Source organism: Musca domestica, unplaced genomic scaffold (genome assembly GCF_030504385.1).
Source record: "Musca domestica strain aabys unplaced genomic scaffold, Musca_domestica.polishedcontigs.V.1.1 11, whole genome shotgun sequence".
NCBI classification, from domain to species: Eukaryota; Metazoa; Arthropoda; class Insecta; order Diptera; family Muscidae; genus Musca; species Musca domestica.
The window spans coordinates 7,522,630-7,794,333 of record NW_026712133.1 but is presented as its reverse complement, the minus strand read 5'-3'; the positions used below and the strand labels follow the sequence as shown (position 1 = coordinate 7,794,333).

The 271,704-nt window shown below is 33.9% G+C and overlaps 2 protein-coding genes and 1 long non-coding RNA gene across 5 annotated transcripts; all 3 read right to left on the bottom strand.

The window, feature by feature from the left end:
• Positions 1-7,518: 7,518 nt before the first annotated feature.
• Positions 7,519-8,691, bottom strand: LOC101892462 (uncharacterized). The gene is made up of 2 exons (XR_225707.4): positions 7,794-8,691; positions 7,519-7,720 (listed from the first exon to the last, which is right to left on the bottom strand). It is a non-coding gene; the product is annotated as an uncharacterized LOC101892462 (long non-coding RNA).
• A 56,688-nt stretch (positions 8,692-65,379) lies between these two features.
• LOC101896658 (conserved oligomeric Golgi complex subunit 4) lies at positions 65,380-231,878 on the bottom strand. Of its 3 annotated transcripts, XM_059130431.1 has the most exons (7): positions 231,671-231,870; positions 151,075-152,109; positions 118,422-118,555; positions 81,110-81,713; positions 72,216-72,401; positions 65,568-65,794; positions 65,380-65,504 (listed from the first exon to the last, which is right to left on the bottom strand). In XM_059130431.1, exons 1-7 carry the CDS (start codon positions 231,746-231,748, stop codon positions 65,459-65,461), a joined length of 2,310 nt encoding a protein of 769 aa, XP_058986414.1. In that variant the 5' UTR covers positions 231,749-231,870; the 3' UTR covers positions 65,380-65,458. The 3 variants fall into 3 exon arrangements, with proteins under 3 accessions (XP_058986414.1, XP_058986427.1, XP_058986424.1); XM_059130444.1 differs by lacking the exon at positions 65,380-65,504 and having other exon boundaries at positions 65,647-65,790; positions 231,671-231,873; XM_059130441.1 differs by lacking the exons at positions 65,380-65,504; positions 65,568-65,794; positions 72,216-72,401 and adding an exon at positions 80,146-80,504 and having other exon boundaries at positions 231,671-231,878.
• A 7,382-nt stretch (positions 231,879-239,260) lies between these two features.
• Positions 239,261-251,123, bottom strand: LOC131807099 (uncharacterized). Its single transcript, XM_059132109.1, has 3 exons — positions 250,239-251,123; positions 247,688-250,165; positions 239,261-239,267 (listed from the first exon to the last, which is right to left on the bottom strand). Exons 2-3 carry the CDS (start codon positions 248,788-248,790, stop codon positions 239,261-239,263), a joined length of 1,110 nt encoding a protein of 369 aa, XP_058988092.1. The 5' UTR covers positions 248,791-250,165; positions 250,239-251,123.
• Positions 251,124-271,704: the final 20,581 nt, after the last annotated feature.

The window sequence follows — 271,704 nt, the reverse complement described above, 5'->3', positions numbered from 1 at the left end:
ACATTTTGGCAGTTCCGGATGGTTCTTTTCGAACTTCCGTACTACCTTTAGGTTCCTCTTAATCAGGGCCATATCCCTCTCTGTAATCTGTTGGGGATCACGACCGATGAAGCTTTTACAATACCTCACCGATCGTTTGTATCCCCTCCTTATTTTTCCCTCCTTCGATCCGGAGTCATCGTGGTTAACAGGAACAACAGTGTCCCCTTCCACGACGCCCTCCTCGACCCGGAGATTGGCCGCACCGGTAGGAAAAGTAACTAGACACACCTGAAATGTCAAAATTTGTTAACACTTTGTTGGCTATTAATGTATCTTCTTTTTTGTGATTTGAATCACAAAAATTCACGAAACTAAGTCAGCGTTTACACTTAAGGTTGAACAAAAATTGTCTTTCCATATTTGACTGAATAAAGTTTAAGTTTAATGATGTTCACATTACAATCAAATATTTGACAAATTTTGTTTGCTCAAACAGTATCAAATACTGCTTTGGGAAAACATGTTTGACATATGTAAAATATCTTTCCCCGTGAAATTTTTTGTTAAAACTGTGGAGAAACATATGTTTCTTTGACCGAGAGTGAAAGAAAGACGATCGAGTTTCGAGTATAATTTATTTTGGAGAAGAAAAACAAAAAACAACCTGTTGACGAATAAGTGCATAGCTAGAATATATTTTGTTTTCAATTTTGTATGTATGCTCATATAAATCATGGTACAATAAAATCAGGCATATAAGTGTGTTTGCGAGTGAATTGTTTTCAAATATAGACCATAATTCCATTTTATTCAGTTTCAAAAATAAAAAGATTGTTTTGAGGATAAGAGGAAAATTATTTATCTTAAGTGTTCACATTATGAGCAGCTTTTTTTTGTATTTGCCGTCAAATAATATTTGGTGGTCAGATTGTGACAAATAAATATTTGACATTTTTCTTCAAATATTTGCCCAGAGAAAAAAACTGGTTCCGATTTGAACACAAATTTTTTTTATGGAATTATGAATGAAAAAGTCCATGAAATAAACAAATGTTGTCCGATAATGAATTCTCATACCCCAGATATTAATTCCATACATAACATCACAAATCAGTTTTTGGACGAACAAAATTTTCAAATACTGATATTCCACTGGTGGTCAGGACGGAAATTTGACCCTGGAAGCCTCAAAAGTGGAAGCCCTTACGAGTATTTTTGCATATAAAATGTTCTCTAAATAAAATTTTCCAATTTTCTGATATTCCACTGGTGGTCAGGACGGAAATCTGGCTCTGGAAGCCTCAATACGAAAGCGTCCAAAAACTGAATGCCAAATTAAAGTGGGTTATGATTTGATTTGATTATTTTTACATTAGTTATTTTATTTGATGTTTTCATTATTTTTCATCAGCAACGTTGAATGTTGAAGAGTGATATGAACTCCCAAAATAATACTTTGCTATATGAAATATTGGAACATCAATATACCTTTGTATTCTATGTTGTTTGTTTAAAAAATAAAATTACTTACTTCCGTTGAAACCTTTAATACAATAATAGGTTATGGGCCTCCCCTTCCGCGTATAATTTGTTTTCTTGTGTGATTTCGCGTATAGAAAAAAGGATTAAACAATGTCGACCAATATGCAGATGGAAAAGCTTCGTGGAAGCGAGAATTTTGAAGATTGGAAATTTGCAGTTGAGGCATATTTTCAAATGAAAGGCCTTTGGAGTTCCATCCAGGGAACAGAAGAAAAGGAAGACAAGCAAATTCAAGCCAAAGCTGAACTGATATTGTTGGTGGACAAAGCGGTGTATCCCCACATACGTGAGTGCAAAAGTGCGAAAGAAATATGGACAACATTACAGGGCATATACGAAGATAGCGGTCTTGTAAGGAGAGTTGGGCTCATCCAAAAGTTTTGCTCAACCAAATTAAAAGATTGTTCCAGCGTTGAAGAGTACGTGAATGAAATAATCAATTCAGCACAGAAGCTAAGATCGGCCGGGCTAAATGTGGACGAAGAATGGATTGGTTCCACGCTTCTGGCTGGATTACCCGAGGAATATAAGCCAATGATTATGGGAATACAAAGTTCCGGTATTAAAATCACGGGTGATTCAATCAAATTGAAATTGCTTCAAGACATAAAAACGGAATCAACGGATGTGGCCTTTGCTAGCAATAAGAATGTGAAGAAAAATAAAGGACCTAAATGCTAAAGCTGTAATCAGTATGGGCACATAGCTGCAAAATGCCCATACAAAAATTCAAAAGGCGATTCTAAGAAGAAAGACAAAGGCAATTCAGCGATGGGAGCTATTGCTCTGGGAACGTTAAAAAATAGCGATTGGTACTTCGATTCTGGTGCAATCGCCCATATGTGTTCCAAATTAGAATTTTTCAACGACGACTTTCAAGAAAAGAAATCTGAGGTAAATAACACAAAGATGCTTGTGAATGGCGTTGGAAATGTGGATATGGTCTCTAAAGTTGGAAAGTTCAAGAAAGAAAACGTAACTTTTCGGGAAGTCCTGCATGTTCCCAATTTGTGTATTAATCTGCTATCAGTCTCAAAAATCGTAGAAAGCGAATACGAAGTTGTATTCAACAGAAAGGGATGTAAAGTTCTGAACAAAGCTGGAGATGTCATATTTACAGGCGAATTGATAGATGGTATGTTTCGCATGAATATCTCTAATAACAAATCTCTCATTTGTCAAGAAAAAACCAAGCTGGGTGAGTTATGGCATAAGCGAACTGGTCATACCAATAAAGAAACGTTAAGGAAAATGTCTTCAGGTGCTGTTCTAGGCGTGGACTGCGAAATAAGTGATCAAGATTGTGTTTCATGTTTGAAGGGTAAAATATCAAGAGTGCCTTTTAAAGATGCTGGAACGAGAGCTCATGATGTTTTAGGTTTGGTGCACACAGATCTCTGTGGCCCATTCGAGGTTCCTTCAATAAGTGGATCGAAATATATGCTCACATTTATTGACGATTTTACAAGAAAAGTTTTTGTATACTTCTTAAAAAGAAAATCGGAAGTGACAAATAAGTTCCTGGAGTTCAAGGAATTTGTGGAAAATCAATCCAAAAAAAAAAATCAAATCCCTAAGAAGTGACAACTGAATGGAATTCTGTAATAGGCGAATGAGAACAATAATGATTCAAAATGGAATTGATCATCAAACCACCGTGTCCTATACTCCAGAACAAAATGGGATGGCTGAAAAAATGAACAGGACAATAATAGAAAAAACGAGATGCCTTTTAATTGAATCGAAGCTGGATAAGAAGTTTTGGGCCGAAGCAGCTAATACTGCAGTACACCTTATCAATCGAACCCCTTGCAAATCCATCAAGAATATTACCCCTGAAGAAGTGTGGTCGGGCAAAAAGCCGTGTTTGAAATACCTTAAAGTTTTTGGATGCAAAGCCGTCATCTACATCCCAAAACAAAAGAGAAGAAAGCTTGACAATAAAGGCAAAGAAGTCATATTTGTTGGATACTCAAATCACTCCAAGATGTACAGATTTTACGACCCAATTCGAAATCAGGTCGAGTTGAGTAGAGACTTAAAATTTTTGGAGAGTGAATTTAGTAACAAGATGATTCCAGAAAATGCAAAATTTTACATTTTAAGCGGATGTGATTCAGTGGGGAAAATAGATTGCACAGACGCTGAAGTAAACCTGCCGGAATCAGATAGCGACATTACCATAAGCAACACAAGCTCCGAAGTTGTACATGAGGAAGAAGATTCTGAGTATTACTCTGATGAAACGGATTGCTCGCCATTTGTTGGTTTTGACAATGGATCCGATAGTAATTCCGCTGGTCTACCTGAAACTGGAATCACATCGTCACAACAGCTAAGACGGTCATCAAGGATTTCGAAGCCTGCAAAAAGATATGATTACGTGTACAATGCTATAGATACAAATGAAGAACCCAAGACTGTGAAAGAGGCATTAGAAGGAATCTATAAAGGGCAGTGGGAAAAGGCAATGAACGATGAATTGAAAGCTCTGAGAGAAAACAATACCTGGACTCTCACCAATTTACCAGAAGGAAAGAAGCCAATTGACAGCAAATGGTGTTTTAAGATTAAACGAGACTCAAAAGGCGATATCGAGAGATTCAAGGCCAGGCTTGTAGTGAAAGGATACTCTCAGAAATACGGTATCGATTATAAGGAAACCTTTTCACCTGTTGTCCGATATTCCTCCATTCGATTGTTATTAAGCTTAGCAGTTCAGCACGATTTGGATATTGACCAAATGGACGTAGTGACTGCTTTCCTTCAAAGTGATCTAAGTGAGGAAATATACATGAAAATTCCTGAAGGACTTCAAAACTCCAACGGTATGGTATGCAAGTTAAATAAATCATTATACGGTCTGAAGCAAGCCAGTAAAGTTTGGAACAAGAAACTAGATGGTACATTGAAAAGAATTGGTCTGAAACAATCGAAAACAGAGCCGTGTGTTTACTTCAAGATAAATGAGGAAGAAATTGCATACGTTGCAATATACGTAGACGACATCTTGATATTCACAAACAATGAAGAAACCAAACTTTTTATTAAGAAAAGCCTATCAACTAATTTCAAGATGAAGGATATAGGTCAAGCTCATTATATCTTGGGAATGAGAGTAACTCGAGATCGCAAAAAAGGGATGTTATGGCTGGATCAAGAACTCTACATTCGTAACATTCTGCAGAAATTCAACATGCTAGACTGCAACCCTATTTCGACGCCGTTAGATGTTAACCAGAAATTGTCAAAGGAGATGTGCCCATCTACAGAAGAAGAAGTAGAGGAAATGAGAAAAGTTCCTTACCAAGAAGCCATTTGAAACTTACACTATGCAGCACAAGTCAGTCGACCGGATATTTCTTATGCAGTGGGGGTTTTGTCCAGATACAACAATACACCAGGAAAAGCACATTGGCAAGCTGTCAAAAGAACTATGAGGTATCTCAAAGGCACCATTGATTTTAAGCTTCAATTTGAAAAATCTGATAAAGAATACCTGGAGGGATTTTCTGACGCTGATTGGGCTGGTGATCTAGATGAAAGAAAATCGACCTCAGGATATGTCTTCAAGTATCAATGTGGATGCATTTCCTGGAATTCAAAAAAACAAGAGACTACAGCCTTGTCAACGACAGAAGCAGAATATATGGCTTTGTCTGCATGTGGACAAGAAGCCTTATGGTTAAGGTCTTTGATTCATGAACTTGGAAATACATCACCGGTCAAAATTAAATGTGACAACAAAAGTGCTATTAATTTAATCGTAAACAGCGCCTACCATGCCAGATCAAAACATATCGACGTTAGACATCATTTTATAAGAGAACTTGTGGAGAATGGAAAGATTAACGTTGAATATATGTGTACAGAGGATATGGTAGCAGATGTACTTACCAAACCCTTGACAAGATTGAAACATGCTCATTGTTGTGAACTTATGACATTAGGAGTACAATCTAGTGGGGGTGTTGAAGAGTGATATGAACTCCCAAAATAATATTTTGCTATATGAAATATTGGAACATCAATATACCTTTGTATTCTATGTTGTTTGTTGAAAAAATAAAATTACTTACTTCCGTTGAAACCTTTAATACAATAACATTGAAAAAGGTACAAAATTTCAAATTGGGGTGTTCTGTGTCACCCTGTGAGTTTCGATAATTCTTTAATATGAATAGAAGAAATTATTGTTTTCCCATGGTAAAATTAAGAAGGTAAAGTTATTTCAAAAAATGATTCCCATCTCTGATTTGTGTATGTACAATGGATTTATAAATATGAATCTTGACAGTGAAATGTTGCCAAATGAATAATATTGAAACAAATTGGAAACATATGAAACTTGTTAATCTATTTTTTGTCGATGCAAATTTTTTGAAAGTAGTGTCACCTTTGTTTCCAACATTCTGCAAATATACAAATTCTTGGACAAAAGGCGTACCACGAATGAACGCTACTCAACATTATATTTTTCAATCAAAATTGTCAGTCTTACTGAAAATTTTTAAGATTTCATAAGATTTTTCTATTTTAAATTTTTAAATGTCATAATATATTTTCTCCTTTGTTAGGAATGAATGGATTTATGTGGGGAATTAAGAAGATATTTAATAATAAACGGTCGAAAATCGAAAAGAGAGCGAATCGAGTGACAGTGCTGCTACATCATGTGTAATTACAAACCATGGTAGAAGAATACAGATAGTCGCATCGATGCAGCTACTGGGACAATGAACTGTCAAACCAATTTTGAAATTGAAAATTTTGAATGAAAAATTATTCAATTTTGTAAACATTGTTGAATAGTCTGTATCATATCAATGGCGTCGTATAAGTTAATATATAAAAATATACATATTTTTGAAAAACATTTTGACATATCAATGTTCCCAAGCGTTGAGCCGTCTACCTGTATTCTTCTACTATGTTACAGATGCTGATCTCTATCTACAACTTACAACTTTAATTGAAGGTAAAACAGATTGAAGATACAAATTGTTTTTTAAAAGAAATGTTCAGAAATGTTTTATGTACAGTATGTCACATATTACTTACACACCCAAAAAAAAAATCATATATTTAAATTTAAAATTTTATGGCGTAAAAATGTCTGTTTTTTACATTATCTTAGTTCTACACTTTATTAGCTGCGATATAATGTAGAATAAAACTTTAATAGTTTTACAATACAATTGCTTTAAAAGTTTTACAGAAACATATATCGTAAATTGCCATTGTATGTGTGAATATATTTTTAATATATTATAATTTGGAGGAGTTCACAGAATGCAGCAACCATGGTTGAATTAATCATATGTTCAAAGTTTTTTTTTTTTTTTTCAAAATTATTCACTTGACAACATCTAATTGTCAAAATGTATATTAATGAATTCATTGTACATATACAAATCAGAAATTGGAACCTGATTTCTATGCAGTGAAATTTGGCAAGATAAATTACAGAAAATGCAGTAATGGTTATGCTTATTTGAAATGACTTTACCTTCTTAATTTTACTATGGCAGAAACCTAGGCAGAAAACTTGAAAAAATATCGAAAAGCGTGTCCGTAGCAAAAAAGAGTATCTACATTGTAATTTGTAAAAAAAAAAAATATGAACGACATACTGAAATAAAACCTTATTAATAAAACTAACATAAGTTAACTACTAGATAACACGTCTAATTGCGAGTTTTAACGACTTCAACTTTATTTGTAACGAAAACCTTGGCAATCCTATATGGTGAACATAAATAAAAAAAAGATATTCGATATTATAGATGTGTTCCAGTACTTTTTTAATAGTAAAACTAGCAGAGAAGAGAACAGTACGAAATGTCATTCTCATTTAGGTGTGCTCAAAATAAGGGAACGGAAAATTAGCAGAAATGCGATAAAATGTCAACATTCAAAATTCCAAAGAAAACAGTCTAAATCGGACTGGTGAAACCTTACTGAAATGGACGCCAAAATTTAAAAAAATGAGTATTGAAAATAAGTTGAAATTAATATTTATTTTTGCATGCTCTTTATTTAGAAAGTTTTGTTTTCAGAATGTGTTGACGAGTATTTAGAGGTGGAGTTTTGTCAAATCCCAACCCCGGAGAAGCTGACATGGTTGGAGGCGCCGGTTAAATTTATGTTAGGTCTGCTAGATGACTTAATGCCGAAAGTTGGTAAGACAGCCAACCTAAAAAATAAAAAGAACATGTTCGCAGTAATAAGCGAACGACTTTAATTTTAAGCTTAATTTTTCAATTTACCTTTCACTAATTTTGCACTGTTTTCAAATACGTTTTCTTCGTCTGATTCCTCATTCAGCCAGTCCTCTTCACTCCTGGAATCATCCAAAAGTGAATACATCAGTTGCTCCCATGGTACAATAAGGAGGTAGAACAGCTTCGTAAAACTACAGAAATACAGCCCTGAGGCTATGCCCGCTTCCAGTCAAATTTGCATGCAAACAAGTTATTTTCATTTATTCAATATTTTCCTCTTTTTTAAATCAGTTAAATAGCGCGAGAAATGAAAGAAATGCCTGGATTTTCTTTCAAAAATGTTATCTAAATAGTTCTATCTTTCAATTACATGGTAAAACTTGTGACAGCCACCTTTGGGCTGGGTATGAATGCCCACACATAATTATGCATTGGCCACATTTGAATATTATCGCACAGTCGATTATATATTTTTGGGTCACAAACAAATTACAATTAATTTTATTTATTTTGTTGAATTTATAGTTTCCATCAAGAAGTTGTAAAAAGGTAAAAGCAAAACAAAATAAAAACATCTGTTCGTGTCTATCGGTGTTGTAAAGGGATTCAATTTCATGTTGCGTAGTTACACCACGGTGTAAAAAAAAACTTCAAACTGTGCCTGATCATAAATTGTACGATCAATCCTCAAACCAAATATGTACAATTTATCGAATGAATCAAGTTTTGATTTTTTTATTAAATAATAAAAATAATAATGAATACAATTTATAATGTAGTAAACTACTTGAATACTATTTTGGTATACACCAAATATATACGTGTTTACTACTGAAAACATTCTTACAAGTGATGTAATTTAGCGCCATCTGGAGATTAAACCCAGAACAAAGGATGAAAAATATCGAGATCCACCATGGTTGATATTCGAATGACAGTATATCACTATATTTCCACCATGTGCATTCTGACCTTCATTGAAAGTGACATTGAAGTTACGATTTAGAAAGTCATAGACTGTCAGAGTGAAGGTGATATACTAAAAACCACCACGAAGTAGATAATAGCCGTTAAATAAATACAAAAAGCCTGTAAAATGGTGAACCAGTGAAATTATATACTGATTTTAATCAAAATCAATTAAAAATATCATTCAAGAATAGTCATAGCTGACGTTGACGTTAATAAAATATTATTGATATTAAAAAAATTTTACACTCGGGATATTGTGGTAAAACCAGGATATATATATATATATATATATATATATATATATATATATACATATGTTGCAAACCAACTTCACCTGTGGATGGTGAAACCACTTTATCCCGGGATTCACAATAAATGAGAAAGCTTCACTTATCTATCTCAAAAACCAAAGAAAACCGGATTGAAAGACTACATTTTTTTTGATAAAAAAATTGATACGAGTGAGTACGACAGTCAAAAAAATATAAAATTATGAAAGATCATTCTGTATAAAAAAATATATATATTAAATGCGAAAAAACTAATATTTGTATACAAATTGATATGTTAAAAAAATATAATCAAATTCGACACACCTCACGTGTTCAAAAAAAATAACTGTACAAACAAGAAAAATTGTTCGTAAAACTATTTAAAATAAATTGTCTAAAATCTAAAGCGGAGTTTTAGGCGCTTATGATTTTCAATAAAAATTATCCCTGTATAAAAGGTTTTCTTCACAAAATATGTAGCATGACACAAAATTTTACTTTCATTTTAAATCAATATAAATATAAATCATATAATGTCCTAAAAAAACTCATTAATTTGCCAAAACAATTTTTTTTATGAATAATAATTTTTATGAGTAAAATTAGTGAAAAAAAATATAAAACTGAAAGAAATTATATACATAAATTTATACAAATCAAAAAAAAAATAGAACTAGTTTTAATTATTAAAAATAATATAAAAAAGAATGTAAAAATAATATATATTATATAATAAAATTAAAAAAAAAATTATAAATATTAAAATTATTAAATAAATTAAATATTAAATAAATTAAGGTAAAATTACTATGATTAAAATATTATTATAAATAATGTGTAGCATATTAGCTAAAGATTAATAATATACGAACAAATTAAATAATTAGAAAATGGAAATGTAAACTTTTATTTAAAATGGGTTGAGTAATTTATCAGGGTAGTGATAGTCGTTTTTGGGGTGTTTCTACAGAATTTTTGGCGACAGAAACACCAATGTATACTGAAAAATGTATATGAGGGGTGGGCAAAGCCAAAGAGGTGTAACATCAGAACCTCATTCAAACTGGAATTCTACCTTGTGTTTATTTTAAATTGAAAGGCTAAGGCAGATATATGTATACATCCGTTTCCTCTTAAATTCTTTTTATTGTTTTCCCTTTTTTTCTTAATACAAACTATGATGACAGTTACGAAATAATCAAAGGTACACAAATTTAAGTGTGCTGTCAATTGGATAAAGAACTCCCCTATCCGGCGAGCTAAGCCGCAGCCTACCAACATGTACCTACTCCACTTAACCCAGGCAGTCACAAACTCGCTAATAGCTGCAATGCGCGTCCCGCAATGTGCGCATCTTCCAATATTTGATTTTGAAAATATTTTGTTTTTATTTTTCAAAACAATAAATACATATACAAAATTGGCAGAAGTCGGGCACACTTAGAAAAAAATTGTACTCAGCTGGTAGCTCTACCTTACCTTTTAATTGTACCATGGTTGCTCCATATTTTCTCTTTTTGTTTTTTGCACGACAAATATTAGTTTTTAAGTTTAACTTTTTTCTTTACATTTGTTGTGACGTGCGAACATTGAAATGTATCAATACATTTTTCAACCTTGTTAGCCCTATAAATTAAAATGTCAAATTAACAATTTGCACATTTCTGCTCGGCCAAATTCATGTAGCTATAACAAGCAGAAATGTGCACCACTCAGCGCAATTTTTTTCTCGAGAGAGCTGCAAGTTTTGCTAGTTTTTGGAGTACGGGAACGCGTTGTAGTAGAATTAGCACTAATTAGTACTAATTTGTAGGTTCTGGAACACTACTTATGTGTAGCGCAGGTGTTGCGCAGCGTTTTCCCTTGAAAACAGAGTATAGATGAATTATGACATTAATTACAGGCGTTAAAAAGTAATATTGACCAAGTAGAATTCAATGCAAATCCTTTATATTTATCCTAATGCAATACATCCACATCTGTCGACTGATATTGAACAATCCATGTAAACTGTGAAAAACCATATTTGAATTGAAACTTTTGAATGAAAAATTATTAACATTTATAAAAAAAGGAAAAATTGTAACAATCTCAGGCTTTTGTTTTGCGAAATTCATACAGAGTTGATTTGATGTTCACATTACAGTCAAATATTTATATATATATATATATATATATATATATATATATATATATATATATCAATTGTTTATAAGAGTCCCATGTAAGATGGTTCTCTACCAAAGTAGCCTAAACACACATTTTAAGCTAAAACGATTCGAAAATGTAACCAAAACCCTCGAAATAGGTAAAACCAGGAGGAACCTTTATATGAGCGCTACTCCAAAAATTGACATTGACAAAACATTGAGGTGACCTAGAATGTGACCAAGACCCTGGAAATAGTTGAAATTAGTGGATGTCTTCATATAAGGGTTATACCAAAGCTTGGTCCCATACTTATAATTATGAAAGAATATTTTGTTCTTTCTAAAATCTCAAATAACCAACATTTAAGGAACTATAAAAGGGCTATATCACAATGCAGACCAACCTGAAACATATTTTGTACAAATGATTCTCTATGTAACCCATAGGACTGCATCAAAATTAAAACTCTATCTCAAATTTTTGCGGAGTATAGAGGAAAATATTTGTTTAAGCTATATAAAATGGACCCTAAAAAGTTTGACCCGGGGAACCCCCCTTTTTGGTGTTTTTAGCTACCAACCAAAAAATTTCCCAACCTCATGATTGTCTAGGGCGCAGTGTAACTACTGACGATAGCACATAGTTTCGGGTTTGGTTAAGGGTCCGGAAGAATTTTCAGATGATATGAATCTTTTTCTTACTAAATTTTCAATTCGCTCCACTATTTTGTACAGTACGCATATTACATTGCCTCTTCATATTCGGTAGTTTACTGATTGCAGTCCCAATGAATTTTGCATTGGATGGATTATTTCCATATCTAGTCAATTTTTTTGGAGTTTCCGACCTCAGTAATTTCTAAATAGAAATCCTGGAAATATGACTTTAATTTAATTATCATAAATAAGGTGTCATCGGTTTATAAAAGTTAGGGACCCCATAAACTATGTTAAAATGTTATTATGTAAAAAGTAGAAATCTTTGTCGATTAAATTATGGCATGTTTTTGTTACAATTTCTACCGAATGAAATGTAATTTGACATTTAATGTTTTGAGTATTGTGAAATCAACAACGGCAATAACAGTTTAAAAGCACGTTGAGCTTAAAATATTGTGATGCTTCGAGAATTATTTTTTTTTTTTATGAAAATTTAACCTTTGGTATGACAACCAATTTCTCGTGTTTTTTCAATAAGAATTTTCTATTCCAAAACGCATTCTGAAACAATTCTACACAAAATTCCATATCAAAATAGAACAGTTAATACAATTCTGCAATTTTTCTAGAGACTTTTCTCAAAATTTTCTTTCTTGAAAACGTTTTCAGTGTAATTACAAATAAATAATAAGCGATCCTCAACTGAAGTTTTACTATGCTTTTTTAAAATTTTTACATATAGATCTAAAAAAGTGGGTGTGGGCAGCTCCTTTGACCCTAGATACCTAGGCTTAGACGGAGAGTCAAGATTACGTTGAATACTAACTGTGGAGCAGATATCTTCATTATTTTGGCAAATAAGATTTTAGGTAAATCGAAAAATGGACGTAAAATTGGGCGTGGTCACTTTTTCTCTGCATAAAAACCTAACTCGTGGTAGGACGAACATTAAAAAAATATCCCAATCGTTCTAGCCGTTCCCAACTGATTCAATTACCAACGAACAACAATTGTTTATTATATATATATAGATTAGAAGTATGCATGGTCAATTCCTCAGCCCCCAAATAAATCGCTAGGGTTATAGGGAACGTCAATAGTATGTCGTGTAATAATTTTCAAATCGATATCTGCATTATCTGGCAAATATAAAGATTTTAGATAAATGAAAATAGTGAGCGTAAAATTAGGCGTGGTCAATATTTTTTTTCTTTAAAAACCTAACTCGGGGTATGACGAACGTTTGTACAAAAAATTATGCAAATCGGTTCAGCCGTTCTCAACTGATTCCATTACCAACGAACAACAATTGATATATATATATATATATATATATATATATATATATATATATATATATATATATATATATATATATATATATATATATATATATATATATATTAATTATTAATTAATATTTGGTGGTCAGATTGTGACAAAGAAATGTTTGACAAATATTTGCCTTTAGTAATTTTTCCTCTTTATTTTTCGCGACAACCTGCATTATTGTATGCAATGTTATTAGCGGTCCCCGGTACGTATACATCATGTTTATGAAAATAAAACAATATTATGAAAATAAAAGCTGAATTTTTTTTATTGCATGTATGTTTAGATTGGTTGCAAAAATGAAGAAAGTAGAAAAATATGGGAATAGGTAGAAAGAATAAAAAAGGACCAAATCTTTAATTTGAATTTAACCATTGAAAATTGAAATTTTCCGCGAAAAAGGGTATTTTATTTCCCGCAAGCAGTGCCCCCTCTGAGAGAGTATTTTCAAAGGCACGTAATTTAATAACTGATAAGAGCTCCCAAATCGGAGTAAAAACTTTTAATCATATTATGTTTATTAATATAAATATAAAAAAACTCACTAACATATTCTGAATAACTTTATTATTATGTTTATGAAATTATGTACTTATATTTTTAGTTAGGCTTAGCCATGACCGCATATGAATGCTACCAAAATACATATGTACCTAAAAGATCTTTACTTGAAATTGTTTTATTAATTTAATTAGAAACATGATTTTATTATGTTTATGTTTTTTTTTTTAATAAATGTAATATGTATAATATTGATATTTAATAGTGTATTATCTTTATTGCTTATTTCGCTCTTTATTCTATATGTTTGCAGCATCAGCACAGGTAACAAGAATACCGATATATTTTTGTTTGTTATGTATATGATCATACAAGTATTTTTGATACTTGATACGATCACACTTTCATACCTATTCCATCGTTACCTGAAAGAGAAATATTCCATACGCACTCAATCCAAAGAGAGCGAAACAGGTACAAGCAGATCTAAGACAAATATATATATATATATATATATATATATATATATATATATATATATATATATATATATATATATATATATATATATATATATATATATATATATATATATATATATTAATTATTAATTAATATTTGGTGGTCAGATTGTGACAAGGAAATGTTTGACAAATATTTGCCTTTAGTAATTTTTCCTCTTTATTTTTCGCGACAACCTGCATTATTGTATGCAATGTTATTAGCGGTCCCCGGTACGTATACATCATGTTTATGAAAATAAAACAATATTATCAAAATAAAAGCTGAATTTTTTTTATTGCCATGTATGTTTAGATTGGTTGCAAAAATGAAGAAAGTAGAAAAATATGGGAATAGGTAGAAAGAATAAAAAAGGACCAAATCTTTCATTTGAATTTAACCATTGAAAATTGAAATTTTCCGCGAAAAAGGGTATTTTAGTGGTTGCATTGTAATGGGTTATTATGCAAATAATTTACCTGCTATTTTGTGGTACTGAAAAATGAATGAGTGTTGGTGTAAAAAACTAAATATTTTACAGTGTATGGCTGAGTGTTTAAAATCAGTTTTATGATTTCGATTTTTTTAATATGGTTTATGTGCTACACTACGATTTTTTAATGCTCCGATTGCGGAACACTACGTTTTATAGTGCTCCGACTCCTGTACACTACGATTTTTTAGTGTTCCGACTGCGGTACTAAAATATTTTTTAGTGGTAGAGTACCGGAACACTACCGCTAAAAATTTATTTAGTGATACTGTACCGGTACAGTACACTATGTTAGTGTACTGTTTATTTTCGAACGCTGACCAATACACGCCACGCGAGCGCTCTGAAATTTACATTCAACAGAAGAAGTCAATTGTGAAAACTCAACGTGCTTTTAAAACATTAAAAAATGTGAGAAGTGCGCCTTCTAAGAACACCATTAAGCGTTTATACGAAAAAATTTCGACTGGTAAGGCTCTTTCTAATCGACCAAGGCGATCGGCCGAGAATATCGCTTCCGTACGAGCCAGTGTTGAGAGGTCGCCAAGAACATCCCAAAAACGCCGTTCTCAGAAGTTGGGCATGGTTCGGTCCACTTTACAATGGATTATTCGCATTGATTTGCATTTGTTCCCTCGTCGATTGGAATGGGCCCAAAGGTCCGTCGAATATGGGCAACCCTATATAATGATCTACTTAAAATAGTAACCAAAAGTATTTGTTGATAATGGTTCTTAACATATGAACAATATACAAATTCATATTCATACTGTAAGCGTTAGCTACAGTATTTTATATTATGTTCAATAGTATGTAAATAAGCGATTGGCAAGCATTCGTCAGCTGGAATGACAACTGATTACAATCCATTCCCAAACGAATTCAGTACAATTAACTCAAAAATCTATTCAAATACATTACATACTTGGAAATAACAATAAATAATCATTAACAGTAATAATAAACAAAAGCAAAGTGTTTGCGTTATTTTTATTGTATTGTATTGTCGTACATATATACGATTATGGAATTTGACTTTCAATTACAGAAATTGTTAATACACGTTTAAGATCGATTTCCACTGTTAAAGAGTACATATAAAAATCTACTTAATTTTGAAAAAAAAAAAAAAAAAAACATTTTCAAAATTATCAATGTTCCCAAGTGTTGAATCTACCTGTATTCTTCTACCATGATTTCTTTATAGCCGCCGAAATGTAAACAAAATAAAAGAAAGAAATCGGGTTGGGAAATCCACGATCTATTTTATCGATATTTTCAAACGAAGAAATCGAATGGGGCCGATATCGATAGATTGCCAGCTCTAAATGGCGGAAATGAATGAGTTATGTGGCGTTTGCACTGCACTTGATTCGCTCTCTATTCGTTGTTTGACCCTTAACTATGAAAAACTACCTATTTCTTAACACAAAATTTCCTGAGAGAACACTCATATTTGTACATTTCTCAAATCAAATCACTCTCAGAACAATGAAAAAATATGTCCCATCCCTAACAAATGAGAACATTTATCGAAAAAATAAATTATGACATTTAAAAATGGAAAAAAAAAAATATAATGAAATTTTAAAACATTTTGGGAATACTGAAAATTATGAATGAAAAGTACAATGTTGAATGGCGTATGTACATTTAAACGAAAGTAAATTTTGTTTTCTCCCACATTCGAGGTACGCATTCTGTTCACGAGTTGGAATTTCCACAGAAAACTGCAATAAAAAGAGGCAATATTTTCAAAATGTTTGCATCGACAGAAAAAATGTTTGACAAGTGTCTCTCCAGCAGAATTTAAAAATAAAAAATACAAAAGTATGTTCAAAATGTCAACATTTGCACAAAACGTTGAAAACGTGAATAAAAATTGTAAAATAAATGATATAATTTTTCTTTCGAAGAAACACAATAATTTCTTCTATTCATATTAGTGAGAATTTCATGTATTGTTGTTTAAATTCCCATCAAAATCAACGAACAAAATTTTGGAAAGAGGAAATATTTTACTATGAATTAGGAATTGTGCCGTATGAACGGGTTAATTCGTGTACCTTATTCTGAGAGCGGACAACATGATTGAAAGTGCAATGAGAACATAGCATTGATGCAATAACTTTAGGTACGTCCACATCAGGAAGGGTGTGAGGCATCTCTATTGCAATTGAATGTAAATCTGATGCCTACAGTCGGATAAAAAATACTTTGAATACCAAAAATTAAAAAAAAAAATAATTTACAGCTTAAACCAGTAGGTCTGGTTGTTGTAGGATTCACAAGGTTTTCACGATCACACCAAAAGTTCACGCCTAATCACGGGTTTTAATAATGGAAACCTACAAACAAGGTAGATCTGCCTTGCATACAAATATCTATATGTATACCATGTATATCTATATGTAAAGTAACTGTTCTTTCTCTTTTTGAAATGTATGTATCAGTTTTATATGAATATTCCAGATCGTACGCTTTGCGTTGATGCGGTTTTTTACGTATTCAATTCTTTTTGCAAAGAGTGATGGAGTAACAGTTATATGTGACAAATTAAAAAAAAGCAAAATTCTGAGGTAAGTAAACAAAGAATATAAAACATAAAATATAATAGTATATTGTAAAATAATTTATTGTGGTTTCCAATAATCTTTTTTAAACTATAAAACGAAAATGCAAGTTGTTCAAACAATATTGAAAGCAGTGAGCAAGTGAAAAGGAAAATAGAAAATGGAGAGTACAAAACTACAAATACAAAAGGACGTAGTGAAGCACACATACATAAAGTATTCTACATTTTGCAATTTTAGGATACATGAAATATACGAATATATTATCTAATGTGGTGTCGCTGTTCCTTAACCGCAAAAAAAGTTTCCGAACTAAACGCCTGCAGAGAACCATCCAAACACACTTTTTCTGTGTTATTCATTTGTCTTAGATCTGCTTGTACCTGTTTCGCTCTCTTTGGATTGAGTGCGTATGGAATATTTCTCTTTCAGGTAACGATGGAATAGGTATGAAAGTGTGATCGTATCAAGTATCAAAAATACTTGTATGATCATATACATAACAAACAAAAATATATCGGTATTCTTGTTACCTGTGCTGATGCTGCAAACATATAGAATAAAGAGCGAAATAAGCAATAAAGATAATACACTATTAAATATCAATATTATACATATTACATTTATTTAAAAAAAAAACATAAACATAATAAAATCATGTTTCTAATTAAATTAATAAAACAATTTCAAGTAAAGATCTTTTAGGTACATATGTATTTTGGTAGCATTCATATGCGGTCATGGCTAAGCCTAACTAAAAATATAAGTACATAATTTCATAAACATAATAATAAAGTTATTCAGAATATGTTAGTGAGTTTTTTTTACATTTATATTAATAAACATAATATGATTAAAAGTTTTTACTCCGATTTGGGAGCTCTTATCAGTTATTAAATTACGTGCCTTTGAAAATACTCTCTCAGAGGGGGCACTGCTTGCGGGAACTGCTAGTATATGACAACATAGCTTAAATAACAGTGGGAACTCATTTCGACGATTATACCACCAATTTAAAACATTAAAATAGTTATGGAGAGGCACAGAAGTATTTTTTTATTTTGTAATTTCATTTTCAATCATATTTCCTTCCTTTTCAATCATATTTCCTTCTCGGTTTTCCACCTAGTAGGGCAACACTTTTTAATGTAGTCACCAAGCGAAAATTTTCTCCAGATTTTTTAAAATATTTCACTAATTTTGAGCATGAACTTATGAACTCTTTAATTTGTGGTGAGTTGCCAATAGATTTGTCAATTATATTGTTAATCAAATGATTAACTCAAAATATGTTTTGGTATTGCACAAGCGCAGCTTTCATGTTTCCTCCAGTCACAACTATAGTTTTATCCTTTAGTGAACAGTCATATTCATTCAGCAAACACTCGATTTTATTTAATATATTTAAGCCTATGTAGATGAAAAAAATATCACTTACAATTACTTAAATGTAAAATAATAATTACTTGTATTTGACAGCCCTTTAGTGACTTTAATCCTAACATTTTGCTCTTCAACCCTCCATTTATTATGTAGTGGATGGTTAGAGAAACATATGAAATCTTTACGAAGTTGTCCGTCCATATATCTGAAGTTAATCCATAACCAACATCCTTAATTTCTTTTATTTCCTTCTTCAGTTTATGGAAATGGATACTATACATTTGTTCAACATTTCGAGACAAAGTCGTAGGATTGGGTAGTAAAGATCCAATGTAAGATGGTTCTCTACCAAAGTAGCCTAAACACACATTTTAAGCCAAATCTATTCGAAAATGCAATCAAAACCCTCGAAGTAGGTAAAATCAGGAGGAACCTTTATATGAGCGCTACTCCAAAAATTGACATTGACAAAACATTGACGTGACCTAGAATGTGACCAAGACCCTGGAAATAGGTGAAATTAGCGGATGACGTCATATAAGGGTTATACCAAAGCTTGGTCCCATACTTATAATTATGAAAGAATATTTTGTTCTTTCTAAAATCTCAAATAACCAACATTTAAGGAAGTAAAAAAGGGCTATATCACAATGCAGACCAACCTGAAACATATTTTGTACAAATGATTCTGTATGTAATCCATAGGACTGCATCAAATTTAAAACTTTATCTTAAATTTTGCGGAGTATAGAGGAAAATATTTGAGGCCCTTTGTGTATGTTTAAGCTATATAAAATGGACCCTAAAAAGTTTGACCCGGGAACCCCCCTTTTTGGTATTTTTAGCTACCAACCAAAAAATTTCCCAACCTCATGTATTCCAAATGTTTTGAGTATTGTGAAATCAATAACGGCAATAACTGTTTAAAAGCACGTTGAGCTTTAAATGTTGTGATGCTTCGAGAAGTATTTTTTTTTATCAAAATTGAACATTTGGTATGACAACCATACAACGGCATGTACACAAAATATGCAAAATTTCTCGTGTTTTTTCAATAAGAATTTTCTATTCCAAAACGCATTCTGAAACAATTCTACACAAAATTCCATATCAAAATAGAACAGTTAATACAATTTTTCTACAGACTTTTCTCAAAATTTTCTTTCTTGAAAACGTTTTCAGTGTAATTACAAATAAATAATAAGCGATCCTCAAGTGAAGATTTACTATGCTTTTTTAAAATTTTTACATATAGATCTAAAAAAGTGGGTGTGGGCAGCTCCTTTGACCCTAGATACCTAGGCTTAGACGGAGAGTAAAGATTACGTTGAATACTAACTGTGGAGCAGATATCTTCATTATTTTGGCAAATAGGATTTTAGGTAAATCGAAAAATGGACGTAAAATTGGGCGTGGTCACTTTTTCTCTGCATAAAAACCTAATTCGTGGTAGGACGAACATTAAAAAAATATCCCAATCGTTCTAGCCGTTCTCAACTGATTCAATAACCAATGAGCAACAATTGTTTATTATATATATATAGACTAGAAGTATGCGTGGTCAATTCCTCAGCCCCCAAATAAATCGCTAGGGTTATAGGGAACGTTAATAGAATGTCGTGTAATAATTTTCAAATCGATATCTGCATTATCTGGCAAATATAAAGATTTTAGATAAATCAAAATAGTGAGCGTAAAAGTAGGCGTGGTCAATATTTTTTTCTTTAAAAACCTAACTCGGGGTATGACGAACGTTTGTACAAAAAATTATGCAAATCGGTTCAGTCGTCCTCAACTGATTCCATTACCAACGAACAACAATTGATTTATATATATATATATATATATATATATATATATATATATATATATATATATATATATACACCTAAGTCTGTTTTTACACGGTAGATTGGTTCCAGAAGAAGCCGTGTAAAAAAAAAACGTGTAAAAAAAGATCTTATACTAAAATGGGTGATTTGTTCCTAATCTCTAAAACCTATTGAAATTAGTGAAAAACAAGAATTTTTAAGAACAAGAATTCATGTTTATTTTATTAAATCAAATATATAATGCTTATTTTCACAAGCATAGTAATTAATGATAAAAAGATATGCACTCTGTAATATAAGTTAAATGTATGGCAAGTTCAGGAACTAAAAAACTATGTTGTGAACGAAAAGAATAGGTTATTCAATTTTTAAGGTAAAAAATAAAATAGAATAACTATCGATGGTTTAAGACTTTTTTCTTTCATAAATACTTTTTTGTGATATGAACATACTTCGCAAAAATTAAATTTGACAAAAAAATTTAAGTACATAAAATTTAAAATCGTGCTAAATGGAATAAAATCGTGTAAAAAATTAAAAATATTTAATTTTCAAATCGTGTTATATCAAAATCGTGTACAAAAAGACCGTGTAAAAACAGACTTAGGTGTATTCTGTTTTATACTGATATTATTTCTTGTTTGACCTTACAAAACATTTGCACCGTCAAATAAATAAGGAATAATTGATCACATGTGTTCACATTATGGACACAATGGTCAACATTTTGTTTTCCCTAAATCACCTGTTTTTATATTTACCGCCAATTAATATTTGGTGGTCAGATTGTGACAAAGAAATGTTTGACATTTTTCGTCAAATATTTGCCTTTAGTAATTTTTCCTCTTTATTTTTCGCGACAACCTGCATTATTGTATGCAATGTTATTAGCGGTCCCTGGTACGTATACATCATGGTGGAAAATATAGGTATATGCATCAACTCTTGGGAACATTGATATGTCAAATTTTTTTAAGTGTTTTGCCAAAAATAAGTCGATTGTTATACGTTTTCTTATACGACGCAAATCGGAGGTTGTAATGATGTGTATTTTTCAACTATTTTTACAAATTTCGATAATTTTTCATTCATGATTTTCAATATCAAAATCGGTTTGACAGTTCATTGTCCCAGCAGCTGTGTCGATGGGACTACATTTATTCTTCTACCATGGTATACATATAGATATTTGTATGCAAGGCAGATCTACCTTGTTTGTAGGTTTCCATTATTAAAATCCGTGATTAGGCGTGAACTTTTGGTGTGATCGTGAAAACCTTGTGAATCCTACAACAATCAGATTTACATTCAATTGCAATAGAGATGCCTCACACCCTTCCTGATGTGGACGTACCCAAAGTTATTGCATCAATGCTATGTTCTCATTGCACTTTCAATCATGTTGTCCGCTCTCAGAATAAGGTACACGAATTAACCCGTTCATACGGCACAATTCGTAAAATATAACATAGTAAAATATTTCCTCTTTCCAAAATTTTGTTCGTTGATTTTGATTGGAATTTAAACAACAATACATGAAATTCTCACTAATATGAATAGAAGAAATTATTGTGTTTCTTCCAAAGAAAAATTATATCATTTATTTTACAATTTTTATTCACGTTTTCAACGTTTTGTGCAAATGTTGACATTTTGAACATATTTTTGTATTTTTTATTTTTAAATTCTGCTGGAGAGACACTTGTCAAACATTTTTTCTGTCGATGCAAACATTTTGAAAATATTGCCTCTTTTTATTGCAGTTTTCTGTGGAAATTCCAACTCGTGAACAGAATGCGTACCTCGAATGTGGGAGAAAACAAAATTTACTTTCGTTTAAGTGTACATACGCCATTCAACATTGTACTTTTCATTCATAATTTTCAGTATTTCCAAAATGTTTTAAAATTTCATAAAATTTTTCTTTTTTCAATTTTTAAATGTCATAATTTATTTTTTCGATAAATGTTCTCATTTGTTAGGGATGGGACATATCTTTTCGTTGTTCTGAGAGTGATTTGATTTGAACAATGTACAAATATGAGTGTTCTCTCAGGAAATTTTGTGTTAAGAAATAGGTAGTTTTTCATAGTTAAGGGTCAAACAACGAATAGAGAGCAAATCAAGTGCAGTGCAAACGCCACATAACTCATTCATTTCCACCATTTAGAGCTGGCAATCTATCGATATCGGCCCCATTCGATTTCTTCGTTTGAAAATATCGATAAAATAGATCGTGGACTTCCCAATGCGATTTCTTTCTTTTTTTTTGTTTACATTTCGGCGGCTATAAAGAAATTATGGTAGAAGAATACAGGTAGATTCAACACTTGGGAACATTGATAATTTTGAAAATGTTTTTTTTTTTTTTTTCAAAATTAAGTAGATTTTTATATGTACTCTTTAACAGTGGAAATCGATCTAAAACGTGTATTAAAAATTTCTGTAATTGAAAGTCAAATTCCATAATCGTATATATGTACGACAATACAATACAATAAAAATAACGCAAATACTTTTTCTTTTGTTTATTATTTACTGTTATTTCCAAGTATGTAATGTATTTGAATAGATTTTTGAGTTAATTGTACTGAATTCGTTTGGGAATGGATTGTAATCAGTTGTCATTCCAGCTGACGAATGCTTGCCAATCGCTTACTTACATACTATTGAACATAATATAAAATACTGTAGCTAACGCTTACAGTATGAATATTAATTTGTATATTGTTCATATGTTAAGAACCATTATCAACAAATACTTTTGGTTACTATTTTAAGTAGATCATTATATAGGGTTGCCCATATTCGACGGACCTTTGGGCCCATTCCAACCGACGAGGTTTGTCCGCAGGCAACATTCTTTGCGTCAATTGAATTTTGTACGGGAACAAATGCAAATCAATGCGAATAATCCATTGTAAAGTGGACCGAGCCATGCCCAACTGCTTACAACGGCGTTTTTGGGATGTTCTTGGGGACGTCTCAACACTGGCTCGTACGGAAGCGGTATTCTCGGCCGATCGCCTTGGTCGATTAGAAAGAGCCTTACCAGTCGAAAATTTTTCGTATAAACGCTTAATGGTGTTCTTAGAACGCGCACTTCTCACATTTTTAATGTTTTAATAGCACGTTGAGTTTTCACAATTGACTTCTTCTGTTGAATGTAAATTTCAGAGCGCTCGCGTGGCGTGTATTGGTCAGCGTTCGAAAATAAACAGTACACTAACATAGTGTACTGTACCGGTACAGTATCACTAAAAAAAATTTTTGCGGTAGTGTTCCGGTACTCTACCACTAAAAAATATTTTAGTGATGCTGTACCGGAACATAACGTAAAAAATCGTAGTGTACCGCAGTCGGAACACTAAAAAATCGTAGTGTACCGGAGTCGGAGCACTAAAAAAACGTAGTGTTCCGCAATCGGAGCATTAAAAAATCGTAGTGTAGCACATGTACCACATTAAAAATCGAAATCATAAAAATGATTTTAAACACTCAGCCATACACAGTAAAATATTTAGTTTTTTACACCAACACTCATTCATTTTTCGGTACCACAAAATAGCGGGTAAATTATTTGCATAATAACCCATTACAATGCAACCACTAAAATACCCTTTTTCGCGGAAAATTTCAATTTTAAATGATTACATTCAAATTATTATGACTTCAGAGTTGGTCCTTTTTTATTCTTTCTACCTATTCCCATATTTTTCTACTTTCTTCATTCTTGCAACCAATCTAAACGTACATGACAAATAAAATAAATCCAGCTTTTATTTTCATAATATTGAATTATGCTAGTAATTTTTGCATTATCAAAAACATAAAATATCTAATTTTTCTCACAAATCGTAAACAACACATATGTGGTACACTACCGATACATTATTTGTTTAATGTTCCGCCCCGCGGTACACTACGATTTTGTAGTGCTCCGACTGCGGAACACTACGATTCTTGTTGTGCTCCAGTGCAGTATCACTAAAATATTTTTTAATGGTTGTGCTCCGGTACGGTACATTATCTTAGTGTACCACTCCACCTCGGAACGGTACAGAACACTACGGTACAGTACCATACTGTTTATTTTCGAACGCTGGTATTGGTTCATGGTAAAAATCTGCTTGGACTAACGCTTCAAACGCGGTATGTCATTAAGCGATGTGACATCTCTGTCAAAAGTTATGGCGTTGCCAGATGGGTCCGTCGAATATGGGCAACCCTGTATGATCAAAATAAAAATAACTATATCCTAATAATATTGACTTGGATGTGAGATCATTATTGGTTACTGTATAAGTACAACTGCACAATTCATGCCTGTTGACCATGGTAGAAAAATACAGGTAACAGCAAGTGTTGTTGTACAACAATCGTAACAACAACCACATACAAATTTGTTTTTGTACGTAATACAAGTGTCAGAGTTATGTGTCCAAAAATGTAAACAAAATAATTAATTTTCAACAAATTTTAATTTCAAAATATACAATTAATAATTTAGATTATTAAGTCGAAAATGCAGAAGAATAGTTCTAAAAATATTTAATTTTAATGCTTTTACCTCATTCCCCTGAATGTATAGTTGTAAGCTTTTGTTCCTAATATCTCCACACTGCAAGCATTCGCTAGAAAATCGTGAAGAAGGCAACATCCCTTTCAAGTCGAAACTAAAGGCCTGCAACGTTTCATTCATTTTACCTAAACGAACAGATATAACAAGCACCTGATGTTGTCGATACAAATACAACAAATAGTAGAACAAAACATGTCCTCATGTGTTTTGGATTGAGTATAGAGCGTATCATCTCCTTCTCTTTCACTCGTTGTAGTGGAAATCATTTTTCTCTTTACCTGTTCCACTCAGTAAAGTAACTGTTCTTTCTCTTTTTGAAATGTATGTATCAATTTTATATGAATATTCCAGATCGTACGCTTTGCGTTGATGCGGTTTTTACGTATTCTATTCTTTTTGCAAAGAGTGATGGTGTAACAGTTATATGTGACAAATTAAAAAAAGTAAAATTCTGAGGTAAGTAAACAAAGAATATAAAACATAAAATATAATAGTATATTGTAAAATAATTTATTGTGGTTTCCAATAATCTTTTTTAAACTATAAAACGAAAATGCAAGTTGTTCAAACAATATTGAAAGCAGTGAGCAAGTGAAAAGGAAAATAGAAAATGGAGAGTACAAAACTACAAATACAAAAGGACGTAGTGAAGCACACATACATAAAGTATTCTACATTTTGCAATTTTAGGATACATGAAATATACGAATATATTATCTAATGTGGTGTCGCTGTTCCTTAACCGCAAAAAAAGTTTCCGAACTAAACGCCTGCAGAGAACCATCCAAACACACTTTTTCTGTGTTATTCATTTGTCTTAGATCTGCTTGTACCTGTTTCGCTCTCTTTGGATTGAGTGCGTATGGAATATTTCTCTTTCAGGTAACGATGGAATAGGTATGAAAGTGTGATCGTATCAAGTATCAAAAATACTTGTATGATCATATACATAACAAACAAAAATATATCGGTATTCTCGTTACCTGTGCTGATGCTGCAAACATATAGAATAAAGAGCGAAATAAGCAATAAAGATAATACACTATTAAATATCAATATTGTTACGAATATAACTTTAGATTTAAGTTAATTTAGATGAATTCAGTTAATTTAAGAATTTGAATTGTAACGTAAATTTCTACTACGCAGTTTATTTGAATAACTTCACAACAACAACTACTGTACAGATTTTTCTACATCCTTCCATTTCCTCTTTCATTTTCTATTTTGTTGCTGACGTACAATTCTTGTTAAACATCATCATTGATGATCGCTTAATTCCTCTTTCTTTGTTACCCCCTCGCCTGTGTATGTGTTGTTGTTATTGTTCACTCAATGTAAGTTTGTATGTGTTCGTTGCATTGGTAGATTGTTCGTAATCTAGGCGTTACCAGATCGTCTAGAAACTTCTGTAGCGACAGGCGAGGCTCATATAAATAGGGGAAATGGAAAGGCAGTTAGTCAGTTGTGAATGAGATCGCGAATTGAAACCGTCGAGTAAAGTAAAGTACAAAGTAAAGTTGTGTGAATAAAATCATTGTAATAATCGTAATCCGAAAGAACCCGCATTTTATTTGGTACGAGCTGTATTGGGAAATAAAACAACGTCTACACGGGATTAAGTAAAATCCAACAACGTAACAATTGGTGTCGGAAGTGAGATTACGATAATACTACGATGAAGTTTAAGGATCTACGAGTGGAAGACTTGAAGAAGGAACTTAATAAATTGGAATTGTCCTCTACTGGCAACAAGGCTGAACTACAAAAACGTCTTTTGGATGAGTTCGAGCGCCGTGGTATGAACATCGATACATATGAGTTTGACAGTAAGGATGAAGTGGATTTATCGGAAATGGGCGAATCCAACGGTGGGGAAGTCTCGTCAGTAGCTGCCAGGGGTGACGATTTCAGAGAAATGCTAGCCAAAATGTTTGAGGAAAATTTCAGAAGGTTCGAAGAAAATTCAAGAATAACGAACGAGAAACTCGAGTACATTGCAGAAGTTATTGGAAGGAGAGTGGAAACCGTGGAGGTCCAAATTAAAGAGTTGGATAAGAAAGTGCAGTCGGTTGACGAGAAATTTCTGTCCCACGACCATAGGGTTACAAATCTGGAGAAGAAAATTTCGGAACTGGAAATCAACCCTCCATTTATTATGTAGTGGATGGTTAGAGAAACATATGAAATCTTTACGAAGTTGTCCGTCCATATATCTGAAGTTAATCCATAACCAACATCCTTAATTTCTTTTATTTCCTTCTTCAGTTTATGGAAATGGATACTATACATTTGTTCAACATTTCGAGACAAAGTCGTAGGATTGGGTAGTAAAGATCCAATGTAAGATGGTTCTCTACCAAAGTAGCCTAAACACACATTTTAAGCCAAATCTATTCGAAAATGCAATCAAAACCGTCGAAGTAGGTAAAATCAGGAGGAACCTTTATATGAGCGCTACTCCAAAAATTGACATTGACAAAACATTGACGTGACCTAGAATGTGACCAAGACCCTGGAAATAGTTGAAATTAGCGGATGACGTCATATAAGGGTTATACCAAAGCTTGGTCCCATACTTATAATTATGAAAGAATATTTTGTTCTTTCTAAAATCTCAAATAACCAACATTTAAGGAAGTAAAAAAGGGCTATATCACAATGCAGACCAACCTGAAACATATTTTGTACAAATGATTCTGTATGTAATCCATAGGACTGCATCAAATTTAAAACTTTATCTTAAATTTTGCGGAGTATAGAGGAAAATATTTGAGGCCCTTTGTGTATGTTTAAGCTATATAAAATGGACCCTAAAAAGTTTGACCCGGGAACCCCCCTTTTTGGTATTTTTAGCTACCAACCAAAAAATTTCCCAACCTCATGTATTCCAAATGTTTTGAGTATTGTGAAATCAATAACGGCAATAACTGTTTAAAAGCACGTTGAGCTTTAAATGTTGTGATGCTTCGAGAAGTATTTTTTTTTTATCAAAATTGAACATTTGGTATGACAACCATACAACGGCATGTACACAAAATATGCAAAATTTCTCGTGTTTTTTCAATAAGAATTTTCTATTCCAAAACGCATTCTGAAACAATTCTACACAAAATTCCATATCAAAATAGAACAGTTAATACAATTCTGCAATTTTTCTACAGACTTTTCTCAAAATTTTCTTTCTTGAAAACGTTTTCAGTGTAATTACAAATAAATAATAAGCGATCCTCAACTGAAGATTTACTATGCTTTTTTAAAATTTTTACATATAGATCTAAAAAAGTGGGTGTGGGCAGCTCCTTTGACCCTAGATACCTAGGCTTAGACGGAGAGTCAAGATTACGTTGAATACTAACTGTGGAGCAGATATCTTCATTATTTTGGCAAATAGGATTTTAGGTAAATCGAAAAATGGACGTAAAATTGGGCGTGGTCACTTTTTCTCTGCATAAAAACCTAATTCGTGGTAGGACGAACATTAAAAAAATATCCCAATCGTTCTAGCCGTTCTCAACTGATTCAATAACCAATGAGCAACAATTGTTTATTATATATATATAGACTAGAAGTATGCGTGGTCAATTCCTCAGCCCCCAAATAAATCGCTAGGGTTATAGGGAACGTTAATAGAATGTCGTGTAATAATTTTCAAATCGATATCTGCATTATCTGGCAAATATAAAGATTTTAGATAAATCAAAATAGTGAGCGTAAAAGTAGGCGTGGTCAATATTTTTTTCTTTAAAAACCTAACTCGGGGTATGACGAACGTTTGTACAAAAAATTATGCAAATCGGTTCAGTCGTCCTCAACTGATTCCATTACCAACGAACAACAATTGATTTATATATATATATATATATATATACACCTAAGTCTGTTTTTACACGGTAGATTGGTTCCAGAAGAAGCCGTGTAAAAAAAAAACGTGTAAAAAAAGATCTTATACTAAAATGGGTGATTTGTTCCTAATCTCTAAAACCTATTAAAATTAGTGAAAAACAAGAATTTTTAAGAACAAGAATTCATGTTTATTTTATTAAATCAAATATATAATGCTTATTTTCACAAGCATAGTAATTAATGATAAAAAGATATGCACTCTGTAATATAAGTTAAATGTATGGCAAGTTCAGGAACTAAAAAACTATGTTGTGAACGAAAAGAATAGGTTATTCAATTTTTAAGGTAAAAAATAAAATAGAATAACTATCGATGGTTTAAGACTTTTTTCTTTCATAAATACTTTTTTGTGATATGAACATACTTCACAAAAATTAAATTTGACAAAAAAATTTAAGTACATAAAATTTAAAATCGTGCTAAATGGAATAAAATCGTGTAAAAAATTAAAAATATTTAATTTTCAAATCGTGTTATATCAAAATCGTGTACAAAAAGACCGTGTAAAAACAGACTTAGGTGTATTCTGTTTTATACTGATATTATTTCTTGTTTGACCTTACAAAACATTTGCACCGTCAAATAAATAAGGAATAATTGATCACATGTGTTCACATTATGGACACAATGGTCAACATTTTGTTTTCCCTAAATCACCTGTTTTTATATTTACCGCCAATTAATATTTGGTGGTCAGATTGTGACAAAGAAATGTTTGACATTTTTCGTCAAATATTTGCCTTTAGTAATTTTTCCTCTTTATTTTTCGCGACAACCTGCATTATTGTATGCAATGTTATTAGCGGTCCCTGGTACGTATACATCATGGTGGAAAATATAGGTATATGCATCAACTCTTGGGAACATTGATATGTCAAATTTTTTTAAGTGTTTTGCCAAAAATAAGTCGATTGTTATACGTTTTCTTATACGACGCAAATCGGAGGTTGTAATGATGTGTATTTTTCAACTATTTTTACAAATTTCGATAATTTTTCATTCATGATTTTCAATATCAAAATCGGTTTGACAGTTCATTGTCCCAGCAGCTGTGTCGATGGGACTACATTTATTCTTCTACCATGGTATACATATAGATATTTGTATGCAAGGCAGATCTACCTTGTTTGTAGGTTTCCATTATTAAAATCCGTGATTAGGCGTGAACTTTTGGTGTGATCGTGAAAACCTTGTGAATCCTACAACAATCAGATTTACATTCAATTGCAATAGAGATGCCTCACACCCTTCCTGATGTGGACGTACCCAAAGTTATTGCATCAATGCTATGTTCTCATTGCACTTTCAATCATGTTGTCCGCTCTCAGAATAAGGTACACGAATTAACCCGTTCATACGGCACAATTCGTAAAATATAACATAGTAAAATATTTCCTCTTTCCAAAATTTTGTTCGTTGATTTTGATTGGAATTTAAACAACAATACATGAAATTCTCACTAATATGAATAGAAGAAATTATTGTGTTTCTTCCAAAGAAAAATTATATCATTTATTTTACAATTTTTATTCACGTTTTCAACGTTTTGTGCAAATGTTGACATTTTGAACATATTTTTGTATTTTTTATTTTTAAATTCTGCTGGAGAGACACTTGTCAAACATTTTTTCTGTCGATGCAAACATTTTGAAAATATTGCCTCTTTTTATTGCAGTTTTCTGTGGAAATTCCAACTCGTGAACAGAATGCGTACCTCGAATGTGGGAGAAAACAAAATTTACTTTCGTTTAAATGTACATACGCCATTCAACATTGTACTTTTCATTCATAATTTTCAGTATTCCCAAAATGTTTTAAAATTTCATTAAATTCTTCTTTTTTCAATTTTTAAATGTCATAATTTATTTTTTCGATAAATGTTCTCATTTGTTAGGGATGGGACATATTTTTTCGTTGTTCTGAGAGTGATTTGATTTGAACAATGTACAAATATGAGTGTTCTCTCAGGAAATTTTGTGTTAAGAAATAGGTAGTTTTTCATAGTTAAGGGTCAAACAACGAATAGAGAGCAAATCAAGTGCAGTGCAAACGCCACATAACTCATTCATTTCCACCATTTAGAGCTGGCAATCTATCGATATCGGCCCCATTCGATTTCTTCGTTTGAAAATATCGATAAAATAGATCGTGGACTTCCCAATGCGATTTCTTTCTTTTTTTTTGTTTACATTTCGGCGGCTATAAAGAAATTATGGTAGAAGAATACAGGTAGATTCAACACTTGGGAACATTGATAATTTTGAAAATGTTTTTTTTTTTTTTTTTCAAAATTAAGTAGATTTTTATATGTACTCTTTAACAGTGGAAATCGATCTAAAACGTGTATTAAAAATTTCTGTAATTGAAAGTCAAATTCCATAATCGTATATATGTACGACAATACAATACAATAAAAATAACGCAAATACTTTTTCTTTTGTTTATTATTTACTGTTATTTCCAAGTATGTAATGTATTTGAATAGATTTTTGAGTTAATTGTACTGAATTCGTTTGGGAATGGATTGTAATCAGTTGTCATTCCAGCTGACGAATGCTTGCCAATCGCTTACTTACATACTATTGAACATAATATAAAATACTGTAGCTAACGCTTACAGTATGAATATTAATTTGTATATTGTTCATATGTTAAGAACCATTATCAACAAATACTTTTGGTTACTATTTTAAGTAGATCATTATATAGGGTTGCCCATATTCGACGGACCTTTGGGCCCATTCCAACCGACGAGGTTTGTCCGCAGGCAACATTCTTTGCGTCAATTGAATTTTGTACGGGAACAAATGCAAATCAATGCGAATAATCCATTGTAAAGTGGACCGAGCCATGCCCAACTGCTTACAACGGCGTTTTTGGGATGTTCTTGGGGACGTCTCAACACTGGCTCGTACGGAAGCGGTATTCTCGGCCGATCGCCTTGGTCGATTAGAAAGAGCCTTACCAGTCGAAAATTTTTCGTATAAACGCTTAATGGTGTTCTTAGAACGCGCACTTCTCACATTTTTAATGTTTTAATAGCACGTTGAGTTTTCACAATTGACTTCTTCTGTTGAATGTAAATTTCAGAGCGCTCGCGTGGCGTGTATTGGTCAGCGTTCGAAAATAAACAGTACACTAACATAGTGTACTGTACCGGTACAGTATCACTAAAAAAAATTTTTGCGGTAGTGTTCCGGTACTCTACCACTAAAAAATATTTTAGTGATGCTGTACCGGAACATAACGTAAAAAATCGTAGTGTACCGCAGTCGGAACACTAAAAAATCGTAGTGTACCGGAGTCGGAGCACTAAAAAAACGTAGTGTTCCGCAATCGGAGCATTAAAAAATCGTAGTGTAGCACATGTACCACATTAAAAATCGAAATCATAAAAATGATTTTAAACACTCAGCCATACACAGTAAAATATTTAGTTTTTTACACCAACACTCATTCATTTTTCGGTACCACAAAATAGCGGGTAAATTATTTGCATAATAACCCATTACAATGCAACCACTAAAATACCCTTTTTCGCGGAAAATTTCAATTTTAAATGATTACATTCAAATTATTATGACTTCAGAGTTGGTCCTTTTTTATTCTTTCTACCTATTCCCATATTTTTCTACTTTCTTCATTCTTGCAACCAATCTAAACGTACATGACAAATAAAATAAATCCAGCTTTTATTTTCATAATATTGAATTATGCTAGTAATTTTTGCATTATCAAAAACATAAAATATCTAATTTTTCTCACAAATCGTAAACAACACATATGTGGTACACTACCGATACATTATTTGTTTAATGTTCCGCCCCGCGGTACACTACGATTTTGTAGTGCTCCGACTGCGGAACACTACGATTCTTGTTGTGCTCCAGTGCAGTATCACTAAAATATTTTTTAATGGTTGTGCTCCGGTACGGTACATTATCTTAGTGTACCACTCCACCTCGGAACGGTACAGAACACTACGGTACAGTACCATACTGTTTATTTTCGAACGCTGGTATTGGTTCATGGTAAAAATCTGCTTGGACTAACGCTTCAAACGCGGTATGTCATTAAGCGATGTGACATCTCTGTCAAAAGTTATGGCGTTGCCAGATGGGTCCGTCGAATATGGGCAACCCTGTAAAAATAACTATATCCTAATAATATTGACTTGGATGTGAGATCATTATTGGTTACTGTATAAGTACAACTGCACAATTCATGCCTGTTGACCATGGTAGAAAAATACAGGTAACAGCAAGTGTTGTTGTACAACAATCGTAACAACAACCACATACAAATTTGTTTTTGTACGTAATACAAGTGTCAGAGTTATGTGTCCAAAAATGTAAACAAAATAATTAATTTTCAACAAATTTTAATTTCAAAATATACAATTAATAATTTAGATTATTAAGTCGAAAATGCAGAAGAATAGTTCTAAAAATATTTAATTTTAATGCTTTTACCTCATTCCCCTGAATGTATAGTTGTAAGCTTTTGTTCCTAATATCTCCACACTGCAAGCATTCGCTAGAAAATCGTGAAGAAGGCAACATCCCTTTCAAGTCGAAACTAAAGGCCTGCAACGTTTCATTCATTTTACCTAAACGAACAGATATAACAAGCACCTGATGTTGTCGATACAAATACAACAAATAGTAGAACAAAACATGTCCTCATGTGTTTTGGATTGAGTATAGAGCGTATCATCTCCTTCTCTTTCACTCGTTGTAGTGGAAATCATTTTTCTCTTTACCTGTTCCACTCAGTAAAGTAACTGTTCTTTCTCTTTTTGAAATGTATGTATCAATTTTATATGAATATTCCAGATCGTACGCTTTGCGTTGATGCGGTTTTTACGTATTCTATTCTTTTTGCAAAGAGTGATGGTGTAACAGTTATATGTGACAAATTAAAAAAAGTAAAATTCTGAGGTAAGTAAACAAAGAATATAAAACATAAAATATAATAGTATATTGTAAAATAATTTATTGTGGTTTCCAATAATCTTTTTTAAACTATAAAACGAAAATGCAAGTTGTTCAAACAATATTGAAAGCAGTGAGCAAGTGAAAAGGAAAATAGAAAATGGAGAGTACAAAACTACAAATACAAAAGGACGTAGTGAAGCACACATACATAAAGTATTCTACATTTTGCAATTTTAGGATACATGAAATATACGAATATATTATCTAATGTGGTGTCGCTGTTCCTTAACCGCAAAAAAAGTTTCCGAACTAAACGCCTGCAGAGAACCATCCAAACACACTTTTTCTGTGTTATTCATTTGTCTTAGATCTGCTTGTACCTGTTTCGCTCTCTTTGGATTGAGTGCGTATGGAATATTTCTCTTTCAGGTAACGATGGAATAGGTATGAAAGTGTGATCGTATCAAGTATCAAAAATACTTGTATGATCATATACATAACAAACAAAAATATATCGGTATTCTCGTTACCTGTGCTGATGCTGCAAACATATAGAATAAAGAGCGAAATAAGCAATAAAGATAATACACTATTAAATATCAATATTGTTACGAATATAACTTTAGATTTAAGTTAATTTAGATGAATTCAGTTAATTTAAGAATTTGAATTGTAACGTAAATTTCTACTACGCAGTTTATTTGAATAACTTCACAACAACAACTACTGTACAGATTTTTCTACATCCTTCCATTTCCTCTTTCATTTTCTATTTTGTTGCTGACGTACAATTCTTGTTAAACATCATCATTGATGATCGCTTAATTCCTCTTTCTTTGTTACCCCCTCGCCTGTGTATGTGTTGTTGTTATTGTTCACTCAATGTAAGTTTGTATGTGTTCGTTGCATTGGTAGATTGTTCGTAATCTAGGCGTTACCAGATCGTCTAGAAACTTCTGTAGCGACAGGCGAGGCTCATATAAATAGGGGAAATGGAAAGGCAGTTAGTCAGTTGTGAATGAGATCGCGAATTGAAACCGTCGAGTAAAGTAAAGTACAAAGTAAAGTTGTGTGAATAAAATCATTGTAATAATCGTAATCCGAAAGAACCCGCATTTTATTTGGTACGAGCTGTATTGGGAAATAAAACAACGTCTACACGGGATTAAGTAAAATCCAACAACGTAACAATTGGTGTCGGAAGTGAGATTACGATAATACTACGATGAAGTTTAAGGATCTACGAGTGGAAGACTTGAAGAAGGAACTTAATAAATTGGAATTGTCCTCTACTGGCAACAAGGCTGAACTACAAAAACGTCTTTTGGATGAGTTCGAGCGCCGTGGTATGAACATCGATACATATGAGTTTGACAGTAAGGATGAAGTGGATTTATCGGAAATGGGCGAATCCAACGGTGGGGAAGTCTCGTCAGTAGCTGCCAGGGGTGACGATTTCAGAGAAATGCTAGCCAAAATGTTTGAGGAAAATTTCAGAAGGTTCGAAGAAAATTCAAGAATAACGAACGAGAAACTCGAGTACATTGCAGAAGTTATTGGAAGGAGAGTGGAAACCGTGGAGGTCCAAATTAAAGAGTTGGATAAGAAAGTACAGTCGGTTGACGAGAAATTTCTGTCCCACGACCATAGGGTTACAAATCTGGAGAAGAAAATTTCGGAACTGGAAATCAAAGGTGGTCCGGTGCGAGTTCCTGATAACACACTAAAAATCAAACCTCCTGTATTCCACGGCTCTACGTCATTCAATGTTTTCAAGTTACAGTTCGAGACAGTGGCTTCTAGAAATTCGTGGAACGACAGCGACAGGAATACTCTGTATAACATCAGTAGCACTGCCCTTCAATGCCAGAAGTAGTGCAACCGCTTTGTCGCTGTCGTTCCACGAACAGCGACAGGAATACTCTGTATAACATCAGTAGCACTGCCCTTCAATGCCAGAAGTAGTGCAACCGCTTTGTCGCTGTCGTTCCACGAATTTCTAGAAGCCACTGTCTCGAAAAATGGACGTAAAATTGGGCGTGGTCACTTTTTCTCTGCATAAAAACCTTATTCGTGAGCGTAAAAGTAGGCGTGGTCAATATTTTTTTCTTTAAAAACCTAACTCGGGGTATGACGAACGTTTGTACAACAAATTATGCAAATCGGTTCAGCCGTTCTCAACTGATTCCATTACCAACGAACAACAATTGATTTATATATATATATATATATATATTATTAGTGAAAAACAAGAATTTTTAAGAACAAGAATTCATGTTTATTTTATTAAATCAAATATATAATGCTTATTTTCACAAGCACAGTAATTAATGATAAAAAGATATGCACTCTGTAATATAAGTTAAATGTATGGCAAGTTCAGGAACTAAAAAACTATGTTGTGAACGAAAAGAATAGGTTATTCAATTTTTAAGGTAAAAAATAAAATAGAATAACTATCGATGGTTTAAGACTTTTTTCTTTCATAAATACTTTTTTGTGATATGAACATACTTCGCAAAAATTAAATTTGACAAAAAAATTTAAGTACATAAAATTTAAAATCGTGCTAAATGGAATAAAATCGTGTAAAAAATTAAAAATATTTAATTTTCAAATCGTGTTATATCAAAATCGTGTACAAAAAGACCGTGTAAAAACAGACTTAGGTGTATTCTGTTTTATACTGATATTATTTCTTGTTTGACCTTACAAAACATTTGCACCGTCAAATAAATAAGGAATAATTGATCACATGTGTTCACATTATGGACACAATGGTCAAAATTTTGTTTTCCCTAAATCACCTGTTTTTATATTTACCGCCAATTAATATTTGGTGGTCAGATTATGACAAAGAAATGTTTGACATTTTTCGTCAAATATTTGCCTTTAGTAATTTTTCCTCTTTATTTTTCGCGACAACCTGCATTATTGTATGCAATGTTATTAGCGGTCCCTGGTACGTATACATCATGGTAGAAGAATATAGGTATATGCATCAACTCTTGGGAACATTGATATGTCAATTTTTTTAAAGTGTTTTGCCAAAAATAAGTCTATTGTTATACGTTTTCTTATACGACGCAAATCGGAGGTTGTAATGATGTGTATTTTTCAACTATTTTTACAAATTTCGATAATTTTTCATTCATGATTTTCAATATCAAAATCGGTTTGACAGTTCATTGTCCCAGCAGCTGTGTCGATGGGACTACATTTATTCTTCTACCATGGTATACATATAGATATTTGTATGCAAGGCAGATCTACCTTGTTTGTAGGTTTCCATTATTAAAATCCGTGATTAGGCGTGAACTTTTGGTGTGATCGTGAAAACCTTGTGAATCCTACAACAACCAGACCTACTGGTTTAAGCTGTAAATAATTTTTTTTTTTAATTTTTGGTATTCAAAGTATTTTTTATCCGACTGTAGGCATCAGATTTACATTCAATTGCAATAGAGATGCCTCACACCCTTCCTGATGTGGACGTACCCAAAGTTATTGCATCAATGCTATGTTCTCATTGCACTTTCAATCATGTTGTCCGCTCTCAGAATAAGGTACACGAATTAACCCGTTCATACGGCACAATTCGTAACTCATAGTAAAATATTTCCTCTTTCCAAAATTTTGTTCGTTGATTTTGATTGGAATTTAAACAACAATACATGAAATTCTCACTAATATGAATAGAAGAAATTATTGTGTTTCTTCCAAAGAAAAATTATATCATTTATTTTACAATTTTTATTCACGTTTTCAACGTTTTGTGCAAATGTTGACATTTTGAACATATTTTTGTATTTTTTATTTTTAAATTCTGCTGGAGAGACACTTGTCAAACATTTTTTCTGTCGATGCAAACATTTTGAAAATATTGCCTCTTTTTATTGCAGTTTTCTGTGGAAATTCCAACTCGTGAACAGAATGCGTACCTCGAATGTGGGAGAAAACAAAATTTACTTTCGTTTAAGTGTACATACGCCATTCAACATTGTACTTTTCATTCATAATTTTCAGTATTTCCAAAATGTTTTAAAATTTCATAAAATTTTTCTTTTTTCAATTTTTAAATGTCATAATTTATTTTTTCGATAAATGTTCTCATTTGTTAGGGATGGGACATATCTTTTCGTTGTTCTGAGAGTGATTTGATTTGAACAATGTACAAATATGAGTGTTCTCTCAGGAAATTTTGTGTTAAGAAATAGGTAGTTTTTCATAGTTAAGGGTCAAACAACGAATAGAGAGCGAATCAAGTGCAGTGCAAACGCCACATAACTCATGCTATGTTCTCATTACACTTTCAATCACGTTGTTCGCTCTCAGAGTTAGGCACACGAATTAACCCGTTCATACGGCACGATTCGTAATTCATAGTAAAATAATTCCTTTTTTCGCAAATTTTGTTTGTTGATTTAAATGGGAATTTATAAAAAATACATAAAATTCTCACTAATATGAATAGAAGAAATTATTGTTTTTCTTCCAAAGAATAATTATATCATTAATTTTACAATTTTCATTCATGTTTTCAACTTTTTGTGTAAATATTGACATTTTGAACATATTTTTGTATTTTTCTATTTTTAAATTCTGCTGGAGAGACACTTGTCAAAAATGTTTCCTGCCGATACAAACATTTTGAAAATATTGCCTCTTTTGTTTGCAGTTTTTTTTGGAAATTTCAACTAGTGGACAAAATGCGTACCTCGAATGAAAGAGAAAACAAAATGTACTTTCGTTTGAATGTACATACGCCATTCAACATTGAAGTTTTCATTCATAATTTTCAGTCTTCCCAAAAATTTTTAAAATGTCATAATTTATATTTTCGATAAATGCTCTCATTTGTTAGGGATGTGACATATTTTTTCGTTGTTCTGAGAGTGATTTGATTTGAACAATGTACAAACATGAGTGTTCGCTCAGGAAATTTTGTGTGAAGAATTAAGTAGTTTTTTCATAGTTAAGGGTCAAACAACGAATAGAGAGCGAATCAAGTGTAGTGGAAACGCCGCATCATTCATTTCCGCCATTTAGACCTGGCAATCTATCGATATCGGCCCCATTCGATTTCTTCGTTTGAAAATGTCGATAAAATAGATCGTGGATTTCCCAACCCGTTTTCTTTCTTTTTTTTTTTGTTTACATTTCGGCGGCTATAAAGAAATTATGGTAGAAGAATACAGGTAGATTCAACACTTGGGAACATTGATAATTTTGAAAATGTTTTTTTTTTTCAAAATTAAGTAGATTTTTATATGTACTCTTTAACAGTGGAAATCGATCTTAAACGTGTATTAACAATTTCTGTAATTGAAAGTCAAATTCCATAATCGTATATATGTACGACAATACAATACAATAAAAATAACGCAAATACTTTTTCTTTTGTTTATTATTTACTGTTAATGATTATTTATTGTTATTTCCAAGTATGTAATGTATTTGAATAGATTTTTGAGTCAATTGTACTGAATTCGTTTGGGAATGGATTGTAATTCCAGCTGACGAATGCTTGCCAATCGCTTATTTACATACTATTGAACATAATATAAAATACTGTAGCTAACGCTTACAGTATGAATATGAATTTGTATATTGTTCATATGTTAAGAACCATTATCAACAAATACTTTTGGTTACTATTTTAAGTAGATCATTATATAGGGTTGCCCATATTCGACGGACCTTTGGGCCCATTCCAATCGACGAGGTTTGTCCGCAGGCAACATTCTTTGCGTCAATTGAATTTTGTACGGGAACAAATGAAAATCAATGCGAATAATCCATTGTAAAGTGGACCGAGCCATGCCCAACTGCTGAGAACGGCGTTTTTGGGATGTTCTTGGGGACCTCTCAACACTGGCTCGTACGGAAGCGATATTCTCGGCCGATCGCCTTGGTCGATTAGAAAGAGCCTTACCAGTCGAAAATTTTTCGTATAAACGCTTAATGGTGTTCTTAGAAGGCGCACTTCTCACATTTTTTAATGTTTTAAAAGCACGTTGAGTTTTCACAATTGACTTCTTCTGTTGAATGTAAATTTCAGAGCGCTCGCGTGGCGTGTATTGGTCAGCGTTCGAAAATAAACAGTACACTAACATAGTGTACAGTACCGGTACAGTATCACTAAAAAAATTTTTAGCGGTAGTGTACTGTACCGGAACACAACGTAAAAAATCGTAGTGTACCGCAGTCGGAACACTAAAAAATCGTAGTGTACCGGAATCGGAGCACTAAAAAAGCGTAGTGTTCCGCAATCGGAGCATTAAAAAATCGTAGTGTAGCACATGTACCATATTAAAAAAATCGAAATCATAAAACTGATTTTAAACACTCAGCCATACACTGTAAAATATTTAGTTTTTTACACCAACACTCATTCATTTTTCGGTACCACAAAATAGCAGGTAAATTATTTGCATAATAACCCATTACAATGCAACCACTAAAATACCCTTTTTCGCGGAAAATTTCAATTTTCAATGGTTAAATTCAAATTATTATGATTTCAGATTTGGTCCTTTTTTATTCTTTTACCTATTCCCATATTTTTCTACTTTCTTCATTCTTGCAACCAATCTAAACATACATGACAAATAAAATAAATTCAGCTTTTATTTTCATAATATTGAATTATGTTAGTAATTTTTGCATTATCAAAAACATAAAACATCTAATTTTTCTCACAAATCGTAAACAACACATATGTGGTACACTACCGATACATTATTTGTTTAATGTTCCGCCCCGCGGTACACTACGATTTTGTAGTGCTCCGACTGTGGAACACTACGATTTCGTAGTGCTCCGACTGCGGAACACTACGTTTTTTAGTGCTCCGACTGCGCTACAGTACGATTCTTGTTGTGCTCCGGTACAGTATCACTAAAATATTTTTTAATGGTTGTGCTCCGGTACGGTACATTATCTTAGTGTACCACTCCACCTCGGAACGGTACAGAACACTACGGTACAGTACCATACTGTTTATTCTCGAATGCTGGTATTGGTTCATGGTAAAAATCTGCTTGGACTAACGCTTCAAACGCGGTATGTCATTAAGCGATGTGACATCTCTGTCAAAAGTTATGGCGTTGCCAGATGGGTCCGTCGAATATGGGCAACCCTGTATGATCAAAATAAAAATAACTATATCCTAATAATATTGACTTGGATGTGAGATCATTATTGGTTACTGTATAAGTACAACTGCACAATTCATGCCTGTTGACCATGGTAGAAAAATACAGGTAACAGCAAGTGTTGTTGTACAACAATCGTAACAACAACCACATACAAATTTGTTTTTGTACGTAATACAAGTGTCAGAGTTATGTGTCCAAAAATGTAAACAAAATAATTAATTTTCAACAAATTTTAATTTCAAAAATATACAATTAATAATTTAGATTATTAAGTCGAAAATGCAGAAGAATAGTTCTAAAAATATTTAATTTTAATGCTTTTACCTCATTCCCTCATTGTAAGCTTTTGTTCCTAATATCTCCACACTGCAAGCATTCGCTAGAAAATCGTGAAGAAGGCAACATCCCTTTCAAGTCGAAACTAAAGGCCTGCAACGTTCCACGTTCCAACGTTCATTTTACATAAACGAACAGATAAAACAAGTAAGCACCTGATATTGTCGATACAAATACAACAAATAGTAGAACAAAACATGTACTCATGTGTTTTGGATTAAGTATAGAGCGTATCATCTCCTTCTCTTTCACTCGTAGTGGAAATCATTTTTCTCTTTACCTGTTCCACTCAGTAAAGTAACTGTTCTTTCTCTTTTTCAAATGTATGTATCAATTTTATATGAATATTCCAGATCGTACGCTTTGCGTTGATGCGGTTTTTTACGTATTCTAATCCTTTTGCAAAGAGTGATGGTGTAACAGTTATATGTGACAAATTAAAAAAAAAACAAAATTCTGAGGTAAGTAAACAAAGAATATAAAACATAAAATATAATAGTATATTGTAAAATAATTTATTGTGGTTTCCAATAATCTTTTTTTAAACTATAAAACGAAAATGCAAGTTGTTCAAACAATATTGAAAGCAGTGAGCAAGTGAAAAGGAAAATAGAAAATGGAGAGTACAAAACTACAAATACAAAAGGACGTAGTGAAGCACACATACATAAAGTATTCTACATTTTGCAATTTTCGGATACATGAAATATACGAATATATTATCTAATGTGGTGTCGCTGTTCCTTAACCGCAAAATAAGTTTCGGAACTAAACGCCTGCAGAGAACCATCCAAACACACTTTTTCTGTGTTATTCATTTGGCTTAGATCTGCTTGTATTCTTGTTATCTGTGCTGATGCTGCAAACATATAGAATAAAGAGCGAAATAAGCAATAAAGATAAAACACTATTAAATATCAATATTATACATATTACATTTATTAAAAAAAAAAAAAAAAACAACATAATAAAATCATGCTTCTAATTAAATTAATAAAACAATTTAAAGTAAAGATCTTTTAGGTACATATGTATTTTGGTAGCATTCATATGCGGTCATGGCTAAGCCTAACTAAAAATATAAGTACATAATTTCATAAACATAATAATAAAGTTATTCAGAATGTGTTAGTGAGTTTTTTTACATTTATATTAATAAACATAATATGATTAAAAGTTTTTACTCCGATTTGGGAGCTCTTATCTTATTAAATTCGGTGCCTTTGAAAATAATAGAGGGGGCACTGCTTGCGGGAACTGCCAGTATATGACAACATAGCTTAAATAACAGTGGGAACTCATTTTGACGATTATACCACCAATTTAAAACATTAAAATAGTTATGGAGAGGCATAGAAGTATATTTTTTGTAATTTCATTTTCCATCATATTTCCTTCCTTTCAATCATATTTCCTTCTCGGTTTTCCACCTAGTAGGGCAACACTTTTTAATGTAGTCATGTTGAACACTTTGATTTTGTAGGTTTTTTTTTCACTCAATTAAATATTAATTTTAAATAGTAGCATGCGTTGTAAATTATTTTGTAATATTGTCAATGTAATGAAAATTTATATTCATTCGAAATAAAACTTTCAATTCATAAACATCAAATAAAAATAATAAAATCAAGAGGTTATGGGCGACCAAAGAAAGGAAGTTCCTCATGGAATAGTCCAATTTAATGGAACAAATTATGAAAACTGGAGTTTTCGTGTAAAAATGTATTTGGATGCGGTTAATGTGTTGGAAGTAATTGAATCAGCCCTGGAAGACGATGCTTCAAATGAGAAAAAAATTAAGTATCGTGAGATGGATACGAAAGCTAAATGCATTATAGTCAGTTGTATTCATGATGACTATTTGGACTATGTAAGAGATAAATCTTCTGCAATTCAAATGTGGAATGCTTTAAAGAACGTTTTTACGGTGAGATCATCTACAAATCAGACAATATTGAGGAAACAGCTGGCAAAATTGAAATTATCAGGAGATACAAAAATGATGGATCATTTTTTAGAATTTGATGGACTTGTACGCCAATTAAAGTCAGCTGGAGCAAAATTAGACGAGCGCGACTTGGTGTCGCAACTGTTTGTAAGTCTGCCTGAAAGTTATGACCCTCTAATAACAGCTTTGGAAAATATAAAAGAAGATGAATTGACATTATCAGTGGTAAAACAACGTTTACTAGCTGAAGAGGCAAAAAGGGGTGATAGAATTGAGGACCATGGTGTTGGAAAATCAGGAACTGTTTTTGTTGCTCGCAAAAATAATAAATTCAAATTCAATGGAAAATGCCATAACTGCGGAAAAATGGGACATATGAAAATGAATTGCAGGTTTAGAAAAGAAGCAAATTTCTCAACGAATCACCACGAATCCACTGTTCCTTATTCTGATAATGAAAGTGAAGATGAATTTGTGTGTTTTATGGTAAATGCAAATATGAGTGAGGCAACCAACATGAGCTTTATTTTGGATTCAGGATCAAGTGACCATATTTCAAATGATCGGAGTTTTTTTCATGATCTGAGAACGATGAAGATGCCTTTAACAATAAGTATTGCCAAAGATGGGGAACTGCTGACTGCAAATGAAATGGGTGATATACATGGACACGTATCTACTGGTCAACGTATTATTCTTAAAAATGTTCTTTATGTACCAAATTTGAGAGAAAATTTGATATCTGTTAGCAAGATGTCAAAAGCAGGGTTAGAGGTAGTTTTCAAGAAAAATACTGCAACAATTTTAAACAAAGGTAAAGAATTAGCCATAGCTGAACCAAGAGGTAATGTTTTTGAACTTAAATTTATTAAATGTATAAACTGTTCATATTTGTGTTCTAACGATGAGGGAAGGCTTTGGCATTGTAGATTGGGCCATATAAATCAAAAGGTCCTTGAGTCAATGAATCGAAAGGAAATGGTGACGGGTATGGGAAATGTAAAATGTTTCGGCTTGTGTGACGTATGTTTAAAGGGGAAGCAGTGTCGGGAACCCTTCAAGGGTGTGCATATCCATAGTTCTCGTGTCTTGGAAAGAATTCACAGCGATGTATGTGGTCCTATATCTCCAAAAACTCATGATGGTTACAAATATTATGTTTCATTCATTGATGATTTCACCCATTTTGGAGTTATCTATTTGATGAAAAGCAAATCAGAAGTATTCGACAAATTTAAACAATACGAAGCTTTTGCAAGTGCAAAATTTTTAACAAAAATATCCATTTTACGTTGCGATCAGGGCACAGAGTATCGTTCAAAAGAACAATTGCAGTACTATAAAATGAAAGGAATACAACTTGAGGAAACTATTGCATATACTCCGCAACAAAATGGTGTAGCTGAACGGTTCAACAGAACTTTAGTTGAAAAGGTTCGAACAATGTTGATAGGATCAAATTCTCCAAAAGAAATGATGGTGGACTTAACAAAGATAACGTACAACTACAAACTACTAGCGATGATAGCCAAGATATGTTGAACACACAGGAAGATGATCCAACAACTTTAAGGAGAAGTGCTAGGGGTCTTATACCAAAAGTTTTCAAAGAGTACTTTACAGGCTACAATGCAGATATTGTTGACAATGTAATCAGTGAAAATCCAGAAACCTATGCAGATGTTTTAACAAGAAAAGACAAAAATGAATGGCTTAAAGCAATAGAGGAGGAAGTAAAATCAATGGACTACAACAATGTTTGGACCATAGTTGAAAAACCTGAAAATGTAAAACCTTTGAAGTCAAAGTGGGTATTTCGCATTAAGAAGGATGAATATGGAAATGTTTCAAGATACAAGGCGAGATTGGTGGCTAAAGGATATTTACAAAAACATGGCATAGATTATGAAGAAACCTTTGCACCAGTAGCTAAACTTACAACAATGAGAATAATCTTAGCAGTTGGAGTTCAACGCGGATATTTTTTCCACCAAATGGATGTCAAAACTGCATTCCTACATGGGGAATTAAAGGAACAAATATTCATGGAAGCGCCTGAGGGAATTGTCCTTGACAACAAAAAGATTTTCCGGATTAATAAAGCTATATATGGTTTAAAACAAAGTCCACGTTGCTGGAATGAAAAAATTAATGATTTCTTTTTAAAAATTGGATTTGTAAGATCGAAGCGTGATTACTGTCTTTACGTCAAATATACAAATTCTACTACAACATACATACTGCTATATGTTGACGACTTATTAATCGCATGTAGCGACAAAAATGAGATTGATATTTTGAAAAATTACCTATGCAAGGAATTCAGCATGTCAGATATTGGAAATCTGAAATATTTTTTGGGAATTAAAATAGACTACAATAAAAAGGATGGAGTTATGAAATTATCACAGGAAAGCAATATATCCAGAATCTTAGAAAAGTTTCAAATGATTGATTGTAATCCGGTTGCAACACCAATGGAAAAATTGGCAGAGTTATCAAATTCAGGGCCAACAAAACAACCATACAGACAACTTTTGGGAAGCCTTATGTATATTATGTTATGTACAAGACCTGATATTTGCTTCCACATTGGATATATGGCGCGTTTTCAAGAAACTCCAACAGAAACGCATTGGAAAATGTTAAAGAGAATTTTAAGATATATTAAGGGTACAAAGCAATTGAAATTGGTTATAAAACGAAATGAAAGTTGTGAATCATTAATCGGATATGCAGATGCTGATTGGGCTTCCGATCTTATTGACAGAAAATCAGTAAGTGGGTTCGTCTTCCAAATTTATGGAAGTACAATTTCATGGTCAAGCAAAAAGCAAGCTACAGTGGCTACTTCTTCTTCCGAAGCAGAGTATATAGCGTTAAGTGCAGCCACATCAGAGGCAATATGGATAAAAGGAGTCCTAGAGGATATGCATATTGTTGAAAATACATATACTGTACCTCTGTATGAGGACAACCAAGGGTGCATATTTATGGCAAAGAACTCAGAATGTAAAAGATCGAAACATATCGACATCAGGCACCATTTCATTCGAGATCATTTGGCTCAAGGAAATATTGATGTTAGATATATAAAAACAACTGATCAAATTGCTGACATTTGTACCAAAATATTAGGAAGTATAAATTTTCAAATGTTTAGATCTAAATTAAATTTGATAGAGTGAGAGAGGGTGTTGAACACTTTGATTTTGTAGGTTTTTTTTTCACTCAATTAAATATTAATTTTAAATAGTAGCATGCGTTGTAAATTATTTTGTAATATTGTCAATGTAATGAAAATTTATATTCATTCGAAATAAAACTTTCAATTCATAAACATCAAATAAAAATAATAAAATCAAGAAGTCACCAAGCGAAAATTTTCTCCAGATTTTTTAAAATATTTCACTAATTTTGAGCATGAACTTACTTATGAACTCTTTAATTTGTGGTGAGTTGCCAATAGATTTGTCAATTATATTGTTAATCAAATGATTAACGCAAAATATGTTTTGGTATTGAACAAGCGCAGCTTTCATGTTTCCTCCAGTCACAACTACAGTTTTATCCTTTAGTGAACAGTCATATTCATTCGGCAAATACTCGATTTTATTTCATATATTTAAGCCTATGTAGATGAAAAAATATCACTTACAATTACTTAAATGTAAAATAACAATAATTAGTTGTATTTGACAGCCCTTTAGTGACTTTAATCCTAACAATTTGCTCTTCAACCCTCCATTTATTATGTAGTTGATGGTTAGAGAAACATATGAAATCTTTACGAAGTTGTCCGTCCATATATCTGAAATTAATCCATAACCAACATTTTCCTTTTTCAGTTTATGGAAATGGATACTATACTTTTGTTCAACATTTCGAGACAAAGTCGTAGGATTGGGTAGTAAAGATCCAATATTTATATGTCCGCCGCTCTTCTATAATATGAATTCAGTATATTTTTGTATGCCATGGTCTTGTACCATAGAATATGGGCGACAGCCTGTAGTAACCCATTCCGTGATGATTTCAGTGCAAACTTTCTTTTGTTCTTGGCTAACTTCAATATATTTAGGGTTAATTTCTTTTTTTGCCATTACAAAGCTTGGTCAAATTCGATGTTCCGTTATTTGAATATTTATATACATTGTTGCATATTTTGCATCCAACTAAATGTTTTAGTATCTCCTCACCTTTATCATTACAAACGGTCCAAAAATATCCCAAACTTCACTACGTCCTTTTTTATTGGTAATTTTGTACTCTGCATTTTCTATTTTCCTTTTCACTTGTTCACTGCTTTCAATATTGCTTGAACAACTTGTACTCTGCATTTTCTATTTTCCTTTTGACTTGCTCACTGCTTTCAATATTGCTTGAACAACTTGCATTTTCTTTTTATAGTTAAAAAAAGATTATTGGAAACCACAATAAATTATTTTACAATATACTATTATATTTTATGTTTTATATTCTTTGTTTACTAACCTCAGACATTTTTTTTGCTTTTTTTTTAATTTGTCACATATAACTGTTACACCCTCACTCTTTGCAAAAAGAATAGAATACGTAGAAAACCCATATAAAATTGACACATACATTTGAAAAAGAGAAAGAACAGTTACTTTACTGAGTGGAATAGGTAAAGATAAAATGGATTACACTACAACGAGTGAAAGAGAACGAGATGATACGCTCTTTACTCAATCCAAAACACATGAGTACATGTTTTGTTCTACTATTTGTTGTATTTGTATCAACAATATCAGGTGCTTACCTGTTTTATCTGTTCGTTTAGAGTATTTGAGACTGAAGTATCCAAACTGACATGTTTAGTTCTCCCAATACCCGCTATTTCATTTTCTATGCCTTTAGTTGCTTGGTCTGCTTTGTAATTAGATCGGAATCTTTCCTTTTTGAATCTGCGATATAATATTGTTCCCAATCTGGAAGATGTACTTTCTTCATGCAAAAATAAACGCTTTTTTACCTCGCTCAATCAAAAACGAACATGCTTCTAAGCCGACCTAGGTATGTTTCTAGAGTTTTAAATAAAGCCACTCTCAAGGAGATTTTAAGAGATACTGTTACTGAAGTATTTAATATCGTTTGTACTGTGGCGTGCTCAAATGGTGTATGTCCATGAGGTCCTTTAAAATGCCGACTTAATCTGCTGTTAAAGGGGACGGGGCCTTTGATGTTGCTAAGATAACCGAAGATATATTTTCGTTTGTAGTCAAAATTCTCTCAATCATCTTATAAGCACTATTCCAACGAGTTCACACTTTTTGTATAAGACTTAACAGTTTTTCTCTACCTTGGGCTATTTTAATTTTTTCGTACGATATGGTGCTGGATTTAAAATGCCCTTGCATTTTGAAAGAATAGTTTTTATGTTTGGTTGAGCTAAACATTTATGAACGACCAAATTGAGCAAGGGAGAAGTTTTTTGAAGCAAATCGCACACTATAACCATTGTGCTATCATTGTCAGTTACAATATCCAATTCCCCATTCTTCGAACACCTCTCGCAATGATGCCGCAACATTTTCAGCTGTATGGTTAATGGCCACAAGTAGCTTTTTGTTGATTAGACAGCAGATCGCAATATTAATTTTTTGGCAACAAAGTGACATGTTACTGTTTTATAGCCTTCGATGGCCCTGAAAGTCCAACCATCTGTCGTGATTTCACAATAATCAACATCATTCAGGATGATTTTTAATTTGTTTTTTTTTGCTGCTCTATACATTTTGGTCATATGGATATTCTTTAGTGTATTCCTAAATGGTAGAACATAGCGAGGGTCCAAACAATGGTTCAATCATCGATATTAAAGCCGATTATATTGTTTTTTCCGCTCAGATGTGCAATCGTATTCAGAGAATTTCCTAAAAAATGTATCAATGGTGTTACCAGGTTTGGGATTTTAACGATATGTCGGATGAGCCCTTTTTAGGTGGTAAAACAGATTGGATGTGTTTCCGCCTGTCTTATATACTCTGGAACATATGAGACATTTGTCATAATTGACATCTTTGGCTTTTACGAAAAAACTCCAAACTTCTGAACCTTTTCTTAACGTTCCTTTATCGAGTAAATTCGAAGCTTCAAAACTGCTATCACTATTTAAAACTTCAATGCTTTCCTTGCCGGAATCTTTCTTTCTTTCCATCTTCACGAACTTGTCCATGGCGTTTGAAGATTAATTATGTACATAAAATGTATGCTGTAGACAGGTTATGTTTTGATTTGGTAACACAAATTATTATCCAGTTGACGAATAACTTTATGTTGTTTTACATATTTCAAAGATTTCAGAGAAATTTTACTTACTTTCAACTTTTTGTTCTTTTTATTCAATACCAAGAAATTCAAGAAATGAGAAATTTGGTTTATGGCGTACGTATTCGCTCTTCGTTTTTTGGTTCGTTCGTCGTTCGTCGCTTATGCTATGTACTCTTTTTATAAAATCTACAGCTGTATTTATTTTTATTCGTCTTTGGTATTTTGATTAATAATTAATAAGTCGTCCTGAAGCTGTCGGTTTTTGATACAAATCAAGAATCAGTTCATTGCATTGTCTGATTATAAGGGCGTCCAAGTATGCTAGCTTTCCTTGTTCTTTGATTTCGTGGGTAAACTGCACATGTCTATCAAAGGAGTTTAAAACATTTAAAGTATTGTCAATTTCTTTTTTCTTTACAATGAAAATAAAAGGTCGTCAACATATTTAATCTATATTTTTGGTTTTGTAATCAATTTCCCCATTGTAGCGTCCAATAACTCCTCCATTACGATATCCGCAATTTGTGTATATGGTTTAATAATGTCGCATTTCTGTTATTGTCCTCAAAGCTAAATGTATGGGTATGCTGGGAAATAGCGATGCAGCGTCAAATGATAATAATATTTCGTCCTCTTCAGTTTTTACATATTTAATTCTGTCTTTAAGATTCTTCGATATTATAACCACAATCCTTCGTCAAATGTTTTCAAATGTCCACGATGTATTTGGAAAGCTCATATGTTGGGGAGTTTATTGATGAACATATCGGTCTAAGTGGGTTTCCTTCTTTATGGATTTTGGGTAGTCCGTACTTTCTTGGCGCAATTGCTGTGTTACTACTCAATTTGTATTTTTCGAAAACATTTATTACATCAATTTTTAGTAATTGTTCCGTCAATTTGTTGTTTTTATTTTGTAGGTTATAAGTTGGATCCCGTTTTAGTCGTCTATATATGCTGAGCACATGTCCCGTAGTATATTCTCCATTTTGGTATCATATTCATTATTATACATAGCAACAGTCTTTCCCCCTTTATCGGCATTTAAAATTAAGATATATTTGTTTTGGTTATTTGATTTTTAGATATTTAATTCGACCTTTATTATATATTGTTACAAATGTAAATTTAATAAAAAACGAGCTCGAGGTCTTTGTTGTTGTTTAATTATTTATTATTTTCGATATTTCGTCCTCCAACGGAGGACATCATCAGGAACAATACTGTTTAAACATATAACAAAATTTTACAAAATATCGCCAAGCTTCGACGCCGACCTTGTGTTGTTGCCATCTGTTTTGTCACTGCAGCATTCTCTTATTGTATTTTGTTTATTTTTCTGATCAGATGTCTGTAACTGTGTGCTAGATTTTCTGTGTCTGTTTTGTAGTTTATTCGTTGTGATGTTGGAGTATTCATTATGTGTAGAGTTTCCAACATAAGTCGCTTTTGGTAGTTGTTCTCTCACTGTAGCACTCTCACTCTCTCTAATTCTGGATGATGTTGTTCGGTGGCACAGTGGGTAGAAAGTGCTGTTTTCTGTGTTGTTATTGATGATCTGTTTTTTATGTCTGATTTGTGTCCGGATAACCGTGTTTTTAATTTGTTTTTTGTTGTCCCGATGCAATATTTTTGGCATTTTTCATTTTCATTGCCGTTGCATTTTATTTTGTATATTAAATTCGATTTGTCCATAGTGTCTATTTTTGGTTTTAATTGAGTAAATAGTTTTTGTAACGTATTGTAGGTTTTTGGCGCAATTGTGTAATTGTTGTCTTCATAACATTTGGAGTCACTTATATACCCGGACTTTCCGAACGCTTTAAAAACGGTTTTTATTGACGTGTCTTGTTTTGTTATTGTTGTTGTGATTTTTGTGTAAATGATGTTCGCTGTCCATGAGAAGGGAAAAGACGTTCTCGTCCATTACTTGTTGAAGAGTTTCCTTTGTTTTTGTAATTGTGATTTTGTTTTGCAGTTCTTAGGCCCGTTCTTATATCTTCCCTTTATAATCCACTTTTGTTATCCCTTACTTTAGAAAAAGTGAAGGATAAAGTTCTCATTATCGGGTTCTCATTATTACATCTTTCCTTTAAACTATAAGCATTTTTTACAGAGATATGGCAATCTTTTTGTGAAAGTAACTGGTAGTCACAGCATTTTTCACAATGGCATCTTCATTTTAGGTTGAAAATAATAAACAAAACGAATTTGTAATTAATTTCGTGAACTAAAATTATAATTCAGTTCTTCAATATAAAATAAACGATTTGCGTTATCCATTTCTTTATTTTAATTAATTTTGCTGTTATTGTCATATTATCAATATAAAATATGGCAACATGAATTCAGTAAACTTTACTTTAAAAGATAAAGGGAAGATGGTCTGAGACTGAGACTTCTAATAACGAAAAACGATTTATGTTTTTTATCTATCGGAAAGATGTAATAACCGGCCTTAATGTTTGTAATGTTTTTATGTTTTTTATCTATCGGAAAGATGTAATAACCGGCCTTAATGTTTGTGCTGTATTAGAAGTTTGAGTAGTTTTAGGTGAAAGTTGTTGTTGTTTGTTTTTATAGAAGCTAATAAATTTGGCGGTATTTTGTCGTTTGTTTTGAACATATTGTAAGTGTTTTTGTTTGTATTGTGTATAAAGTTTGGTATAATACTAATGTTTCTGTATTTTATTAAAAATGTAACTGATGCGAACTACGATGCTGTTTGCCTGTAACATTTTGAATATTGTTTTATTTTGTTAATTGTGATTGTGTGGTATATTTTTTCTTTATATCTTTGTATAAATGCATTTTTATGTATTATGTGTAGATCTTACTCTTGTGCGGGTGCCTTCCGTGATTTAATGTTGTTGTTTTTTTTATTATTGACCTGTTGTACATTAGTTCTTAAAAACTTTATTTTGGCTTAAGGTCAATTAAAACATAAGTGTTTTATTTTTATGATTTCGATTTTCCGATATTTCGACTGTCATCTTCAGGGAAAAACTACAGAGATACAAAATATTTAATAAATAGGATAACAATAATAACATACAAGTAAATTGAGAAAAGCAACAGTCTTGTTACACCGTCTATGCTAAACTAAATTTTTGTCTGTCTATGCTTTGAACTAAGTTCTTATAAATGTGTGCACAGTGATCAGTATCAGTTTTATAGTTCATTCTAACATCGGTTGGTATGTTCATAATATTTAACATTTCTAGGGTAAAACGCTTTTATAATTATTTTCCTGTGTCAGTATTTCAACGTCTTTGAAATTTGGTTTATGGCCAGTCATCGTGCAATGTGCCGCAAGCGCCGTCTTTTGTTTGTCAGTTCCATTGATCTGACTTATGTCCAGATAGTCTAGTCTTAAGTTTGCTTTTAGTTGTACCAACATATAACTTCTGGCATATGTTAGTTTCGTCCCCTGCACATTTTATCTTATATACAACATTGCACTTATCTTCTTTTTTATTTTCCATTTTGTTTTGCTAAAAGCCAGCACCTATTGAAATTAGCCTTAGCCTTTCAGTGCACCTGCTATTAAATATTGACAGCCACGGCACGTGATTAGCTATTTTGCTCATCGCATAGCTATTTAGCTCGTTTTTGATAGGCGAGCTATTTTTGTTTAGCCCTAACCGACAATAAAGATAAAAATTCAGCACACAAAATAAACAATAGCTCGGATTTCGGCTGCTGCTATTTTCGATTTAGCCGAATGGGCAGCAGAAAACATATTTTTAAGATTGTAAATTAATAAAACACGTACATATGTTTTCGAGCTCGTCAGCTAATTTAAGTTTATATTTGAATTGTAATTTATCAATATTTTTCCTTACTTTATTGAATAATATTTCACAAAATTAAAATACTTTTATATTTATTGGATTCAATAACATTTGCACATTGTCTTCATATGAAAATAACATATGGATAAAAATGCTATTTTTATCGCATTTCATACGATGTGAAATTTTTATAAGCAACACTGAACTCAATAATGAATATTTGTTTTCTTTTTTTTGGCTAAAAACCAAGCTAAGCAGCAGCAGTCATGTTGCTTTTTTGATGCTGAGCTATTTTAATGCTTCAGCCGCTCACTGCTATTTTGTCTTTGCTGACGATTTCAATTAGCATTAGCTCTGGCGCTAAATTTTTTGTAATGCGTTGCTATTTATTGGCGTAATAGTACGTTTATATATATGAGGGTTAACCCACTGGATTTGGATTTAAATTGTCATATCTATTACTTTTACTTCAAATAAATCCTCTCAAAGTAGGTTAACCCTACAAAAAGTTCTAACGTAAACATGGCATAAGTCATGATGGGCTGCACTTTTGAAGTTTTTTAGCAGGCATGGCTGAAAATTTTCGGTGCTATTGCTAATTTGGGGTTAGCATTTTAAACCCTGGTTTTGCTAAATAAAGAGTTGACGTTATTCTTAGATTTAAAGGCTAATTGATACTTGTCTTTATTATAAATATTAGAGTTGCAGAATCGCTCCGAAAGTCCAGGTATGAATGTAATTGGCTTGTATAACTTTCCCATTGTATCCCTCGTTTTGATTTTTTATTGTTTTTTGTGCCTTTTATTAGATCGTCAATAGTGTTTTTCGGGAAGTCGTTGTTTTGAAGGATATTACCTATTCGATCTTCGTTTTTTTTTTTTGTGAAATCGTTCGTTGCTTATGATATGTACTCTTTTTGTAAAATTTACGACTGTATTTTTCTTTTATTCGTCTTGGGTGTTTTGAGTAATAATTAAAGTCGAATCAGTTCATTGCCTTATCTGATTATAAGGGTGTGCTAGTATGCTAGCTTTCCTTGTTTTTCGGTATCGTAGGTAAACTGCACATGTCTATCAAAGAAGTTTAAAATTTTTTGACCAATATTATGGAATATTTTCAATTGATTTAAATTATCTTTTGGTATTTGATAAACTTTTGAACAAATTTGCCGGGTTTTTCCACAATTTCTGTAGATAAGATAATTTTATACTCTCCAACATACTTGGAGGGTTTATTAATTTTGTCATTCCGTTTGTAACTCCTCCAAATACTCATGTCAGACCCAACAAAGTATATATATTCTTGATCAGCGTAAAATACTAAGTCGATTTAGCGATGTCCGTATGTCTGTCTGTTGTAATCACGCTATCGAATTGAGATAGAAGGCTAAAATTTTGCACACATGTTTATTTTGTCAGCAGGCAGGTTAAGTTCGTAAATGGGCCATGTAGGTCAACATTTTCATATAGCCCCCATATAACGGTACCTCCCAATATTCGGTATTTTGATGATTTTAGCGTCAATATTCACCGGAGTAGTTTCAAATTACGTATTTAGAGTTCGTAATGGAAACTACACCCTAAGATAAAAAATTGTTTGTGCCGGTCCACATCTTCGTATAGCCCCCATATAACGGTACCTTCCTATATTCGGTATTATAGGGTTTTAGCGACATTATTCACCGGAATTGTTTCAAATTTGGTATTTGAGGTTCGTAATGGATGCTACAGTCTATGACAAAATATTGTCTGTGCAGGTCCACGTACATCCCAATATTCGTTATTTTGATGATTTTAGCGTCATTGTAAACCGGAGTAGTTTCAAATTACGTTAATTAATGGGAACTACAGTCGTTAACAGGATATTGTCTATGCAGGTCCAGGTCTTCGTATTGGCCCCATATATCAGTTCCTCCCTCTATTCGGTATTTTGACGATTTTAGGTACAATACCCACCAAAACAGTTTGAGTTGTCGTATTTGAAGTTCGTAATGGATACTACAGCCTGTGACAGAAAATTGTCTATGCAGGCCCATGTCTTCGTATAGCTCCGATATAATGGTACCTCCCTTTATACGGTATTGTGATATTCAACATTTATTTCAAGTTTCGAATTTGAATATGGCAATGGCTTATCACAAACAATGCGTATGTAAGTAAATGTTGAATAGACCCCAGTATAACGGCTATATTATTCAGTATTTTTAACGAATTTTATATTTTGAAAATTACCAAATTCGTTCCAAATGGTGGAGGGTATTAAAAGTTCGGCTCGGAACTTACTGCTTTTTATCTTGTTTATACCCTCCACCACACTATGTAGGGTACGTTAACTTTGTAATAACGTTTGTAACTCCTCGAAATACTCATATCAGACCCAACAAAGTATATATATTCTTGATCAGCGTAAAATTCTAAGTCGATTTAGCGATGTCTGTCTGATTGTCTGTTGTAATCACGCTCTCTTTAGAGCGAATTGCGATAGAAGGCTAAATTTTTGCCCTAAACGGTGAATAATGTAGCTAAAATCATCAAAGTACCGTATAGGGAGGTACCGTTATATCGGAGCTATACGAAAGCATATACAATTTTCTTTCACAGGCTGTAGTTCCCATTACGAACTCTAAATATGTAATTTAAAACTACTCCGGAGAATAATGACGCTAAAATCATCAACATACTGAATATTGGGAGGTACCGTTATAGGGGGGATATAAGAAGACGTGGACCTGCACAGACAATTTTCTGTCATAAGCTGTAGTATCCATTTCGAACTTCAAATTCCAAATTTGAAACAATTCCGGTTAATATTGTCGCTAAAATCATCAAAATACTGAATATCGGGAGGTACCGTTATATGGGGATTATACAAAAACGTGAACCTATACATACATTGTATCCCATCGGAGCTAAAACCCATTATGATCAACAAATACCAATTTTTACACAAATCCATAAAAAAATATGGAAAAATTATCAAAATACCGAATATCGGAAATCATCAAGATACTGGATATCGGGAAGTACCGTTATATGGGGGCTATACAAAAACGTAGACCTATATATACTATGTTTCGCCACCGGAGCTAGAATTCATTATGACCTACAAATACCAACTTTTAGACAAATCCGTGGAAAAATTTGGCAAAAATCTTGAAAATACCGAATATTGGGAGGTACCGTTATATGGCGGCTACATCAAAACGTGAACCGATATATCTCATTTTCAATACCAACCACTCTAGATACAATACAAATTGTTCTGCCAACAGACAGACGGACATCGTTAAATCGACATAGAATTTTATGCTGATCATGAGTATCAGGCATGTCACAAGAATAAATTCGGTAAGAGAGTGTTTTAATTTCATATTTAGCTTCTTCAGAAAATGTAAATCGCAGGCTAAAATTGAGATAGAAGGCTAAAATTACATGCATACATGCATAGTTTACCAGTAGGCAGGTTAAGTTCGTAAATGGACCATGTTGGTCCACGTTTTTGTATAGTCCCCATATAACGGTACCTCTCGACATTCGGTATTTTCATGATTTTACCGAAATTATTTACCGGAATTATTTCAAAACCGTATGCAGGTCCACACCTTCGTATAGTCCCCATATAACGGTTTTCATTTAAGTGGTAGTCTTCGGAATTTTTTTGAATTTTTTTTTACAGAGATATGGCAATCTTTTTGTGAAAGTAACTGGTAGTCACAGCATTTTTCACAATGGCATCTTCATTTTAGGTTGAAAATAATAAACAAAACGAATTTGTAATTAATTTCGTGAACTAAAATTATAATTCAGTTCTTCAATATAAAATAAACAATTTGCGTTATCCATTTCTTTATTTTAATTAATTTTGCTGTTATTGTCATATTATCAATATAAAATATGGCAACATGAATTCAGTAAACTTTACTTTAAAAGATAAAGGGAAGATGGTCTGTCCTCTTGCTTATCAGACAGTTTTTTTAAATGAGACTTCTAATAACGAAAAACGATTTATGTTTTTTATCTATCGGAAAGATGTAATAACCGTCCTTAATGTTTGTAATGTTTTTATGTTTTTTATTTATCGGAATGATGTAATAACCGGCCTTAATGTTTGTGCTGTATTAGAAGTTTGAGTAGTTTTAGGTGAAAGTTGTTGTTGTTTGTTTTTATAGAAGCTAATAAATTTGGCGGTATTTTGTCGTTTGTTTTGAACATATTGTGTTTCTGTTTGTATTGTGTATAAAGTTTGGTGTAATGCCAATGTTTCTGTATTTTATTAAAAATGTAACTGATGCGAACTACGATGCAGTTTGCCTGTAGCATTTTGAATATTGTTTTATTTTGTTAATTGTGGTTGTGTGGTATATTTTTTCTTTATATCTTTGTATAAATGCATTTTTATGTATTATGTCTAGATCTTACTCTTGTGCGGGTGCCTTCCGTGATTTAATGTTGTTGTTTTTTTATTGTTGACCTGTTGTACATTAGTTCTTAAAAACTTTATTTTGGCTTAAGTTCAATTAAAACATAAGTGTTTTATTTTTATGATTTTGATTTTCCGATATTTCGACTGTCATCTTCAGGGAAAAACTACAGAGATACAAAATATTTAACAAATAGGATAACAATAATAACACACAAGTAAATTGAGAAAAGCAACAGTCTTGTTACACCGTCTATGCTAAACTAAATTTTTGTCTGTCTATGCTTTTGAACTAAGTTCTTATAAATGTGTGCACAGTGATCAGTATCAGTTTTATAGTTCATTCTAACATCGGTTGGTATGTTCATAATATTTAACATTTCTAGGGTAAAACGCCTTTTATAATTATTTTCCTGTGTCAGTATTTCAACGTCTTTGAAATTTGGTTTATGGCCAGTCATCGTGCAATGTGCCGCAAGCGCCGTCTTTTGTTTGTCAGTTCCATTGATCTGACTTATGTCCAGATAGTCTAGTCTTAAGTTTGCTTTTAGTTGTACCAACATATAACTTCTGGCATATGTTAGTTTCGTCCCCTGCACATTTTATCTTATATACAACATTGCACTTATCTTCTTTTTTATTTTCCATTTTGTTTTGCTAAAAGCCAGCACCTATTGAAATTAGCCTTAGCCTTTCAGTGCAACTGCTATTAAATATTGACAGCCACGGCACGTGATTAGCTATTTTGCTCATCGCATAGCTATTTAGCTCGTTTTTGATAGTCGAGCTATTTTTGTTTAGCCCTAACCGACAATAAAGATAAAAATTCAGCACACAAAATAAACAATAGCTCGGATTTCGGCTGCTGCTATTTTCGTTTTAGCCGAATGGGCAGCCGAAAACATATTTTTAAGATTGTAAATTAATAAAACACGTACATATGTTTTCGAGCTCGTCAGCTAATTTAAGTTTATATTTGAATTGTAATTTATCAATATTTTTCCTTACTTTATTGAATAATATTTCACAAAATTAAAATACTTTTATATTTATTGGATTCAATAACATTTGCACATTGTCTTCATATGAAAATAACATATGGATAAAAATGCTATTTTTATCGCATTTCATACGATGTGAAATTTTTATAAGCAACACTGAACTCAATAATGAATATTTGTTTTCTTTTTTTTGGCTAAAAACCAAGCTAAGCAGCAGCAGTCATGTTGCTTTTTTGATGCTGAGCTATTTTAATGCTTCAGCCGCTCACTGCTATTTTGTCTTTGCTGACGATTTCAATTAGCATTAGCTCTGGCGCTAAATTCTTTGTAATGCGTTGCTATTTATTGGCGTAAGTCATGATGGGCTGCACTTTTGAAGTTTTTTAGCAGGCATGGCTGAAAATTTTCGGTGCTATTGCTAATTTGGGGTTAGCATTTTAAACCCTGGTTTTGCTAAATAAACAGTTGACGTTATTCTTAGATTTAAAGGCTAATTGATACTTGTCTTTATTATAAATATTAGAGTTGCAGAATCGCTCCGAAAGTCCAGGTATGAATGTAATTGGCTTGTATAACTTTCCCATTGTATCCCTCGTTTTGATTTTTTATTGTTTTTTGTGCCTTTTATTAGATCGTCAATAGTGTTTTTCGGGAAGTCGTTGTTTTGAAGGATATTACCTGTTCGATCTTCGTTTTTTTGTGAAATCGTTCGTTGCTTATGATATGTACTCTTTTTGTAAAATTTACGACTGTATTTTTCTTTTATTCGTCTTGGGTGTTTTGAGTAATAATTAAAGTCGAATCAGTTCATTGCCTTATCTGATTATAAGGGTGTGCTAGTATGCTAGCTTTCCTTGTTTTTCGGTATCGTGGGTAAACTGCACATGTCTATCAAAGAAGTTTAAAATTTTTTGACCAATATTATGGAATATTTTCAATTGATTTAAATTATCTTTGGGTATTTGATAAACTTTTGAACAAATTTTCCGGGTTTTTCCACAATTTCTGTAGATAAGATAATTTTATACTCTCCAACATACTTGGAGGGTTTATTAATTTTGTCATTCCGTTTGTAACTCCTCCAAATACTCATGTCAGACCCAACAAAGTATATATATTCTTGATCAGCGTAAAATACTAAGTCGATTTAGCGATGTCCGTATGTCTGTCTGTTGTAATCACGCTATCGAATTGAGATAGAAGGCTAAAATTTTGCACACATGTTTATTTTGTCAGCAGGCAGGTTAAGTTCGTAAATGGGCCATGTAGGTCAACATTTTCATATAGCCCCCATATAACGGTACCTCCCAATATTCGGTATTTTGATGATTTTAGCGTCAATATTCACCGGAGTAGTTTCAAATTACGTATTTAGAGTTCGTAATGGAAACTACACCTTAAGATAAAAAATTGTTTGTGCCGGTCCACATCTTCGTATAGCCCCCATATAACGGTACCTTCCTATATTCGGTATTATAGGGTTTTAGCGACATTATTCACCGGAATTGTTTCAAATTTGGTATTTGAGGTTCATAATGGATGCTACAGTCTATGACAAAATATTGCCTGTGCAGGTCCACGTACATCCCAATATTCCTTATTTTGAACCGGAGTAGTTTCAAATTACGTTAATTAATGGGAACTACAGTCGTTAACAGGGTATTGTCTATGCAGGTCCAGGTCTTCGTATTGGCCCCATATATCAGTTCCTCCCTCTATTCGGTATTTTGACGATTTTAGGTACAATACCCACCAAAACAGTTTGAGTTGTCGTATTTGAAGTTCGTAATATATACTACAGCCTGTGACAGAAAATTGTCTATGCAGGCCCATGTCTTCGTATAGCTCCGATATAATGGTACCTACCTTTATACGGTACTAGCTGAACCCGGTGCGCTTCGCTACCCCTTTTGATTTTATATGCATTCAAAATTTTATTTACGAATATTTGTTGGTTAAAAAAAAACAAATTTTATAATTAAAAAAAAAATTATTGCACTACTTTAATGCGTAAATATACAAAACCATTAGAAAAACAGTAACATGACATATATACACGAAGGGTTTGTCCTTCGGATTTATTTATTTCATAGCAAATACCAAGCGTGCAGTAAACTGCAATCTTTTGAAGTTGAGTGGCATTTCTGTTGCAATTAATGAATTCGAGATAGCAACATACTTCGCCGTAATAAGCGTATTTCAAATTAATTGTTGTGTTGTTTTTTAGTGTTAGCCTAAGGCGTTGTGGGTCAATGGTTCTTATTAAAATCATATCCCAATCTGATCCGATTTAAATATAATTTTAAAAAAAATTACTTTTACACCAAATTCCGCCACACCTTTCATATTTCATTGAAATTGGTGCGTCAAATACGTGAAATCGGCCGAGAATATATATATGGGAGCTATATCCAAATCTTAACTAATTTCCAATTAATTTGTCACATTTATTATTGTAACCACACATATGTTAGCTATACCCAAACCTCAACTGATTTCAATAAAATTTGGCAATTTTTTTTGGTGCCAGATTTCGTCTTTCTCGCTTTGGGTGCATCAAATATGTGAAATCGGCTGAGTATATATATGGGAGCTAAAATTAAATCTGAGCGTATTTGAATATAATTTGCCAAATTTATTTTTGTACCAAATTTAGCCACTCATGCCGAATTTCATTGGAATCGGAAATACGTATCGTGTTTTGTGCATCAAATATGTGAAATCGGCGGAAAATATATATGGGAGCTATATCCAAATCTGAACCGATTTTAATATAATTTGACTAATTTATTTTCTAATCAAAATCCCGTTACATATTCCAAATTTCTTTGGAATCGAACATACATATCGTGCATGGTGCATAAAATACATGAAATCGGTCGAAAATATATATGAGAGCTATATCCAAATCTGACCGATTTTACTATAATTTGACAAATGTATATTCGTTTTAATTTCCCCTACAGATTCCAAATTTCATTGAAATTAGAGATACATAGCGTGTTTGGTGCATCAAATACATGAAATCGGTCGAAAATATATATGGGAGCTATATCCAAATCTGAACCGATTTCAATATAATTTGAAAAATTCATTTTTGCTCCCGATTCCGTTACTTATTTTAAATTTCATTAAATTTGGACATACATATCTTATTTGGTCCACCAAATACATGAAATCGGCCGAAAATATATATGGGAGCTATATCCAAATCTGAACCGATTTCAATATAATTTGACAAATTTATTTTCGGATCAAATCCCGTCACATATTCCAAATTTCATTGGAAGCGAACATTCATATTGTGTTTGAGGCATCAAATGAACGAAATCGGTCGAAAATATATATGGGAGCTATATCCAAATCTGAACCGATTACAATATAATTTAGCAAACTTATTTTTGTTCCAAATTCCGTTACACATTCCAAATTTGTATACTGTATCTTTAACCGATCAATAGATATGTGCATATAAAATCTAAATTTTTGGGAGGTACCTCCGATTCTGATGCTATATCTCCAGTTCCAAGTGGAAATTCAAAAATGTATATAGCCTATGTTACTTTCAGGCGATGTTGCAGTATATATGGAAATTTTCAGAAAAATCTATTCAGCAGTTTTCGAGTCCATAAATTACAAACAAACAAACAAACAAACAAACAAACAAACAAACAAACGTACAAACATTTTCCTCTTTTATAGATATAGAAGAAGAAGAAGAAAGAAGAAGAAGAAGATTGTGATATTCAACATTTATTTCAAGTTTCGAATTTGAATATGGCAATGGCTTATCACAAACAATGCGTATGTAAGTAAATGTTGAATAGACCCCAGTATAAGGGCTATATTATTCAGTATTTTTAACGAATTTTATATTTTGAAAATTACCAAATTCGTTCCAAATGGTGGAGGGTATTAAAAGTTCGGCTCGGAACTTACTGCTTTTTATCTTGTTTATACCCTCCACCACACTATGTAGGGTACGTTAACTTTGTAATTACGTTTGTAACTCCTCGAAATACTCATATCAGACCCAACAAAGTATATATATTCTTGATCAGCGTAAAATTCTAAGTCGATTTAGCGATGTCTGTCTGATTGTCTCTTGTAATCACGCTCTCTTTAGAGCGAATTGAGATAGAAGGCTAAATTTTTGCCCTAAACGGTGAATAATGTAGCTAAAATCATCAAAGTACCGTATAGGCAGGTACCGTTATATCGGAGCTATACGAAAGCCTGGCCCTGCATATACAATTTTCTTTCACAGGCTGTAGTTCCCATTACGAACTCTAAATATGTAATTTAAAACTACTCCGGAGAATAATGACGCTAAAATCATCAACATACTGAATATTGGGAGGTACCGTTATAGGGGGGATATAAGAAGACGTGGACCTGCACAGACAATTTTCTGTCATAAGCTGTAGTATCCATTTCGAACTTCAAATTCCAAATTTGAAACAATTCCGGTTAATATTGTCGCTAAAATCATCAAAATACTGAATATCGGGAGGTACCGTTATATGGGGATTATACAAAAACGTGAACCTATACATACATTGTATCCCATCGGAGCTAAAACCCATTATGATCAACAAATACCAATTTTTACACAAATCCATAAAAAAATATGGAAAAATTATCAAAATACCGAATATCGGAAATCATCAAGATACTGGATATCGGGAAGTACCGTTATATGGGGGCTATACAAAAACGTAGACCTATATATACTATGTTTCGCCACCGGAGCTAGAATTCATTATGACCTACAAATACCAACTTTTAGACAAATCCGTGGAAAAATTTGGCAAAAATCTTGAAAATACCGAATATTGGGAGGTACCGTTATATGGCGGCTACATCAAAACGTGAACCGATATATCTCATTTTCAATACCAACCACTCTAGATACAATACAAATTGTTCTGCCAACAGACAGACGGACATCGTTAAATCGACATAGAATTTTATGCTGATCATGAGTATCAGGCATGTCACAAAAATAAATTCGGTAAGAGAGTGTTTTAATTTCATATTTAGCTTCTTCAGAAAATGTAAATCGCAGGCTAAAATTGAGATAGAAGGCTAAAATTACATGCATACATGCATAGTTTACCAGTAGGCAGGTTAAGTTCGTAAATGGACCATGTTGGTCCACGTTTTTGTATAGTCCCCATATAACGGTACCTCTCGATATTCGGTATTTTCATGATTTTAGCGAAATTATTTACCGGAATTATTTCAAAACCGTATGCAGGTCCACACCTTCGTAAAGTCCCCATATAACGGTTTTCATTTAAGTGGTAGTCTTCGGATTTTTTTGAAATTTTTAAATTTCCTTCGAAATGGTGGAGGGTATTAAAAGTTCAGCCCGGCCGAAATTAGCTGCTTTTTTACTTGTTCAATATTGTGTTCATTACTTTGCGCCTCAATTACAGAAAAAATCGAAGCTCCCGGCATTGCATTAAAAATAATGAAATGAACTTTCTTTTTGCACAAAAAGCTCTCATTAACAGAATATTTTTCGCAAGTTACACTTCTACAATGTTTTCTAATCATGTGTTTTGTTTTGATACCTCATTCATTTGTTCTTTCACTCCCCTAATGTTACCATATTGATTATATAATGTTGCCATATTTACACTGCTCACCAAATCGTACGAAATCTGAAGAAGCTAGAACAAAAACGTACGATTTTGAATTGCGAAATTCAAACCATTTCGATGCATTTTGTTACAAGCCTGTATATATATACTTTATGGTGTCACGACGAATATTTATGGATGTTACAAACGGAATGACAAAGTTAATATAACTTATGTATTTGTATTTTATCTTAATTCAATCATTCGTTCTTTTATCCCCCTAATATTACCATATTGAATATATAATGTTGCCACATTTACACTGAATTCGTGGTTCACCAAATCGTACGAAATCAGAATTCAAAACATTTCGATACGATTTTGTGACACACCTGTATGTTTCAAATTACTTAAAATTAACAACATAAGTTGAAAAGTATTATATTACGTTTGTGCTCGAGAAAATGAACGGTTCTACTTTCGACGCGTAGTATGCATAACATACACATTATTTCAAATAGTAATAAACTACCACGATTTTACCCCATGTGTTCCATATATTCGTTTGATTACATTTCTATTTAACTGATATGTGAACGAAAGATTGAGCCAAATTTCGTCTACAAAGAGATGTGGACACCGGAACTATTTGCAAAGGGATCATAGATAATTATATGAAAAGAAACGAGAGACGAATAAACTTGTTGCATGTGCCGATGCAAATAAAAATATACTTATTCCGAGTCTTTCGACTAGATTGTTTAACACACAGTTACACCCCGCCGTGATACAAGTGATAAAATCGACCTAAATGCATTCAAATGCTAAGTTAAAACATACAAAAAATAAATTTTTAATAAAAAGTAAAAAATGATCTTATGATTGAAGAAAAGTAAATATTCGCCTGTGAATAGAATAGAACATATTTACCTGTAAAAACTGAAAACGTTTACGCACCTTTGCAAACCGAATACTTACCTACCAAAAAAAAAAAATGTTTATTAAAGCGTATATAATTATGTATAAATACTCAAATTAATAAAATGTATATATATATGAAGATGTCTGTTTATAAATCATTGCAACCGGATTCGTTTTATGTCCTCCATTCGAAAATCAATTCTATAATATTAAAAGTAGCGCTTATTAAAAACATCACCTGTAATATAAACACATCTTAATTACCTCAGTGTAAGAATTGTTCGTACTTCATTTTGAGATAAGCGCCACGATGTCAGCTCCGAAGAGTGCTGCGGATTCCAGTATTCATTGATCTCCGAAACCTTTTCTAAATTTAAAATTGTAGCTATTTGCGTCAAACGGGTCATCTTATCGCGCACAGACCATGATGTCGCACTAGCAAGATACGCACCCAAAGCGCGAACTTCCTGATCCAGCACTAATCCACCTAGCTTTAAATAAACAAGATGCAATGGTGTTATTTATATTAAGTAAAAAACAAACAAAAAATATCAGTCGGTTTTGCCGACAGATATATACCCTTAGCCAATGTTCGATTATTTAAATATATATTGACTTCTGTTATGATTGTTCAAATTTTTGAGCCTCTATGGAGTACTTTCCTAAGGAATGGGTAAATATTGTCCATTTCGTATCGGACCTAAATAAATATGATATAAACATTTTACAATGTGCGTGAGGTAGCAGATATAGTCGTATACTTCATCTAATACAGATAAAATATTGGTATGGGCAAAATTACAAGCAAATCGAACATTTATATCTAATTAAACGGTTTTATTTAGTTCACCCCGTTTGTTTTATTCTTTGGTCAAATTTATTAATTCAAATTACACCCTCTTCCTGTCAACCGTTTAATCTTAAGTTTTGTATACACTTTGCATATTGGTGACTATAAAATTATGTTTATTCATTATCATTATAAATCCAAGATGTCGGCCGCTTTGTTTGTAGTTGTATTTTTATACCCTCCACCATACATAGTAGGGAGGGTATATTAAGTTCGTCATTCCGTTTGTAACTCATCGAAAACGATTTAGCCCTGTCCGTCCGTCTGTTGTAATCACGCTACAGTCTAAACGAATTAAGATAGGAAGCTAAAATTTTGCACAGATCTCTCTTTTGTCTGCAGGTAGGTCAAGTTCGAAGATGGGCTATATCGGCACACGATATCGTATAGCCCCCATGTAACGGTACCCCCCGATATTCGGTATTTTGATAATTTTAGCCACATTTTCCAATGGTATTGTCTGAAAATGCACACAAGGAGTTCCTTGTGAGTATTTCATCCATTGAAAGATAATTATCTATATAGGTCCACGATTTCGTATAGCCCCCATATAACGGCCTGCCGAAATTCGGTATTTTGATGATTTTAGCCACATTTTTCAACGGAATTGTCTGAAATTCTACATGAGGAGTTCTTTGTGAGTACTTTACCCCCAGACATTGATTTGTTTATATAGGTCCACAATATCGCATATCCCACCATATATCGGCACCTTCCTATATTAGGTATTTTTAAGATTTTAACATAACTTTTAATGGATTTTATTTTTTTGAACATTTTGTAATTCGTTCCAAATGGTGGAGGGTATTCAAAGTTCGGCCCTGCCGAACTTACGCTTTTTTACTTTTTTATTTTTTGTTCCCACGAGTAATGGACATTTAAACGGTCGACCCCAGAGGTCCAATAAAGGGACAAGGCTATGTACAAAAAGATGCGCCTGTGTCTTGAGGGGGAAACCCCAACGAAATATTATTTCTATCCACCCTGATGTCATACAGTTCTCGGCGCGTTTTAACCTTTCACCTTAACTTGGATGTTGTACCGCTAACAACGTATCGTTTTTAGTCACCCTAACGCCACACAGTCCTCATCACGATACAAAATCTTGACTTGGGTGGTGGATTCAGGCTGGATTAATCAGATACCTAAATTACAGATGCAATTTCTAAATTTAAATCTTATTATTATGCGCCATTTAGTGGCTGCCCCTATCTTAAATATTGAGGTTGTATGGTGCACTGTATTCTACTTGTCAAGACTTTTCATTTGATACCCATGTTAATGGGATTGATAAAACCTACGTTATCCGCAATTTTGTAGTGGCTGCCATCTTGGATTTAAATTTTTTATAGTATATTGTATTCCGCTTGTTGAGCCCTTTCATTTGATACCCATATTCATGGATTGATAAAACCTGCGTTATCCGCCATTTTGCAGCGGCCGCCATCTTGGATTTATAATGATAATAAATAAACATAATTGTATTGTCACCAAAATGCAAAGTGTATACAAAATTTCAGATTAATCGGTTGATAGGAAGAGGGTGAAATTTGAATTACTAAATTTGACCCAAGAATAAAACAAACGGGGTGAGCCAAATGAAACCGTTTAAAAATACTGAGAATTGGGAGGTACCAACATATGGGCGCTATAGGAAGACGAGGACCTGCATACAAAAATGTTTGTCATAGGCTGTAGCAACCATTACGAACTTCAAATACGAAATTTTAAATAATTCCGGTAAATAATGTCGCTAAAATCATCAAATACTGAATATCGGGAGGTACCGTTATATGGGGGCTATACGAAGAAGTAGACCTGCATACGATTTTTTTCTATAGGTTTTAGTAACCATTAAGATCTCCCAATGCGAAATTTGAAACGATTCCGATGAATAATGTTGCTGAAATCATCAAAATACCGAATATCGGGAGCTACCGTTATATGGGGGCTATACGAAGCAGTGGACCTACATACAAAAATGTTTGTCATAGGCTGTAGTACACATTATGAACTTCAAATACGAAATTTTAAATAATTCCGGTAAATAATGTCACTGAAATCTTACAAAAACGTGGACTTGCATATACAATTGAAATAATTCCGGTAAATACTGTCGCTAAAATCATGAAAATACCGAATATCGGGAGGTCCGTTATATGGACGCTATACGAAAACGTGGACCGACATACGAACTTAACCTTCCATTTTAGTCTTCTATCTCAATTCGTTCAAAAGATAGCGTGATTACAACAGGCAGACAGACGGACATCGCTATATCGTCTTAGAATTTTACGCTGATCCAGAATATATATACTTGATAGGGTCTATTATAAATATTTCGAGGAGTTACAAGCGGAATGACAAAGTTAATATGCCCTCCACAGAATGGTGGTGGGTATATATTTTCAATTGATAATATCGGCTGATAAGTGGGATAATAGAATTCAAATATTTTCCAAAATTCATTTTTGACACTGAGATGCTGAAAAGTGAAATCACTAATTTAGTTGGTTCATGCTTTTTAAACTTTAGCAAAGCACATACCTAACGGCGTAAATGTCAAATTTGTTATTCGTAATGGAATTCAAGCGTGATAGTGTGATTTCTTTATATTTGGCTGGAAACCCACAATTGGCTATCGTAGGAGCACTCCAGCATTTCAATGTGAATAAATCTTTTGTGTCTCGTACCATTGCTAGTTACCGTGATGCTGGTAACGTAGCCCGACGTCAAGGAAGTGGACGGAAGAAAACAGCAACATCAGCAGAAATGGTTCCAAAAGTAAAGAAGCGACTTGATCAAAACCCGCGTCGCAGTGGCCGAAAAATGGCTAGTGAGCTGAACATATCGCAATACTGCATTCGGCAAATATTGAAAAATGAGCTCGGGGTAAAGTCATTGAAATTCCAAAAAGTGCAGGAACTTACACCGCAACAGAAAGAAAATAGACTCAAAAAAACTAAATAGTTGCTTCGCTTGACCGAAAGTGGTGAATTGCGGAATTTGGTTTTCTCCGATGAGAAAACATTCGTTGTCCAGCAGCAACAAACAAAATGTTCGTGTTTACTTGCCAAATAGGTCAGCTGAAAATGTGCACCTTCCATGGTGATGGTGTGGGCCGCCATAACAGTCGATGGTCGCTCTCTGCTCGTATTAATCGACCGTGGCATCAGAATAAATGCCAAACATTATCGCGAAAATATTATGGAGGGTGTATTAAAGCCTTGGGCTCGTAAACATTCTAAAAGGACAGAGCCCCATCGCACTCAGCACGCGCCACCAAAGAATAGTTACACAATGAGGTTCCTTGCTTCATTTCCAGGGCACAATGGTCTGTAGTATTTTGGAAAGCAAGGTTGGCACTAACAAATACCACAGTGTCGATCACCTCAAGCAAGCGCTTCGCCGGGAATGGGCCAAAACACCGCAGAGCATCGTGTGACGATTCATTGGTCGTTTTAAGGCCATAATTCGTGTCAAAGGTAGCCAATTCGAAACAAATCTATTCATTGTGAACAAATCTTGATACTATTACCGACATTTTTTGCTTTCATTCAAGACATTTTTTTTTTTAAAAAATGTAAAAGTTAAGGCATTTGACTTTGTTGTAGTTTTTTATCTCACCCTGTATTATTGCTTTAGAGGGCATGCTATTAGAAAATGCTTTAATATAAAATGGAATTCTTTAATATAAATTCTAAAATTTGATGCTATTACCGACATTTTTTGCTTTCATTCAAGAAAATTAAAAAAAATCTAACAATTATGGCTTTTGGCTTTGTTGCAGTTTTTTATCTCACCCTGTATTATTGCTTTAGAGGGCATGCTATTACTTAGAGAATTATTTAATATAAAATGGGATGAAGCATATCTCATGGAGCAATAGCTATATCTGAATCGATCTGGTCCAAGTTTGACAGAATTTAGTCGGATCTTGACAATATGGTCCAAAACTTAAACAAAAATAGACAAACATATTACGATTGATGTATCATTTTTATAAAATTAGGAAGAAGGTATGGGAGCTTTATCTATGTCTGAATCGATTTCGAAAAAATAATGTATCTGATATCTTGGATATAGTTTCATTGTTATATAGTACGTACTTAAATGCCAAATGGGACTAAGCCTACATTTATTCTTTTTGCTGATTCGACACACAACAAACTCCTAAAAGCGAAATATGGAAAGTTGTCCTGGTCCCTTGACATTTGTCCTCAAAAAATTATCATTGGCTCACTGTAAAATTATATTTCGTAAATATAATGAGAACTTGTATAGTCGAGTGTTGAGTGCCTATGACAAAAAATTGAGTATGCAGGTGCTCGTCTTCGTATAGCTCTCATATAACGTTTTTCACTTAAACGGTACGTTTCTACTAAATTTTTTGATGAGGCAATTCGGAGCTATTTTTGCAAAATTATTTCAATTATGATTCATTTTAAAAGAAAAAAGATGATATAAATGTCCTTTAAAAATATATAAGTTGGGCTTTTCAGAAATTTTATATAACATTGATGAAATTTGTATTTAATAATTTCGGACATAAGATGCTTACCATCTAATTTGACCTTTTAAAAAGTAATACCTAATACCATAGTAATACCCATACCAAACATACAAAAATAGTCGTAGAATTTTACGCATATTAAAAAACTTACATCCTTTTTGGCCCCTAAAAGATTATTTCTATGAATTACAAACAGAATTATAAACATCACGTCTTGCTATTATTGAATAAGAACGTAAATGTCATTTCATAGAAATCGGGGGATATAAAAATGTCTACTAATTTAGAAGGACAATTAATTTGTCGGTCAATATGAAATGAATTCCTACTACTAACATGTGGATTCTTATACAAATTCTGTCAAACAGAATTCAATCAAAAAAATAAATCTTAATAGGTGTAATTTTTACAATTTCGGAAATATTTGTTTCAAATATGTAGTTATATTTACCCCTGGTCTACGACAAAAAATTTTGTATGCAGGTCCACGTATTAGTATAGTACCCTTGTAACCGTACTTCAATTTATTCGGTACTTTTATTATATTTGCGACATTATTCACCGAAATGAACTCAAATTTCGTATTTTAAGATCTTAATGGGTAATGGGTACTAAAACCCATGACAGAAAAGGTATTAAGAGTTTTTAATCGGTGGGTGAGCATATTATGTATAGATCCACGTGTTATAAAGGTACCTTCGAATAGTCGGTGGTTTGACTCTTTATCCACATTTTCTATCGAATTTGTCTAAAATGTAGTATTTGTAGTTGTATGTATTCTTGCTCAAGTGGCCGAACAATGTATATGTAGGACAAAGTTTTCCTTTAGCACCTATATAACAGTACCTCCCGATATTCGGTGTTTTTCACGTTTCACTCGCATTTTGTTTTTAATTTGGTATTTACAGTTGGCATTAAGTTTTACCTCCTGTGGCATATCATTGTCTATATATTTACACGTTTTTCTTTAACTATCATGTCACGATACCTGTATATATTCGGTATTTTTTACGATTTAGTCCAAATTTTCTGTTGAATTTCTTTCAAATTTTATAGTTTTATGCTCATAGCCATACGTTTTTTTAGTTAGGTATTTAAGACAGGCCATAGACAACGATCACTGTATAAAAAATTGTTACCGTTTTGGTATGGCCCCCATATATTGTATTATATTTTAAAACCTTAACTGAATTCTTCAACCGATCTCACTAGTATTTGCAGATTAAAGTGGAACACGTTTGAATCTAAATACTTTTATTTACAAATGTTTTCATTACGACGGAGCGCAACACGCTAGTAACGTTGCATCCGCTGGGAAATTTGTTTGTTCTATGTGGTATGCGAGTAGCCACTCCTCCCGATACTACCGAGTTGACCGTAATTTTTTACTTCTTATATATTGTTTTCGATTCGGTCTATATGGCTGGGATCCATTTGAGATCCCTTTATATCACAATATTTTACATGTAAGAATAATACTATGATGGCAAAATCTTTATGATGTGAATATATTCCGAGAATGCTGGGATATTTACGAAAATATACATACTCTGTTAAAAACGCATTTTTTGATCGCTTTTTCTAGCCTAGTTGTAAGTTCGGATGCTACAATACTTATAAGGGCATCATAGTTCCGTAGCGTTAAGCATGGTTTAAATGTGTTAAGAAATCCATCAATTTGAACAATTAGAAATTGTACAAAAGTTTCACCAGCCTCGTACGCTGCCAGTTCCTCCTACAATAGAAAAATGGGATATTATTTTTTTAAATGTGATTTTTTTAATTTTTATTATCAATTATTTTACATCTTATGATTAAGTAGTATATTGAAATATAAATCTTTTTAATGTTTTTTTTTCTTTTTAATCTCAATCGAATGTATGTATTGAACATTTTATATCACGCTCAGGATGGGTCAATTAACTGCCTAATTCGTGCGATTTAAGGGCTTTAGACCATTTTGTGCAGGTGCATGTCTATATTGACTCATTGGAAGACCAGAATGAAGCATTTTTTGTGAACTATCTGTCAAAATGTTGGAAAGATTATGCCAGATTAAGCATATGGACAATTTGAGGCGCAGTCCTGTCAACATTTGTATGAAATAATCTTCCAAAACTAAATTAAAAACTACTATTAGCTTAAGATTAGTTTTTTAACGTTCCTATTGCTCTTAAAAACCCCCCTTTATTTACAAAATACGGTTAGGCTAGCTTTTTTTACAAATTGTTTTTTATTAAAAATATATAACGTTTATTTCTATTTAGAAGAAATATATGCTCAGAATGTTTGAAGATTAAATTTGATAAACTCATTTTAGTGCGGGATTATGTTATCGATAGAAAATTGATGCAAAAGGAAAACATAAATATTTTTTGTTTTCAATTTTTTAAATAGAATAAAATTTTTAAAATCATCTGGAGTTTGTGTTTTTCTTTCGCATACTTTTTTTGATGTGCTTAAACTTTTGTCAAGAAGAGTAGTCTAAGGACTGAATTCGCCTCCTGTGTGGCCTTTTTAAATTAGCCTTGGTTTTATCTAACTAAATAGTGTATTAAATGTTATCTTAATTCATATTTTAAGATAACTTTATGGAAATTTTAAAATAAAGCACAAGAAAGATTTATAGCACAATTTCTAAATATGACAAAAATGTTTTCACTTAATTTTGATGGATGCAGAATGTGTGCCGTCTTCAGATATATAACCATCCAAGAAAATTAGAAATATTTAGTATTAATAATTCTTGCCTCACGTTAGTTGACAAGTATAAAATATATCAATTTTAAAGTTAATGTGTTTAAAATCAATAAATAATATATAAACGCCGATTTGTTGATTTTTTAAAAGATCTGAGAGAAATTGGACTATCATGATAACAATATGAATAAACACACATATTCGAATAATTTTCAATAATTGTCTCCATTAATTATTTTTGGCTCGTTTCTATTAGGTTTTAGTTTGAAAATTCAATACAAGAAAGTTATTTTTATATTCTCTTAAGAATATCTCTTTCGTTGATTTGTTTATGGATGGTTTAATTCAGGGCCGAGAAAAATCTTCAAACGAGATTAGTTAAGAAAAAAATAAAATGATAGGTTTCAATATATTTTACAAACTATTTCATCTTTTTTACCATTCACATAGATTTGTTGTAGGTTTAATAAAAACTAAGAATAATTGGACTGGTTCCCTAGAACACATATCAGCTATAGTTTAAATCAGAATCGATAATATGGTAATGCTCCCCCCTTACATGATTTTTGTTTGTGGGCAGGTTAAAGCACTGTTCAGCAACAAGGGTTGATTTTTTTCATTAAAGTCGGTGCAGTTTATTTTGATTTTTATAATGTTTGAAATGGAAGAAAATTTTGAAAGTGCAACCAAAAGTTTTGCTATTGGAAAATACACACTGTCTGGTAAACGAAGAGGTTGATGTATTGCGCGGAACATGACCTAAATTGTAGAATCAAAAAAAATATATATATATTTAAATTTTTTTTTGTTTAATGAAAAGTATTAAATTTTAATTGCACTGTATCTAGAGAAGCTATTAGTTTTAAATTTTCCAATATCGGAAAGAAATCGGCTATTGTAGTTACATTTAAACATTTCTGCAATTTCTGTGTAAAAATTGCAAAACTCTGCAACTCTGCTCGATTGAGTGTTTATTCTTTTGTGTTCGTCTAACGAAATAAAAATCAATTTTTTGTGTGTTTAAAGCGTCAATAAAAGTGTTAAATTGTGATATTTAAATTAACACTATTTATCTTTTTTTCCAAAAGTGTGAAGTTTTTGTGAATAAAGTGACTTTTCTTGCTTAATAAGTTTATTAAATATTTTCCGCGTCGTGGTTTTGTTTGTTTTGTCGTTTGTAGCTGATTACCCTTTAGCAGTTCTGTACGTAAAAATTGATTTTTAGCATAATTTTAGGTACTAATAGTATATTGATTATTACACCGTGTTCACATTACACAGTTTACCTTCTTATTTATATAAAAAATTATTAACTGGTATTTTCATCTAACATGTTATTTTACAAAAATGGCTTGCTCTTTCAAAGACTGTTCAGTTAGAGACGTCAATGAGCATCTTATATCTTGTTTTATTTGCGATAATTTTATGCATCTTAAATGTGCTGGTTTTAATGGTAGACAGTATGATTTTATTACTGACAAGACAAAAGGTCTACGTTGGTCTTATTTTGATTGTAGAGATCTTCAAGTTGTGTTTTTGTTTGTTTTGTCGTTTGTAGCTGATTACCCTTTAGCAGTTCTGTACGTAAAAATTGATTTTTAGCATAATTTTAGGTACTAATAGTATATTGATTATTACACCGTGTTCACATTACACAGTTTACCTTCTTATTTATATAAAAAATTATTAAATGGTATTTTCATCTAATATGTTATTTTACAAAAATGGCTTGCTCTTTCAAAGACTGTTCAGTTAGAGACGTCAATGAGCATCTTATATCATCTTAAATGTGCTGGTTTTAATGGTAGACAGTATGATTTTATTACTGACAAGACAAAAGGTCTACGTTGGTCTTATTTTGATTGTAGAGATCTTCAAGTTGATTGTCATAGTCTTTTTAAAGAAACTAAGGCTGAAATCGATAAGTTAAAAAAGGTTTTAATTTAACTTTTAAAAAATTTGTTTTTCTATCAATGAATTAGAATTAAATATTTTAAAATGTAAACGCATGAACATTTTTTGATGGCGAAAAGTTGATACACATTACTATTTTAATTAACGCCAGGTGAAATTTGTTGCCTCTTTTCATGATCCAGGTATCCTTTTAGATAGTTTAAACTTAGCGACTAGCAAAGCTTATAAAAAGCCTCGACTTTATAAAAAGGTGGAGCAAAGAATTTTTTAGGTATGTAACTAAACATCTTAACATTCACTTTGTGCATTCTTACTTATAATATGCTTCAGTAATATGAAACCCAGCATATACTATTCATTCAAATGTAATAGAATAAGTACGAAAACAATTAATATTATTCTGTTCAAAAGATCCTTATTGGGATATATATTGCGTCTGATTAAGTTGCCCTGTTTAACACACTCTATCTCTATATAATTTAATATTTATTACAGACTTACTATTTTCACCTCATATTTCATAAAATGTAATGATTTTGTTGAAATCATTTTTTGTGAAATTTAGGTTCACCTTAAATCTTTAGATATGATCCAAAAGCTCGTGTTAAGCTCTTTACTCCAAAATGTATTCAAAATCTTTCATTTTGAAGTTTACCGAGGAAGATATAGCAAGTTGTAAAGAATCGCTGACTTGTTTCGTAAGTTAAGACAGATAAAAGTATTGAAAATTATGACCCTTTGTAAGTGAGGTACCAGAAGGGCTTATTTCGAATGCTTATTTCGCTTTCGTTGAGCGTCTTGTTTTTCAAAATCTTGAACCCTATGTGGGGCAGCAGGTAGCAACAGAAATGGTCCGATCTCCACCATCTTTTTAACAGATCTTGTGTTGATAGAAATATTGAGATATACAAAGTCATGAATGGAATCGGATGTTAATTTCGCGTTTTATGAGCTTAAAGTTATTCAAAATTTCGACCTTTTGTGGGGGGGGGGGGGTTGGTTGGTACCAGAAGGAGTGGATCGATATATTTCATTTTAACGCCAGACCTTGGGTTAATAAAAATATTGGGATGTATGCCATTTGAAGATAATCAGGCTCTTACATCACATTTAAAAAGATTTATAATTATTCAAATTTTTGGCCCTTTGTGGGGGAGGTACCTGATGGAGTGGACCGATACTGTCTATTTTCGCACCTTACCTAGCACTGATGAAAATATTAGGACTCGCAAAGTTGGTGCAAAATCGGATTATTACTTTCCCTTTCTGTGCAATGAATTATTTTCTTTGAAAATTTTGACATTTTGTGGACTGATATTGTCCATCTCCGAACTCGATCTAAGTTTGACAATAATATTACGATATACCAACTTTGTATCAAATCTGATACCCCCTTCGAGAGTTATCGTAGCCATATGGCTGAAGGTATAAAAACATTGGTTGACGCACGACTAATGCGCATTTGACATTTGCTGCAAGATCATCTCAAAGCGATGGACAACGTACTCAACGAACGGCATAATCGGTCATTTGTTTTTTTTTGGATTTGCGCCAACGTGTGTGTAGGATCCTGAATCCTTTTGCTTCAATTATGATAAGACTACTGAAATTTGCTTCCGGCTGTTTTAATTAGAATGATAAATAACGTTTGCCAACATTGCAATGTACTTAATTTCAAGGCGGAAAACCCAAGTTTATGTTGTGCAAGTAGTCAAAATCGATTACCACCAGAACCGTTACGAACGTTTGTATCCGGAGCAACATTAGAATGAAAGCATTTTCTTGAAAATATGCAGTCATATTATTTCCGTTTTCAAATTATCACAAAGACGACAATTCCATGTCAAAATTTAAGGTAATTTATAATTTCAGTGAAATTAGCAATTGTTGTGATTAACATTTTGGCTTATTTGATTATTTGAGCGCACAACCTTCGGGCAAAAAGATAGACAAAGAGTCCGAAGAACTTCGGGGAAACGTACGCAGAAGTGAGCTACAGCTTGACGAAGCTCACAACAAAAACGAAAAGGCTGTCTGGGGCTCAACGGCGAAAGCTCAGGAAGCAACCGACGAGCAAAAATGCAAAGCCTCAGGATGCTCCAGGGGAAGTGGTTCAGGAGAGGAACAGAACACTGCAAAGCCAGCAAAAAAGAAAACGAGCTTCCCACCAATAGATGCTCTGGGGAAACACAGTCAAGGACCTCGCAATGGAAACTGTCAGAAGAATCCTTTGACTGAGGGCGGTGAGGAAGAGCGAAGTTTCTCCCCGACGTTATACGTCAGAGGATTTGGCAGCAAGTTCAAGACGGGACGTACGCTCGAAGTCTTTGGAAGACGAAACAAGACTTTGGACGTGAAGATATGGAAAGTCTTCCACAGAGAGAAGAAGGAGGATTGTTATTGGAGTTGACCATCTTTCCATTGGCAGTCTGACAAAGTCTAAGGGAATTGCTTTTTATGTCTCGAACGCGGTCAGATTCAAAAATAATGTGAGAATCGGCCTATACGAGGAAGCCCAAAGTGACAGCAAGGAGAAGAAATAGGAGCCCATTTTAACCACCAACTACTAACAATATAGGGTCTCGACCGATAACTTGTATAATATGTCACAAAAATTTATGTTTTCTTTTCTCCCCACAGTTATCAACATCGGACGCAACAGTATTGAAGCAGGGGAATGGCAACATATAACTAGCGTCAGTATATCTACCAATCGACTCACCGACACTACCGCCTACGTCGGAACTGAATCTAAGAATCCTGTCCCATTCGAGACAGGAAATCTGCCTACAAAATACCATAGATGACAGTGAAAATTCGTAACAAAGGAAAAAAATCCGAGGGCTTTAAATTAGAGTTTGTAGTAAAAAAAAACTAGCAGTATTTTGGAATAGCTAACGTAATAAACTTAAAGAATACAACGAAATATTAAGAACTGCTAAACGAAACTCCTGGAAGCTTTTCTGCGAACAGGTTGACAGGTTAAATGATGTATCAAAAATTAAAAAGTTTCTTTCAAAAACCCATACACAAGCCGAGACTATGGTGGATGATATGGGTAATAAGAAGTAAACAATAGAAAAACACTAAGGTCTTTGGTGGACACACGCTTCCCGATGAGCCTCACCACACACGTAGTAGATTAATCGGATGTTGTTGAATGATACTGATGAAGCACCAAAAATTGATGAATCGGTGGTAAAGGATGCTATCAAAGGCTTCAAACCGTTTAAGACAGCGGGGCCAGGTACGGTCTTCCCGGCTCTGCTCAAAAAAGAAGTCGACTATATTTCGTCCAACTTAGTCGAAATTTTCAACGCGTGACTAAAGTTTGCGTGTACTCCAAAAATCTTGCAAGACCCAAAACTGGTAAGGCAAGCTACGAAATACCTAAGTCTTATCGACCGATAAGTCCAACATCGTTCTTACTATGATATGGTTAAATATGAACAACATGCATACGTTACAGGGAATTCAGTGTAAACATGAGGTTGTACGGACCCTACCATACCATTACTACCATAGCTGTGGGTTATAGCAAAATTTCTTTCCGCTATAAAATCTATAAGATCCAAAACAGTAAGTTCAAAAACAGGAATTAGAGGAGATAACGAACTCTCTCGCCAAAACAGGCAGGGAATTAGCAACAGTAAACTTAGACAATCCAGTGCCGCTAAATGCGTCACGTCTAGAGATAAAGACATGGGCAAAAAACGCACACATACAGGGTTGCCCATATTCGACGGACCCATGACTCTTTGGGCCCATTCCAATCGACGAGGCTTGTCCGCAGGCAACATTCTTTGCGTCAATTGAATTTTGTACGGGAACAAATGCAAGTCAATGTGAATAATCCGTTGTAAAGTGGACCGAGCCATGCCCAACTGCTGAGAACGGCGTTTTTGGGATGTTCTTGGGGACCTGTCAACACTGGCTCGTACGGCAGCGATATTCTCGACCGATCGCCTTGGTCGACTTTTATATGGCCTCTTCGGATTAGAAAGAGCCTTACCAGTCGAAAATTTTTCGTATAAACGCTTAATGGTGTTCTTAGAAGGCGCACTTCTCACATTTTTTAATGTTTTAAAAGCACGTTGAGTTTTCACAATTGACTTCTTGTAAATTTCAACTATTTCAGAGAGCTCGCGTGGCGTGTATTGGTTCATGGTAAAAATTTGCTTGGACTGACGCTTCAAACGCGGTATGTCATTAAGCGATGTGACATCTCTGTCAAAAGTTATGGCGTTGCCAGATGGGTCCGTCGAATATGGGCAATCCTGTATACCTAAGAAACAAAGACGGCGTAGGGAAAACCACAAAAATCCTATCCATACCAAACCTTAATCAGATCATGGTAAATTAAATTAAACAGTTGAGGAATTTTGTTAAGGTAACTGAATATTAAACATAATAGACTGTTCAGCGCACAACAGGCCTATGCTGACGTAAGTGTATGGCCACCAGGACATGTGACGATTGTTTTTTTCAACCTAACCTATCTAAGAGATTTGATTGTTTAAAATGTTAGGGACAATGATGGGTATACTTATATAGACGACGACCAACCGATGATTATTGTAAATCGACTACTGAGCGAATTCTGAATCAGGAAATTTAAGTTAACAATCGATGGATCGTTTCATATCCACATTGCTATTGAAGACATTTAAAGCTCATATATCAACATTTAACCTTTAACTTCTAAGTATTACAGAAAAAAACTTTGTTAAAAATTTTATTTGATAATAATTTGTTTTTTAAAAGTAAGCTTGTATATTTTAAATTACAATAAGTAAAAAAAAAAACATTTTTTTTATGTAAACAAAATGTTTATTCATTGTAATAGAATAGAGAATTTCAAGAAAATGTGAAGGGAAGTTAAAGGTTAATTTTGTAATTTAGTTAAGTCCGAAAAGTTTTCCAAAAGCGTAAACAAGGAACACTAGTTGAGAGTCATCGAAATGTTTTTCAATCATTTGCATTTATTCAATCAAATATGCAAAAGTTAAATGCACAGCAAAGACATATTTAAGATACATTGATGCATGCAGTGACAAATAATGACAGAGGTTTTTATTTTGTAGATGCACCTGACGGAACAGGGAAGCATTAGACATTTCAATCCTCTTGGCCGCCATTTGTACACAGAATAAGATAGTATTGGATCTCGCTTCATCTGGGATAGACACCACATTGTTATGGGAATAGCGCACCAGCAAGACATCTGCAATGGTAAAAGTTTTGCAAAAGTGTGTATTTGTCGTATGGGATGGATGCCCAATGGCTCAAAAAATCATTGAAAGCTTTTGACAGACCATAAGAGATATAACGAATCAACAATTTTTATTGATTGGTATTGTTAGCATCAGACGGCGCACAAATATAAAGACTTTAGATGTGTCCATCGCAACATATAAAGCACATTACCTGAGTTGAATATTACAAGTTCTGCATAATATCTTAGAGTGCATCTAACAAAAGATCATATTTTCTGTAATCCTCTAAAAAATAGCAAAATTAAAGACTTTGTAGAATAAACATTCAAAATGCTAACATATTCCGAGACTTAAGAGTTTGAAAATTAAAAACTTTTTATAAGACAATGTGCTTCGCTTATTTCAACAAGAACATTATGGTATGGAGCCATGCTTATTTTCGAACACACGTATACACAAAGTGAGCAACAATGTTTATATTAGCCTATGTTTATATCAAACAAGTAGAATATGGGTGATTGCTTTTAAAAAAACTCGTGTATTAGAAAACAATCTTGCGTCGGATTTGTTAACTGATTTTTTTAATCTGTATTTAATCAATTTAATTACTTACCTCCGTCAGTTGATGCTTATGGGTAAGATATTGATCAACCCATGGATGTAGTCGAGGGTTAATTGCGCTAGACTTCAGTTGTTGCATTCCAAAATCAACACATGCCTTCAAAGTATCACGAACAGATTTCAACTCGGAAAGACAACTCTCGATCAATTGTTTTTCAACCATTGTCATCGAAGGGTATGCTCCAGCAATTTCTTGTTCCATAGTTCTCCACAATGTATCAATGTATTCCGTTGAAATATCAGCATTATTCAAATATACTAGAAAATTTACACGTGCCTTTTCGTTGTCACTGGAATGTATTTTACCTTGCTGTAATGAATTTTGTATAGCACTATATGCCTGAGCCAAATCTATATATCCAGATGGATAACCTTGTTGTAGGTGGCTTTTTAATGCGTTAACAAAATCGTGGTCTAGACATGCTGCTGCATTATTTATAACGGCACAGGTGCCGTTGACAGACATACTTGTAAGTGATCGTCTTATTGATTTTCGTAATATGAAAAAAACATCATCTACCATTGAAGATGATAATTGACCGCTGTCATGGACATCCAACCCAATTGCTTTTAAAACACTCTCCTCCATGAAATACCTAAAAAATGAGTATCATTAAAATGCTGAATTAAAAAAAAAAAAATAAATAAAATAAATAAATAATAATATTCCTATTCAAATACTATATATAAATAATTAATAAAAATAAGCTACAAAGAAGTAACAAGTAAAAAAGCAGCCACCATTTGGAAGGAACTTGAAAATTTTCAAAAAAAATTCCGGAAACTAACACATACATGAAAACGGTTACATGGAGACTATACGAAGACGTGGACCTGCTTTAAATGCCAAATTTGAAACATTTTCGTTGAATAATGTCGCTAAAATCATAAAAATACCGAATATCGGGATGTACCGTTATATGGGAGATATACGAAAACGTGAACCTACATACGTTTTTTTTTGTCATAGGCTGTAGTACTCATTATGAACTTTACGAAATTTGTTACAATTCGCACAAATCATAAAAATACCGAATATCAGGAGATACCGTTATATGGGGGCTCCATTGAATGGTGGAGGGTATAAAAAGCGTTAAGTTCGACCCAGCCGATCTTTTTCCACACCGACTTTGTGCACTCAATCATGTATTTGATCAGCATCAACACAAAACAACATCATGTGATTCATGTTTGTGATTGGTTAAAGTTCGATTGTGACATGATCGACTCAAAATCGTTCATGGTGTTTTCCAAAAATGCAGTATGTCGTCGATGACGGCGAACCACGTGTGCTTAAATTGAGTACGTACATTGGTGGCCAAAACTAAAGCAACTGAAGTTACAAGGAGAATGAATGCCCTGTAACTTTTTTAAAAATTAAGGAAATGAGAAAGTTTTTCTAGTTTTAAATTAGACACTTTATTCACTTTTTAAAAACTTAAAACAAAAACCAAAATTCATTTTCATATAAAAAATAATGTATGGTAAAGTCAATTGACCCGATTTTGGCTTGGACAAAACAAAAGCAACTCTGTTGTACATTCATATGATTGCCACAATTTCAGTTGTTTTTGCTGTTATATTTATCGCTTTTTGCCTCCTTCAACAATTTCGGTTGTCATAAATCAATTTTAAGAAGTTTTTTACAACAGCACGCGTTTTTTAAGAACTTCCCAAAAAAGCCATTTGAAAAAATCGAAAACCAGAATGGCTTTCGGAAACGATAATGTTAATTGGAATCCAGCTCAATGGAAAAACATTTTATTCTGGGATGAGTCTACGTTTAATATTAAAGACTCAGACATGAAAAAATTTATGGTGAGAATACCACAAAACGAAAGACTTAAGCCGCAGTGTTGCAAGGGTACAGTGAAGCATGAGGGAGGGTCAAAAATGGTGTGGCGCTGTTTTTCTTTCTATGGACTTGAGTCTATGGATCGATTTGTTTACAAACATGTGTTGGACATCATGTTGTTCCCTTTTACTGAGGAAAATATTCGGCTTATTTGGCTGTTTCAGCATGACAATGATCCGAAGCATGCATCAACACTTCTCAAAGATGGTTGCGGAAGTCGAAATCGGTGTTTTGTCATGGCCGGCACAATCATCTGACCTAAACCCCATAGAAAACCTTTGGAGTATGGTAGACAGAAAGATCAAGCGAGATTCGAAAACAAATAAACACAACATTTTCCAAAGAATTTAGGGTGCTTGGGAAAGCATACCCAAGGTTCAAATTGATCGTGTTATGCATTCAATGCCTCGTAGGTGTGCAGCTGCTATCAAAAATAATGGTTATGCTATCTACTACTAGCCAAAATTTAATTATTTTAAAATAAAAATCAAAAAGTTGCTTTAGTTTTGACCAAACAAAAATTGGGTCAATTTAGTTTCCTATATTTTATTTTTCATTCAAAATTACTTTTGTATTTTTATTTTTAGTTTTTTAAAAAGTGAATAAAGTGCCTCATTCAAAACTGGAAAAATAATTAGGATGTGTTTATTTTTGTAAAAGTTACAGGGCATTTATTGTCTTTGTGATTTTAGTTGCTTTAGTTTGGCCACCAGTGTATGACTTCTTTTAATCAGTTGAAAAATCGTTAGTTATAAATACATTTTTCTACAATTAACTACAAATTGGTTGAAGAGACATCTGGATATCAAAAAGCTAAGTAAATACAATTGATTTATCTCCAGATGACTTTTCAACCAATTTGTAGTTAGTTGAAGAATAATGCATTTATGAACTAACTTCCCTGAGAGACTTTACTCAACCAGTTGAGAAACTCGTTAGTTATAAATGCATTTTTCTACAACTAACTACAAATTGGTTGAAAAGTCATCTGAAGATCAACCAGTTAAGAAACCACAAGTGGTTGATTTTCAAATGACTTTTCAATCAATGTGTAGTGAGTTGTACTACTCGAATTTTACTCAAATTTATATTGTATCTGCAGGACTTTTTGGTATTGACAATGGGCCATGTAGGTCCACGTTTTGGTATAGCCCCCATATAATGGTACCTTTTCGGTATTTTGGCGATTTAAGCGACATTATTCAGCGAAATTGTTTTAAAATTGGTATTTGAAGTTCGTAATGGATATTACAGCCTATGACAAAAATTGTCTGTACAGGTCCACGTCTTCGTATAGCCCTTATATAATGGTACCTCTCTATATTCGGTATTTTGATGATTTTAGCGACATTATTCAAATTTCAAATTTTGTATCGGAATCGTTACTACAGCCTGTGACAAAAAATTTACCACGTCTTTGTATAGCTTCCATATAAAGGTCTCATTTCAGCGGTATTTTTCGGCGGATATTTTTTGTTAAAACAAACAAAACATATATGTATTTTAATGTTTCATTCATGTCGTAAAAACAGACAGTGATTGTATCTTGCCTGCATTATGCCTATGTCCTTTTCGTTTCATTATTATTGTTATTTTTTGCAGAATATATATGCGTGACACAGTATTCAATATCCACATTTTGTTCATTGCTTGTTATGAAGATGGGTTTGAGTCTGACCGACATGCGACATCGAGCATGTGGTTGGATGTCTCGTATTGTTGTGTGTTTGATCAAACTGGGTATAACAGGACGAACGTTTTCCTTAAATGACATAAATAGAGAAGTATGTCACATTTTCAGCCCTTTAATATAAATAATAAAAATAAATAAACTACAAATGATATAGAAATTTTGACCTTGACCAAGTTGCAACAGCTTGTTATTTATTAATTCTGTTAAGGAAAAATAGTTTATTTCTTATGTCTTCCAGCATAGTATGTAGGACATATTAAGTTTGTCATTCTTATAACTCCTCCTCCATTTGAGATCCCACATAGTTCATATAATCTTAAAAAGCTTAAAATTATGTGTCAATTAGCAATGTTCTGTGGAATTCACCCTAAATTTAAAACAAAATAATTGAAATGCATTTAAGAATTTTGGATATTAAATATAGTGGTGCACGTTTATTATAAACCCCATATAACCTCCCCATATTCGGAATTTCGAACATGTTTGCTACATTTTTATGGAATAGTTTTAAAGTAGGTACTTGCAGCTCATAATATGTATCATACATACACAGAACTATGTTGGGGTAGCACCCAATATTCGTTAATTTGATAATTTTAACGTAATTTTTCAACAGATTTTGTTAATTTGGTATTGCAAATTAAGAATAGAGTGTCCATAGCTCACCGACTCTCAAAGCATTCAAAATATCAATAAAAGTCTGGTCACCTTGCTGATGCATATTTTCAGTTAATTCACACAGCGTGAATAAACGCCAGAGATGTGTTGCTGGTTGGAGATGTTATGGCTGTTTGAAAACAGGTGTTCCTGATCGTTTTATAGGAGGCAGTTGTAAAAGATCACCGAAAAGTAATACGTTTACTCCTCCCAAAAACTCATTTTCACAGTTCTTAATTTCCTTTATCGAGCGTCCATCATGCATACCAATTGATAAGACACCATAGACATATGCAATTTCTAAATTAAAATCTTATTATACGCCATTTAGTGGATGCGCCCATCTTAAATATAGAAGTTATATAGTACAGTTTATGCTGTATTTGTGTTCTACTGGTTGATCACTTTCATTTGATACCCATATTGATGGGATTGATAAAACCTACTTTTTTGTACGGCCGCCATCTTGGATTTCAATTTTTTATGGTACATATATTGTATTCTGCTTGTTGAGCCCTTTCATTTATACCCATATTGATGGGATTGATAAAACCTACGTTATCCGCCATTTTGTAGCGGCCGCCATCTTGGATTTATAATGATAATAAATGAACATAATTGTGTTGTCACCAAAATCCAAAGTGTATACAAAATTTCTGATTAATCGGTTGAGAGGAAGAGGGTGAAATACTAAATTGGACCCAAGAATAAAACAAACGGGGTGAGCTTAATAAAACTGTTGAAAAAGGATGAAATCGACAACACACTCGGGGCATTGAACGCTTATTATAATCAATTGCGGTTTACAATGGAAAGTGGATCGAATTATCATCTCCCGTGCCTTGATTCGAATGTCATTAGAAAAAACAACACAATTATGTTAGATTGGTATCATTTATTCAAAATTTTCTCGAAGCGAATTTCGTATGAAAAGTCTTCAATATCAATGACAGCAATTTCCATTTCAGTAATTCAAAAGACACCTGAAGATGAACGATTCTCCCAAATAAGACTATCACTGAACTTTGAAATTATGTAAAGTCCAATAAAGTAAAAAGCATCGAACCGAGAGCGGAAAAAGCACTCAAAAGATTCACATATGTTCCTGGGTTCTCCGAGCGGGTTTCAAAATCAAATCTTTCAATTAGCTCTAAAGAGCACTAATACCAACAATGTCTCCTTCAGGAGAACAAAATCCAAGACTCAACTTGAAGAAAAATCAAATGTCGTGTACAAGATAAGTTGCAATGGTGATAAGCGAAAGCAAACTCAAAACTAGGATAAGTGAAAATAAATCCTACCAAAAGACAACAAATAAACCTATTAAACAAAAAACAGCGAAAAGGTAGATATTCTTACGCAAAAAAATGACTATAAACGAAGGTACAAGTTAGAAATATTACATATAATAAACATCCCCGGAGAAAAACGCATGAATTACAAAACAGATACGGAACACTGTGCAATATATAGGGACATTATTGAAAAACACGGGAAAGTTAGTTGAAAATCAAACTCAAAGGAGAACAGAACACAGGATGTGATGGTCAGCGAGAAAAATAAATGTAATTTTTGTAAAATTTGCTAATGTTTTGGTAATATTCTCGTATTTTTTTCTTTTAAGTCAGTTTCTTGATGATTATCATAGGTTATGGTCGAAATATCGGAAAAATAAAAATTCCAAAATTAAAAACAAAATAATTTAAATTAAACAGAACAGAACATACAAAAGCATTTACTACAATTTGACGACACGATATGATATACATAATTATAAAGAAAGTTAATATTTGACCGAAAATATTGTGTAAACAAGTAAGCAAATGCTATAATGGACTTGCGGGGCCGACCATGTGATACCCTACAACACCATAATATGTTGAAAGCCCCCTTAGATAGAAATACATTTTGGTAGATTTTGTTTTTGAAATAGTGCCATACAACCATGCAGAAATGTTGTCTTTGGTTTTTGACCGTGGTCATTTGCCCTATATTTACACTATCTGTCGGGCTCATAGAATTTAAAACAATTTCACAATAACTTGTAGTCCATTTTAACCGCTAAATAGGATTCAGTGTTCATTCAAAATGCTAGATATCTCTAACCTCATGCAAAATTCCGCTTCGATTGGTTTTTAATTGTGACCTGTAGAGCGACTATAAAGTCAGGGTTTATTTGAATCCCTAAATATACATCTTTAAAAACAATAGGCTTTAATTATGTCCTGACACTACCCCCGTGCAAGATTTCTTCAGCATAATGGTGCAAGGTGAAAAACAATATTACAAAATTAACAATTAAATATCTCATACGATACAAAATATGACAACAATAAAAAAATATAAAATATAAAATATGTAACATCATACATTTTTACGTGATTTTCTTAGATTTGTTCCTTTTCTGATAAGAGACCATTTTGAGTTGTTGAGAATTGTTGAAATCAGTCCAACGGTTCTTGAGTTATAAATGGTCTAACTTCTATGATATACGATATTGTATATATTTTTCTATATATGCGCTATCTTGGATATCAGCATCAATGTAATGGTCATCAGCATTAATATAAATTACGTATTTTTAATATAAAAGTTAAATGTTATTCCATGACCATCACAATTGGTTGTCTTCAGTCTAGTCCTAAACTGTAACGTCATACTAAATTCCGCGTTGATTGCTTTGTAATTGAGGTGTGTAAATTAGAAAATGACGATTTTTTTCTTTTTTGGTATTATATTTTGTATGAACATAACCCCACCTTCATGCGAAATTTCACGATGATCGGGCTATAAATGCGACATGTAGCGTAATTACAAATTAACAAGGACAGACGGGTATACATAGCTAGATTGACTCAGCTCGGCGAGATACGAAGTCCATATACAGTTTCCTATGCGCAGGACCAATATTCCGAGATGTTACATAGGTGTTCAAACTTATAATACCCCCAACATGTAGTGGGTATAAGAAAATAAACTTAAACCAAAATATTTCGAAGCTTGCGCCAGGTTACAGCACACAAGAATTCTTGGGATGAGAAGTAACGTAACATTTTTTGCAAATAAAGTTAACGATACCTCGACAAAAAGCGCAACGAGCTTGAGTTTGCTTATAATCTATCCAGTGATTTTTTCTATCAAATGACTTCCTGAATTAGAAATATTCTTACGCAAAAAGTAATATAACTACAAGGACATTTATTTACAAAGGATGCACTCAATTTTAGAGCCTTATCCATATGCTCATAACCTTAATTTACTGTTTTTCCATTTTCATTTATGCTAACTCCAAAATTTTTTTTTTATTATTAGTTATCCCGCTCTTTTCAATGAGCAATATGATGACCTTTTTGAAGACTATTTCAATAAGCCGTATAGTTGCTGTTTAAAATGGTTTAAATTTCCGCCATTACAACAATGCAGCAAGCAACTATTTTGTGCAGATATGTCTATACAATGACTTAACAAAGTAAAATAATAAAAAAAAAACAATCAAATAATTACTTGACTTCGAAATCGTTGTGAATTTTGCCACTGTTCTTCTAAAAGGACAGTTAGCTGTCACAGAGTAATAGAGTTTTTCCACTTCCTAATATTATTTTTAGAATATTTTCATTTTTCAATTGCAAACGACTTCGCTGCTCAAATGTCATTTTATTGATTGGGCCAACAATTATGTAACACCTCGAAGTATTGGTTTCCCACATAGGAAAGTATATATGGATCTTCCTATCTCACCGAGCTGAGTCAATCTAGCTATGTATGTCCGTCCGTCTGTCCATGTTAATTTGTAATCAAGGTACAGGTCGCAATTATGGCCCGATCTCCACGAAATTGAAAATGGAGGTGGGGATAGGGTCAGAATAGAAGGTTATTGTTTTAGAAGATGATCGTAAAATATTTAGGATTAGTTGCTCTACAGCCCACAATTATAAACCAATCAGCGCGGAATTTTGGATGGAGTTAGAGTTTTGGGGCTGGACAGAAGCCTACCAATTTGGACGTTCATCGAACAATATTTAACGGGTAAAATAACTTTTATGTCAAAAAATACGACAATTTCCACAAAACCGCGAATCACAAATTTACTGACCATTGCAGTGATGCTGATAGCCAACATATCAGATATGTAGCGAAATAGGAAAAAACTATATGTAAATGAAATTGATGTTAGTTATTCCGCTTATAAGTTTTGACAATTTTCACTAATTTTCAATGGGTTCTTGCCAGAAAAGGGTAAAATCTATGAAAATCGCGTAAAAATCTGCCAACAAAAAGTTAAAATTTTTGTTACATTTTTTCATTTATTGTCATATTTTTTTTATCGCATGCGATATTTTCAATTTGACTTACAATTATGAATTGTACGTTTTCAAAATTTTTTGCATATATACAGGTCACAATTATCGTCTGATCCTAACGAAATTTGGCATAGGGGTAGGGTTGGGTTCAGAATTAAAGCCTATTGTTTTTGAAGATGTACATTTGGACAATTTAAAACCAATCGATACAGAATTTTGCATGCGGAGAGGTTAAGGACAGGGAAGATGTCGAGCATTTTGGATGATCATTGGGTTATGTTTAATTGCAAAATGGAATTGTACATAAGGGGGCTTCTAACTTATTGTAGTGTTGTAGGGTATCACATGGTCGGCCCCGCACGACTATAGCCTTTGCTTACTTGTTTATCTTTTTTTTTTGTGCACATTATGGATCGGAAAATACAATAAAAAGGGACAAACAATAAGTAAATTGCAAAAATCAATCAATCAACAATAAAACTCGTGTTTAATGATTTTTTTTTATTTTTCAAATTTTTCACTGTCTTTTAAAAGGGCAGAGGGTTAAGGTAGATTCAAATGATCGAATTCAGGTGAGTTTTGATCGGAGCTAACTCAGCAGCTATATATGCAAACACCTACCATCCTGATGAATTCCAAGAATTTATATATAAAAATAGTAAAGTCAGACAGTAATTAACCCGAATTGCATTTCCGGTAGAAAAATTCCATATTTTCAAATAACTAAATAATACAAATCAGACCAAAAATTATTCCAAATAATCAACTCATAAAATTTTCTCACGGACTTTAGGAAAACTGTAAGGTTTTTACATTTTGCTAAGCAAGGAGGCCGTATCAGAACATTTACCTCAATTTTAGGAGTCATGTAAAAAAGTACCGATGGAAGGCATTTAATTCAATTGTAGGAGTCATGCAAAAAAGTACCGATGGAAGGCATCAATTCAGAGACCGTTATGAGAAGAGATGTTGTATAACAATGGAGAGAATTCCGATAAAAACCTGTTAACACTGAACGACGGATAAATGGTCGCTGGCGCTACTAGTATTTGTAGTGGTACTTGCAATTAGCCTATATTAGAAAAGTATTACTCATTGAACAATTTACGAATTGTAGAAGTACGATATTTAGAACGATTTTATTACTTTTGTTGTTACAATAAATTCACTGAATTTTAATCGATATTCGGCACTCCAAAATATTAATGTTTGCTGACGATGTTAAACTTTTCTGCCCTCTTAATACTCACAGCGATTCACTTAATCTGCAACAGGACTTGTATTCTCTTGCAAATTTTATTCTCTTGCAAATTTTATTCTCTTGCAATATGTCATTAAATTTAAAAAAAATTAAAAAATGTTCCTTGTATAGATCTCACCATATGAACTACAACTATTTCATAGGTTCTTACAAATTGGATAATGTAGACTCGTTTCTTGATCTTGGTGTCATATTAGACAATAAATTACGTTTTAATTTACATATAGATTCCTGTGATAATAAAGCTAAGTCGTTACTAGGATTTATAAAACGTTGGTCAAAGGAATTCGACGATTCTTATGTGACCAAACGCTTATTTATCAGCCTTGTTCGACCTATTTTAGAATATGATACAGATAGAATCTGTACAGGTTCAATTTCTTTTGTTTGCTCTGAGAGGTTTAGAATGGAATTCAAATGAACTTCTCCCACCTTATGAGATCCGGCTTAAACTTACCAATCTTCCTACACTAGAGAAAAGGCGATTAATGCTTAGATGTATTTTTATCATCAAACTTTTGCGTGGTCAAATTGATTCTGAGTTTTTAACTGGTGAAATTAAATTCACTGTCCCCTCGCGAATTACACGTAAGTACATACCACTTAAACTAACATTAGCAAAATCGAACTACGAATTAAATAATCCTCTCCGGAGTTTATGTGCTGATTATAATAAATTATATGACACGATTTCTTTGTGTGAACCCTTGCATATCATAAATCTATCTATCTTACGTTCTTAGTTTGTAAAATAGTTAGTTTCTGTGATTTAGTATTTGTATTGTTTAGCTTTACTATAGTTTAGCTTAGATACTTCAATTCTTTTTAATTGTTAAACCGGCTGATGCTCTAATGTAGCCGGTTTCCCAAGTCTACTAACCCCCTATAATCCGGACTATGGGGTGTACGTGCTCCCTGCGAGTGGCCCTCTCGGTCTGCAGGGGCGGGAAAGTGTAACAACTTCTTCTATTTATGCTTCTACTTATTTTATTTATTATTTAGTAATGACTTTGATTGGTAGCCATTTTAACTTTGTGAACATTTTTAAATTGTTAATCCTAATACTAAACAAGTTATTAAAAGTGTTTTTTCCTTGTTGTAAATATTTGTTATTTTTCTCAATATTCAATCAGTATTACATTTAATGATTTAATTATTTGTTAAACTATTTAGGTGGACTATTCCATATCTAGCTGGAACTACATTATCTTGTATTTTTCCATATTGCTTTTAAACAATAGGATTTCTGTAAGTTGTAATTCATGCAGTTATAGTTCTTGATTTTACATTTTCTTTATGACCTAAAGAGTACTTACAGTTTATTCTCCATGGTTTTTTATTCTTTAGCTAAATTTATTTATTCATTTAATGTTTCGTCATTTTATAATTTTCTTTGCTCCCAAATATTTACGAAATAAGATAGGGTCCAAATGGCATTTATAAGTCATACATTATGTCTTGTCTTTGCCATCAATTTATTTCTTGTATCGAAGTTTTCTGTATCAAACTTAATTTTTAATTACATTTATTTGCGAACCATCATCTCTCATTTCATTAATAATGTTTGATATTAATTTAGCATCTACTTCGTGTAGAATTATGTCATTGCCCATAACTATTTTTGGTATTTTATTTGTAAGTCATTAAATCTTTTTTAGCCAACTAATTCTGATCTGCGATTATAGAAAGATAATTCAATAGGTTTGTCATTGGAATACATTTCAATCTGTGAAAAAGTTTGATCTGTGCTTTTTTAAAATGTTGTTCAGATATTTCAGAAAAAATATATAATTTTCCTTTTGTGTTTTTATACCATCCACCATACTATGGAGGGTATATTAACATTTTCATTCCGTGTGTCATTTGTCATTCAGACCCAACAAGGTATATATATATATATCGCGTCAAATTCGAAGTCGATTTAGCGATGGTCGTCTGTTTGTGTTTCGGTCTAATGTAATCACGCTATCTTCCGAACGAATTGAGATAACATTTTGCACACATGTGTATTTTGCCAGTAGGCAGGTTAAGTTCGTAAATGGGGCATGACGGTCCACGTCTTCGTATAGCCCCCCGTGTAGCGGTACTTCCCAATACTCGATATTTTGTTGCTATTATGGACATCAACTTAAAATTATAAGCTAATCATGAATATATATACTTTATGGTGTCTGCGACGAATATTTAGGGATGTTACAGAGAGAATGACAAAGTTAATATAACGAACTTTTTTTTTGGCTTCTCACTCATTTAAAACGAAAATAATAGTAGCAGAAATAAGAGATGTTGCTATTTATGTGTGCTGAATGTGTCGCTTCATTGTAGGTTAGGCCTAAACAAAAATAGATAGCATGTCAAAAACTTCCAAAATAGGTATATTTTGAGCTATATAACTGATCATGTGAAACATAAGCCGTAGCTGCAAATTTAATAGCAGTTGCACTGAAATGTTGTACGGTCGCTATTCGAAGACGTGGACCTGTATATTTTGTTATTTTCTCATAGGCTGTAGTACTCATTACGAATTTCAAGTACGAAATTTCAAAGAATGTCGGTCTATAATGTCTCTAAAATCATCATAATACCAAATATTTAGAGGTAGTGTCATATGGGGTCTATACGAAAACGTGGACCGACATGACCCATTTTCGAACTTACTGGCAAAACACACATGTGTTGACTTCTATCTCAATTCGTTCGAAAGATAGCATGATTACAAGAGTCGGACAGAAATCGCTGAATCAACTTAGAATTTTACGCAAATATATAGCCCATATCTATCAAAATAAAATTTTTTAGCGGTTGGAAAATTGTGGTGCATTATTGAACTAAACGGCATCCTTATAAAATTATATATACGGTGAGGTGAAACAACTGCACAACTATTAATGAATATTTCGTGTTGTTGTTGAGTTGTGGTTCTTATTTAATGTTGAATTTCAGTAGTATTAGTTACTTGTTCTCCTTTTTAATTAAAAAAATTTTGAAATCGTTTCAATAGTGTTGGAACTTCCCTATATTCATCCACATTTTTGTGATCAAGCCTCATTATGTACAAATTCAAATCAGTTGCTTCTAAGGAATACATTTTTTAAGTCTGGCAAAACACACATGTGTTGACTTCTATCTCAATTCGTTCGAAAGATAGCATGATTACAAGAGTCGGACAGAAATCGCTGAATCAACTTAGAATTTTACGCAAATATATAGCCCATATCTATCAAAATAAAATTTTTTAGCGGTTGGAAAATTGTGGTGCATTATTGAACTAAACGGCATCCTTATAAAATTATATATACCGTGAGGTGAAACAACTGCACAACTATTAATGAATATTTCGTGTTGTTGTTGAGTTGTGGTTCTTATTTAATGTTGAATTTCAGTAGTATTAGTTACTTGTTCTCCTTTTTAATTAAAAAAATTTTGAAATCGTTTCAATAGTGTTGGAACTTCCCTATATTCATCCACATTTTTGTGATCAAGCCTCATTATGTACAAATTCAAATCAGTTGCTTCTAAGGAATACATTTTTTAGGTCGTATATATTTTCTAGTATTTTATAATATTTATAATTATTTTTCATTTAAAAATATTTAAATGTCCATGTCAATTATAACATCATATGATCTCCATGAAAGTAGTGCTACTTACCCTCTCACTTTAGCGTTATTTGATAAATAAATTCATAGTTTATTGAATCTTCATTTGTGATTGTACTAAATAATATTGGGTTTGTATGAGAAAAAATTTCGTATGTAACGATACCTCCCGATATTCAGTATTTTAATGTTTTTAGCGACATTATTAATTATTTCAAATTTCGTAATGGGTACTACAAGTTATGACAAAAAATTGTCAATGCAGGTCCTTGTCTAGCCCACATATAACGGTGCATCCCTTTATTCGGTATTTTGATGATATTAGCAACATTATTCTTACCTTTAATTACTGCATTTATCTTATTTAATATTAGGCGGATTCGTAAAAATATTCTTTACTTCTTCTTGTCTTTCATTAATTATTTAAGTTTCTTTCAGACTTTTCCTATCTAAATTAAGCGATATTGGCTAATTTGATAAGAGTGTCCTGTCAATTCGAGGTGTTTCATTCTCAATTTCCATGGGCTTGATCGGACCTAATATAAATTGATTTAGGCTGTATTGACTTATATATTTATAATTATAAATTGTCTATACTATTCGGATTTGCTTGCCTTCGCTTTGGAATCTAGAATAATTATTAATTTTTTTCTTTTTTTGTAATTTGTTCTAATCTCTATCTATTTCCATTTTCGGATTTCCTACATTCTGATCCAATGCAACTATTTTCAAATGGTTTACTTGTAATTGTATGAAAAATGTTATGTTTCTAACATAACTCCTCAGGTCGATATAGTGGCTCGGGTTTTTAGTTGCTAATCTCATCTTGCCAGCTCCTCTACCAGAGCCTCTTGTTAGTGAGCCTGTCCTTTAGTCATTCTACTCCTATCGAAAATCTCTTGCCAACTTTGTTTTTTGCAAACAATGTTTGGTGCTGATTCTCTTGAGTCAGTCTATTTCACGTTTAGAATTTTTAGTGGTGATGTACTTGACCCATTTTTAAATGTTCACTTCAATTTTTTAATCGTTTTGAAGTTTTTATAGCGTTTTTTTTTTTTTAAACTCCATGCTCATTCTATGTTAATTTAGAATTTAATTAAATATTACTATTTATTGACCCCTGTTTTGGATTTGACGAGTAATTAATTGTCATACTCCTTTAGACATCAGTAAGAGTTTCGCTGTCTTTCTGACATACAACACCAGCAATCTCGTTGCTAACACATATCGTTGTGCATAAATAGGCATTTTGTTGCCCAATGTAATATCGTTATCCTTCAACCAAACTAGCAATATATATTTGATTACATATTAAGAAAACTTGTGGATTTATTTATATTTTCATATACAACCTACAGTCCACTGCTAGACGCATTTGGCGTTTGAATCCAGATTTGAATCATCGTTTGTCTATAGATACTTGGATTCTCATTAAATAAAATATACAGTCCATTACTCCTGCAAGGTACGTACAGTGCAGTGTTTTCAAAGTTCGGGTTAGTAATTTGCCGCGACAGTAACAAAACGGTTCCCTTTTTTGCTTCCCGCTAATCATCGGCTTCGAATTTGGATGTTTGCAATCGGCAGCATCATAATCAGAACCAACATCAAAAATAAATTTGTTGCAAAAATCATTTGCAATTTTCTTTATGGTTTGTTTTATTTAAAACAACAAGACATGAAAAATTTTATTTCTTTGATACCAACATTTACTTACTCTCTAAGCAAAGATCGCAATATTATTATTTTTCTTTGTGTTTGTTGCAAACAATAACAACACCCCTGTTTGAACTCCAACCGCTGTTTGCTTTCTTTGTCCTTGTTTTATTATCAGCACTTTATGTTTGGGCTTTGCTGGATCAGTGAACCAACATAACAAACGAAGGAAGATTATTTCCGTTTATTCCTCTTTCTATATTGTCCGTTTCCATTGAGGGCTATACTTATTTATTTTTGTATTTTCCGCCCTAGCTCCTCTACAAACCTTCATAAGAGCTTTGTTAGAAAAACTTTGACAATCGGAAATGTTGCCAAAGAATATCTGAATTCGGCAGAAAGTAAATATAAAAGTTCTATTAACATCTATACAAGAGTAAGAACAGCAATCGATAGAAAAAAATTCAAAATATCTATATATATCTTCTTCTATATATATAAAAATCATTTGTTGTTCGTTGGTAATGGAATCAATTGAGAACGGCTGGACCGATTTGCATAATTTTTTATACAAACGTTCGTGATACCCCGAGTTAGGTTTTTAAAGAAAAAAGTATTGACCAGGCCTAATTTTACGCCCACTATTTCGATTTATTTAAAATCCTTACATTTGCCAAATTAATGAAGATATCGGTTTAAAGATGATTACACGAGATGCTGTTGACTTCCCATCCAACCCTAAGTACTTATTTGGCGGCTGAAGAACTAACCACGCCTACTTTTAATCTAAATATATCTATCTCTATATATAAAAGAAAGTTGTGTTAGTTACTACGCTTATAACTTAAGAACCGCTGAACTGATTTTACGGAACATACAAATTCGGAATTGTCTCTTGACAGAAAAGGATAACATCCAAAAAAAATCGCATACAAATTTGAAATTTGAACATTTTCATTTTGACTTTTGAAATGTACAATCATAATGTTTTATTTAGCATGATTTTTTTCCATTTGACTTACTTTTTTCGAATGTACATTTGCAGTGTTTTTTATATTTTATTTCTGAATTCGAATATTAATACCAATTTGACGTGATTTCTTGAGAGCCGAAATTAAATGACAGTTACATTGAAGTATAGTACCGAATTATGTGGTGGTGAAACGGAATAGATGATATCGAAATAATTTAACGCGATAACACAAAGATAAAAGATAATTACTTTTTCAAAATCGCTAAAAAATCACGAAAAAAGAGACCTCATTGCAAAAATTATAAAATCGGGAAAAAAAGAAGAAAAATTGAAAAAAAAAAAATTCAATGAAATCGAATTTTAAATTAATAGTACATTCTATTGAAAGACCTTTAAACTTTTGCTGTAAAAACTCTTCGAACAAGTTGAATGACTTAGCGGATTTTGACAATTCATACAATTAAAATATGCCAATAAAAATGTAAATGAAAAAATCTTTTTGGTGTGATTTTTTTTTTTTCAATTTGACATACTATATCTTTTATATTTTGAATTCTGAATGAATAATATTAAAAATATGATGAGTGACCTACTTGGACCTACTTCTTTCATATGACAATAATCCGTCCAATGAGAACTCAAAATGCAAGATACCTTAAATCGCTTTTGCAGGTCATGATATATGACAGCCGGATAAGGGTACAATCCGATTTCAAGTATAGTTTACATTTTAAGCATATTTTGCATACTCATTTTAGAAAAAGTTGGTAATTTGAGAAGAAACCAGCCTCGCAAAAAATGATCACGTTTTGGTGACCATCACATGATTTGAACTATTTTCGTGGTCTTCGACATTTAATTTTTAGGCCTTTATTTGGCATCTTTGTTTCTAAGGGTGTAGAAAACCTCTTCTCATAAAATTTTCAATTTTCGGAGTTGATTTGGCTAAAAAATTGTATTTTGGCTATTCTGGGGTAGGGAATCTTCTTACAGATAATTGTCCGTATAGGCATTTATTTGAGAATAGATCCCACATTAGTGTACCTCCAAGTCTACTTTCCCAACCAATGTGTGGCCAAATAGAAAATTTTGTATTATATTGATCTATTGAATTTGTAACCCCCAAGAGAATATTGGTTGGGAACGTAGATGGGATGTACGTCTATATGACATAAACTCCGAAATGGGACTCATTCTGTCGGAAATTTTGGCAGAAACATGAAAAAATCACAAATATTAACTTCTTTGATCGTCATTGAATTATACTATGATGAAAAATATGGACTTTATGGGGTCTCTAACGCACAATTTAAATGACAAAAATAAATAAATTACATTCTTACGGTAATGGGTGTAGAAGAGTAGTTATCTTTGACTATTCTGAAATCATTATGCCCCTAATTATGAGGTGGACAAAACTAAATACCACACAGCACGGTATTCTAAATACAAATCCCAAGTTACAGCTCATTTGAATGGAAAATGTTGCTAAGCTCTTTATAATACCAAAAATTGAGCTGAGTTTTCACACGGGGCTATTATAGATGTTCTATATCATATAGGTTTTTTATACTCAATTAAAGCCTATGACTGAAAAATTAAGATCAGCCTATTCATAATATCTAAAACCGACGGTGTGTGGTTATCTATTATAATTTTTGCCATGACTGTTTAGCTGACCCGGTCCGCTTACATAATTCAGATCTGTGTTCTATAATGTTTACCACACACTGACTTCGATCAAAACATTTGTTCTCTCTCCTTTTTTGAATAAAAAACGCTTTGGCAGCAAGTATATATCTAAATGATGGAGTCAACAGGACCCTTTTTCAAAATAAAGGATTCACTGATACGCAGCTCCTAAACCTCGTTATTTTAAAAATATCGTGCAGTGAAACGAACATGAAAAGAAAATAAAAAGCCCAAATAATAAAAAATTTAAGTAAAATACATTTTTTGCAGGGAGTTTATAGAAAAAAATGGACATTTCAAAAAAAAAAAAAAAACTTCAAACTAAAGTCCCAACAACAACACATTGTGCATGACTTTTGATAAAGAAGGACAAAAAAATAAAAACTTCAGAAGGAAGGATAACAATAAAACATAGAAAGAAAATACGTTACGTGCAGTAAAATTTAAAAAGGGCACCACAAAATAAACAACTAAACTGAAGTCCCATCAATAGCACATTAAAAGAAAAACACATTGTTTATTTCAGAGTAAATCATGGGAGTAAATCGCCGAATGCGTCGAGCAGTGGACGGTAGGGTGGTGGTAAATGAAAATCAATCTATTCAATTCAATCAATCTAAAATCAAATATTTATTGCTAGTTTAATTGGAAGGTAATGATATAACCTGGGAGAAAATGTGCCTATCTATGCATATTGCGGGTATTGTCTTTTCAAAAGACGGCGAATTTTTTAATGATGTATAAAGGAGGAGGAGGACAACTAATTACTCGTTAAAATATCAAAGGCCCTAGCACAGGGTTGCAATAAACCGTAGCGCGTAGATTTTAACGAATAACTAAGGCCTAAAACAGAGATCAAAAAAAGTAATATATAATTTAGTTCTAAAAAAATCAACACAATAACTTAACGTAAATGAGTTCCGATGGTATGTATAGTGCAGTGTGATGTTTTATTCAAGCACAATTTGGGAATTAGTCTGCAGTAACACATTCGGGATCCATCTTCGCTACAACGAGCCGCAGATGAACCTGCAGTAATAAATGTGGACTTCAATCGAGTTACGTGTTTCACGAAACAATATTTGAGGGTTATGCCAATGGAGACCTTTTGTCAAGGTCAGTAAAGATCCCAGAAGCTGTCGCGAGACCGATATCATGCGAAGGTCGTCTTATAAAACTGGTTACAAATTTTAGTTTGCTTTTATGACTTTTGTATAGTGATTTCAAACGACAATTTTTTTTTTGATTTTAGACTAATACCGATGTGGATGATATACATTTCGAGGGGCGGAAAACTGGTTGAAGCTGTCAATAACGATTTTGACGAGCATGCCGAAGCCTTTGGGGTCAGAACCCTTTATAAACAATTTAAACAATGGTCCTGGTCCTGAACACAAATAAAGTCGATGAATTTTCTCATATATATATATATATATATATATATATATATATATATATATATATATATATATATATATATATATCATAATATTTGCGGCAATCTTTTCCTGCGATTCAGGACACAAAAGACATTGAGCCGATTGATCCTTGGTTTTATCCTTTTTAAGGAATATGTTTTTATACAACAACTAGCTAACCCGGACCGCGTTTCTGGCCAATAGTTTTAGCGTGCAATGCATATTTTTAAGAACCTAATATAAGTTGTAAATGGTTAGCTTTTCTCTTTAAAAAGCCTAAACTATGATAAACAATGTTGGCTTGCAATTATATTCAATCTACAAATTTGGCGGTGTTCATGCGTATTGCTGTTTTCCTTGTTTTGTGGTTTATTATTGTATTCGTTTCAACTTATTTAAAGTGCACAATACATATTTATGATGAATGAAGAACATGTTGCATATACACATGTATACATGTTTTCAGTTTGTTGGAGTTTTCCTCGTCAGAACCGATAATAATTTCTTAATTAAATTTAACTAAACTTAATAAGTTGCCATCGGTTTATAAAAGTTATGTACCCTATAAAGTATGTTAAAGACTACAAATCGATTAAATTATGTCCGTGAGCCTCTCCGTTCTCCATTTGCAATTATGATAGAGCTCACCAAATTAAATATGCGTCTTTCAGACTTTTCACATATTATTCTTAGGATTATTGATGTTACAAAAGGTATATATTTGTTCTCATTTAGATATAGCCCTTATATAATATTATCTCCTAATATTCGTCGACTAAATGTGCTCCAATGTGGCATTTTATGATTTCAGTACACTTAAGTCTAGTCTTTTAATACTGATTTCCCATATAAACTGCCGATTTGAGGTATTTTGAAGGCCTCAAAAGCATTTTCGAGTTATTATTTTCCAAATCAAAAGTAAGTTTGAATTCGTAACTTTTAGGAGACCATGTTTGTGCAAAATCCTATGTCAGTTAATCTATATCCGTCTGTGTAAGTTGCCGTTCGTTAAAATCAGGCGAAATATTTAGCTTAATCTTTGAACATTTATACGATATTCCTAGGAAGTTAGAATATGTACGTTTCATTTTGGTGTAATAATACCGCTAAACATTCATCCTTTTGCATGTTTTTGTTATAATTTCTACCAAATTAACTGTAATTTGACATTTAAAGTTTTCAGTATTGTGAAAACAATACCGGCAATAACTGTTTACTATTTCATTTACAATTGTTCCCCAATATGCACAACCTCAATTTAAAAGTACGTTGGGTTTTTTTGGCAAATATTAGGATTTTAGGTAATTTTAAAAAATATTCAAATCCGTCCAGCCGTTTTTAGCTGATTCGATTACCAACGGACAACAATTGATTTTTACATATATAGATTAAAAAGTAGTCGTGGTCAGTTCCTCTGCCCCAAATAAATATTTAGGGTTGGATGGAAAGTCAACAGTATCTTGTGTAATAATTTTCAAACCGCTGTCTTCATTATTTTGGCAAATATAAGGATTTTAGATAAATCGAAGTAGTGGGCGTCAAAGGAGGCGTGGTCAATATTTTTTTCTTTATAAACCTAACTCGGGGTATGACGAACGTTTGTACCAAAAAATAATGCAAATCGGTCCGGCCGTTCTCAACTGTTTCCATTACCAACGAACAAAAATTGATTTATATATATATATATATATATATATATATATATATATATAAATCAATTTTTGTTCGTTGGTAATGGAAACAGTTGAGAACGGCCGGACCGATTTGCATTATTTTTTGGTACAAACGTTCGTCATACCCCGAGTTAGGTTTATAAAGAAAAAAATATTGACCACGCCTCCTTTGACGCCCACTACTTCGATTTATCTAAAATCCTTATATTTGCCAAAATAATGAAGACAGCGGTTTGAAAATTATTACACAAGATACTGTTGACTTTCCATCCAACCCTAAATATTTATTTGGGGCAGAGGAACTGACCACGACTACTTTTTAATCTATATATGTAAAAATCAATTGTTGTCCGTTGGTAATCGAATCAGCTAAAAACGGCTGGACGGATTTGAATATTTTTTAAAATTACCTAAAATCCTAATATTTGCCAAAAAAACCCAACGTACTTTTAAATTGAGGTTGTGCATATTGGGGAACAATTGTAAATGAAATAGTAAACAGTTATTGCCGGTATTGTTTTCACAATACTGAAAACTTTAAATGTCAAATTACAGTTAATTTGGTAGAAATTATAACAAAAACATGCAAAAGGATGAATGTTTAGCGGTATTATTACACCAAAATGAAACGTACATATTCTAACTTCCTAGGAATATCGTATAAATGTTCAAAGATTAAGCTAAATATTTCGCCTGATTTTAACGAACGGCAACTTACACAGACGGATATAGATTAACTGACATAGGATTTTGCACAAACATGGTCTCCTAAAAGTTACGAATTCAAACTTACTTTTGATTTGGAAAATAATAACTCGAAAATGCTTTTGAGGCCTTCAAAATACCTCAAATCGGCAGTTTATATGGGAAATCAGTATTAAAAGACTAGACTTAAGTGTACTGAAATCATAAAATGCCACATTGGAGCACATTTAGTCGACGAATATTAGGAGATAATATTATATAAGGGCTATATCTAAATGAGAACAAATATATACCTTTTGTAACATCAATAATCCTAAGAATAATATGTGAAAAGTCTGAAAGACGCATATTTAATTTGGTGAGCTCTATCATAATTGCAAATGGAGAACGGAGAGGCTCACGGACATAATTTAATCGATTTGTAGTCTTTAACATACTTTATAGGGTACATAACTTTTATAAACCGATGGCAACTTATTAAGTTTAGTTAAATTTAATTAAGAAATTATTATCGGTTCTGACGAGGAAAACTCCAACAAACTGAAAACATATATACATGTGTATATGCAACATGTTCTTCATTCATCATAAATATGTATTGTGCACTTTAAATAAGTTGAAACGAATACAATAATAAACCACAAAACAAGGAAAACAGCAATACGCATGAACACCGCCAAATTTGTAGATTGAATATAATTGCAAGCCAACATTGTTTATCATAGTTTAGGCTTTTTAAAGAGAAAAGCTAACCATTTACAACTTATATTAGGTTCTTAAAAATATGCATTGCACGCTAAAACTATTGGCCAGAAACGCGGTCCGGGTTAGCTAGTTGTTGTATAAAAACATATTCCTTAAAAAGGATAAAACCAAGGATCAATCGGCTCAATGTCTTTTGTGTCCTGAATCGCAGGAAAAGATTGCCGCAAATATTATGATATATATATATATATATATATATATATATATATATATATATATATATATATATATATATATATATATATATGAGAAAATTCATCGACTTTATTTGTGTTCAGGACCAGGACCATTGTTTAAATTGTTTATAAAGGGTTCTGACCCCAAAGGCTTCGGCATGCTCGTCAAAATCGTTATTGACAGCTTCAACCAGTTTTCCGCCCCTCGAAATGTATATCATCCACATCGGTATTAGTCTAAAATCAAAAAAAAAATTGTCGTTTGAAATCACTATACAAAAGTCATAAAAGCAAACTAAAATTTGTAACCAGTTTTATAAGACGACCTTCGCATGATATCGGTCTCGCGACAGCTTCTGGGATCTTTACTGACCTTGACAAAAGGTCTCCATTGGCATAACCCTCGAATATTGTTTCGTGAAACACGTAACTCGATTGAAGTCCACATTTATTACTGCAGGTTCATCTGCGGCTCGTTGTAGCGGAGATGGATCCCGAATGTGTTACTGCAGACTAATTCCCAAATTGTGCTTGAATAAAACATCACACTGCACTATACATACCATCGGAACTCATTTACGTTAAGTTATTGTGTTGATTTTTTTAGAACTAAATTATATATTACTTTTTTTGATCTCTGTTTTAGGCCTTAGTTATTCGTTAAAATCTACGCGCTACGGTTTATTGCAACCCTGTGCTAGGGCCTTTGATATTTTAACGAGTAATTAGTTGTCCTCCTCCTCCTTTATACATCATTAAAAAATTCGCCGTCTTTTGAAAAGACAATACCCGCAATATGCATAGATAGGCACATTTTCTCCCAGGTTATATCATTACCCTCCAATTAAACTAGCAATAAATATTTGATTTTAGATTGATTGAATTGAATAGATTGATTTTCATTTACCACCACCCTACCGTCCACTGCTCGACGCATTCGGCGATTTACTCCCATGATTTACTTCCTCTGAAATAAACAATGTGTTTTTCTTTTAATGTGCTATTGATGGGACTTCAGTTTAGTTGTTTATTTTGTGGTGCCCTTTTTAAATTTTACTGCACGTAACGTATTTTCTTTCTATGTTTTATTGTTATCCTTCCTTCTGAAGTTTTTATTTTTTTGTCCTTCTTTATCAAAAGTCATGCACAATGTGTTGTTGTTGGGACTTTAGTTTGAAGTTTTTTTTTTTTTTTTGAAATGTCCATTTTTTTCTATAAACTCCCTGCAAAAAATGTATTTTACTTAAATTTTTTATTATTTGGGCTTTTTATTTTCTTTTCATGTTCGTTTCACTGCACGATATTTTTAAAATAACGAGGTTTAGGAGCTGCGTATCAGTGAATCCTTTATTTTGAAAAAGGGTCCTGTTGACTCCATCATTTAGATATATACTTGCTGCCAAAGCGTTTTTTATTCAAAAAAGGAGAGAGAACAAATGTTTTGATCGAAGTCAGTGTGTGGTAAATTTTTCTCTGAATAAATAATGGGGTCAACCAAAGGCCCTTGAGAACATGGTTGTGTAGTAAATATTAAATAATGGAGTATTAACCAAAAGCCCTTTAGAACTGGGATTAGAGGGTGGGATACCATTCGACCCCGAAGTTCCTTTAATTTAATTCTAATGTTTGTTTTTGTTTTATTTAGACCCAAAATCTGATTCAACAGGACTGCAGAGTTGAAATGTTAGTCCACTACCAATCTAATTTCCATATCTTAATTCGGAAGTACAAAATATTTGTTCATTTTTAGGTAGACCTATATTGAGTCCAATAAAGACACGAATCTGTCTACCCAGCTGTTTGCTAGCAGTATCAATGTCTTTTTTGGTCATTTCGGTCGCAATACAAATACTATTTTCCAACATAATGGAACGCGAGTTAACACTAGACGTTATTTTTTAAGAAGAAATAAAACACAGTCCTTTTAATATATATTATATGACTTTATATTGTAGCCTGTTCTGTTTTGAATGATTTTGTAATAAAGCAGGAGGTATATTTATTCGCCAGTGCTTTCCGTTTCTGTTGACAGCCAGCAGTAGCAAAGCTTTTGCTTTTATTGATCTCCAAAACTCCATTTAAATTGAATTGCATTTTAAATATTTTTGTACAAGTATTAGGATGGTGAAATGTAACTCGCGCCCGCTTTTAAATATCATTCTCCCGATGAACACTTTATTTAAAACTATTGCATCACCGACTGCTCAATATATATATATATATATATATATATATATATATATATATATATATATATATATATATATATATATATATATATATATATATATATATTTATATATATATATATCTATATATATATACATACATATATATATATATATATATATATATATATATTTATATATATATATATCTATATATATATACATACATATATATATATATATATATATATATATATATATATATATATATATATATATATATATATATATATGATTGTTCTATAATATATGAAAATAAATTCAAGTGGTGCCCCAATACAGAAAGACACTATTTCTCTGATTAAATTGAACAAATTAGTCAATCTGATCTGATATTCGGAAAGAAAATAGAATAAAACCAACAAAATGGTGTAAAAATATGTAAAGAAAAATATTTTTGTGATGTATAAGGTTTTGTTTTTTGTATTTTTGTTTTATTTTATGTTTTTTTTAGTTTTGATTGATAGTGATAGTATGTTGGGTAAAAATTTTTCAATAACCAAATAGCTTAAATTTCACATTAGGACTCATAGTTTATTCAACATAGAACTTCAATCTGAACAACAATACATAATGTATAGCCTCCCTAATAAGAATATGACGTGGACAAAACTAGATCCATTATGACGGCGTTTTACAGTCAAATTACATCCCATTTTATTGGAAAGTGTTGCTAAACCCTTTGCAATACTAATAATTGAACTAAGCTGTTATTTGAGCGGTGAAAATCGGTATATAATAATTGGTAGTATCTACTATATTTAAACGGGACATTAATTCTAATAGATGAGATTAGGAAATCTGAAGGTATATTTAATATTTTTAGTACAAACATGGAGTTCCACATAATACGTCTCCTTTTAAGTGTAGGCAATCTAATTAATTTTAGCCTGCTAGCATAAGAAGACAAAACCAAATTACTATTCTATGTAAACCTCGTAAGGCAAATAGCAGAAATTGTTTTTGCGTCGATTCTATTTTATGTGCGTATATTGCATATTGAGGATTCCATACAACAGAACCGTATTCTAATATAGGTTTAACAAGATACGAAAATAACTGTTTTGTTATATATGGATCAGAAAATTCTTTGGCCCACCGTTTAACAAAACCAAGAACACCACCTTTTTATACCATTGTAATTACATGGCTATTAAAATTTAATTTTGGATCCATCAAGAGGCCAAGATCGACAAATTAATCTACAGTTGATAATGAATGGCCGTCAATATTATATTGCAATATCAGAGAGGAATATCTGGAGAAGCACATATGCTTACATTTGCTTAAATTTAAATCCATACAATTTAACCTGCACCATTGAAAAAGGCTATCTAAATCGTTTTGAAGTAAACTAGCTTGTTTATCACAGTTATGGGAAATTAATAATTTAACATCATGTGCGTAATTTTTCGAGTAATTTATGGAATTAGGTAAATCGTTGATAAATAAAAGAAAGGGGACCGGTCCAAGATGACTTCCTTGCGGAACACTCGATAGAGCGTCAATCGATTCGGATAGATACCCTTCAAACAAAACTAGTTGTGATCTATCTTGTAAGTAAGATGATATCCATTTAATTTGAAGGATGTACTGGAATAGGTTGTTGCAAAAAAATCTGTGCCAGTGACAAATTCCTTATTGTTTTACTCAATACTGAGGGCTCTGAAGAAACCTTTCGTATTAGATTAACGAAATCATAAAGATTTCTTAAAGATTATACAATCTACGAGACTCTAAAGTATATTTAGACGTAGCAACAGAGTAATTAGTGTTGTTTTTTGTTAAGCCTGTGTTTTATATTTACGAGAAAGGTAATTTTTAACATTTTTAACTTGATAACTCAGGGGTTATCCATGTATGTATATTTATTGCAATTTTCAACTCTAACAGTTTAAATCTATTTAAAATATCATAAAATGTATTAATTACATATTCCAGATCTTTATGGCTATTACACAGCACACAGAGACCCAATTTTCGGAGAAAATGAGGGTATTAAGTTTTCGAAAATTATTTTTTTTGTAATTAAGGTCAGTTTTAAATGAATCAAACTGACTTTCTTCAGTTACATAACTGTGAGTCATGGAGATATACAAAGTTGGATGGTACATATCTTCAGGAGTCCATATTAAAGGAATTCTGAGTATACCAAAATGCTGTGTTATATTTACAAACGCCAAATCAAGAATTTGCCGTGGGATTTTTCACACTGTTTATTTGATGAAGATTTAAGTCACAAAGACGATTTATAACTTCAAATGTGTACTGGGTACTGTTCATTTCGGATTGTAAAGGAATCAAAGCTTCAGAATCTGGCATTGGAAGCCATCTAATGGAAGGCATATTAAAATCACCAAGAATCAAATTAATCACCGATAATAATTTTCCTGCCGATAAATGTTGATTATAAATGTCAAGTGAAGATATAAACTGGTTCATTTTTTATTAAGCCCGCATACATTCTAATAGCAAATAGAAAATGAGTCATTTAGTTTTTTGGCACTGAAGTCGGTCTTAGAGGCAAATGAGCTAAATATCGGATCTCTCCAAACATTTTTTAATGAATGTTCAGAAGGCCAAAATACTTTTAAAATCAACTGTACAAAAATATTTTCAGGCACAAAGATTTTGAAAGAAGATCTACTTTCGGAAAATACAGATGGGCGCTTATAACATTTCAAAAAGTAATCTCCCTCACTTTTTGATGTTCTATTATAACATATGTCGGGAGCCATAGATAATTATCTTTGGACAGTTTGAGTTTTGCCAGTAACAGTCTCGGGACGATCACTAGATATGGGAAGTGATAATTCCTGAATGTCAGGAGGAAATTGTGAAGTTTTCTTAGAAACCTCACTATTAACACTCATAACCTCAGGATTGTTTTCCCCTTTACTTATACCGCTGTTAATTACCGGACCTGGATGTGCAACAACACTGTCATACGACTGTCCAAAATAGAGAAATTCTCAAATCGGAGTGATAGTGACAAAAATATTACACAATTCAGAAGGGCATATTTTATTTATTTACTTTTATTTGATTATTATTTATTTATTAATTATAATTATTTCTTCTTTGATTTTACAAGTTACAACTATATTTTTTAAGATCAGAACTGCCTTTTTATTTATTTTATTTTCTTTTTAGAAATGGTACGAGATAAAAAACCGAAAAATGCTGGCAACTCTTTTGAGATGACAAACTAAACAAGAAGATATGTTACAACAACTAATTAGCTAATGTAACAAAAGAAACAGGATAAAGAGGAGAATGTGAAACTACACAATTTGTAAATTGATATTAGTTTAAACACAAACAAGCTTTAAAAAATACGCCACTATGAATTGCAAAATCAATATTAAACACTTTTAGACATTTTTTTTAAATGATTAATTCATTTAATAAAAGAAACAATTAATAATTTTTCCAAAAGCACGGAGCACCACAATTCTTGCAGTAATCACAACAGGGTTTCCAACTTATTTCATCGATAAAATAATAATGCTGGCTTTTAATACACATTTTATTAAAAATCGTGCGGACTTTTAATACCCCCCACCATGGCAAACTCCAAATACCTATTTGAAATATTTCGAAAAATAAAGAAGCGACTTCATCGATACCCGCGTCGCACTGGTCGAAAAATGGCTCGTGAGCTGAATATAACGCAATATTCCATTCGGCAAAATTTTGAAAAATTAGTTCGGGTTAAAGTCATTGAAATTCCAAGAAGTGCAAGAACTTACACCGCAACAGAAAAAAAATAGACTCAAAAGAGCTAAGGGGTTGCTTCGCTTAGCCGAAAGTGGTGAACTGCCATAACAGCCGATGGTCACTCTCCGCTCTGTAGTACATTTGCTTCTTTAAGGGCAAAATAACCCTTCAATGATTTCGCAATTCCCTTCTTGAAATATTTTATTTCAACTGGGCCTGCATAATTAATTCTACAGTGTTGAAATGATTGTTTCAATGAACTCGATACGCTACCTGATAAACTGATTGTTGATTTCTGCTCGAAAACGTGTACATTTTGTACAACAACTATTGCACAGCTTTATACTATTTCTTGTTCCAACGACTCTCTTCAAAGGATGTTTTCCATCTCGATTACCTCCATGTAAAGTTTTTGAGAGAGTACCCATTTCTGATTATATTTACTTCTAGTTGTTGACATTGTTTGATTAGTATTAATTTTCGACCTTTCCACCACAATTCGTTTTTCATTAAATCTTCCGGCAAGACGCCTCTTGAGCCCACATCCGATGGGTATTTCCCATTTTGCTTAGATCTATCCCATGTAGTCATAGAATCACTCCAAACATAAAGCGCAGACGATGATGTTGTTGCTCGCCTTATTTATTGTATCAACGGGTGCGCTTCGCTACCCCTTTTAATTGCATATGCATTCAAAATTTTATATTCGAATCGTTTATATATACTCCATAGATATTCAATTCATTTATAAAAAAGAATTAGAAAAAGATATTCAGTCTTATTGTTAAGTGGCCAAAACATATGCAACTAATTAAATCGAGCTCAGTAAAGTGCAAATAAAGTTAATATTTTGTTGCAAATCCGTTGTTGTCGATTACAGCCTGACATCTTCGAGGCATTGACGCTATAAGATTGTCAATGACGCTTTTTGGGATTGATTTCCAGGCATCTTCAGCCGGCAAAATAAAACATCTAAACTTGTGCAATTTTCTCGATCAATTTTTTTGTTTACGATTTCCCAGAGATTCTCTTTTGGATTTAAATCTGGGGATTGGGGTGGTCATTCCATTACCGTAACTCTATTATCGGCAAACCACGATTTGACCACCTTCGAAGCGTGTTTGGGGTCCTTGTCCTGTTGAAAGACCCACCGCAATGGCATATTATATTCTGCGTATGGGAGCATTACCCTTTGCAATATGTCTTTATACATAAATCTATCCATAATACCAACAATTCTATGCAGTGGGCCAGAAAAACAGCCCCACACCATTATATTGCCCCCTCCATGCTTGACCGTTTTTTTTACAGTAACGTGCTTCGAGTCGTTTTCCTTCTGGTCGCCTTACATAGCACATGCCATCGCTACCAATGATGTTAAATTTGGACTCATCACTAAATAATATAGTTCTCCATTTACTCTCTGTCCAATTTATATGAGCTTTAGCAAATTCCAAACGCTTTTTCTGGTTTCGCTTTGATATCAGTGATATTTTGCAGGACGTCTTGCGCAGAGGGAGGCTTGTAAAAGTCTTCTACGAATGGTGTGAGCAGAAACTGGCAACTGAAATCTTTCCACTATCTTAGAGGAAGATATAAATGGTTCTTTTTTCACGTGTCTGATCGCTTGTTTTTCGACTTCGACCACCTCGGTGTATAACAGAGACTTGTGAATTTTTTGTAATTATTAATGATGCGCGATATGGAGCTTTTATGAACGTTATATTTCTCGGCAATACATTTCTGTGATAATCCAGAAGTATACGCAGTCACAATTCGTTGTCTGAGCTCAAATCCAAATTTATCGCGTGCCATTTTTGAACAAACTCTATTTTAGCTTCGAGAAAAAACAACGCAATAAAAATGTGAAGGTAGCTTTAAATATCTTTACGCAGTGTCTCTAGTTAATAATAAGAAGAACAATAGAACAAAAGAAATTGTAAAAAAGCCGTTATTTAAACCAAATATATAAAGTTGCATATGTTTGGACCACACCAAATTTCATATTTGTCAACAAAACACCTGTGAACATGGAGATATAAACAAAAGCTGCACATTTTGATAATAATTTGAAATCGTAGGAACGTACTGACTATAATAAACCCATCTTTATATATATATATATATATATATATATATATATATATATATATATATATATATATATATATATATATATATATATATACTAGCAGAACCCGGTGCGCTTCGCTACCCCTTTTGATTTTATATGCATTCAAAATTTTATTTACGAATATATGTTGGATAAAGAAATTTAAAAATTAAAAAAAAAATATTGCACTAATTTAATGCGTTAATAAACAAAATCATTATAAATGCAGTAACATGACATGCATACACGAAGGGTTTGTCCTTTGGATTTATTTATTTCATAGCAAATACCAAGCGTTCAGGAAACTGCAATTTTTTTAAGTAGAGTGGCATTTCTATTGCAATTAGTGAATTCGAGATAGTAACATACTTCGCCGTAATAAGCGTATTTCAAATAAATTGTTGTGTTGTTTTTTAGTGTTAGCCTAAGGCGTTGTGGGTCGATGGTTCTTATTAAAATCATATCCCAATCTGATCCGATTTAAATATAATTTTAAAAAAAATTACTTTTACACCAAACTCCGCCACACCTTTCATATTTCATTGAAATTGGTGCGTCAAATATGTGAAATCGGCCGAGAATATATATATGGGAGCTATATCCAAATCTTAACTAATTTCCAATTAATTTATCACATTTATTATTATAACCAAATTCCGCCACACATTCTGAATTTCATTGGAATCGGTCATATATATCGTGTTTGGTGCATAATATGTATGAAATCGGCCGAAATATATATGTTAGCTATATCCAAACCTCAACTGATTTCAATATAATTTGGCAATTTTTGATGGTGCCAGATTTTGTCTCTCTCGCTTTGGGTGCATCAAATATGTGAAATCGGCTAAGTATATATATAGGAGCTATAATCACATCTGAGCGTATTTGAATATAATTTGTCAAATTTATTTTTGTACCAAATTTAGCCACTCATGCCGAATTTCGTTGGAATCGGAAATACGTATCGTGTTTTGTGCATCAAATATTTGAAATCGGCGGAAAATATATATGGGAGCTATATCCAAATCTGAACCGATTTTAATATAATTTGACTAATTTATTTTCTAATCAAAATCCCGTTATATATTCCAAATTTCTTTGGAATCGAACATACATATCGTGTATGGTGCATAAAATACATGAAATCGGTCGAAAATATATTAAGAGCTATATCCAAATCTGAACCGATTTTAATATAATTTGACAAATGTATATTTGTTTTGATTTCCGCTACACATTCCAAATTTCATTGAAATTAGAGATACATAGCGTGTTTGGTGCATCAAATACATGAAATCGGTCGAAAATATATATGGGAGCTATATCCAAATCTGAACCGATTTCAATTTAATTTAACAAATTCATTTTGGCTCCCAATTCCGTTACTTATTTTAAATTTCATTACAATTGGAAATACATGTCGTGTTTGGTCCACCAAATACATGAAATCGGCCGAAAATGTATATGGGAGCTATATCCAAACCTGAACCGATTTCAATATAATTTGGGAAATCAATTTTTTAGATAAAATTTATCACACGTTTCAAATTTCATTGAAATTGGGGATACATAGCGTGTTTGGTGCATCAAATGCTTGAAATCGGCCGAAAATATATATGGGAGCTATATCCAAATCTGAACCGATTTCAATATAATTTGACAAATTTATTTTCGGATTAAATCCCGTCACACATTCCAAATTTCATTGGAATCGAACATTCATATTGTGTTTGAGGCATCAAATGAACGAAATCGGTCGAAAATATATATGGGAGCTATATCCAAATCTGAACCGATTACAATATAATTTGGCAAACTTATTTTTGTTCCAAATTCCGTTACGTATTCCAAATTTGGAGACTGTGTCTTCAACCAATCAATAGATATGTGCATATAAAATCTAAATTTTTGGGAGGTACCTCCGATTCTGATGCAATATCTCCAGTTCCAAGCGGAAATTAAAAAATGTATATAGCCTATGTTACTTTCAGGCGGTGTTGCAGTATATATGGAAATTTTCAAGAAAATCTATTCAGCGGTTTTCGAGTCCATAAATTACAAACAAACAAACAAAAATACAAACATTTTCCTCTTTTATATATATATATATATATATATATATATATATATATATATATATATATATATAAATCTAGCGATATATACCGCCAAATTGTTGGATAAAATTTTTTTGGATGCCATAAAGAATAACTAAAAATTAGCTTTCAAGAGAAGGCGAAAGAATTAAATGGTGCTTTATCCCGCCGGATGCTCCTCACATTAAAGGAAAATGGGAAGCGGCAGTAAAATCTAGGGGATACCATCCAAAAAGAATTGTGAAGCAGACATACGAAGAATTAAGTTCAACACTAGCGCAAAGCGGTTCTAAATTCGAGACCATTGCACGGTTTACCAAACAGTTAAGTCAATATTAATACATTCACATCAAGACACATTTTAATTGAACTCCCATTACTAAAAACTCCAGAAAAGATTAAAGAAAAAAAAGTAGGATTGTATACACAGGTGGAACGTGTAAACGTAAAAACGTGGAAATTGGACAAGTTGTAATATTGAGAAACGATGAAACTCATCCAGCAAAGTTATAGGAGTTTATCCAGCGAAAATGTAAATAAAGGGGTAGTGTCACGGGAAACACAGAATGGTATGTTGAAAACGCCGGTAAATAAAACATGTCTCTCCGTTGAGGAACTAAACAAAAATACGGCTATATAAATGGAACCGATATTAAGAATTCATATGGCATCATCAGCATGGAATCTGGTTATTTATTTTGAAATTAAACAATATTTCCAAACATGACGAATAGATTGAGAATATCATGAAAAAAATGTTTTGCCAAGCAGCATGATTTGCAACTTATTAAAAAGAATGTCAGAAAAAGTCATTTTGCACTATTTTGAATTTATTCGTTCCTTATACATCCCTAGTCATCGCAGCGCAGACAACATGAACTCTTCAAAAAGACAATGCAACATGGATAGAAAAGGTAAACTTTAAATCGACTGTGATTTATGCTTAATAAATATTTTATGTGTTTTTGTATAAAGAAGACATAGCATGTACATTATCGAAATATTATGAATTATGAAATTGTGTTATGTATAGAATAAGTAGTCCAGAATGACTTTGTAGAGAAGTATGTAAGAATAGAATTGAATAAATTAGATCAATGTCTCACCAATATTTGAACAACACAGACACTATGTTGCCGCTTTTTGACAAGTTGCAAACATCCTGATGCATGTAAATAAATTTGTAACCCAGTCTGCCGAGCACTACCTTTTCTACAATTTTAAAATGGATGCATCTGAAATAATGAATTATGCCGATCTGATTCCGTGAATTGAAGCTAATAACCATTCCTGCGAGATATATTATCTTAAAAAATAAATGTCAATGTCATCCAACTAAGAATCCAGAATAATAACAAAAGATATATCAGACGTAAGTCGAATGTGTAATTTTTCAATCATGCCCTTAGGATCTATGGTGGTAAATCACTCAGCGAGATTTGTTGGTACTGACTTTTAATTAAAAACAGTCGATTCGTCTCATTTCAAATTAACGACAAACAACGGCGAATTATCAATGGTAATCGATTATATCTCCTGCGTTCCTGGCGGAACATTGTCTATATTATATATATTTTCCCTTCTTCCTAGACTTTTCATTTTACAACGAAAGTTTTTCAATTTGTATTTGATGTTGGCTATAGATGCCAATATAGCAGACAGCTATCTACATATGTTCTTATTTTTCTATAGCCCCCGAAATTCCGTATTGATCATCTTAGTCAATTTCCCAACTGTTTGTAATGGGTTCTACCTCATGCGACATGATATTGTATTCATAGGGTTTAAGTTAAAAACCTCTATTAGTGTTTTCCCTACAAATCTCCAGAGAGCCTTTGTTCACTTGGCTCGGATCAGAGAGATATTCTTTCCTTGTATATTCCTTACAAATCCTCCTTCGCTAAATGCAAATCGTAGGGTGATATCTTTTATTACCATACAAACCTTCTCGGAGACTAAGTTCGCTCAGCTCGGATCGTAGGGAGTACTCTCATGGTCGTGGGATTTCTCTGTAAACTCTCCCAGGAACTATGTTCCCTCAGTTCGAATCGTAGGGAGAATTTTTCCAATAAGCAATGACTGCCTCAGCCTTGAATAACTTCCAGCAGCTCACCATGTTTTATTGGTCGTTACAATCGCAACCTGTAAGCACGCGTCTCATCCATACAAGGTAAACTTCTTATGGACATTTTCCCCTCAATAAATCACACTTGTATTTATCTATATATATAAAAATCAATTGTTGTTCGTTGGTAATGGAATCAGTTGAGAACGGCTGGACCGATTTGCATAATTTTTTATACAAACGTTCGTGATACCCCGAGTTAGGTTTTTAAAGAAAAAAGTATTGACCACGCCTAATATTACGCCCACTATTTCGATTTATTTAATATCGGTTTAAAGATGATTACACGAGATGCTGTTGACTTCCCATCCAATCCTAAGTACTTATTTGGCGGCTGAAGAACTAACCACGCCTTCTTTTAATATATATATATATAAAAGAAAGTTGTGTTAGTTACTACTTTATAACTTAAGAACCGCTGGACTGATTTTAACGATACATACAAATTCGGAATTGTCTCTTGGCAGAAAAGGATAACATCCAAAAAAATCGCATACAAATTTGAAATTTGAACATTTTCATTTTAACGTTTGATATGTACAATCGTAATGTTTTATTTAGCATGATTTTTTTTCCATTTGACTTACTTTTTTCGAATGTACATTTGCAGTGTTTTTTATATTTTATTTCTGAATTCAAATATTAATACCAATCTGACGTGATTTCTTGAGAGCCGAAATTAAAGGAAAGTTACATTGAAGTATAGTACCGAATTATGTGGTGGTGAAATGGAATAGATGATATCGAAATAATTTAACGCGGTAAAACAAAGATAAAAGATAATTACTTTTTCAAAATCGCTAAAAAAAAATCACGAAAAAAGAGATCTTTTTGCAAAAATTATAAAATCGGGAAAAAATAGAGAAAAATCGAAAAAAAAAAAAATCAATGGAATCGAATTTTAAATTAATAGTGCATTCTATTCAAAGACCTTTAAACTTTTGCTGTAAAAACCCTTCGAACAAGTTGAATGACTTGGCGGATTTTGACAATTCATACAATTAAAATATGCCAATAAAAATGTAAATGAAAAAATCTTTTTGGTGTGATTTCTTTTTTTTCAATTTGACATACTATATATTTTCTATTTTGAATTCTGAATGAATTATATTAAAAATATAATGAGTGACCTACTTGGACCTACTTCTTTCATATGACAATAATCCGTCCAATGAGAACTCAAAATGCAAGATACCTTAAATCGCTTTTGCAGGTCATGATATATGACAGCCGGATAAGGGTACAATCCGATTTCAAGTATAGTTTACATTTTAAGCATATTTTGCATACTCATTTTGGCAAAACTTGGTAATTTGAGAAGAAACCAGCCTCGCAAAAAATGATCACGTTTTGGTATAATCATCACATGATTTAAACTAAATTTTCGTGGTCCTTGACATTTAATTTTTAGGCCTTTATTTGGCATCTTTGTTTCTAAGGGTGTAGAAAACCTCTTCTCATAAAATTGTCAATTTTCGGAGTATAGTCCATCTTGGTCTTGACCACATTCATCAATTGATTTGGCTAAAAAATTGTATTTTGGCTATTCTGGGGTAGGGAATCTTCTTACAGATAATTGTCCATATAGGCATTTATTTGAGAATAGATCCCACATTAGTGTACCTCCAAGTCTACTTTCCCAACCAATGTGTGGTCAAAAAGAAAATTTTGTATTCTATTGATCTAATGAATTTGTAACCCCCAAGAGAATATTGGTTGGGAACGTAGATGGGATGTACGTTTATATGACATAAGCTCCGAAATGAGACTCATTCTGTCGGAAATTTTGGCAGAAACATGGAAAAATCACAAAAATTAATTTCTTTGATCGTCATTGAATTATGCTATGATGAAAAATATGGACTTTATGGGGTCTCTAACGCACAATTTAAATAACAAAAATAAATAAATTACATTCTTACGGTAATGGGTGTAGAAGAGTAATTATCTTTGACTATTCTGAAATCATTATGCCCCTAATTGTGAGGTGGACAAAACTAAATACCACACAGCACGGTATTCTAAATACAAATCCCAAGTTACAGCTCATTTGAATGGAAAATGTTGCTAAGCTCTTTATAATACCAAAAATTGAGCTGAGTTTTCACACGGGGCTATTATAGATGTTCTATATCATATAGGTTTTTAATACTCAATTAAAGCCTATGGCTGAAAAATTAAGATCAGCCTTTTCATAATATTTAAAACCGATATAATTTTTGCCATGACTGTTTAGCTGACCCGGTCCGCCAGGTCAGTTAGTATTATTATAAAATCTTACACTCCGATGTTTTTCTTAATTTAATTCTTTATCGGTACCAAAAACGGTTTGTATCACCAAACACAACAACAACCCATTCGGTCTCATCTCATCATTACTGAGCTATCACACCAACACAAAAGGTCACGTTTTCCGAATACCCACATAAAATGATGCCGCCTTCAAATACTCGGTATTTTGACGATTTTAGCCAAAATTCGGAATTTCTATTTATCTGCGATGGGAGAACATTGTCTATAAAGGTCCATGTTTTTCTATACCCCCATATAAAGGTACATTCGACTACTCGTTATGTTGATGTTATTTGTTATTACCTTTCAAATAGTAAATATGTTCCCAATAGTTCCTGCGCATGACGTCTCAAATCCGAATTTTGTAACAAGTTGTTCAAGTTTTGAAGTTTGTCATTAATAGTATTGCAATCATCGGAACATTCTTCAATATCCATCTACAAATATAAAAAAAAATTGATCAATAGTATCTTTATATTACAATAAAAGATAAGAATGGTGGAAAATAAATAAGTAAACATAAGTCAGTAGTTTTAACCAACATACATATATGAACACTTAGATTATAATCAATTTTGGTTTAAAAAATATATATATTATTTTTGTTGAGCATTTATCTGTGATTACTAATTTAGCATAATCTTAATCGTAGTCCCTTATTATTTCACATTAATATGTCATTTGTTTTTGTTTTTAGGATGAGACATGGATCGAAAAAAGTTGATACATTATATTTCAAATTTAATTTAGTTAACACCTTAATTTCGATAAACTGATTTTTTGACCGAAAACCTTCTTTAGTCATAAGTCAATATTGATAGAAGGTATCGGACGAAGTGAGCAGATCCTGTTCTTCATTGAACCGGACTTTACATCAACAAATTCTAATACCTCCTTCGTCTCATTACGGGAAGATACCAGAGGTAGGTGCATAAACTACTACGAATATTCGGTCAGACCGTACTTTTAATAATAGAAAAATTGGATATAACTATTGAGAATAACAGAACCGAGATTCAGTAATTGTGCGAGTAAAAAACAGGGTTATGAAGTCGGAACCAAAGTCGTACAAATTGCAAAAAAACTGGTCTTCGCGCAACAATATTTGTTCTTTATTAGTTTTCCCGAAGTAAGGGTTTCCTTATCAACATGCACGGTTTCTTGTTGATTTATCATCTTAAGAGATAAAGGAGAAGTATAAATAATAACTAAAATATCCATATTAATATGTCCTAAAAGTCGGTTCAGGATCTTACAATTTAGATTTAAAAATAGCAATTCAGAGCGCTTTAAGTTCAACTTTGGAGTCGGAATCGGAATTGTACACTTGCTTGCAGAAAAAATAATTATAGAGAATATATAAAAAAATAAGTATAGAGAATATACATATCGCAAAGTGGACCAGATCAACCCATCTTCTTTAAAAATTTCTTTCGATTTCAAAGGATTTCTTTACTTTAAAAATTAAATGTTTATAACTAATTATTAAAACGTCAATACTATGTGTTGAGTCAATTATAAGAAATATTGGTACCCACCATGTAGTATAACGGTCATATCTCGACTAGCAAAGCTTACATAGCTAGCTAACGATTTTAAATTTGAATTGTTTAGCTACCTGTGAATTTTTTAGCTAGTTGCACATTTGCTACATTTTCAAGAATGGGAAAATGCCAAAAACATTAACCCAGTGCCGGCAGCAATTGTTGATGTTTTCACATGCCACGTGCCGTCGTATCCAGCAATTGCGTTCAAACAACCGCTGCCTCGCTTCTGCTACAAATAATACTCCTCAATATGAAGACCAGGATATTCAAACGGCTAACGCTTCCCAAAAAAGAGCTGAAGGAAGAACAAACGCGGTATGCCAGTGACATGCAAGGATGTACTGGACGTACACATTGTGGAAATCCTCGACCACATGGATGAGATCATACCAAGTGGTTCCATAGGGCTGATCGCAACACAGGTAAAGCAAAGCTGGAAACTCATCATAGGAAACCGACTTCGTCTACATCTAAGGAGTTAGGTTGCTACATATTAGAAAGTCTGCATCTAATTCAGCACCTAAGGGAAAGCAACAGTTAGCTGAACAGAGCAGCAATTCTCCACGCTACATACTTGGTAAAATGGAGCTGCTGGTTAAAAGATCATCGTTCTCAAGTGCTCGCTCTTATGTACGGAGACCGTCTGTAAAGAGAGTTTTATCGAAGGAGGAGACGCACCCCCTCTCCCAAGCTAATTTAAATAAGTATAGAGGAGAGATTAAATGCGCCAAGAATAATTCGTGGGTGAATTTCTGACAGACGATAGAGATATTTAACGCAGCAACCAGATTTCGCAAGGTACTGCCAAAGGATCCAAAGCCAATTGGCTGCATCAAGAAAAAATGGCATACTGATGGATTCAATCCAGTCTTGATGTTACGACACAAGCAAAATCAAAATGATGTAAGTAAATCAAAAATAACTACCGTTTTGTTTCACATTTTCAAACATCCGTTCTGAAAGACAAATTTCTAAATAATTTATTCTTCATTTTGCTTCTATTCAAAAATTATTATTGTAAAAATAAAATTCACAATAATTCAATTAATCACATCCGTTCGGAAAGACAAATTTCTAAATAATTTATTCTTCATTTTGCTTCTATTCAAAAATTATTATTGCAAAAATAAAATTCACAATAATTCAATTAATCACACTCCCATTTAAAAAATTTCCAGATAAATTTGCTAGTTACAAATTTCTTTGCAATAACTAAAATAATTTTTGCTCCAAAATTAACGACATACTTTTTCCAAGTTCCACATTAAAATTTCAAATTCAACCCAAACTTTTAAATTGCTATCATTGCACTCTGTTAACTTATTGATTTCTACTATATGTCGATTTTGCTAACTTATAATAAAATGTAAATTAAAGAATAAAGCGGTAAAGAAATCAGCAAATAAACTTATACGAAACCATACCAGCGATGTTACAAAATTGATCATCGCTTGTATGGAAGCGATATATAAAGTAAAGGGCTGCAAATGTGACAATTTTCTCTCTTTATGCTATGGAGAGAAAACGCTCGTCATGTTGTGTTCTGTTTGATCAAACGCATAACAGTACGTGGCATCCAACCAAATGCTCGGTGCCTCGTCATGTCGGTCACACTCAAACCCATCGTCATAACATGTAATGACCAATAAAAGGGTGTGTTGAATAGTGTGTCATACAAAAATGTTCTATCAAAAAACAACAACAATTATGAAACAATTGCCAACGAAAAAGACACACACGTGATGAAGGCAAAGCGCAATCGCTACCTGCTTTTCCGATATGTGAAAAAATAAATTTTTTGTAGTAAAGAATTTCTTGGCGAATACTAAAATATTAAAGGTACTTCTAATTGGTCCACACAAAATTTTCACATTTCGAGGTCATTGACGAAAAAATCTAAAATGTTTATCCTTATTAAAAAGCAATAATCTGATAATCCCTGAAAATGTTTCTCATTTTGATTATAATTTCATAAATGTTTGCCTCCGGTAGTGAGGTGTAAAAGAGAATGAGTGCGACTGTAATTCACGTAACAACACTATATACTTCCATTGTTCAATTCTGTGCAACTTATGTTATTGAATGAGAGTCAAATCTCTGCCCACAAACTTTAATTTTAAAAGAACACTATGTGTAGATAGAAAATAGACAAACAATATTTTCCCCTTTTTTATAATCAAAATTTTATGATAATCACCAATAAATTGGGATTATTCAGTATATATTTCATTTTTTCTATTCATTTGTTGATGTCTATGCACATTTTGTTATTGAACTCAATTTTATATGTACGCGGTGTTTGGTTACTTCAAAATTACAGCACACACAAAAACACACCCTCTCCGTCGAAAGTAACACACACACATTCTCTCAATTTAAGCACACGTACACAAATGACACACAATTTGACGACAACACGGTTCGATGTCATCGTTGACACCCTGCATTTATGGAGAATACCATGCAAATATTCGAATCAACCATGCCACGATCGAACCTTAGACAATGGCACACATGAATCAAAATGGGGGATGTTGTTGGTTGTCATTGCCTATCAAATACATAGCGCATGATTGAGTAAACAAAGTCAGTGTGTCGAAAAAAGCATAATTCATACAATTCGTCTTGTGCAGGCCTTTAATATAAAGCTTGTTTGTATCACTCATGTATGCCACGTCCATAGAGAGAGGTTACAGGTCACATTGCACCGAAAAACTATTGGTCTATAGTTTGTCCCACTATCTTAAACATGTCATGTAGACATGTTTACAGAATGAAAATGTAATTAAAATTAATATATATATATATCATACGAATGGTTGATAGGTAGTTAAAAAAGAGCGATGTTTTAAGAGCTATAGGAAAGTAAAAAAAGCTTAAATTTTAGAAAAATTAATTTTTGGTATGGTCCATAACTTGGCATACCCTTTCCAACATGCATAAAAGGGTTAAATCGCACGATCTGGTCCAATTGACCGGTCCCGAACGAGATTTCAAATCTTAGTCTTGTTCAAATTACATGTCATGCAAGTCAAGCTTTTGTATTTTCAGCAAAATAATTTGATATCATCTCACGCAGCACCAATGATGCCACCAACCAGCCACCAAACTGCGACTTTTTCTGGAAGCATTGGTATCTTTTAAAATGCTTCTGGCTTATCTTTACTACAAAATCTACAACTTAGCTTATTTCCGTACCATTACGTACTGATTATAAAATGGAAAAAGCGCGCGATAAACTTTCTTAACAGAGCACGCGTTTTGATAATGAAATTCAATGATTTGCGAGCGTTATTCGTTTGTAAGACTACTCATGGTGAGATGTTGATAACACTGGTACCAAAAATATAATAGATAAAAATCCAACCTTTGGACATGAAATTTCCCATAAAGCTGATTTTTGTTATGGAATATGAAAAGTTCATATTAATCACAAAACAAATAACAGAGTTAAATGTCGAATTTTCGATTTTTTTCATAAAAAAATATTGTAACAATTGTTATAGATCTAAAAATTCACTACAAAAATTACTATAACGATTTTCTTCCCATATACACTATACACAGTAATACGCATTTCCTCGCCAACTGGGAGGTAGTGTATTTGCGTGTTTTTTAATAGGATTTCCCCTATAGGCATACTCCATCAATTGTTTTGAAATTAAAAAAAAATAGTGAAACAAATTTTTTATTTATTTATTTGCTTGCTTGTTTTCTATACAACAAGATGAATATCTTATAATTACAGTGTAAATGTATATGTTATATTTGTTCCCAACGTATTTTAATCAGATTCATACTCGGGTCGGGTTCAACAGTCGGAACTTTCGTTGGAAGTTTATGAGTGAGTCCTTATTAAGATCACATGCATCTTTTTCTATGTCTTGAACTGGACATTTGAGCATGACTGTTCTCGGCAAACTATGCAAAGTAATCCGATTTTTATAGAGCCTTGAACTAGACATTTGAGTATGACTATCATCGGCAAACTATGCAAAGTAATCCGATTTTAATAGAGCCGCAATTTACAATTGCCCAAAATTTATTGGGGAGATTTCCTCAAATCAGAAACCGAATTTTGATTTTAACTTTTTATTTTTTTTTTAATTAAATACCTTAGCCGCCTTCAAAGTTTCATTTCTTATTTTTTGTTAAAATAAAATTTAAGAACAAAAAAATTAAAAAATTTCATTTTTTAACAAGTTATACATTTTTGTTTCGAGTGCCTGAATTGTGTAACTGACTATTAAAGGGTTAGTCGATATTGTTTTGAGTTTCAAAACAAAAAAATGATATTCTATTCATTGACATGTTGTTTGTTTGACTTAAATATTTAAACATTAATGATCGCTGTTGTGTGATTGCTGAGTAACTTATTTTTATACATGAAATTATTAAAAAAAAGAAATAAATATATATTTTAAACTTAATAAAAAATCATATCATTATCTTCAATAATAACACGGTTAAAATATAATTTTTTAAAATGCCAAAAATTTTTCGATATCGGAAATTGATTTGGAATATTCTGGGAGCCCTTGGGGAGACCTTAAATTGGGTCGTATTAGCGTATCCCCAAGTGTCGTAGTTTCCGCGAAGTGGCTCTCACTGCTATAATGTATATCGGAAATTGAATTTGAATATGGACTTATTTTATTCCGGTAGTATTACCTTATACAAATGAAAAATAATGTTAGCATATACTTAGTGTGGGTAGTTGAAGGCAATTTGAATATGTTATTGGATTGGTCTTATAATGTATTACATTTTTCGCGAATAGCATTTACCTTTGTTACTTTTGTTAAAAAGATTAGTCCAAAAATTTTAATAACATGTTTTCAATAATGTCTCCTTATAAAGAGAGTTCTGTTAATAACATTACAATTTAAATAAAAAAAACATACAGTTTATCTTTAGTTTTGATTTCATCTTTGTCATAGATATTTACGGTATCCCGAACAAAACTACCAACACTGTTCCTCTGTCGTCTACATATGTCGTCTATACATGCTCATAGTTCATTCAAACCCCTTTGAAATGATCTTGGAGCTAGATTTTATACCTGAGGTTAGAGATTGAACTTATACAAAACTCTATATGTATTGATGGTAAGAAACTCTTTACTTTCGTCATCGACCTCGAATTGTGTGGCAATCTGAAAGGATTTTTCCGGTGTTGTAATGGATACTGGTTGATTCTATTAAATTTAGTTCTGTTAACTAGTCTGCACATATTCAAATTGTTCCCTTACGTTTACTGAGGAATGTTGGTGCTGAGTACTTGATGAATTTTCGGGTGTTATAACGTCTGTGTTTTCTAACCTGTGAAGTTCGTTTCGATATCTGTTCTTGCTGCGGAAGGATGGATACAGATTTGTCAATTCTGCTATGCCGACATCGAATATTATTTGATGACACCAGGAAGTTATTGGTTTCTAAATGATTGAATCCAATCGATTCCCATGATATTGGGTTTTCCATACATGGCAGGCTTAGCATTTTTATACCCTCCACAATACATAGTATGGAGAGTATATTAATTTTAGACTCAACAGAGTATATATATTCTTGATCAGCGTAAAATTCTAATAGGAGTTAGCTTTGTCCGGCCGTCTGTCTGTTTTAATCACGCTACAGTCAAAACGAATTAAGATAGGAAGCTAAAATTTTGCACAGATCTGTCTTTCTCTTTGCAGGTCAAGTTCGAAGATGGGCTATATCGGTCCACGATATCGTATAGCCCCCATATAACAGTACCATCCGATATTCGGTATTTTGATGATTTTAGCCACATTTTTCAATGAAATTGTCTGTAATTCTGCACAAGGAGTTCTTTGTGAGCTGTAAAACCACAAGTAACTATCGTTAGAGCATTTCAGCATTTAAATGTGAATAAATATTTTGTATCTCGTACTATAGCTCGTTACCGTGATACTGGTAGCGTAGCCCGACGTCAAGGAAGTGGACGGAAGAAAACAGCAACATAAACAGAAATGGTTCGAAAAGTAAAGAAGTGACTTGATCGGAACCCACGTCCCAGTGGCCGAAAAATGGTTCGTGAGCTGAACATATCGCAATATTCCATTCGGCAAATTTTGAAAAATGAGCTCGAGGTAAAGCCATTGAAATTCCAAAAAGTGCAAAAACGTACACCACAACATATTAAAATAGACTCAAAAGAGCTACAGTGTTGCTTCGCTTGGCCGAAAGTGGTGAATTGCCGATTTTTGTTTTGTCCAGCAGCAACAAACAAAATGATCGTGTTTATTTGCCAAAGAGGTCAGCTGAAAATGTGCACCTTCGGTTGGCCACAAGAACTCAAGCACCGGTCATGGTGGGCCGCCATAACAGCCGATGGTCGCTTTCCGCTCGTATTAATCGACCGTGGCATCCGAATAAATGTCGAATATTATCGCGAAAATATTCTGGAGGGTGTATTAAAGCCTTGGACACGTAAACATTTTGGCCACAGACTTTGGCCATTTCAACAGGACTCAGCACGCGCCACCCAAGAATGGTTACAAAATCAGGCGTACAAAAAACTGCGATCTTTTTAAATTGAACGGCATGCTATTAGAGGGATACGTCCATGCATATATGTGAGCTATATCCAAATCTGAACCGATTTTAATGTAATTTGACAAACTGATTTTTGATCCGAATTCTGTCACGCATTCCAAAATCTAAATATGTTGGAGGCATCTCGAATTCTAATAATATATATACTCTTCCAAGTGGAATTCAACAAGCAAAAAGCAGTTAAGTTCGGTTGGGGCGAACTTATAATATCATCCATTTGGAATTTAAAAAAAAATCCGTCGGAAAATTCCGCTTTAGTTAAGCTTGTTATATGGGCGTTAAGAACATAATAATAAAATAATGACAATGATCAGGAAATTCATTGTTGTAGTGACAAAAACAATCGTGTTTTAATTGTTATTTGACGGGTTGTGCTTCATGTGCTTGTAAGAAAAATAATCTGGATTTTAAGTGCCAAATCAAATTTACGTGTTTGAATGGTTTCCCACTAAATGCCACTTATATTAAAATTTGTTGGTGACTCCAACCCCGACATTTGGTGACGTGATCCTTGGTGGTATCTTTCATTCGGTATTCATCCTCGGACGTGATACAACACTCGTTTTTTTAAATTCACCTTAAATTTGGTCACGTGATCGGAAAGTTCCATCAGTGATAAAGCACTTGGATTGCAGCAGCCAAATTCACCAGGCAGGTGGTTAAATTCTCATGTGGTTTCAACAAAACTACATACATATCAAGGGCAACTCTTCGGAGAACGGAAGATTTTTACAAGAGCAAGTGAACTTAGCTAGTGGCACAGTGGCAGACGTTTGAAAAGGAAGAAAACAAAATCCGCGATGATCCATCTTTACCATAAGACAATCTGTATATTGCTGAGAATCTTCACAGAACAATTGGAGAGAAAATCAGTTCAACAATGGATTATATCGAATAAAAATGAAAAGGTTGGCGTCTGCCAAAATCAAGCCAATCGAAATTGGTTGCGAAGATCAATAATTTGCCCATATTGAAGTACTTGCCACCATATGGATAAGTACTCGAATGGCTGCCTTTAGTCGGCATTTACAGGGCTTGGGCACAATCGAAACGGAACAGTCAAACCAGTTTTATAGGATCAAGGAAGAAACTATAAAAAGGTTATGGAATAAAATTACAGAGCAGCATATGGAAAATAGAATGCATCAAGATAGTTTAATAGACTGGAGGATTCCGTACAGCACAATTTAACAAAAAGATAAATGTAGTGACGGTGTAACAAGTGCACCTCTACATAGAAACTGCTGCAACTTCTTATTTTTCTTACAAAATTATCTTATTCAAACAAAATGCAACTGATGTCACATCAGCAGTGTTAACATGTGCAATCTTTGATAGTGAAACGTCCCTAGAACGAGCTATTGAGAAACTTTGGATACTCGAGGAATATAATAGAAAACATAGATGGATAGAAAATTTCCAACAGCATTGGGAAAATCGCATGCAATGGCGTATAACCGATTTATGATCCTAAACTTCGACGTCTACAAAAGGAAGATATCCGAAATCAATACATCAAGTTAATGCAAGAATATGAACAGTTTGGGCACTTGCACCAATCAGTGGAAAAGCTAAGATGTTTATGCAGCAGCTATGGCAACTCACATTAGATTGGGATCAACCACTACGCGGAAAGCTGTACTACTTGGAAAACATTTCGTAGTGAATTGAAAGAACTCAACAACGACATGTATTCCGTGGGGAGATTCCAACAAAAACACAGTTGCATGTATTTGTCGATCCATACATTCGTTTCATTACAAAGGATGGGTGCATAGCTGTGCACCTGATCGGTGCAAAATCCAGGGTAGCTCCTTTGAAACTGCAAACATTGCCTTGTCTTGCCACTTTGGTGCAGCTCAACTGGGTAACAGGGTAATAATTTCTTTAAAGCTCCAAAACCATCCTTTATTCATATGGACTGATTCCGAAATAAAATAAATAAAAAATTTCCAGTTTTTCTCATGGAAAAGAGGAACTATGTCCTAAAAATTATCCTGTCCCGTGCGGATGTAAAAGAAGCACCAGGCTGAAAATATAGCTCTTAACACTCTTAACAAATTTCGGAATTTCCACTTAAAAAAAAAAATTAAAGTTAACAAGTAACTTTGCAAACAACGCTCTTTAGGCAGTCTATCACCGTTCTTGTATGATGAAGGCATCCTTCGCGTTGGAGGACGATTGCAACATTCCATATTACAATCATATTGCAAAACACACAACAATATTGCCGTAAAACGATCCTCTAGTAAAAATACTATTTAGGACGACACATGGAGAGAATACACATTGTGGGCCTCAAGCAATTAGACAACGATTTTGGCCAATCGGAGGCAAAATATCAGCAAGATCAACCATTCAAAAATGCATAAGGTATACTAGGGCGCGACCGCAACTATATCAACAAATAGTGGATCATCAGCCAGCAACAAAGGTAGCTCCTGCTCGACAAGAATATATATACTTTGTGTGGTCGAAAATGTATATTTCGAGGTGTTACAAACGAAATGACAAACTTAGTATACCCTCCATGCTTCATATCAAGGAAGACACCCTTCCCTCGATGTAATGGACATAAGGGACAATCCTTAATTTATTTACCGATTATGACGGAGCTGTTAGAGTTGCTCGACCACTAGAAGATGAAAGGGATAAAGGGAAGATGAAAGGGATACGACAACAGAACGATCACTAGAAGGCGTAAGAGCCACCATTCCGATAAAAAGTAGAAAATGCAACTAACTCAATAATACTATCAGTATTAAAATATTATTAAAATCATTCCTAATACCTTTTGACATTGAATGTGGCGGAATGGAAGATGTTAGTGTATTATGATTTTACGCCAGTTATATCAGAAATGAAATCATTGTCATCTGACTTATAAACGTTGCAGCAACTTTCTTCCATAATGCGTTGTGCAACATTGTCGTTAACAACCTATTCAAAACTGAAAATGAATTACTACAAGAAAAGGAGTTATTCACCTACAGATTTTTTAAGAGATCCCCATTTAACTTAATCGGCAAAATAACGAGTGCACTTATTGGGGTTCTTGATTCAGACTATGCAGAAGAAGTGTCAAGGGCTATCAACTAGACTAAATTGAAACACGATCATATGACATATCAAAATTCAATTATTGATTCAACAATTAACGTCATGATTGATGAAATTAACATTTTTAAGAAATTAAGATTTTAGATATGGTTGAGAAAACTAAAATAGATGTAGCTAAGGAATCTTACCAAAAAAGCAACTCAGAAGAGCTATAGGCTCTAAATGGGGTTTCAATCCTAACATGATACACTGGCTATACAAAAGCGTGATTAGACCTGTTCTAACTTACGCGTCAGTAGTCTGGTGGACAGCCATGGATAAAAAGTGTAATATTAAAATACTACAGAAAGTCCAACGAATGTGCTGCTTAAGCATCTGCGGGGCAACACCAACTAGGGCACTAGAGACATTACTATTTCTTCACCCGATAGACATTCAGATTCGGTATGAAGCAACAGTCGCGCCTTAAGGCTTAGGCCGACGGACGAGTGGTTAATCAAATGCCACGCTACATACCATCAAAGAATCTAACAGGTAACAGCGGGAGAATCAATAGAAAACTTTGTATCGGACCGGATATCTGAATCTATTGTAGCTGCCTCTTGTGAAACATTAATCCCAAACAGAGACTCGTGGATCGATGGATTGCCATCACAGACGCCGACTGGTAACTGTTGTTACACAGATGGTTCAGTGTTGGGGGAGAGAGTAGGACTGGGTCTTTTTATCGAAGAAACGAATACCAAAATCTCTTTCCGCCTGACCGATCACAATACGATCCTACAAGCGGAGGTCCGGGCGATTACAGAGTGTCTGAACTGGTTAAATGCTAACACGAGACCGGCTATCGTAAACGTCCTAACGGACAGTAAGATAGCCATTAACGCTATAACATCCAAAACAGTAACTTCAAGAACTGTATTATAATGTATAAACTCAATCAACAACTACTCTCAACACGGCTTAGTTCGCATTATATGAGTACCAGGCCATAACGGAGTTAGAGGTAACGAGATAGCAAACTCTCTCTCTAGAACAGGCAGGGAATTAGCAGCAGTAAACTTAGACAATCCACTGCCGCTAAAAGCGTCACGTCTAATGTTAAAGACATGGGCAAAAAACGCCCATATATCCTTATGGAAGGAAGAGGGCGTAGGGAAAACCATCAAAATCCTGTGGGGTGACCCAAATGAGATAAAAACGAACAATCTTTCATTGCTAGGCAAGAAGGAGATCAGTGAGGTGACAGGCATCCTTACGGGGCACCGGGGCCTACAAGCTCAGTTGTTGCACAGATAACAGCATATGCAGGGCGTGCAGGGAAGACGACGAAACTTTGGAACATTTTCTCTGTATATGCCCAGCGTTTGCTAATATCAGAGCCCAATTCTTAGGGAGCGACACTATACCAGACCTTAGTCGGATCATGGTAAATGATATAAAACAGCTAAAGAATTTCATAAAGGCAACAGAATTTCAAATATAACAGACTGTTAACTGCACGTCTTCCTCGGTAAAACCCCTCTGACTAGAGCGCACAACAGGCATATACTGGCTTAAGTGCATGCCCAAAAGGGCTTGAGGCGAAATTATTTTTCCCCTCTTTTTCAACTTAACCTAACCTAACTCAGAACTTATTCGATTGACACGGAAATTATTAACATACTTACTGATACTTATAATGGAAAATAATCCCTCTATTATTGTCTCCTTACCAAAAGAAGAAAGAAAATAATGTGATCGAAGCCAAGCTTCCAACTTCACATGCTCTAGCAACAACAGGTGAGAACTTGATTAGAACTTAGAAACTTATGACCGTCAAAGGGAGTAGTTACAAAATATTAAGCAATTTTCGAACTAAAGATACCCATAGTTAATCAACACTTTTCTAAGCTATTTGAAATAGTTCCTATTCCAACAATAAAAAAATAAAAAAATTGATGATTTTAGCGGCATTATTTACCGGAATTGTTTCAAACTTGGTATTTGAAGTTCGTAATGAATACTACAGCCTTTGACAGAAAAGTGTCTGTGCAGGTCCACGTCTTTGTATAGCCCCATGGTACCTTCCTATATTCGATATTTGATGATTTTAGCTACATTATTCACAGATTTTTTTTTTCAAGTTTCGCATGAGTAATTAACAAGTATATAAATCGGTTTGTTATAGTGTTAACAACAAGTGCATGTCACTCTCCCATATGGAAGAGGGAAATGTAAGTGTAAGGGCAAAACGTATACCTTAAGTTGACGTCGACAGAATTCAGCTCAACCGAGCCAAAACGCCACGAAAGCTGGTATCTTACAGTTAAACCCCAAAGCCGTTCTAAATCGGAATCGCCGAGAGTTTCTCACGACAACAATTTGCCAGGTGAGACTACTCCTAACGAAACAAGAGAAATGTCATATAAACAAAATAATGTAAACACGCCCAAAATAAATTCTATAAAGGTGCTATCACACGATGCGATTGCATATCAAGAAACTATCGCTTCAAGTAAGCATACGTCTCTTGAAAAAACAACAAGGAAAACAAAGTTCCTCCAGGCATGTACCGATATGCCTTAGTAACGAAGCGAAAGGCTAGTTCTAGAACCCAACCAAGGAACCAAACGCTAAAACCCAAAAGTCTACAGAGGCTGATGAAATAATACAACCGGTTAGATCCCAAAAAGCTACCCCACTATATCTTCCGAAGAAACTACAAACAATCTCGTGAACAAACTCTCAAAAATTTTGGATTTCACGTGGTATCTATTAAGAGAGGAAATCTCCAAAAGACGAAATACAAACTTATACTGAGTCGCGTTATACGCACCTAGTTCGTGCTCTGGATTCTGAAAAGAAAAATTATTACACCTATCAGCTCAAGAGCTCAAAAGGCCTAGACGTTGTAATTAAAGGGCTTCATAGTTCTACACCCATAGAGGACATAAAAGATGCTCTCGCAGCAGATGGATTCGAAACTAAGTCTATCATCAACATTTTCAATAAAGATAAAGTTCCGCAATCTATGTTTAAAGTAGAAGTAACATACGAATCTTCGCAACTAAAGAAGAAGGGACAAATTCACCCAATTTATAGCCTTAATCGCGGCGTAAAAAAATAAGAATATCAAAAAGAAAAGGCCAACCTCAATGTACAAACTGCCAAGAGTACGGGCATACCAAAACGTTTTGCAAATTGCTATCGGTATGTGTTACTTGTGGTGACCTCCACAAATCATCGGAATGCCCACATCCCAAAACTGACCCAAGCGTCAAAAAGTGCAGCAATTGCGGTGGAAATCATACTGCAAACTACAGAGAATGTCCTGTATATATCCACTTAACAAAATCTAGCTTAACCACAAACTACGGTACGGGAAAATTCACAAGGCTCCAAACTACGGTACGGGAAATTCACAATTTAATATCAAAACAGCTGATTTCCCTGAGCTAAACAAGATGAATGAAACCACCGCTCCTAATTACAATCTCCCTTCACAAAATATGCAATACCTATATTCTGATACTTTGAGAAATGACTCACCCAACTATAAAAATTCAAATATAGAATCATCTATCGAAAAACTAATCGTCACCACGAATTCTTTCATGAAAAGCATGATGCAAGAAATTGTGAGAAATCAATCTATGATAATGCAAATAGTTTTAAAACAAAAATATATAAAATTCGAATCTTTTTTTGGAACGCAAACGGCTTAAGCCAACATAAACACGAGGTCGAAAACTTTATTCACTCACTCAAAATACACATTTTACTGGTATCTGAAACTCAACATTTTACTGGTATCTGAAACAACTTCTAGAAACTGTTTTATAGTAAACGGTTACAATACATATGACACTAGACACCCTACTGGAAGAGCTTGCGGTGGCACCGCGGTGATAATTTCTAATAAAATTCAGCATTACCCTATGTCAGAATATAAGTTTGACTACCTACAAGCTGCAACAGTTGTACTATCTTCAACGAATACAGCTATATCTGCAATATATTGTCCTCCAAGACATAGTATAAGCAAAGACGAATTCACACACTTCTTCTAATCTCTTGGTAACAGATTCATTGCAGCTGGAGATTATAATGCCAAACACACCTTCTGGGGATCTAGACTTATTACACCCAGAGGTAGACAGCTTTTAAACTCCATTTCGTCCGCTAAATTGGACGTGTTATCTACTGGCCAGACTACTTACTGGCTTTCAGACCCTCAAAAACGTCCTGACTTAATTGACTTTGCGGTAACAAAGAATATTAAGGGGGAACAAATGTCAGTGGTACCCTCATTTGACTTGTCGTCACACCATTCCCCAACTATAATAACATTAAATGATGTTTAACTCGCAACTGCCCCGTATTATCTGCCAAATAAATATACAAACTGGATGAAGTACAAAAATATTTCAGTACACATGTGAATCCTAACACTTCCCTAAAGTCCGGAGAAGAAATTGACAATGCAGTTAAAATATTTACTTTGATAGTCAGCACCGCTGTCAATGTTGCCACTCCCACTAAATTTTCTAAACCAGAAACTAATTCCTACAATCCATCGACCATTCGAAAACTCGTGTCTGATAAAAGGAAGAACAGAATGGCAGAAGCACCACTCACCTAGATTTCGGGAAAAACTAAAAGAATGTAAAATACTCTTAAAACAAGCACTCAGATTAAACGAAGAGCGAAAAAAAAAATCCTAAATAACGTGGATCCCACAGAGAGAACTGAATACAGTTTATGGAAAACCACTAAAAACTTGAATAGACCTATCGACCACGAATCTCCAATTCGCCTAGAAAATGGGACTTGGACATGAACTACGGAAGAAAAATTAAACGCATTTGTCAAACACCTTCAATTTGTATTTACCCCAAATCCCGGACCATCGACAGTTCTTCAACCTCTAATTGACGACATTGTTCCGAATCCAATACGATTTTCTCTAAAAGAAATCGAAAGTTTTATAGCCTCGACGAAACTAAAAAAAAATCCCCGGGTAAAGATAGAATTACTCCAAACATGCTCAAGAAATTACCAACACTGGCCGTTAAACTATTGGTATTTATATTTTTTTTTTTTTTTTTGGATTTTGGTTGATTGTTGGATAGGTACCCGTAGTACCTATGTACCAAGGCTGGTTATTTTGGTTATGTGAGTATTACAAAATGAGTAATCATGTTGGTTCACTTTGTGAATATATTGATTGATGATTTGAGAAGAGTGATGACGTATTGGTTTGTTTACAATTCTAAATGTGCTGAGTGGATAAAGTTGCAAAGTTCGTTGATAATATTTTTGGTGAGGTTTTTCAGAAGATCAGGTAAGTTGTTGTAATTGTTGAAAAAATTGAATTCACTTCTCAGGTGGTCATATTTCTTGCATATAAATATTGAATGATTTTCCGTTTCAGGAACACTGCAAACTGGACAGAGATTTGTGTCTGCTGCTTTTATTTGGTGAAGGTATACTTTTGAGTATGTGTGACCAGCAAGTAAGCGATTAATTAGTTTTATTTCTCCAGGTTCTAAGTGCCAATCAGAATGCCAGTACCTTTTGGGAGGCGATGGAAAAAATTGCGCAAAGTAAGTGCCTTTTGAAATTGATAGTAATCTGTATTTGTTAACCCATTCATTCCATAGGGCATCGTAAATTGTCGAACAGGCGTCTTTGATAGCTAGACTGGATGGAATAACACATCCAACATCAGCGGCTTGCTTAGCAAAGTAATCAGCACGCTCATTTGAGGAGATTCCAACGTGTGATGGGACCCACACCAGGGTAAGATGATTTAAGTTTGAGGAGTTAACTTTTTTGTTGATTATGTTGACTAAGTAATTGTGTGATGTGTTGTTCTTTAGTAGCAAACAGGCATTTTTACTGTCGGTGAAGATTACTGCTTTTTGTATGCCGTCTTCAATCATGAGGTCAACGGCTTTGTTAATGGCGTTAAGCTCACCCATCAGGGAGGAACATTTAGAGTTTATTTTGAAAAGAAAGTTTTCATTCGATGAAATGTTGCAAACTCCGCAGCCAGTTTTGTTGCCAATGACCGAGGCATCGGTTGCCCAAACTGATGTTCCATTTGATTTGAATTGGCTGAGATGTTGAAGATATATGCTATTGAAGAACTCTTTAGCTTGTGATTGTTTTGGGGCATTAAACATGTTCATAACAAATGAAACTTTCTCCCCTGGGGATTCGGACGGACATATCATAGTATTGTCAAACACGTTTTTGAATTTGTTGTATATCATACCAAGACTAGATTTATTCGATGGGTTTGACGTGAATTTTTGATATGTTTCCTGTTGAAATATTTTGAATTTTAGAAGCTCTTTGGCGGCAAGGTATTGCGAGCGAAATTCTGGAGGCAGAACAATTGCCAAGGCGTATATTACATGAATAGGTGTTGAAGGCGTTAATCCTAGGCTTTTCCTTAAAATTTGGTTTTGACATGTTTTCAGTTTTTTATTGACATGATTAGGCATGTGTGCCATAGATGAAATAGAGTATTCCAATTTAGAGAAGAGGAGTGATTTTGCCAGATTTATTGATATTTTGGGATGAATTCCACCTTTGAGAGAATTTATCATTTTTAGAGCATTTAAAGTTGTGTTGCAAGACTTGATTACTTCATCGTAATGATTTTTAATAGTCAGACTATTTTTGATGTGTCTTCCTAAAAATTTTATCTTTTCCACTGCGTTTATTAAAGTCCCTTGAAGTATAATTTTTGGTATTTTTCTAGCACCCTTAGCAATATACATTACCGCTGTTTTATCGATGTTGACTGAAAGATTTAACTTGTTAAGAATACCACAAAATTCATCCATTTTTATCTGAAGGTTATCATTGGCGATATTAAAATCTTTATGTGTTGACAGAATTATAAAGTCATCTGCAAACTGAAATGTTTTCGTATGTTGATTGTTTATGCCATGTAAACCGAGTGTGTATATATTAAAGAGTGTGGGACTTAGACAGCTGCCTTGAGGGAGACCATTGTAAATTTCCAGACTTTCTTTGCCCATGACTAGAGTCCTTTGTTTTAGAAAATTTATGATCCACATAGAAATTTCTTTAGGACAGGAGAGCTCATTTAAAATTCGGAAAAGTAATTCTATTTTGACACACTCATACGCCTTGTTGATGTCTAATGATACAATGATGACTTTATCACCTTGCTCTTTTTGACAGTTAATTGTATGTAACAAATCGTTTATGCACATAGAGGCAGATAGGTTTTTTCTATATGCATATGTGTTTTGTGGATAAATTCTGTTTTGGTCTAGAAAATCCTGAAGTCTTTCCTTCACCATCAGGTTAATAATTTTGGCGAAAACCGATATCAATGCAATTGGCCTGTAGTTTGTAAAGATTTCCAAGTCTTTACCTCTTTTTGGGATAGGAACAATTTTGATTTTCCTCCATTCCATCATAAAATTGCACTTTTTCCACGCATCGTTCATGGCTTTTAGCAAATTTTTTTTGGCCATTTCTGACAAATGGTTGATCATTTCATATGTTACCCCGTCTGTGCCTGCTGCAGATGGTTTCTTCTTTTTGTTTAGAACATTGTTAAATTCATCATAGGAAAAAGAGTCCGGTGTATTGGAACTGGTAAGCGGGAGCAGTATAGGGGAATTATTTGGGACTTGGTCCCTTAGATGTATTAAGAATTGTTTATCATTATCGGAGGACCATTTGGTTTGATAGATTGTTGTTGAAGAGTTTTTGCATCCTCTAACAAATTTAAAGAGTGATTTTGAATTTGGTTCCCTGTTGAGATCATGAATTCTCGTTTTGAATGCTTTGTTTTTGGCAAATTTAACAGCATTTTGGAAGGCTTTTTTAGCGTTAATGAGATTTGAGGCGTTGATGTTATTGTTGAACATGTCATACGTCTTTTGTGCTGCAACTTGAAGTCTGTGTGTTTTTTCCACAATGGGATCCCACCACACTTTGGGTGATTTATTGGGATTTATGATGTACGTAGATTTCTTAATTTCATCATTGAAAGTTGCGTGTATTTCATCAAATGAGTCGGTAAAAGTGGTGTTATTGAGCGATTTTAACAGTTTCTTTTTAGCTAGAAACTTTTGATTTTTGACCTTACTGTTGCCAATACTTATGACTATGGGGTAATGGTGGCTACCCCCAATAGTGTACGGTTGTACTTTCCAAGTGGTATCTAAAGCCGTGTTTGTAAAGGACAGGTCCAGCACAGAACCAGTGTTATCATTGAGACGTTTTTTAAAAGTAAAATGTCCATTATTGAGATGATAGAAGTTAGATGGATCAAAGAAACTTTTTACGATGTTACCTCGATATGAGTCAAAAGAATCGCCATAAAATGTGTGTCTTGCATTAAAATCGCCGCAAATTAGTACATCGGATCGTGATTCAAGAAATGATAGCAGTTTTTCAAGTTCATGTTTTATTTCGCTGGCTTTAATGGAATGAGGGAAATATACAGACGCTATTGTCAAATTGTTTGAGATATTTGTTGTTTGGCAGATAATTATATCCAATGGTGTTTGAAATTTTATTTTTTTGAACTTGATGTTCTTTTTAAAAAGGATGGCAACTCCACCGTAGTTGTCTGTTCTCTTTTTTGACACTATATTATAATTATATATATTTGTGTTGTTTTGAGATTCATCTATGTTGAAAATTTCACTTAAGACACAGATATCTATATTGAATTTATTTAAGTAAAATTCAAGGTAATGCTTGTTCTTATTAAGGCTCTGTATATTATATTGTAAGATATTCATGAATGCTTTTTATAGTTTTAGTTTTGTAAGGAAGAGCTTGATATTGGGATTTCACTGTTTTCATGATCATTGTTTATCTTTTTTATATTTTTTTCAGTACGAGATAAGACTGTTTTTCTGAAGGTTTCTAGGATGTCTAAACCTTCCGCGCAGTTTAAGGAGGTGAGTAGTTGAGACATTTGGTTTGTAAATGCTGACATAGCTTTTTCCAGCTCAGACACTTTAGAGAAGGATGGCTGTTCATACACTGGAACTGAAGGCGTAATAGTAATGGGACTAGCAACCGGATGATTAGATTTGATCCGAGGAGCAGCTACTTTACTGTATTTAATTTTAGTGATTCTTTTGTTTATTTCATCATTAAAATTTATTTTTGATTGATTAGCAGCTTTTTTTAATGGAGGAAAATCTGAATTATACTTCTTATCTGCCAAAATTGCGTAAAAGTTTTGGGTTTCGGGATACTTTTGTATAACTTCTTTCCTACTCAAATTAGAAAGAGTCATAATTGATTTAATACTCCTTTCGGTTTTCCATCTTGGACATATTTTGTCATCCATAGCGTTGTGATCAACACTATTGCATAAAATGCATTTGGTTGAGTCACATACTTCTTTGCATTTAATCGTAGAAAGGCATTCCTTACATTTTTGCTCCTTGCATTGATTTGGGCAAATAATTAACTTGCCACAGTCAAGGCAACGTTTGGTAGACTTGCAACGCACAGCAATATGACCAAGACGACCACAATTTTTGCACAGACGTACGGGGGGAACATATAGATCGGGTATGACTCTAGTACCACACATAAAAATGTACTGAGGAACACCATCGCATATGATTCCTACTTTTATGGTTTCAGTTTCTTCGATTGAATCATTTTCGTTTTTTCTGGTAAAACGGTAGACCGATATCACATCTATATCATTATTCTCTTCAATAGAATTTTTAATGGTTATACCATCAATTGACTTAGGAACATTTTTGATTACGTAAAATTTTTGGATAAATCTCTCAGGAATTTCGGCTTTCAGGCCAACTTCTTGCAGTCTTTTGTTTTGTGCAAATGAATTTGCCAAATTGCAGTTGTTGAAGGTAAGACGGAAAGTATTGTAGCCAACGTTTTTGCAAACATATGTAGTTGGCATATTAATTTTTTGCAAAAGGACATATAAATGTAGTTCACAGTTTTTCCTCCTGGAACTTATAGGAGTCTCTGACGTGACCATAACGTAAAAAGGCCCTGGGTGGTGTTGTGGGTAAAAAGTGTTTGCCTTCATGGCATTATAGTTTGATTCAAACTTTTGGGAAGATTCCGACTCATTGGATGAAGCCTGAGACATATTTGTACTAATAGGTTCACCATCATTGTTTATAAATTTTTTGTTTAAATTTGCAATTATATTTGCACGGCGTTTGTTGGGGTCCCAAAGTGGTTTTGGTTGGGGTGGCGGATCCCCATCCGCATCCATTTTTGAAGCACTATATTTAAATGGCTTTTAAATTAGTTTTCAATGAGAAAAAAAAAATGATTTTAAAATGTCGTATATTCAGCAAAACAAAAGTGTGTTTGTGTTCGTTTTGTTGATATGTTTTTGTGTATATGTTGTTTTTGCAACGCAAAGCGAAACGAAAGTAAAAGCGCAGTCTAGCATCAACAGTTGTTGAGTAGCGACTGGGTATTTATATTTAACAGCATTCTTCGAGTAGGGTACTTCCCTACTATTTGTCAAATCGTACATTTGTACATTGTTAAATCGAAAGACGTACTTTCAGATTCAAAAAAAATATTGGCTGGCGTCCCACAGCGTAGTATCTTAGGCCCAATTCTGTATGTGTTATTTACTGCCGATATGCCCACAACCAATGAAACTATCACCTCAACGTTTGCTGATGATACTGCTTTCATTAGCATACACAAAGATCCTATGATAGCGTCGGAAAAAATACAGAACCATGTAGATCTTCTCGAAAATTGGCAGACAAAATAGAGAATATCGGTAAATGCAAGCAAGTGCATACACGTTACTTTTGCTCTAAGACGTAAACTTTGCCCCACAATGAAAATCTTTAATGCTCAAGTTCCACAGAAAGATACCGTAAAATATCTCGGAATGCACCTGGACCGAAGACTTATATGTAAACAACACATCGATGCAAAAATCACGCAAATTAAACTAAAAAGGCCAATCTTGAGTGGTTAATTGGTAAATTAATTAAATTAGAATACAAAGTCCTATTATATAAGGCTGTAATAAAGCCAATTTGGCATACAGCTATGCGGCACGTAACTCTAACGCATGGTACAATGAAGAGAAGGTAGGTCAACTTTGAAAAAATTGCAAGTATAGAGGTCTACCTGTTTGGCTTGTAATGTCAGAATTAGTATCAAAACAACAAAAAATCAAACAACTTGTTGCATTTATTTTGAATAAATAATTGAAAACCGCGATAATTGAATGAAAGGTCAACACTTCTTTTCAAAATCACTTGCTATATATCTCAAAGGGATTATTTCGCTACAAAAACTCTAGATTTTGTCGATGCATACGTTGAAATAAACATTTTGAAAACAACCCAATTTGAATGTTTTCTGAACAATTTTTTTGTTATTGCAAAGAAAACACATACATAAACAAATAAAGATGACATATTAAGCCAAGAAAATAAAAAAAAAAAATTAAAATCATATGGTAGTTCTGCCCTACCTTGATATCATTGTACCATGCTCTAACGTAAGTAAGCTACAAGGAAGACAATCGAATATCCTTCGATCTATTACGGGTACATAAGGAACGCAAACATCCACAAGGACCCAAATAGCTTGGCCCGCCAACTCCTATTATTCGGAGGACACGATAGACTGCATAGACGTGACACTCTTTCTATCACCTAGTTTATGTTTGTCTTACTCTATCATTATCGGTAAGACTATTACTGCAGTCCGCGGGATGATTAGTGAAGAAATCTATAAGACTATTACTGTAGTCCGCGGGATGATTAGATGTAACTGTATCTAAACAAAGCAACATTATATCCGTAAGACTATTCCTGTAATCCGCGACTCACTTAGATATAACTGTATCTAAATTAATCTGAATTATCTACCCAATTAATTCACGGATATAACTGTATCCATAAGCCCACAAAAAAATACACTTCTACATCTTAAAAAAAATAATAATAATAAAATGAATAATAATTAATAATTAAAGCATGAAAAAATATAGGCTGATTGTATTGACAACCTCCCTATAAAATATATTAGTATGTAAGATATGAAACCTTATTTTTATTTTCATTAAAATATATGAAAGATTCAATAAATTAAAAAAAAAGTATTGCATTTCAATATTGTAATTGCTTATGCCAAAAGTTGCCTATGCATGTCCACTTCGTCGTATAGACCCTAATATAACAGCTACATTCGGTATTTTTAAGATTTTAACGGAATTTTTAATGGATTATATTTTTTTACCAAATTCGGCCGAACTTACAGCTTTTATACCCTCCACCATTCTATGAAGGGTATATTAAATTTGTCATTCCGTTTGTAATTTCTCGAAATAATCACAATAGACCCTACCAAGTATATATTCTGGATCAGCGTAAAATTCTAAGACGATCTATTGATGTCCGTCTGTCTGTCTTTTCGTCCGCCTGTCTGTTGTAATCACGTTATCTTTCGAACGAATTGAGATAGAAGGCTAAAATTTTGCACACATGCATAGTTTACCAGTAGGCAGGTTACGTTCGTAAATGGGCCATGTCGGTCCACCTTTTCTTATAGCCCCCATGCAGCGGAAACTCCCGATATTCGGTATTTTCATGATTTTAGCGACATTATTTACCGTAATTATTTTAAATTTCGTACTTGAAGTTCGTAATGGGTACTACAGTCTATGACAAAAATTTGTGTAGGCATCCACGTCTTCGCATAGTCCCCATATAACGGTACCTCGCGATAGTCGGTATTTTGATGATTTCAGCAACATTATTCACCAGAATCGTTTCAAATTTCGTATTTGAAGTGCGTAATGGGTACTACAGCTTATGACAAAAATTTTTGAATGCAGGTCCAAGACTTCGTATAGCAACCATATAACGGTAACTCCCGATATTTGGTATATTGATGATTTCAGCATCATTATTCACCGGAATCGTTCCAAATTTCGTACTAGAAGATCCTAATGGGTACTACAACCTATGGCAAACAATTTGTTATGCAGGTCCACGTCTTCGTATAGCCCCCATATAACGGTACCTCCCGATATTCGGTATTTTCATGATTTTAGCGACATTATTTACCGGAATTACTTAAATTTCGTACTTTATGTTCATAATGGGTACTACAGCCTATGACAAAAATGTTTATATGCAGGTCCACGTCTTCGTATAGCCCCAATTATCGGTACCTCCCTATAGCCGGTATTTTGACGATTTCAGCAACATTATTCACCGGAATCGGTTCAAATTTCATATTTGAAGTTCGTAATGGGCACTACAGCCTATGAGAAAAAATTTCGGCTTTCATTTAAGTGGTAGTTTTCGTTTTTTTCTTTCTTTTTTCTCTGAAATTTTTTAAGATCCTTCGAAATGGTAGAGGGTATTAAAAGTTAGACTTTTTACTTGTTTTATTTTTTTTTACTAAGAATTCATAGCAATTGTAAAAGAGGTAGCGTTGGTTTCGCTCCTCATTATGTAAATGCCAGTTTCCATTGATTAGGTCGTTCTCGAATGTTATTTCAACTGGCCGTGTACGATCTCTCTCATCCAAAGCGCTTGGTGCTGACGGGAAATGTACAGTGATTCATACAAGCCGATATCACTTTTGTCGTCAGTAGCAAAGACGCTTGAGGCATTACTCCACCCATAATAAGAAGGTATTTCGCAGTAGGTAATTATCAACACGGTTTCCGGAAATTGCGTAGCACAACAACTGCTTTACACGCCATTTCCACACATGTCAGCAGAGGATTCGATAGAGAGATACAGAGGTATAAGAGAGAGCCTCTAGATCAACAGGCCTATCAAACAGCATTGAATGATATTCACCCCTTCTTGAGGTTGGACTTAGAAGCAGAACCCGATTGAGATGAGCTTCGTCAGAGTGTTTTAGAGTTCAAAGTTCCAAAAAAAATACAATTTCACTTGCACAATCAAGAGCGGTTTCAAACAAAAACAAATATTTTTTCTTTTTCCGAAGAAGCTAAATACGGAATTAAAAAGCCCATAAGTGATGTTAGTTACTGCTCCTATGACTTAACGACGGCTGAAAAGGATATACATTAAAACCCGCATAAAAATAAGTCAATAAAATGTAAATTAAAAAATGTTTGTGATGTGCATATTTTATTAAACTTATCATGGGATATGATATTAAACTTGACTTACAATCCGTATTGTACATTTTGTATTCTGATTGAAAGAATGTAGAAAATCAAATTAGGGCACAATATGAATGTTTTTTTCGAACGTTCCCACGCCTACCGACCGAGGGGGCGACCTCCCTTTACGGAGGGATCGCGTACACATCATGATCCGCATCATAATGGGAATTCAGTAGGAAATTGAAAACCAGCTACAGAATCTAATTCATCAGCTAGTTTGTCAAATAATAAAACATGTATGTTAATTGTTTAAAAATAAAATTATTCTAGATTTAATAACTTCTAAACTCATACAAAAATCTACATTACAATACAAAGAATTAAAGTCAACACACATTTTATTAAGAGGTTCGCCCATTGAATAATTCGTGCGGTGAAAATCAGTATATAATAATTGGTAGTATCTACTAGATTTAAAAGGAACATTAATTCTAATAGATGAGATTAGGAAATCTGAAGGTATATAACCATTTAATATTTTTAGTACAAACATGGAGTTCAACATAATACGTCTGCTTTTAAGTGTAGGCAATCTAATTAATTTTAGCCTGCTAGCATAAGAAGGCAAAACAAAATCACTATTCCAATGTAAACCTCGTAAGGCAAATAGCAGAAATTGTTTTTGCACGGATTCTATTTTATCTGAATATATTGCATATTGAGGATCCCATACAACAGAACCATATTCCAATATAGGACTAACAAGAGACGTAAATAATTGTTTTGTTATATATGGATCAGAAAATTCTTTGGCCCACCGTTTAACAAAACCTAAAACACCATTTGCTTTATTTACCATTGTTATTACATGGCTATTAAAATTTAATTTTGGATCCATCAAGAGGCCTAGATCGACAAATGAATCTACAGTTGATAATGAATGACCGTCAATATTATATTGTAATATCAGAGAAGAAGATCTGGAGAAGCACATATGCTTACATTTGCTTAAATTTAACTCCATACAATTTAACTTGCACCATTTAAAAAGGCTATCTAAATCGTTTTGAAGTAAACTGGCTCGTTTATCACAATTATGGGAAATGAATAATTTAACATCATCTGCGTACATTAACAATTTCGAGTAATTTATGGAATTAGGTAAATCGTTGATAAATAAAAGAAAGAGGACCGGTCCAAGGTGACTTCCTTGCGGAACACCCGATGGAACGTTAATCGTTTTGGATAGATACCCTTCAAACAAAACTAGTTGTGATCTATCTTTTAAGTAAGATGATATCCATTTGACTAAGTTTGTGTTGAAACCCATATAATTTAATTTATATATTAGGAGTTCATGGTTAATCCTATCAAAAGCTTTACTAAAATCAGTATAAATTGTATCAGTTTGTTTACGCTGAACAAATCCTTTTATTACTGTTGACGTAAATTGTATAAGATTTGTTGTAGTTGAAAGACCACTACGAAAACCATGCTGATATGGACTCAATATAGATTGAATTTTCTGTGAAATTACTGCAGTAATTAATTTTTTATTTTTAGGTATGGCACTTAATTTTGCAATTCCTCTATAATTTGACACATTAGTAAGACTACCAGACTTATGTAAAGGTATAATATAAGATTTTTTCCAGAAAGTAGGAAAGTGACCAAATTTCTGTGAATAATTAAACAATATAGTTAACGGAAGTGCTAATGTTTCTGAACAATATTTAAGAATTATATTGGGTATGCCATCCGGTCCTGGACATTTAATCGATTTTAAACTACGCAGACTATTGTACACATCCTGACGTTGTACAAAAGGCATACAAATTTGATCAGCCTGTGACAACTTATAAGGATACGAATCTTTAAGTTGGCAAGATGTACTGGAATAGGTTGTGGCAAAAAAATCTGCGAAACATTCAGCAATATCTGTGCCTGTGACAAATTCTTTATTGTTATATTTCAATACTGAGGGCTTTGAGGAAACTTTCCGTTTTAGATTAACAAAATCATGAAAAGATTTAGGATTGGATTTAAAATTATTTTTAATCTTGTCTAGGTAAAGATTATACAATCTACGAGACTCTAAAGTATATTTAGATCTAGCAACAGAGTAATTAGTGTAGTCTATTGTTAAGCTTGATTTTTTATATTTACGAAAAAGCTTATTTTTAGAGTTTTTTAAACTTGATAACTCAGAGGTTATCCATGGATATTTATTTGAATTTTTAACTCTAGTGGTTGGAACACATTCCAGTTTAAATCTATTTAAAATATCATAAAATTTATCAATTACATATTCTAAATCTTTATGGCTGTTACACAGGCACACAGAAGTGTAAGTCTGACTTTTATCCCAAATAGTGTCCTTTCCTTTATTGTAACTAAAATGGCGATCTACCATTCCAGCACCTAAGAATCTGGGTTTGTAGTCAATTAATTTGTAAGAAACGACTAAGATATTCAATGAACTAAAATTGGCTATACAGCTATATACTGAAAGCCCTAAATGTCAAATTTAGGCTCATTTAGTCAAGGACCTATATATACTATTTAAACTAGGACCGATGCATGCTATTTCTGATATCAATAATATTTGCGCTATAAAAAAAATGTGGACGCTCAATATTTTTCCACTGGAGCTAGAACCCATTATCAACAATTCGGAACCTTAAAAACCGCATAAAAAACATGACAATAAAAATGTGATTATTTTTGAATTTTTGTCATTTTTTATATCAATTCAATTTGACTTACTATATTAAAATGTATATTTAAAATTAATTCTCATTGAAAGAGTGTAGAAAATCAAATTAGTGGACAATATCAAGGTATTTGTGACTTTGCTCCCACTTCTGTCAGAATGTGGACATACTATTTTTGTATGGCAAACATCCGCAGAATCTGAAACCAAAATGTTAAATTACGGTTGGAAATTGTGACCAAAAAACTGAAGTAACAAATAATAGGTGGTGCTGCTATGAGGGAACCATATAAAACAAAAATGAATGACAAAATAATATAACCTATTTTATGGTAGTGGGTAAAAAAGAGGAATTAAGTTTGTCTGTCCTTAAATCTTTATGACATCAACCATAAGATGGACTTTCGTCTAGGCAGATTTCCCCTCTCAAAGTGGACAATCTTCAAATGTCTTTACTTCCCTATCCTTCATGCGTTCGTTATTGTCTTGTCTAAGCCTTTCTTTTAATAATCTTCCGTATTTTATCCAATTAGTTTTAGTTTTTATTACTTATTGTGGTTGGCAGCGCTATGTTAAACACAATAAATCTGTGGTCAGAGAACAAGTACACTAGGGACCGACTTGCGTCGTTTTAGCAGAAAATCCGAGCGCAATGAAAAGTATTAACAAAAAATATCTCCAGGCACACTGCCGTTCTAATGCTGAATGACCCCAACCTTGTTTAGAGATTGGTTAGAAACTTGCCCTTGCCCAGATTGGACATTGAGAAGTTTAAGTTTCGTATTTATTCATTAGTTTCGTTCATACAATCATGTGATAGAATATATTTCCTCAATCTTTAGCATCGACCATATTTGAGCAAATGTGGCTGCGATGACATAACTGTAGGGAAAAACTTATATTAATTTGTCCTGTATGTCTTGTGGAAACATAGATTGGATGTTGCGTCTTGGCATATAATTTGTTCTAGTAACGGCTCCATTAATAATTCGCAAGAGTTCCTGCGTTTTCATGAAAATTTTGGAGTTTATCTTGTATCTGTATTTTCTGTATTTCCAGACTGAACGAATCCAATTTGGGTCCCTTCAAGTTTAGTACAGATTTTTTTCTCTATCTGAAATGCGGTAAGATCCTTCATACCGGCAGATTCATTCATCATGTTATTTTCATCCTTTAATCTATTCAATACTTCTTCATAGCGTTGGAAGTGGCTGTTGTGGATTAATTTGAAATGTCCCTAGATATCCCAGCCAGAGTAGTCCCGAATTGTTAAATATCTTAAATACAACATATCCTTGTACAGCCACACAAAGGCACAACATAATTTTAATTTATGAGACAAAAACATTGAGCCAAAAGATTAACGAATAATTGTTCTATTGAAATTTGGAACAGAATTTAAAGCCACTAGAATAAGTTAATATTCAATTTATTTTTTTCTTTACTTTGGACAGTTTTATCATTACAATATTTTAATTACTGAATATTTTACGTTTTTGACTGTAACAAAGTTGTAAACGTATGAAATGTATTTAACGTCTGGAAATGTTGTGTTATAATCATAATTTTTGCTCAATTTCCCAAGATTTTGCTGTTAGATAGATTCAGTAAGTTTTTACTTTGTTTAAAAATACTTTTTTTCAAAATAATACTGTTAGTACCAACAACCTATGATACTATATAAGATTAAGTTATATAATATGATCATATATAGACTATTATTAGACTTTTATAAAATCAAGGTTTTGAGATTTTGAAGTTATTAAATAAAAGAGTTATATTTAATTAGATGAACCAAAAATAGACAAAATACTTAGCATGCCATCTACAAAAAGTCTCGTATATTGCTTGATTTTTGTTTTATTGCATTTGTGGATATTAATAAATTGAATTGACAGATGTCAAGCAAGAATTGCGTACAAAACAAACAAGTTTGAGCGCGAGATAAAACTATTTTTCAACAATTGGAAAAATAATATAAGTTTTTTAAAAATGTTAAAAAGTCCAACAAGTGCACATCAGCCAGAGGGGTTTGGTCAGAGTTCTGGTGCAACCGGATAAAGAAAAATAAGTGAACGAGGAAAAACCACTGCCCAGTGCAAAAGGTGCAAGCAATTAATTTGCAACACGGCTATTAACAGGATGAAGTCACTTCGAAAAGTACTCAATATTAATAAACTATAAGATTATTTATAAATGTGTTTTTTTGATTTCCAGGAAAAAATGCAATATTGAACAGATTGACGAAGGCAACGAAAGTGATTTACTTGAATCCCAACAAAATGTAAGCATGCACTCTTTTTCAATTTAAATGTACTAAAAGGTAATGAAAAGTAATGTTATACACACAGACTTCAAATACTCGCACTACCATTAAAGATTTCTTTCATAAAATCAACTAGGAAGATAAAGACCAACTCGACATTCGTACTGCCAGGTTTTTTCGTACCTGTCGTTGCGTAATCAATTTTTCAAAGATTTTTGCAAAACAATGAAACCATCATACAAACCAATAAGCAGAAAAATGATAATTGAATCACTATTGGATGTTGTACATAAGGAGCAGATCGATTTGAATGCCAAATTTTTGAAAGAAGGTACATATTCCGTGCTTCCCATTGACGGATGGAAAAATTCAACATCAAACACAACAAATGTAGCAGCATTATTGCACATCTATGACCACAGAATTTTTTGGAATCTTATGACTTTTCATACATGGGGGGAAACTTCAGAAAATCTCTCTGAAATTGTGAAGAAAGCTGCAAGTTTAGCCAAAGATCGATACAAAGTTCAAGTTTTCGCTGTAGTAAGAGATAATGCTGCCAATATGGTATCCATGGGCCGGAATGTTAGACTGATTCATACAACGTGTAATGCCCACTTTGGCAATTTGCTATCCAAAGATATAATCAAGATTTTTGGTATTCGTCTCGAGTTTAATTACCTTTGTGCGACTGGGAATAGTCAGAAGTATTCGGTATGTTAGAGGAGGAAGTTACTGAAAACTCCTCAATACTTGCAGTAGTACATAAAATCCTTAATGAATTTAAAAAAGTAAATCTTGAAAGAAAGTTGTCATTGCTTGGAGGTACCAAAGCGACGTAACCATGTTCAACAAGATGGTGCAGTGAACGTATTGCACTTTTTTGGTTGATAAATAAAATTTCCAAAATGAAGCACATTCGTGCAGAAACTAAAACTCATGGAAAACCTTTAGTCAAATCCCATGTAAGTGAGCTGCTCTATAAGGAGGATTTTATTAGATCCGTTATACTTATAAAAAACTATCAAAAGTCTGAATATTCTATATCGAATCCAACAGAAGAATGGATAAAATTGCTAACGGCAGCAACACCAGAATTATATGAAGTGGCTACAGAAAGATGTAGAATGAGTAATGTCTTTAATAAATATAACCTCGCAGGAAATGTTTTGCATCCGCTATCTAAGGGTGAAAGGCTGGAGCCAGAGCAAAAGCAAAAAGTTGAAGACTTTTTACTAGAAAATCTTGATGAAGATGGTTTGCAGTCATATTCAAAATACAAAAATGCAGGATTTTTTGCCTTACTTTTGGAAAAAACGTCTAAATTTAGGCTATTCTCGGAATTAGCAAATCATTAGTGATATTTGCAAAAAAAAAACTAATGAATTATTTAAGTTTTTGAAATTAAAGAATAACGCGTTTTCGTTTCGTTTCTATTTTTGTCGAAAACCTAGCTTTATACGGTAGGTTTACGAAGTGAAATTAACAATTAACATACGTCGGGAACGTATGTCAGATACGTCATAATTTCTGACGGGCTATCTCTGCCATAGACGTTATATTAACATTGTCATTCCGTTTGTAACTCTTCAAAATACTCATTTCGGACCCAACAAAGCGCATATATTCTTGATCAGCATAAAATTCGAAGTCGATTTAGCGATGTCCCTCTTTCGATGTCCCGCTATCTTTCGACCGAATATTGTCAGTAGGCAGTTTAAGTTCGAAATCGGTACTACAGCCAATGACAAAAAATTACTTATGCAGGTTCTCTGGGGGCTGTAGCCTATATAATGGTATTCGTTTCATTAATTTCCGCGAATTTTTTTATAAGGCCGAAGTAATGTTCTTTTTTAATTATTTTTTATAAATATTTATTTTTTTATTTTTTCTCTTTATTTTTTGTGGGTAATATTTTATAGTTTTGAGCCATTGTTTGGTGTTTCTTTTTTAAAAAGTTAAGTTATAGCCTACTCATGGTATAAGTAGGTGGAGTTGAACCACTTCGAAAACCACCTGTCAAACCACCCAGTTAACTGGAATTGATCCATACAAATATTGAACAATTTGCGCCCGAAGCATCTGGGCTAGATATCTATGCACGAGCCATCTTACGTCTTAACCATAAACGCTTCCTTTAAAACATTTTTAATTTCCTTTTCCAGTTTCCTTTTTATCTAAAGGTTTTTCTTTGCTTTCAAATTATTTTTTAAAAAAGGAACAATTCACCTCCATTGGTGAAATTATTCAATTTTTTATACCTTTTTGATTAAGGCAATGCATTTTCCCTTTCTTTTATCTTTAATCATTTTGAGGTCACTAAATTTACTCCAAAGTATTGTATCCTTTTAATATTTTAAACAGCATTTAATCACTAAAGCCACTCAAAGTTTTTTTCATTAAATTTACTCCAAAAATTTTAATCGCTTTTTACAAGTTAAAATTCTCAATTACAATTCACTCAAAAAATAAAACCTCCAAACTATGACGGCAAGGAAACTAAAGGATTTTAAAGTTTAAGCTTAATTATAAACATATTTTGAAAATTATTACGTTGTATTCGTTTAATAAAGTTATATGTCTTCGACATTACACAACTTTTGGAAAGTTGAAACCCTAAAAAAGTCCTAACGGGCATCTCTGTCTACAATAGTTACTATTGCAAACAGTAGTACTCACCGCAACACGCCTTTTCATAAATCGAAAGTATAACTCAACTCTAGAGTGCATTATTGTAATTTCAACAATTGTGGCATCTATGTCCTTTGGACTTAGCTTCTCAATTGCTCCTCCAGAATTCATACGATAGTGGCCAAGATTTGAAGTCGCCGAACATGAATTGGAATTACGGGAAAAAATCTCATTAACCAGTTTTTTCCTCCGATCGATTTGACGATTTTTTACAAACTCGTTTATTAAGTTTTTTACATCGACGTCGCATTGCCGCTGTAAAATCGTTAACATATCCAATAAGTATCCATGACCATAGTATGCTTCAACGATTGGTTGGTTGACTTCAATAACACGTGCTGAGTTTTCAAGCAAAGATGTCATTGCATCAGCGTAAGCTAAATGAACTCTTTTATCTGCTTTCGCGATATCCATTGCATTACGAAGTTCCTTTTGATTTTTCGCAGCCAATTTAGTGCAAATGTACTTCGAGAATTTTTCAATCCCTTCCATGTGATGACCCAATAATGGAAATATTTTAAAAAATCTTTCAACAGATGCCAAATCATCTTTTTTCACGGCTTCCTCAAATCGGCGAACAGTTATTTCTCGCATTTCAATTGCTCCCGATTCTAAGATTCGTACGGATTCTGTAATAGAACTTTCTGATCCTTGAACATCATCTGCCGTTCGCTTCAATAGTTGTAAATCCATAGCCAAAAAACGATTGATGTGGCCAGCAGCAACTTCGTAATCTTCTTCGACTATTGCTGTTGTGACGCCTTGTCCACATAACTGCAAATCTATTAAGTCATGTACACGTTGCTGACTGTCAGAAGCACGACTACGAGCTAAGTCTAACCGCCGCACTTTTGCGCTTACTGACGTGACTAAGTTAGCAGTATGAGCTATTTGGCAGTCAAGCTTTTTGGTATCATTTATAATGCGGTTCATCCTGGCAATACCTTTGTTAATTCCCGCCATATACGCTTCAATTTTACATTGCTTTGCCAGAAGATCATTAAGGTTGTGATTGAGATTTTCCTAAATAAAATGTATAAATATAAAAATATGAAATTTATTATTCAAGAACATTATTTTCGACGAAATAACATGTTTATGAAAGAGACATCACAAATCAAATAATTTGAAAATAAAAGTGTTTTACTGTTGCCTGATGTCCATGTAGTAATATTTTCTGGTAGCAATAACTTCTGATACACTTGCTGTCATCAATCTTTGAAAAAATGTTTTTAAGTCTCACATATATATCAGTAATTAGTATTTTATGATGGACGCTAAGTCTTAAAATAGAGCCTCGTGTCATTATTATTTAGTTATTATTTGAAAAAACTTCAATTTTGTAATCTTACAAATAACAAGGTAATGTCATCATTAGGACTACGAAGTAAGAATTGAGCATTTTTGCTCGAGCGGAAAACAAGTACTCTCCTGTATTAATATTTGTATACCCTGCACCATAGTATAGAGGGTATATTCAGTTTGTCATTCCGTTTGTAAAGCCTTCATAAAATTCTATGTCAATTTAGCGATGTCCATCCGTCGCACAGAGGGGTGAAATCGCACAGAGGGGGGATTAATTAAAAAATAAAATTCGTCTCTTGGAATAGATGTTTTTAAACTATATGGAACACTAAAATCTACATCAGTATCGAAAATTGTATACCTTGTTTAGTTTTCTAATTACACAGTGGCAAAGTTAAGAAATATTTCCGTTTTTCGCAAGAAGAAGGAAAAAATTATCCTTGGTCTTTTGAAGTTTTTTTCTCATCAAAAGTGATCATATTAAAATTGAAACATCGAATACAGGTTGTTATCAGTGTTTTTGAATGAAAAAGTTTTAAAAGTAAAGATGTCAAAATATTTTAAAAATTATTTTAATTCTTTATTAAATAAGTCTCTCTTGCGTTTTTATCCTGTTATTAACTGGAATTCTAAACTATATATAAAAATATTCCAGTCTCTTTAAAAAATAATTGGTGAGGTTACTTGCCTCACTCTCAATGGTGACTGATGATCCAATTGAAGGCAATGAGAGAGATTTAAGGAAGGATGATTTTTTAAATGTCAGTCACATATTTTTTTTTTTAAATATATTAATAAGGTTTTAGTCTATTTCAGATAGGAAGGCTTAATTGCCGGTCAATTTTGTATACCTATTTTTTATAATTATTCTTTTTTCATAAAAATATGTAGTATTTTTGTCTTCAGATTTTAGAAGGTTTTACAAAGGATAAATTATTTTTTCTGGCTTTACACAAATTTTGAATTTATATAGGCAATTTTTTTTTCATCCATCCATTGGGAAACAAAATACCAAATAATAAGTTTGTAAAAAACTCTGACTGAAACCCTCAAAATACCGAATATTAGGAAGAATATTTTGCAGGGAGAAATTTTCAAAATACCTAAAATTTGGAATTGCCGTTATATATGGTTAATACAGATAGTGGATTTATCTTCACAAAATTTAGCAGGAAGTGATTTGCCCGCTCAGAACTCTAAATGTCAAGATACTCATGATTGGGTTTGAAATTGTGGCCGAAACCTTCAAAATACCAAAATCAGGAAGTAACGCTATATGTGGGCCTTACCGAAACGTGAACCGTTACGTCCCATTTTTAATGCCAAATATACTACAGGTAATATTAATGTCTGAGCAAAATTTCAGAGCGATAGAATGCTTCCCGGATTAATCTCCGTTTTTGGGAATCTCTCCCCACTGTACGTCGGTGGACATCACTGTAGCTTCCGAATGGAATGAAGTGGGTGGACAAAAATTTTATTCAAATGTATGTAGGTCCACGTTTGTAGGTGCACGTTTTGCTATAGCATCCACATAACTGTACCGTCAGATTAATGTGTTTTGATATAAATGGTACATTGAGTTCCCAGTATGTAGTAAACGTTCTTGCAGAGGACTGTATCGATTTTCGGTGTTTTGCCGACATAAGTCACATTTTTAAACGAAATTATTTCAAATGTTGACATCGCCCATTCCGGCATATAATTAGCAATACAAATAAACGTTGCCCTATATCCTTCATATTATTATACCACTCAATATTCCGCATTTTAATAATTTTAGTGAAATTTATTTTATTTTGGATATTTTTTCTTAAAATTCGTTTCAAATAGGGGAAGGTATTAAAAGTAAGTTGCTTTTTTACTTGTTATTCCCAAACTTTTTATAACCTCCACACCATGAGGTCAAGAAAACATTTGAAAATCAATGCATCGGGACTCAATCTTTGAATGAATTTCATAACCTTCAAATGCAAGAAAATCGGTAGGTGAATGCAATTAAAGCCTTAAAAACACTATGTACTGCCATTGCCACAGGAGGTAGCAGTTACATAGAATAGCGAATATTAATCAAATTCAATCGAAAATCTGATTAAAATCTATAAAATAGCGAATATCCGAAGCTACCGTGTTATGGAGGTTAAAGATAAACGTGGACCCATGTTGACTATGTTATTCCACATGAGTTAGAGGCTATTACAAACTATAAATACAAATTTTTAAAAAATTCGATTGAAAATTATGGCTAATATCATCAGAATATAGGATGTCGGGATGTTCCTCTATATTGTGCCTACAGGAAAACAAAGACATTTTTAAACAATGTTATGCTCCCACAAGTTGTAAATACGAATGTTAACAAAAATGTGGTTAAAACCTCAATATATGAAATATCGGGAGGTATCTTTACATGACGGCTATATTAAACTATTCAGTAAGGACCCGAAGCATCAACTACTGACGATTTGGTTGGAAATTATGATCACCACTTATAAAATTACGAATATTGTTCGTTATATGTAGGCTATACCTAAACGATGTAGATGTAACGCATTTTCTATACCAAACACTTTTGGAGCCTGTGACAATTTTTTTTCGTTTTGCGACCTCCATTTTTTATATACTAGCTGACCCGGTCTGCGTTGTACTCTTCACCTAGGAAACGAGGGTATATTAAATTTGTCCTTTTCGTTTGTAACACCTCTAAAGGTTCGTCGTCGACCCTTAACAGTTTATATAATTATGATTATAATTATAATCGCCTTTATACGTCGATTTAAAGATGTCTTCTGTCTGTCTATATGTCTGTCCGTTTGCCTGTCTGCTGAAATCACGATGCAGTCTACATTTTTCGATATAGAACTTTGAAATTTGGCACAACAGTTTGTATTGTTTCTAGGATGGTTGGTATTGAAAATTATTGAAATGAAATATCGGTTTTCTATAGTACACCCCGAAATTCAGTATTTTGTAACACATTTTCCTATAGCGCCTATATTAGTCATTTTAGCTACATTTTCTTGACTATTTTTTTTTTTTTTTTGTATTTAGTATTCACAGTTTATTATGGGGCTAACCTTCTGTGGCATATAATTGTCTATATAGGTCCAGATTTTTCCATAGCTCTCATATAAACGTGCCGCCTATACCTTATATTCGCAGTTCTACGGTTTCAAATTCACTATACAAACCAATCGCAAACTCCTACAGATTATACGGCGAATCGTTTACAACACTTATATTACTATCTTTCATTAAAAACTTCGAAATCAAATACAATAATGTTTTATAAATTAGTCAAACGAAAAATCACCAGATGACTTCATAGTGGCTTCAATATCCTTCGAAGAACACATACAAAACGGGGTAAATAAAACTAAGTCAGTTCTACTAGTATCATTTAAAATGATCGTCGATGCAACAACTAAGTCGCAGATTTACGAACGGCTACAAAATACATACCAACAGGATGCCAGAAAGCAATAAAACCGTTAACCCTCAATTATTCAAGTGTACAACCGTAAAGAAAATCTTTCAACAATCCATGGTTGTATACTTTTCAAAAATCATCTTTGCCTAATCCATTAACTAACTAGTTCAAAAAAGATAAATATAATCTTCTTGTCATCGACTCATATTCAAAATAAAAAATAAGAATATCAAGAACAACCACGACACTCTAATCTACGTCGAATATAGAAAAATTCTAGTACGAGCTAATACTGGACTCTTTTGAAGATCAAAACAGTCAATAACAATTAAATCTACCATTGGACTACTTGATGAATTCGAAATCGCTATACCAACACAACAAGAACACTGCAACTTATAAATTAGTAGCTGTGAGCGCTCATCATTCGATAAATCCTTATACCTTTAATAGTATCATTGCCTTTTATTCAACAAACGATGAAAGCACAATAAAAATTACTGTCAAAAAATTTAAAAAATGTTTACCCAAAAAGATTGAGAAAAATATCGTAGATGTATTGTTCATAAAATTGAATTATCTCAGAATGATGCAGTATCTTTTCAGCCTTTTTCATGTTTCAACAACATCTAAGTTGCATTTATGGCAATGAATTTTCATTATGAACAGATATAACTCTAAAACTTAAGAATACGATGAAAATACTTGTTTATTTTAACAACAACAACAATATTTGGGGAAATATATCAAATGCAGCTCAGAAATACCTTTGCTAAATTTTATCGAGATCGGTTCAAATTTGGATATAGCTCCCATATATAACTTTGTCCGATTTAACTTTTATTGTGCACCAAATGTCTAATTTTTGCCCAAATAGGATGGAATTTGGCACACACGACCGAATTGAGTCTAGAAGCTAGTATGCCAAATTTGGTGAAGATCGGTTCAGATATAGCTATAGCTCCCATCTATATTGTTCATCCGATTTGTTGTATTTGTTACCCACAGCCATTATATGCACTATGTAACAACGATATTCAGGAAGATATGTCAAATACAGCTCAGAAATATCTTTGCCAAATTTTATTGAGATCGGTTCAGATTTGGATATAGCTCCCATATATATCTTTGTATGATTTCAAAGTAATTTGCCCCAAATGGGCAATAAAAGTCCGAATTTAAAAGATACAAGTGCTTCGGCACATTTAGTCCTTTGAACTTTAAATGATAATTATAATAGTGGCGCGTATGATTGAATTCTCCCATAAAAACTTTTAATTGTTATGTGGAGCTCTACTAAATAAGCAAAGTGGTGTGGGGTATCATAACATCGGTCCCGCTCGTCTTTAGGACTTTCTTTACTGTTTTCTCTTATCTCTTATTTTTTCTATAAACATATTAAAGTCGTAAAAATTGTTTAAAAATTAAGACTATTGCTTTCCTTAACAAATGTTACCATGAAGATGACTGTCGAAATATTGGAAAAAAGCAAACAATGGTAAGTGATAAAGATTAAAAATAGCGATAAGTATGGCAATTACTCAATAAAAAATACCGAAATTTAATGCCACCACTGTTTATAAATAGACTAGGTACGGTTTTTGTTATAACAGACAACACCAATTTACATGGTTCTGTTGATTTCGTTTAGGTAAACGAATGGATAACAAGTGGATGGAGATGAAAATATTTATAAGTGCGGTTGTAGCTTTAGAAGAACTTTCAAAAGAAATTACGTTTATTTAAATTCTTTAGTTCCTTTTCTTTTGAGCTTACATTTTAGTCACTTTGGCAAAAAATGTTTTAGTTTTAGAATATCCGAAACTTGGTATACACATAGTGTCAACACATAAGAAGATGGTGAACGAAATGGACGGGATCCTCCAACTTTGAAACAAGTGAACGGAATTATAGAACTAGAAAAGTCGAAAAAAAATAATAAAAATAAGTTTTTTTTTAATATAAAAAATCAGGCTTATTTATAGACTACTAGCTGAACCCGGTGCGCTTCGCTACCCCTTTTGATTTTATATGCATTCAAAATTTTATTTACGAATATATGTTGGATAAAGAAAAACAAATTTAAAAATTAAAAAAAATATATTGCACTAATTTAATGCGTTAATAAACAAAATCATTACAAAAGCAGTAACATGACATGCATACACGAAGGGTTTGTCCTTTGAATTTATTTATTTCATAGCAAATACCAAGCGTGCAGGAAACTGCAATTTTTTAAGTAGAGTGGTTTTTCTATTGCAATTAGTGAATTCGAGATAGCAACATACTTCGCCGTAATAAGCGTATTTCAAATAAATTGTTGTGTTGTTTTTTAGTGTTAGCTAAGGCGTTGTGGGTCAATGGTTCTTATTAAAATCATATCCCAATCTGATCCGATTTAAATATAATTTAAAAAAAATTACTTTTACACCAAACTCCGCCACACCTTTCACAATTCATTGAAATCGGTGCGTCAAATATGTGAAATCGGCCGAGAATATATATGGGAGCTATATCCAAATCTTAACTAATTTCCAATTAATTTATCACATTTATTATTATAACCAAATTCCACCACACATTCTGAATTTCATTGGAATCGGTCATATATATCGTGTTTGGTGCATAATATGTATGAAATCGGCCGAAATATATATGTTAGCTATATCCAAACCTCAACTGGGAGCTATAATCACATCTGAGCGTATTTGAATATAATTTGTCAAATTTATTTTTGTACCAAATTTAGCCACTCATCAAAATCCCGTTACATATTCCAAATTTCTTTGGAATCGAACATACATATCGTGTATGGTGCATAAAATACATGAAATCGGTCGAAAATATATATGAGAGCTATATCCAAATCTGAACCGATTTTAATATAATTTGACAAATGTATATTTGTTTTGATTTCCGCTACACATTCCAAATTTCATTGAAATTAGAGATACATAGCGTGTTTGGTGCATCAAATACATGAAATCGGTCGAAAATATATATGGGAGCTATATCCAAATCTGAACCGATTTCAATTTAATTTGACAAATTCATTTTGGCTCCCAATTCCGTTACTTATTTTAAATTTCATTACAATTGGAAATACATGTCGTGTTTGGTCCACCAAATACATGAAATCGGCCGAAAATGTATATGGGAGCTATATCCAAATCTGAACCGATTTCAATATAATTTGGGAAATCAATTTTTTAGATAAAATCTATCACACGTTTCAAATTTCATTGAAATTGGGGATACATAGCGTGTTTGGTGCATCAAATGCTTGAAATCGGCCGAAAATATATATGGGAGCTATATCCAAATCTGAACCGATTTCAATATAATTTGACAAATTTATTTTCGGATTAAATCCCGTCACACATTCCAAATTTCATTGGAATCGAACATTCATATTGTGTTTGAGGCATCAAATGAACGAAATCGGTCGAAAATATATATGGGAGCTATATCCAAATCTGAACCGATTACAATAAATTTTGGCAAACTTATTTTTGTTCCAAATTCCGTTACGTATTCCAAATTTGGAGACTGTATCTTCAACCAATCAATAGATATGTGCATATAAAATCTAAATTATATCTCTATAATTTATATCTCCAGTTCCAAGTGGGAATTGAAAAATGTATGTAGCCTATGTTACTTAATTTTTTATTGTTTTGAATTCTGAATGAATAATATCAAAAATGAAATGAGTGCGAAATACGATTTTAAATGGCGATCTTTGATGTCTAAAATTGACATTTAACTTTCAACTCCAGGGCCTACCATCGTGCTTCAGCTGGAAGATGCGAACACATTTTAAGAAACAAAAATGACCGACAAAGCGTTATGGGGCTCATTTCAAAACGTGGACCTACTTGTTTTGTATGACAATAATCCATCCAATGAGAACTTAAAATGCAAAATTCATTAAGGTTGCAATCAGTGAAATATTAAAGGTGCAAAATAGTAGAACGAATTGGACATTTAGTAAACTTTAAGATAACTTAAATTGCTTTTGCAGGTCATGTGAGTACCACCCGATTTCAAGTATATTTCAAGTATATTTACATTTTAACCATATTTCCATATATTTCGGCAAATGTTGCTAATTTGCCAAGAAACCATCCTATGATTTAAATTTTTTTCGGAGTCTTGGCCACTTTTTGTTTTTTTTTTTTTTTGCCTTTATTTGGCATCTTTGTTTCTAAGGGGTAAAAAATATTATCGCATAAAGTTTTCAATATTCGGAGTGGGCCATCTTTATGTTGATCATTTTCATCAATTGATTTGGTTAAAAAATTGTATTTGGGCTATTCTGGGGTATGGAACGATCTTAGAGCTAATTGTCCACATAGGCATTTTTAATTGTATTCGCCACGTTAGTGTACCCCCAAGTCTACTTTCCCATCCAATGTGTAGTCACAAAATAATATTTTGTATTGTATTGAATTTGTACGAGACACAAAAGATTTATTCACATTTAAATGCTGGAGTGCTCTAACGATAGCTACTTGTGGTTTTCCAGCACTATCACGCTTGAATTCCGGCCAAAAATCCGCCGAGCAACATTGGACGGTTTCATTGCCCAAAGGTGACGAACTCGAACAAATCTAAACTTATTCTAAAATATTCACCCTACATATATATATATATATATATATATATATATATATATATATATATATATATATATATATATATTACAAAATAAAAGCGCAGGATCAGCTAGCACACGCCACACGAAATGCAGACAATGTGGATTTAGTTACTGTAATTCCGGCTGATATCAACAAAACTGGGGGTTTACCAGCGGAACTGGAAATATTTGTGGGGGCAAAAGCCATTCTTCGGTCCAATATTGACCTTTCGAATGGATTAGTAAATGGCGCTATAGGCTATCTTCCGTCCGAATTGATTTCGCAAGAGACGGAGTACATCTTATACACCCGAAAGCCATACAGTTTCCAGCTAAGTACAATTGCGGGACGGCTAAAAGAAAAATGTTGCCTTTAATACTATCATGGGCTTGTACAATACATCAAATGCAGGGCGGCACTGTGGATCACAAAGTCGTATACTTAGGTGCGAAACTGTTTGAAGAAGGTCAAGCCTACGTGGCTCTTAGTAGAGTAAGATCTTTGCAGAGACTACGTATAGTGGTGTTGGACTTGAATAAACTAATGGGCAAGAAACCTTACAAGCCATTGCCTTGTATCCAATTCTAGCCCTACTTATCAAACGTCCATCGTTGTCGGTTGAACAACTGCACAATTATAGTGTAACATTACAAAACAAACATTATAATCAAACAAACGATTGTAGACAATTGACGTGCCCCACGGTTTTCTTTTAGTCTAGTCCATCCATATTTTTATAATTCTCACGACTGTATCCACTTTATTATTTATACACTACAACACTATGTATTGGGCGTATTATAAGTTTGATTGGGCCAAAAATTATGTAACATCTTGAAATATTGGTCCCCGATATAGGAAACTATATATGAACTGAGTCGACGGATGTCTGTCCGTCTGTCCATGTTAATTTGTAATCAAGCTACAGGTCGCAATTATGAACCGATCCTCACGAAATTGAAAATGGAGGTGGGGTTATGGTCAGAATAGAACCCTATTTTTTGGAGATGATCGCACGATAATTAGAGGTTGAAATGGACCAAAAACAGAAAAATTTTCTGATTTTGCAGTGACTCTATGGGCCTCAATTATGAACCAATCGGCGCGAAAATTTACATGGAGTTAGAGTTTAGGACCAATTTGGGCGACCATCGGTCAATAATTAGCGGGTAAAATAGACCCTAACTTTTATGTAAGAAAATAGGAAAATTTCCACTAAACCGCGAATATTTTCAACCTCAGCCAAATCACAATTATTTTAAAAGATCACTTTTGACCATTACAGTGATGCTAATAGCCAAGAAATCGGATATATAGCAAATAGGTACAATATATATGTAAAAGAATTGATCTTATTTATTCTGCTTATAAATCAAGAACCGCTGGGCCGATTTTCACAATTCCCATCAATTCGGAATGGTCTCTTGCCAGAAAACGATAAAATCTAAGAAAATCGGGGAAAATTATACCAATAAAAAAGTGAATATCTTTTGTCGATTCTTTTTCAATTTTTGTCATATTTTTTATCGCATGCGATTTTTTCAATTTGACTTACAATTTTGAATTGTACATTTTCTAAATTTTTACACCCCCCAACACTACGTTTTTATGGTATTATATGCATATCGCAATTATCGTCCGATCTTTACGAAAAATTGCATGGGGGTAGGGTTAGGGTCAGAATTAATGCCTATTATTCTTAAGATGTACATTAAGAGATGCAAATGGACTAAAAATTATTTTTTTTTTCTAATTTTTTAGTCGCTCTATTGGCCACAATTGAAACTAATCGACACGGAATTTCGCATCAGAAGAGAGTTAAAGTGAGGGAAGAAGTCTATAATTTATGATGACTGTAAAATGGACCACAATTTTCGTGTGAAATTGTTTTGATTACTTAACAACACTACGGAGTACGTAAATATTGTAGTGTTGTAGGGTATCACATAGTCGGCTCCGCATTATAGAACACAGATCTGAATTAAGTAAGCGGACCGGGTCCGGAACCTAAACAGTCATGGCAACAATTATAATAGATAATCACACACCGTCGATTTTAGATATTATGAATAGGCTGATCTTAATTTTTCAGCCATAGGGTTTAATTGAGTGTTAAAAACCTATATGATATAGAACATCTATAATAGCCCCGTGTGAAAACTCAGCTCAATTTTTGGTATTTTAAAGAGCTTAGCAACATTTTCCATTCAAATGAGCTGTAACTTGGGATTTGTATTTAGAATACCGTGCTGTGTGGTATTTAGTTTTGTCCACCTCATAATTAGGGGCATAATGATTTCAGAATAGTCAAAGATAATTACTCTTCTACACCCATTACCGTAAGAATGTAATTTATTTATTTTTGTCATTTAAATTGTGCGTTAGAGACCCCATAAAGTCCATATTTTTCATCATAGTATAATTCAATGACGATCAAAGAAATTAATATTTGTGATTTTTTCATGTTTCTGCCAAAATTTCCGACATAATGAGTCCCATTTCGGAGTTTATGTCATATAGACGTACATCCCATCTACGTTCCCAACCAATATTCTCTTGGGGGTTACAAATTCAATAGATCAATAGAATACAAAATTTTCTTTTTGACCACACATTGGTTGGGAAAGTAGACTTGAAGGTACACTAATGTGGGATAAAATGAGTATGCAAAATATGCTTAAAATGTAAACTATACTTGAAATCGGATTGTACCCTTATCCGGCTGTCATATATCATGACCTGCAAAAGCGATTTAAGGTATCTTGCATTTTGAGTTCTCATTGGACGGATTATTGTCATATGAAAGAAGTAGGTCCAAGTAGGTCACTCATTATATTTTTAATATTATTTATTCATCATTCAAAATAGAAAAGACAAAATTGAAAAAAAAGAATCACACCAAAAAGATTTTTTCATTTACATTTTTATTGGCATATTTTAATTGTATGAATTGTCAAAATCCGCCAAGTCATTCAACTTGTTCGAAGAGTTTTTACAGCAAAAGTTTAAAGATCTTTCAATAGAATGTACTATTAATTTAAAATTCGATTCCATTGAATTTTTTTTTCGATTTTTCTCCATTTTTTTCCGATTTTATAATTTTTGCAATGAGATCTCTTTTTTCGTGATTTTTTAGCGATTTTGAAAAAGTAATTAACTTTTATCTTTGTGTTACCGCGTTAAATTATTTCGATATCATCTATTCCGTTTCACCACCACATAATTCGGTACTATACTTCAATGTAACTGTCCTTTAATTTCGGTTCTCAAGAAATCACGTCAAATTGGTATTAATATTCGAATTCAGAAATAAAATATAAAAAACACTGCAAATGTACATTCGAAAAAAGTAAGTCAAATGGAAAAAAATCATGCTAAATAAAACATTACGATTGTACATTTCAAAAGTCAAAATGAAAATGTTCAAATTTCAAATTTGTATGCGATTTTTTGGATGTTATCCTTTTCTGCCCCGAATTTGTATGTATCGTTAAAATCAGTCCAGCGGTTCTTAAGTTATAAGCGTAGTAACTAACACAACTTTCTTTTATATATATAGATAGATATATTTAGATTAAAAGTAGGCGTGGATAGTTCTTCAGCCGCCAAATAAGTACTTAGGGTTGGATGGGAAGTCAACAGCATCTCGTGTAATCATCTTTAAACCGATATCTTCATTATTTTGGCAAATATAACGATTTTAAATAAATCGAAATAGTGGGCGTAAAATTAGGCGTGGTCAATACTTTTTTCTTTAAAAACCTAACTCGGGGTATCACGAACGTTTCTATAAAAAATTATGCAAATCGATCCAGCCGTTCTCAACAGATTCCATTACCAACGAACAACAATTGATTTTTATATATTTAGAAAAAGATATAATTTTGATGTTTTTTGGTAAATAAATTTTCACACCAACATTAAACTTGTTTTTGTTTCACGTAAGGTATACAGAAATTATTCGAGTTGTTCGACTTATTCGTTTGATCGAATTATTCGAGCAATTTAATACTCTTAATCCATTAACGGAACAAATGAAACACCCCAAAATCGATCGATTTTTTAATCGAACAAAATCTAAACCCGATTAATTGAATACTCTAGTTAGCAGGCTAAACTTTTTTAGGGACCATTCATACATAGCCTTCGCAAAACTGACGATAGAGTTTTAGATTTGATACAATCCAATAGTTGTACAAAATATGGGTCATGTTGGTCTACGTTTTAATATTGCCCACATATAAGGATTTACCACGATTTCAAGTATTTTTTTACATTTTTCAAACTTATTTTGATACATTTTGGTAACTTGAGAATTTAGAAAGAAGAAAATACCTTTCCAAAAAGTTATAAGTTTGGGTCCACGTTTGGTATAACCGTCATATGAAGGTATCCCCAGAAGCGTAATATGCATTCCACAAAAATGATTTTTGGTACCATATATCAGATACAGCTCTAAAATAAGTGTATCAAATGTTGTCGGTTCAGATATTGATATAGCTCCCATATATATCCTTAATCGATTTCGGGTGAGTTGTGCACCAAATAACCAATATCAGTCGAAATAAGCTGAGTTTTGGCATATCCCATCGACTTCAGTCTAGAAGCAAAGACATTAAATTTGGAAAAACGGTTCAGATATAGCTGTAGCTCCCATATATATGTTTCATCTGATTAGGTGTTTAAGTCCCTCGCATTCGTAATAAAAGTTCGCATTTATTGCCAGATCCAGATGAAATTTTGCACAAATTATTTGTTTGGCCCAAGGACGAACCCTATTGAAATTGGAGATAATCGGTAAAAATTCACATATAGCTCCCATAGATATATTCGTCCGATTTGCCTTTTATTGTGCACCAAACGTGTTATATCAGCCCGAATAGTATGGAATTTTGCACATACAACCAAATTAGGCCTGAAAATTAATGTGCCACAAATTTGATCGAAATCGGTTCAGATATAGCTATAGCTCCCATATACATTGTTCATCCGATTTGTTATTTTTGTCCTCCGCAGCCGTAATATGCACTCTGTAACAACAATATTTGTGGAAATATATCAAATACAGCTCAGAAATACCTTTGCTACATTTTATCGAGATAGGTTCAGATTTGGATATAGCTCCCATATATAACTTCGTCCGATTAACTTTTTATTGTGCACCAAACGTCTAATATTTGCCCAAATGGGATGGAATTTGGCACTTACGACCGAATTGAGTCTAGAAGCTAGTATGTCAAATTTGGTGAAGATCGGTTCAGATATAGCTATAGCTCCCATATATATTGTTCATCCGATATGTTACATTTGTTACCCACAGCCAGGTTATGAGGTTATTAAGCTCGCCTCTAAAGGAGAGAAATATATTAATTAATTAACAAATAAACTTAGCAATCCTCTTCGATCTTTATGTAAGGAATATAAGGAATTATATAATAAACTATATATAAACTACTATTTTACTAAAAATTAAATGTCGAAGACCACGAAAATAGTTTAAATCATGTGATGGTTATACCAAAACGTGATCATTTTTTGCGAGGCTGGTTTCTTCTCAAATTACCAACTTTTGCTAAAATGAGTATGCAAAATATGCTTAAAATGTAAACTATACTTGAAATCGGATTGTACCCTTATCCGGCTGTCATATATCATGACCTGCAAAAGCGATTTAAGGTTTCTTGCATTTTGAGTTCTCATTGAACGGATTATTGTAATATGAAAGAAGTAGGTCCGTGTAGGTCACTCATTATATTTTTAATATTATTCATTCAGAATTCAAAATAGAAAAGATATAGTATGTCAAATTGAAAAAAAAAAATCACACCAAAAAAGATTTTTTCATTTACATTTTATTGGCATATTTTAATTGTATGAATTGTCAAAATCCGCCAAGTCATTCAACTTGTTCGAAAAGTTTTGACAGCAAAAGTTTAAAGGTCTTTCAATAGAATGTACTGTTAATTTAAAATTCGATTCCATTGAATTTTTTTTTTCGATTTTTGTCCATTTTTTCCGATTTTATAATATTTGCAATGAGATCTCTTTTTCGTGATTTTTTAGCGATTTTGAAAAAACAATTATCTTTTATCTTTGTGTTATCGCGTTAAATTATTTCGATATCATCTATTCCGTTTCACCACCACATAATTCGGTACTATACTTTAATGTAACATTTCTTTAATTTCGGTTCTCAAAAAATCACGTCAAATTGGTACTAATATTCGAATTCAGAAATAAAATATAAAAAAAAACTGCAAATGTACATTCGAAAAAAGTAAGTCAAATGGAAAACAAGTAAAAAAACATTAAGTTCGGCCGGGCCAAACTTTTAATACCCTCCACCTTAGGGTAAAAGAAACATTAGAAGAAATGTGGCAAAAACCATTAAAATGCCGATTATGGGGAGGTACCGTTATATGGGGGCTATACCAAAACGTGGACCTATAATTACAATGTTTCGCCACCGGAGTTGGAACCCATTATGACCAACAAATACCGATTTTCAGACAAATCCGTGAAAAAATGTGGTAAAAAAACTAAAATACTAAATATCGGGAGGTACCTTTATATGGGGGCTATACCACAACGTGGACCTATACATGCAATGTTTTGCCACACGCTCAGGGACCCGCTATGACCTACAAATACCAATTTTAAGACAAATCCGTGAAAAAATGTGGCATAAATCATCAAAATACCGAATATCGGGAGGTACCGTTATATAGGGACTATACCAAATTATGGACCCATACATGCAATGTTCCGCCACCGGAGCTGGAAACCATTATGACCCACAAATACCAATTTTTAGACAAATCGGTGAAAAAATGTGGTAAAAAAAACTAAAATACTAAATATCGGGAGGTACCTTTATATGGGGGCTATACCACAACGTGGACCTATACATGCAATGTTTTGCCACACGCTCAGGGACCCGCTATGACCTACAAATACCAATTTTAAGACAAATCCGTGAAAAAATGTGGCATAAATCATCAAAATACCGAATATCGGGAGGTACCGTTATATGGGGACTATACCAGAACGTGGACCGATATATCTCATTTTCAATACCAACCATCCTAGACACAATGCAAATAGCTCTGCTAAATTTTGGAGCTCTACGTCAAATAATGTGGGCTGTATCGTGATTTCAACAGACAGACAGACAGACGGACAGACAGACAGACAGACGGACATCGTTAAATCGACTTAGAATTTTATGCTGATTATGAATATATATACTTTATGGGGTCTAAAACGAATATTTAGGGATGTTACAAACGGAATGACAAAGTTAATATACCCTCCTTTCCAAGGTGGAGGGTATAAAAATCATGCTAAATAAAACATTACGATTGTACATTTCAAAAGTCAAAATGAAAATGTTCAAATTTCAAATTTGTATGCGATTTTTTTTGGATGTTAGCCTTTTCTGCCGAGAGACAATTCCGAATTTGTATGTATCGTTAAAATCAGTCCAGCGGTTCTTAAGTTATAAGCGTAGCTGTGGGATTTGAACCGCGGACCTCGGTGTGCAGCCAACTAGAAGTTGCCGTCTCTACGTTCAGAGCCATTAATCCGTCTTCCTAAAGTAGCACTAAAACAAGTGTATGCATTGGAAGCAATGTAGTTGTTGTGGACAAAAAATTCATCACTACAAAAACAAAAACTTTGCTGTGAAAAAGATCTGCCAATAGAATTTGAGTCGAACCTGGAGAGTTTCTAGTGTATAATTCGCATATGCTAATTTGCAATAAGTTCGAAATATATACTACTTTCCAGAGAACGGCCCTTGTAAGCCATCATCCACACCAAATATGCCTGATGAGCCGCTTAACCAACGGCGAATCGCGTCGCATAGTGGTGAGTGTGTGATAGTGTCTATCTGGCTTTCCTTTTCACAGCAAATTTCAGATCATTAAGCTCGTCTCGAAAGAGAAATCAAACACAAAAAAACACAACTTTCTTTTGTATATATGTAGATAGATATATTTAGATTAAAAGTAGGTGTGGTTAGTTCTTCAGCCGCCAAATAAGTACTTAGGGTTGGATGGGAAGTCAACAGCATCTCGTGTAATCATCTTTAAACCGATATCTTCATTATTTTGGCAAATATAAGGATTTTAAATAAATCGAAATAGTGGGCGTAAAATTAGGCGTTGTCTGCATTTCGTGTGGCGTGTGCTAGCTGATCCTGCGCTTTTATTTTGTAAATGCGAGCACCATTATTCCTATACACATTCAATACAGCAGAGTTGTGGTCATTAACTTGTTGATTTGTTGGGTGGTATACCCTTATCGCTTGGTCTATTGCAAACTCATCACTCGTGTCTTGAAGAAGTCTTCCCATTAAAATACTAAAATGTTGAGTTGTTATCTCACCGACTCTTTAAGCATTCAAAATAACAATAAAAGTCTGGTCACCTTGCTGACGCATATTTTCAGTTAATTCACACAGCGTGAATAAACGCCAGAGATGTGTAGCTGTTCCTGATCGTTTTATAGGAGGTAGTTGTAAAAGACCACCAAAAGTAATGCGTTTACTCCTCCAAAAAACGCATTTTCACAGTTATTAATTTGTCTTAATCGAGCGACCATCATGTATAACAATTGATAAGACACCATGGATATCTCTGATGCCATGATGATGAAATTCTGTCTGATGCCATTGTTGCTTCGTTATTCGGAAATCGTTTCCGAATAGTGGCAACATACTTGTTATGCGACCGTTTTTCTGGATTCAGGCTGGATTATTCAGATACCTTAATTACTGATACAATAGTAAATTGTGTTCTACCTTTCATTTAATGGGATTGATAACACCTACGTTATCCGCATTTTGTAGCGGCCGCCATCTTGGATTTATAATGATAATGAATAAACATAATTGTATTGTCACCAAAATCCAAAGTGTATACAAAATTTCAGATTAACCGGTTGACAGGAAGAGAGTGAAATTTGAATCACTAAATTTGACCCAGGAATAAATAATATATAAAACAAACGGGTGAGCTAAATAAAACCATTTGAAAAAGGACGTAGTTGAATCCCCGAATTCGCAGGAATGGGTGCCGATAAATACTTCTCTCACTACAACAAATATAATTCAGAATACTTAAACACATTAATATTTTACAATCTAATTTGCGAGGAATCAAAGTAAATTTCATCTGCTTGTGCAGCATCTGTCTCATTTCCTTTTATCCTTTTCGTTCCTACATAACATTTCATTTCAACTTCGGAATTTCAATTTTTTTTTTTTTTTGGATATGTTAGACCAAATGAGCATGAACATCAACTTCGGTTCCACATTTATCTCCACTGGTTAATTCTAGCGTGCAATGCATCGTTTTTTGTATGCATAGAAATCGTTGTTTCGGTGTTTTGGTAAGTGATAATGATATTCCGCCTATTGATATCAATTGTGTGAATCATTGTTTTTGCAGTGGGAGTAGAGGTTTTGTGGGTGCACGTGGTAAATTTTGAGATAGCAACGCTTGTTAAAGGGATTCGTTAAACGGCCTTACGATAAATTGGGATATAAGTAAAACCATGTTGTGCATCGCTTTGCCACATAGATGTCTAATTATGGCCCGATCCTCGAAATTTCGGATGGAGGTGGGGTTATGGTCAGAATAGAAGTATTTAGGGGTTGAAATGGACCAAAAAAAAAAAAAAGAAAAAAATCCTTATTTTGCAATTGCTCTACATGTCGCAATTATAGACCAATCAACGGAATTTAGTATGGGGCTAAATTTTGGCTGGGCAGAAGCGTTCCAATTTGGATCGTCATAGAATAATATTTAGCGGGTGAAGTAGACCATAATTTTTATGTAAAAAACGAAATTTTCCATTAATCCGCGAATATTTTTCATCCTGACGATATCACAATTAAAGGAGAAGATCACTTCTGACAATCTTATATATCAAGGACTCCTGGATAGATTTTCACAGTTGTTATAAATTCAGAATGGCCTCTTGGCAGAAAAGGTTAAAATCGTTTTGTTACATTTTGTGTCATTTTTATACCCTCCACCATTGTATGGAAGGAATATTAAGTTTGTCATTCCCTTTGTAAAACTTCGAAATATACATTGTAGACCCCACAAAGTATATATATTCTTGATCAGCAAAAAATTCTATGTCGATTTAGCTATGTCTGCCAGCCCGCCCGTCTTTGGAAATCACTCAATCTTCCGAACGAAATGAAGTAGGTTGATAAAATTTTACTCAGATATGTATTTCTTCCGCAGACCTTTTGGAATTGAAAATGGGCTATATGGGTAAATTGGTAGCATATATTCCCATTATGTGAGAAACATCCTTGCATAAAACTATCAATGTAGGTCTAAGTTTTGATATAGTCCCTGCATAAAGGTACCTCCAAATATTCGATATTTAGATAATTTTTTTTAGATAACATACAAATATAGGTTCACGTCTTCGTATGACCCCCACATAACGGTTACTCCTTATATTCGGTATTTTTATGATTTTAGCGACATTATTTTCCGGAATTATTTAAATTTCATACCTAATGTTCGCAATGGGTACAACAGCTAATGACAAAAATGTTTATATGCAGGTCACGTCTTCGTATAGCCCCCATATAACGGTACCTTCCGATAGTCGTTTCAAACCGAGCGAATGTAGCTACTACAAGTATAGCAAAAAATTCTTAAAAAAGAGAAAGAATGATAAAATTATGTACTCCATAGAAAATAAACAACCATAAAATGGCCCCTCAGCCCCCCGCAACCAGAAACTTAATGAACAGACAAATATTCAAAACACCTCTTCCTGTACACATCGAAAGAACAGTTAAAATTACGCAGCGTCAGAGGGAGCTGATTCCACAATCTCGCAACTCACACAAAAAACGCTTCTCGCCAACTACAGACGAAAATATTGGAAACAGCAATTGCGGATTTCGAGATGATCTACAAAATACAAACCTATTATATAAAGGAGAATTAACATTCCTCATAATTCTGTAATGACACAAAAGCAGGCGATATTCAACAAATCTTTCCAAGGACAGACCAAGAAACTTAATAACATACTGTGTCACACGATCACTACGGCGCAACCCAAACACATACCTAACAATAGAGTTAACAAGTTTGCGTACACGCAGAATTTGGCAAGCATTCGCCCCAGAGATGACCTCGAAATAATAGTTGACATGAGACATTAATCACCTAACACCACCATCATCCTAACACCAAGAGGCAAATGAGCTTGAAGACTATAAAGCCTCCTAAGCTGAAAACGCACACGAGACAGCAAAGAATCGACATGCGCTGAAAAATTAAGCTTGGTGTCAATGACTACACCTAAACATCTCATCTCATCCATAACATTAACCACAAAGGAGCCAACACAGATGCTCGGCATAGGAACATAACGAGGACTATTAAACAGAACAGTTTCAGTTTTATTCCAATTGACAGACAAACCATTAGAGGATATCCACATAGAAAGCAATATCAACGTAGTTTTTGCCAAATTTTCCAACTTAAAGAGATCTGCACTTCTAAAGAAGACATGAATATCATCCGCATACATGAAGACTTCACACCTGGAATTAGACACAGACCCCACAATGTCGTTAATGAACATAATAAAAAGCAGAGGGCCAAGCACAGACCCTTGTGGGACACCGCACCGAACAGCACAAACATCAGACTGAACACCCCTGTGTACAACAAACTGGGATCTTCCACTCAAATACGATGATATCAATCTACACGAAGAAAGAGAGAAACAAAATTTGTCTCTCAGCTTATAGAGCAGAAGCGTATGATCAACACAATCAAAGGCCTTAGACAAGACAAGGCCAACAAACAAACCAACATCAGAACTATTGAACACATCACGAATGAGATCAGTGAGGGCTAAAAGATGAACCGTAGTGCTAGAACCATGCCGAAACCCGAACTGAGAAATATTCAAATACTTACGGTCATCCAGAAACTCAACAATAGCATCCTCAATAACATGTTCAACTATCTTCGACTTAGCCGGCAGAGTGCTTATTGGTCGAAGATTCGTCTGCTGATAAGAACTCCCTTTCTTCGGCACAGGCACTACACACAATTTACAAAATGCAGAAAGTGAGTACAAATGTAAGGGAATATGTATTTAAAAAAATAGGTATGCCATCAACACCTACAGCATTTGACTTAACATTCCGCAAAGCACGAAACAAATCTTCCATGTACACACAATCAAATCTAAAAGAATCAAAACTATTGGCCTCACTAACCACAAAATCCCGAGACGAACTTAAATTACCAACACTGCAAAAGTAATTGTTAACAGCATTGACATCAATAAATGGGACATCACAACCATCATCAAGACTACCAAACCACTTTAACGATTTCCATATCTGCACACTACTCATACGACCAAACGTTTCCTCATAAAATTTTCTTCTTTCATTACGCATGACAGCCTTACAACGATTTCTGTACATACAAAATATCTGCCTGTTGCGAACCGTAGGACGCCTACGCCATTCCAGATAAGCCTGATCCCTAACATAACAGGCCGACTATACCACATCCAACACCAACCAAGCATCATTTTTGGGGAAAAAAGCTGGTAGCAGTAGGTACAAAAGACAACAAATCTTGCAACAATAAATCAAATATAATAAAAGGAAAACAAAAGCAAAACTTCTTATATCAATAAGCCACTTGCCCCAAGAAAAATAAAAAAAAAATTGTGAGATCAGCAAAAACTAACATACTTTAAATGTCTAAAGAAACAACTACTATACAGCATTACCGTCACCAACCAGCAAACCAGGAGCAGAATTCAGCTGGACGTCACTTACTGCACACTAAAGGGCTGCAAGTGTGACATATTTCTTTATTTATGCCATGGAGAAAAAACGTTCGTCATGTTGTGCCCTGTTTGATCAAACGCATAACAGTACGTGACATCCAACCAAATGCTCGATGTCTCGTCATGTCGGTCAGACTCAAACCCATCGTCATAACATGTAATGACCAATAAAAGGGAATGTTGAATAGTGTGTCATACAAAAATGTTCTATCAAAAAAACAACAACAATTATGAAACAATTGCCAACGAAAAAGACACACATGTGATGAAGGCAAAGCGCAAACGCTACCTGCTTTCCCGATATGTGAAAAAAATATTTTGTAATAAAGAATTTCTGGGCGATTACTAAAATATTAAAGGTACTTCTAATTGGTCCACACAAAATTTTCACATTTCGTCAATAAAATTTTCTTATTTTGATTATAATTTCATAAATGTTTGCCTCCGGTATTGAGGTGTAAATGAGAATGAGTGCTACTGTAATTCACGTAACAACACTACATACATACTTCCATTGTTCAATTCTGTGCATATTTATTGAATGAGAGTCAAATCAAATCTACACTATATGTAGATAGAAAATAGGCAAACAATATTTACCTCTTTTTTATGACCAAAACTTTATGATAAATCACCAATAAATTGGGATTGTTCAGTATATATTTCATTTTTTCTATTCATTTGTTGATGTCTATGCATATTTTGTTATTGAAATCCGTTTTATATTTACGCGGTGTTTGTTACTTCAAAATTACAGCGCACACAAAAACACACCCTCACCGTCGAAAGTAACACACACACTCTCTCAATTTAAGCACACGTACACAAATGACACACAATTTGACGATGACATGGTTCGATGTCATCGTTGACACCCTGCATTTTTGGAGAACACCATGCAAATATTCGAGTCAACCATGCCACGATCGAACTTTAGACAATGGCACACATGAATCAAAATGGGGGATGTTGTTGGCTGTCATTGCCTATCAAATATCTAGCGCATGATTGAGTAGACAAAGTCAGTGTGTCGAAAAAAGCATAATTCATACAATTCGTCTTGTGCAGGCCTTTACTGTACACCGAGATCGATTAGCCAATTCTCAAAACCGATTAGCCAATCCACAAACCTTAGCAATATTTACAACTTGCGCTCTAAGGTCCTTACCATTATTAGGTAGGCCTCTGATAATTACATCTGAACGGTTCAGTCTGCGCTGGAGTATAGCATTAAACAATTCCAACTCACGAATTCTACCCGACAATCTTTCCTACATACTTGCAGCAGTGCTCTTCGCCTCATTAACAGCTGACTTCAATTCAACCACTGATCTGCTAAGTACATTCAAATTGCCTTTCACTTCAGAAATTTGAGCACTATACAACTCAAAAAGCGCATCAGCTTTGGCTTTAAATACACGCACACACTGGTCCATGTATATACCCAGCAAGAAAAATCTATCCCCCAAATCACTTAGAAGTCACGCCTAAGCGACTGAAATCATCGCGTCTGATATCGCTTTCTCACCCCGGAAGGATCATCCTTTGGGAAGAGATGAACCACGCCCGCGATAGTTTTCTAAAAATCGTGGAAGTGAAAAAACAAAAAACAAAAAAAAATTACTCCAGACTTAAGCATTTATTATTTTTTTAATGTTACGTTTTCCAATGTTAATTTACATAGAACTCTTACTTATTAGATGAAATATTCAAACATTTTTTTCCGTTTTAAAAATGTGATGTCTGGATTGGGAATCGAACCGAGGTGTTCAGAGAGCAAAGCTGGCATGCTTACCACTGCGCCACAGTGTCTTATATTTCTTTGATAGAATAAAGTCTTATTTATGTTCAATTCGTGAATGATTGTAAACTATCACTGTTTTATCCGATGGCAGTCACTATATAGTGTCTGCACACGAGATACCTTATTTTAACTTTCTTGCGCCACTACGTAGTAACTACGTAACGATAGAAAGTAGACAACAGTAGATTTGTTGTTGTAAATGTACATACTATCGCATTTATTACGATTAGAAGCGTCGCAGAAGTGGCATCTTAAAATGGAAGTGAGTCACTCACTTCCAAATGCTTGCTGGGTTTTGCAATATGATCATTGCAAATGAATTGAGACGGCATTTTTTAATGTGTGCGCATTAACAGGCCAAACAAAGCAGGAAAAATATTTCGCTGTGGCACTCCAGAAAAACAGCAATTAATACGTAACTCCAACAACAATAAATGGCAAGGAACTTCAAATTTTGAATTTTAATTATTTTTCTTGGCACACCAAATAAATTATAGACTGTACATCACTCGATCGAAAACTATTTCAGCAACATTATTCACCGGAATCGTTTCAAATTTCGTATTAAAAGATATTAATGGGTACTATAATATGGCAAGATGCTGTAAGTTAAATTTTCTACTCTCTTTAAGTGAGTAGCAAAAAGTTATTTTTGAATTTAACTTGATTGCGATACATTTTCAAACTGCCTACGTACTAGACGTTTGTTTAGTTGTGGACGGTAAACTGCAGTTAAGACTTTAGGTTTTGTTGAATTCTTAAAATTGTTTACTAGTTTTAACACAATTACATGAAGTGACAAATATGAAATCGAAGATCAATTTTAATGCAAATTCTTGTTAGAGTACACAATGATGTGGTGTCTTGATAGGGGGACATAACATTTTTAATTTCTATATGGGATTCTATAGTTAACATATGAAGGCTAAGGAAAGCGAAAAATTAGGTAAAAATAAAGGAAGGTGTGAATATGACGTAGCCCTATTTTCCTATTTGGGAATTTACGTATTTTCTGAAGAAAGAAATAGCAACCTATCGGAAAGTATAACATGAAATTGTCATAGCGTTTACACAAAACGAGTTTTTTTATCATCCAAGTACCTGTTGGTGAAATTTCAATTTTATTGATCTAAAACTTTTAGGGAGGGTGTGCCTTTTCATTTGGGATATATTTTATATCCGTCAGTTTAACAATTTGTAAAGGTATTAAAATATCTCTTAACTTTCTACCTCACATTTATTTTATATACCCAGTCTATTTCAATTTTAATATTTTTTATCTTTTATTTTTTATCTACATCTTTCGCATGAATTTATTGGACTTTGAAAAAAGTACAACATTATTCTTACTAATGATAACAATTTCGTATCCGAATATGAACGATTTAGTTGTTACTGGTAAATTTATCGTCCTCAATCATAAGTAAATTAGTTGTCGTAACATTTGTATACGCTCCACCATACACCACATGGAGGGTATATTAAGTTTTTCATTTATTACCCAACAATGGCGATTAAGCGCAGTCGGTCCATCTAGTGTAATCAGGCTAGATTCCAAACGAAATCTGATAAAAAGCTACGATTTTGCATTAAATCAAATAAGAAGTTGAGCCATATCGGTCAACGTTTTCATATAGGCCTCATAAAATTGATACTTTCCTGTGGCAGAACATTGTCTACAAATTTCAACTTTTATCTATAGCCCCCATATAATATTGCCTCCCTATTTTCGCTTTTTGAAGATTTTAGCAATATTTCTAACAATATAATTTCAAATTCGCCATTTTTATATATTATACCCTCTGTGGCAGAATATTGTCCATATAGGTCCACGTCTTCTAACAGCCCCCATATAGCGGCACATTCCCATATTCGTTTCTAACGCAATAGTTTAAAATATGGGTCTTGGGGTTCATAAGGGATCCTATTTCCTGTGAAAGCACATTGTCTATACACGTCCAAGTTTATTTCCATGATTCACAATTATGTAATTGGAGCAAGTCAGAATTGGAGAATATATTCGAAACTACTTCCTTATTTCCTCTGTAAATTGGGTGTTTTGGTGGCCCTTAAATAGTCATACAGATTTTTCATTTATTTATTATACAGCGAAAATGTACAAATGTCTCAGTGTCCATTATTGATATTCAGCCCAATAATGAAAAAAATTTCTTGCGGGTTTTTTTCTCTATTCCTCGAAAAGTAAATCCAAGGGGGTAAATTTGGGTATCACGCTCTCAAAATTGAATTTTCTTCCACAAAAAATTTTCCTTGCAAAACTAAATGGATTTTGTAAAGAAATTGAAATATTTCTAACCAGAGATTTTCCGTTCGACAGTCTTTTAGGTTTTCGATAGTCGAAAAGCTGTAAACGTCGTATACCAGTGTAAAACGTAGAAAAAGTATTAAAGTATTGGTTGATAAACGTTTACGTCGTACTATTGGCCTGTTAGGAATTGTGACGAATATGATTTCATAAATGCATCGAAAAAGGTTTACGTCATCTATACTTCTAACAAAAAGTTCCGAATTATATTATTATACCACAAAAAATATAGTGAGGTACTGTTATATGGGGGCTATACGAAGACGTGACGTAGACTGATATCCGAATATAGGGAGCTACTGTTATATTGGGGTCAATACAAGGACGTGGACCTGCATATGCAATTTTCTGTCACAGGCTGTAGTACCCATTACGAATTTACAATACGAAATTTGAAACAATTCCGCTGGAGAATGGCTCTAAAATCATCAAAATACCAAATGTAGGGAGGTGCCGTTATATGGCGGTTACAGGAGAACGTGGACCTTCATGAGCAATTTTTCTTTATAGGTGAAAAGTGAGACACATAACACCAAAGTACGGAATATGTGAATATCAAAATACCGTATAGCCCCCATATAAGTACCGTTATATTTGGCATATACATATGCATATGCAATTTTTCTGGCTCAGACTGTAGAAATAATTCCGGTGGATAACGCACTAATGCTATGTTCTCATTGCAATTTCAATCAGCTTGTTCGCTCTCAGAATAAGGTACACGAAATAACCCGTTCATACGGCACGATTAATAATTCATAGTATCATAATTCCTTTTTTCAAAATTTTCATTTGTGGATTTTGATGATGATGAGATTGTTGTTTCCCAAAAAACACCCAAAACCCCTTAGATCTATCAGAACAGTTATATAGCCCATTTTCAGTACCAAAAGTCCTGCAGATTAGGGCACTATCAGGCATCTTTCTGCGAGAACAAAACAATGCTCCCCATTATTCTATAAGAGTTCTAGTCCACTGAGGTTGGGATTTCGCAAAATGTTAGTATTTGTAAACACTACCGCTCGCTTGGTCGCATTTTTAATAATCTGCCACCCAATCTTAAGACATTTAATTCCTCCTTAACATGTTATAAGAGGAAATTATATGCTCATGTTAGACCCCACAAAGTATATATGTTCTGGATCAGCTTCAAATTCTAAATCGATTTATCGATGTCCGCCCGTCTGTTGCAATCACGCTATATTTCGAACGCATTGAGATTGAAGGCTAAATTTTTGCACACATGCATAGTTTGCCAGTAGACAAGTTAAGTTCGTAAATGCCGGTCATGTTGGTCCACGTTTTCGTATAGCCCCCATATAACGGTACCTCCCGATATTCGGTATTTTCATGATTTTAGCGACATTTTTTACCGAAATTATTTCAATTTCATATTTAGAGTTCGTAATGGGCACTACAGCCTATGACAAAAAAGTTTGCATGCAGATTCACGTTTTCGTATATTCCCCATATAACGGTACCTCCCGATATTCGATATTTTAATGATTTCAGCAACAGTATTCGCCGGAATGGTTTCATATTGGAAGATCTTAAAGGGTACTACAACCTATGGCAAAAAATTTCGTATGCAGGTCCACGTCTTCGTATATCCCCCATATAACGGTTTTCATTTAAGTGGTAGTTTTCGGATTTTTTTTTGAAAATTTTCAAGTTCCTTCCAAATGATGGAGCGTATTAAAAGTTCGGCCCGGCCGAACTTAGCTGCTTTTTTACTTGTTTTCTCCTTAATTTGTTTTAATATTTAATTTTAATTAATGGGATTGTAATTAAGAATGTTATTTAAAAAGTTGTCCTGCAAAATAGTTTTCGAAACCGTCCATGTATCAATTGAAGAAAAATAAATCAAAAAACTGATTCCTAAAAGCAACAATCCTACCTATCAAAAAACAATGAACCCAGTATATGTTATAGTTGTCGAGAAATAGCTATTTCCTTCTCCAGAAATTAGCAGCAATTACGTTTTTGGGGAAATGGGGGAAAATTTTCGTTTTTAAGAGCACGCCACATCGAAACCTTCAAATATTTTGATCGGTGACGAAACAAATATGGGGTTTTGGCTAGGAAAATCGATTTCTGAACTATAATACGGCATTTCTTCAGATGTAAACACATCGGCATGCTGGAAATTTTGTCGGCGGTGGAAAGTTTCCGGCGCAAAAAAAGTATATTTTAATTTTTTAAATTTGTTAGATATTTCAGAGCATTAATTTTATTACATTTTTTTCGTCTGAAAAATGTGGGTATCATATAAAAGCTTGTCGAAATACCTATCCAACAGGGTAATTTTTACGTGTACTAAATAAATCCATATTTACGTACCCGAATTTTTTAATAATTCCTAAAAAGTCAAAATAATACTGCTTATGTGGTAGAAGCGAAAAAACTAACATCTTTATTGAAATTTCTGAAAAATAAACTATTAAAGTGTGAACTGTAACATACAAATAAGTTTATAAAATCGAAATAAGGTCAATTAGAAATTAAACGAACATGTGAAGAGTGATAAGTTAGTTAGGCATCAAATGAAAGCCAATGAAAATACCTATCTAACAAGTGGTCACATGATTATTTGAAAATGTTCGGGAGTTATATAAAAAATAACGATTTTTTAAATCCTTAAAAATCGAAAAAAGCCCTATTTTTCCAAAACCCTAAAATATATGTTATCTTTCCTGGTCCCAGAGATATTGGTCTTTAGACACGGTCGACCTGATTCTGTTTATTACACTAAAATGATGTTTCCAGCATAAAAAACGTTACTTCACATAGCCAGAGGAGAAAATCTCTTCACATAGCCAGAGGAGAAAATCTCCCGGCACAGGCCAGCAACATAAAAAATGTACCCAGTACCCAGAATAAAAATCACATTTTACTAAGAGCTTCGACCATTGAATAATTCTTGCGGGGAAACTCGGTATGTAATAATTGGTAGTACCTACTAGATCTAAACGGAACATGATTTCTAGTGATGAGATTAGGAAATCTGAAGGTATATTACAATTCAATATTTTTAGCACTAACATTGAGTTTAACACATACGTCCGCTTTTTAGTGTAGACAATGTTAATAATTTTAGCCAATGCAAACCTCTTATTGCAAATAGCAGAAATTGTTTTTGCACTAATTTTATTTTGTTTGAATATATTGCATATTGAGAATCCCATGCATTTTTCTGAACGTTCCCAACGCCACTCATTATCCACCTCTGCCGACCGAGAGGGCGACCATCCCCATACATAGGGATCGCGTACATAGCATGATCCGCACCATGATGGGTTATCAGCAAGCGTTAGTAATTCCAGCTACAGAATTCGACCTTGTAAGTTTTCAAAAAAAAATCTATTTTCATAAATAAAATATTTCAGTATGATAAGCGTCAGATTTTACAAAAATAATAAATATCCCTTAATGTTCGGTGTTCTTTAGCACGTAAAACAGTTTTACATTCCATATCTCAGGAATACCAAATTTATTTATCTGTTCTTGGTCTTAAACATATAAAGATAAATATTTCAAATCTTTATCTTAAGGAAACGTTTTCGGTGTTATTAGTTCTTGTGTAGGCCTTAAATGAGGACCGCCTTTTAGGATCAAATCTGCAGAACTACCAGCCGAAAAATATGACAATTTCTTGTAACGCATTTGATGCCAATTCGACTAAAAATAAGAGATGAGAATCTTTTACACACGGTACAATAAAAAGGTAAGATAGAGCTACCAGCTGATTACAATTTTTTTCTAAGTGTGCCCGACTTTTGTCACCTGCTATTTTCTATGTATTTATTGTTTTGAAAAATAAAAACAGAATATTTTCAAAATCATTGATTGGAAGACGCGTAAATTGCGAGACTCGCATTAAATCTATTCACCAGTTTTGCCATAGAATTGAAAGATAGAACTGTTTAGATCAAATTTTTGAAAGAATATCCAGGCATTTTATTCATTTTTCTTGCTGTTTAACTGATTTTAAAAATGAGGAAAAATATTGAATAAATGAAAACAACTTGTGGCATGTAAATTTCAGGGCTGTATTTCTATAGCTTTACGAAGCTGTTCTTACCTCCTTATTGTACCATGTATTGTAGTTAACAAGGCGGGATATTTTCTTCATATATTTCCTTTGGTTTGGTTTCATTCAACCATTCCATCAGGCAAATATTTTAGTTTTCTGTTTTAGATTATATTCTTACTTGACTGTTATATCCTCTAAAAGGCGTGAAAATAAAATATTTGGTCTGAAGTTAATGAAATGGCTCTTGCCAGAGTACGCCCATATTTAAGGAAGAACTACAAAAAATAAATTTGACAAAAAAGGGACATAAAAAAGGAAATTGTAATCGCATGATAGCATGAGATTACCATTGTAATTGTACTATGTATTAGAATATAAATAATTGAGATCAACACTCACTTTACTGGCAGGGCCACCAATCGAATATTTTTTTTAATCAGTAAATAGAAACTGATAATATCTACTAGTTCTAAAGGGGACATTTATTCTAATAGACGAAATAGAAAAATGAGATGGCACAATACCGTTTAAAATTTTTAACATCGTTGTAGAATTGAACACAATGCGTCTAATTTTTAATGAAGATAATCGAATTTATTTTAACCTGCTAGTATAAGAGGGTTATACAAAACTATTGTTCAAATTAAAAAAATAGCAAAAAGCAAGAATTGTTTCTGTACGGATTCAATTTTATCGGAATAGAGAGTATTTTGAGGTTCCACACAGAGGAACCATATTCTAATATTGGTCTAACAAGAGACGAATGTAATTGTTTAGATACGTATGGGTTAGAAAATTCTTTAGCTTTATTTATCATAGAAATAATATGGTTATTAAAATTTAATTTGGGGTCCATGAGTCATCAGATGGAACATCGATAGATTTATAATGACAACTTTCAAACAAAACTCTTTGTGACCCATCACGCAAATAGGATGGAATCCATAAAACCAAGTTTCTATTAAATTCTATACGTTCAAAATTGAATAAAAGTAACCTATAATCGAATTTACCAAAAGCTTTGATGAGTTTCTTTGTTTGTGAACTGCGGAAACCATATTGAAATGGACTTAGGATAGATATGACTTTATGGGATATTACAGCAGTAATTAATTTTTGTTTTTTCTTTTTAAATTTACAAAATCGTAAAAGGACTTTGGATTACATTTAAAATTTTTTACTGAAGGTAATCTTTGTATGATCTACGAGTATACATTGATCGGTATATAGTATACCTTGATCGGTCGGACCCGGATTTCTTATATTTTCCAAAAAGTTTATTCTTAAAATTGTTCATGGCTAACAAATTAGACGTAATCCAATGAAGTTTTTTTGAACTTATTTTCTCGATTTTAGAAATACATTCTTCGAGAAATTTATTAATATTATTTACTGCGGATTCAAGTTTATTAACGTTATTATAACAACATAAAGAAATTCAATCTATAGAAGAAATTGGTGAATTTAGTCTATGAAAATTAGTTCTTTTATAATCGAATTTTTTTTTTTTTTTGCTGGTTCGTTGAGCTTTTCGGAGTCACTGTATGGTAATTATATTCAATACCCGAATATAATTACAATATTCTCAAAATACTGTGTGATATTAACAAATGCTAAATTAAGAATTTTTCCATAAATATTTTCTTTACTATTTATTTGATGGAAGTCTAAATCGCAAAAGCGATTCACAACATGAAATATGGTTACGTTCCCAGATGGGGTAAAAGGAGTCATCGATTTTGAATATGGCAATGAGGTCCACTTAATAGATAGCAAGTAAAAATATTTGATATTTTGGATATAAGATTTCGGTATTAAATATAGATGGCTTTAACCACGTTTCGGAAAACGATAAAATGTTTCAATCAAGTCGTTTTGAAGTAAATTGGCTTGTTTCTCGCAATTATGGGAAATTAATAACTTAATATCATCTGCGTACATTAACAATTTCAAATAATTTATGAAATTAGGTCAATCTTTGATAAATAAAAGAAAGAGAACCGATCCAAAGTGACTTCCTTTCGGAACACCCGATGGAACGTTAATCGATTTGGATAGATACCCTTCAAACACAACTAGTTGTAAGTAAGAAGATATCTATTTGACAAAATTTATAAGGAGTTCATGGTTAACTCTATCAAAAGCTTTACTAAAATCAATATAACTTGTTTCAGTTTGATCACGCGGAACAAATCCTTTTATTACTGTTATCGTAAATTGTATAAGATTTGTTGTAGTTGAGAGACCACTACGAAAACAATGCTGACAACGACTCAATATAGATTGAATGAGTGAATTGAGAATTGAGTGAAATTACTGCACTTATTAATTTTTCGAACAATTTTGGAATGGCACTTAATTTTGCAATTTCTCTATAATTTGATATATTTGTAAAATTACCAGACTTATGTAAAGGTCTACTATATGATTTTTTCCAGAAAGTAGTGAAATGACCAAATTTAAGTTAATTATTTAACAACATAGATAAAAGGAGTGCTATTGTCATCCGGACCTGGACATTTAATCGATTTGAAACTACGCAAACTATTAGATGACTCTTTTTCACACTGTTTATTTGATAAAGATTTGAGTCACAAAAACTATTCATAACTTTAAATGTATACAGAGCACTGTTCATTTCGAATGGCAAAGGAATCAAAGCTTCCGAATCTGGCATTGGAAGCCACCTAATGTAAGGCATATTAAAATCACCAAGAATCAAAATACAATCTGAATCTGTGTTGTTGTTGTAGCAGTAGTACGTGCATGTGCCTGCGTTCTGCTAATCTGGTTCCAGCTCCAGGTTTAGAAATTCGGCTACTATGATGGGCTGTAGCCAGAGATCTTCTGGATTGAGTTGGGTAGGTTTGGCTGTACAATTAAAGAAATGCAGCGTATTGTGCGGGCCTGTATCGCACGCCGAGCAGGCATCACGCACATCTTCATCAATTCGTGCCCAATACGAATTTAGAAGACTACACCATCCTGAACGTAATTGCGCCAAAACTACCCTGGTTTGTCTATGCAGCTGACGTTCTTCAGCTGCAATGGATGGGGGTGAATGAATGCCACTCAGACCTGCCTGATAGGCTTCTCGATCTAGAGGTTCTCTCTTGTAACGCTGGACCTCCCTCTCTAGATCATGTATGTCCTTCCTGACACGCCTCGGTGGGGAAGATTTATCCACCATATGATGGTTGGGATGACTCTCACGGTAACACCCAAGCAGGTACTGCAACGAAAGCATATGATTATGCTGAGAAGACACCTGGCAGCGTTCTGGCAGGTCTGGATATGCTTCCACTGCGTAGCACTAGTATTCGCAGACCACACTGGAGCCGCATAGCTGACCACAGACCGAGCTATCGCGTTATAAGAGGTCAACAAGGTTTCTTTGTCCGCATTCCAAGTGCTGCCGGCTAGCGCCTTGAGGACCTTGTTCCTACTTTTCATCTTGTCCCAAATAGCTGTGCTTGCACGAACGACTTGAACATGCTGTTGAACGTAACCCCAAGTATCTTGGGGTAGTTCGTTGTCGGTATTAGATTCCCCTCGACCTGCACATTCAGCTGTGTTCTCATCTCCGCAGACCATGTGGTAAAGAGTGTGGCCGTTGATTTCGTGGCGGATATTTTCATATTCCTCGCGTGGAAGTATGCGGCAAGCTCCGCGAGATAGGGGTTCAACCTTTCGCATATGTCATCGACCACTGGACCCGACGCCATGATCGTACAATCATCCGCATACGTTACGATTTCAATGCCGTCTGGAGGGCGAGGAATTCCGGAAAGGTAGAGGTTAAACAGTTCCGGAGATATCACCCCACCTTGTGGAACTCTCTGTTTCACTCTACGGGCTTTGGACTTCTTGTTCCCAAATTCCACGTACGACTGGCGTTCACACATATAGTTGATTATCCAACGTTTCAAACTTGGCCGGAGGGTAGTTCTCTGCACGTTCTCAAACAGTATGGCATGATTGACCGTATCAAATGCCTTTGATAGGTCAAGGGCTACCAACACTGTTGTGTCACACGGCCTGTTCTGGTTCAGTCCTCTACTAATATGTGTGGAAATGGCGTGTAATGCTGTTGTGGTACTATGTTGTGGACGGAATCCGTGCTGGTGGTTGGCAACTGTATAGCTTCTTTAATGCTGGGGAGGAATAAAGCCTCAAGAGTCTTAGCTACAGGCGACAAAAGCGAAATCGGCCTGTACGATTCGCCTTTACTGGTTTCGGGCTCTTTGTGGGTGACTAGCGACAAATTGAGAACTTTCTTTAGGTACTCGACTCCCGGCGTGTCCAGCTGCTTCAACATTACCATTGAGATTCCGTTCGGGCCCAACGCTTTGGTTGACTTTACGTTACGGACGACATTTGCAACATCAACCATCGTAAACTGTGGTGGTTCCTCCTCGGCGGGAAGAGATCTGATATGACGTAGTACTCTTCGCTTCGCCCTATTACTCTCGGGCTGCTCGACAAATTGCCGGTTAAAATATTCCGCGCACCGTCACCGTTACGTCGTTAAAAGTGACTGAGGTCCTATCATCCTTTATTCCAGGGTTCGAGAGCGACTTAGCCGTTACCCACAGTTTACTCATATCGGTTCCAACGTTGCAAATGTTGCACTTCAGATGGTCTAGCCACTTTTTCCTCTTATGCTCCTGTACCAACCGGTTGACTTCCACTATCAAATCACTGATTCTAGGATCAGTAGGGTTGGTACGACGGAGTTTGCTAATCCCGCTGCCTCTGCTGGGAAGTTTGGTCTTATCTCGGGTATTCGACCAGCAGGTATATAGCTGCAGCTTTGATGATGTTTCGGAAAATCCTTTCTTCTACCCGAACATCAGAAGGGTTGGGCAGTTCTCTGAAGCGGCGGTTGGTGAATTCTCTGAACTATGGCCAGTGAGCTTTCCCATGGTTAAGGAAAGTGCGGCGTTCAGAGGTTATGAAATCGGGCGACCTGCTCTGCCAGCCTCTGGAATCTGAATCTTTAATTTTTTTCAATGAATAAATTCATTGCTGATAAATGCTGATTAAAAATGTCAAGTGACGATGAAGGTGGAGCGTAATAACAAGTTACAAACAATTTAAATTTGGCCAGTTCAATGAAAACACCAATAAACGAACACGATCTTTTCTAAACATTTGATATTTTGAACATAAAATTTCACTATTTAATATATTTGTTTTTAACCAAGTCTCGAAGAAAACCAATAAATTATAATAAAAAACAATGCTGTCAGTATATAAACTGGTTAATTTTGTGTTAAGTCCCCTTACATTCTGATAGTAAATAAAAATAAATTATTTAGTGCTTTGGCACAAAATATCAAATCAGGACAAAACTTTTTTAAAACTAATTGTAAAAAGTATTTTCAGGTACAACGATTTTGATTTGTTCTACTTTTAGAAAATGCAGATCGGAGCTCAAAACATCTCAAAAAGTAATCTCCCACAATTTTTGATTTTATATAATAACTAGTCATCAGCCCAAATATAATTCTCATGACGGGAGTCATAGATGATGGTCTTTAGACAGGTTAATTTGTTGTAGTAACAGTTTAGGGACGATCGTGAGATATGGGAAATGATAATTCATGTACGTCATGTACATCATGAGCAGATTGGGAAGTTTTCTGAGGAACTGCGCTATCAATACTCATAACCTCAGGATTATTTACCTCCTTAATTACATCACCGTTAATTGCCGCAACTACCGGTTTCGGTTGTATCAGTGATATTAACTGTTGTACTCTTACGTTTGTGTAAAAGATTTAGTTGTGCTTTTACGTTTTTAATAAAAGACTTGTTGATAAATTAACAAACTTGAGCAAGATTTATTCTAGTTATTTCTGCAACTAAAATACGTTACAAATATGATGTAGCGCGTTACTATATGGAGTTCAAGACAATTGTGTAGTGTAGTGACTGAGTTGTCTGAATGACTGAAAGAGACTGAGTGAGTGAGAAAGAGTGTAGCTGAGGGTAGTGTGTGTGTATGTGTGCCTTCATAATAACAATGATGCCTATTTTTTGAATGTTTATAGTAGAACCCTAACATCTCCCTTTTTGAGACTTCTCGGGGGTCCTGGATATTGGCTGTATAGGTTGTCTTCGAGAAGTGATGCGTTGTGGAAGCATAACCGGTGATGATGGTGGAGTTGTGAAATCTTCTTCCGTTGGTGGACTAATGTTGAAGTCTTCTAGTAGGATTTGAAGAGGAAGATTACCATTTTGCTTTGCAGGTACAACATCGTGATCGGCTTCTCTTGGTCTGAGTTGATCTGCGTGAGATCTCACGAGAATTTGTCGATTATTCACATGAATGAGAGTGTTGTAGGTAAAATTTCCCACTTTGTTGATAATTTCACCTGGAACCCAGTAGCGTTTAATACCTTTGAAGTGTTTAGCGTAGACAAGATCTCCAGTAGTGAAATTTCGTTGTTTGGTGCCGTGTTTACGGTTGCACTGTTCCTCCATTTGATGTTTCTCTCTTGACTCGCTGGTAGAGGCTTTGTTATTAAGTCGAATACTGTTCTCATTTTTCGGCCTAGGAATGATTCCGCTGGAGAAAGTTCATTAGGTGAGTTTTTGTTCGGTGTTGAACGATACACTTCTAGGAATGTTTGTAGTGCATTAGATGCCGTCTCCTTTCCCTTTTAAAGATTATTTGAGAATATAGACGAATCTTTCTGCTTAACCATTGAAACTTGGGTGATGTCGAACTGTTCGTGTGTGTTTTATTCCTCGTTGTGAACACCAATTTTCGAAATCTGTCGAGGAAAATTGTGTTCCGTTGTCGGATACGATTTGTTCTGGATTTCCAAATTGTGAACAAAAAGTTGTTAGTAACCTTAATGTCGCTGCGGTCGTGGTTGATAAAGTTTCATATATGACAGGATATTTGGAATATGAACCCACTATTACGAGGTAGTAAATGCTTCTTACAGGACCTGCGTAATCTATGTGAACACGTTCGAGAACGCGTGTTGTGGGCCAAGGACAAAGGTTGGTTTTGATTGGACTTGTTGCTGAAATTTGGCAATTGTTGCATTTCTTGACGTAAGTCTCTATGTCCTTGTCGATGTTCGGCCAATATACGTAGCTGCGTGCGATAGATTTGCTTCTTTCTGCTCCTATGTGTCCACGATGCTGTTGTTTGCGAATTTGTTTTCTGTAGCATTCGGGTACTATTATGCGCGTATTGAACATAAGACAATCATCTGTTATTGATATTGAATCTTGCCTGTTGAAGTATGGAACAATTGATGAATCTATGTTATTTTTGTTTACTGGCCAGCCGTTGTATACGTAGTTTGAAACTGTTTGTAAGGTTGGATCGTTTTTGGTAGCAATTTGTATCATTTTGAAACTAACTGGGAGTGTTGATACGGCGTCTGTGATATCATACTTTATGTCTTTTTCTAAGTTGATGGAAGCTATGATGTACTATCTGATGGGTTTTCATGTCTATCTAGCTCTGTTTCTATGTCTGTTCTCACGGCGTATGGTACTGGACGTTTTGCAATGAATGTTTCTTTTGCGTCTGGAAGAAGTTTAATATGCACTTTGATTTTTGTGCAAAGGTCCAGACTGCTTTTATCGAAAACAGGTTTGTACTTGCTTCTCAGGTTAGATATGTATTCATCGTTTGACATTTGGCGACACCAAGCTGAAATTGGTTTGTCCCAAAGGTTAAAACTTTTTATCCAGTCGATACCCATAATATTAAAGTTATCGACTTCCGTGACGTAGCATTGTAGAGTTAGCGTTTTGCCTGATACCGTTGCATTGCAATGACACTTTCCGATTAGGCTGATGCTGCTGGAATTTACGTCTGTTGCAGTATCATTTGTTTTGTGTAGGTGTGGTTTGCCTATAGATTTCCATGTTGATCGTGACATTATTAAAATATCAGATGCTGTGTCTATTTGTAATTTGACTTGTTTCTTGTTTATCTCCACGGTAGTGCATTTTCGCAATTGTTGGAATTGGAGTTGTTTCGATGAGAGAACTGCGTTGGCGTTGTATTTTGTTTTGTCCGACTTGACTTTGGTTTTGTCCGTAGTGGACTTGCCTCGTTTTGCACTCTTGCAAAAGTTATCCTTGTGACCTGTCTGCTGACACTGTGAACATTTATGATTTTTAAACGGACAGTATTTTGAGTAATGCATATCTCCGCATAACCAGCTGGGCGTTTTAGGAATTTTATGAGAATGCTTGTTGTTGTTCTTGGCGTATTTCTTAACTGCGCGAATTGATTGCGATTGATGCTCGATCAATGTATTGTCTGTTTTCAAATCCATGAGTCGTTGAGTTTCATCTACAAGAGTGACTAGAGTTGTGGAGTCCTTTGCTTCGTCTAGCAATTTGAGTAAACGTAAGCGAATGTCGTTGTCTTTGCTTGATTGTAAACCTAAGACTTAGATTAGACACTTGAATTGATCCACATTCATTTCATTTAGTTTCAAGAGTTCGCACTGTAAGTTGACTCTACCGGCGTATTCCTTATAGTCTTCTCCATCAAGTTTTTTTTTCATTTGTAAATAATTGTAGCGTTGAGACACTTGACTTTCTACCTTACCAAATAATTTGTTAAGTTTCTCTAGGGTGTCCTTGAGACTCATTTCTGTTGGATTCTTTGGAAGAACGTAGTTCCTGAATCTTTCGTGAACACTTTTTTACATCTTTCTCCAGAGTAACGCAACTTTGTCATGATCCCCCAAGGATTGGGCTTCTTCCTCGAAAACGTGTTGGTAGCAGTTGTACCACGCTTGGAAAATTAATCCGAGCTCCGGTTCATTAACGAAGTCTGTCATGGAATGCGAAAGAGATTCCATTAATGCTGCTTTTGAAGTGCTGGGACTCGTAGCATTGTTGGTGTTTCCAGTAATCTGTGCTTGAAGTAGATTTGTTAATTGTTGTAGTAACTGCATTTGAAGATTCATAGCCGTTTGCTGTTCAGCTAGTAATTTCACAATGTTATCGCTTGACATTTTTTGTAGTTAATTTTTGCGTAGATAAATTGAGATGAAAGAATTTATTTCTTTATTCAACGTTCTCGTCGCCAGTTGTTGTACTCTTACGTTTGTGTAAAAGATTTAGTTGTGCTTTTACGTTTTTAATAAAAGACTTGTTTATAAATTAACAAACTTGAGCAAGATTTATTCTGGTTATTTCTGCAACTAAAATACGTTACAAATATGATGTAGCGCGTTACTATATGGAGTTCAAGACAATTGTGTAGTGTAGTGACTGAGTTGTCTGAATGACTGAAAGAGACTGAGTGAGTGAGAAAGAGTGTAGCTGAGCGTAGTGTGTGAGTATGTGTGCCTTCATAATAACAATGATGCCTATTTTTTTGAATATTTACAGTAGAACCCTAACATTAACAGAAACCGGCTGTGGAACAGTGTTCTCCACAGAAACTATGGCTTTACGAGTGACTAGGCATTTCTTAGTTGGTGTCATTTTCGCAACCCTTTTGCGCTTCTGACCAGAAACTGACGGTGACGACACATATTCATCGAGTTTTTGCTATCTCTCACATAATGTAGAGAAATTCTCAAATCGGAGTGATAGTGACGAAAATTCCTTTTTTCATATATGTCAATTCCGACTGCAAGTCATTACAGAGAGAGAGAGAGAGAGTTTTCAACATTACACACAACACCAAAGAACACCAACATCATTTCTAGAAATAGAGGAGGAAAGAGATCTAGAGAGAGAGAGGTACAAAGGTATAAGAAAGAGCCTCTAGGCCTATCAAGCGGGACTTAATAGTATTTACTCTAACGCGGTCTCAGAAGTCATGGAAGGATATAGAGTGAATACTGTATTAGGAGACCATCCTATTTCACTGTCCAGCCAAATCTACTCACCTAACTCCAGTCTCGTTGTGGACCCAACCCGTACAGGTTGCATCCTTTTTGAGACTGGACTTAGAGGCAGATCCCGATTGAGAAGAGTCATATCGAACACAGCAGTATGAGCTGCTACAACATAATTTTTTAATGTATCCACGACTTTTTCATTAATCCTAGCACATTAAGACAAAATCAACAGGTAACACACAATTCATCCTCTACAACAATATGACATAATACAAAAGTGCACGACATTTTATTTACTTAATTTTATGTTATTATTATTTATTTTTTATTAACAATTTAATAAATTACAACTAAAGTTTTTAAGATCAAATCGGTAGCTGGAATTATTTTTTATTTTCTCTATTAAAATGGTACGTGATAAAAACGAAAATGTAGCAACTCTTTTGAGATAACAAATTAAACAAGAAGATATTTTACAACAACTAATTAGCAAACGTAACAAGGGCAACAGTATAAATATGTTAAATAGATCTAAACTGGAATGTGTTCCAACTGTTAGAGTTAAAAGTTCTAATAAATATCAATGTATAACCCTGAGTTATCAAGTTTAAACAATTCTAAAAATAAGCCTTTCCTTTGACTACACTAATAACTCTGTTTCTAGGTCTAAATATACTTTAGACTCACATAGATTGTACAATCTTTACCTCGACAAGATAAATAAAATAATTTTAAATCCAATCCAAAATCTTTTAATGATTTCGTTAACCCAAAACGAAAGGTTTAAACCCTCAATATTGAAATATAACAATAAGGAATTTGTCACAGGCCCAGATATTGCTGAATGTTTCAAAGATTTTTTTCCCACAATCTATTCCAGTACATCCTGCCAAATTAAAGATTCGTATCCTTATAAGTTGTCACAGGCTGATCAAATTTGTATGCCTTTTCTACAACGTCAAGATGTATCCAATAATTTGCGTAGTTTAAAATATATTACATGTCCAGGCCCGGATGGCATACCTTATATAATTCTTAAATATTGTTCAGAAGCATTAGCACTCCCTTTAACTATATTGTTTCATTATTCACTTAAATTTGGTCACTTTTCTACTTTCTGGAAAAAAATCTTATATAATACCTACACATAAGTCTGGTAGTCAGAAAAATTTGTCAAATTATAGAGGCATTGCAAAATAAAGTGTCATTCCAAAATTGTTCGAAAAATTAATTACTGCAGTAATTTCACTGGAAATTCCATCTATATTGAGTCCATATCAGCATGGTTTTCGTAGTGGTCTTTCAACTACAAAAAATATTATACAATGTACGTCAACAGTAATAAAAGGATTTGTTCAGCGTAAACAAACTGACACAATTTATCCTGATTTTAGTAAAGCTTTTGATAGTGTTAGCCATTAACTTCTAATATATAAATTAAATTATATGGGTTTCAGCACGAACCTAGTCAAATGGATATTATCAATGGTAAATAAAGCAAACAGTTAAACAGTATGCCAAAGAATTTTCTAATCCATATATAACAAAACAGTTATTTACATCTCTTGTTAGACCTATATTAGAATACGGTTCTGTTGTATGAGATCCTCAACATGCAATATACGCAGATAAAATAGAATCCGTGCAAAAACAATGTCTGCTATTTGCCTTACGAGGTTTACATTGGAATAGTAATTTTGTTTTGCCTTCTTTTGCTAGCAGGCCAAAATTAATTAGATTGCCTATACTTAAAAACAGACATATTATGTTGAACTCTATGTTTGTACTAAAAATATTAAATGGTGATATAATAATACCTTCAGATTTTCTAATCTCATCTATTGGAATTAATGTTCCGTTTAAATATAGTATATACTACCAATTATTATATACCGATTTTCACCGCACGAATTATTCAATGGGTAAACCTCTTAGTAAAATGTGTGTTGACTTTAATTCTGTGTACTGTAATGTAGATTTTGGTATGAGTTTAGAAGTTATTAAATCTAGAATAATTTTATTTTTAAACATTTAGAATACGTGTTTTATTATTTGACAAACTGGTCGGTGAATTAAATTCTGTATCTGGTTTTCAATTTCCTACTAAATTTCCATTATGATACGGATCATCATGTGTACGCGATCCCTACGTAAAGGGAGGTTGCCTCCCCTCGGTCAGCAGGGGTGAGAATGTGAGACATGGAAACGTTCGAAAAAAGAGCAGAAAATAAAAAAGACAGATTAAAAAAATTATATTATTTTAATCACAAACAAGCTATACAAGCGCTACACCAATTATCACTATGAATTGCAAAATCAATGTTAATCACTATTAGATACTTTTTATCAGATTAATTTAGTTAACAAGAGAGGTAATTAATATTTTTTCAAAAGCAGGAGCACCGCAATTTTTGACACAAATCACAATCAGTTCGTATCCTCTATGCCACAAAATATTAAATATTTTACATACATAACGACATGATTGTATTCGAGCTAGCATCTACGCCATTAGAACCACACCCATTAACTCTTTATATGAAATCTGGATTACCTTCCCTAGAAGTCTGTTATGTAGAATCGAAGCATATGGTTCTTTCTAAAATCATAACAGAAAACTCATATATTTTAGATGAAATTGTCATTAAAATTATCTATACAAAAGGACACCCAAACATAAATCAGTTTTGCATATCTCTGATCACAATAATATGTTGTCATATAAAGAAATCTAGCTTTGTATAAGGAAATATATCCCACTTGGATGTTTCCGGAGTACTACGTCTTATTAATATCTACGTCTTACTGCTTTTGTAACAGCAAGCACATCAACCAATATTATCGCATATTATCGAAGTAGTTATTTACAGATGCATCAACTGCATATGGTGTACTCAGAACTCAACAACAAAAACCAGTTATAAAAAAATGTAACCAACATCCCAAAAATAAATGGAGATGGGCAAATCGGATGATGTGTTTCTCGTTTTTACCAATTCTAATATTAATCCTATAGCTTTTGAAAGTGAAATTAATAATTGTCTTGTTCATGTTGGACAGTGGTGTTTTGAACATTCTCTGGTATTGAATCCGTCAAAGACAAAGGCTATTAAGTTTGGCAGTAATGCATATAATCTAAATATTGCTCTCGATGGTAATCTAATTATTTTTGTAAGCTGTCACAGAATGCTGGGTATTTTGGTAGATGAGAAATTTTCTTTTGAGACTCATGTCGATTCCGTTCAGAGACGAGTTTTTGCTATTATTCGTAGATTATATGGTACTAATTTATTTTTACCAATGTGGGTTAAAAAGAGGTTGGCGAATACTCTTTTAATGCCTCATATCAATTATGCCTCGAGCTGGTTTCTGGTACGATAAATTGTATTTGTTTAAGAGTTAAGCGTGTAGTTAATGCTATCGTAAGATTTGTGTATGGTTTGAAGAAACGTGATCACATCTCAAATTTTGTTATAGATTTCCTGGGAGTTTCTTTTGAGCAATTTTTATCTGTTAAGTTATTGCATTATTTTTACAAAACAATCAGAGGTGGTGTTCCTAGGTTTCTGGCTAACATGTTCAGTTTTTCCAGGTCAACTAGGAGTACTCAGATATTAATATTCAGAATAAATAACTTAACATTTGAAAAGTCTTTTATTGTACGTATTGCACGTTTGTGGAATTATCTACCTATTGAGCTTAGAATTTTTTCCCATTCTAATAATGCCTTTCGTTTGAAAGTGTTGAATCATGTCCTGTATCCTGGTATTTATCCCAATTGTTTTGAGCTTTTATTTTCTTCATTCTACTCCTTTTTAATTGTTAAATAATAATTGTTAAATTATTTTTATCGTCGCCTTTATTGTTCACCTTAAAAAAATTTAATTGCTTGTTGTTGGTTATTTTGCCTCTATTGACTCATTTTTTTACTTTTTTTTTGTAGTTTTGGCTGGGGAGCCTTTTATAACTTGTTTTTTAATAATGTGATGTGAGTTAATTATAAGTTATTTTTTGTTTTTTTATTTTGAATTATTTTGAATTTTTCTACTTTGTATTGAGTACCTTATTAATACAATTAATTGGCCTTGGAGGCTTTAGTATGAAGTATGAATTAAATAAAGAAAGAATGAAAGAAATATACGTGATATGCTGATTACACTTTTCTGGATCCCTAGATATTTTGGTCTAACCGAAATGCTTGCTCCACACCATTAGTAACAGATACATTAACAGAAAAAATTAGCTTAAAGAAAGTTATAAAGTCAGAAATAAATGCTTATTTTCGTTACATCCTATCTGAATGATCGTCTTTACATCAGGACAGCTTAATAGTACAGAATAAGGAAATTGACGTCCTTAAAATTCCTACAGCTTAAAATGTCAAAACATGAATTTAAAACGTATTGTAAACTAGCAATTTAATCCTGAACCATTATACCAAAAATACTCTATAACCAAATTTGGATAGCCAATGGCCCAAGTTGTCAATGTTATTCGGGGACAAACCAAAATAAAATAATAATAAAGATAATGGAGAGCGTTTTGGAAATAGAGCAATAATTCGGAAGGTCGTTTCCGATTTATCAATTGTTATTTTACTGATGTAAATAGTTCACAAACGTGGAAAAAGTTCGTCAATTTGGTTGCAATGGTCGTGAACATTTTTAAAGAATGAAAATGAGTGAATGAGAGTGAGTGAGAATGAGACAATATCGAATAACTTTTTAAGTAATATGAGTCCATCAGATAACTTGGGTTTTGGTTTTGATAGCCTTGTTGATTATGTTCATGAATTTTCTTTTCGTTTCCATACAGACTATGAACTATTAATATTTCTAAATTCTATTGAATCCAAATCATCTGGATATGGCTCTATACCAACCAAGTTCATAAAGCGGGTACGATATTACAGGAATATCGCATTCTTTGTTAATGTATTAAATACAGTCCTCTACTTTTCCCGATGTTTGAAAACTTGGAAAAATATTTTCTTTACCCAAAGATGTCTATAACTCTATTAATAGGTCAACTTCCATATTGTCTTTCTTATCCAAAATTCTTGAAAATGTTTCCAAAAATGCTTGATCAGTATCGTCGAGTATCTTTTTAGCCCCTTTCATAAGGCAACTTCAGCATTACTGTCAACTAGGGATACATTAGGATACTTTTAAACATACATATCTGTTGTACGCTAATTTCTTTCTTGCTAAAGCATTTGATCGTGTAAATCACTGCATTTTAATTGAAAAGCTACGTGACCACAGTACATTTTCTAAAACAACATGTCGGTAAATTTAATTATACCATTCAAATCAAAGACAATATGTTTCAATTAATGATTTTGAATAGTCTATCGGCTTTGTGACATCTGTTGTTCCGCAGGGGGGTTATATTAGATCCGATTCTTTTTCTATCATATATTAATGAGGCTTAATAATATCATACGGATGATATTTTTTCCTTGTTCTGCTCGTATGATTCCGATACAGCTAACAGGGTTGTCCATATTCGACGGACCCATCTGGCAACGCCATAACTTTTGACAGAGATGTCACATCGCTTAATGACATACCGCGTTTGAAGCGTCAGTCCAAAACTTTTTTAAAACTAATTGTAAAAAGTATTTTCAGGCACAACGATTTTGATTTGTTCTACTTTTAGAAAAAGCAGATCGGAGCTCAAAACATCTCAAAAAGTAATCTCCCACAATTTTTGATTTTATATAATAACTAGTCATCAGCCCAAATAATGACGGGAGTTATAGATGATGGTCTTTAGACAGGTTAATTTGTTGTAGTAACAGTTTGGGACGATCGTGAGATATGGGAAATGATAATTCATGTACGTCATGTACATCATGAGCAGATTGGGAAGTTTTCTGAGGAACTGCGCTATCAATACTCATAACCTCAGGATTATTTACCTCCTTAATTACATCACCGTTAATTGCCGCAACTATGTGTGTAACAACACTGGCATAGGACTTTTCGCGCCCGGTTTCGGTTGTATCAGTGATATTAACTGTTGTACTCTTACGTTTGTGTAAAAGATTTAGTTGTGCTTTTACGTTTTTAATAAAAGACTTGTTGATAAATTAACAAACTTGAGCAAGATTTATTCTAGTTATTTCTGCAACTAAAATACGTTACAAATATGATGTAGCGCGTTACTATATGGAGTTCAAGACAATTGTGTAGTGTAGTGACTGAGTTGTCTGAATGACTGAAAGAGACTGAGTGAGTGAGAAAGAGTGTAGCTGAGGGTAGTGTGTGTGTATGTGTGCCTTCATAATAACAATGATGCCTATTTTTTGAATGTTTATAGTAGAACCCTAACATCTCCCTTTTTGAGACTTCTCGGGGGTCCTGGATATTGGCTGTATTTGTCTTCGAGAAGTGATGCGTTGTGGAAGCATAACCGGTGATGATGGTGGAGTTGTGAAATCTTCTTCCGTTGGTGGACTAATGTTGAAGTCTTCTAGTAGGATTTGAAGAGGAAGATTACCATTTTGCTTTGCAGGTACAACATCGTGATCGGCTTCTCTTGGTCTGAGTTGATCTGCGTGAGATCTCACGAGAATTTGTCGATTATTCACATGAATGAGAGTGTTGTAGGTAAAATTTCCCACTTTGTTGATAATTTCACCTGGAACCCAGTAGCGTTTAATACCTTTGAAGTGTTTAGCGTAGACAAGATCTCCAGTAGTGAAATTTCGTTGTTTGGTGCCGTGTTTACGGTTGCACTGTTCCTCCATTTGATGTTTCTCTCTTGACTCGCTGGTAGAGGCTTTGTTATTAAGTCGAATACTGTTCTCATTTTTCGGCCTAGGAATGATTCCGCTGGAGAAAGTTCATTAGGTGAGTTTTTGTTCGGTGTTGAACGATACACTTCTAGGAATGTTTGTAGTGCATTAGATGCCGTCTCCTTTCCCTTTTAAAGATTATTTGAGAATATAGACGAATCTTTCTGCTTAACCATTGAAACTTGGGTGATGTCGAACTGTTCGTGTGTGTTTTATTCCTCGTTGTGAACACCAATTTTCGAAATCTGTCGAGGAAAATTGTGTTCCGTTGTCGGATACGATTTGTTTTGGATTTCCAAATTGTGAACAAAAAGTTGTTAGTAACCTTAATGTCGCTGCGGTCGTGGTTGATAAAGTTTCATATATGACAGGATATTTGGAATATGAACCCACTATTACGAGGTAGTAAATGCTTCTTACAGGACCTGCGTAATCTATGTGAACACGTTCGAGAACGCGTGTTGTGGGCCAAGGACAAAGGTTGGTTTTGATTGGACTTGTTGCTGAAATTTGGCAATTGTTGCATTTCTTGACGTAAGTCTCTATGTCCTTGTCGATGTTCGGCCAATATACGTAGCTGCGTGCGATAGATTTGCTTCTTTCTGCTCCTATGTGTCCACGATGCTGTTGTTTGCGAATTTGTTTTCTGTAGCATTCGGGTACTATTATGCGCGTATTGAACATAAGACAATCATCTGTTATTGATATTGAATCTTGCCTGTTGAAGTATGGAACAATTGATGAATCTATGTTATTTTTGTTTACTGGCCAGCCGTTGTATACGTAGTTTGAAACTGTTTGTAAGGTTGGATCGTTTTTGGTAGCAATTTGTATCATTTTGAAACTAACTGGGAGTGTTGATACGGCGTCTGTGATATCATACTTTATGTCTTTTTCTAAGTTGATGGAAGCTATGATGTACTATCTGATGGGTTTTCATGTCTATCTAGCTCTGTTTCTATGTCTGTTCTCACGGCGTATGGTACTGGACGTTTTGCAATGAATGTTTCTTTTGCGTCTGGAAGAAGTTTAATATGCACTTTGATTTTTGTGCAAAGGTCCAGACTGCTTTTATCGAAAACAGGTTTGTACTTGCTTCTCAGGTTAGATATGTATTCATCGTTTGACATTTGGCGACACCAAGCTGAAATTGGTTTGTCCCAAAGGTTAAAACTTTTTATCCAGTCGATACCCATAATATTAAAGTTATCGACTTCCGTGACGTAGCATTGTAGAGTTAGCGTTTTGCCTGATACCGTTGCATTGCAATGACACTTTCCGATTAGGCTGATGCTGCTGGAATTTACGTCTGTTGCAGTATCATTTGTTTTGTGTAGGTGTGGTTTGCCTATAGATTTCCATGTTGATCGTGACATTATTAAAATATCAGATGCTGTGTCTATTTGTAATTTGACTTGTTTCTTGTTTATCTCCACGGTAGTGCATTTTCGCAATTGTTGGAATTGGAGTTGTTTCGATGAGAGAACTGCGTTGGCGTTGTATTTTGTTTTGTCCGACTTGACTTTGGTTTTGTCCGTAGTGGACTTGCCTCGTTTTGCACTTTTGCAAAAGTTATCCTTGTGACCTGTCTGCTGACACTGTGAACATTTATGATTTTTAAACGGACAGTATTTTGAGTAATGCATATCTCCGCATAACCAGCTGGGCGTTTTAGGAATTTTATGAGAATGTTTGTTGTTGTTCTTGGCGTATTTCTTAACTGCGCGAATTGATTGCGATTGATGCTCGATCAATGTATTGTCTGTTTTCAAATCCATGAGTCGTTGAGTTTCATCTACAAGAGTGACTAGAGTTGTGGAGTCCTTTGCTTCGTCTAGCAATTTGAGTAAACGTAAGCGAATGTCGTTGTCTTTGCTTGATTGTAAACCTAAGACTTAGATTAGACACTTGAATTGATCCACATTCATTTCATTTAGTTTCAAGAGTTCGCACTGTAAGTTGACTCTACCGGCGTATTCCTTATAGTCTTCTCCATCAAGTTTTTTTTTTTTTCATTTGTAAATAATTGTAGCGTTGATACACTTGACTTTCTACCTTACCAAATAATTTGTTAAGTTTCTCTAGGGTGTCCTTGAGACTCATTTCTGTTGGATTCTTTGGAAGAACGTAGTTCCTGAATCTTTCGTGAACACTTTTTTACATCTTTCTCCAGAGTAACGCAACTTTGTCATGATCCCCCAAGGATTGGGCTTCTTCCTCGAAAACGTGTTGGTAGCAGTTGTACCACGCTTGGAAAATTAATCCGAGCTCCGGTTCATTAACGAAGTCTGTCATGGAATGCGAAAGAGATTCCATTAATGCTGCTTTTGAAGTGCTGGGACTCGTAGCATTGTTGGTGTTTCCAGTAATCTGTGCTTGAAGTAGATTTGTTAATTGTTGTAGTAACTGCATTTGAAGATTCATAGCCGTTTGCTGTTCAGCTAGTAATTTCACAATGTTATCGCTTGACATTTTTTTGTAGTTAATTTTTGCGTAGATAAATTGAGATGAAAGAATTTATTTCTTTATTCAACGTTCTCGTCGCCAGTTGTTGTACTCTTACGTTTGTGTAAAAGATTTAGTTGTGCTTTTACGTTTTTAATAAAAGACTTGTTTATAAATTAACAAACTTGAGCAAGATTTATTCTGGTTATTTCTGCAACTAAAATACGTTACAAATATGATGTAGCGCGTTACTATATGGAGTTCAAGACAATTGTGTAGTGTAGTGACTGAGTTGTCTGAATGACTGAAAGAGACTGAGTGAGTGAGAAAGAGTGTAGCTGAGCGTAGTGTGTGAGTATGTGTGCCTTCATAATAACAATGATGCCTATTTTTTGAATATTTACAGTAGAACCCTAACATTAACAGAAACCGGCTGTGGAACAGTGTTCTCCACAGAAACTATGGCTTTACGAGTGACTAGGCATTTCTTAGTTGGTGTCATTTTCGCAACCCTTTTGCGCTTCTGACCAGAAACTGACGGTGACGACACATATTCATCGAGTTTTTGCTATCTCTCACATAATGTAGAGAAATTCTCAAATCGGAGTGATAGTGACGAAAATTCCTTTTTTCATAGATGTCAATTCCGACTGCAAGTCATTACAGAGAGAGAGAGAGAGTTTTCAACATTACACACAACACCAAAGAACACCAACATCATTTCTAGAAATAGAGGAGGAAAGAGATCTAGAGAGAGAGAGGTACAAAGGTATAAGAAAGAGCCTCTAGGCCTATCAAGCGGGACTTAATAGTATTTACTCTAACGCGGTCTCAGAAGTCATGGAAGGATATAGAGTGAATACTGTATTAGGAGACCATCCTATTTCACTGTCCAGCCAAATCTACTCACCTAACTCCAGTCTCGTTGTGGACCCAACCCGTACAGGTTGCATCCTTTTTGAGACTGGACTTAGAGGCAGATCCCGATTGAGAAGAGTCATATCGAACACAGCAGTATGAGCTGCTACAACATAATTTTTTAATGTATCCACGACTTTTTCATTAATCCTAGCACATTAAGACAAAATCAACAGGTAACACACAATTCATCCTCTACAACAATATGACATAATACAAAAGTGCACGACATTTTATTTACTTAATTTTATGTTATTATTATTTATTTTTTATTAACAATTTAATAAATTACAACTAAAGTTTTTAAGATCAAATCGGTAGCTGGAATTATTTTTTATTTTCTCTATTAAAATGGTACGTGATAAAAACGAAAATGTAGCAACTCTTTTGAGATAACAAATTAAACAAGAAGATATTTTACAACAACTAATTAGCAAACGTAACAAGGGCAACAGTATAAATATGTTAAATAGATCTAAACTGGAATGTGTTCCAACTGTTAGAGTTAAAAGTTCTAATAAATATCAATGTATAACCCTGAGTTATCAAGTTTAAACAATTCTAAAAATAAGCCTTTCCTTTGACTACACTAATAACTCTGTTTCTAGGTCTAAATATACTTTAGACTCACATAGATTGTACAATCTTTACCTCGACAAGATAAATAAAATAATTTTAAATCCAATCCAAAATCTTTTAATGATTTCGTTAACCCAAAACGAAAGGTTTAAACCCTCAATATTGAAATATAACAATAAGGAATTTGTCACAGGCCCAGATATTGCTGAATGTTTCAAAGATTTTTTTCCCACAATCTATTCCAGTACATCCTGCCAAATTAAAGATTCGTATCCTTATAAGTTGTCACAGGCTGATCAAATTTGTATGCCTTTTCTACAACGTCAAGATGTATCCAATAATTTGCGTAGTTTAAAATATATTACATGTCCAGGCCCGGATGGCATACCTTATATAATTCTTAAATATTGTTCAGAAGCATTAGCACTCCCTTTAACTATATTGTTTCATTATTCACTTAAATTTGGTCACTTTTCTACTTTCTGGAAAAAAATCTTATATAATACCTACACATAAGTCTGGTAGTCAGAAAAATTTGTCAAATTATAGAGGCATTGCAAAATAAAGTGTCATTCCAAAATTGTTCGAAAAATTAATTACTGCAGTAATTTCACTGGAAATTCCATCTATATTGAGTCCATATCAGCATGGTTTTCGTAGTGGTCTTTCAACTACAAAAAATATTATACAATGTACGTCAACAGTAATAAAAGGATTTGTTCAGCGTAAACAAACTGACACAATTTATCCTGATTTTAGTAAAGCTTTTGATAGTGTTAGCCATTAACTTCTAATATATAAATTAAATTATATGGGTTTCAGCACGAACCTAGTCAAATGGATATTATCAATGGTAAATAAAGCAAACAGTTAAACAGTATGCCAAAGAATTTTCTAATCCATATATAACAAAACAGTTATTTACATCTCTTGTTAGACCTATATTAGAATACGGTTCTGTTGTATGAGATAAAATAGAATCCGTGCAAAAACAATGTCTGCTATTTGCCTTACGAGGTTTACATTGGAATAGTAATTTTGTTTTGCCTTCTTTTGCTAGCAGGCCAAAATTAATTAGATTGCCTATACTTAAAAACAGACATATTATGTTGAACTCTATGTTTGTACTAAAAATATTAAATGGTAATATAATAATACCTTCAGATTTTCTAATCTCATCTATTGGAATTAATGTTCCGTTTAAATATAGTATATACTACCAATTATTATATACCGATTTTCACCGCACGAATTATTCAATGGGTAAACCTCTTAGTAAAATGTGTGTTGACTTTAATTCTGTGTACTGTAATGTAGATTTTGGTATGAGTTTAGAAGTTATTAAATCTAGAATAATTTTATTTTTAAACATTTAGAATACGTGTTTTATTATTTGACAAACTGGTCGGTGAATTAAATTCTGTATCTGGTTTTCAATTTCCTACTAAATTCCCATTATGATACGGATCATCATGTGTACGCGATCCCTACGTAAAGGGAGGTTGCCTCCCCTCGGTCAGCAGGGGTGAGAATGTGAGACATGGAAACGTTCGAAAAAAGAGGAGAAAATAAAAAAGACAGATTAAAAAAATTATATTATTTTAATCACAAACAAGCTATACAAGCGCTACACCAATTATCACTATGAATTGCAAAATCAATGTTAATCACTATTAGATACTTTTTATCAGATTAATTTAGTTAACAAGAGAGGTAATTAATATTTTTTCAAAAGCAGGAGCACCGCAATTTTTGACACAAATCACAATCAGTTCGTATCCTCTATGCCACAAAATATTAAATATTTTACATACATAACGACATGATTGTATTCGAGCTAGCATCTACGCCATTAGAACCACACCCATTAACTCTTTATATGAAATCTGGATTACCTTCCCTAGAAGTCTGTTATGTAGAATCGAAGCATATGGTTCTTTCTAAAATCATAACAGAAAACTCATATATTTTAGATGAAATTGTCATTAAAATTATCTATACAAAAAGGACACCCAAACATAAATCAGTTTTGCATATCTCTGATCACAATAATATGTTGTCATATAAAGAAATCTAGCTTTGTATAAGGAAATATATCCCACTTGGATGTTTCCGGAGTACTACGTCTTATTAATATCTACGTCTTACTGCTTTTGTAAAAGCAAGCACATCAACCAATATTATCGCATATTATCGAAGTGGTTATTTACAGATGCATCAACTGCATATGGTGTACTCAGAACTCAACAACAAAAACCAGTTATAAAAAAATGTAACCAACATCCCAAAAATAAATGGAGATGGGCAAATCGGATGATGTGTTTCTCGTTTTTACCAATTCTAATATTAATCCTATAGCTTTTGAAAGTGAAATTAATAATTGTCTTGTTCATGTTGGACAGTGGTGTTTTGAACATTCTCTGGTATTGAATCCGTCAAAGACAAAGGCTATTAAGTTTGGCAGTAATGCATATAATCTAAATATTGCTCTCGATGGTAATCTAATTATTTTTGTAAGCTGTCACAGAATGCTGGGTATTTTGGTAGATGAGAAATTTTCTTTTGAGACTCATGTCGATTCCGTTCAGAGACGAGTTTTTGCTATTATTCGTAGATTATATGGTACTAATTTATTTTTACCAATGTGGGTTAAAAAGAGGTTGGCGAATACTCTTTTAATGCCTCATATCAATTATGCCTCGAGCTGGTTTCTGGTACGATAAATTGTATTTGTTTAAGAGTTAAGCGTGTAGTTAATGCTATCGTAAGATTTGTGTATGGTTTGAAGAAACGTGATCACATCTCAAATTTTGTTATAGATTTCCTGGGAGTTTCTTTTGAGCAATTTTTATCTGTTAAGTTATTGCATTATTTTTACAAAACAATCAGAGGTGGTGTTCCTAGGTTTCTGGCTAACATGTTCAGTTTTTCCAGGTCAACTAGGAGTACTCAGATATTAATATTCAGAATAAATAACTTAACATTTGAAAAGTCTTTTATTGTACGTATTGCACGTTTGTGGAATTATCTACCTATTGAGCTTAGAATTTTTTCCCATTCTAATAATGCCTTTCGTTTGAAAGTGTTGAATCATGTCCTGTATCCTGGTATTTATCCCAATTGTTTTGAGCTTTTATCTTCTTCATTCTACTCCTTTTTAATTGTTAAATAATAATTGTTAAATTATTTTTATCGTCGCCTTTATTGTTCACCTTAAAAAAATTTAATTGCTTGTTGTTGGTTATTTTGCCTCTATTGACTCATTTTTTTACTTTTTTTTTTTTTTTGTAGTTTTGGCTGGGGAGCCTTTTATAACTTGTTTTTTAATAATGTGATAGTTAATTATAAGTTATTTTGAATTTTTCTACTTTGTATTGAGTACCTTATTAATACAATTAATTGGCCTTGGAGGCTTTAGTATGAAGTATGAATTAAATAAAGAAAGAATGAAAGAAATATACGTGATATGCTGATTACACTTTTCTGGATCCCTAGATATTTTGGTCTAACCGAAATGCTTGCTCCACACCATTAGTAACAGATACATTAACAGAAAAAATTAGCTTAAAGAAAGTTATAAAGTCAGAAATAAATGCTTATTTTCGTTACATCCTATCTGAATGATCGTCTTTACATCAGGACAGCTTAATAGTACAGAATAAGGAAATTGACGTCCTTAAAATTCCTACAGCTTAAAATGTCAAAACATGAATTTAAAACGTATTGTAAACTAGCAATTTAATCCTGAACCATTATACCAAAAATACTCTATAACCAAATTTGGATAGCCAATGGCCCAAGTTGTCAATGTTATTCGGGGACAAACCAAAATAAAATAATAATAAAGATAATGGAGAGCGTTTTGGAAATAGAGCAATAATTCGGAAGGTCGTAACTTTTGACAGAGATGTCACATCGCTTAATGACATACCACGTTTGAAGCGTCAGTCCAAGCAGATTTTTACCATGAACCAATACACGCCACGCGATATAGTTGAAATTTACATTCAACAGAAGAAGTCAATTGTGAAAACTCAATGTGCTTTTAAAACATTAAAAAATGTGAGAAGTGCGCCTTCTAAGAACACCATTAAGGGTTTATACGAAAAATTTTCGACTGGTAAGGCTCTTTCTAATCCGAAGAGGCCATATAAAAGTCGACCAAGGCGATCGGTCGAGAATATCGCTGCCGTACGAGCCAGTGTTGACAGGTCCCCAAGAACATCCCAAAAACGCCGTTCTCAGCAGTTGGGCATGGCTCGGTCCACTTTACAACGGATTATTCGCATTGATTTGCATTTGTTCCCGTACAAAATTCAATTGACGCATAGAATGTTGCCTGCGGACAAGCCTCGTCGATTGGAATGGGCCCAAAGAGTCATGGGTCCGTCGAATATGGGCAACCCTGTATAAACACATTAATTAAGTTCCTGTCATTAATGAGGTTAGAAATAAATCCTCTTGAGACAAACGCAATGACATTTACATAGTCACGATTCATCTTGTCCCAGAATTAAAATTGGTACAACATTAATTCACAGTGGATTCTATAAAATGTCTTTCTGAAGTTTCAACTTCAGTCTTATTTTATAAAGACTGTATGTATAGCGATAAACATATGTAAAGAAACGTTTAATATAACCGCTATTGATGTCTTCTGGTTAACTACCGATTCGAGGTTTAATTATTTGAACAATTGTTAGATGTGTGTTTCAAATAAGAGATAAAAAACTGCAAAAAAGTCAAACGCCATAATTTTTACATTTTTTTAAATTTTATTGAATGAAAAATGTCGGCAGTTCACCACTTTCGGCCACGCGAAGCAACTCTTTAGTTTTTTTGACTCTATTTTCTTTTTGTTGCGGTGTAAGTTAATGCACTTTTTGGAATTTCAATGGCTTTACCTTACCCCGAGCTCATTTTTATATTTGCCGAATGCAGTATTACGATATGTTCAGCTCACTAGTCATTTTTCGGCCACTGCGACGCTGGTTTTGATCAAGTCGCTTCTTTACTTTTCGAACCATTTCTGCTGATGTTGCTGTTTTCTTCCGTCCACTTCCTTGACGTCGGGCTACGTTACCAGCATCACGGTAACTAGCAATGGTACGAGACACAAAAGATTTATTCACATTGAAATGCTGGAGTGCTCTTACGATAGCCACTTGTGGGTTTCCAGCCAAATATAAAGAAATCACACTATCACGCTTGAATTTCATTACGAATAACTTTTTTCTGGAAAATTCTCACCAAAATGTTTTTGCACGCTTGTAAATAATCTATCGAGCTGTCACTGGAATAATTTTAACAGCTGTTGGACGAGTGGATTAGAAATGACAGCAGGTTGAAGTTGTTTGCATTTTTTTATTACACCCTGTATACGATGGGGAAAATGTAAAATACTTACAATTAACCAATAAAATGTCTTTGTTTATCCACAGCTTGACATATAGCGACCCTGGCATATCGACTATGCCATAAACATTAAAGTACAATAACTAAATCTAAGTCATGTTTATTGAAAAATAAATAAATTGTTTTATTAAATACATTATTTTTTCTTTATAAAAAACAGGTGTATAAGTTCGATACGTTCCACCACAACTTTCCAATGCTCGATCAATCACGGATGCTGATTGGCGCACAGGCATCTCCTCTACAACTCCCCTGGCGGAACCCGTAGTGAGCGGATCGTCGCTGGGCATTGGTTGTTGTCGGTAGGCTCACCTTGCTCTCATTGGAAGTAGTTGTAGTTGTATTAGTAGACAGACATGGGACCCTCAGCGGTCACTCAGAACCATTGCGTTCACTTGTCTTTGAGAAACGAAAGCGAAAGCACACGGCCTCTGTCGCCACCCAAATTACATAAAGGTAATTTTGATTGTTTGTTGTTGAAAAGAAAGAACACCAATAAAACATGCATTTAATCTAGAGTTATTACTAATTATTCTTGTGTTTTATTTCTTATATTTTGTCTTTCTTTTACACACCACACACGCGTATCACCCGCACCTCACCAAACCTCTCACCTACACATCGCAATCACATCACATAATAACTCTGGGGAGTTTTGTTGTTGCTACCGATGTCGAAGCCTTTCCCCCATACCCCTGAGTTAAACATTTGGTCGTATCGAGCCGGATTCGAGCCAACATTTGCTATCGTGGATGAAGAAATCACTGGATTACTCTCATCATCATCATCATATTTGACTAAGAAACAGGTACGTAAATTCAGATTTCTATTCTAAGTGAGCTACTCGCGTTTCTTAGTGCATATTAATTTGTTTCGTTTTGGTCGAATCGCAATTGCTTTACGCGCGTGTAATTGCTACAAAAAATACAGTCCACATATTTTTCGTTGTACTTGTACTGATTCGTTGTACTGATCATCCTACGTCGCGGTGATCATACATTTGCTCTTCGTTTAAGAACAAGTCAGTTGGTCGACTCGTTATTAACACTTCTTGTGTTAATCAAGTGCATTTCCCTACAACAAGTAATTCTGTTGTTATGAAATAATTAGCTTTCGTTGTACTGATCATCCGTCGTCGCGTTGATCGTACAAAAATACTTGGTGCTTTTGTTCCGCTTCGTTCATTTGTTTCGTTTTCTAACTCTCGTTTCAAATGAACTCAATGTGAGAAAAGAAAGTCTCTTTTGACAAAAAATTGTTCCCCTCGTTGTTGTCCTACTCCCTCGCCTTAGCTGAAGAAGAATTTGCATCACCACATTTGTTATTACAGCACACATACATATTTCATCACATTCGGTCGTTTGGTTTATTTGTTTTTGCATTCCCCACCAACCAAACTGTGCTGTAATTCTAACTCCAACATTTCTTTTCCCCTCTAAAGGCTGAGCCCTGCAATGAGAATTTGTTGTTTCTAATTTACAAAAACAACGCACATATAATAACAGTCCACATCTCTGTCGGTTGGTTATTTGTCGTCCTCTCCAACAACACTTGTTGCAATTCTCCTTCGTTTTCTTAACGTAGATCAATTCTCACTTGAGAATTTACATTGCCAAAATTGCAACAACAATATCTCATCATTCCACGCGCCCTTTTTAGCGTCGGTTTGATATTCAGTAAAAATAACAACAAATTGTTTTGATCTCCAACTCTCACTGTTGGATCGTTTGTGGCGTCGCTTGTTGTGTGGGTGCGTAGCTGCTTACGCATAGTCATTTCTCCGCCGACGTCGCTTGTGTTTTATTCCTCTTTGTGCGATATCCGTTGTTGGTTCGACACAGTGGGGTAAAACAGTACAAATTGTGAATTTTTTGCAATTTATTTTAGAATTTATTTTTTTTTTTGTTAATTTTGTGATATATTTTGGACTAGTAGTAGGGTTTTTGGAATTTTTGGACAAATTCACCCTACATTCGGCATTCTTTGCAGAAACATTTAGCAACAAATATTAGTGAAAATTTATCGTTTTTTGGCTAGTTTTGCAAAATTTGTAAATATTATTTAACGTTTGCAACTCTACGAAGGGTTTTTGGAATTTTTGGACAAATTCACCCTACATTCGGCATTCATTGCACATATTCCAGCAAAATATATTCGTTGGAACTTTTAGTTTGTGGCTATTTTCTTCAATTTTTTGGATAATTTATTAATAGTTGTTTGCAATATTTGTGACTCTCAGTAGGGTTTCGGCATATTTTGGAAGAATACACCCTACTTTCGGCATAAACTTTAAAAAATTACCAAATTTATCAATAAATATTACCTAGAGTTACTCGATTTTGCACGTCATATTGTAAATCTTTGTAGAAATATCGCACTGCTCTCAAGGTTTGAAGATTTTACATACATTTTGCAAAATATCTTTCATTTGGCATCATCAAATTGTTTACTTTCTTAGTTTGTTGATATTGGAGCAATTTTAGTAATATTTGTCACATAGGAAAAGATTTTCTTAATTTCTCTCCTATTGAACCCTGCTATATTCTCAATATTTATAACATTTTTTGAAGTATTTGGAGGTTTTTATTTGTGGAAATTTCTTACTTCCTTTGGACCACAGCAACATTTGTTCGAATTTTATTTCTTCTGCATACAGTTTGCATTGATATAAATCTATTAACCAAATGTCGGTCACTCCTCTCACACGCTTTTCTAGAGCCGCTGATATTGTTCTGCGGAGTGTAGAATTTTTCGAACATATTGATGCCACGAAGTTCACGGTTTATAGCCTCGAAATTCGTCTTTCGGAAATTCGAGAATTGTGGGAAAAGGTTCTGAACACTTACACTGAGTGTAAGAACTACCTCACGGCATCCGAGACTGCACAGGCTGACCTTTTTGATGTCGTTGAGGATAAATACAATAATGCATTTATTGCATACCATTGGTGTTTGACCACCATAAAAAAGCATCTTGACCGCCTTAAGTCCCCAATCAGTGATAATTGTTCCCCTGCTGTGGTTCCTCAGACCTTACCTCCTGAAAACTCCACTATTGCACAAAATAATGATAATGTGACATTACTTTCAGGCTTGCTTTCGAGCGAACCTATATTATCGGTTCCTGTGCAGTCTGTTTCTCCACCCGTTGATGTTTTATCCAAATCTTCTCCCAATAATAGTTGCTCCAATCCATTCTTCCATAATCAATGTTACATGTTGCCACCTCTAGATATCGAAGTCTTTGCTGGTGATTTTGTCTCTTGGCCCACATTTCGTGATTTGTTCACAACTCTGTATGTCAATAATGCACGCCTTTCAAACATAGAACGTTTCTGCTATCTTAGGCAGAAGACTACCGGTGAGGCTCGCGAAATCGTTTGCAGATTCCCACTCACAAATCGCAGTTTTCCATTGGCATGGAAAGCTTTGATGGATGCGTACGATAATAAGCGCATTCTAGTAAGTAGCCATATCAAAAACTTGTTTGATATTCCTCCACTAAAAATTGAAACTTGTTCGGGTTTGAAAAGTGTCCAACGTGGAATTAATAGTTGTCTCGCTGCAATGACCGTCTATGACGTCGCCACGGATCAGTGGGATCCAATTATTGTACATATTTGTTTGCAGCGCTTGCCCTTAAACACCTTGACTTTGTGGGAGCAAAGTATCAAAAATAAGTCGTTGTTGCCTTCCTGGCCAGACCTAAATGCTTTTCTCACATAAAGAATACAATCTTTACAATGTATTCAAAATTTGTGTAAAAATCCATCCACCAACGTTGTTTCTCCCAATTCCTCGTTGTCATCAAAGAATGTTACTTCTAGATCTACAAAGAAATCGTTGTTGTCAAAAAGCGTTGAACTTTCTTGCTGCTCCACTAGATCGTTGGCATCAGAGCATGTTTGTATATCTAGTTTCACCATTAAAAAGTCATTGGTACATGAGCCAAAATCTGTGCGTGTCCCTCGGTCTACTAATTCATTGTCGAATAGTAATTGTCCCAATTGTTCTAACCAGAGTCATGTTCTTCGACTCTGCCCAACCTTTATAAATCTTTCGTTTGAGGACAAATTTTCGATTGTCAAGAAGAATAAGTGTTGTATAAATTGCCTATCTCGTGGTCATGCTGTTAAAAATTGTCACAGTACAAATAGTTGCAAATCGTGCAAACAAAGGCATCACAGCCTCCTTCACCTGCCACAAATTAGTAGAGTTGTTTCAACATCGCAAAAAGTAGTTTTGGAATCTAAGAAGGTACCTCCGGCTTTTACCAAAGTCAAAAGTCGAGGTCCAAATCCCCCTCCGACTTTTACGAAGGTCAAAAGTCGAGTTCCAAAGCCCTCTAAAACGCACCCACTCTCTGCAAAACATAATTCAAACAGTCAGTCTCCCAACACCATTGAGGAAAATGTGCTCTTGGGAACTGCACTGGTAAATATTTTTCATGATGGTAAATCGTACACTACTCGTGCAATTGTAGATCCTTCCTCTAAAGCATCGATTGTAAGTAAGAAACTCAAAAATGCAATTGGAATTTCAACTTGTCCTTTGAAAATCAAATCCAAATCTAATTCGCCAAAAGAAGCTTGTTTGCTTAAGTTGTCTTCCCCTAAAAACGCATCTAGAATTGTTGAAACAAAAGCGTTAGTTTTACCCAAAGTAAAGGGGAAGTTGTCCTCGTCACCATCTTTTTGTAATTTAAAGACTCGAATTCCTAATCTTGAATTAGCGGATTCTTTCGATGACAGCCCAATAGATTTGCTACTTGGCGCTGACTTGTATCCTAAATTTCTAGAAGCTGAACCTCCAAAAATTGTTTTGGATTCATTGCTGGCCCAAAAATCTATTTTTTCTACATTCTCACCGGTTCAGTACCTCCCTCGACTGTAATTTAATCTTGAACCAAGAATGGAAATCGACCAATTTAGAAAGGAATCGTATCTTTTATAATCGAAATTTGCTGAAAACATTAATTGCGCAAAACATTGAAATTGTAGACCGAATCTGTCGGCAATTCGTCAAATCGCTATGATAAAAAAAAACGAAAATCTGCAACTATAGCTCACTTAGGAATCTGAATTTACGTTCCTTCCTAACTTAAAATAAATTGATATTAATTGCTAGACTCGTAGTTCTAGCAAGGGGGCCGGAATGTATAAGTTCGATACGTTCCACCACAACTTTCCAATGCTCGATCAATCACGGATGCTGATTGGCGCACAGGCATCTCCTCTACAACTCCCCTGGCGGAGACCGTAGTGAGCGGATCGTCGCTGGGCATTGGTTGTTGTCGGTAGGCTCACCTTGCTCTCATTGGAAGTAGTTGTAGTTGTATTAGTAGACAGACATGGGACCCTCAGCGGTCACTCAGAACCATTGCGTTCACTTGTCTTTGAGAAACGAAAGCGAAAGCACACGGCCTCTGTCGCCACCCAAATTACATAAAGGTAATTTTGATTGTTTGTTGTTGAAAAGAAAGAACACCAATAAAACATGCATTTAATCTAGAGTTATTACTAATTATTCTTGTGTTTTATTTCTTATATTTTGTCTTTCTTTTACACACCACACACGCGTATCACCTGCACCTCACCAAACCTCTCACCTACACATCGCAATCATATCACATAATAACTCTGGGGAGTTTTGTTGTCATTGCCGCTCTCGAAGCCTTACCCCCACTCCCCTGAGTTAAACAACAGGTATGCCGACTATGGGAACATGTCATGCCGACATTTTTTTTTCAAAATACTTGCATTCGAAACAATGGAATTATGAATATGAATCGATCTGGCAACATCGTTATGAACAGCTGCTAAAAAATTTTTGAGCGCCGCAAAAAATAAATTATATTGAGGAAATTTTGTAGTTTTTAAAGTAAAATTATATATTTTGAAGTCACCTTGCTAATTTATTGAGTGCTGTGAGTTCAGTGTTGGATGCCTTTTGTTTGCCTGTATTCCTGATGGTTTTTTATTGTTGCCTTTGTGGAAGTGGTTGCTTTGTTTTTGCCGCCTTATATTGAGCGCTGTTATGGCACCCGCGAATGTTTAAAATTGCCCTATTTGTCGTAAAACTATTGCCCGAGGTGTTTATAGTGCGGGTTGTACTGCATGTCTCAATTATTTTCATCCAAAATGCATTAATGTTGAAATTGCTCTAGTGAAGGCTGACAAGAATTTCAGGTATACGTGCGGGAAATGCCGTAGGCCATCTAATCAGCACGTACGTTCTTCGGCAGCAAGCATTGATGAGGCTGGAAATCTTGGTGCTGATTCGTTAGCTGGCGGGCCTCGTCTGAGTACTGAATCTGTGCCCGGAAATTCCAATGGGTTTGTTTTGGAGAAGTTGTTCGAAAAGCTACAAGTGTCGTTGAGAGAGGCTCTTGATGTGCAAATGAGACAATGTGTGGATGACTTTGCTGTATTAGTAAGACAACAACTTAATGAGCAGTTCGACCAATGTATGGTGGAATATGAGGCCATGGTCCATAGGGTGATGGGTGACGTGCGGTCGGAGTTTATTGATACTTGTCGCAGGCTTAGTGCGGATATTTTGGAATGTCAAAGTGAGAGTCTTATTCGCCAAAGGCGTTTGAATCGGGCTGATATTTTAATAAATGGGGTGCCGAAGGCTATACGCAATTTGCAGGAGCCTGTTATGAAGATTGCGAGGCTTTGCAATGTGGAGCTTAACCCAAGCTATATTCAGCACTCTTGCTACATTTTTGGTGATGCCTTTGATGCTGCTCAATGTGATTGTTTTTTGGATGTGATGAAAGTCAGAGTATGTCGGTCGAGGTCCATTCTCCTGTTTCTCGGCAGCTTGATGTTTAAGTCAATGTTGCTGGTTCATCAGCGACTCCTCTTATATAGTATATTTACTAATTTCACAAACAACATACATATGTCATTTTTGTCTGTTTTTTTTCAGTAGTCATTTTTAGATTGTTTTATTTTTATTTTTTATTGCAATTGCTGCTTTTGCGCATGCACACAGCCATTTCGTAAATTTCGTATATTGTTATGGTAGACATCAATGACATATGTATGTTTCATTTAATATGTCATAAATTTCTTTTTCAATATATTTTTTTGCGGCTGTTCATGATAATATTGTGTTACGTTCATCTTTGAGTGCACTAAGTGATAATTTGAATGTTGGCCACTTTAATTGCCGTAGTTTTAATCTCACTTCAAAATCTGCTAAGTTGTCTGAAGTGAAAAATATTTGTGAAAATAGTCATTTGCACGTGAAAGTTTATTTGTTGAATTGCTGCTTGGTAGGCGGAAGATACTTGTTGGTGTGTGTATCTTCCGAACGGGCATTTTGAGGCTTTTGAGCGTGATATTAGTGATCTGGTGGTTCGGTATTCTGATATCATTATTATGGGTGACTTCAACAATGATCTCTTTTCGATTGTTTCTTCTGTTAGGGTAAGGGATTCCTGCAGTAGACTTGGTGTGACCACAAGGCACAATATGCTCCCTACTCATTTTAGTGCTGTGCACAGCACTTCTTCACTCTTGGACTTTTTCGCCCTTAGTAATGATGAATCTGTTGTTTTTTCCAATCAATTTTTTGCCCTGGCGTCTCGGATCATGCATTTATTTTCATTTCAGTGGGTATTTCCGTGACTTGTGTGGATCAGTTTTATGAGTTTATTGATTATAATGCTGTTGATCAGAATGATCTGTGCGATGCTATTGCGTCCTTTAATTTTTCTTCAATTAACTCGAATAATGTCAACGAGCAGTGGGCGTGTTTATTTTCATGTTTCAATCTGTTACTTTATATGTTTCCGGTTAAAAGAAGGCAACTTTTCAGAAAAAAGAATAATGACTGGTATTGGTCCTCAGATATCTCTTTTTTTTTCGAACGTTCCCACGCCTCACATTCCCACCCCTGCCGACCGAGGGGCGACCTGCCTTTACGGAGGGATCGCGTACACATCATGATCCGCATCATAATGGGAATTCAGTAGGAAATTGAAAACCAGCTACAGAATCTAATTCATCAGCTAGTTTGTCAAATAATAAAACATGTATGTTAATTGTTTAAAAATAAAATTATTCTAGATTTAATAACTTCTAAACTCATACAAAAATCTACATTACAATACACAGAATTAAAGTCAACACACATTTTATTAAGAGGTTCGCCCATTGAATAATTCGTGCGGTAAAAATCAGTATATAATAATTGGTAGTATCTACTAGATCTAAAAGGAACATTAATTCTAATGGATGAGATTAGGAAATCTGAAGGTATATAACCATTTAATATTTTTAGTACAAACATGGAGTTCAACATAATACGTCTGCTTTTAAGTGTAGGCAATCTAATTAATTTTAGCCTGCTAGCATAAGAAGGCAAAACAAAATCACTATTCCAATGTAAACCTCGTAAGGCAAATAGCAGAAATTGTTTTTGCACGGATTCTATTTTATCTGAATATATTGCATATTGAGGATTCCATACAACAGAACCATATTCCAATATAGGTCTAACAAGAGACATAAATAACTGTTTTGTTATATATAGATCAGAAAATTCTTTGGCCCACCGTTTAACAAAACCTAAAACACCATTTGCTTTATTTACCATTGTTATTACATGGCTATTAAAATTTAATTTTGGATCCATCAAGAGGCCTAGATCGACAAATGAATCTACAGTTGATAATGAATGACCGTCAATATTATATTGTAATATCAGAGAAGAAGATCTGGAGAAGCACATATGCTTACATTTGCTTAAATTTAACTATATACAATTTAACTTGCACCATTTAAAAAGGCTATGTAAATCGTTTTGAAGTAAACTGGCTCGTTTATCACAATTATGGGAAATGAATAATTTAACATCATCTGCGTACATTAACAATTTCGAGTAATTTATGAAATTAGGTAAATCGTTGATAAATAAAAGAAAGAGGACCGGTCCAAGGTGACTTCCTTGCGGAACACCCGATGGAACGTTAATCGTTTTGGATAGATACCCTTCAAACAAAACTAGTTGTGATCTATCTTTTAAGTAAGATGATATCCATTTGACTAAGTTTGTGTTGAAACCCATATAATTTAATTTATATATTAGGATTTCATGGTTAACCCTATCAAAAGCTTTACTAAAATCAGTATAAATTGTATCAGTTTGTTTACGCTGAACAAATCCTTTTATTACTGTTGACGTAAATTGTATAAGATTTGTTGTAGTTGAAAGACCACTACGAAAACCATGCTGATATGGACTCAATACAGATTGAATTTTCTGTGAAATTACTGCAGTAATTAATTTTTCAAACAATTTTGGTATGGCACTTAATTTTGCAATTCCTCTATAATTTGACACATTAGTAAGACTACCAGACTTATGTAAAGGTATAATATAAGATTTTTTCCAGAAAGTAGGAAAGTGACCAAATTTCTGTGAATAATTAAACAATATAGTTAACGGAAGTGCTAATGTTTCTGAACAATATTTAAGAATTATATTGGGTATGCCATCCGGTCCTGGACATTTAATCGATTTTAAACTACGCAGACTATTGTACACATCCTGCGAAACATTCAGCAATATCTGTGCCTGTGACAAATTCTTTATTGTTATATTTGAGGAAACTTTTCGTTTTAGATTAACAAAATCATAAAAAGATTTAGGATTGGATTTAAAATTATTTTTAATCTTGTCTAGGTAAAGATTATACAATCTACGAGACTCTAAAGTGTATTTAGATCTAGCAACAGAGTAATTAGTGTAGTCTATTGTTAAGCCTGATTTTTTATATTTACGAAAAAGCTTATTTTTAGAGTTTTTTAAACTTGATAACTCAGAGGTTATCCATGGATATTTATTTGAATTTTTAACTCTAGTGGTTGGAACACATTCCAGTTTAAATCTATTTAAAATATCATACAATTTATCAATTACATATTCTAAATCTTTATGGCTGTTACACAGGCACACAGAAGCCCAATTTACGGAGGAAATGAGTGTATTAAATTTTCGAAAATTAGTTTTTTCGTAATTAAGGACAGTTTTAAATGAGTCGGACTGAATTTCTTCAATTACATAACTGTGAGTCATGTAGATATATAAAGTTGGATGGTATATATCTTCAGGAGTGCATATTGGAGGAATTCTGAATATATCAAAATGCTGTGTTATATTTACAAACGCCAAATCAAGAATTTTGCCGAGGGAATTTTTCACACTGTTTATTTGATAAAGATTTAAGTCACACAAACTATTTATAACATCAAATGTATACTGGGTACTGTTCATTTCGGATGGCAAAGGAATCAAAGCTTCAGAATCTGGCATTGGAAGCCACCTAATGGAGGGCATATTAAAATCACCAAGGATCAGAATGCGATCGGAATCTTTCATTTTTTCAGTGATTAAATTTATTGCTGATAAATGCTGATTATAAATGTCAAGTGAAGATGAAGGGGGAATATAAGAGCAAGTTACAAACACCACCTTTTTTACAAACACGATCTTTTCTTAATATTTGATATTTTGAACATAAAATTTCACTATTTAATATAGATGTTTTTAACCAAGTTTCGGAGAAAACCGATACATTATAATTGAAACCAATGCTATCAGTATATAAACTGGTTAATTTTGTATTAAGCCCCCCTACATTCTGATAGCAAATAGAAAATGAGTCATTTAGTTTTTTGGCACCGAATCTGGTCTAAGAGGCAAATGAGCTAAATTATCGGATCTCTCCACAAATTCTTTAATAAATGCCCTAGCAGGCCAAAATTCTTTTAAAATCAACTGTACAAAAATATTTTCAGGCACAACGATTTTGAAAGAAGATCTACTTTCAGAAAATGCAGATCGGAGCTTATAGCATCTCAAAAAGTAATCTCCCTCAATTTTTGATTTTATATAATACATTATGTCATCGGCCGTTGTTTCTGGCGCAAACCTTGTTGCAAATATCATTTTCATGGCGGGAGCCATAGATAATGATCTTTGGACAGGTTTGGCCAGTAGCAGTCTCGGGACGATCACTAGTGATAAGTGAAGGAAGTGATAATTCCTGTATGTTACGAGTAGATTGGGTGGTTTTCTTAGAAACCTCACTATCAATACTCATAACTTCAGGATTATTTACCCCTTTACCTATACCGCTGTTATCTACCGGAACTGGGTGTGTAACAACACTGGCATACGACTGTTCACGTCCAGTCTCAGTTGTTTCAGTGATATTAACTGAAACCGGTTGTGGAACAGTGTTCTCCACAGAAACTATTGCTTTGCGACTACGCATTCCCTTAGTTGGTGCCTTTTTCGCAGCCCTTTTGCGTTTCTGGCCAGAAACTGACGGTGACGACACAAACTCATCTAATTCTTGGTATTTCTCAAACAATGTAGAGAAATTCTCGAATCGGAGTGATAGTGAGGAAAAATCTTTTTTCATCGATGTCAAATCCGACTGCAAATCCTTTACAAAATTTTAAAAGTCTGCAGAGAGTTTCCTACATTGCACACAACACCAACGAACACCAACATTATTTCTAATTGTGTCTACAACTTTTGCATTAATCCTAGCACATTTTGCATGCCATTGATTAAGTCAAAACCAACAGGTAACACACAATTCATCCTCTGCAACAATATTACATAATTCAAAAGGGCACGACATTTTTTATTTTAATTATAATTATTTCTTTTTTAATACACAAGTTACAGGTATATTTTTCAAGATTAGATCTGTAGCTGGAATTTTTTATTTATTTATTTATTTTATTCTTTTTTAAATTCTTTTTTAAATGTTGGCAACTCTTATGAGATGACAAAACAAGACGATATGTTACAACAACTAATTAGCTAATGTAACAAAAGAAAGGGGATAAAAGGAGAATGTACAACTACACAATTTGAAAATTGATATTACTTTAAAAGACAAAACAAGATTTTAAAACACTACACAAATTATCACTTTGAGTTACAAAATCACTATTGAACACTTTGTTGGGAATCTTCCCAACCCCTTGGATGATGATATCGAAATGGACCTCATCGACCTGGATAAATAATTAATCGATGAGGTCCCATCACCACCAACAATAAAAAAACCACTCTTCTTCTTGAAGTTTTTAAAAACCCATAGTGTCGATCGCCAGATCAATAACAAATAATAAATTAATTACAAATAAATTGACCGCCAGCGTCATACGTTTGAATTTGAAAGTTTATTTTTTGTGTTTTTATTTGCAGACAACAAACGTAAGTATCGTCAGAATACTTGTTGTGTTGTTGTAGTTTGCAAATTTATATTGTTGTCCGTCCTGTTCAACAATAATCTTCGATTCTAAATCTACTCAGTAGAATTAGAATCCCTACAAGTCCTTTCGACCGTATCGGAACTTGTACATGGTCCTTCGAGTCCAAAAAATAAGAATCGACTGATTTGCCAACAAAATCACAAAAAAAATAATAATTTAAAATTAATTGTAAAGTAGTGAGAAGTGTTGTTGTTTTGTAATTTGCATTTGAAAGTGGCGGCTTTTGTGTTGTTTGTTGTCACTAATACATACAACAAATTGAAGTAATTTGTGAATTACATTGAAAGCGGTGTTCTTATTACATCTAACACGCTTTGAAATAACACATATACACTAACACATTTATAAAGATCACTCTCACTGCATTTATTTTTTCCATCATTTTGGCATTTGCTCGTCGTTTTGATCATCTGCCATTTTACAACATCGAACAAGTCATTATCACCTGTTCCTTGTTGTTTACATCGATCTGTCAGCTGTCATACTGACCATCGATTATTTTAGGAAGTGTTCAGGAAAGTGAGCAAGTTAGTGAAACGTAACGAAAGGTTGTCGTAAACGTATCTTAACGTAGCACAAGTACTGAACGTATCATAAATTGATATTGAATAGAAATAAAACTAATAATAACAATAAAATACAAGAATAAATACAATAAAAATAATAAATTAAAAAATAAAAAAAATATATATATTTAATTAAAAAAACTAAATTTAAAACATATTAATAAATTTTCAATAAATTTTTATATATTAAATATTTATTGAGAAACGAATATAATTATACTTCAAACATTTTGAAATCTATGTGGAATAACTTCATTTATGTATTATTTAGTAAATAAATTGAACGTTAAAGTTTGAAAGTGTAATATAAATAATAACAAGTATAAGCAAATACGATATAACTACCATAAAACGTTTAAAAATAGATACTCATAAATTAATAAAATTCATAAATAAAAAAAAAAAAAAAATTAGATAACATTTTGAAAAAAAAGATAACAATAAAATAATCAAAAATGGAGTCAGTAAGTTGTGCTAAGTTCGAGTATGAAGCTGACAACCTTTTGGAAGAATGCAAAAAATTGAGAAATATGCCAGAAAAGGATTTAAGCGATTCTTTAATAGAAACAAAATTAGAATCGCTTGATGAAGATTGGCAAAATTTACGTAGTGCGTTTGAGAGTGTATTTTTTGCGGGTACAGAAGATGAGGAAGATAAACAATATAAAATAAAGGTAAAAAAATATTATGAGTCAGTCAGAGATAATTACCAAGTGACTAAAGCTACATTATTGGAAATATTAAAAAATCGAAAGGCGCAGAGACAAAGTAATAACGTTAGAGGCGAAGTTACAAATCCATCGTTGTTTCACAGCTCAGCTGTTTATCCTCCGGGTACAACGTTTGATATGTCTGAGATTTGTATTAAAGTGCCACCTTGTGACACTCAAGACTTCTACGGAAGTTATGAAGAATGGCCAACATTTAGAGATATGTTTACGGCTATTTATGGAAATCATCCCAGACTCACAGCAGCGCAAAAGCTTTATCATTTGCGTAATAAAACTAAAGGTGAGGCTGGTAGAATTGTAGATCGGTACCCTTTATCTGATCAAAATTTTTCGTTAGCATGGGAAGCATTATCGGTGCGATATGAAAATGTTAGGGTACTAGTTGATAACCAACTGAAGATATTATTCAATCTTTCTGCAGCAACGGTTGAATCTAGCAAAGATATTAAAAGAATTCAATCGACAGTTAGTGACTGCTTGGCTATATTGAGAGCTCATAGTGTAAAGGTGGATCAATGGGATCCAATTTTAATATATTTATGTTCAACTAAGCTTCCGGTTGATACACTGACCCTATGGGAACAATCGCTCGAATCACATTCAGAGCTACCCAAATGGTCGCAAATGGAAGATTTTCTTAAGAACAGACATCGGGTTCTAGAGCGAATAGATGGTCTCAGAAGTCAAACAGCTTCAACTTCATTTAGCAATGATCATATATCGCATCAAAATGCTCATTTGACACAATCAAACAGATGTGTCATGTGTTATAAGAACCATATTTTGAAAAATTGTATGAGATTTAATAATATGACTGTTAATCAGAGAATAGAGTTCGCAAGAGAAAAGAGGTTGTGTAATAATTGTCTAACAAGTGGACATATTTCGCAGGAATGCGTGAGCGTGCATAGGTGTATGTTTCGCAAAAAGAAACATCATACTAAATTGCACCAACAAAGTAATGGGCAGGAGAGATCTATACAACCAAGAAATGTAACAAGGGATAACCAAGCACCTGTCCGTTCAGCAAATGGGCGTCAAACAAATACTCTTGTTACCACTGACAATACTGTTGATGAAATGCCTTGTTCATCTAGTTCGATAGTTCAAGCTTCCAATGTGGAAACACATGTTTCAGTGTGTCATGATGACATTATGTTGCCAACAGCATTAGTAAAAGTTAAACATGCTGGGGAACTATTTACTGTTAGAGCGCTCATTGACTCTGCTTCTAAGCGAACATTTATAACCCAGAAAATTGTAAAAAGAATTGGACTTTGCACAGAAAAGGCAAATTTTAAAATAAGTGGTCTGAGTGGAACAATCGTTGCAAACTCCAATAAAAAATGTATGCTGACGCTGTGTTCAGACACAATCAACAACGAAATTGAAACTGAAGCATTAATTGTTCAAAATTTAACGAGTTTGTTGCCGACACAAACAGTATCAATTTCTGACTTAGGAAGTATAAAAGAATTAAAATTGGCAGACCCTGGGTTTATGATTTCTGCCCAAGTAGACATGCTAATTGGGAGCGATGTTATCCCACAAATAATATTGGAAGGTGTTAAGAAGAACATATTGGGAAACATGATAGCTCAAAATTCAATTTATGGTTGGTACATCTATGGGCCAATAAAAGCAAATGAAATTTGTTTAGCTTCAGTAGAAGTAGAAGAACATAGTGAAGATGACATTAGTTCCGCCTTAAAGAAATTCTGGGAACAAGAAGAAGTCAATAACGTTCCAATTGCTACAGAATCGGACAACTATTGTGAGGAATTCTACGCAAATACGACTTACCGTCGTTCAGATGGAAAGTTCGTTGTAAAATTACCATTTAAAGATGAATTTCCTAATAAAAAATATTTAGATTCGTCCAGATTTAAAGCAAAGAGGCAATATGAGCATATGGAAGCAAAATTGAGGAAAAATAAAGAAGTAGAAAAATCGTATAATGATGTTTTCAATGAGTATTTGTCATTAGGACACATGAAGCCTACAAATTCAAAAGAAATTTGTAATGATGGAAAATATTATTCATATTATTTACCACATCATGCTGTCTTTCGACCAGAAAGTACTAGCACAAAAGTGAGAGTAGTCTTTAATGGATCGAGTAAAACGAAAAGCTCGTATTCCTTAAATGATGTTTTGCATACAGGGCCAATATTACAAAATGATTTAGTATCTGTAATTTTAAATTGGCGCTTGTATAAGTATGTGTTTAACGGTGACATTGAGAAAATGTACCGACAGATCTATGTGCATCCTTCTGATCGGCAGTATCAAAGAATATTATTCAGAAAAGATGTTAATGAAGAAGTTAAAGATTATGAGTTATGCACAGTTACCTTTGGTATAAATTGTGCTCCGTATTTGGCGATTCGCACATTGTTGCAATTGGCAGAAGAGTCAAGTGAAAAAAGTCCAATTGCGTATAAAATAATAAAAAACGAGCTATATGTTGACGATGTTTTGACTGGAGGTCATACCATTGTTTCAGCGCTAGAGGCGCAAAAACAACTTATTGATACATTGCATTCGGCAGGATTTCCGTTAAAAAAGATAACGGCAAATCATCCGAGTTTGCTTTCAAACGTCCGATCGGAGGATTTATTGAATGAAGAATTTTTGAGAATTGAAGATATGAGTTCAACAAAAACATTAGGTATTCGGTGGAATGCCATTACCGACTCATTTTCTTATAGTATGAAGTCACTAGAGGTGACTGGCCAAATAACTAAAAGGAAAATCTTGTCAGCAGTTTCGAAATTATTTGACCCAGCAGGGTGGTTAACGCCTTTAATCGTACAAGCTAAAATTTTGTTGCAAGACCTTTGGTTAGAAGGCATTAATTGGAATGATAAAGTGTCATCATCCACATTGATTAAATGGAAAAATTTTGTGGAACAATTTTCAAAAATTGATTCAATACAAATCCCAAGATGGATTAATTTTTGCCTAGAGGGCACAATTCAAATACATGGGTTTTGTGATGCATCTGAGAAAGCCTATTGTGCTACAATATATGTTCGTACGAATACAGAGAACAGCACAACTGTAAAATTATTGATGGCTAAGAGCAAAGTTGCGCCATTGAAAAAAATAAGTTTACCAAGACTAGAGCTTTGTGGTGCCGTATTGCTCTCATCTTTGGTAAAATATGTTGTCTCAAATTTGACTATTAAAAATTGTTCTGTTCATTTATGGACAGATTCAACAATTGTATTGGGATGGTTGCAAAAACATCCATCCACATGGAATACGTATGTTGCAAACAGAACTGCATTAATATTTCAGAATGTTGAAAATGGTAAATGGAGACACGTTTCTACAAAGTGTAATCCAGCAGATCTTGGAACTAGAGGTTCCAGTACTGAAGATTTATGTAGTAATTCGCTATGGTGGAATGGTCCAATATGGTTACTTAGTCCTGAAAATAATTGGCCAAAATCAAGTATAATTTTACAAAATCCACCAGAACAACGAAAAATAGTTGTTCATTGTGCACCAATTATTGATAAAGATAATTTGATAATAAACAAGTTTTCTTCTTACAACAAAGCATTGTGGGTTGTAGGATACATATTTCGTATGAAGAAGCGTAAAGAAAAAAATGAAAAGTCTGAGTTGTCAAATGGTAAGATTCTGTCTCACGAAGAGTTAAATCATGCAAAAGTTCTTGTTCTTGTCCGAACAACCCAAATGTTTCATTATCCGCAAGAGTATAATGATTTAAGAAATTCGAAAGACATTTCACGTCAAAGCTCATTGCGCGCACCAAATCCGTTTTTGGATAAAGATGGCATAATAAGAGTTAATGGTCGATTAGCGAACGCTAACATTTCCTATGATGAACGATTCCCAATAATATTGCCAAATTCGTCGTTTTACATTCCAAGTTTAAGACGGACAATAAAGAAAATTGTTCATGAGTGCTTGATTTGTACAAGATATAAACATAAGGTTAAATCCCAGGTAATGGCAGCACTACCTTTGGAACGAACGGCTTTCACTCTTCCTTTTACATATGTTGGCACAGATTTCGCAGGCCCATTTCAGATTAAGGCAGGTTCTTTAAGAAATTCCCCTTACCAAAAGTCGTATGTTTGTATATTTGTATGCTTTTCGACAAAGGCGATTCACCTCGAAGCTTGCTCAGCATTATCACGTGATGCTTTTCTTGCGACATTTACTAGATTCATAGGTAGACGAGGGTTGCCCAAATGTTTAATGTCTGATAATGGAACAAATTTTGTAGGGGCGAATAGTAATAGTACTTATGAGAGAATATCAAGAATTTCTTAAAAAATGCTCCAAAGAAGTATGTGAAAAGTACATAGTCAATGGCTTCGAATGGAAATTTATCCCTCCCAGTGCTCCACATATGGGAGGATTATGGGAAGCAGGTGTTAAAAGTTTTAAATCTCATTTCCAAAAGATAATGAAAGATAGAAAATTCAATTTTGAGGAATTTTCAACGATTTTAGTCAGAATTGAAAGTGTCTTAAATACGAGACCGTTAACACCGTTATCCGAAGATCCAGATGATTTAGAAGCTTTAACACCAGCACACTTTCTGAGAGGTGGGTCACTGATATTTGCTCCAGAAATGCCAACAGAAGATTTATCACTTATAAATCGATGGGAAAAGGTTAAAGCTCTTCATCACATGTTCAGCAAGAGATGGAAAAATGAATATATCCAAGAGCTGCATAAGCGATATAAATGGCAGTATCCCCAACGGAGTCTGAAGGAAAACGACATGGTTTTGATAAAAGATGAACTTTTGCCATCGAATGACTGGAAAATGGGGCGAGTTTTAAAAGTGTATGAAGGGCATGATGACCACGTAAGAGTAGTTGATGTTAAAACTACAACAGGTATCATATCTCGTCCAATTGTTAAACTGTGTGTACTTCCAGTCAATGGTTGTTAGTAGAAAGTAGTGTGTGTGTTTCGAAAAGATGTAACTTTGATTAACATGTCATGCCTTAAATGGCATCCTCTTCGTCTATATTCTTTTTCTCTTAACATTAATTGCAGTTGTATAATCATGAACATGGGCCAGATAGAACAATGTAGGGTGTGCTTTGGCATGCATCCATTGAGATTTTGCGCAGCCTTCAAGATGATGTCTGTAGAGCAGAGAGAAGGCGTAGTACTTTCTCACAAGTACTGCATTAATTGCTTGGGGGCAAATCATTTTGTCCGCAATTGTTTATGGTCAGGCAATTGTAGACTGTGTGGTGCTCGCCACAACACCATGCTTCACCATTCATCGCAACCAACAAAAATAGAAAATGGCAATCGCTTAATTATTGGAAACCTACCGGCAACCAGATTTCACCCATACGCCAATCAGAGAGACGTACAACGACGACAACAACAAGAAATACTTAGTGGTATTCAGATAAGAAATTCAACGAATCCGCAACAAGAAGCAAAAAGACTTCAACAGGAAGCCAAAAAACTACAAAAGAAGGCGAAAGATTTACAAAAACAAGCTAAAATAATTCAGCAACAAGGCCAAATGCAGAAAAATCGAGGCAAAGAACAGACAGCCAACAAAAATCCACATTCAAAACGTCAACTATCCAAAAAAGAGAATAAAAATCAGCAACAACAAACTGAGCAAGATCACAACAGTTCGGAAGCTCAACAACAACCGGTTAGATTGGATAGAGTCTTAGATGTGCTGGAGAGGATAGCGACTGCACTATCAGTTGCACCAGTGCAAGGGGCCCGGCATGTTGGGAATCTTCCCAACCCCTTGGATGATGATATCGAAATGGACCTCATCGACCTGGATAAATAATTAATCGATGAGGTCCCATCACCACCAACAATAAAAAAAAACACTCTTCTTCTTGAAGTTTTTAAAAACCCATAGTGTCGATCGCCAGATCAATAACAAATAATAAATTAATTACAAATAAATTGACCGCCAGCGTCATACGTTTGAATTTGAAAGTTTATTTTTTGTGTTTTTATTTGCAGACAACAAACGTAAGTATCGTCAGAATACTTGTTGTGTTGTTGTAGTTTGCAAATTTATATTGTTGTCCGTCCTGTTCAACAATAATCTTCGTTTCTAAATCTACTCAGTAGAATTAGAATCCCTACAAGTCCTTTCGACCGTATCGGAACTTGTACACACTTTAATACACGTTTTTACCAGATTAATTAATTTAATAAAACATATAACTTAATTTTTTTTCAAAAGCACGGAGCACCACAATTTTTTGACACTAATCACAACAGGGTTGCCAACTTGCCGTCAATTCATCAATTAGAGATATTGCATTTAAGCAGTATATGCTTACAAGTCAAGAAGATTGGAGAAATTTCTGTAAAGCCAGGAATAAAGCAAAAGCTGTTGTACGAAAGGCTAAAAGTGTTGCTCATGCGTCATTGTTGGAAGATCTTCGTAGCAGTAAAGAGCTCTGGGGTGTTCTTAAGTGTAAGGGGCATTCCTCTGACAAATCCTAAGATTATAGTGGAAATGTTAATGATTTGAAAGAATGTTTGCTCAGAATCAACTTGATAATCGTTATACAATGCATAACTTCCGGGGTATTGGTGATGATGTTGGTAGTTTTAGTTTTCGCTGTGTTGATGCTGCAGAATTGGAGAGAGCGTTTGTCGCAATTAAGTCCAATGCAGCGGGTTTGAATGGATTTTCTTTGAAATTTTTGAAAGTTGTTTTTCCCTTGCTTTCCTCCCAATTTCTTAGCTTGGTTAATTCTATATTAACAACTTCTGCTTTTCCTGAGGCCTGGAAGTTAGCAAAAATAAGAAGAAAAATGTTGTTGGTGGATTGCAAGAATTTCGTCCGATATCTATACTACCCATATGTTCCAAAGTTGTTAAGCATATTTTGAAGTCGCAAATTTTGCTAAATTTGCATAGCAACAATTTGTTAAATGATGCGCAGTGTTGCTTTTGAAAAAATAGAACTACGTCTTCTCTTTTACTTGGATTGACTGACACCATTCGAGCCAATTTTGGTAATTCCAGGTTCTGTGTCCTGTTGGCGCTTGACTTGGAGAAGGCCTTCGACCGTGTAGATCATATTAAGTTAGTGCGCAAATTACATATGCTCTATGGTTTTTCGGTCACTGCATGTTCACTGATATCTTCCTACTTGTCTGATAGGAAACAGTTGGTTTATGATAATAATAACGTTAGCTCTATTTTGCCAGTGAGGAGTGGGGTTCCTCAGGGGTCGGTGTTGGGTCCTCTTCTATTCATTTTGCTTCTTGATGACCTTTTTTCTGGTCTGCGATTTTTGTGTGAGCCATTTGCGTTTGCTGATGATGTTCAGTTGTTATTCAAAGGAGATACTCGCTTTGTATCAGTAATTCAGTCTAAGATTGACTGTGCCATGGATATTTTGTCAGATTGGATGAATAATAATAATCTGTGTGTTAACCCGGCAAAGACGCTTTCATTAATAATAGAGTCGTGTCCGTTGTGTATAACAATATAAATATTGAGTTTGCTTCTGAACTTTTGTGTTTGGGGGTTTTCCTTGATGGTAAGTTGGGTTTTGCGAGTCATATTAGTAAGTGGCATTCCTCTGACAAATCCTAAGATTATAGTGGAAATGTTAATGATTGGAAAGAATGTTTGCTCAGAATCAACTTGATAATCGTTATACAATGCATAACTTCCGGGGTATTGGTGATGATGTTGGTAGTTTTAGTTTTCGCTGTGTTGATGCTGCAGAATTGGAGAGAGCGTTTGTCGCAATTAAGTCCAATGCAGCGGGTTTGAATGGATTTTCTTTGAATTCAACATTCCCTTTTATTGGTCATTACATGTTATGACGATGGGTTTGAGTGTGACCGACATATATATATGTATATATATATATATATATATATATATATATATATATATATATATATATATATATATATATATATATATATATATATATATATATATATACATATATATATATATATATATATATATACATATATATATATATATATATATATATATATATATATATATATATATATATATATATATATATATATATATATATATATATATATATATGTATATATTGGTTTTTATTATTATTTTTGAATCATATTTTTTAGCAAATATTGTTTGCGCTTTAATTGGCTTTGTATAATTGTCATACAAGAATAAATAAATAAATAAATTCTTCAATGACCGGCTTCTGCTACACTTACCCTCTTCACCATTCTATGGAGGATATCAATCGCCGGAATTGTTTAAAATTTCGTGTTTGAAGTTCCTACAACCGATGACAGATAATCGTCTATGTAGGACCACGTTTTCGTACAGTCCACATATAACGACCTTATTCGATAGTTTGATGATGATAATAGCGACATTATTAACAAGAATTGTTGCAAATTTTATATTTCAAGTTCGGAAATGGGTTTACAGCCTATTGCTGAGAATTACTTATGCAGGTCTACGTCTTTGTATTGTACCCCTTTTAACGGTTTTACCCTTAATACCAGTTAAGCGTTATTTTTTTTTTTTTTTTTTTGAAGAAACTTTTCAAATTTCTTGCATGGTGCTACTTTTTACTTGTTTTGGGAAATTGTCACCACTTTACAAGATTGCGGCCCACATATTGGCTGCTTAAAATATAAGACATAAAGACAATAGTAAAAAATGGGGGGCCATGTTAAGTTTAGGGGCAATGCTCGGATTATTTTGAAATTGTAACCGCAGGTACGTATTTTTAACCTGATTAAGGGAAAGTAATTTTTTTGTGGGGAAAGTACCCGGATACCCACCCACCTATAGGCTGCTTAAAATATAAGACATAAAGACAATAGTAAGAAAATGGGGAGAATATGAATTTAGGGGCAATGCTCATATCATTTTGAAATTTTTACCGCAAGTGGGTATTTTCAATCTGATTAAAGGAAAATAATTTTCCGTGGGGAAATAATCGGATACCCGGTTTGACTGAAAGTTCGGATACAACATCCGACTTTTGTCTGGTTCTACAAAATGATTATAATTTGAAAGCTTATGGAAATACCCATACAACAAGTGGCCATGAGAATCCAACACCGGCTACGCGATCTATAATTTTTCTAAACATTGTAATTTTTGTAAATAGACGGCCTTCGGCTGGGGCTTAAGATTTTTCCTATGTATAACACCGACAATGCAATCCATAGTTTATTTAAACATTGTAATTATTGTAAGTAGCCGGCTTTCGGCCGGGGCTTGCGATGTTCTCCTCAGAGGTATGTCCAACACCGGCTAAAATTTATAAATAGCCGGAATTCCCCTTTAAAGTCAATATCTTTTGATAGGTATACATATTGTTAGACAGATATTTCCATAAGCTTTCAGAGAACCAGATAAAACCCAGATTTTGTATCCGAACTTCCGGGTTGAATAACCGGGTATTTCCCCCACAAAAAATTACTTTGCCTTAATCAGGTTAAAAAGATCTACAATTTAAGTCAAAAATGGTTGCATATATTATTTATGTATTTTTATATGATACGATAACAGCGCATAAATAATTTCAATAGCAATGACGTATTTGTTTTCTATTTTTTTGTCTCATTAGATTTAGCATTAATATTAATATTAATGCCTTTAAGTCGTAGTAAGTTTGATAATCTAATTTATTTTGATTCCTATACCCTCAGCCATGTGGCTACAGAAGGTATATATCATTTGATTGGGCCAAACATGAAATAATTGTTTTTGACCCTAAGTCTCTTTGTATAGGGGTGACCGTCCATCCGTTAGTCCATCTGCCTGGCTGGCTCGCTGGTTTGGGAGTTAAGACAGAAAACAGTTTTTACTACATATTTGGCTATTTGGCATACATATTCCGTTTAGTACCATAAAACATCAAAATTTAAAAGAATATTTTTTTGTGTTCCTGAAATTTGCACTTAGGAATACGGGCCCAACTCTAGTTTAGTAAAAACTTCTATTTTTTTTAATTTTTCCAGTGGGTGGTATTTTTACCCTGATCCCTGGAAACTATATTTTTCTTGGGGGACGTTCCCGCGATTTTTGGCCCGAAAGTCCGGGTTCAGCCAAATTGGTGCCAAATTATTGATGACATTGTTACCTTTCCAAAATGCTACAATTTGTGTTAATACCTTTTCTGGTATTATAAGCGGATCCGGGTCGGGGTCTTGAACCCGAACTTTCTTTCCTCAAAAATCTGAGGGTCCCGAGTCCGTCCCAAGAAAAAAATAGTTTCCCGGAATCAGGGTAAAAATAACTAACTCTGGTAAAAATTTCGAAAAAATCAAAGTTTTTACTAAACTAGAGTTGTTCCTAACAAACTGTGACCCCCATCTAATGTTTACATTTTTGTTTTCAGGATACCACAATCTATCTAAAGGAAAAAAATCAGATCAATCCGAGAGTTATAGCAAAATAAAGATTGTTCCTTTAGCCGATTTCAGCTGACATATCCAATGGTGGTTTACATCAGCAAAAATGATAGGCGCTTCCATGTCTGATCGGAATACATTTTACAAACTGTGCCTGCATTGCTAATATTTTGGCTAGACTTGTTTATTATACTAACTTACCTCTTCAAACTTTATTATATACAAAATTTTGTTGACGTTTTCACTACTACTAAAATCAATATCACTTGTTAATGTCATTGTTAATAATTTTGTTGGATATTTGTCAGTTCTGCTTTAATGCAATCTCCACAGTAAATTAACAACAAAGCTGCTGTTAGACAACAAAGCGAAACGATGTTCTTGACGGCGACGGCCCTTTTCTTGACTGCAACTACAGCTTTACCTAAAATTTGACGTACTCTGTCGACGTATTTCATCACACAAGTTATGCTAGGAACACAATTGGAGCGAACGACGAATTTCGCCCTACGCGGCGACAAAATGAGTCGCGTAAATTCGTCGTATGGAACACAATACCGACGAAATTATAAAACAGCTGATGAAGTTGTTTACTTTTTGCTCATTTGTTGACTACAATGAATTATACAAGAACACATAATTCTTTACGTTCTCTATTATAATTTCACTTATGTCCATCTTCTCTATTATAAATTCACTGATATCCATCTTCACTCAGGCGCAAGTACACAAATAAATAAACAAATTAATTATGTTTTTTTATACGAGTAACAGATAGTAGAGTGACCATAACAAATTTTAAAGTAAAAACCAACTTCATTTACTAACACATAAAATTCGTACAAGTATGGCCACTTTGTACTGTTTTGTTCGCCGTTCACCGGCGTATGAAGTAGAAATAAGGCTAATTGAGTTCGCGGCGTGCGACGAAAATTTCGCCGGCGCCGTGATTGTGTGCATTTCCATATACACTTAGGTTTTTTTTTTTTTGACAACGAACATACGCCGCAAAAAATTCGTCGTTCGCTCCAATTGTGTTCCTAGCATTAAACAGAGAGCGTTACCTGGATGGCGCACATAAATATTTAACTTTCCCACCATGGTAAAATGTTTTATTCATTCGTATTAACAATGGCAGAAGAATACAGGTAGATGCATCAACGCTTGGGAGCATTGATGTGTCAAAAAAAATTAAATGTTTTTTTTCAAATATAAGTAGATTTTTATATGTTTTCTTATACTACGTTATTCGGAGGCAATTATAATTCGCGTTTTTCAACAATTTTTACAAATTCAAATAATTTTTCATTCAAGATTTTCCTCCCAGCTGATTACAATTTTTTCTAAGTGTGCTCGACTTCTGCCAATTTTGTGTATGTATTTGTTGTTTTGAAAAATAAAAACAAAATATTTTCAAAATCAATGATTGGAAGAAACTTATACTGCGAGGCGCGCATTAATAATATTAACAAAATTTGCCATTGTATATCTGTAGTTTTACGAAGCTGTTCTACCTCCTTATTGTACCATGGATAGGTGTATCATTATTTCAAAAATAAGTAGAAGGGGCTGTTATGATAAGCAATTTTTTCATTTTTTTTTTTTTTTTTTTTTTGAAAATTTTTACAAATTTGAATAATTTTTCATTAAAAATGTAATTTCCGCTGTTTTGGCTATTTGTTTCAAATTTGGTATTTGAAGTTCAAAATGTGTATAACAGCCTATGACAGAAAATATTTGACGAAAAATGTCAAATATTTCTTTGTCACAATCTGACCAACAAATATTATTTGACGGTAAATACAAATACAGCTGATTTTGGGAAAACAAAATTATTTGCTAGAAAACAAAAATTTGACCAGTGTGTCCATAATGTGAAGACATATGATCAATTATTTTCCTCTTTTTTGGTCAAACATTTATTTGACGTTGCAAATGTTTTGTAAGATCAAACAAGGACAAAATTAATTTAAAACATTGGGCAGCATTTTGCTTTAAGAACAGGATCATTTGTAGCATGATGTTTAATGAATAGAAAAACAAACGAATGCAATAAGTGGTATTGTTTATTTGATATTTTTGAATTAACTGAATTTGAATGTTTAGTAAAAAATGTTTATATTTGGTCTGTTCCAGAACTGCAAGAATGTAAATGTCTTTACGGCGATAACCGATTTCCCTTTATTATATCGAAGAAAATTGCGAAACTAGTAGATTCTTGCACGTTCTGGAACATCATGGAAATTTTGAAATGTTTCCTTATACGACGCAAATAGGAGGTTGTAATGAAATGTATTTTTTCTACAATTTTTACAAATTTCAATAATACTTCATTCATTATTTTCAATTCAACAATTGTTTTGACAGTTTATAGTCCCAGCAGCTATGTCGATGCGACTACCTGTATTCTTCTATATATATATATATATGGGGTATATATATATATATATATTAAAGGGCTGCAAATGTGACACTTTTCTCTATTTATGCCATGGAGAGAAAACGCTCGTCATGTTGTGCCCTGTTTGATCAAACACATAACAGTACGATGTCTCGTCATGTCGGTCACACTCAAACCCATCGTCATAACATGTAATGACCAATAAAAGGGAATGTTGAATAGAGTGTCATACAAAAATGTTCTATCAAAAAAAAACAACAACAATTATGAAACAATTGCCAACGAAAAAGACACACACGTGTTGAAGGCAAAGCGCAATCGCTACCTGCTTTTCCGATATGTGAAAAAATACATTTTTTGTAATAAAAAATTTCTTGGCGATTACTAAAATATTAAAGGTACTTCTAAAGGTACAAAATGTTCACATTTCGTGGTTATTGACGAAACAATCTAAAATGTTAATCCCTATTAAAAAACAATAATCCCCTGAAAATTTTTCTTATTTTGATTATAATTTCATAATTGTTGGCCTCCGGTAGTGAGGTGTAAATGAGAATGAGTGCTACTGTAATTCACGTAACAACACTTTATACTTCCATTGTTCAATTCTGTGCATATTCTGTTATTGAATGAGAATCAAATCTCTGCCCACAAACTATAATTTTAAAAGAACAATATATGTAGATAGAAAATATGCAAACAATATTTACCTCTTTTTATGACCAAAATTTTATGATAATCACCAATAAATTGGGATTATTAAATGTATATTTCATTTTTTCTATTCATTTGTTGATCCCAATGCACATTTTGTTATTGAACTCAATTTTATATATATATATATATATATATATATATATATATATATATATATATATATATATATATATATATATATATATATGTATATATATATATATATATATATATATATATATATATATATATATATATATATATATATATATATATATATATATATATATATATGTATATATAAACTTAATTTATCGACGACAGTCAAGTTTGCGTCAAAAAGGTGTCTTAGACAATCTCAGCAATTGTGGGGTATAAAATTGTAAAACTTTAAGGAATTGTGATTTTGGAATTGTTGTATATTTTCGGAGACATTTCTATTGCTTCATTATGTTATTAATAGTTAGATGGGTTGGTATTTTTGTAAATAGTGAACCAACGTCGAATGAAACCAAGATGTCGTCGTCTTCCACATTTATCTCATCTTGTTTTTTTCTTCAATTCCTTCGAGTTCATTATACTATATTTATCAACTATAATGTGTTTAAGTATTTCTCCGACTTGTAAAAGTTTGTAACATGGAACCTCTTAAGTAGATATTAGTCGCAAAGGCATATTTGTCTTGTGTACTTTGGCCATATAATCCCGGAGCATTACATGCATATGTTGTAAATTTGAGTTTTTCTTGGGCAGTTATGTAAGTCTGTTTGTGTAATTCCATGATTATTTTGTTATTTGTTCTTTGTAACTTTTGTGTGGGTTCCATACTTAATATTATGTATGTTGTTTTGTTCGCTAAAAGGGTTTCCTACAATGCGTGTAAGTGTCTCTGTACATAACCATTGTTTTATTTCCTTTATCAGCTTTCTTTTTTGTGTTTTCTTAATAACTGTTTCGTCTCCTCAAATATTTGAATAATGAATTCATCTTTTTGGCTAAGACAATGCGATAGAATTCTATTCGTTATTTTTGAGCCTGTTATTTCTTTTTGTCTGTCATTCGTTAAGGTTTGCAATTATTGTTCCAACTGTATCGACGAAATTTATTGTGGATTTATGAATACGAATTACGTGACGTATACATTATGGAATCGACATTTGGAATGTGTGTGGATTTTATCTAAATGGATTCTATCTAAACGTGCTATAGCAAAAAAAATTAGATTTTACTTGCTCATGATAATCATTGGGAGATGCATTACTTTACTTGCCGAAGGTCACCAATGTGTATTTTTAAACATCAATTGTCTCTATACTTGATTCTAAGTAAAATTATGAAAGTCATTTCAAATAAGCACATCCATCACCGCATTTTCTGTATTTTAACATGTCAAATTTCTCTGCATAGAAAACAGGTTCCCATCTCTGATTTGTGTATGTATAATGGATTTACAAGTATAAATTATGTCAAATTTTGGTTCACTCCATCAAGTACCTCCCCCTCAAATGCTCAAAATTTTGAATAATTATAATTCTTATAAAATTTGCAATTAGGGCCTGATTGTCTTCGAGCAGTTCAATATTGTTACGAACATAAGATCTGGTATGAAATTGAAATATATCGGATCACCTCTTCTGGTATCAACGGGCCAAAAACAGGTCAAAAATTTTAATAATAAAAACGATCATAAATACAAATTGAACACCCGATTTTCTTCAAATTTCACATATCTTAATATTTTTTATTAAAAAAGATCTGGTGTATCCCCCACAACATGCTGAACATCAAACTTCTGTATCATAATATATCTGTTAACATACCACCTGGTTAAACTTTTACAATTATTCCGATAGAATTGTAAATATGTGTTTGATTTTTTTAAATCTTGTACATTCCAATATGTTTATCAGTAGAAAGTGGAACACTTCGATTCACTGTGAGCCATACACATTTGAACATTTTCCAAAACATATCTCATATGGGCCGGTTATTATATCTTTCCGATAGATAAAAAATTATGTTGTCGGACACATACATTTTCGTTATTACAAGTTTAATGTAAGTATGAACTGTCTGATAAGCCAAATATCAGACCATCTTCCCTTTATCTTTTAAAGTAAAGGTTACCGAATTCATGTTGCTATATTTAATATTGATAATATGGCAATAACAGCAAAATTTATTTAAATAAAAAATAATAACGCAAATATTTATATCAGACTCACAGTACGTTAACATGGGTGGATTAACCCTCTGGATTTGTATCAAAATTGTCATATCCAGTATTTACACTTAAAATAAATCCACATGAGAAGGTTAAGGTTCTAATGCAAACATGGCATTAGGTCAAGAATCAGTCATGGCAGAAGAATACTTCTACCATGGAATCAGTAATCAATCGCAAGTCAATTTATTTGTAAACAAACAGATGTTGTATAGCTAATACATCTGTCGGCAGAACCGCCGGGTACTTTCTAACCTGTTTTTTTTTTTACTTTTATTATTTGAAATATTTCCGGTAAAAATATTGCGAAAATAACCAAAATAAAGAATAATACGAAATACGAACAGATGTACATCGCTAAATCGGCTTAGAATTTAACGCTAATCAAGAAAAAATGTACTTTGTTGAGCCTGACATGAGTATTTCGAGGAGTTACAAATGGAATGACAATGTTAATATACGCTCCATATTACGGTGAAGAGTATACAAATTGATTTAAATGGAATGATTTAAAATAAAGTGGAATGATTTTGGTGCCGAAACCTGGAATTTAAGTGTCGGTTAGTTTTGTTAAATAAATAGAAAAACCATTTGTTACAATTCTGCAAAGAGAAGATAAAGAACTGCTTTTATAAAATTAAATAAAAGACTTCATTTACTGCCGTCAACTGTTGTTCCAGTCATCATCAACGCCCGTAAACATAATCAGATTAGTGATTCTGATTTCCAGGCAAAAGCGTTTGTTTAATTTGTGTGAATCGTAACCTGTAAATTATTTAGTATTTGAGAATTTGCCAATATTGTTCGTAATTACAATTCACAATAACTTCACAGATCTCAAACTTGACTGTCGTCGATAAATTAAGTTTATATATATATATATATATAAACTTAATTTAATTTTATATATATATATATATATATATATATATATATATATATATATATATATATATATATATATATATATATATGTATATATATATATATATATATATATATATATATATATATATATATATATATATATATATATATATATATATATATATATATATATATATATATATATATGTATATATTAACTTAATTTATCGACGACAGTCAAGTTTGAGTTATATTATACATTAGAAGATCTGTGAAGTCTTGAATGAAGTCTTTTATTTAATTTTATAAAAGCAGTTCTTTATCTTCTCTTTGCAGAATTGTAACAAATGGTTTTTCTATTTATTTAACAAAACTAACCGACACTTAAATTCCAGGTTTCGGCACCAAAATCATTCCACTTTATTTTAAATCATTCCATTTAAATCAATTTGTATACTCTTCACCGTAATATGGAGCGTATATTAACATTGTCATTCCATTTGTAACTCCTCGAAATACTCATGTCAGGCTCAACAAAGTACATTTTTTCTTGATTAGCGTTAAATTCTAAGCCGATTTAGCGATGTACATCTGTTCGTATTTCGTATTATTCGTTATTTTGGTTATTTTCGCAATATTTTTACCGGAAATATTTCAAATAATAAAAGTAAAAAAAAAAAACAGGTTAGAAAGTACCCGGCGGTTCTGTCGACAGATGTATTAGCTATACAACATCTGTTTGTTTACAAATAAATTGACTTGCGATTGATTACTGATTCCATGGTAGAAGTATTCTTCTGCCATGACTGATTCTTGACCTAATGCCATGTTTGCATTAGAACCTTAACCTTCTCATGTGGATTTATTTTAAGTGTAAATACTGGATATGACAATTTTGATACAAATCCAGAGGGTTAATCCACCCATGTTAACGTACTGTGAGTCTGATATAAATATTTGCGTTATTATTTTTTATTTAAATAAATTTTGCTGTTATTGCCATATTATCAATATTAAATATAGCAACATGAATTCGGTAACCTTTACTTTAAAAGATAAAGGGAAGATGGTCTGATATTTGGCTTATCAGACAGTTCATACTTACATTAAACTTGTAATAACGAAAATGTATGTGTCCGACAACATAATTTTTTATCTATCGGAAAGATATAATAACCGGCCCATATGAGATATGTTTTGGAAAATGTTCAAATGTGTATGGCTCACAGTGAATCGAAGTGTTCCACTTTCTACTGATAAACATATTGGAATGTACAAGATTTAAAAAAATCAAACACATATTTACAATTCTATCGGAATAATTGTAAAAGTTTAACCAGGTGGTATGTTAACAGATATATTATGATACAGAAGTTTGATGTTCAGCATGTTGTGGGGGATACACCAGATCTTTTTTAATAAAAAATATTAAGATATGTGAAATTTGAAGAAAATCGGGTGTTCAATTTGTATTTATGATCGTTTTTATTATTAAAATTTTTGACCTGTTTTTGGCCCGTTGATACCAGAAGAGGTGATCCGATATATTTCAATTTCATACCAGATCTTATGTTCGTAACAATATTGAACTGCTCGAAGACAATCAGGCCCTAATTGCAAATTTTATAAGAATTATAATTATTCAAAATTTTGAGCATTTGAGGGGGAGGTACTTGATGGAGTGAACCAAAATTTGACATAATTTATACTTGTAAATCCATTATACATACACAAATCAGAGATGGGAACCTGTTTTCTATGCAGAGAAATTTGACATGTTAAAATACAGAAAATGCGGTGATGGATGTGCTTATTTGAAATGACTTTACCTTCATAATTTTACTTAGAATCAAGTATAGAGACAATTGATGTTTAAAAATACACATTGGTGACCTTCAGCAAGTAAAGTAATGCATCTCCCAATGATTATCATGAGCAAGTAAAATCTAATTTTTTTTTGCTATAGCACGTTTAGATAGAATCCATTTAGATAAAATCCACACACATTCCAAATGTCGATTCCATAATGTATACGTCACGTAATTCGTATTCATAAATCCACAATAAATTTCGTCGATACAGTTGGAACAATAATTGCAAACCTTAACGAATGACAGACAAAAAGAAATAACAGGCTCAAAAATAACGAATAGAATTCTATCGCATTGTCTTAGCCAAAAAGATGAATTCATTATTCAAATAATTGAGGAGACGAAACAGTTATTAAGAAAACACAAAAAAGAAAGCTGATAAAGGAAATAAAACAATGGTTATGTACAGAGACACTTACACACATTGTAGGAAACCCTTTTAGCGAACAAAACAACATACATAATATTAAGTATGGAACCCACACAAAAGTTACAAAGAACAAATAACAAAATAATCATGGAATTACACAAACAGACTTACATAACTGCCCAAAAAAAATTAGAGAAATACTTAAACACATTATAGTTGATAAATATAGTATAAAGAACTCGAAGGAATTGAAGAAAAAACAAGATGAGATAAATGTGGAAGACGACGACATCTTGGTTTCATTCGACGTTGGTTCACTATTTACAAAAATACCAACCCATCTAACTATTAATAACATAATGAAGCAATAGAAATGTCTCCGAAAATATACAACAATTCCAAAATCACAATTCCTTAAAGTTTTACAATTTTATACCCCACAATTGCTGAGATTGTTTAAGACACCCTTTTGACGCAAGTAATAAAAGATAACATATTATTTTACACACTCTAACAAACCAAGGCTGTCAATATGTTTCTTAAAATTTCACAAGTCATTTCATAAAAATATTTAATTTTTTATATTATTTTAATCCTGAATATTGTTATCTTAAATATGATTTTAAAATTTTAATTTATATAAATTAGACACTCATTTACAACAAAAAATAACAACAACACTAATAAAAAACGTTGTTTTTATAAAAACAATTTAGGAATTAAGCCTAACTATGCAGCAACGAAATACTACGGTATCCCGAAGAAACATACCATCAATGTTTTGTTTTACAAGAACTTTTATCGAAAGCTGATAAAAATACGGTGCTGCATCAAACTAGGGAGTAAAAGTGCGTCAACAAATATTATTTGACGGCAAATACAAAAACAGCTGATTTTGGAAAAAAAAATTATTTGCCAGGAAACAAAAATTTGTCCAGTGTGTCCATAATGTGAACACACATGATCAATTATTTCCCTCATTTTTGGTGAAACATTTATTTGACGTTGCAAATGTTTTGTAAGGTGAAACAAGGAAAAATATCGGTTTAAAACATTGCATCGCAGCATTTTTCTTTAAGAACAGAAGCATTTGTAGCATGATGTTTAATGAATATAATGACAAACGAATGCAATAACTAGTTTTGTTTGTTTGGTATTTTTGAATTAATTAGGAGTAGGAGGTCAAGATTTCTTCTCAAAATAAAATTCTATATATATATATATATATATATATATATATATATATATATATATATATATATATATATATATATATATATATATATATATATATATATATTTTATTTATGCATCTCTTTTACTCTCTCTCTCTATATTTCTCTAGGCCAAATAAACTTATGTTTCGTCACAGTTCCATCAAAGAATTTCGTTACGAAAATTTGTTCCACGAATGTGAACATAGGTCAAACATGTTTTTCCATATCACTATTTGACACTGTTTGGTGACTGTTTCAACAAACAAAATCTGTCAAATATTTGACTGTAATGTGAACATCGAATCAACTCTGTATGAATTTTACATTTGTTCAGTCAAATATGGGAAAACAAATTTCGATCAAATAGTTGCCCAGTGTGACCGTGCCTTAACTAGTGCGTTTACATAAAATTTAATCCGGATTAACCCACATTATCAGGATTTATTACGTAATCCGGAGTCGCTGATAGTTTCGCAAAATATGAAACAATAACAAAAAAAAACTTTAAATTTTATTTGTTCATGACAATACATTGGAATACGCATTATTAATTGAAGAAAGCCATCACTGTGAATAAACAATTATTTTCCAACAACAATTGTATCTATATTAGGTTTTTTTAATTAATTGTTGGCTGTTTTTTGATTCTCTTTTGGTTGTGTATGTACACATAAACAAACATCTTCTGAACAGCATTTATATCCTCCTAACGGTGTACCACGGCTGGGACAATGAACTGTCAAACCAATTTTGAATGCATATCATAACAATCTCTGATTGGCGTCGTATAAGAAAATGTATAAAAATCCACTTATTTTGAAAAAAAAATTAAAAAATTGACATATCAATGTTCCCAAGCGTTGGTGCATCTACCTGTATTCTTCTACCATGAGTGTACCTAATCACTCAAAATTAACCCACTGGATCTAATAAAGGGCTACACAGACTTGAATTGGAAGACGATTTGCTACAGATAGGCCCGTTCTTATATCTTTTTTATAGTCCCCTTTTGTTATACCCTCATTAAGAAAAGTAAAGGATAAAGTTCACACTATCGCGTATTCATTATTGCATCTATCCGTTAAAATAAATGCATTTTTGCAGAGATATGATAAGTTTTTGTAAAAGTAATTGGTAATCACTGCATGTTTTCGCAATGACATCTTCGTTTTAGTTTAAAAAAAACAAACGAGACGCGTTTGTAATTAATTTTGTGAAATAAATCTAAATCATTTGCGTTATCCATTTTTTATTTTAATTAATGTTGCTTTTACTCTCACATTATTAATATAAAATATGGCAACATGAATTCAGTAAAATTTTCGTTAAAAGATTAAGGGAAGATAGTCTGACCTTTTGCATGTTTTTTTTTTTCTTTATTATGTTATCTCCAAACTGGAAGTCTTGGCTCCAGCAACAAGTCAGGGGTTTAGCACCATCACTAATTAATAGACACCGTCTATTAGGTTTCGCAAACTTGAACAAATCGACGTACAGTTTGGAGTTCAATATTAGCTTTCTCACAGAAATCGAGTAGTGTTTTAAGACTGCCAAACCCATACTTGACCACAAAGTCTTCAAAAGTGAAGACTTCGTTTAATTCGGGAAAAGGCTTCCTCGTATTATTGTACTTAGAAAAGTTAAAAATTATGTGTGAAGCCGATACTTCTATTAAACAATCATCGCAAAGACTATATGCAACCACTTTCATTTTTGCCAAAGTGGCTTTACAAAAGCAATGTCCACTTAAAATTAAAAAAAATCTTATAATTGACTGGGTTCATTGAAATTTTATTGAGCCAAAGCTTTCTGGACGTTTCAGGAAAAATTTTGTAATAGGCAGAATTTCGGCCACGTGCCAGACTTGCGTACTCTTGTGACCATTCTTCCCAAAGAGACCTAGATATTTTATAAATAGCATCGTGTAAGGGATAATTAATATCCAATAGTAAATCACTCAAAGAAGCGTTTTAGCAGCATTATCCGCAATGTTGTTAGATTTGATATTAGAATGACCTGGGACAAAATGGATTTTATCCACTTTCTTTATGAAAGTGTCAATGATATAGTTTTTGTGCTTTTTGTTTGAAATGGCATGTAGACCACTGAAACTGTCCGTAAGTATTGCTATTTTAGCAATGTTATGTTCTTGAGCATAACATGCTACCTGGTAAAAAGCTATTAACTCTGCTGACATTGACGACAACTTATAATGCATGAAAAGGATTTAGTGATATTATTGTTGGTGTGATAGAAAGCAGCCCCAGAAAAATGATCGGTGACTGATCCGTCATTGAAAAATATTGTTACGTTCTTGGATTTTACTTAATCCCGTGTAGACGTTGTTTTATTTCCCAATACAGCTCGTACCAAATAAAACGCGGGTTCTTTCGGATTACGATTATTACAATGATTTTATTCACACAACTTTACTTTGCACTTTACTTTACTCGACGGTTTCAATTCGCGATCTGATTCACAACTGACTAACTGCCTTTCCATTTCCCCTATTTATATGAGCCTCGCCTGTCGCTACAGAAGTTTCTAGACGATCTGGTAACGCCTAGATTACGAACAATCTACCAATGCAACGAACACATACAACTTACATTGAGTGAACAATAACAACAACACATACACAGGCGAGGGGGTAACAAAGAAAGAGGAATTAAGCGATCATCAATGATGACGTTTAACAAGAATTGTACGTCAGCAACAAAATAGAAAATGAAAGAGGAAATGGAAGGATGTAGAAAAATCTATACAGTAGTTGTTGTTGTGAAGTTATTCAAATAAACTGCGTAGTAGAAATTTACGTTACAATTCAAATTCTTAAATTAACGGAATTCATCTAAATTAACTTAAATCTAAAGTTATATTCGTAACATTGCCCCCCGCTTAAGCCTGTTCGTCCCGAATAGGCACAGTTCCCGTTCCGTAGGGGGTCAGCCGCTCCAAATGTACAACTTTCATCTTCGACCTGGGACTGTCGCTCCTCTGGATGCGATAAACGACGTCATTTATTTTCGTGACAATCTTGTAGGGTCCTTCCCAGTGCGTTTGTAATTTGGGGCATAGTCCTTTCTTTCGTTGTGGGTTGAACAATAGTACCAGATGCCCTTCTTGAAACCCATCGGTATTTGCCGCTCGATCGTACCTTGCCTTCATGCGGTTGCTAACCATTTTTATTCGATGTCGGACTGCATCGTGGACTTTACTAAAAGAGTTTTGACTGTCTTCATTTAATTCATTTCCGAACAGAACTTTGGCTGGGGTCCGGGATGTGGAATCATGAATGGCCGATCTATAAGCCAGTAAAAACTTGGGAATATGCTCATCCCAGTCTCGTTGGCCACTGTCCACCACTTTCCGTAGATGTTCTTCCAGGGTGCGATTGAATCTTTCCACCATGCCATCTGATTGTGGATGTAGGGGCGTCGTTCTGGTTTTCTTGATTCCGTAGGAGTCACACATTTCCTTGAAGATCGCTGATTCAAAATTCCTCCCTTGATCGGAATGAACCTCAGATGGAACACCATAGCGACAAATTCAATTTCTGCTGAACACATCCACAATTGTCCTGGCTTCTTGATTTGGGATAGCATAAACCTCTGGCCATTTACTGAAGTAATCCATGACCACTAAGACATACCGGTTCCCAGAGTCGCTTGTTGGGAACGGTCCAGCTACATCCATTGCGATTCTTTCAAAAGGGGCTCCTGAATTATACTGCTGCATGTAGCCTCGACTCTTCCGTGTTGGACCTTTAGCTCTTATGCACCTTTCACAATTGGCGATCCAGTCGGCAATGGATTTTTGACAGCCGACCCAGTAGAATCTCTGCTTTACCTTTTCAGCGGTTTTTGCTATGCCAAGATGTCCTCCACTTGGCCCATCGTGAAACTCCGACAAGACATCTCTTATTTTGGAGTCTGGGACGACGATCAAGTTCCGGTGAGATTTACCGTCCTCACTTTCCCATTTGCGATATAGGCAACCATCTATTATAAGTAGACTGTCCCACTGGGCCCAATAGGATTTTAAAAGAGGGCTTTCGGAGGTAATTTCTTTGCGACTAGGTCGTTTGCCCGTTTCTATGGCCGAAATTACTTTGCCCAGAATGGGATCTCTTCGTTGTTCCGTCGACCAATCTTCACCCGACTCAAATTGCAATAGTCGGACATCAACGATATTCTCTTTATTCTCAGCCTTTGAGCAGTGCTTGCATTCTACTTTGCATGGCCGACGAGACAGGGCATCAGCATTACCGTGTTTTCCGCCTTTTCTGTGCTCGATTCTGAAGTCATAACTCTGGAGCCTCTCGATCCAACGGGCTAGTTGACCTTCCGGATTCTTAAACTGCAGCAACCATTGGAGAGCAGCGTGGTCGGTCCTCAGCAGGAAATGCTGGCCATATAGGTATTTGTGGAAGTGTTTAACGCACTCAAGGACAGCAAGCAGCTCTCTCCTCGTCACACAGTAATTCCTCTCAGGTTTCGACAATGTCCGGCTGTAGTACCCGATGACTTTTTCCTGTCCGACGATTTCCTGGGAAAGGACGCCACCGATGCCGCACGCACTTGCGTCTGTGTCCAGGACAAACTTGCCGCCAGGTATAGGGTATGCCAAAATGGGGGCTCTGCATAGCATGTCTTTGAGCTTTCTGAATGCCTCCTCCTGGTCGTTGCCCCACTGAAACCTCTGGCCTTTTTGCGTCAAACGGTGTAAACAGGCGGCGATGTTGGCAAAATTTTGGACAAATCGACGGTAGTATGTGCAGAGACCCAGAAAGCTTCGCAGCTCATGGAGATTTCGGGGCTGCGGCCAATCTCTGACGGCTTGAATTTTCTCCTTATCCGTCGATATGCCCTCCGGCGTCACGTGGTGCCCCAGGAACTTCACCTCTCGTTGGAAGAGACTGCACTTCTTTGGGTTCAGCTTGAGGCCTGAAGACGAAAGCTGCTGTAGAACATCCTTTAAGTTCTTGATGTGTTAGTCGAAGTTGCGTCCCATGACTATGATGTCATCCAGGTATATGAGGCACGACTTCCACTGCAGCCCTTTTAACACACGCTCCATCAGCCTTTCAAATGTAGCCGGGGCGTTGCAGAGTCCGAATGGCATGACATTGAACTGCCAGAGACCCCCATTTCCTTATCTTTCTCGGCGATCTCTACTTGCCAGTACCCACTCTGCAGGTCGAGGGTGGAGAACCATGACGTCACGGCTAATGTGTCCAATGTGTCGTCGATTCTTGGGAGCGGATAGCTGTCTTTCTTGGTGACATCATTCAACTTTCTGTAGTCCACACAAAATCGGGTGCTTCCGTCTTTCTTCTTGACCAAGACCACTGGGGAGCACCATGGACTTGACGATGGTTCTATTACACCACTCTTTTCCATTTCACTTATCAGCTTCTGAACCTCGTCTCTTTTTGCCAGGGGAACACTTCTTGGAGGCTGTTTAATGGGTCTCGCGTCTGCTGTATTGATTTCATGCTTCACCACTGATGTTCTTCCTTGGTGCTCTTTTGTCAACGCAAAGGTAGAGGCATATTTCCATAATAGCTGCTTAGCCTTGTTCCTCTCGGAAGGTGATAATTGGTGTGTCCACTCTTTTATGTAGCCGTCGAGGTGCTTCTTCTCCATGGCAGCTGGCTTTTCGGTGCTAGTTTCCAAATTAACTACAGCTTCAGCTGGTGTGCATTGTCCAACATCGGAAAATTGGCAAATTTGCTCTTGCTTGTTTGACAGGTTCAAAACTCTAACAGGAATTAATCCGTCCTTGTTGCTTTTCACCAGGGCATTCGCTATTAGGATGTTACTGTTTCTGTTTTCTGCTGGTTCCACCACCCACAACTTCTCGGCTCCACAATCTCCATTCATTGGTACCCATATTATTGCTTCGGCACAGGGCGGTATTATCTCTGGATGGTCCGTGGTCAGACGTCTAATGGGTGTACTTTCATCGTAGCCCACGTTTAACGGAATTTCGACGTTAGACCAGGTCATCACACGTTCTTTCATATCCAGATTGATACCAAAGGCAATCATAAAATCTGCGCCTATTATCACTTCGTCTACGATATCGGCAACTATAAACTCGTAATTCTCCGATTTATTGGCAATAGTTAGTCTCAGGGTAATCTTGCCGTGTACTGCCGCGGGCTCCCCCGTTGCTGTGCGCAGTCTGACTCCATTAAGTTGCGTTATTTTTCCCTTTACCAGATCTGATCTTACGATGGACTTTGATGCGCCAGTATCTAACGTCAGAACTCGCTTATCACCATTGATGTACCCAGTTGTTGTTAGGTTGTGACTTTCCTGTTGTACTATTGCTATGGAGATTGTGGGGCCATCGTCGATGGGAGCCAGTTCATGCCCCGCTGGACTGGCTCGATTTAGTTTAACTGTGACTCATTGGTGGACTGTTGGGCCATTCTTCTACCATCTTTCGTTGGAGGTGGTGACGATGACCTGGATCGTTTGCGCTTAGCTCTGCATTCGCGCGCAATATGACCTGCTTTATCGCAGTTGTAGCATCTAACCCTGGGCTTAGTCATCCCAACTAACTTTGTCTCTTCTACTACCCGCCTCATGGCGTCTTCGATCGAGTTAACGAGAGATTTGGGTTCGCAACCTTCGGTCTCCAGTTGGCGAATCTTGTGGGTCTGGGGCTTAACAACTATTCGTGCCGTCTCTTGGGCAAGGGCAAACGACACAGTTTCGGAAAATGATGCTTTTGGTGACGCATATGTTGCATACTTAATCTCAGGGTCACGTATGCCATTCACAAAGGTTTCGATTTTCATACGGTCCAGCAATGGGTGATCCTCTCCTGGATACGTCATTAGCACCAAAAGTTCCACCTCAGCTGCAAAGTCTTGTAACGTCTCGTTTGCCCTCTGTACTCTTCCCCTTAATTCCATAAGGTAGATGTTTCGTTTATGTTCGCCACCGTACTTACGTTCCAGTGCAGCAATAACATCTTCATAGTTGTTTCTAGAAGCGACAGGAATACTCTGTATAACATCAGCAGCACTGCCCTTCAATGTCAGAAGTAGTGCAACCGCTTTGTCGCTGTCGTTCCACGAATTTCTAGAAGCCACTGTCTCGAACTGTAACTTGAAAACATTGAATGACGTAGAGCCGTCGAATACAGGAGGTTTGATTTTTAGTGTGTTATCAGGAACTCGCACCGGACCACCTTTGATTTCCAGTTCCGAAATTTTCTTCTCCAGATTTGTAACCCTATGGTCGTGGGACAGAAATTTCTCGTCAACCGACTGCACTTTCTTATCCAACTCTTTTATTTGGACCTCCACGGTTTCCACTCTCCTTCCAATAACTTCTGCAATGTACTCGAGTTTCTCGTTCGTTATTCTTGAATTTTCTTCGAACCTTCTGAAATTTTCCTCAAACATTTTGGCTAGCATTTCTCTGAAATCGTCACCCCTGGCAGCTACTGACGAGACTTCCCCACCGTTGGATTCGCCCATTTCCGATAAATCCACTTCATCCTTACTGTCAAACTCATATGTATCGATGTTCATACCACGGCGCTCGAACTCATCCAACAGACGTTTTTGTAGTTCAGCCTTGTTGCCAGTAGAGGACAATTCCAATTTATTAAGTTCCTTCTTCAAGTCTTCCACTCGTAGATCCTTAAACTTCATCGTAGTATTATCGTAATCTCACTTCCGACACCAATTGTTACGTTCTTGGATTTTACTTAATCCCGTGTAGACGTTGTTTTATTTCCCAATACAGCTCGTACCAAATAAAACGCGGGTTCTTTCGGATTACGATTATTACAATGATTTTATTCACACAACTTTACTTTGCACTTTACTTTACTCGACGGTTTCAATTCGCGATCTGATTCACAACTGACTAACTGCCTTTCCATTTCCCCTATTTATATGAGCCTCGCCTGTCGCTACAGAAGTTTCTAGACGATCTGGTAACGCCTAGATTACGAACAATCTACCAATGCAACGAACACATACAACTTACATTGAGTGAACAATAACAACAACACATACACAGGCGAGGGGGTAACAAAGAAAGAGGAATTAAGCGATCATCAATGATGACGTTTAACAAGAATTGTACGTCAGCAACAAAATAGAAAATGAAAGAGGAAATGGAAGGATGTAGAAAAATCTATACAGTAGTTGTTGTTGTGAAGTTATTCAAATAAACTGCGTAGTAGAAATTTACGTTACAATTCAAATTCTTAAATTAACGGAATTCATCTAAATTAACTTAAATCTAAAGTTATATTCGTAACAATATATTCAAACCTTCATTTTGGAGTTTATAGATCAGTTGTTGTATATCTTGACTCGCCTCATTATTGCTGCTTACGATATTGTTAAAAAAAAGTCTCCATATGTTTTTATGACCTTCGTCGATTCACTGACAGAGTTTGTTGGGTTTATGTTTAAAAGAGTGTTTTTAAATTTCCTCCAAACATAGGCGTAACTGGTGTTAATTTGGTCATTTTGATTCACAAGGCTTGCTCCAGGTAAATTCAAATCTAAATCGAGACCACAGTCAATTGATAAATAATTGGAACTAGAGTAGATTTAATTAAACCCAAACTGTTCTGTACACACACTTAAAGCTTTTGTTCAGACGTTTTTATTGAATTGGAAATGGCTGAGGCATCATATTCAATTTTTGGTCTTACAAATGCTTTATAAAAATGCAAAGCTTTTGAAGGTTTTACACCGAATTTGCAACAGCTTAATATTTTGAGGAATGAACAATTGCGAGTTATTGATGAAGTTGCAGAATCGATATGAATCTTTGCGGACCCGCTTAATGAGAGATGAACACCCAAAAATTTCATGTTTTTTTCTGATTTAATTTTTTGTAGTTGATCGTGATGTTCAGATCTTGTCATCTTTTGCTGAAATTAATGACGCTAATTTTCTCCATGTTGAAATTTAATTTTTTTCCACATCGTGTAATTCCTGTATTTTGTTTGCAAGGATTTTTTTGTACTTTTTAAATCTTTGTCGTGACACAGTAACAGAAAATCATCTGCAATGATTTGATGATCGGCTATAGAAAACATTTTTGCGAAGTAACTTCATGCATAATGATGTTCACTTACCTTGCATGAATGCGTAAGACCTTCTGGGGATTGCGTTATCTTCATTTAAAAAGTGTTGAATAATTGGTTTTAGGGCGCTCTCCAAATTTTTTTGTCCAGTGCAAATTAATGCTACTGGTCTGTAATTTTTTACATAAGACAAATCTTTGTTCCTTTTTGGTACAGGGCCCACCTCGACACACATCTCCACTGGCCCGGGAATTCACCTTTGGTCCACATGTTTGAAAGAGCGTTGAAAACTTTGGACTTCCCGCAGTTATTAAGGCTATCAATCATTTTGTAGGAAATGTCGTCTGCACGTTCCGCAGAGTCTGGATTTCTAGAGCTAAGGAATTTTTCCATATCATTAGTATCTAAAACTGGTTTCAGGCCCTGAAGTATTTCCAAGATTACTGGAATTGGTGGGTTTCCTATAGAAGAGGAATTGTTCTATAATTTAAATATTCTTCTTTCTGCTTCTCACTCTAAAGGTAAGGTCACATTGGGCAAATATTTGACGAAAAATGTGAAATATTTCTTTGTCACAATCTGACCACCAAATATTATTTGACGGTAAATACAAAAACAGCTGATTTTGGGAAAACAAAATTATTTGCCGGAAAACAAAAATTTGACCAATGTGTCCATAATGTGAACATATATGATCAATTATTTTCCTATTTTTTGGTCAAACATTTATTTGACGATGGAAATGTTTTGTAAGGTCAAACAAGGGAAAATATCAGTTTAAAACATTGGGCAGCATTTTGCTTTAAGAACAGGAGCATTTGTAGCATGATTTTTAATGAATAGAAAAACAAACGAATGCAATAAGTGGCTTTGTTTATTTGATATTTTTGAATTAACTGAATTTGAATGTTTAGTAAAAAATGTTTATATTTGGTCTGTTCCAGAACTGCGAGAATATATGTAAGTGTTTTTACTACGATAACCGATTTTCCCTTTATTATATCGAAGAAAATTGCGAAACTAGTAGATTCTTGCAGGTTCTGGAACAGGATATGGGTAGATGCATCAACGCTTGAAACAATGATATGTCAAAAATTTTGAAATGTTTTGACAAAAATAGTAGATTTTTATGTTTTCCTATACAGCGAAAAATCGGAGTTTGCAATGATATATATTTTTCAACAATTTTTACAAATTTCAATAATATTTCATTCATTATTTTCAATTCCAAAATTGTTTTGACAGTTCATTGTCCCAGCAGCTATGTCGATGTGACTACCTGTATTCTTCTATCATGATACAAACAAAAATGCAAAAAAAAATTGTTCTGACAAGGAATGTATTCCACAACAGCTGTTCTATTGCTTCCCTTCTCCAAATAAGTTATACCCGAAACTACATTTTCTTTATGTCTCTCTTTCACTCTCTCTGTCTATTTCTCTCGGCCAAATAAACTTATGTTTCCTCACAGTTTGATCAAACAATTCAATGGGAAAATATATTTTACGAATGTGAACATGTGTCAAACATGTTTTCCCATAGCACTGTTTGACGCTGTTTGGTGACTGTTTGAACAAACAAAATCTGTCAAATATTTGACTGTAATGTGAACATCGAATCAACTCTGTATGAATTTCACATTTGTTCAGTCAAATATGGGAAAACAAATTTCGATCAAATATTTGCCAGTGTGACCGTACCTTAAGAGTTGTTTGGTGGTTTCTCCTTCTGATACTTCTTGACGTTCCTTAAAGCTGCCCACATTTGACGTGAGTTACTAGTTTCTGAAAGATTCTTGATGAAATTGTTGAAGTTGTTTTTTTTTTGTCTTTTTTGTAATCAATTCATACATTTAAGAACAGAAGCATTTGTAGCATGATGTTTAATGAAGATAATGACAAACGAATGCAATAACTAGTTTTGTTTGTTTGGTATTTTTGAATTAATTAGGAGTAGGAGGTCAAGATTTCTTCTCAACAATATATATATATATATATATATATATATATATATATATATATATATATATATATATATATATATATATATATATATATATATATATATATATATATATATATATATATATATATATATATGTGTATATATATATTTTATTTATGCATCTCTTTTACTCTCTCTCTCTCTCTCTCTCTATATTTCTCTAGGCATTTTTGAATTAATTAGGAGTAGGAGGTCAAGATTTCTTCTCAAAATAAAATATTTTATATATATAAGTTAACACCAGACATATTCAAATTCAACATTAGCAACCCAAAGAATTCATCAACCAAAGTATAAGCGTGTCATTTTGCTGACACTGCAGTTCCCACCGAAACACTGACAACAACATCCAACAGGCAGACAGCAACATTCCATCGCCAACACGAGCAGGTGTCCAGTATCATCTGGGTGCATGAATCCAAAGTATAAGTTAGGGTAGTTTTATTTCATTATTCACTTTTTAGTCCGGAACCTTAACCAATAAAGACGTGATTGCTTGCAGTAAGCAGCAATCACAAATTTTTAAAAAAATAAATAAATTAACATTGAATTAATTGGCGCCCGAGAGCAGGGACCTGTTTTTAAACAGGTACTCGAAACCCGAAGAAAGGATTTCCGACAAAAGTCAAGCCTTCAGGTGGCGCCCCAGTAACTTAATTGTGAAAAGGACGTAACGTTATGTTACAGCCCCTAAAGCCCGCGACGCGGATCACTAGATTACGGTAGTTTACAAATAAAAATTTAAAAAAAAAAGTGAAAGTAAAATAAAAACATTGATACAAGAATTGTGAAAAATGAAAAACTATTAAAGAAAATAAAAAAACTCCTGAAAAATTAAAAAACAAAGTAAATTAAATTAAATAAAAAGTGAGAATTTTAAAAAAAAATAAAAAAAAGTATCAAAATAAAGGAAATTAAAATGATAATTACAAAATGAAAACTTAAAAAAAAAACTTGTGAAAACTTAAATGCAAAGTAAATTAAATGAAGTGAGAAATAAAAGAGAAACAATTGTGAGAAATTATAAAAAAAAAAAAAAAAAGAGATAAAAAATAAAGCAATTTAAATAAGTTTGAATGAATATAAATAAAAATAAAGTTAAGACAGAAATAAAAATTTTAAAAAAAGTGAAAGTAAAATAAAAACATTGATACAAGAATTGTGAAAAATGAGAAACTATTAAAGAAAATAAAAAAAACTCCTGAAAAATTAAAAAACAAAGTAAATTAAATTAAATAAAAAGTGAGAATTTAAAAAAAAAAAATAAAAAAGTATCAAAATAAAGGAAATTAAAATGATAATTACAAAATGAAAACTTAAAAAAAAAAAAAAAAAAAAAAAAAACTTGTGAAAACTTAAATGCAAAGTAAATTAAATGAAGTGAGAAATAAAAGAGAAACAATTGTGAGAAAATAAAAAAAAAAAGGAGATAAAAAATAAAGCAATTTAAATAAGTTTGAATGAATATAAATAAAAATAAAGTTAAGACAGAAATAAAAATTAAAATAAAAAAATTGTTTGAACAATATTAAATATTTTAACAATTTATAAATAAAAGTGAAAAAAATCGGACACAACAAAACTTTGAAAACTTTGAAAGGACTAAGAAAAACGATCATCTCATCTCATCTCATCTCATCTGTACTAGAAGGATGCTACTCCAGACTCTAATGATGCTGCTATTGTAAGAATAACTTTAAGAATTCAAATTAAGAACAAATTTAGTTCCTAACATTTTATAGTTATAGTTATTTGTTACCTATGAAATATTTTTTTGTTCCCAATACTGATAAATAACGTAACTTTGATAGCTCCACCTTTCCTTTTGATAAAGAGAAAAAATGTTAGAATCAGTGGATGATATTGCCGCAAAATTAAATAGAATTACGATAAATCCATCTTCAAATAACATGGAGACTCAAACAAGGGCAAACACCCTTACATCAGGTAGTTCAGCACTCACGGACAGACAAAGAAATGAAATCACACGAATGATTACAAACCTTTTGGCCGGACGAGACGAAACGTTTGACGATGGTAGTGACATACCGGTAGGAACAGTCTCCTCGAGACTGGAGGAACTGGACAAAGTTCCAGATATAGTGAAATCCTTGAGGGAATTTTCGGGAAAACCCGGAGAATTCAGCTCTTGGAGGAAATCAGTCGAAAGGGTGATTGATTTATACTCATCACTTCGTGGTACCGGGAAATACTACGCAATTTTGCATACAATTCGTACGAAAATTATAGGTGAGGCCGATACTGCTTTGGAATCCTATAGGACTCCATTGGATTGGGCCAAAATACGCAAATGCCTGATGGTGCACTACGCGGATAAACGAGATATAGGTACACTAGAGTACCAAATGAATGTTTTGTGTCAGGGGCACAGAGGTGTCACAGAGTTCTATCAGGACGTCTATCAAACACTATCTCTAATTTTGGATAAGGTTTCCTGCCTGGAATTGGACGACGGTAGTCTCAGAGCCATGACGAATACATATCGAGAGAAGGCACTTGATACCTTCATAAGAGGCCTGAACGGCGACCTTCCTAGGCTGCTCAGTGTCAAGGGTCCTACATCTCTACCAGAGGCTCTACATCTTTGTTTGAAGCTAGACAATATGGCATTTCGGAGAGATTATGCCCAGAAGGGAGGCCATAGACAGGAACCATTGAGGATGTCAACTGGTTCGAAATTTTACCCAGAATTGGCAAATATTCCGACTCATAGGCCTAGAGTATCCCCAGCTTTTCCATTTCCGAACAATTTGAATATGCAGAATCAGCGTCCTCAGTTTGGGGGACAACCATTTGCTCATCGTCCTCAGCAATTCTTTCAACGAAATCAGATGGGAGGACACCAAATCACTCGTCCTTATACGGGAACCCAGAATTTTCCTCAGAACCAATTTAGGCAATTTCCCTCACAATTTTACAATAACCAGAGTAAGCCAGAACCCATGGATATTGACAGGTCAATACAAGTAAGACCCCAACAGAACCAGAATTTTAAAAGACCTGCCCAGTTTTCGGTACAGACTCCTATGAATAAGATTCAGCGTAATTTTCATGTAAACGTGGATAATCAATACCCAGATATTGAGAACCAATCCCCAAATATCGACGATTACCGAGACAACAGTGACTATCAGCCAGTAGACGAAAATGACACAGGGAATTACGGACAACAGGATATAATACCGGACGATTACCAGGAACGTAACCCCGATGACATTCCAGCCAACTTCATAGATATGAATTTTTAGATTAAACTGTTCCTCGTTGCCATACTTTCAAGTCAAAACGAGGGACGGGAAGACATTAGACTTTTTATTGGATACAGGAAGCAGTAAAAATTATATAAGACCAACTTTGGTCCTGAGACCCAAGTTGAATGACAATAGGTTTAGCGTAAAATCTGTAGGCGGCGATGTGGAAGTTTCACACCACACTCTTCTTAACATGTTCGGCGTCAATGACGTCCCACTAAAATTCTTCCTTCTACCTGGTTTGGTATCTTTCGACGGGATTTTGGGGAATGACAGCTTGAAGGAATTATCGGCAGTAATTCATACTTCCGAAGATTATTTCCAAGTAAGAGGTGGCAAGAAAATTGCCATTAGACAGAGAATATCCCAGAATGTTAATAGTCTGGAGCTGGAGGCTGATCATCTATCATTAAGTCAGAGGAGTTCTCTCAATAATATTGCAAGGCAGCACCGGAACCTGTTCTCAGATCCGGATGAGAGATTAACATACACCTCTGTTGTGGTTGGAGAAATCCGAACTGAAAACGAATCTCCAATCTATACGCGAAGTTATCCTTACCCAATGGCATTAAAAGATGTCGTGGAGGAAGAGATTCGTCGTCTCCTTCGGGATGGCATCATAAGACCATCCAGATCCCCGTACAACTCCCCTATTTGGGTAGTGCCCAAAAAGGAGGACAGTTCTGGTCGAAAAAAATATCGTTTGGTCGTTGACTTTAGAAAGCTCAACGCCGTCACCATACCGGATAAATATCCGATTCCCGAGGTGACGGAAGTCCTATCTAACCTAGGGGGAAATCAATATTTTACGGTCATTGATCTTAAAAGCGGTTTCCATCAAATACCCCTACGGGAGGAGGATAGACAGAAAACCGCATTCTCAATCAACAATGGCAAGTACGAGTTCACGAGACTGCCATTTGGCCTGAGGAACGCGCCAGCAATATTTCAGCGAACGCTGGACGATATACTCAGAGAATTGATTGGAAAAATCTGTTTTGTTTACATCGATGATATTATCATCTTTGGCAAGGACGAGAAGTCACACGCCGAGAACATAAAGAAAGTTTTCCAAACACTAGAGTCCGCTAATATGAAGATCCAGTTGGACAAGTGTTCATTCTTTAAACAAGAAGTGGAATTTTTGGGATTTATTGTGTCAAGGGATGGTATAAAAACCAACCCAAAGAAAGTGGAAGCCATTCTTAATTTCCCGATTCCTAAGACACTTAAGGAACTTCGTTCTTTCCTTGGCCTCTCGGGCTACTATCGAAGGTTCGTAAGGGGATATGCCGATGTAGCAAAGCCGCTAACATCGCTCCTCAGAGGGGAGGAAGGCAGAATTCCAAAGACAGCTTCCAGTCAAATTCCGGTGACATTAGATGTTTCCGCCGTAGAAGCTTTCAACGAGCTAAGAAATGCATTGGTTTCAAACGATGTGATACTTGCGTATCCAGATTTCAGAGAAGATTTTGACCTAACGACGGATGCCTCCAGTGTCGCTCTTGGAGCAGTGTTGAGTCAAAAGGGAAGACCAATTGCATTCATTTCAAGAACTCTGGATGAAACAGAGGAGCATTACGCCACAAATGAGAGGGAAATGTTGGCCATCATATGGGCCCTCACTACCTTGAGGAATTATCTATACGGATCGAAGAAAGTTATAATTTATACCGACCACCAACCCCTCACTTACGCCATTAGTAACAAAAATAGCAATGTGAAGATGAAACGCTGGAAATGTACTCTGGAGGAATATAATTACGAATTGCGGTACAAACCCGGAAGACAGAATGTCGTAGCAGATGCTCTGTCTAGAACGGTACAGAAGGACAATAATGCTATTACTCCGATTAATTCACTGACTCCCACACAGCATAGTGCGGAGAGCTCACCAGAGACCCTTATACCCAGTGTTGAGTCACCCATTAATGTTTTCAAGAACCAGCTTCTCATAAGTGTGGATGACACATCAACGTACCAGTTCAATGTTGTTTTCCCAAGCATCCACCGTCACACAATTACTGAACCACATTATGACGAACGAAAACTTCAAACAATCTTGAAGAGGTATTTGAACCCGTCTGTAATTAACGGAATCAAGGCACCCGAACAAATAATGGGAAAAATTCAGAACATTTATCCACTCCATTTTAGCCAGTACAAATGCAGGTTTACTCAGAAGGTAGTAGAAGATATATTATCAGAAAATGACCAGGAAAGAATAATTATTGATACCCACAATAGAGCCCATAGGAACGACAGAGAGAACAAAACACAGATTTTGGAAAATTATTATTTTCCGGGGATGTCGGGAAAAATAAAGCGAATTATAAAACTGTGCACGACGTGTAAGAAAAACAAATACGAGAGACATCCCAATGAACCTTACCTTTGTGAGACGCCTATTCCAAATTACCCAGGTCATACTATTCATATTGATATATTCTCTACAGATAGGAAATTAGTTCTGACCTCCATTGACAAATTCTCAAAGTACGTTAAAGTGAAAATACTAGACGGAAGATCTACTGAGGCTATTAGAAGACCACTGAGGGAATTATTATTCTCTTACGGAGTTCCGAAGAATGTGGTAATGGACAACGAACCGTCTTTAAATTCCAGTTCGATATTATTCATGATGAAGGACGAATTAGGAATAAATATTTTTACGACCCCATCCTACAGGAGCGAGGCTAACGGACAGATAGAACGCTTTCATTCTACCCTCGCTGAGATAATGAGATGTTTGAAAGGTGATGGAACATCCAGGAATTTTGAGGAATTACTGGAGAGGGCTGTTAATGAATACAATCACTCGATTCACTCCACGGTGAATAGAAGACCTGTTGATTTGTATTTTGGACGCACAATTGACTTTTCTCCACAAGACATAGAGACTACCAGACGGAATATTGTTGACAAACTCAGACAGAAACAGGCCAACGACTTGACGTATCATAACAAAAAGAAACGACCAGTTAAGGATTATATTCCCGGACAATTAATTTATGTAAGCAACAACAAAAGGTTAGGAACGAAACTAAGCGACCGTTACAAAGAGGAAATAGTTAAGGAAAACCGGAATACCACCGTTTTGACCGAAAGCGGAAGGGTTATTCACAAAAGCCATATTAGAAATTAATAAAATCCTAAATTTTACAGATTGTTTCCTGGAAACGCCCTGGCTGACTTCAGCATCCTCGACTACTCGAACGCAAGACTCATTTCAATTCATAATGGAATAGCAAGGAAACAGAACGGGACATTTAAAGTAATTCATTCAATAGATCTTGAACAGTATGAAAACCTCACTCGTGAAACCGAACACATTCTAGACAAATTCGTGAACCTAGACCATCCTCTCCGTCCATTTATGAAGCAACAATTAATTGACATCAATGGACTATTAGACCGTCTGATGCCGCACAGAGAGAAAAGATCGATAGACTTCATAGGGAGTGCTTGGAAGTGGATTGCAGGCAGTCCAGATAGTCATGATTTTCAGATCCTAGAACAGAAAATTGGCAATATTTTGGAAAATAACAATAGACAGCTGATAATAAACCAATTAATTTCGGAAAGAATAACCGAAATAACTAATAAGACGAATGAAATAATAAAAAGGGAAGGGTGGAACGATGAAGTAGTATCCAAAATCGAAAGAAAACTTAATTTTATTGAAAAAGAGTTACAAAACGTAGAGTTTGCAATACAGTGGGCTAAAGCTAATATCGTCAATTCATTTCTGCTTTCTAAAATCGAAATCGAGCAAATAAACACTGTTTTTGAAAAATATAATATTCCTACTTATTCGATAGATGAACTATTAACTTTTGGATCCGTAAAAATTGTTACAAATAAACGAGAAATTTTGTACATCCTTAGTATCCCTGTAACTCAAGAAGAAGTTTGTAAAGTATATTTCATAAAACCTATAAAAACTGGAGATGTAATTGATAAAATTGAATACGAAAAAATTTTGGAATGTAATAAAGAATTATTTGGAATAAAAACAGAATGTAAAAGTAATTACGACATAACAATTTGTAATAGAGATAAGCTTATTTCATTAAGAAATGATAATTGTATAACTAATTTGTTCAAAAGTAGAGTAGGGAAATGCACCCAAATAAACAACGAACACATACCAACAATTGAAGAGATCGGATCGGACTTGCTCTTGCTGAACCAATATCAAGGCGCTATCAGTGTAGACAACGAGCAGATTTTTTTAAACGGGACTTATCTCATCAAACATTTCAACGTCACTATAAGAATCGATGGCCACAGTTACAGTTCAAGAGGAATAAGTGCCAATAAACCTCTTCCCGCCTTTTTGCAACCAAAAGGTCCAAAAGACAAATTAGAAGAAGTAATATCATTGGAGCTGCTTAAACAGTTGAACGTAAAGAACATCGAACGAATACGATCTATGGAAACCAAAGGTACCTTAGCAGTCGGCATCGGTTGTGTTTCTGCAATAATCCTTACAACTATAACAATAATATCACTGAGAAGAAAATATGCAAAAAACTCCGAAAATAATAATCTGAAAATCGAAGATGCCCCAGGAGATGAAATAGAGATTGCGGAAGTAAATTTACCTACAACTTCGAAAGAAACAAAAACATCCAGCATTTACAATATTCATTCATTTTGAACAATCGGGACGATTGTATTTAAGAGGGGAGGAGTTAACACCAGACATATTCAAATTCAACATTAGCAACCCAAAGAATTCATCAACCAAAGTATAAGCGTGTCATTTTGCTGACACTGCAGTTCCCACCGAAACACTGACAACAACATCCAACAGGCAGACAGCAACATTCCATCGCCAACACGAGCAGGTGTCCAGTATCATCTGGGTGCATGAATCCAAAGTATAAGTTAGGGTAGTTTTATTTCATTATTCACTTTTTAGTCCGGAACCTTAACCAATAAAGACGTGATTGCTTGCAGTAAGCAGCAATCACAAATTTTTAAAAAAATAAATAAATTAACATTGAATTAATTTATATATATATATATATATATATATATATATATATATATATATATATATATATCTATATATATATATCTGTTTTATATATATATATATGTTATATATATATGTATATATATATACATATATATATGTTATATATATATATATATATATATATATATATATATATATATATATATATATATATATATATATATATATATATATATATATATATATATACATATATATATATGTATATATATATATATATTTTATTTATGCATCTCTTTTACTCCCTCTCTCTCTATATTTCTCTAGGCCAAATAAACTTATGTTTCGTCACAGTTCCATCAAAGAATTTCGTTACGAAAATTTGTTCCACGAATGTGAACATAGGTCAAACATGTTTTTCCATATCACTATTTGACACTGTTTGGTGACTGTTTGAACAACCAAAATCTGTCAAATATTTGACTGTAATGTGAACATCGAATCAACTCTGTATGAATTTTACATTTGTTCACTCAAATATGGGAAAACAAATTTCGATCAAATATTTGCGCAGTGTGACCGTACCTTAACTAGTGCGTTTACATAAAATTTAATCCGGATTAACCCACATTATCAGGATTTATTACGTAATCCGGAGTCGCAGATAGTTTCGCAAAATATGAAACAATAACAAAAAAAAACTTTAAATTTTATTTGTTCATGACAATACATTGGAATACGCATTATTAATTGAAGAAAGCCATCACTGTGAATAAACAATTATTTTCCAACAACAATTGTATCTATATTAGGTTTTTTTAATTAATTGTTGGCTGTTTTTTGATTCTCTTTTGGTTGTGTATGTACACATAAACAAACATTTTTTGAACAGCATTTATATCCTCCTAACGGTGTACCACGGCTGGGATAATGAACTGTCAAACCAATTTTGAATGCATATCATAACAATCTCTGATTGGCGTCGTATAAGAAAATGTATAAAAATCCACTTATTTTGAAAAAAATTAAAAAATTGACATATCAATGTTCCCAAGCGTTGGTGCATCTACCTGTATTCTTCTACCATGAGTGTACCTAATCACTCAAAATTAACCCACTGGATCTAATAAAGGGCTACACAGACTTGAATTGGAAGACGATTTGCTACAGATAGGCCCGTTCTTATATCTTTTTTATAGTCCCCTTTTGTTATACCCTCATTAAGAAAAGTAAAGGATAAAGTTCACACTATCGCGTATTCATTATTGCATCTATCCGTTAAAATAAATGCATTTTTGCAGAGATATGATAAGTTTTTGTAAAAGTAATTGGTAATCACTGCATGTTTTCGCAATGACATCTTCGTTTTAGTTTAAAAAAAAACAAACGAGACGCGTTTGTAATTAATTTTGTGAAATAAATCTAAATCATTTGCGTTATCCATTTTTTATTTTAATTAATGTTGCTTTTACTCTCACATTATTAATATAAAATATGGCAACATGAATTCAGTAAAATTTTCGTTAAAAGATTAAGGGAAGATAGTCTGACCTTTTGCATGTTTTTTTTTTCTTTATTATGTTATCTCCAAACTGGAAGTCTTGGCTCCAGCAACAAGTCAGGGGTTTAGCACCATCACTAATTAATAGACACCGTCTATTAGGTTTCGCAAACTTGAACAAATCAACGTACAGTTTGGAGTTCAATATTAGCTTTCTCACAGAAATCGAGTAGTGTTTTAAGACTGCCAAACCCATACTTTACCACAAAGTCTTCAAAAGTGAAGACTTCGTTTAATTCGGGAAAAGGTTTCCTCGTATTATTGTACTTAGAACAGTTAAAAATTATGTGTGAAGCCGATACTTCTATTAAACAATCATCGCAAAGACTATATGCAACCACTTTCATTTTTGCCAAAGTGGCTTTACAAAAGCAATGTCCACTTAAAATTAAAAAAAATCTTATAATTGACTAGGTTCATTGAAATTTTATTGAACCAAAGCTTTCTGGACGTTTCAGGAAAAATTTTGTAATAGGCAGAATTTCGGCCACGTGCCAGACTTGCGTACTCTTGTGACCATTCTTCCCAAAGAGACCTAGATATTTTATAAATAGCATCGTGTAAGGGATAATTAATATCCAATAGTAAATCACTCAAAGAAGCGTTTTAGCAGCATTATCCGCAATGTTGTTAGATTTGATATTAGAATGACCTGGGACAAAATGGATTTTATCCACTTTCTTTATGAAAGTGTCAATGATATAGTTTTTGTGCTTTTTGTTTGAAATGGCATGTAGACCACTGAAACTGTCCGTAAGTATTGCTATTTTAGCAATGTTATGTTCTTGAGCATAACATGCTACCTGGTAAAAAGCTATTAACTCTGCTGACATTGACGACAACTTATAATGCATGAAAAGGATTTAGTGATATTATTGTTGGTGTGATAGAAAGCAGCCCCAGAAAAATGATCGGTGACTGATCCGTCATTGAAAAATATATTCAAACCTTCATTTTGGAGTTTATAGATCAGTTGTTGTATATCTTGACTCGCCTCATTATTGCTGCTTACGATATTGTTAAAAAAAAGTCTCCATATGTTTTTATGACCTTCGTCGATTCACTGACAGAGTTTGTTGGGTTTATGTTTAAAAGAGTGTTTTTAAATTTCCTCCAAACATAGGCGTAATGGTGTTAATTTGGTCATTTTGATTCACAAGGCTTGCTCCAGGTAAATTCAAATCTAAATCGAGACCACAGTCAATTGATAAATAATTGGAACTAGAGTAGATTTAATTAAACCCAAACTGTTCTGTACACACACTTAAAGCTTTTGTTCAGACGTTTTTATTGAATTGGAAATGGCTGAGGCATCATATTCAATTTTTGGTCTTACAAATGCTTTATAAAAATGCAAAGCTTTTGAAGGTTTTACACCGAATTTGCAACAGCTTAATATTTTGAGGAATGAACAATTGCGAGTTATTGATGAAGTTGCAGAATCGATATGAATCTTTGCGGACCCGCTTAATGAGAGATGAACACCCAAAAATTTCATGTTTTTTTCTGATTTAATTTTTTGTAGTTGATCGTGATGTTCAGATCTTGTCATCTTTTGCTGAAATTAATGACGCTAATTTTCTCCATGTTGAAATTTAATTTTTTTCCACATCGTGTAATTCCTGTATTTTGTTTGCAAGGATTTTTTTTGTACTTTTTAAATCTTTGTCGTGACACAGTAACAGAAAATCATCTGCAATGATTTGATGATCGGCTATAGAAAACATTTTTGCGAAGTAACTTCATGCATAATGATGTTCACTTACCTTGCATGAATGCGTAAGACCTTCTGGCGATTGCGTTATCTTCATTTAAAAAGTGTTGAATAATTGGTTTTAGGGCGCTCTCCAAATTTTTTTGTCCAGTGCAAATTAATGCTACTGGTCTGTAATTTTTTACATAAGACAAATCTTTGTTCTTTTTTGTTACAGGGCCCACCTCGACACACATCTCCACTGGCCCGGGAATTCACCTTTGGTCCACATGTTTGAAAGAGCGTTGAAAACTTTGGACTTCCCGCAGTTATTAAGGCTATCAATCATTTTGTATGAAATGTCGTCTGCACGTTCCGCAGAGTCTGGATTTCTAGAGCTAAGGAATTTTTCCATATCATTAGTATCTAAAACTGGTTTCAGGCCCTGAAGTATTTCCAAGATTACTGGAATTGGTGGGTTTCCTATAGAAGAGGAATTGTTCTATAATTTAAATATTCTTCTTTCTGCTTCTCACTCTAAGAGTTGTTTGGTGGTTACTCCTTCTGATACTTCTTGACGTTCCTTAAAGCTGCCCACATTTGACGTGAGTTACTAGTTTCTGAAAGATTCTTGATGAAATTGTTCAAGTTGTTTTTTTTTTTGTCTTTTTTGTAATGAATTCATACATTTTTCTCTCTATTTCATCCACTTTGACTGCATTTTCACAGCTTCGATTGGCTTCATAATTTCTCCTCAGTCTTGTTCATTGAGTTTCTGGTTGCGGGTTATTTTTTGTTATTTCTTTTTAGTTATTGGCTGGGGGCCATTTTTATGGTTGTTTATTTTCCGTGTAGTACATAATTTTATTGTTTTTTTTCTTTTTTAAGGATTTTTTTGGGAGTGATGATTAGCGCTTAAGTGTACTGTAGCTCTTGAAAGTGGGAAGCTCTTTTTCTTTTCCTTTCCCTGTTCCTCAGGGGACCTGATCCTCTTTCCTGACTCCAATAGAGGGGGAGCATTCTAAGAAGATATCCCAGACTCGACAGAAGAGGAACTGGTCCGAGGAAACGGGTAAGAATCTACCATCTTATGCAAAAGCAGCCAGGAAATATTATAGGGATGAAATGAACCACGCATTGATCGAAACCAAAAAAGGTTAAGGCATTTTACCTAAAGACCACCTGAAAACCATAGAGGAAATGGTCAACAACAAAATTTTGGAACAAATAATTGAAGACGGTGTCTCGATAGAGAACTTGTATAATATGTCACAAAAAATTATGTTTTCATTTCTCTCCAGATGCAACAGTTCTGAAGCAGGGGAATGGCAACATATAACTAGCGTCAGTTATCTACCGTTCGACTTTCCGATACTATCACCTACTTCGGAACTGCATCGGCTGGTGAGCAAGGCAAATCTAACAGGTAATGAAGTACTAATGGGTACAAAGGTTGCTAAGGGAATGTGTGACCTTTTGCTCATCGGACAGTTCATACTTTAATGAAGCTTGTAGTAATGAAAAAGGAAAAACGGTTATGGTTTCTATCTGCATATAATATACAATCTAGATTAAACAATACCATTTCTGTTGCCAGATTAAATAAAATTATCCTTAAAGAAGTTGGAAGGTTCCAACGAAACATTGGATAAAAAAATTAAATTAATAGTTTCTATTTTCATTAAATAAAACACACACCTAAAAAGCTCAATATGACAAAGTCCTAAATCATCCATATAAAAACAACAAGTAAAACTTCAGCTAATTTCAGCCCGGCCGAACTTTTAACACTATTTAATTCACCTATCACCGTTGATGGTTCCGGGGTACAAGGTTCTGCGTAATGTCCGTGTTGGCCGCGTTGGTGGAGGTGTAATGCTATATGTACGTGATAATTTGTCATATAAGGTGGTTTACCGTTCGGAAAATCATGATGTGTGTGAATCTTTGTCTGCTGAGCTTTTCACATTTAATCTTATTTTGATTTATATGCGAACCTTGTTGTCTGTGGCGATTTTAACTATAATTTGTTTAAACCGTTGAATTCTTTATCAATGCGAAGACTGTGCAGATCTCTTGGGCTTTCTGTTGTACACAATTCCAGTCCGACTCACCTTGATGTTGCTCGTAGCACTACCTCATTAATTGACTTTTGCCTGGTCTCTGATGTCTTGACTGTGAATTTTTCCTCGCAGGGGCAGTGCCCTGGTATTTCCCACCATGCATTGATTTTTGGAGGGGTTGAACTCCCGGTTTTTGCTGAAGAAAAGGTTATTGAGTTCCTGGATTTTCGTAAAACTGACTGGCGGGGTGTGGAAGATTATGTTTGCAATTTTGATTTTAGTCCTCTGTATCTTACAAGTGATGTTGACCAACAGTTGGCTTTGTTTGATTTGTTGTTTCAAAATTTGTTGTCTTTTGTACCTACTGCTACCAGCTGTTCTCGCCCAAAAAATGATGCATGGTTGGGGTTGGATGTGGTAAAGTCGGCCTGTTACGTTAGGGATCAGGCTTATCTGGAGTGGCGTAGGCGTCCCACGGTTCGCAACAGCCAGATATTTTGTATGTATAGAAACCGCTGTAAGGCTGTCATGCGTAATGAAAAAAGGAAATTTTATGAGGAAATGTTTGGTCGTATGAGTAGTGTGCAGATATGGAAGTCGTTAAAGTCGTTTGGTTGTCTTGATGATGGTTGTGATGTCCCATTTATTGATGTCAATGCTGTTAATAATTACTTTTGTAGTGTTGGTAATTTAAGTTCGTCTCGGAATTTTGTTGTTAGTGAGGCCAATGGTTTTGATTCTTTTAGATTTGACTGTGTGTACATGGATGATTTGTCTCGTGCTTTGCGGAATATTAAGTCAAATGCTGTAGGTGTTGATGGCATACCTATTAAGTTTTTCAAATGCGTGTTCTCTTACATTTGTAGTCACTTTCTGCATTTTGTAAATTGTATTTTTATGACGTCTACCTTTCCACTTGCGTGGAAGGTTGCTCGTGTGGTGCCTGTGCCGAAGAAGGGGAGTTCTTATCATCAGACGAATCTTCGACCAATAAGCATTCTGCCGGCTATGTCGAAATTGGTTGAACATGTTGTTAAAGATGCGATTGTTGATTTTCTGGAAGACCGTAAGTATTTGAGTAGTTCCCAGTTTGGGCTTCGGCGTGGTTCTAGCACCACGGTTCGTCTTTTAGCCCTCACTGATCTCATTCGTGATGTGTTCAATAGTTCTGATGCTGGTTTGCTTGTTGGCCTTGATTTGTCTAAGGCCTTTGATTCTGTGGATCATACGCTTCTGCTCTGTAAGCTAAGAGACAAGTTTTGTTTCTCTCTTTCTTCGTGTAGATTGATATCGACGTATTTGAGTGGAAGATCTTAGTTTGTTGTGCACAGGGGTGTTCAGTCTGATGTTTGTGCTGTGCGGTGTGGTGTCCCACAAGGATCTGTACTTGGCCCTCTGCTTTTTATTATGTTCATTAATGACATTGTGGGGTCTGTGTCTAATTCCAGTTGTGAAGTTTTCATTTATGCGGATGACATTCATGTCTGTGGCAAACACTACTTTGGGATTGCTTTCTATGTGGATCTCCTCTAATGGTTTGTCTGCCAATTGGAATAAAACTGAAGCTGTTCTGTTTAATAGTCCTCGTTATGTTCCTACGCCGTGCATCTGTGTTGGCTCCTTTGTGGTTAATGTTGTGGATGAGATGAGATGTTTAGGTGTAGTCATTGACACCAAGCTTAATTTTTCAGCGCATGTTGATTCTTTGCTGTCTCGTGTGCGTTTTCAGATGCGGAGGCTATATAGTTTTCAAGCTCATTTGCCTCTTAGTGTTAGGATTATGGCTGCCAGATCTTTATTAATGTCTCATGTCACCTTTTGTTTGGAAGTCATCTCTGGGGCGAATGCTCGCCTAATTCTCCGCGTACGCAAACTTGTTAACTCTATTGTTAGATATGTGTTTGGGTTGCGCCATAGTGATCGTGTAACACAGTATGTTATTAAGTTTCTTGGACTGTCCTTTGACAGGTATGTTGAATATCGCCTGCTTTTGTGTCATTACAGAATTATGAGGAATGTTAATTCTCCTTTATATAATAAGTTTGTGTTTTGTAGCTCATCTCGAAATCCGCAATTGCTGTTTCCAAGATTTTCGTCTGTAGTTGGTGAGAAGGCGTTTGTTGTGAGAGTTGTGAGATTGTGGAATCAGCTCCCTCTGCAGGGTCATTTTTACCTGTTCTTTTGATATTTACAAGAAGAGGTGTTTTGAGTATTTGTCTGTTCATTGAGTTTCTGGTTGCGGGTTATTTTTTGTTATTTCTTTTTAGTTATTGGCTGGGGGCCATTTTTATGGTTGTTTATTTTCCGTGTAGTACATAATTTTATTGTTTTTTCTCTTTTTTAAGGATTTTTTTTGCGAGTGATGATTAGCGCTTAAGTGTATTGATGCCTCTTGCCTTTTTCCTTTCTACCTTGCTAAACTGTTGTTCAGCTTGGTAGAGGAGTTGTGTCTGAGGGTCTAATTACTAAATTGCTACTAAATTTAAATTATTATTATTTTTTTGTGTATATATTACTATTCGTTGATTGTTATTTGTTATTTATTTAGTTTTTTTATATTAATTTGGTTACAGGCTGTTTTTTGGTTATAGGCTGTTGTATGTTAATATAAGATTTTGGCCATGTTGGCTTATTTATATTGAATTGTATGAAATAAATGAAATGAAATAGGAAAGTTGAAAAAAATCCTGTGAATTTTGTTACTAAAATCTATAAAATACCGAATATCGGGAAAAATCGTTGTGTGAAGGCTATTCGGAGTTTACCGCACTAATGCTGTGTCCAGTGAAGCTTTCAATTAGTATGTAGATTCCACACTGGATTTAAAATAAATCTGGTTGCCAGAAAATCTTTTTTTGTGTGGAAATCTGGTTGAATAAATCTGGAATAAGCAATAAATCCGGATAATGTGGGTTAATCCGGATAATCGAGCATCCTTGACTGAGTTGTCCTGTAGCTCTTGAAAGTGGGAAGCTCTTTTTCTTTTCCTTTCCCTGTTCCTCAGGGGACCTGATCCTCTTTCCTGACTCCAATAGAGGGGGAGCATTATAAGAAGATATCCCAGACTCGACAGAAGAGGAACTGGTCCGAGGAAACGGGTAAGAATCTACCATCTTATGCAAAAGCAGCCAGGAAATATAGGGATGAAATGAACCACACATTGATCGAAACCAAAAAAGGTTAAGGCATTTTACCTAAAGACCACCTGAAAACCATAGAGGAAATGGTCAACAACAAAATTTTGGAACACATAATTGAAGACGGTGTCTCGATAGAGAACTTGTATAATATGTCACAAAAAATTATGTTTTCATTTCTCTCCAGATGCAACAGTTCTGAAGCAGTTGAATGGCAACATATAACTAGCGTCAGTTATCTACCGTTCGACTTTCCGACACTATCACCTACTTCGGAACTGCATCGGCTGGTGAGCAAGGCAAATCTAACAGGTAATGAAGTACTAATGGGTACAAAGGTTGCTAAGGGAATGTGTGACCTTTTGCTCATCGGACAGTTCATACTTTAATGAAGCTTGTAGTAATGAAAAAGGAAAAACGGTTATGGTTTCTATCTGCATATAATATACAATCTAGATTAAACAATACCATTTATGTTGCCAGATTAAATAAAATTATCCTTAAAGAAGTTGGAAGGTTCCAACGAAACATTGGATAAAAAAATTAAATTAATAGTTTCTATTTTCATTAAATAAAACACACACCTAAAAAGCTCAATATGACAAAGTCCTAAATCATCCATATAAAAACAACAAGTAAAACTTCAGCTAATTTCAGCCCGGCCGAACTTTTAACACTATTTAATTCACCTATCACCGTTGATGGTTCCGGGGTACAAGGTTCTGCGTAATGTCCGTGTTGGCCGCGTTGGTGGAGGTGTAATGCTATATGTACGTGATAATTTGTCATATAAGGTGGTTTACCGTTCGGAAAATCATGATGTGTGTGAATCTTTGTCTGCTGAGCTTTTCCTGTGCGGCACTACAGTGCTCTTTACTGTCGTCTACTTACCTCGTGGGGATGTAGACACATTTAGTCTTATTTTGATTTATATGCGAACCTTGTTGTCTGTGGCGATTTTAACTATAATTTGTTTAAACCGTTGAATTCTTTATCAATGCGAAGACTGTGCAGATCTCTTGGGCTTTCTGTTGTACACAATTCCAGTCCGACTCACCTTGATGTTGCTCGTAGCACTACCTCATTAATTGACTTTTGCCTGGTCTCTGATGTCTTGACTGTGAATTTTTCCTCGCAGGGGCAGTGCCCTGGTATTTCCCACCATGCATTGATTTTTGGAGGGGCTGAACTCCCGGTTTTTGCTGAAGAAAAGGTTATTGAGTTCCTGGATTTTCGTAAAACTGACTGGCGGGGTGTGGAAGATTATGTTTGCAATTTTGATTTTAGTCCTCTGTATCTTACAAGTGATGTTGACCAACAGTTGGCTTTGTTTGATTTGTTGTTTCAAAATTTGTTGTCTTTTGTACCTACTGCTACCAGCTGTTCACGCCCAAAAAATGATGCATGGTTGGGGTTGGATGTGGTAAAGTCGGCCTGTTACGTTAGGGATCAGGCTTATCTGGAGTGGCGTAGGCGTCCCACGGTTCGCAACAGCCAGATATTTTGTATGTATAGAAACCGCTGTAAGGCTGTCATGCGTAATGAAAAAAGGAAATTTTATGAGGAAATGTTTGGTCGTATGAGTAGTGTGCAGATATGGAAGTCGTTAAAGTCGTTTGGTTGTCTTGATGATGGTTGTGATGTCCCATTTATTGATGTCAATGCTGTTAATAATTACTTTTGTAGTGTTGGTAATTTAGGTTCGTCTCGGAATTTTGTTGTTAGTGAGGCCAATGGTTTTGATTCTTTTAGATTTGACTGTGTGTACATGGATGATTTGTCTCGTGCTTTGCGGAATATTAAGTCAAATGCTGTAGGTGTTGATGGCATACCTATTAAGTTTTTCAAATGCGTGTTCTCTTACATTTGTAGTCACTTTCTGCATTTTGTAAATTGTATTTTTATGACGTCTACCTTTCCACTTGCGTGGAAGGTTGCTCGTGTGGTGCCTGTGCCGAAGAAGGGGAGTTCTTATCATCAGACGAATCTTCGACCAATAAGCATTCTGACGGCTATGTCGAAATTGGTTGAACATGTTGTTAAAGATGCGATTGTTGATTTTCTGGAAGACCGTAAGTATTTGAGTAGTTCCCAGTTTGGGCTTCGGCGTGGTTCTAGCACCACGGTTCATCTTTTAGCCCTCACTGATCTCATTCGTGATGTGTTCAATAGTTCTGATGTTGGTTTGCTTGTTGGCTTTGATTTGTCTAAGGACTTTGATTCTGTGGATCATACGCTTCTGCTCTGTAAGCTAAGAGACAAGTTTTGTTTCTCTCTTTCTTCGTGTAGATTGATATCGACGTATTTGAGTGGAAGATCTTAGTTTGTTGTGCACAGGGGTGTTCAGTCTGATGTTTGTGCTGTGCGGTGTGGTGTCCCACAAGGATCTGTACTTGGCCCTCTGCTTTTTATTATGTTCATTAATGACATTGTGGGGTCTGTGACTAATTCCAGTTGTGAAGTTTTCATTTATGCGGATGACATTCATGTCTGTGGCAAACACTACTTTGGGATTGCTTTCTATGTGGATCTCCTCTAATGGTTTGTCTGTCAATTGGAATAAAACTGAAGCTGTTCTGTTTAATAGTCCTCGTTATGTTCCTACGCCGTGCATCTGTGTTGGCTCCTTTGTGGTTAATGTTGTGGATGAGATGAGATGTTTAGGTGTAGTCATTGACACCAAGCTTAATTTTTCAGCGCATGTTGATTCTTTGCTGTCTCGTGTGCGTTTTCAGATGCGGAGGCTATATAGTTTTCAAGCTCATTTGCCTCTTAGTGTTAGGATTATGGCTGCCAGATC

Coding starts and splice junctions, on each gene's coding strand:
- LOC101896658 (XM_059130431.1), bottom strand. CDS start 231,748: ATGACATTAACAAGTGATATTGATTTTAGTAGTAGTGAAAACGTCAAC. Junction 118,556..151,074: donor TTATGAAAAGGCGTGTTGCG/GTGAGTACTACT, acceptor TTATATTTGTAG/ATGGATATTGAAGAATGTTC. Junction 65,795..72,215: donor AAAAATGCGTTTTTAACAGA/GTATGTATATTT, acceptor GTTTATTTAAAG/CTAGGTGGATTAGTGCTGGA.
- LOC131807099 (XM_059132109.1), bottom strand. CDS start 248,790: ATGAAGTTTAAGGATCTACGAGTGGAAGACTTGAAGAAGGAACTTAAT.